This window comes from Loxodonta africana, chromosome 24, assembly GCF_030014295.1.
Source record: "Loxodonta africana isolate mLoxAfr1 chromosome 24, mLoxAfr1.hap2, whole genome shotgun sequence".
Lineage (NCBI taxonomy): Eukaryota > Metazoa > Chordata > Mammalia > Proboscidea > Elephantidae > Loxodonta > Loxodonta africana.
Window position 1 is genome coordinate 5,977,108 of NC_087365.1, and position 288,358 is coordinate 6,265,465.

Consider the following 288,358-nt stretch of genomic DNA (forward strand, 5'->3'; position numbering starts at 1 on the left):
ATTTTATAATGTCCTTTCTTGTCTTTTATGGTGGATTTTGTTTGAAAGTCTATTTTATCTGACATTAGTATTCATACCAAGAAATTTGGAAGACAGCTACCTGGCCAACCGACTGAAAGAGACCCATATTTGTGCCCATTTCAGAGGAAGGTGATTCAATGGAAGATGGAAATTATCGAATAATATCATTAATCCCACAGTAAAATTATGCAGAAGATAATTCAAAAATGATTGCAGCAGTACTTGACAGGGAACTGTCAAAATTCAAGCTGGATTCAGAAGAGGATGTGGAACAAGGGATATCATTGCTGATGTCAGATGGACCTTGGCTGAAAGCAGAGAATACCAGAAAGATGTTTACCTATGTTTTATTGAGTATGCAAAGGCATTAGGCTGTGTGGATTATAATAAATTATGGATAACATTGTGAAGAATGGGGATCCAGAACACTTAATTGTGCTCATGCAGAAACTATACATAGACCAAAAGGCAGTCTTTCAGACAGAACAAGGTGGTATTGCATGGTTTCAAATTAGGATGGTGTATCTTTTCACCATACTTATTCACTCTGTATGCTGAGCAAATAATCCAAGATGCCACAGTACATGAAGAAGAACACAGCACCAGGATTGGAAGAAGACTCATTAACAACCTGCATGATGCAGATCGCACAACCTTGCTTGCTGAAAGTGAAGAGACTTGAAGCACTTACTGATGAAGATCAAAGACCATAGCCGTCAATATGTAGTACACCTTAGCACAAAGAAAACAAAAATTCTCACAACTGGACCAATAACAACATCATGATAAATGAAGAAAAGTTTGGAGTTGTCAAGGATTTCATTTTATTTGGATCTACAATCAACACCCATGGAAGCAGCAGGAAAGAAATCAAATGACGTATTGCATTGGGCAAATCTGCTGCAAAAGACCTCTTTAAAGCCTTAAAAAGCAAAGAAGTCACCTTGAGGACTAAGATGCGCCTGGCCCAAGCCATGATAATTTTTAACCACCTTATATGCATGTGAGAGCTGGACAATGAATAAGGAAGATCAAAGAAGAACTGACACCTTTGAATTTTGGTGTTGGTGAAGAATATTGAATATACCATGAACTGTCAGAAGAACAAACAAATCTGTCTCAGAAAAAGTACAGCCAATATGCTCCTTAGAAGCGAGGATGGCTAGACTACGTCTCACATTCTTTGGCCATGTTATCAGGAAGGACAAGTACCTGGAGAAGGACATCATGCTTGGTAAAGTAGAGGGTCAGCGAAAATGAGGGAGACCCTTGTCTTAGTCATCTAGTGCTGCTATAACAGAAATACCACAAGTGGATGGCTTTAATAAAGAGTTAATTTTCTCACATTAAGTAGGCTAAAAGTCCAAATTCAGGGTGTCAGCTGCAGGGGACATCCTTCTTTCTCTGTCAGCCTTCTCATCAATCTTCTCCCGGACGAGTAGCTTCTCAGCACAGGGATCCCGAGTCCAAAGGGCATACTCTGCTCCTGGCACTGCTTTCTTGGTGGTATGCAGTCCCCAACTCTCTGCTTGCTTCCCTTTCCTTTTATCTCCTGAGAGGTAAAAGGTGGTGCAGACCACAACCCAGGGAAACTCCCTTTACATTGGATCAGGGAGGTGACCTGAGTCAGGGTGGTGTTACAATCCCACCCTAATCCTCTCAACATAAAATTACAATCACAAAATGGAGGACAACCACACAATACTGGGAATCATGGCCTAACCAAGTTGATACACACATTTTTTGAGGGACGTAATTCAATCCATGACAACCCTCAACGTGATAGACTGACACAGTGGCTGCAACAACGGGCTCAAACATAGCAACAATTGTGAGGATGGCACAGCACTGGGCAGTGTTTCATTCTGTTGTACGTAGGGCAGCTATGAGTTTGAGCTGACTCGATGGCACCTAACAACAACAAAGGGAAGACTTGCTATTTAATATGAACATGTCTCTAGGATTTCAGAAATCGTTTTTATGAAGAGAGGGAAATACAGAGGGCTTTCTTTCTTTAAAGATCCAATTGAGAAATATTTAGTGAGCATCTACTAGGAGCAAAGCTTGTGGAAGATACAGATATGTATGTACTGTTTCTGTAGGATGTATGTGAGTGACTGCAGCAGCTAAAAGGAAAAAGAAGTAGCAGATGACTCTTAGAGAGCCTGAAGTAACTCAGTAGATGCAATTTTAACTGAAGCACAAACTAAAAAATTGGAATGGGTAGTTTAAGACATTTACAAAGAGGAAGAAAATAAAGTCAAATGCAGTCCACCCTGTCTCATTATTCATCTTTTGTTTAAGCAAATAAAGTTAAACCATTCATTTGGTCACGCTGAATTTGAATGAAGCCAGAAGCTATTAGCAACGTCGTCATGGGCAAGATTTGGCACCATGATGTGTCTTGGACCCAGCCTGTGATTTCGTCTAGGCAATGCTAATCGTAAGGATGAAAACAAGGTAGGAGGGGGAAAGAATTACGTATTTTTTAAATCACCAATGTCCAATTTTACTTGGTGAGATGATAACAATTTGGAGGAGAAAATGCATCAGTAATTTAGTGTAGAATGTGTGAAAGCACCACTTCTCATTTCTTCTAATTCATGCTGTTCTGAAAGGCAGTTCCCCACATTCTTTTTCTGAAATGAATCTTCCACCTGTATTAGTGTGTTTCTTTGTCCTAACACATGTTGTTAAAATAGAATTATTCAAGAAACTTAAATAAGAACTAAAAAGTGGGATTGGACACTTGTGTTATGCAACAAAGAGTCATTATCTGGCTTACAACTGCACAGTGTGGTTGTTACCCATACACCAGAAAGGAGTACAACACAATAGGAGAATGCCTTATACTAGCAGTGCTCTCAGAAACATAACAGGGTTAAGGATCAAAAAGCTTTTCTTCAAGTGCATAGCAGTAAAATGTTTCTATCTTTCCATCATGGAGTCATTTGCTTAAGGTGAACTGGCTTAGAAATCTCTGCCTTTTACCGATAGCATTTTAGCTGATGGTTGGAAAAAATGGGATTTTTATAACACCAAAAGACCAAGAATATTTTTCATGTGGCTGATAACACTACCAAAGTTAATTCAAATGGCCTAAAATTCTAAAGTATCTCTCTTTCTAGTACAAGGCAGTCTACAAAGTATAAGCCCGACTTTTTCTATCCAGTCATTCTCATTTCTGCCAAGTCCTTTTATTTATGTCTAACCAGTAACATTGAGCAAGGAATGATCCTTTCCTAAGATATCCTACACCAGAGAGAGGTTCAGCACTACTCTAGAGGAGTAAGAAGCTAGAGCTCTCACTTTATCTAGTGACCCTAGTCATGTGGCCTGGCTCCTGAACCTATTGCTCTATGACCTTGAGTAAGTCTCGCATCTCCTTTGGACATAGCTGTCCTCATCCATAAACAAGGAGCTATTCCAGGTCACCTCTCAGGACCCTTCTGGCTCAAACAGTCCAGGATTAGATGCTGTCTTCCTTGTTGAGTTCCTGTGACATTTGTGAGTTGCATTTAACACATTGACATACACAGTCTTATCACCAATTGTTTTCATTTCCCCCTGTGGAGTTGGTACACAGCAGGCACTCAATCAATATTCGTTGAATGTTTTTGAATAAGTTGAATGACTCCAGGGAAGACCTTTTTGATGAGGTGATTTTTTTAGACACCTGAAGGAAGTGAGGAAGTGAGTGATCCACACAAAAATCTATGGGATCTAGGAGAGGGAATAACCAGTGCAAAGACAGGAATGTGACTGAGGAGCTTGAGAAACAACAAAGAGACTATGTGGCATGAATGGAGTGAGTAATAGAGAGGAGCTGAGAGAGGGAGCGTGGGTCTGTAGAAGAGCCTTCATGACCACGAAAAAGAGTCCAGCTTGTATTCTGAATGAGATAAGAAGCTGTTGGTAGGGTTTTAGAATAGGAGTGACATGTCTAGCTGTGTTTTCAAAGAAAGTCTCTGGAAGTTATGTGGAGATTACATTATGGGGTTGCAAGGATGGAAGCAAGGAGACTTGTGTGATAGATTGAAAACGACCACAAATTCTTCTCATCAAGAGGTGCTTATTTCTCACTACTTAAACCTAGGCTGGTCCTGTCACTGCTCTGATTAAAAGAATACACAGAAATGGCTGTGTAACTTCCAAGGCCGTGATTTAAGAAATTTGCAGCTTCCCTTTCAGTGCTTGGAATGTTCCCTCTTGTAACTCATCTACCATGGCTGTGAGGAAGCCTAAGTAATCATGTGGAGAGGCCAACAAAGAGAATGAAGGCCCCTGGCTAAGAGCTTCAGCTGAGCACACAACTGGGCAGTCGTCACCAGCTTCCAGCCATGACAGTGAGCCATTTTAGCCCTAGCCATCCTAGTACCTCAGCTGGCATCACATGAAGCTGAAGAATCACTTGGCCAACCCACAGAATCGTGAGAAATAATAAATGGTTACCGTTTTGAGCCACTAAATTCTGGGGTTGTTACACAGTAATAGATAACTGAAACAACCTGTTTGGACACTATTAACCTGGGCTGTAGACAATGGTGACTGGAAATAGGGTGGTAGAAGTGAAAGTGGTGAGAAGAGAGATGTCAGTATTTGTTATTGTGGAGTAAGAGAGAAAGAAAAAGAAACAGGGAGGACACCAAAGATGGAGTCCTTGACCCTTGGAAGAATGACGTTGGGAAGAATGACAGAGAAAAAAGTTTGGGGGAGAAATCAAGAATTCATGTGGGTACCTGTAAATACCCCATTTGGAAGTAGGTTTTTTAAATTATGTTAATGAGGTCATATCAACATAGGGGTAGATCCTAAACCAAATCACTTCTGACTTATAAAAATACCAGAATAGATGTAGAAACACACTCATGGGGGACTACAGATGCCATGTAAGGATTGTCTACAAGCTGAGGAACCAAGGAATGCCTGTGGCAACCGACAAGGAAGGACTCAACATGGCTGAAATGTTGCCTTGGGCTTTTAGCCTTCAGAATTGTGAGAAAGTAAATTTATAATTCTTAAAGCCACCCACTTGTGGTACTGGTGTACAGCAGCCCTAGGTAACTAAGACGGGCATATTAACTTTGATATGCCAACTAGATTTCTAAGTGGAAATGTTGAGCAGGTAGGTGGATTTGTGAGTTTAAAATCTAGGGGAAGAATTTGGGTTAGAGACTTAAATCTGGAAGTCAGCAGTACATAAGTGGTATTTAAAGATCATGGATGCAGTTAATTTGGGTTAGTGTTAAAAAAAAGGAGAGAAAGGGTCTGAGGCTGAGCCCAGTGTATTTCAAAATTTAGAGGTCAAAAAGATAAGGAGAAATCTCAAAGAAGACTGAGAAAAGCAGCCAGCGAGATGCAGGAAATCAAGAGAATGTGCCCTGGAGGCCAAGAAGAAATGGAACAGTATCCAATGCAGCTGGTAGGCTCCTTGAGTGCAGATATGAAGCCTGCTGTTTATACCAACATTTGATACATTTAAGAAAACTTTTATTGTGGTAAGGTATATATATAACAAAATCTTGCCATTTTAACCCTTTTTAAATGTAGAATTCAGTGACATTAATTACATTCACCGTGTTGTGCTGCCATCACCGCTCTCCATTTCCAAAGGTTTCACATCACCCCAAACAGAAACTCCAGTACTCCTTAAGCAATAACTCCCATTCCCTTCTCCTCCAAACCCCTGGTGAGCACTAATAAACTTTTGTCTCTGTTTCATATAAATGGGATCATACAATATTGGTCCTTTTGTGTATGACTTATTTCACTCAGCAAAATGTTCTCAGGGTCCATTCATGTCATAGCATGTATCAGAATTTTATTTCTCTTAATGGCTGAATAATATACTATTGTATGAATTCTAAAAATGGCCTGGCAAGGGTGTCCGACGTACTCTAACTTCACAAGAGGGAAGGAGAATCAACAGCCCAAGATTGATTGCTATGAGGTAGAGGTCAGGCATGCCTCCTCTCTCCAAACTTTTTACCAATTCTGACACCATCTGTCCCTCTCATGGCACTCTCTACTTCTCTGCTGGGTTCAATAATCTGTTGCAATGGCCACACAGAACACACGAACTGTATAAAGGAAATGGTTCATGTGGTTGTGGAGGCTGGGAAGTCCTAAATCCACGGGGCAGGCATAGGCTTCCCCTGACTCACCTGGTCGCAGGGACTTACGGACCCAAATGGGCAGGCCAGATGACAGGCTGCTGGCTCACAAGACTGCAGAAGCTGGTGAATCCCAGAATCAGCAGGTCAGATGGCAAGCCACTGGCTCAAGTCCCAAGAACCAGAGGTCGGACAATGATGAGCCAGACTCAGGATTCAGATGCAGAGAGAGAGAGAGCCCTGTCAGAGCACCCACATATGTACATTGGATTCAGGCCACACCCCAGCGAAGGGCATGACTTGAGTAAAGGTGGGACTTGAGTCATGCCCTCCTGCAAGGCTGTGACTCAAGATACACCCCACACTCATACTGGCTTTTTAACATATAGAGGTTAGAATTTACAACACATAAAATGGAGGATAATTAGGACAATTATATCAGATCACAAAATGGAGGACAGCCACACAATACTGGGAATCATGGCCTAGCCAAGCCAATACACAACGCTAACCACCACACCTCGTTAGGGTTCCGTATGCTTTATTTGCATGGTTTCACCCCCACAAGGGTGCCATGAACCTTATTTACATTATTAGCACATCACCCAATTTGCTTGATGAGCCATAAGCACCTCATTTGCATAGCCCCACCCAGTCATTTGGTAGGAGTTACAAAGACTATGGCTAGAAGGGCAATATGAAGTAATTCACTGTACCTTATACTACATACTACATTTTGCTTATCTATTCATCTGTTGATGGACACTTAGATTGTTTCCATCTTTTGGCTATTGTGCATAAAGCTGCAATGAACATCAGTGTAAAGTATCTATCTGAGTCTCTGCTTTCAAGTTTCTTGGGTATATACCTAGGAGTGGAATTGCTGGGTCATATGGTAATTCTAAACGGAGCCCTCGTGGCACAGTGGTTAAGAACTTGGCTGCTATGTAAAAAGACCAGACTTAATGGTCCGACTGAGACTAGAAGGACCCCAGAGGTCATGGTCCCCAGATCTTCTGTTAGCCCAAGACAGGAACCATTCCCAAAGCCAACTCTTCAGACAGGGATTGGACTGGACTATGGGATGGAAAATGATACTGGTGAAGAGTGAGCTCCTTGGATCAAGTAGACACATGAGACTACGTGGGCAGCTCCAGTCTAGAGAAGAGATGAGAGGGTAGAGGGGGGCAGAAGCTGGCTGAATGGACACAAAAATAGAGTGGAGGGAAGGAGTGTGCTGTTTTCATTAGAGGGAGAGCAATTAGGAGCATATAGCAAGCTGTATATAAGTTTTTGTATGAGAGGCTGACTTGGTTTGTAAACTTTCACTTAAAGCACAATAAAAATAAAAAAAAATAAATACACACACACACAAAGAACTTGGCTGCTAACCAAAAGGTCACAGTTAGAATTCACCAGCTGCTCCTTGGAATTCCTATGGGGCAGTTCTACCCTGTCGTATAGGGTAGCTATGGGTACGGGTATGGTCATTCTATGTTTAATTTTTTGAGGAACTAACTTTTTTTCACCAGCAATGCACATGGGATTCCACTTCTCCACATGCTCCCCAACACTTGTAAGTGTCCACTTTTCTGATAATAGCCTTGTTACTAATATGATCTGATATCTCATTCAGGTTTTGATTTGCGTTTTCCTAATGACTAGCACCACCACCCGTCTGTCAGTTTGTGGTGCTGGAGTGGCTTGTGTTGCTGATGCTGGAAATTATGTCACCAGTATGTCAAGTACTAGCAAGTTTACCCATGGTAATCAGGTTTCAGCAAAGCTCCCAGGTTAAGATAGAATAAGAAAAAAGGCCTGGCGATCTACTTCCAAAAATTAGCCAGTAAAAACCCTATGGATCTCAATAGAATATTGCCCAATATTGTGTTGGAAAATGAGGCCCTAGGTTGGAAGGCACTACACAAATGGCTTCAAAAATGGACTCAAACATGCCAATGATCAGGAAGATGGCACAGGACTAGGCAATATTTTGTTATGTTGTACATACGGTTGCCACGAGTTGGTGTCAACAAGACGGCAACTAACAACAAGAGCAACAAGTGACGAACAGCACTGAGCATCTTGTTCTTTTTAGCCATTTGTATCTCTTCTTTGGAGAAATGTCTATTCAAGTCCTTGGCACATTTTTAATTGGATTGTTTGTCTTTTTGTTGTTGAGTTGTAGGAGTTCTTAATATATTCCGGATAGTAAACCCTTATCAGATACACGGTTCCCCCAAAATTTCTCCCATTCTGTAGGTTGTCTCTTTAGTTACTTGATAAAATCTTTTAAAACAAAACATTTTCATTTTGACGGAGTACAATTCATCTATTTTTGTTGCTGTTGTAGTTTGTGCTTTTGCTGTTAATATCTAAGGATCCAATGTCAAAAACGAAGTCTTGAAGTTTTACCCCTATGTTTTCTTCTAAGAGTTTTAAGGTTTTAAAAACCCATTGCTGTCAAGTCTATTCTGACTCATAGCAACACTACAGGACAGAGTACAACTGCCCTGTACAGTGTCCAAGGATGTTTATGGTTTTAGTTCTTATATTTTGGTCATTGATCCATTTTGAGTTAATTTTTGTACGTGATGTCAGGTAATGGTCCAACTTCATTCTTTTGCATTTACTGAAGAGACTATTCTTTCCCCCATTGCATAGACTTGGCACCATTGTCAAAAAAACAATTGGCCATAGATGTACAGGTTTATTTCTGAACTCTCAGTTCTACTCCCTTGGTCCATTTGTCTACTCTTATACCAGTACCACATTGCTTTCATTCCAGTAGCTTTATAGTACATTTTGGATAATGAAAAAGGAAGACAGAATGGATGCAAACTGTGGTGTTGGCAAAAAATATTGAATATATTGCAGAATGCCAAAGGAATGAACACATCAGTCTTAGAAGAAATACAACAAGAATGTTCCTCAGAAGCAAGAATGGCAAGATTTTGACTTGCTTACTTTGGATATGTCATCAGGAAAGATGGATCTTTAAAAAAGAACATATTTGGTAGAGGACCAACGAAAACAAAGGAAACCTTCAATGAGATGTGTGATGGTTAAGATTGTGTGTCAGCTTGGCTGGGCCATGACTCTCAGTGTTTTGGCAGTTGTATAATGTTGTGATCACTTCCCTATTGGGACTTGATAAGTGATCACCCCCATGCGATCTGCTGTGATACCAGCAGGGGCAGGGCCTGTGGCGGCTCACTGCCCCTCTCAGCCTTCATCTCTCTGCCTTCTGCCACCTGGCTCTTACTGCTCACCTTGCCAGCGCTTTCTCTTGTTCTGGATTCTGCAGCTGGCGCCTGTTCATCTGACCTCTGGTTCTTGGAACTTGAGCAGGTAGCTTGCCTGCAGTCTTGCCTGCAGAAATCTTGAGATTTGTTGGTCTTCATAGCCTGTAAGCAACAGCCCTACTCTTCAGCCTGCTGATCTTGGATTCGCCAGCCCCTGCAGCTCAGTGAGTCAGGAGAAGCCTGCAACAGCCTTGCTTCCCAGCCTGCTGATCTTGGGTTTGCCAGCTCTTTCCGCTACGTGAGTCAGGAGAAGGCTTTTTCCAGCCCAATGGACTTGGGACATTTCGGCCTCTAAATTCTGTGAGAGCTGTTTCCTTAATACAAATCTCTCTTTATATATATATATATATATATATATTTATATGCTTTACTGGTTTTGCTTAGAGAACCCAGCCTAAGGCAGACAGATTGACACGATAGCCACAATAATGGATTCAAATAAACCAATGATCACGAAGATGGTACAGGACCAGGCAACATCTCCTTCTGTTACACATAAGGTCGTCTTCTGTTACACATAAGGTCGTCTTCTGTTACACATAAGGTCGTCTTCTGTTGCACGTAAGGTCGTCTTCTGTTACACGTAAGGTCGTCTTCTGTTACACGTAAGGTCGTCTTCTGTTACACGTAAGGTCGTCTTCTGTTACACGTAAGGTCGTCTTCTGTTACACGTAAGGTCGTCTTCTGTTGTACGTAAGGTCGTCTTCTGTTACACGTAAGGTCGTCTTCTGTTACACGTAAGGTCGTCTTCTGTTACACGTAAGGTCGTCTTCTGTTGTACGTAAGGTCGTCTTCTGTTGTACGTAAGGTCGTCTTCTGTTACACGTAAGGTCGTCTTCTGTTACACGTAAGGTCGTCTTCTGTTGTACATAAGGTCGTCTTCTGTTGTACATAAGGTCGTCTTCTGTTGTACATAAGGTCGTCTTCTGTTACACATAAGGTCGTCTTCTGTTGTACATAAGGTCGTCTTCTGTTACACATAAGGTTGTCTTCTGTTATACATAAGGTCGTCTTCTGTTACACATAAGGTCGTCGTGAATTGGAGCCAACTTGACAGCAACTAACAGCAACAACTTAGTACATTTGGAATTGTGAAGTGTGAGTTCATATACTTTGTTCTTCTTTTTCAGACTGTTTTGGTTATTCAAGGCCCCTTATAACTCCACACGAATTTAAGGGTTGGCTTTTTCGTTTCTTAAAAAAACATAAGGCTGTTGGAATTTTGATAGGGATTGTACTGATTCTGTAGATGGCTTTGGGCAGTACTGACATGTTAACAATAGTATTATGTTTTCCAATCCATGAACATGGATGTCTTACTATTTACTTAGGTTCTCTGTAATTTTTTTCAGCAATGTTTTATACTTTTTGGAGTACAAGTCTTTCACATCCCTAGTTAAATTTATTGCTGGGTTTTTTTTTTTTTGAGATGCTATTATAAATGGAATTGTTCTCTTGCTTTCCTTTTTAGAGTCCTTATTGTTGGTGTACAGAAACACAACTGATTTTTGTGTACCCTGCCACTTTGCTGAATTTATTTACTGTGGATTCTTTTGGGTTTACTGTATGTATAGGATCATGTCATCTACAAATAGAGACCATTTTGCTTTTTCCTTCCTTCTTTTTTTTCCTCACCTCATCGATATGGCTAGAGCTTCCAGTACAATGTCGAATAGCAGTGGTGAAAGTGGGCATCTTTGTCTTGTTCCAGGTCGTAAGGAGAAAGTGTCCAGTCTTTCATCATTGAGTATGATGTTCTTGTTAGGTGTCATTGAGTTGGCTCCGACTCATAGCTACCTTATACATAACAGCATGAAGTTTTGCCTGGTCCTGCACCATCCTTATAGTAGTAGGTTTGTTTGGGCCCATTGTTGCAGCCATTGTGTCAATCTATCTCTTTGAAGGTCTTCCTCTTTTTTGTTGACCCCCTACCAAGCATGATGTCTTTCCCCAGGGGTTGGTCCTTTCTGATAACATGTACTAATGGATGTTTGCAGCTGTTCTCACTTTGAGTCACGCCATATCAGCAAATGAAGGTCCCAGAAGTTTTACTCCATCCATGTCGTTAAGGTCGACTCAATTTGAGGGGGCAGCTCTTCCCCTGTTGTATTTTGGGTGCCTCCCAACCTAAGGGGCTCATCTTCCAGCACTACACTGGACAATGTTCTGTGGTTTTCACAGAAAGAGGTTTTCACTGGCTAATTTTTTTCCAAAGTGGGTCACCAGGTCCTTCTTCCTAGTTTGTCTTGGTCTGGAAGTTCTGCTGAAACTCATCCACCCTAGATGACCCTGCTGGTATTTGAAATACTGATGGCATAGCTTCCAGCATCACAGCAACATGCAAGGCAACACAGTATGACAAACTGATAGATAGGTGGGGAGTTTTTCATAAATGCCCTTTATTATGTTGAGGAATTTCCTTTCTATTCCTACTTTGCTTAGCGTTTTTATCATAAAAAAGTACTGAATTTTATCAACTGCTTTTTTCTGCAAAAATTCAGATGATTCTTTTCCTTTCTTCTATTAATATGGTATATTACATTGATCAATTTTCTTAAATTATAGCACCCTTGCATTCCTGGGATAAATCCCACTTGGTCGTGGTGTCTATATAATCCTTTTAATGTGCTGTTGGATTTGGTTTGATAATATTTTGTTGAGGATGTTTGCATCTATGTTCATAAGGAATATTGATCTATAGTTCTCTTTCTTTGTGATGTCTTTATCTGGCTTTGGTATCAGGGTCATTCCGGCCTCATAGAATGAATTAGGAAGTGCTCCCTCTTCTCCTATTTTTTGGAAGAGTTTGAGCAGGATTGGTTTTAAAGCTTCTTTAAACATTTGGTAGAATTCATCAGTGAAGTGATTTGGTTCTGGACTTTTTTCTTTTGGGAGATTATTGATTACTGATTTGATCTTTTCACTTGTTATAGGCCCGTGGAGATTTTTTTTTCCCTTGAGCCGGTTTGGGTAGTTTGTGTGTTTGTAGGAATTTGTCTGTTTCATCTAGGTTATCTAATTTGTTAATGTATAGTTGTTCATAGTAATCTCTTATCACCCTTCTTATTTCTATAGGATCAACAGTAATGGACCCTCTTTGATTTCTGAGTTTAGTTATTTGCGTCCTCTCCCTTTTTTTCCTTGTCTGTCTAGCTTAAGGTTTATTGATCTTACTGACCTGTTCAAAGAACCAACTTTTGGAAGTGTTCTGGGGCTGAGGAAACTCTCCTCACCCTCACAAAGCAGAATAAATCCTCCTTTTAGGAAGGCTTCTCCAAGGTAGACCAGTAGGCTGCCACATATTAAAACCAAGCTTTGTCCCCAACAAGCAGAGACCTTGCATCCTCCCCAGATGTCTTTAGAATACTTGCCTAGAGTTACAAATTCCAAAGGCAGTAATACAACCAGTCTCATTCTCTGGCCCCAGTACAAGTGACTTAGTCATTAACAGTAAACAAGATTGGATGACCAGTCTTACTAATAACCAAAACCCTGAACCATGGCAACCCCATGGAGACTCATGGTGACCCCATTTGTGTCACAATAGAACTGTGCTTCATAGGGTTTTCGATGGCTGATTTTTTTGGAAGTAGATCACCAGGCCATTCTTCCAAGGTGCCTCTGGGTGAAGACAGAGAGGGAGAGAAGACTGATATGTTCTTATTTTATTTACAGTGATAAAGAGTTCCTAAAATCAAACTGAGGTTCTCAGCAAGGCCAAGATGGCTGATGACTAGGCTCTCAGTAACTGAAAAGGTTAATCCAGGTCACTCCGAGTAAGCAGGGGAGAGAGACAGAAAGAAAAGTAACGTATGTGCTCAGAATGTTCCAGGAAGCATGTGAAGCAAAAGTGATGTCCTCAGAAAGAATGTCTTGCACAGATGGTCTTCTGGAAGGAGATAAGATTAACTGATAAGAAGAAAGAACTGTTTCGGAAACATTTATGAAATTAGTCATGCCTAACTTTGTGTATAATAACTCAACTTTGTCTCCAGAAAGAGCATTTTGGAAATTCTTCCTGAATGCTGCCCCATTCAAATCATTGTATTCCCTCAATGCACCTATAGGTTATAATCCATTATTGTCATTATTTATCTTGATGTCAGATTGCCCTAAATTTGGTCAGTGGGAGCCCCTTCAAGCAGGTGTCTGCATCCTTTTGATCTGCTTCTATCATTGCTCATCTTGAACTATCCCTGCCCCAGGGCTGGAATCAGTCACTTCTCCAAGGTTCGCTGTAAGCCTAAAGGTCCTGAAAGGGAAATAGATCTAGTACAGAACCAGAGCTATCCATGTTTAAAGCTCTTGAAAGTGCTCCAAATGCTCCAGTGGGATATCCACTAAGCTCCCCATCTTGCTGTAATAAAACTTTTTCTTCAATACTAATGTTCCATATAAAATTAAATATGTACCTTGTTTAATTTTGTTTCTCAATTGTTTGTAGTATGACATTGTAAAATGATTATTTGTCTATTAAAAGAGACTTTGATGAACTTTTTATGTTTAAATGTCTTCTGGAATTTAGTATAGATTTGTTTTTGTGTAAAATGAGTAATTTTAGCCACATTATAGGGTGAGTGAGCCTTGGTGGCACAGTGGTTAAGAGCTATGGCTGCTAACTAAAGGGTTGGCAGTTCAAAACTAGCAGCCACTCCTTGGAAACCCTATGGGGCAGTTCTACTCCGCCCTATGGGCTCCATATGAGTTGGAATTGACTCGACAACAACGGTTTGGTTTTTTTGGTTTAAGCTTTTACGAGTCGATCTGGATACCTACCTAGCCATCATGTATAATATTGTATGGAAAAATGTTTCCGAGGGTAAAACAACCAATTTATAAACGGACTTTTGACGGAGAGGTTTATCGGTAAGATGAGTTCAAAAGGCAGTTGCACTAGTCATTGAACTTTATATTCTTCTTTACTCCTGAAATTATTTTGCTTCTATTCATCTATAATTACCTTTAAATGGAAAACAACTCAAAGCTCAACTCTAACAATTGAAAAATTGTAAAGTGTCATTTTAGCACAGACTAGGGACTTGTATTCTTTCCATCTTCAACCAGGAGTCAGTTCAGTAAGTACTTGTTAAATGAACAGGAGGGAGAAAAGGGTTTGCTACCACATCACATGGTTTGGAGAAAAGGTTTGCCCACATTGTAAGGATATGCACAGAAAACAAGGTGAGAGGGTAGTTAGGCGATACTGGTGGTTCTCAGAGTATATAGCACCTGGACCAGCAGTAACAGTATCCTCTGAGAACTTGTAAGAAATGCAAATTCTCAGGCTCTAGCCCAAGCCCTTCAGGGGATTCAGGTATCACTGTAGTTTGGGAACTTTTGCTCTAAGAAGAGTGAGGGGTCCAACAGCCTGACAGCAGACAGTCAGGAGCAGGAAAAGGAGAGTTTCTTATCCTCTCGGGCGGCAGTGTTTCCCACATAATCCCAGGTCTGCCCATGGCTGAGTGTTCAGGTGAACCAGAACCAACAGGAAAAAACACCAAGTAGAGAGGCGCCTATGTTCACCAGAAATCCACAGTGAGAAACCCACATTTGACTGTGAGAGCAAAGATGTTTGTATACATGTTGTCTACAATGGTTTCCCAGTCTACACGTGATTCTCTGTTGTCAGAGTGGTCTTCTCAGGATGTTGTTTTTCTCCTCGTAGGGTCTCATCTGACAAGGTAAGGATGTGGAGAATCCAATGTAAATAGTTGTGGGAAGTCTTGGCAGAACATTCTTGTGGGGAAAGAGTTGGGGGCCAAGGGCTTAGGGATGCTGAGCGGGTGCAAAGGGAGCAGGAGCTTCTCCCAGATTTTGGTGTCTGCCTTGGACAGGCCAGGGAGCAGCTCTCCACCCCTGCCGTGGGATGTGGCCACATCAGCTTCCACTGTAACCACTAGGGGTGGGGGAAGATGGCTATAATCTCAAGCTGAAGCTACAGTAACATTTGATATCTATTTTAAAGTCTCAGGATAAAACTTTTTGATACCCTAGAAAAGGAACTGGTTGTGTTCAGCAGAAGGAATGCCAAGTTAGAATGAATGGAAGGGTCGGGAGTGGTCCCGGACAAGCCTTGTAAATAAGTTATGCAAACAAAGGACCTGGTGTGCAGCAATTCCACGTCATCTAGTCTCCAGAAAAAGAGGATTGAAGTGGTTTAAAACCTTAGTCTTCTTCAGGAAATCATAAATTCAGGAGCTGTGACTAATGGCTTTTTTGACCAGGCCAGCACGAGCAGTATAAAAACCCAACTGCCTGGTATTTAATGATGAGCTCAGACCAAGATGCCCTTCAAGGGAAAACCTCTGCATCTCTTTGCTGCTCACTGCGGTGTCGTGTTGAGAGTCCTACTGGGCTGAGAGGCTCTTCAAGAATCTCAAGTTCACTCAGCAGGGACCTTCGTTCTTAATCAATGATTCTCCCCCTGAGGCCACCTGGAAGATTGGACTGCAATCTGTCCTTTTGCCTTAGTTTCTCTCTTCAAAATTCCTTCTCATCTTTTGCAGAGCTCTTTTCTTGGGTAGAAATCAGTAAACATTTACACTTGACTCCCCCGGTCCTGGTTATAGCCCTGGAGTTTCTCCAGTATTCTGTTTCTCACTGTTTCCTAGGGAAGGGACTGTGGAGGAGTGTAACTGGCTAACTCAAGGGTCAGGGAATGGTTTCTCTCCACCTAGGGCATGACACTTGGAGGAAAGGAACTTAAAATCTTAAAGGACTGAGAGCATGAGTAAGCCTTTGAAAGTCCTTGTAAATGTTTTTACTTTTATTAATAAAATAATGTCACCACCCCCCCACCATCCCCCCCATGTGCTGTAAAGTTCACTAGAAACCTTCAGGATCTTTCCATGCAAAATCAATAAGAAGCTTGTGAATCTATTTGGCTTTGGGGCAGATAATGTGCAAACCAAGAAGAATTATGTGTGTGTGTATGCTTGGTTCTTCATAAAAATATATATATACATATTTTTTAATGCCATGATGAGGGTTTATAGACTCCCATATTCTGTACTCCTCTATGTCTTGGAATCATCCTACCATCTTTTTCTACCGACAGAGGCAGGAAAGCCCTGCATTTACTTTATCTCTTGAGACCACACTGCAGAAACCATTTTACTCTCTTCTCTTCCCATCTTCTAGGTCTCACTCTTTCTAAGCAACTCCCTCCAGAGGGAGTCATCTCTACTCAGAAAAGGTATGCTGACATCAAAATGAAGGAGCTGAACTTTCTCATAAGGGAAATATGCAGCTTGAGATTACTATACAGAGAAATAAATGATTGACCAAGAAATAAAATAAGAACATGGATATGACCCATGAAGAAGCAATATACCAAATTGTTTGTACTCTAGTTGTCAAGGATTTCATTTTACTTGCATCCACAATCAACACCCACGGAAGTAGCAGTCAAGATATCAAATGACACATTGCATTGGGTAAATCTGCTGCAAAAGATCTCTTTAAAGTGTTGAAAACCAAAGATGTCACCTTGAAGACTAAGGTGGGCCTTACCCAAGCCATGGTGTTTTCAATTGCCTCATATGCCTGTGAAAGCTGGATGATGAATAAGGAAGACTGAAGACGAATTGATGCCTTTGAATCATGATGTTGGAGAAAAATATTGAATACACCATGGACTGCCAAAAGAATGAACAAATCTGTCTCGGAAGAAGTATGATGAGAACGCTCCTTAGAGGCAAGGATGGTGAGACTATGTCTCACATACTTTGGACACGTTCTCTGGAGGGATCAGTCCCTGGTGAAGGACATCATGCTTGGTAAAATAGAGGGTCAGCGAAAAAGAGAAAGACGCTCAATGAGATGGACTGACAGTGGCTGCAACAATGGGCTTAACCATAACGATTGTGAGGATGTTGCAGGACCAGGCAGTGTTTCGTTCCGTTGTATATAGGGTCGCTATGAGTTGGAACTGACCCACGACCCCTAACAACAACAACTAGGGTTTATATATGACCATAAACGAGAATGTTGCTATTATTGCTGCTGTTAGCTGCTGTTGAGTTGGCCCCCAGCTCACGGTGACTCCATGCGCAATGGAACGAAATGCTTCCCAGTCCTGCACTATTCCCATGATTGATTGCAGATTGGGCTATGTGATACACAGAGTTTTCGTTGCCTGATTTTTGGAAGTATGTTGCCAGGCTTTTCTCTTTTGTCTGTCTTTAGTCTGGAAGCTCCACTGAAACCTGTTCAACATGAGAGCAACACACAAGTCTTCACTGACAGACAGGTGGTAGCTGCTCCTGAGGTGCACTGACCTGAACTGAACCTGGGTCTCCTGCATGGAAGGCAAGAACTCTACCACTAAACCACCACCGCCCGTATAAATGAAAGTAATATATGTTTTTTTTTTAATATATGTGAAGGCAGCTTACCTAAAAAGGACAAGTTTAGAATAGTGTTACCTCAGATTAATAATGGCTCCTACTTGAAACTTAGAACCTGTGAAGTAGGTAGAATGAGGTTATTCCCAATTCAGAAAAGAGCAAAGGGGTGTACCGGTAATAACCACATCCTGAGTTCCAGTTAGGATCTTTTTCTTTAGTGAAATGCCTTTCAAGAATTCTTCATGTCCGTAACAACCAAATGCAATGAGTAAGCCTTAAGTGACTCCTGGATTAAAAAAAAAATGTGATAAAAGAAAATTTTGGGCACAAATAGAGAAATTTGAATATGGGCCGTATATTGGATGACTATTGAATTAATGTTAATTTCCTTAAATGTGATTGATAGTAGTATTGTGATTAGGTAGGAGGCAACCTTATTCTTTGGAAATGGCGGCTGGAGGATTTAGGCCATCAAGAAAGAAGAAGGAACCATAAGAAAGGTGAGTCAAGGTGACAGAGGACTTAACTCGTCTGCTCAGGACCCAACTCTGCCAGATGAAAAACATGCAGGCTTGCATACCTATTGCTGCATAATAAAACCAACTCAAAACAGAGTGGCTTAAAACAGCAATTGCTTATTTGCTCCCAACTCTGCAATTTGGGCAGAGCAGCTCATCTCTGGTTCATACGACATGACCCACGGTGCTCAAACAGCTGGAGGCTGAATGGAGTAAGTTGACTTTAGTTCTACGACTGATGCCTCAGTCCTTAATGTTGGCTGGATTTCTCAAATGTCCTCTCTATCTGAATACCTTGGGCTTTCTCACAGCATGTGGTCTCAAAGTAGCAATGACAGCTCTATGTTTCACATAGTCCGATCCGCAATCAATCATGGGAATAGTGCAGGACTGGGTAGCGTTTTGTTCCATTGTGCTGGGTTCCCCTGGATAGCAAAAGTGGGAGCTGCCTGTCTTAGGCTGAGTTCTCTAGAGTATACACACACACACACACACACACACACACACACACATATATATATATAGAGAGAGAGAGACAGAGATTTATTTCAAGGAAATGGCTCACATGGTTGTAGAGGCTGACAAGTCCAAAGTCCGTGGAACAGGCATCCGGCTGGAGGCTTCTCCTGACTCACGTAGCTGCAGGGGATCACGAACTCAAGATCATCAAGTAAGACAGCAGGCTTCTGGATCACAGGCTGTGAAGGCTGATGAATCTCATGTCCCAAGAATCAGAGGCCAGATGATGATGAGGCAGATGCAGGATCCAGAGCAAACAAACGAGCTTTGCCAGAACTTCCATATATATATATTGGATGCAGGTCACACCTCCAAGAAACTCCCCTTACAACTGTCTGGCTGATCATGTCAGATCACATTGTGGAGGATGACTACATCATTATATAATGCCAAACCACTAAGAATCATGGCCTAGCCAAGTTGACACACAACCTTAACCATCACAGTCCACTCCTTGTCAACTTGGCACCTATACACGTCTCCTTAAACCATACACAATCTCTAGATAAAGACAATTAAAAATTCATACTTGCACCTGACATGATACAACTAACATGTGTACAACCAAAAACACACTAGCCTCATTTACATTTTGTATTTCATAAGTGAAGAAAACAAAAATATTTGATACACACATAAGGAAGAAATATTTATAACAATTACAGTCCTCATTTCTGCAACTGGTCACACGATCATAACTGTGACCTACTACTTTCTTCCACTACCCATTCCATACTCTCTTTACTCTCAGCTGGTCATGATTCTTTGCCTGGTGGGGTGATCCAAACCTTCATTCTTGAAGGTTCCTGAAGGGTCTGGGCCCTTAATAATCATGTCAGAATTGAGTTGCTGTACTTTTTCATTGACTTTGATCACAGGGCATGGCAGTACTAAGAGACTCCCTCCCTCCCTAAGGGATCTCCTGTATTACAGTCATAACCTCCTTTACCTTCATTATGCAACACCAATCCAGTTTCTGCTTGGTAGTCAGGATAAATCATGCCAGCTAATATGCTAACCCCCTTCTTTGCCTGTTGATCCAGAGGCATGAGGAACCCAAAGTGACCAAGTGGCATTCTTAACTTCCAGTTCAATGGAATCTCTGTTGTGTCTCCAGGTGGGGGCATTCCTCTAGACCTGTAGACCCACAGAACAAAGAGTCACGGGGACAGGAAACAAAAATCTTGTGAGTGAGTCACTAGGGGTAATGGTGACTAGTGCTACTCCTCTTTCCACCCCTTGATTCCTGGAACCAAGAATCCTGGCTATGGGAGAAACAGAGCCAAATATTGGATGCTGGTTTAGAACATATACAGCCTCCCAGAGAACACTGCCCCAACCCTGAAAAGTATCACCACCTAGCTGGCATTGTAATTGTGCTTTTATAGGGCTATTCCATCATTCCATGAAGCCAGCTGCTTCAGGATAATGGGGAACATAAGACCAGTGAATTCCATGATCATGGGCTCACTGCCACACTTCATTTGCTGTGAAGGGAGTCCCCTGATCCAAGGCAATGCCGTGTGGGATACCATGACAGTGAATAAGGCATTCTGTGAGTCCACAGATGGTAGTTGTGGCAGAGACATTGCATGCAGGGAAGGCAAATCCCTATCTTGATTAAGTATCTACCCCAGTAGAATGAAATGCTGCCCTTTCCATGATGGAAGTGGTCCAATGTAATCAACCTGCCACCCGGTGCTGGCTGATAGCCTCAAGGAATGGTGCTATATTGGGGACTTGGTCTCTGCTGCTGGCAGATTGGGCACTCAGCAGTGGCTGTAGCCAAGTTGGTCTTGGCAAGTGGAAGTCCATGTTGCTGAGCCCATGCCTAACCTCCATCCCTGACACCATGACCACTTTGTTCATGAGCCCACGAGGCAATGATAGGAGTGGCTGGGGAAAGAGGATGACTGGTTTCCACAGAATGCGTCATCCTATCCACTTGATTTAGTGTAGGCCACCATGTAATCCATGCTTCAGTGAACCAAAGGAATAAACAATTGGATCCTTTCCTAACCTCTTGAGCTGAAACATTGAATGAAGAATCTGCTCAGTGGGGCCATATCAATAAACTCAGATTTATCCAACTTTATGTTCCTTGCACTATTTTTCCACATCCTTAATAGCCATTCTCACACATATTCCCCAGGTTTCTGTTTGTACATATTACAAAAGTCAAGCAGTTCTTTTGGAGTGTAGCGTACCTCTTCCTGGGTCACACTATGTACTTCACCTTTTGGGTCACACTGGGACTTAAGTCTACTTATGGGTCTAGAAGCAAAAAAGGGTGGTGGCGGTGGATCCTGGGAATATTCAGCAATGTCTCCTAAGGTGATTACCCCAGGCAATGCCCCAGGCAATAACTCAGGCACCACCCCAGGTGATGACTCAGACAGAGGCTCTCAGACACAGCTGGGTTAATCTCACTAGATGGGGGTAGAAGGGAATAATGGTTGTACTGGGGAGGATAGCTTAGCAGACAAAGATGGAGTAATCTCTTCAGATGGGAGTAAGAGAACTGGTGGTTCTGTTGGCAGGATTCAACAGAATTTAGGAGTTCAATGTCCCCAGCTTCCTGATTACCTGCCCATATGTCCGTATCCCAAGTTTCAGGCTCCCATTTCTTCTCAGCCAATGCCCTCACTTTAACTTCAGACCCCACTCAAGGTTGAGAATTCAGTTGACATTGTAATTCAGCCATTCTTATGATAAGACTCTGGGTTTGGTTTTCAGAAATATCAGCTATGTTACTACAAGAAACGAGGCTTTCTTTCAGGGCACGAGTGGCAACTTTGAAGTCTTTTATGTGGCACTTGAGCTGTGACTCTGAAGCCCTGAGCTCACCTCTTTCTTTCACTTCGTCTAGCAAAAGTAGGACCAAGCAACCAGCTTCCCTGTACTTTTCATTCTGACAAAACTGTATAAAAGCATCAAACATGCGATCACGCAGAGCCTCACTTCTCACCAATACTTGATATATTGGTGGTGATATTTTGTTTGTATTAATACTGCCACCTCACACCATGGATTAGCAGCACCCTCTTTACTACTGGAGGCAGAGTCATCAATGCCTTTAAGGCTAGTCAGAGTTGAGAACCAATTTAGAAAACTCATCCTTACAATTTTGATTCTCTAGAACTGCTCTTGGTACCAAAGGTCTTAGGGTGGGTTCTCTAGAGAAGCAAAACCAGTGAAGTATGATCATTAAGGTTGTGCGTCAACTTGGCTGGGCCATGATTCTCAGTGGTTTGGCACTTATGTAATGATATAGTTTGGCAGTTATATAATGATGTAATTTGGCAGTTGTGTAATGATGTAGTCATCCTAGTCATCCTCCATGATGTGATCTGATGTGATCAATCAGTCAGCTGTAAGAGAAATTTCCTTTGGGCTGTGGCCTACATCATATATATATAACCAAAAAAACCCAAACCCGTTGCCATCAAGTCGATTCCAACTCATGGTGACCCTATAGGACAGAGTATAATTGCCCCATAGAGTTTCCAAGAAACGCCTGGTGGATGTGAACTGCTGACCTTTTGGTTAGCAGCTGTAGCACTTAACCACTATGCCACCTGGGTTTTATATACATATATATATATACAGAGAGAGAGATTTATTTCAAGGAAATAGCTCACATGTTTATATAGGCAAGTCCTAGATTCATGGGTCAGGTGTCAGGCTGGAGGCTTCTCGGCTTCTTGTGACTCGTGTAGCTGCAGAGGCTGATGAACCCAAGACTGGCTGGTCAGACAGCAGGCTACTGGTACACAGGCTGCAGAGGCTGAAAAATTCAAGACTGGCAAATAAGATGGCAGGCTGCTGGCTCACAGGCCGTGGAGGCCGACAAATCCCAATACTGGCAGATAATAGAGCAGGCTGTTGCCTCGAGTCCCAAGAGCTGGAGGTCTGATGAAGACAAGGCAGATGTAGGATCCAGAGCAAGCGAGCTTTGCCAGAACATCCATAAACACACACATACACATATACATACCCAAACCAAACCCGTTGCCATTAAGTCGATTCTGACTCATAGTGACCCTGTAGGACAGAGTAGAACCGTCCCATAGAGTTTCCAAGTAGCACCTGGTGGATTCAAACTGCAAGTTTTTTGGTTAGCAGCCATAGCTCTTAACAACTATGCCACCAGGGTTTCTATCTATTTATATATCTTGCATGCATACCACAGCCCCAAGGAACTCCCCTTACAACTGATTGGCTGATCATATTAGATCACATCATGGAGGATGACTATATCATTACACAGCTGCCAAATTACATCACTACATAACTGCCAAACTACATCATTATGTAGCTGCCAAACCACTGAGAATCATGGCCCAGCCAAGTTGACACACAACCTTAATGATCACACTGCCAGGTCTTCATGAGGCTTAGGTCTAGAACTGACATTGCGTCTATTCTGCTGCAGGTCACAGGGCTAGGCCAGATTCAAAGGGTGAGGACTATACAGAGCCTTGAATACCAGGAGGAGAGGTTCATTGGGGGCCACTAAAGGGGCAGTTTACCATATGTGTGTGTGGGGGAGAGCTGTCACCAACGGACATTTCCCGTGCTTCGGCAACCACAGGCACAGGATACTCAGAAGTGACTGTGTTTCAAAATCCCTCAATTCCCTGGCCACATCAGGGCTCCTGGGCTGAAAGGCAGTGACCGCAACAGTGCACTCCAAACTGCTTCACGAACGACGCGGGGAAACGAGGGCTTCCTTACTGCAAGGAAGTCTTTTTATCTGAGGCTTTAAGACATGGAGGATAAGCTTTTCATTGGGCCATAGTCCTGACTTTTCAGCTGTGTCCTCAGTGCCACCACAGCAGCTGTCCCGACTCTCAGGACGTATGTTGGTAGTCTCTCTTCTGCCATATCCTCCCATGGGGACTTGGTGATGGTCAGCATCACCATGGGGTCAGAACGTGAGTCTTTGGGGTCTAATACGGTCTCCCTCGGTAGAAGCAAATTACGGTTGCTCACTTGCTTCCTAAAATGGTTACCTGCTACACATTTCCCTTAGCACAGCAGTGGCCCATGATCAGAATGACTGAACCCCCACTTGTCGACTTGCTGGACTCTTACTGGTGTTTTGTGACTCAACCCAAAGGTTATCTCCTTAAAGCCTAGAAGGACCCACTCGTAGGCAGTGTATCTAATCCTTTACGTGTTTCCGTGAAAAACAAATAATACTGCTAACTAATATTTATTGGGTGCTTATTACGTGTCTGATGTTGTGTTAAGGTTTGCTTGACTCTCGAACCTGCATGATTAGCCACCGCATGGCTCTGCCTCTCTGGGGATGTTCCTCCGTCAATATTTAGCACACAGCATTGTGTGGCAAAGACCTCCAGTTTTCCCCTTTTCCTGACAACCAGGGCTTTGAAAGGATTCATTCTGGTTCAAACCCCTGCTGAGAATTTGCATTTCCACCCCAGATATACTGAATCAGAATCTACATTTTAACAAGATCCCCAGGTATAACTTCCTGGGAACTTGTTAGAAATGCAATTTCTCAGCAGGGATTCGAAGGTGGGGGAAGGGGCAGAAGAAACTGATTTGAAGCCTTGATGGGAACATAGCTGCCGAGCTGGAGGTTGTTTCCTAACCTACTGGATGACTACCTAAGGGTATACCTAAGTTCTCACCAATGGAATGTGAGAAATTCCCACGCCACTTCTCAAAAGGAAATCCCTTTTGCTGGACTTCCACTCTTTTCTCCAGTGCCTGCACCCAAGCTTGGCCATGCAGACAATGATGATGCCCTAGGGATGGTGGAGGAACAAAATGGAAGGGACCTGGGTTTCTGAACGGCTGTGTGGATGACAGCCATCTGCCAAACTCAGGGCTGACGATGAGTCAAATACCTTTCCGTATTCTCTAAGCCACTGTATTTTTGGACCTATTTGTTGCAGCAACTGAAACCTCACCCTAAATAATTTGCATTGAGATTATGTTCCCACTCCCTCCTCCGAGAAAAGTGCTTGAGGGCAGGGACCACCTCAAATTAATCTCCATATATTTGGCCTGGCAGAATGCCTGGGACCTAGCAAGTAAGAAAAAAAAAAAAGAAATTTTTTTTTTTTACTCCAGAATAAATTCTCCTATTGAACAAATTGAAATCCTGCTGGTGTAGTGGATAAGTGCTATAGCTGCTAATCAAAAATTCGGCAGTTCAAATTCACCAGGCACTCCTTGGAAACTATGGGGAAGTTATACTCCATCCTACAGGGTTGCTATCAGTTGGAATTGACTTTATGGCAATGGGTTTTATTGAACAAATTGCTACTTCTTATTGCTGCTAAAATGCCTATGAGAAACATCTGAGCACTGAGACTGGATGCAAGCATATCTGAAAAGGGGGAAAGAACATACCCGTGGCAAGAATTGAGTCCAGGACACTGGACCAGCAGCATTCTCGAGACTAGAGGGAGGGATGCGGTCTGATTTCAGTCACACAGTTGCCATAAGTGCGGTTGCAAGTGCTAGGAAAGCCTGGCCAGCTGGACCTACAAAGGCCATTCAGTGAACTACAATGGTGATTAAACCGCAAGATGCCACGGAGTGACTTCTAGTTCTTTTCTCTAGCACGTTCCCTTGGTTGAGTAGCATCTGGCTTTAAATTTGGGACGGCAGGAGATGGCAGCTATACTGTCTAGCAGTATCATCCATCATCATCTTTGAGCTGCCAGCCTGACAGCTGGGGACAAGCAGGATCAAGTTGGCTGGCTGGATGTTTTACATCTAACGAGTTTGTGCACAATAATAGTATAATAAATAAGGCTCTAGAGGAACTTGGTTATCACTTGAATTCCAAAAGTGAGATATGGCCTTACCAGAAGCTCACAGAGCCATCTGTCATCAAATATTAGTCTTTGCGTCAGTGGCTGGACTGGCCCAAGGAAATGGAAAACATCAGTGGGTGAAGGCAAGTGACGACACTACATCGTTTAAAGAGGTTTAAGGGTGCTACCTTAAGGAGCCAGAGATTCCAATTTTGAAATAAATATATAAAACCATGACCAAAGGCAGTTAGACTCAAAATCTTGGCTGCTAAATGTTAATGAGTATTTCCATCAGATGAACTCAGTTCTTGTCACTTGGGGTAAGTTCTTGAGTAATATAATTCTTATCTTATTTGGGGCTGGAATTTTTCAATCTTCTTTAATGGGTTTTTGCCCAGTTTGATGCATCAAAATCAGACTGTCACTGAAGCACTATGCTGGTGACACAACCACCAGTAAAAGGAATACTAAAAGTGGACAAAAGCTTGAGAACTGGATAAAAGCTGTTAGGATTTGCCATTGTTTGATTTCCTCATTTTTTGTTGAGTAAAAGCAGAAGGAAGCTGACAAAATGTCACAAATAGATAATTGGGGCCTAAATGAAGCTAATCAATCAACAGAACAACTAAATGCAGAGCCTTCATGGTAGTGGGAAAAGCCAGGGTGGACAGAGTGGTATGTTGACCATTTACAAAGGAAGTGCAATTAGAAAAGTAATTAACTGAAAAGTTCAAGGAGAGCTGTATTAGGCTGGGTTCTCCAAAGAACCAAACGAGTGAAGCGTGTGTGTACATATGTATCTCTCAGGGAAATGGCTCACGTGGTTCAAGAGGCTGGCACGTCTCAAGTCCATGGGTCAGGTATCAGCCTGGAGCCTTCTCCTGCTTCACGTAGCTGCAGGGGCTGATGAGCCCAAGATCGGCAGATGAGACAGCAGATCGTCTTTTTCATTACCACCGTTCTAGTGGGTATGAGGTAGTACGTTGGTTTCCTAGGGCTGCCATAACAAAATACCACAAAGTGAGTAGCTTTAAAGAACAGAAATCTGTCTCCCAATTCGGGAGGCTGGGAGTCTGAGACTAGAGTGTCAGCTGTGTCGATTCCTTCTGAAGATTTGAGAAAGAATCTGTTCCATGCCTCTCTCCTAGCTTCTGGTGGCCCAGGAGTTCCTTGGCTTGCTGATGCGCTGTCACATGGTGTCTTTCTTCTGTGTCTCTCCTCTTTTATCCGATACTTGTCATATAGAATTAGGACCCATCCTATCCCAGTATGACCTCATGTTAACATAACTGATAACATCTTCAAAGACCTATTTCCAAACAGGGTCACACCCACAGGTATAGGGATTAGGATTTTTAACATATCTTTTTGGGGGTATATAACTCAATCCATAGCAGCTAGTATCTCATTGTGGTTTTGATTTTCTTCTCTCTGACGGCTAAGGACACTGGTGGCCATTTGAATCAAAGGTAGTAATCTTTACAGAAGCAGGTTGCTACATCTTTCTCCCACAGAGTGGCTTGGGGGTTCGAACTGCGAAGCTTTCAGTTAGCAGCCAAGCACTTAACCACTGCACCACCTTCTGGATCCAAAAACAAACCAAACCCGTTGCCACCGAATCAATTCTGACTCATAGTGACCCTTTAGGGCAGAGTAGAGCTGCCTCATAGGGTTTCCAAGGCCGTAATCCTTATAGAAGCAGACTGCCACATCTTTCTCCTACGCAGTGGCTAGTGGGTTTGAAGTCCTTTTAGTTAGCAGCTAAGAGCTTAACCATTGCTCCACCAGGGCTCCTTTATATTCTGGATACGAGTCCCTTATTAGATATATGATTTGCAAACATTTTCTCCCATTCTGTGGGCTGTCTTTTCACGTTCTTGATGCACAGAAGTTTTAATTTTGATGAAGTCTAATTTATTTTTTTCCTTTTTGTTGTTAGTGATTTTGGTTGTCACAGCTAAGAAACTACTGCCTAATACAAGGTCATACAGATTTATGCCTACATTTCCTTGGAAGAGTTTTAGCTCTTACATTTAGGTCTTTGATCCATTCTGAGTTAATTTCTGTATACAGTATGACACAAAGGGCCAACTTCAATCTTCTGAATGTGACTATCCAGCTGTCCCGGCACCACCTGTTGAAAAGGCTATTCTTTCCCCATTGAATGGTCTTGGCACTCTTGTTGAAAATCATTTGACTATAACTGTGAGGGTTTATTTCTAGATTCTACACAGATCAATGGGATATTGAGTCAATTGAATCAATAATCAGTTGATCTATATATCTATTCTTGTACCAATACCACGTTGTTTTAATTACTGTAGCTTTGTAGTAAGTTTTCAAATAGGGAAGTGTGACTACTCCAACTGTGTTTTTTCTCTTTCAAGGTTGTTTTGGCTCTTCTGCTCCCTGGAATTTCGATGGGCACTGCATTCATCACCTTACTTTTTGATAACATGTAAAGTATATAGGGAGGTTCATATTCATGTCATGAAATTTCACTTAAACAGCAATGTGGTCCCAAGTTTTCACATTAAACTACAAAACTTAAAAAGATTTGCTTATTTTGGACCTCATATACAAACACAAGGTTTCAGTTTATATAAAGACTTTTTTTTATTTCCAACAGACATTACAGCTTATTAATCATAAAAATCATCAAAGTCATCAGTAGATGTATTATGGTTTCTAGGACGTAAAGCAGCTTCAATTTCTGAGTTGCTGTCATCAGACTCACCCCAGAAGGCTGGAAGACAAAACCAGACAGCCATTTAACATCTCTGCACTCTGATTGGTTCAGCTTAATTGTTTATGAAACAGCACAGCAAGACCGGCCAATTGGAGCAGTGGCCTACAAGAGGCCGAGCAGGGACACCACGATGCACCTGCACAGATACATGCAGACTGCCCGGCAATACTGGACTAATGTACGTACTTCACAATGAGTTCAACGCACTGTTGTGGAAAGCACTCTGCAGAATACTTCTTTTTCTGTTCTGTTGCACCCAGCTCTTTACTTAGGATGGAGGACTTAAAATAACGGTAAACACGGAAGCAGGGGCAGCTGGGGTTTTTTCCCAGGCCTGACGCCAGCCACCTCATCTCAGCTGCTCCTCCATTTTTATCTCCCTTTTTCTTTACAAGAGCAGAGAGGAGAAGGTAGGAACATGGTGGGGGAATAAACAGTGATACTTACCCTGAGACAAGGACCTGGATACATGTCATTAGTTGGGAGATGACCCCAGAAATGATGCGGAGGAGACTGGGGAAAGTGACGCAGGAAAGAGAGGAGGCCAATAATGGTGTGTTATGGAGCAGGTGCTGGCAATGGACAACTGGAGCTCAATCCTGCTGGGGACCCTCACCCTCTAAGACTGTGTGGGCACATCTCAAATTGCCCCGGCAAAGGGTAAGGAAGGGCGGTTATTTATCCACCAGCTCCTGTCCCTTGCTGGTTGAGGGTTGTTTGGGGCCATCACTGGCACTTTGGGCTGCCCTGTGAGGCTGAACATGCCCCTATGGCCAGAGAAAGCCTCAGGCAGAAGTACACAAAGAGCTAATATAGAAGGCTGTGGGCATATATGGGAACTGTGGCTGAGGTGACGTCCAGAGTGGCCTGACAGGATGTGGCGGGGACACGAAGAGCATCTGCTACACTGACAATCTACTAACATTGACTACTAACATCCACATAGCTCGACCTTCCAGCTCTGTGCTGCCTTCTTACACGTGACCCCATTTAGTCCTTGTACCACCCTGGTAAGGTAAGTATTAATATCTCCATTTTACTGCACAAACTGAGGCTTAGGGAAGTTAAGTAACCAGCCACATCCACAGCGTTAGTGCATGGCCAAGCCAGGAGGCCCACTCAGGTCATCTGACTCAAACCCATGCCCTCAACTACAACCCACTGGGGATGGGTGTGAAGGAGACAGGAGTAGGGAGAGTCCATGCTCAGCTAGGGACATGCCACAGTGTTTCTATGGAAGGAGGGATAGATTCCTCCTATGAACTGAGCCTTGATGGATAAGGAGGAGCTCACTGAGCAAAGCAGAAGGAACAGAACTTCTCAGAGAAGGGACAGCACGAGCAAAGGCACAGTGGTAGGTGTATCTGGAGAAAGCTGGTTGTGGCTAGACCCAAAGAGGGCAGGACCTGGAAAGTAGGGATGGGGCCAGACCATGAATGGAACATTTGGACTCTATCTTTCAGGTACTGGGGAGGCATAGGCAATTCTCAAGTAGGAAGGTAGGATGGTTGAGTCAGGGTGCAGGTGCTGGTGGCCAGGTGGAGGATACCTAGAAGTTGAGAAAGTGCTGGATGTGAGGACAAGAGTCTACTGCAAGAGCCCTGTCGTGTCACGAGCGGTGGGTATTAGCAGTAAGAGTGGGGTGAGAGGCAAAAAACATTCTGTAGGTAGAATAAACTGGTCTTGGTAATCAATCAGATGTGGAGTTAGGATTTACTTCATACCTGAAACTAAAATGCCAAGTACCTGTGGCCTGTTGCACACATGTGTACTCGGGTCACAGACCCCGCTTACTGGTGATGATATCTCAAGAAGCCAGGAAGCTGAGCCCCTCAGAGACTAAGATTGCCCCAGAGAGCCACAAGAGCTGCTCCTTTGATTACAGACATGCTTTGAATCCCTTATATGAGGGAGCAGACAACAAACAAACGTCTCCAACAACTCATCTGTTAAAGTATAAAATGAAAATCTGGTCTCCAATTATTTCCCTTACCTTTAGATTTTAAGTTGGTAGTTGGTTTCCTTCCGTTCTCATGCCTGTAAAATAAAGAAATGGCCTCAGTCCTGGAGAAAAAATGAAAATCAGACTAACATTTTCACAACGAGCACATGAGAGATGGAGCACATGTTGTCCACTAAAAGCCCGGCAACTTTACATTCATCCTCCAAGTTTTAAAGTCAAAAGAAGATGTCAGGACCTGCGTTGGTGTGAGGGTGTCCCTGCCTGACAGCGCCACCACTGGCCCCATGTGCACCCGCCCCGACAGCTGTGTGGGGGACGCAGCCAGCGCTCAGCACCCGGCTCCTCCATGAGTCCCCATGCACTGGGCTGCTGCCAGAAAACAGTCACTGGGGCTTGGAGGGGGAGGACCCGTTTCATTTAACAATCCTCTGAACACCACTAAAGTACAATGCTTTAGCACTTTTAGACAAGTTAAAAGTGAAATATCTTAAGTAGGGAATTCAAGACGTTAGAATGCAAGGATGAGAATGTTGGCTAGTAGACAGGTTTTCCGAGTGGGCCCTTTCAGGAGTTCTGCAATTGTAAAGAGATTGAAAGTGCCCTCTGGGAGCATCGTTCAAATTTTTTACTATACTTAAACTCTTTAAGGTTCACACTGAACGGTCAAAGGGAATATTTAAAAAGAAGATATTACGTGTGGATGGCTTGATATTTTGGTGCGCTTTCTCAAGTTTCTGCCAAATATTAGCCTGCAGATGCCATGCTTCCAATGGCATGCCCCCTGTGCTGCCTGCACTGCCCTCCCCATGGGTCGGGACTCTGGTCCCCTGGATGCAGGTAAGTCTGTGAATTCATCATGTCTATCCTTTTTTTTATCCTTTTGGGCCAAGTATGGTAAGATGTTTGTTTACCTGTATTTTATTGACTATGCAAAGGCATTTGACCATGGGATCATAAGAAATTATGGATGACATTGCGAAGAATAGGAATTCCAGAACACTTAATTGTGCTCATGTGGAACCTGTGCTCAGACCAAGAGGCAGGCAGTTGTTCAAACAGGATAAGGGGATACTGCGTGGTTTAAAATCAGGAAGGTGTGTGTCAGCATTGTATCCTTTCACCATACTTATGGAATCTACATGCTGAGCAAATAATCTGAGAAGCTGAACTATATGAAGAAACAGGCGGCATCAAGATTGGAGGAAGACTCGTTAACAGCCTGTGTTATGCAGGTGACACAACCTTGCTTGCTGAAAGTGAAGAGGACTTGAAGCACTTACTGATAAAGATCAAAGACTACAGTCTTCAGTATGGATTACACCTCACCATAAGGAAAACAAAAATCCTCACAACTGGACCAATAAGCAATATCATGATAAATGGAGGAAAGATAGTTGTCAAGGATTTCATTTTACTTGGACCCACAATCAACACCCATGGAAGCAGCAGTCAGGAAATCAAACGATGCACAGTACTGCGTAAATCTGCTGCAAAAGACCTCTTTAAAGTATTGAAAAGCAAAGATGTCACTTTGAGGACTAAGGTGCCCTGACCTGAGCCATGATATTTGCAATCACCTCATATGCATGTGAAAGATGGACAATGAATAAAGAAGACCGAAGAAGAATTGATGCCTTTGAATTATGGTGGTGGTGAAGAATACTAAATATACCATGGACTGCCAGAAGAACGAACAAGCCTGTCTTGGAAGGAGTACAGCCAGAGTGCTCCTTGGAAGTGAAGATGGTGAGACTTCATCTCACATATTTTGGATATGTTATTGGGAGGGACCAGTTCCTGGAGAAGGACATCATGCTTGGTAATGTAGAGGGTCAGCGAAAAAGAGGAAGATCCTTGATGAGATGGAGTGACACAGTTGCTACAACAATGGGCTTAAACATAGCAATGATTATGAGGATGGCGCAGGACTGGGCAATGCTTCGCTCTGTTGTACAAAGGGTTGTTATGAGTCAGAACTGACTTGATGGCACCTAACAACAACAATGTGATAAACCTATGGCTTAAAAATCTGTCTTTGGCCATAACAGCAAAACAACAACCCATTGCTGTCGAGCCGATTCCAACTCACAGCGACCCTATAGGACAGAGCAGAACTGCCTCATGGGGTTCCCAAGGAGCGGCTGCCAGCCCTTTGGTTAGCAGCCAAGCTCTTAACCACTGTGCCACCAGGGCTCTTTGGCCACAGTTACTGTAATTTACATTTTATTTTAAACATTACTTTTTTCATTAAAATAAGCTCCACTAAGGTATCATTTTCTAGGCTCAGTATCTGTCAAGACCCCCTTTAAACTCAGCATGTTTATCTGCCATGATCAAGTCTTGGCCTGTGGTCATTTCTCCATGAGGATTGGAAGCCCCTCAGACCATCTGAAAGGGCCCTACCATTACTGACGGTCACAGAAGCTGAAGTAAGGTAGGCGTTAGTGTTGTCAGCCCACAAGAAATCATCTTACATAAAGTGCACACATGTGTATGCATACACACACACACACACACACACACACACACACACACACAGATATCTACCCACCTCCCATTACAAGAGGACACTGGGCTACATACTGGGGGAAAGGTGGATTATCAAAAGGTTGCAGAAGTTGGGGAAAAAGTGAGACTCCTGCTGGCTGGAGTGACTGACAGCATGGGAGTGGGCAAGCTGTGTGGCTGTAGATCCCTGAGGAAGCAGGGCACCCCTGGACTTTGCTTTGCAAGACAAAGGACTTCATAGGCTGGGACTGACAGGTAGCATGTGGTGCAATGGGGCGGTAGGAAGACCTTGATATGAGCAAGGGCACAGAGGCTGATGTAACCTCAAGGCCTGGTCCCCAGAGCCCAGGCCACTTCTCTGAGCTCCAGAAACATGTCCAACTCCCACTTGGCTGCCTCCAAGTGCCTCAGAGTCCATATACCTATCTACCACCAAACTCATAATCTGCTCCCTCCAAGCGGGGTCCCTCCCCTGCCAAACCAAGTCCTTCCTCCTTTCTCAGCAAGTGGCACCCCATTCCGCCAGTCCCCTTCTCCACTCCTTGCCCCTCCCCCACCCAATCAGGCCATAGTCCTGCCAAGTTTACCTCCCAACATCCTTCACTATTTCTGTCAGTGCCGGCACCCACCCTAGTCAGTGCTACTGGCATCTCCTGCTGGATCTCTGCAACAGCCTCCTAACCAGTGGCCTCATATCCATCTTTCCTTACAGACCATTTTTCACTCAACAGCAAGTGCAAGCTTTTCAAAACCGAAATCTAATCATTGCTTCATTTTCTTGCTTAAAAATCTTCAATGCCTTCCCATTGCTTTGGCACAAAAATCTAAATCCTGAACAGGGCCTCCAAGATTGATCCCCTAGACAGGGTTAGCCCTCCACATTTCTATCCCTTCACTCCTCCCTCTCCCCCTACTTAGTTGTCAGTGGTTGTTTACATCCATTTGTGTGACTAACTGATGAATGACTCTTCCCCCTCTAGATGGTAAGCTCCACGAGGGAGCTACCATGCCAGTTTCAGCTCACCTGAGCAACCAGTGCTCAGCACTTGGTAAGTGCTCAATGATTACGTGGAATGACTAAATGGACCTCACTAAGCACAGGGCCTTGCTTAAAGATACTCGATCAATACTTGATGATACATTATTTGATTTGCACATTTCTATTTAATATGTGGAGCCCTGGTGGCAGTGGTTAAGTGCTCAGCTGCTAACTGAAAGATTGGCAGTTCGAACCTATCAGCAGCTCCACTGGAGAAAGATGTGATTTACAGCCTTGGAAACCCTATGGGGCAGTTCTATAGGGTCGCTACGAGTTGGAATCGACTTGACAGCAATGGGTTTGGTTTTGGCACTTAATATGTGACTTAGAACCAGGTTGTTCACATTTCTTTGGCTTCCCTGCTGGCAAAAAGGAAAAGAAAAAGCCACACTCAAGGCTGGAAACATCACCACGTGAAAACCACGTATGTAAGCAAGTGTTAGTAGTCATTCAACTCATCAAAAGCAAGTCAGCAGGCACTTTTGAACCCCACTGTGAAGGTGACCCACAAGAGCGTTTAAAGAGACCTTTATTTTCTGCACAGGCAAGTGGGAAGTCCTGAAGCCACGTCTCCATGAGGCCACTTGAGCCTGTATGTCCTGTGGTTACATAGCTCAGCTCTGAGAACATTTAAGCCACAGGGAGTCAGTGAACAACCCAGCAAAATGTAAATTGTGTAATGGATTCTTAATTATCCATCTTACTAGTTTTCTTAGAAGAAACACATTGCAGAACTAAGGGCATATCGTTCAACCGCTGAGAAAGGTGGAGGAGGCTTCTAAGGGCTTCCTATCCCACCCTCATACCTTAGGGCCAATTGTTTTCCCCATGGGAAGCCACCTCTGAAGCTTAAATGAAATTCCACTTGACACTGTGATTAAGGACTGGTTTTTATCACACACTATCTTAGGGCCCCTGTGCTCTCCCTGGTTCACACCTGATGTATAAAGCTAAGACAAGGCCAGTGGGGATGGCAGGAGAACTTTTTGCAGAGCACTGGATAGAGCCAACTTGTTTAGCTACTACAGTAAGCCAGAGAAGAATAAGAATAAACACAATTCTGAAAACATAAGAAACAGAAGAGCTAAGGTTATAGGCCACAGAATATGGTCACCAGACCCCATCACACGTGCTTGGAATCATACTGCCTAATCCTCTGAGACCACAAAAGCAACACTTCTGTCTTGTAAAGCTGGGGTCGGCAACGTTAACTGGAAAGAGCCAGAGCGGAAATATTTTAGAGGCTTTGTGGGCCATGCGGTCTCTGAACAACCACTCACCTCTGCGGCTGTAGCAACAAGAAAACTAATGGGCATCGCTGTGTGTCAGCTAAACTTTACTATACACTCTAAAATTTGAATTTCATATACTTTCATCTGTCATGAAACATTTTGCCTCAACCACTTAAAAACCCATGTACCATTCTTTGTTCTTGGGCTGGTATGGAAGCAGACAGTGGGCCGGACTTGGCCTGAGGACCACGGATTGCCAGCTCTGTTGACAGGCACTGCCGAGGCATGATGCACTTGCTGTAATTCAAAAAGCCCGTTTCCCCCACACGGTCTTTCACGGGCAACTCTTTGAACCCAAGATAGTAAAATTGGTTTTTTCCATAGAAGTTTACAATTAGACTGGAGGTTCTAGTACTTCAAATATACCGCTTTCACACGGATACACAACTGATTGTGTAAACTAAATGATCTCTGAAGAACTTTCCATTAGGTTTGGTAATTTTTCCCAATTGTGTAATAAAAACATGAACACACAATTATTAACGTGCCACCTTGGCTTTACATATATCTTCCCTCTGTCTATCCATCTGGCCATCTTATTTTTTGACACATTTTGGTAATTGTTTCTAAGTTCCCCTGCTACTGATAAACAAGACAAAGACAGTTCTTATCGAAGTTACTTTTGTTCTCATCCTTGTGAAACTTGAAAAGTTACGGTTGGCCAGGACCTTGACGGAACAGGTTTTACCTTAAGAACAGCACCTGGCACAAAGTGACCATCGTATATATGTAACCATGATGATGCAGCGTACTAAGGAAAGCAGTAGAAATTACATGTGTCAAGTAACTGTCCATTTTATGTGACCACGAGGCTCATGTAGATAGAAATAGTCTCATAAGCTGCTGAAAGTAGTCACTAATTGCTGAATTTTACTAATCAAGATAGCATGGAACACTTATGAAGATCTTTTCATAAACAACTAAAGGCAACATAAATACAAAAGTCGATGGCAAGTCTCTTCAATAACTCGTGCTGGCAAAACTGGATTCCACAGGCAGAAAAATGAAACAAGATCCATACCTCACGCCATATACAAAAACTAATTCAAAATGGATCAAAGACTTAAATATTAAATCTAAAACCATAAAGTACTTGGAAGAAAATATAGGAGCAAAGCTTTGGGACCTAATATTTTTCAGTGATAATCAAACACAACAATGAAGGCACAAGCAATGGAAAACGAAATAGATAACTAGGACCTCATAAAAGGTAAATACTTAAGTTCATCCAAAGACTTTATCACACAATAACAACAACAACAACAAAAAACAACCTAAGTGCCCATGAACAGATGAATGGATAAACAAACTATGGTACATACACACAATGGAATACTATGGCAATGATAAAGTACAATGATTAATCTGGGAAACATCTCACAACATGGATGAATCTGGAGGGCATTATGTTGAGTGAAATAAGTCAGTAACAAAAGGCCAAATGCTGTATGAGACCACTATTATAAAAACTTATGAAAAGGTTTATGCACAGAAAGAAAAAATCTTTGATGGTTATAAGGGAGGGGAGGAGTGGGGAGGGAAAAATACTAACTAGACAATTGACTGGCGCTGGGTTGGGTTTAGACAGCAGGTAAGTGATAACTTTGGTGAAGACTCAGCACACAATACTGGGGAAGTATCAGTATAACTTAACCAAGGCAAAGTCATAGAAGCTTCATAGACACATTCAAACTCCCTGAGGGACTGAGTTACTAGGCTGAGGGCTGGGGAACATGGTCTTGGGGGACATCTAGCTCAACTGGCATCACATAGTTTATATACAAAATGTTCTACATCCTACTTTGGCGAGTAACATCTGGGGTCTTAAAAGCTTGTGAGTGGTCATCTAAGATAAGTCTACTGTTCCCACCCAGTCTGTAGCAAGGGAGAATGAAGAAAACTAAGGACATAAGGGAAAGATTAGCCCAAAGGACGAATGGGCGACAATTACCATAGCTGCCACCAGACTGAGTCCAGCACAACTAGATGGTACCCAGCTACTATCACCAACTGCTCTGACAGGTATCACAATAGAGGGTCATGGATAGAGCTGGAAAAAAATGTAGAACAAAATTCAAACTCAGAAAAAAAACCAGACTTACTGGTCTAACAGAGACTAGAGAAACCTTGAGAGTATGGCTCCCTGGACACCCTTTTAACTCAGTACTGAAGTCACTTCTGAGGTTCATCCTTCAGCCAGAGATTACCCACTGCATTGGCCAGGCCTATAAGACAAACAGAAACCCTGGTAGCATAGTGGTTAAGTGCTACGGCTGCTAACCAAGAGGTCGGCAGTTGAAATCTGCCAGGTGCTCCTTGGAAACTCTATGGGGCAGCTCTACTCTGTCCTATAGGGTCGCTATGAGTCGGAATCGACTCGACGGCAGTGGGTTTGGTTTGGTTTGGATAAGACAAACAATAATAAATGTAGCTCAACCACATACATGAGTCTAAATGAGCACATCAGACCAGGAGCAAGGATGAAAAGGCAGGAGGAACAGGAAAGCTGGAATAATGGAAATGGGAAACCCAAGGTTGAGAAGAGGAGAGTGTTAACATGACTCGGGGTTGCAAAACAATATACGTATTGTTTAATGAGAAACTAAATTTGCTCTGTAAACTTTGACCTAAAGTACAATTTAAAAAAACAAAAAGTCAGGTGCTTGTACTAACAGAGATCATGAAGAGGGCCGCCTGGTGTGAGCAGTGATGCAGAGGGAGAGGTACAGGCCGAAAGTTCTGTGGATTCTGCAGTTCCAAAAATTTGGACTTTCTGCAATCCTACCAACTCCAGCTCTCTTTCCCTACCAAAATATGCAGGTCTAAATTGTGACAAAACTCTACCATGCTTCCTGAATTAGACCAAATAAAAATAATATTGTCAATTAAAAAAAAAAAAAAGACTATCAAAAGAGTACAGAGTAAACTACAGACTGGGAAAAAATCTTTGGGAACGATATAACTGATAAGGGTCTAATATCTAAAATACGTACGAAACTTCTACAACTTAAAAACAAAAAGACAAATAACCTAATCAAAAACTGCACAAAGGACGTGAACAGACGCTTCTCCAAAGAGGATACTCAAATTGCCAAAAGACACATGAAAAGATGCTTAATGTCATCAGCCATCAGAGAAGCAAATCGAAAAGACAATGAGATACCATTTCACTCCCACTATGAGTTGGAATCGACTCAAAGGCAACAGGTTTTAGTTTTTTTTTTTTAAGGATAGCTTAAGATAAACAAAAAAACAGAAAAAGACAAGTGTTGGAGGAGATTTGGAGAAACTCGAACCCTCATCCATTGCTGGTGGGAATGCAAAATGGTACAGCTATTATGGAAAATAGTCTGGTGGATCCTCAAAAAACTGGGTGTAGAGTTGCCATATAACCCAACAATTCCATTTCTAGGTATATACCCTAGGAATCTAATACAAATGACACAAACACGCACATCTATGTTCACTGCAGCACTATTTTATCTTATTTTTAAGTTTTTATTTATTGTGTTGTTGAGATTATATGCAGCAAAATATACAATTCAACAGTTTCCACATGTATAATTAAGTTACATTGATTAAATTCTTTGTATTGTGCAACCATTCTCACCCTACTTCTCTAAGTTGTTCCACCCCCATTAACATAAGCTCACTGCCCACTAAGGTTCCTATCTAATCTTTTGAGTTGCTGTTGTCAATTTGATCCCATACAAATAGTTCTTAAAAGAGCATGGAAAGACTCGACGGGACTGGGTTTTGGTTTAAAAGAGCAAAATGCTCAAGGCAGACATTTTTAACTACTTAAACTAAACTATCGTTTGGTTTTAAGAAGACTTCAGGGGATATTTTTGGTTTAAGGTTTAAAGATTATCTCCAGGCAAGTTTCAGGGGTCTCCATGGAAACCCTGGTGGCATAGTAAAGAGCTAAGGCTGCTAATCAAAAGGTCAGCAGTTCAAATCTACCAGGTACTCCTTGGAAACCCTAGGGCAAGTTCTACTCTGTCCTATAGGGTCACTATGAGTCAGAACTGACTTGATGGCAGAGGGTTGGGTTTGTTTTTTTTTCATGGCTCCGGAAAGTATGGAGTCTATGAGAATTTTAAATTCTGTTCTGCATCTTCCCCTTTTGATCAGAATTCTTCTATATAACCTTTGATCAAAATGTTCAGTAATGGTAGCTGGGCACCAACCATTTCTTCTGGTCTCATGGCAAAGGAGGCAGTTGTTCATGGAGGCAATTAGCCACACATTCCATATCCTTCTCCTATCCCTGACTCTCCTTTTTTCTTTGTTGTTCCAGGTGAGTAGAGACCAATTGTGCCTTGTATGGCTGCTTGCAAGCTTCTCCCCAGCCCCCCTCCACCATTTTATTTCCAATTTTTTTAATTTAAAAATTATAACAAACTTTTCATTCCACTTATTTTTTGCTTATATTTGATGACAAGTGGTACTGTTTTTCTATTTGGGGTCATGATAAAAAATTTTTCTTTTCAAATACATTTAAGCGAGAAAAGGTTTTGGTTTTAATGGAAGTATTAGGAAATAAAATGTTATGCTGTCAATACGGTCATAGGTCATGTCAATACGGCAGATATCATGCAATGTTTATTTATTTAATCTTTACTTGACACTTAGAAAAACATATTCACCTTCCAGTCTGGAGTTCATTCTATACATGCTATCTGTAAAGGCACCATATGAGTGGCTTTTGTGCATCAGGTCCTAGATGCATGCACTCTTCTGTTCAGCTGTGAGGTAATGAGGGGGAAATATTCTGATTCCCTTTTCTATGGAAATTCATAAGGGACTAAGCAAATTTCAGAGAACATGGCATGACTTACAGTTCACATAACTCAGACATTTATTTACCACTTTCAGATTTTTTTTGACATACGTATTTTCTGGGGAACCCGGGCTAAGATATATATTACCTTCTAAGTTTGGCTAACCTAATCCTCTATTTAAAAAACTCTACACTAAACCTTGGCACTTAGTTCTTTTTATCAAACTCTACTTTTTTTTTTTCTTTTACTGGGCTTTAGGTGAAGGCTTACAGAGAAAATTAGTTTCTCATTTAATAATTAATACACATAGTGTTTTGTGATACTGGTTGCCAACCTCATGACATGTCAACACTCTCCCCTTTTTGACCTTGGGTTCCCCACTTCCTTTGGTCCAGCTTTCCTGTCCCCTCCTGCCTTCTTGTCTTTGCCCCTGGGCTTGCATGCCCATTTAGTCCTGTATACACGGTCGAGCTATATCTATTATCGTTTGTTTTATGGGCCTGCCTAGCCTTTGACTGAAGGGTGAACCTCAGAAGTGACTTTAGTGCTGAGTTAAAAGCGTGTTTGGAGGCCATACTGTCAGGGTTTCTCTAGTCTCTGTCAGACCAGTAAGTCTGGTCTTTTTTTGAGTTTGAATTTTGTTATACATTTTTCTCTCACTCTGTCCAGGACTGCTTGCAAGCAAGCTTTTAAAACCCCAGGCACTATGCAATGAACTGGGAGGTAGAACAGAAGCACGAAACACGTTAATAGGCCATTAACTGGGATGTCCCATGAAACCATGACCCTAAACATCCAAACTAAGGAACCAAATCCTATGAGCTCTTGTGTTGTACATAAGCAACCTCAGGTGCTACTTCTTTTTTTGTCATTGTTGTAAATGCATTTATCACACAACTTTTGCCAATTTAACTTTTTACAGGTGTACAACTTGTTGACAGCACATACAAAAATCGGCTGTGCAACTCTACTCCTAATCAGTGTGATTTTTCTGTCACTGTAAACCGAAACTCAGTACTCCACAAGCAGTGACCTCCCGCACCCCTCCCTCTTGCCTTGGGAACCACTAATAAACTTTGGTCACTATACATTTGCCTTTTATTGTCTTTTTATATACAAGTGAGGTCATACAATATTTGTCCTTTTGTGATTGACTTATTTCACTCAGCATGTCTTCAACCTCCATCGATACTGCAGCACGTATCAAGACTTCATTTCTCCCACTGGCTGAGCAGTATTCCATTGTGTGTACGTACCACATTTTTTGTATCCATTCATCTGTCGATGGGCATTTAGGGTGTTGCCACCTTTTGGCTATTGTGAGCAATGCTGCAATGAACACTGGTGTACAAGTCTCTGAGTCCCTGCTTTCAAGTCCTTTGCAGCACTATTTACAATACCAAAAAGAAGAAAACCACCTAAGTGGCCATTAGCAGATGAATGGGTAAGTAAAATGTGATGGTGTTGTATGTGCCGCTGAGTCAATTCTGACTCACAGTGACCCCACAGGACAGAGTAGAACTGCCCCATAGGGTTTCCAAGGCTGTAATCCTTATGGTAACAGACTGCTACATCTCTCTCCTGCAGAGCAGCTGGTGGGCTCGAACTGCCAACCTCTGGATAAGCAGCCAAGCTCTTAACCACTGTACTACCAGGGCTCCTTATAAAATGTGGTATGTATACATTTGTGTGTAAAATTTGGTACATGCATATAATGGAATACTAAAAAAAAACCTCAGTGATAAGTTAGTTCGCAAAATATCTTACAACATGGATGAACCTGGAGGACGTTGTGTTGAGCGAAATAAGCCAATCACAAAAATACACATATTATATGTTCCCACTTTTATGAAATGACATGAATAGGTAAATGTATGGAAACTTATGCTCATCAGTGGTACCAGGGATGGGGGGAGTCACTATCTAGATAACAGGCACTTGTTATTTTTGGTGACGTGAAGGGTAACACCAAGAGCCTGACAAAAGTTAAACGACGTCACTAAGATGTACGCAAGAAAAAAAGGACCTTTTGGTAATTGCTATGGCATATATCATTTTGCAACAACTAAAAAACGTGTGTGCCGGTATGTATCTATGTGTGTAGGCAGGTACATGTATTGATATGTACATGTGGGTATATATGTAGTATATATAGGTTATGCATGTTACATATCTGCATGTACGTGTGTGCATGCATATATATTCACATACCCGAAACCAAACCAAACCCACTGCCATCGAGTCGATTCCGACTCATAGCGACCCTACAGGACAGAACAGAACTGCACCATAGGGTTGCCAAGGAGTGCCTGGCAGATTCGAACCCTCAACCTCTTGGTTAGCAGCTGTAGTACTTAACCACTATGCCACCAGGGTTTCCTATATATATAATAAAATACATAGGGGGCACACTTATGGATGCTTCTTAGACATAAACAAATGCCTCACAAGATTGGTTTTCTGAGTTTGAAGGCTTAGGACAATAGTCTCATGGGACAGTTGGCAACACATAGTTCGTAAAGCTTATGTTCTACATCGAGTTTGGCGAGTGGTACCTGGGGTTTTAAAAGCTTGCTAGCAGCCATCTAGGAGACAATTGTTGGTCTTTACTCATCTGGAACAAAAGAGAAAGAAGGAAACGAAAGATTCAAAGAACAAACTAGTCTAGGGAAAAAACAGTCCACATGAGCCATGGCTTCACCTACCCTGAGCTCAGGAGAACTAGATGGTGCCCAGCTACCATTACCAACCATTCTGATTAGGCCATAATAGATGGATCCTGATGGAATAGGAGCAAAATATGAAACAGAACCTCAAATTCTTAAAAAATCCTGGCTCAGTGGACCAGTTAAGACTGGAGGACTCACAGAGACTACTGCCTTGAGATATTCTTTAAACTTTGAACCAAAACAAGCCCCTGAGCTCACCTTTTAGCTAAATAACAGACTGGCTCACAAAATATGGAATATCACCCGTGAGTGCTGTGCTTCTTTAAGAAATCATCTACATGAGACCAAACAATCAACAATTAAACCTGAGCAGGTATGGGGACAGGGAAACTAGACTAATGACAATGAACAACTAGAAAGAAAATAATCAGAATATTCATGCATTGTGAAGAATATATCCAACGTCACTGAACAATTTGTGTAGAAATTGTTGAACGGGAAACTAAACTTCCATGTAAACCTTTACTGAAAACATAATAAAATATCATTAAAAAAAAAAAAGCAAATAATAAAATAAAGTAGATGGTAAGAGCTAGCGTAAGTATTAAGTTTTGCGTTACAGAGCCAGCAAGTAGAGTAACATGAGTAGACAGCAGTAGCATGAGACATGGAAAATCTAGAGCTAAGAAACTCATTATGGAATTATTACAGAGAATTTATGGATTATCAACCCAGCACCTTCACTATATGGGTGGTGGAGGCCACAGAGGTCAAGAGATACCAAGATACCCAGAGCCAGCAGGCGGGGAAAGAGAAGTGGAATAAAATGCTCTTCCCAGTATGCTGGCTCTTCTAAAAGGCACATGTTGCGGACACCTGTTCCCACCGGGCCTTTTGAGAAGAGTGTGTAAAACATCGGGCAGGTCAGAACCATTGGGTCCTTGTCCTACGTATGACTTTGGCTATTGTTTTCAGAAGCTGAGACAGTATCAGCTCTGGGGCCAGACAGAGGCTACTCCCAATGCCCAACTCTGCTCGCCGGGTGGGCTGGGCAAGTTCCCTACCTGTCTGCACACTGGTTTTTTGGTCCACAAAACAAGGATGCCTTCCTTGAAGTGTTCTGAGAAGCTTAGTAAAGTATCCGAGCGAGGAGGGTGCAGGACACATGAGCCCTGGGTGAGCAGGGGCACCACACTGTTGTCAAGTCTGAAGGAACGGATACTGCCTGGCTAGTGATGTGCAGTCCTGGGTTCTAAGTGGAGGGCAGCTTGTGAGTAGTCACGGAGAGGGGTGAGTACTCAGGCCCTGGACCAGGCTGAGAGAACACAGACCTGAGATGCACGAAGCTTCCTCCTTGAGAGGCAGCAGGCCTGATGGGACAGGAGCACACAGGACAGGGAAGAAGCAGGGAATCTGCCTTGGCCAGGCCTCTCCACCAGCAGGTGGGCAGAGCATCTATTCTGAAGGGGTCTGCACAGTCATTCACCTGCTCCCTTGCTCGCTCGCTCAACAAGTGTCATAAAGGCGACATTACATGTCAGGGTCTGTGCTGGGGCTGCATCAGCGAACAAGGCAGATTTGGTCTCTGCCCTGAGGTGCTCGCGTTCCACTGGGGGCAATTTATCAAAACAATAACTGTGACACATGTCAGAACAGCAACTGTGAGTCTGGTGGACAATCAATGGCAGTGGAATTGGGGATGACATCTTAGGCCCCCCTACACGTGCGAAGACCTGCATGCCCTCATCAAGTCTGGGGCCAGCAGTCAGACAGGCTTCCATCGGCAGACAGGATGGTAGCTGGGAAAGAACCCAAATAGGGCCCCGAATAAGTGTGCTCCCAAGTGCCCTGCTTCCTGAACAACGAGAATGCAGAAGACATGGTCAAAGTTTCCCGCCAGAGTACCCCTTGGAAAACTGAAGAAGGCCGTGTCCCCCTACCACGTGCCCATGGCCCACCACACACACACACACACACACACACACAGGCACAGACAACTCTGTGGGGTGCATGACTCCCTGCTGCCCAGGTACGTGGTATCACGGGGGACAGCACTCATGCCTGAGTGCAGGGCAGAGCTGTAGGCTGATGCTCATTCGCTCCCTCGCTTGTTCTGGAGGTCCAACAGTTATGGAGCCCTGGTGACTGAGACGTGCCCCAATCCCACCCCCCAGAAGGCGTGCTCACAGTAGGGAGGAAGCACACCTGTCAACACAACCCTGGGCTACACCTGGTCACAGAAGTGGCCACGGGCGCTACGGGGACTTTCAGAAGGTGAGGGGTTAAGCCTTGCAAACCTAGTGGGCACCAGCCAGGTAAAGAGTGGGACAGGAGGATTCCAGGAAGAGAAAGCATGTGAGTAAAAGCCATGGCACGTGAAACAGCACGCTGTACCAGGCAGATGACAGCCTGCTGCCGTGAAGGGTGCCCAGTGAGCAGAGGGCTAGTGGGAGAGCAGGCTGCTGAGGGGGCGGAAGAGGGTGGAGTGGGTGAAAGGAGCCCCTGCGGGAACCTGGGAACTCACTGCTGGCCTGTGTGGAGGACAGCCTCAATGTTAGTAACACATCGATTCTTACCTCACGGTTAATTTTTTTTTTTTTAGAAAGAAAAAAAATCTGCAGCCCATTAACAAACTGACCTAAGTTATTGAGATTTTAAGGCCACGTCAGTCTGGTTTAACAGTGAGACTCTGAGGGTCCTGCCCAGGGAACTGTCTACAACACTGGGGAGCAATGAGGACAGGCTCTCAGCCCAGTGGACTTCCAGTTCTAGAATCTAATTATAGGCCTGAAAATAACTAACTTGTGTGAAGATGTGGTCGCTAGACTATGAATACTATAATTTTTAAGATTGTGAGCTGAAATAAGTATTAATATTTACCAAATTGCATCTCCAGCTAGAATTTTTCTCAAAATAAACATCTTTCTGAGAAATAAAAGGCAAAAAATAATCCAGAAAGAAAAAAACCGTTAGTGTGCCAAGAAATCTCTGTAAATACTAATTTTAATTTTGAAAGGCAAACCAGGCTGAAACAGTTTAATTTGACAAAGTCTGAGCGCCCCCTGATGGTTAACTCGGGGCCCTACAGCAGATGTCATTTTTAGCTGCAGTGGGTCATCTTGCTAACGCCTTCCCTTCAAATAACCAAGAGAGTGATTGTTCTTTCATGCTCTGTACAGAAAAAATCAAGTATGTGGGCTTATTATAAGAACCATGTGGGAAATTCAGGAAGCTGTTAATTCCACAGAATTCAAGGAGAATGCAGGTTTGTTAAACCAGAGGCAGAAACAGGCTATCACAGGAGGACCTAAAGGGCTGACAGGAAAACTCATTTTTTGTTTCACTGGACTGTTGGTGCCTTGTGATCTTTACACTGCTCCCTGGGGAGAATGGCACAGCCACAAGGCAAGAAAAAAAATGATGCCACCGACCCACTGGGGCATCGGCTGCAGGCTGGCACCCTCCGCTGGCTGCTCCTGTGGCTGCCCGAGGGCAGGCCCCTGGCAGGGTGCGGCGGCTGGGTGGCCCTTTTCCCGGGGCAATTTTGTCGCAAGCACACATCCTTTTCTTTTGATAAAATGTCATCTGGACCCAAGAGGAAGCTGAAGTTACGGGGGAGCCTCTTAAAATATAATCTCCACTGGCTAAACGGGCCCGGGAGAGTGCAAACCGCTTCCTGGGGAAGGTAAGGCAAGAACGTCTGCCCGCTGAGGAGAGGAAGCTCTGGCATGCACCCCTGAACAAAAGGGAACAAGTGGTCTGTACTCTGAGAACGGCCTCCTATTAGGACTCACTCCTTCCTACATTATGCCTTTCATCACCACTCAACCACAAAATGATGCTGCTGAAGAAATACAATGGGAGAAAAAGATTTACACTGAAAGAATCTTTCATAATAAACTGTTGCCGATCTGCCTACTTGCCCGTGATTTATAATACAATAAACACCGGATTCTATTACGACTTGTGACTGAAGACGCTGCTCTGAAAAACGGGATATATGAAAGCACCGGACCCCACCACCGTCAACAATAAAACGAGCATGTATAAATGTGCTAAGAGTATCTCTTCGCATCTTTTATAGCTTGTGTGTATTAATCCGTAACACTTATTAAGAAAGTCATTGCTATGCAAAGCAGCACCCAATCCCTTTTTCTGGCTTTTCAACAGAGTGCACTGTTTAGCCAATAGGAGGGACCCCCTGGCCCTCATTCTGCATTCATCACAGGCAACATTTGCACAATGTATCTCTCAAAGGCGGCTGAAAAGAAGGCCTTAATACTCATGTAAACAACTGCAAACCAATTACTTAATGAATCAGGCCCACACATAATGAGGTGCAGACAAAGAGCTATAAATGCATTTTTGCGCCCAAGCCGCTGCTTTAAAGTAAAATCCCTCAGCTGTAGTTTGGGCTTAACTAGCACATCATAATTACTGTCTCTAGGACATCAGAGGAAGCCATTTTTTTTTTTTTTTAGGTCCAGCAGGGTCTTTTTTCTGAGCTTGCTCATCAGCTCACTGACAAAACAGAGCAAAGAAGAATTTTTAAAAGTGCTACGGCAGCACTGCACTGTTATGTTTATTCTCAAGTACTGGGTTTCGAGACCACTTGTAAAAGCAATAAAGCACAAGGAGTGACTGCAGTAAGTGGGATCCTTAAATGTAAGCCTCTAAGAAATTTCAGTGAATCCAGGCATAAACAGCAAAACCGGAGCTCTCCAAAGCCCAGGGTGGTGTATTAACAACCCCGAGCCCAGCACGAGAACCTGACTGTGACAGACGCCACGCCAAGCCCACTCGCTCAACGTCCAGACCTTGTCATTGCAGGATTATTATCAAGTGTCTAGAACCAAGGGTTCCTGAAAGGCCTTTTTTTTTTTTTTTAAAGGGGCTGATGAGATTACTTGTAATTTATTTAGAAAATTTCATGCAGAAAACAACAGTAATAACAGAAAGGTCCCACCACCAAATTGAAGGGGGAAAAAGCTGGATTTTAGTTTAGTGAAATATAGACACAAGTGTGAAATTACTAGGTTCAGCAAATGTTCCACAAAATCCAATTGCCTTCTCAAAGTATTAACAATTGCCCAAAGAACATATACAAAGAAAAGTTTAAGAATCGGGTTTCTTATTGTCTCTAAAATATAACAGGGGAAAAAGAAAAACAACTTCTAAAGATCTTTGAACACCAAAGAGAAGCATTATTAAGCCAAACAGTAACATTAAACCCTTAAATCTATCTGTAGAATTCATTGTCTTTTAGGATTTCTTTGAGAAGACCTAGGACTTGAACATACAGTAGAATCATAAAGACATAACACTTCAAAACTCTTCCTGTCCCATAATTCATTACTTTCCACTTCCTTTAAAATTATGGATGAAAAACTCAGGTATTCAGATAACAATTTCTGATAATTAAATGAGCAATTCCCTATCGTTGAGGTTTCTAAAAAGGAAAAATTTAATCTAAAAAAATCAATCTTATTTTAAGGTCCTCAAAACATTGCAATAAATACAAATGAGAACAGAATTTTTCATTTTAAAAAATACTGTATTTCTAGATCAAATCGTTTTATCTTATAGGACATTATACTTGTAAAATTTTTGTTTTAAAATCTCATTGGAGGTAAGTAGTTAATTCAAACTTACTATGATCATCTTAAGGACAACTTCTTAATGAGAAATGGTGTTAAAAAAAAAAAAAAAAAAAAGGCAACTTGCTGGGGCGTTTTACATGGTATTTAGCCCAAAACAAAAAGGTAGGTATTTTATCAGGTGGTTGCCTGACGACACTGGATGGTATGAGTATTTTATGTCGATGACAAAATGAAGACACAACTCACTTATCACTGCTCAGAAAACTTGCAAGAAGGGCTAGAGTTTAACAAGTGAAAAACAAATTGTGCTCTTTAGGGAAAATAAGCAAGAAAGCAGCAGAAAAGGATAGAATTATCTGGTCTAAATACTTGGTTAAAAAAGAAAAAAAAGGAACACAAAAATGTGTATCTAGCAATTGCTAGTTTATATATCAGCTGTCTTAGAAAGAAGAAACAGGCCACGTTAATAATTTCTTTTAAGGCCTGATGTTTTTTCTCTGCCCTTTTCCTGACAACTTCCATTGTGTGGTCTCTAAGCAGTCCTACTGCGAGCAGCTGTAGATGCTAATTTGTGGTTCACTGAGGTGTCAACTAAGTCTTAAACCAAGGAAACAACAGCTGCAAAACAATGCTTGGCTCGGGTGCAAGTACTTCCAAAGGTAGACGAAAGTTTCAACTGTTATTTCAGATAAACAAAAACCCAAACCGCACCCCCCCATCAAATCACACAACAAAATAATACACAGCCAGAGTTTAATTCATCGTGTAATGACATTTTTCATCTTGTGGCCGCTATTCAGAAAGGCTTTCACGACTTTACCTTGACAAAGGACTTCCTCTGCGAGACGAAAAATTCTCTTCCGAAGCGATTTTGTTGGTTGTCTTTGTCTTGACTGTGCCGCTGCCCATATTCAAACCTGTGATGAGCACAAACACAGTGAAATGCAAGGCTGGAGGACGTGGCCTCACAACAACTTTGGTAAAGCGAGTGTCAACAGGGAAAGAGGCTGCTGGAGCCCCAGAAGGCAAGGGAGCCTCTGAGGCCAGGAACCACGTGCTGTTTAATACTGAAAGGAAGTCACAGAGATGAAAAAAAATCACCTGAAAAACTCTGCTTTAAATGATCAAAATGCACATGTAAGCACACAGGTCTTACTGGCACTGTTATAACACGTGGACAGTGGTGAGTCCCAGGTCACGTGGCTGCCAGGAACCGCATCTCAGAAGTAATGGACAGCTCTGGACCCCAGTTACCTACCCTACCCACCCTGGGACCCCTCTGCCCGGTCCTCTACTCTCCATCTGGAAAAGGAGGCTGAATCCCCACTGACAACTATCGAGGCCACCCTTTCAGCCAGCCTGGAAAGGTCGGTCAGGAGGCATAAAAAGACTCTTCCTAAAGCTGGGCGAACTGGACTGTCCCCGTGGTGAGCCCAGTGGCAGGGGAACCCCTCACCTCGGCCTCCTCAGCCTTGATGTTTCCGCTACAGATTTGGTTCTTACGTGGTAAACGGGGATCATGGCTGGAGGGTGCACAGGTATCTCTATGAAAGGCATTTGCTGAGTCTGTAACCTGTAACCTGCTTGCCTGCATATAACCTCTGCAGCAAAACGGTTCTCTAACAATGCATCACTTTCAGCCCGAAGACTCTCCACATGCTAACAGGACAAGGTCTTTTCAGATGTGAAAACTAAGGCACAAGGTTTAAGTGGCTGTCCTCAGTGACAGGACCAGAGACAGAGACCTAAGGCATCGGCAGCAGAGAGGGACTGAAATGTGCGCTTCTTGTGCAACAGCGTGATGTTGGGACTGTGAGCGCACACCCATCACTAGCTGTACCTAACGACGCTGTCAAGTCCACCGTGCTCGGCAGCTTCCGCTTCTCTCCCTGTTCCCAGCCCATTTCTCCTTCTCCTTGGAGCACAGGAGAAGTCCCTGGGATCAGGAAGAGCAATGCATGACCAGATGTAAAATGTATACCAGAGACTGTGTCATGCCTGGCAGGCAAGACCCTCAGGAGCACTTCTAGGATTCTAACGTGAGAAAATCTGGAATCCTGAAAAGTCTGCAGCGCAATCTTGCAGGTGAAGGGAGGGAATGGAATGTAGGGGAGCTCAGCTACACAGCCAGTAAAGGGTTACTTCACTTACATATAAATTAATACATTAATGATTAGTGTGTTGATAGTACTGTAATTTTTGATGCATGGCCAACAGACTACACCTTACATGAAATTTACTCATTCCTTGAACCTGCCCAATTAACCACCCACAGCCAGGTCTGCAGCGTTCCCCTCCAGACTGTGTGTCTGCCTCCTCAGCAACCGTAACGCTCTCGCCAGGGACTGCTCTCGGGCGTCCCTGTGTACAGTGAGGTGGTCAGGTGGACAAATGCTTTCTAAGATCTTCCTGGACTCTAATTCTGTGACTCAAGTGTGAAGAAGACGATGAAAAGCAAACAGTTAGGTTTCATGAGTGTTACATCTTTCCACTAGGGCAGAGGCCACGTTTTAGAGTCACTACCGCCGCAGTAGTCCACCAAACCCTGTGCCAGGCACTAACCCTGCTGGGGCCCAGCGCGTCCTCAGAGTAACCAAAACAGCTGAGTTCTGCAGCAACCAACTCACACACTGATATTGTCTAGTCCTCCAAAGACAGACAGCCAAGACCAACGCTCCATTAGCACGTCCCTCAGGTGAATGTCTGTGCAAGAGGACAACTCAGAGAAAAGTGGGAAACCCAAACGTGGTATGAGGAAATCACAGTTAATTCTGAGGAGAAATACTGCATGGTGGCTATGAAGAAATGAGCCGTGAAAATGCGTTCTTTCTGTATTAGTTCATTATTAATTCACCGTCACAAAGGGCCTGAGGTGACTTACACGAAAACAAACAGATGCCATAAAATGAAAACCACTAAAAGTCATAGCAAAAATATAACAATAAAGTATAAGAAGACAAAGAAAATTACAATCAAAACAAAAATTCTACATCGAAGAAACAAAGTTTAAAATTTAGCTGTCCTGGATTTTACAGTCTTCATTTCAAGAACTAAGAGTGCCCCAACATTCCACCAAGGGAGATGTGGGGAGCAGAAGGAGTTTGGGGTGCCTCCTGTGGTGCTTAAACAAGTGGGTACTGTGACATACCATGTGGGACTGAGGGGCTTGTGAGGGCCACCTACCATGCCTGGTGCAGCAGAGACCAGGAGGGCAGGCTCTTTCATCCCCACCCCAACCCATTCCATTAAGTATGAAAAGAGACTGGGTTATTCTGACCTGGTGACAGCTCATTACGAAGCAAACTCCAGAATCCTTCAAAGAGTGGCCTCCCTTCCCTGAACACAGATAGCCCTGGCCACCGACCTGACCACCTGAACACTGGCTTCAAGGGTCGACTCTACCCTCTGCATTTACTTACCTGCCAACTGTGAAGCGGAAACACCTGCCTTTTGGAATCTGTCTTCAGTCCGATGTGTGTTATCCTGAAGGGTAGACTGCTTCAGCAACTGATAGGCTTTTGTTTCTTCACATTAAAAAAGACAGAGAAATACTGAGTTTTCTAACGCCCAGAGAGAAGTTTCTTCACTCTAACTACTACGTTAAAAAAAAAAAAAAAGCACTTTTCAAATGCATGCAAATCATTTTTTGAACTGTCAATTTTAGAAAGTCTAAAAAACACAGCCAACCAACCAAAATCTATTAAGGTGAACCCAGGTTTCAAGACAAGTTGTGTGAGTTTGTCTAAGGCAGCTGAATTCCAGCCATTATTTTGAGTGCGTCTGTGGCTAGGTTCAACAGCACAAGTAAATAAATCACTTCTCATTTCTCCAGTCTTCGCAGGGGCTACAGAAACGAATCAGAAGGACAGCACAGGCTTCCAGAGCCATCACGACCCTCTGGCAGAGCTCCCTCCCTGGCTCTTGGGGCTCAAATCTGAGTGTGGGGGGCCCTGGGAGAGGCTGAGAGAGGGTTGGAAGGATGGTGGTAGCAAGATGGCTCAGAGTCCCGCAGCTGAGAAACTTTAACTGGGGCGTGCCGTGGGGTGGGAGAGGGAGAGATGGAGGGAGCAAAGCCAGGTGCCCAGAGTGAGATCAGCAGCAGCCTAAACCTGGCTCGGTTCCACACAATGTGCTTGGCTGTGAAAGGCTTCTAACAGCATATGCTGTAGGTTAACTTGGCAAAGACTGCAGGGAAAAACGACAAATCATTACGCAAAGGGCCCAAGTGACACAAGCTTCCTCATGACCTCCAGTCTCAAGGGTAGCTGGACAGATGCAGGACAGAGAACAAGAATTTAGCAGGCAGACCAAAAACAGCTTCTTGCTGTCGATGGCCCTCAGTGCTGACACCCACATTCTGATCATGGCATGAAAGCATTCCTGCTGTGGGCGTCAGGCACAGGCAACTAGCTGCATTCCTGCTTTTTCTTGGCTCAATTCAAGAACTCAACCAAGAGCTTCTTATCAGTGGATTAAAACAAACATCATGCTGAAGAATAAAAATATAACTTATCTTGCCCTACTGAGAATCAATCAAGATGAAAAACTTAAAACAAGTGTCATACTTTGGAACGTTAAATACCATGTAATTAAAATATGTACAGACCAGGGACTCTTAACTCTGGAGAGAACAGATCCTGAGGCACCATTTTTTTTTTTTTAACATTCCTGGATTGTGAGATCAGTCTGGTGGGTTGGAACTAGTATTTTGAAAAATTTAACAAAGAAAATATCAGCTGCGGTGCATGTGGTAAGGGAAGGTATTCTTTTGTGTAATTTCTGTGTGTGTGAGTCGAGCGCTGGCCTGGGATGTAAAAACGGGCCCCATTATAGGTTAGCCCTTCCGTCCCACAATGGACGGTAATACTCTCAGAACAATCCCAACATCTGTGTTACCTCAGGTTTGCCTTTATTCCTGTATTATCCGCTGTATTACAGTAACTTCAGGAGGAAAAAGATGTCGACAAGATTAAAGACAAAATGTATGAATTCTAAAAAAGGGCAAAGAATCATTGTAAAAAAGGTGAAAATGACCTGTTTTGTTTTTATTTTATAAAGATCAACCAAAGAGTTTTCCAGCTTTTAGGATACAAGTCCCAATTTTAACGACTATATGCTATTTCTGCAAGCAAAGTCAGGGAAATGATAGCAAACACAGAATTAAAAAAATAACAAACCAAAAAGGAGCCAACTTTTTTTAAAATTGTGCTTCAAGTGAAGTTTAGAATTCAAGTCAGTTTCTCATACAAAAACTTACACACACATTGTTATGTGATCCCAGTTGTTCTGCCTACAATGTGACGACATGCTCCTTCTCTCCACCATGTATCCCCATCCATTCAACCAGCTCCTGTCCCCCTTTGCTTTCTCATCTCGCCCCAGACAGGAGCTGCCCACATAGCTCACGCGTTTTCTTGAGCTAAGAAGTTCACTCCTCACCAGTATCACTTTATGTTTTATAGTCCAGTCTAATCTTTGTCTGAAGAGTTGACTTCGGGAATGGTTTTAGTTTTGGGTGAACAGAGAGTCCGGGGGCCGTGACCTCTGGGGTCCTTCCAGTCATAGTCAGACCATTAAGTCTGGTCTTTTTATTAGAATTTGAGGTCTGCAGCCCACTTTTCTCCTGCTCCATCAAGGACTCTCTGTTGTGTTCCCTGTCAGGGCAGTCATTGGTGGTAGCCAGGCACCATCCAGTTCTTCCAGTCTCAGGCTGATGGAGTCTCTATGTGGCCTTTCTTTTTCTTGGGAGAAGCTAATTTCTTGATAAACACAGATCCCCAGCCTCTGGAGTGGTATGGTCGTTTGCAATTCTTCCACTTCTGTTATCTTAAGGTGGAGGAATTGGGCTCCAGTGGGTTTGCTCTCCTGCTTCTCAGAAGCCAGGAAAGTACATGCCATTTACTTTCAAGACAAGGTTTCTGTGAGAAATACCAAGTTAACAGTTGTGCGGTAATTTCAGGTTTGCAGGGATTAAGTATTCTGCCCAAATACAAACCAGTACTGATATTATTACTGGTCTGAGTCTAGCAAGGAAGGGAATTCACTCTTAGTGGCAAGAGAATCATTGTATTACCCTGGCAAAGACAGGTTATTTCCACATCCCACATGCTTTACATTTTGGTGCCTTCCCTTCCTTCTCAAGGACATGGTATCTGCATTTGGGCTGGTGCTTTCCCTTCTAGGCTGCCCTGAGCCAGCTGTAGAGAGATCTTGGAGGGAGATGGCTCATCTCTTCTGTCCCGTTCAACCAGAGCCAACCCCTCTTCCCAACCATGACTCCTCCCTGGCATTTGATCCTTAAACCTGTGGCCCTCCTCTAAACTGAAAGTCACTGAAGCCACCTGGACAATTTTTATCTGGGATGCAGCTGTCTTGATTAGAAAAACCGAGAACTACTGGACACGTCACCTGTCCTCACCTCTGATCCATGCTGCCCCCAATGGTTTAATGGCAAAGTAAAGTTTAAAAAGGTAAAAAGATGACATCCGTTCACTTGGAGGAATTAATACTGAGGCAGGACCAGAGACGCCAAACCTGCCAGAGAGGTGAGAGCAGGTGGCATGTGCTGCTGTCCAAAAACAGGGACCTGCATCAAAGGTCAGCACATGCCACACCTGGGGTCATTCCCCCATGGCATGTGTCATACCCTTAAACCAAAACCAAACTCGCTGCCCTTGAGTCGATTCCGACTCATAGGAACCCTACAGGACAGAGTAAAACTGCCCCACAAGGGTTCCAAGACTATAATCTGTATAATCTTTACAGCCTTGGAAACCCTATGGGGGAGTTTTGCTTTGTCCTATAGGGTTGCTACGAGTTGGAATCTGTTTAACAACTTGTTTTAATCTTTATGGAAGCACACTGCCACGTCTTTCTCCCACGGAGTGGCTGGTAGGTTTTAACTGCAGACCTTTTGGTTAGCAGCCAAGTCCTTAACCACTGTGCCACCAGGGCTCCTTGTCTTACCCTTCCTCACCTGATTCTAGTCAGAGGAGCTGCACAAAGCAACATATGGAGGGCTGGGGGACAGTACAAGTAGGAAGGACAAAATTAATAAGGTCTGATTTTAAAAAATTAGGAAAGGTTAAAGGATACAGAGCCTGTGTAGAAACACAGTCCAAGGAGGGACTGAAGGGTTCAAGTATGTAGATACCAAAAGCCAAGGCGGGAAAGGTCGGGGCTTATAAATGCAGACACTTTCTGGGGCCTAGCAGGTACTACAAATAAGCGACTCTGGCTAGTCGGCAGCCAGCGAGAAGGCTGGGGAGCCATGTACCCATCCACCTGGAACAGCTGTTCCTTGGTTACAGCCAAATGCCGCCAGGTAGGAAGGTGCGCCCAGGCTTGCCAGGCTGCCTCCATTTTTTTTTTTTTTTTTTTAAATAAAACACTGCTCAAGCCAAGCAGAAAACATTCACAATCTCAGAATTAGGTGGCTGTGGCACTTTTTTCTGTATCCACTAAAAATGGCACAACAATATGCAGGTAAAAACTACAGCCAAAGGAAATAAGCTAGACATTAGGAAAGCTTTCTCACTGAAAGGGTTGAGAGATACGGCGACATATTATCAAAGGAGGTTGTAACAGCTGTATGAAATTTTTTAAGTAGTGATCTGTGCCAACAGGAGCCCTAGTGGCACAGTGGTTCAGAGACTGGCTGCTAACCAAAAGGCTGGCAGTTGGAACCCACCAGCCGATCCCTGGAAGCCCTACGGAGCAGTTCTACTCTGTTCTGTAGGGTCGCTGTGAGTTGGAACGGACTTGACAGCAACAGGTTTGGTTTCTGGTTTTGTTATCTGTATCAAGTGGACTGGAGTTCAGACTCTCTGGAGGAAGGAGTATATACCTTTTGCTAGGGGTCTTCAAAGGAGCCCCGATGGCGCAGTGGTTAAGCACTCAGTTGCAACCTAAAAGGTCACCACTTTGAACACACCAGCTGCTCTGCAGAAGAAAGATGTGGCAATCTGCTTCCATAAGGGTTACAGCCTTGGAAGCCCAATGGGGCAGTTTTATCTTGTCCTGTAGGGTCACTTTTTTTTTTTTTAATAGGGTCAATATGAGTTGGAATCAATGTGACAGCACACAACAACAACATGGGTCCTCGAACAATTAAGACAACCTCCTCAAACAGCCTAGAAGACCTGGCTGGGATGCCAACTCCATGCGGCAGAAAGGTAAGGCCGTGGACATGAGGCTTGTGGCAACTCTGGGGCAGGCTTTTCTAGAAGGAAGAACGAAAGTGAAGAAGCAAGTGGCTAAACGCTGCAGCGTGTTGCTCTGAAAATCCATGGTTACTAAAGAAACGAATGAACAGACAAGGGAGCAAAAGTGTCAGTTCTGGAAGTTAGCCCGCCGTCAACAAGGCAGGGACGAGGCTCATTTACCTCTTGGGTTAAAAAATTTAGCCTCCTTATCTGAGAGTAAACCACCATCTGAAAACTCAAGGATTGGGTGATCCCTTAAGTCTTCACTTTCTAGCCTGTGACTTAATACCTTGAACTCTAGAGAAACACTCCCTCCCATCAGTAATGTCAAACTCTCAGAAAATATTGAGTGAAAATAATTAGATAAAACTAACTTTCTAAAGAACACAATTATTTTCAAATAGAATGTTCTGGCACGCACAGAAACAAATACATATGCGTCCTCAAGCTTTCAGTTTTAGATCTTTCAGTCAAGCATCTATTTTATATATGTGTGTATATAAATAATCTGTGCTGAAGTTTAGTTTAAAAACTAGGAAATTTTGCAGTATAAAACATAAAATAAGGCAAGGGGTCCCATCTCATGCAGGGTCCAGCTCAGGAGGTTAAGGCCTATCCTTGCCTGTAACTCCAGGCTGATGACACCATGAGGTAAACATGTTTTCCCCACTTTGTTACATAAGCTGCTCAAACCTAAACATCTATCTTTCTGCAAAGTGGTGAAGGACCACTGAGCCTTTTTTTTTTTTTTTCCCCATTTTGATACGCATTTCGTGTCCAGAAAATGGGAACAGCTAGAGAAAGAACGTGAAAACACGCTGAATAAAGAGAGGTAGAAGAGAGATGGTGCTGAGGAGAGGAAAAAGGAAAGCCTCAACTTCTTATCTTTTATTCTCTTTTATATGCAAATGTACACCTGCTAAAATACTTCCAGATCTACAATTAAAAAAGGAAAAGAAAATATCTGATGAACAAGTACTTTAAATCACCGATAACAGGAGCCAGATAAATGTGTGGTTCACCGGCCTCTGCGGCAGAGAAGCTGCCCAGTGCCTGCACAGAAATCCGTAATGAAAAAAAGAAGAGTTGAGGCTGGAAAAGGAATGACACAAAGAGATGCAAACAATACTATCGCTACAGCTAGAAAAACGACCTTGAACGACAAAGAACTGGATGTCTTCAAGTAAGAAAGGGTAATGACTACTCTGACATCAAGTGTGTAGAAATCTCAAAATTAAATAAATTTGAAAAATATTTTCTGTCCAGTAAGTCTCCTCGGTGTATTTTACACCCATGTAGCTTTTTTTCCCCACATTGCACTAGATGTGTTGCTGATGCTGCAAACCCAGCTATTCTTGTAAGATAAGATAAAAATGGTAGGGGATCTTTCTTAAATTAATTCAAGAGTAAATATCACTTAAAATTCACAAATCATTTGTCCAGTAATCTATTCGAATGAAAGTGAGAAAATAGTAGGATATAGGCTCTTTTTGAAATTGCAGAAAATATATTTATGCTCAGACTTTTTTTAAGGCAGTAAGTCTGTGTGAATGTGAGGTGCACGGGTAAGGACCGTAACGAGAGTCACTTTTCACGATCAAACTTTCTGCAATAAGCTCCACGCTGCCCGTAACCTCGAGTCTCTAATGCAGACATTTCTCACAGAGAGGACTCCTGCACAGAGCAGAGAAATTCGTCACCCATGTGGGCCGCCTGGGGCTGCTTCAGAAAACGTGCGTCACAGTCTTAATTTCTATGGAGGAATTTAACAATTAAACCTGAAAATAAAGGCAAAGCTGGTAAATGACCTTCAGCTAAGCTGGAACAGCTTTGCTGGTATGACTTCCCAGGCGAAGTTATCATCACACTGCCTGCCCTTTAACGCTGTCAGTTACCGAAGGTGAATTTTCAGCTCTCAAAGTCATGGCATCTTTAATTTTCAAAGTTTGATCATCTTGATCAGGAAGCTGTATCTTATTGGCATAATTTTGTTTTTTTTTTTTAATGCAATATTTTTAGCAATTTGTACTTAACAATTTATGTAATAAGATGAATAAAAAAATAATGATAATAGTAATGTTATTATCATCATCGTCATCTATAGCAGGGCCTGGTGGTGCAGCGGTTAAGAGCTACAGTGAGCTATAGCTGCTAACCAAAAGGTCGGCAGTTTGAATCCAGCAGCCACTCCTTGGAAACCCTATGGGGCAGTTCTACTCTGTCCTAGGGGGTCGCTGTGAGTCGGAATCAACTCGACAGCAATGGATTTGGTTTTTTGGTTTTTTTATAGTAAGGCCAGGAATAATCAGTGTATAAGGTGAACTAGATGCTAGACAATGAAAATATAAAGAAATCTCTCCTTATCCCCTGTCATGAATAGTGTTCCCCCCCAATTCATGACCACCCAGAACTGCAGGATGTGGCCGTATCTGGAAATAGGGTCTTTGCAGATGTAATCTAGCATCTCGAGATGGGTTTTGGGTGGGCCCTAACTCAGTGACTGATGTCTCCATGTGAAGAGGAGACATCACAGAGAAAGCCACCTGCAGACAGAAGCAGAGGCTGGTATTATGCTGCTACAAACCAAGGTCTGTCAGGAGCCACCAGAGACTGGAAGAGGCAAGGAAGAAGGCAAGGGAATATGGCCCTGCTGACACCTTGATTTCAGACTTCTGCCCTCCAGAAATAAGAGAATAAATTTCTGGTGTTTTAGGCCTTCCAGTTTGTGATAGTTTGTTACAGCAACCACAGGAAAGTAATACAGCCCCAGCCTCCGACTTTATTGAAATATCTAAAGCCTGACCTCTTGTCTCTTCCCCTGTGTAAGACGAGGATGCTCTACAACATGACCTGCAAGGACTCTTTCAGCTGTAAGACCTTCGGTCAATGGTTCTCTAACCCAGGAGTCACCGGGGACATGTCATACTGATGCCTGGGTCCTACCTCCAGAGATTCTGAGGTAACTGATCAAGGGTGCAGCTTGGGCGTGGGTATACTTTAAAACTCCACACAGATCCCAGGCATTTCAGCATTCATTTCCTCGAACACAGGAAGCATCCAACCAAGAGCATTCTTCTGAAAGGTGATTTTTTTTTTTTTTTTTAAATGATCACACATTTAAAAACACCACTCTGGGCAATGTAATGAGTGGGAACCTTTCCTACCATGAGCAGTTGGCGGCAGTCCCCCCGCATCAGGCCTCAGAGCCTGATCCCTGCCACAGAGAGAGGGCGATGTGACCATAAAGCAGCATAGGGTGGTTCCCTCGGTTTTGTACGAGGTGGGGGTGCCTGGTCCAAGCAGCAGCAGGTAATAAGTCTCTCCTGACTCTACGCACCTGTGCGACAGGAGAGGTGAGGCACTTCCTAGCAGAGACTCAGTACTGTACTTTGGTGATCTGAAGTTACTGCAGCTCTTTCCCCAGGATAAATGCAGTCACCAATGACAACTTGGCCTTTGCATGTTTTCAGCCCTTTTCCAATCTGATGTAAAACCGAAGTAATAATGTTCCAGGAAGCACTGCCCAGAACCCAAGCGGGACCCTTCAAATCCATGCTGACCTCCCCGGAAGCTCCTAAATGGAAGTACCTTAACATGACCTTGAATTTTTCAGCTTGACAAAGAATATCAGAGAGGAATGGCACAGTCAGACAACCACTTTCAACACAGCTTGACCATAGCGTCAAAAGAATGAGGGGCTGAATGGACATTCTTAGAGGATTAATCCTCTTGAAGTAAAAGTTGAGAGCCCTTTTCACATGGAGCTTAAGGAGATGAGTTAGGCCAGGATGGGCACGTGGGGTGGGAAAAGTACTGGTGGAATGAACGCCTGAAAAAGATAGTCTTCTGGCCTGAATCTACAAGCATTTAAGGAAACCCCCATTTTATGACTTCCATTTTTATTCATTCATTTGACAAACTAATGCCTACTATGTGCCAGATACTGTAATAGGCGATATGTTTTTAGGAAATTTAGCATAAACTGTATCATTTGCAACAACTAAAACTCACTTAGCACCGAAAAGTAAATTTGGAGTGAATACAAGGAAAACTGCCAGTGTGAGAGACTTCAGTTGGGGGGTATTAAGTAATTCAAAGGGAGAATTTCTCTCATAGCCTAGATAAGCACTGCTTTAATTTTGGCTTAAGAGTCTCAAGAAAACACTGACCTGAATATCCTACTACCTGCACGTGGTCTCCGATGCCTAAATGTGCTCAGGCTTGCCTCATTGTATAAAGGGCACACTCTTGGTATAATCCGCATTTGGAAATTCTTGCAACCTGGCCACCTCTCTAGGCCTAGTACAAAGGAAACGAAAGATACAATTTTATTCATCATTGCTCTCAGGAGAGTTCTTGCATGGTTCATCTTTTGTTATGATATACACCAATGTTTAACTGATTCAGACATCCTGACACAGTCGTCTTTCTTGTAAAGTGAGAGAGGAAGGAGGTGGAAGAGACAGAGCTCTGGGTTTTAATCCTCAAGTTTGAGTTCAATTCAAGTTCCACCATACTAGCTACATAGCCTTGAGCTTTCACTTAACCTTTCCAAGTTTCTCTTTGTCCATCTGCAGGCTAAGCTGCTAATAGTTACACCACGGGGCTGCTGTGAAGCTTACAGATGATGGAGGCTCAGTGAGGGTGAGGCCCAGTCTTTTGCTGCCCCTCCTATTTCCAGAATTCAGCCCAAGTAGTAACACACACGAATCGGTAACATTACTTACTGTGTGCATTACAGCCACACATAAATAGGTAACAAAATCAGTCTTTAACTTCTAGCTGGATTCTTATAAAACTGTGAACAACTAGACTAATAAAAGAGCCAGACTGTGATAACAACAGATCGATCATACAGGCTGTGGAAACACTTACTCTGAGTGTGTATGTTACTAGAGGAGCTCCATGTAAACCTTAGCAGAGACTGTGGAGCCTACTGGTTCTGAAACTCACACATGGTCCTCATAATGATGATTGCAGATGTCTTCGCAGTCACAGTAAAGCCCCTCTGCAAGGAGACCTATGTTTTGGGGCATAACCAAATAAGAAAGGAAGATAAAGATATGAGAATGTCGATACATTTGACTCCACTGGTATACACAGAGAATCAGAGTCTCTCAGCAGTAGAAGGAATGTCAGAGTTCTCAGAAACAAGAATCTCTTCTCCACTGTCCCTCTAGAGAGTGGGATCCCTCCATGGTTCAACCTTCCAGCACAGAATCTCACACCTGGAAGGCACTCAGCTTGATTCTGCTAAAATGAATAGTTAAAAAATGCTTCCACCACTGAGCTGTGAGTTCCTTCCCTGCAGCACTCATAAAAAGGGCTTCTTGGGCTGCATTCTATAGCTATGCTTGATGAAGGCTCTTCCTGTACACAGCAGCCCCTCAAATATTTAAAGGTATATTCTGTGCCCTTCTCAAGTGAAGCATTCCCAGGCTCTTCAGCATTCTGAAAATAGGACGACTTCAGATTTTCTCACCCATTCTGCCCAGCCTCCTGTGTCGGCTCCTGGATTGGTTCTTGACCTCTTTCTCTACCACATCCTTTCTGAAACGGCTGTAAAAAATTAAGACACACAGAAGGCCCCCATACTGAAGAATTAATTTCTGGAAGTTAATACTGCAACTTTGTAGTCATCAATTTGGAGAACAACTTTAACAAGTAGCTTTTGATCACAATGTCTAGTTTTAGTTACACTAAATTAAACAAAGCAATCTCATATAAAGCAACCTTATCCACAAGGGAGGTTCCCACAAAAAGGAACCATAAAAAAGGTTGAAGATTATATTAGTGTACAGAGAAAGCTTGTGCCCCTACTAGACTCATAGTTTTAAAAAGCATTCTACACACGTGTGTGAATATTTCCCATTCTAACAGGCTCCACAGAACATTAACGCTGTTGGAATTCCATTTTCAAACAGACGATACGTCATTTGAAATTCTAAGTGCACACTTTTAATGGGTCCACGTACTGAAAGTCTTCCACAAACTCTTGTACATTGTGCACGCCGCAGAGAGCAAGAGAGATTGTTCAGGGTTTGGTCACAAATGTGTTTTCTTTGAAGCATTCCCTGAGCTGAGCATTGTACGTACACATTCTGGGAGCTGCGTGCACCAGTCCAGCATCATTTGTGAGGAGGCATATCCAGGGGAAGACCGGTGCCCCCTATTGTCCTCAGCTGTGGGCACGCGGGGGTTACGGCACATGGGAACACAGGGGCAGATGTCTGGGCCTTGACCAATGAGACCTCCAGGAGCCACTTCCTCAGCCTTTTGGAATTCTTCCCTAAGGGTTTCTGCACCTTCAGAGGACTAACTGGAAGTTCCAAAAATATTACCAATCTTTCCTGAAGATTCCTTCTTGATGAGGTAAACAACCTTCTGGATTCAAATGATCAACTGTGTTTTCAAATGGAACTTTCTAGCACAAACTAAGCGCTATCTATGAGGAACTAGAGTAGCACAGCACTTGGGCCCCCAAGTGGCTATGACGGCTCAGGGAAGGGGAGCAGTTTCCAGAATCACAGAACAGAGGTGTCCAGGCCCGTCCTGGGACTCGTCTCAGGATTGTTCCCTTTGTCACACTTCATCCCCATCCCCCCATCCTCCTCATTCTTCTTTTCCTCTATGAGTTTCCTTTTAATTAGATGCCACTGGTTTGAAAATGTCGGGGTTAAGGCAGGAGAAGATCAATAATGGTACTAATATTCACATGAATATTATTGTAAATAATAGCTATCACATATTAAGTGCCGAGTACATGCCTGACATTTTCACAGTCACGATCTCATTTAAACTCTAAGACAACCACATCAGGTATTAATGTCTACTTTTCAAAAGTGGAGGCTCAGAGAAGTGAAGAAATGGGGCAGGGTGTGAAAATGCTGACACTGATGGCTGGGTCTAAAGCCCAGGCTCAACTCTTACATCTCCCCAGCCCCCAGGGCTAGCTTCTGTGCCTTAGAATATTCTAGAAGGAATGCAGCCCATACAAACACAACCAACATGCACCTACACAAAGAGGAGAGCCTCAACAGAAACTCATAAAGGGGCTGACAGACTCCATCTTAAATCAAACTACACATCCACCTTAACCCACCAAGCCCCACGCATCTGTGTTTGTCCTACTGTGGTGGTTTGGGTGGTGCTCTGATGCTGGAAACTATGCCACCGGTATTTCAAATACCAACGGGGTCACCCATGGTGGACAGATTTCAGCAGAGCTTCCATGCTGAGACACACTAGGAAGAAGAACTCGGTGGCCTACTTCTGAGGAAACTACCAGTGAAAACCTTATGAGTTACAGCAGAACACTGTCTGATACAGTGCTGGAAGATGAGTCCCTCAGGTTGGAAGGCACCCAAAATACAACTGGGGAAGAGCTGCCTCTCAAAGTAGAGTCGATCTTGATGTGGATGGAGTCAAGCTTTCAGGACCTTCATTTGCTGATGTGGCATGACTCAAAATGAGAAGAAACAACTGTAAACATCCATCAATAATCAGAATGTGGCAAGTGTGAAGTATGAATCTAGGAAAACTGGAAGTTGCCAAAAATGAAATGCATAAACATTGATATGCTAGGCATTAGTAAGCTGAAATGGTCTGGTACTGGCCATTTTGAATCAGACAATCATATGGTTTACTATATTTGGAATGACAAATTGAAGAGGAATGCCGTCAGGTTCACTGTCAAAAAGAACATTTCAGGATCTATCCTGAAGTACAATGCTGTCAGTGACAGAATAATATCCACACGCCTACAAGGAAGAACACCTAATATGACTGTTATTCAAATTTACACAGCCACCACTAAGGCCTAAGATGAAAAAATTAAAGATTTTTACCAACTTCTGCAGTCTGAAATTGATCAATCATGCGATCAAGATGCACTGATAATTACTGGTGACTGGAATGCAAAAGTTGGAAACAGAGAAGTAGGATCAGTAGTTGGAAAATAAGGCCTTGGTGATAGAAACAATGCCTGAGATCACATAATAGAGTTTTGTACGACCAAGGACTTCTTCACTGCAAATACCTTTTTTCAACAACATAAATGGTGACTATACACATGGACCTCACCAGATGGAATACACAGGAATCAACTGACTATATCTGTGGAAACAGATGATAGAAAACCTCTATATTATCAGTCAGAACAAGGTGAGGGGCCAACTAAGGAACAGACCATCAACTGCTCATATGCAAGTTCAACCATTGAAGCTGAAGAAAATCAGAACTCCACAAGAGCCAAAATATGCCCTTGAGTATATCCCACCTGAATTTAGAGACCATCTTGTGAACATACTGGAGGCACTGAACGCTAATGACCAAAGACCAGACGAGTTGTGGAACAACATCAACGACATCATACCTGAAGAAAGTAAGAGGTCATTAAAAAGACAGTAAAGAAAGAAAAGACCAAAATGGGTGTCAGAAGAGACTCTGAAACTTGCTCTTGAATGAAGAGTAGCTAAAGTGAAAGAAACAAATGATGAAGTAAAAAAGCTGAACAGAAGACTTCAACGGGTGGCTCACGAAGACAAAGTATTATAATGAAATGTGCAAAGACCTGGAGTTAGAAAACCAAAAGGGAAGAACACACGCAGCATTTCTCAAGCTGAAAGACCTGAAGAAAAAATACAAGTCTCGAATAGCAATACTGAAGGATTCTACAGGGAAAATATTGAAATTTCGCAGGAAGCATCAAAAGAAGATGGAAGGAATATACAGTCACTGTATCAAAAAGAACAGGTCGATGATCAACCATTTCAGGAGGTGGCATATGATCAAGAAACGATGGTATTGAAGGAAGAAGTCCAAACTGCACTGAAGGCATTGGCGAAAAACAAGGCTTCAGGAACTGACGGAATATCAATTGAGATGTTTCGACAAATGGACGCAGCACTGGAAGCATTCACTCATCTATGCCAAGAAATTTGGAAGACAGGTACTTGGCCAAGTGACTGGAAGACATCCATATTTGTGCTCATTCCAAAGAAAGGTGAGCCAACAGAATGTGGAAATTATTGGACAGTATCATTAATAACACATACAAGTAAAATTTTGCTAAAGATCACCCAAAAGTGGCTGCCAGATTCAGAAGAGAACGTAGAATAAGGGATATCATTGCTGATGTCAGATGGATCCCGGCTGAAAGCAGAGAACATAAGAAAGATGTTTACCTGTATTTTTTTTGACTATGCAAAGGTATCCGACTGTTTGGATCATAACAAATTATGGATAACATCGTGAAGAATGGGAATTTCAGAACACTTAATTGTGTTCATGAGGAACCTGTACATAGATCAAGAGGCAGTCGTTCGAACAGAACAAGGGGATACGGTGTGGTTTAGGGGATACGGCGTGGTTTAAAGCCAGGAAAGGTGCGCGTCAGGGTTGTATGCTTTCACCATGCTTATTCAATCTATATACTGAGCAAACAATACGAGAAGGTTGACTATATGAAGAAGAATGTGGCACCAAGATTGGAGGAAGATTTATTAACAACCTGTGATATGCAGATGACACAACCTTGCCTGCTGAAAGCAAAGAAGACTTGAAGCACTTACTGATGAAGATCAAAGGCTACAGCCTTCATTATGGATTACACCTCAACATAAACCAAAAAAAAAAAAAACCAAACCCGCTGCCATCGAGTCAATTCCAACTCATAGAAACCCTACAGGGCAGAGTAGAACTGCCCCATTGAGTTTCCAAGGAGCGCCTGGGGGATGCAAACTGCTGACCTTTTGGTCAGCAGCCGTAGCACTTAACCACTATGCCATTAGGGTTTCCCCTCAGCATAAAGAAAACAAAAATCCTCACAACTGGACCAATAAGCAACATCATGATAAACAAAGAAAAGATTGAAGTTGTAAGGATTTCATTTTACTTGGATCCACAATCAACATCCCGGAAGCAGCAGTCAAGAAATCAAACAGCATATTGTATTGGGCAAATCTGCTGCAAAAGATCTCTTTAAAGTGTTCAAAAGCAAAGACGTCACCTGAGGATTAAGGTGTGCCTGACCCAAGCCATGGTGCTTTCAATTGCCTCATATGCATGTAAAAGCTGGACAATGAATAAGGAAGACCAAAGAGGAATTGCCCTTTGAATTGTGGTGTTGGCGAAGAATACTGAATATACCCTAGACTGCCAGAAGAACAAACAGATCTGTCTTGAAAGAAGTACACCCAGAATGCTCCTTAGAAGCAAGGATGGTGAAGCTTCATCTCACATACTTTGGACATGTTAGCAGGAGGGACCGGTCGCCAGAGACGGACATCATTCTTGGTAAAGTGGAGGGTCAGCGAAAGAGAGGAAGACCCTCAAGGAGATGGACTGACTTAGTGTCTGCAACAGTGGGCTCACGCATGACAGTTACTGTGAGGATGGCTCAGGACCAGGCAGTGTTCTGTTCTGTTGTATACAGGGTCGCTATGAGTCAGAACCAACTGGAAGGAACCTAACGACAACAGCCCTACCAAAAACCAAATCTCCAAATAATTATGCCAAAAGACACAAAAACCTAATAAAGGGGTGATGGCCAAGTATTTAGAAATGGAATAGCTGCAGTAACAGACAGGGCCGACAGTACTGAGCCAGCTGCGGTGCCCGAGGCCCTCAGACATGGACTTCGTGGGAGGGTGGCAGGTGGGAACAAAGAAGGAAGGGGGTGCGGTGTCAAGGTTAGAACAGCAATACTGTAACAAAGTAAATGGATTTGAATTTTTTTTTCATATTTATAAATGTCTAATTCTATGCCCCACTAATAACAGGCAAAAAGCATTTTTTTAAACTGCCAACTATCGATAAATCAATGGCAGGTTGCTGAAATTACGGTTCCTTTACAATTGCTCATATCACTTCTAGGCACACTGTAACTCTTTCTGCATGAGGAGAGGGAAAATCTGAGACCCCAGTACTTAACCATCTCTTCTCTTACAAAGAAAACTTATGAGAAAATGACGTTAGCATTAATTTTGGGGAGAGTCACCTCCTCCCACCAAGGAATAAGTGTAAAGAATATGTGTAAAACGAAGTAAGGATGGGCACCTGGGTCACTTCCTACTTCGCCCCAGTAAGGTCTTCATAATTTTAACAGAAATAAATTTAGAGACCATTAGATATGTCTACATTCCAACATAAATAAAGGGAAAAGCATACAAATGACTTCTTGGTTATCCGCAGTTTGGGATCACCTACACTTCTATTAATAAAAATAATCAAGAGGGGACCCTACCAGAGTTTTCTCAAGATGAAAAACAAAAATGCAATTAAAAATATCATTGGGACATATGTTTAAAGGAAAAGAAAACTCTGGAATGAAATATTATCTAACGCAGAATATATACAATAAAAAAAAATGCTCCTCTATAAACTCCTTTTTTAAAAGCAGAGCTCATCACAGAAACATGGATTTGAATTAATCACCACGCCACGAAGCGCGCTGCCATAAAAGAGCCGTTCTTCTCTGCTTACAGACGACAGCAAAACCACCCCAGATGCGGATGCGTGCATCAGGACCTCTGCGCGTAGTGTATTTACGTGTATAAATACTTACAGTCAAATCTTTGGGTTCATAATGAGGTAGTGTACCACTTTACAAAATAAGGTGCTAGTAAATTCAGATGTACGCCAAACAGAACTCTGTCCAGAACACTAATTGCTGCCGTTGATATCCTGAAACTAAAATGTGTAATGATATCACACAGATTCCATCTGAACAAGTCTAATGCATCTGCTCTGCAGAAATCCTAACAGGTCTTGAGGAAACCTTAGTGCTAACATGCTTAAATGAGCAGACAGGCTTTGTAACTGAACACAAGCAAGCTTCCTGTCTGGCACTTTTTCTTCCTGCTCTTTTCTAATGATGAACATTTAAAATTATTACAGGAAGGAAAAGAATCAAGTCAGAAACATCTGTAGTTTGCCTCATGATGACGGGGTGTTCCCCACAGAGACTGACCCTTTCACACAGTGCAGGAGCTGAAAGGCTGAGTGAGGGATGACACTGTGTGTAAACGCATAACCTGATTGCGAGGAATTCAACAGACACCGTTATTTTCCACCTGGTTTATGTTAACATACACTCGTACTTTAGGACCTTATGGTTAATCTCCTGCTCCCACGTACAGTCGTTGAACATACTTGCTGTTAGCGGGTCCGCAAACCACTAAGCTGTTTCCATTATATGGTAAGGTTCAGTCCTGTGTTTGAAACTCTTAGGCAACTTATCATTTTTACCTGTGATTGGAATCTTTGTTCCCACACTTTCTTCCTTGCTCTCGTCTCTGCATCTGCTTGAAACTTCTAAAATTAGAACACATGATAACACATGATAAAAATGTATTCCACGGCTATACTTATAGGACAGGCCTTTGTTTTGGTTTTTAACTGCCGCTTCTTTTCACTGCCTCCTTTCCCTCCTATTTCTGGTTATTTTATTTTGTTTGAAATAGTACTGTTCCTAAAAAGGAAACCTATTCTAAATCTAAGGTAGCTCTGTGTGCTTTCGTGTAAAACCACCTAGCCTGACCCCTATCAAACTTGGTGAGACGGAAGACAAGCGCACCTCAAATCCTGCGTGTGCACCAGCTTCGGAGTCCACCCTGAGCAGCTCACAGCTGTCTTGAAAACACCATTGGGCAGGTCACTGGTTGTTTTAAGAGAATACTAAAATAATCACAATTTCTGGATGCTAAAAGTTGTTTTTTTTTAATTTTTCGGGTATAAATTCATTGCTTCTTAATCATCTGTTTAGACTTTAATGAGGTCCTAATATAATTTTAAAAATGTTTAAAAATCATGAATTATTTCCATTAAGTGATACCAAAAACTTGACAGAACTTTTACGGAATCATCTTCATCTCTGTGGGATGATCAAAATTATCTTCTGCCAAGAGGTGAGTTCTGTTGAGATTTCATACCCATACACCCAGTGCCGTCGAGTCAATCCCGACTCATAGCGACCCTACAGGACAGAGTAGAACTGCCCGACAGAGTTTCCAAGAAGCACATGGCGGATTCAAACTGCTGACCCTCTGGTTAGCAGCTGTAGCTCTTAACCTCTACGCCACCAGGGTTTCCAAGATTTCATATAAACACCTATTTTACGAGAAATTCAGCAGAACAACAGACCTACAATGAGGTTCCAATTCCTATTAGACTAAAGAAGAACATACTTATTGGAGGGTGGTACAAAACAAATAACTTATTATGCACGTTAAAATCTAGAGATATTCTCTGGCTCGTTTTATTTTAAAGGTATACATTTGAGAAAGAGGGTGTCACGGCGACTCTGAACGCATTTTTGCTGTGGACAGACCTTCTAACAATAGTTACCTTGTTTCCTCGTATGAACACTGCTGAGCCACAGACTGAGGTTTGCTTCCTTCACTCCGCCATTGTCACTCAGAACAGACGGCAAGCTACAAGAGGATTCACTGCTGTGAATAGATGACCTATCCTCACACTCTTCTGTACGGGCTTTTTTCAATAATGCTGTTGCCTACGGTGTTGAAAAGAAAGCACAAAGAAATAAAAACAAACTGTAGCCACATTCCCCTTGGTCTCAAAGACTCAGCCTTCAAACGTAATTTCAGGTTAAGCTTTACTTAGGATTTAATTTGTTTTCTTGACATTTAACAGAAATTAAAACGTCTTCAAGATAAATTAACATCTGATTATTTTCCAGCATAATTTAATTCTTTACAACAATTTACACTCACAATAATACAGTTTTTGGAGGACTGAATCTTATGCAATGAGGAAGTGTTCTTCTATTTGTGAAGTGTGTATATGACATATAAACACCTCTGAATTTTTTTCCTCCTCAATCTGGGCTGGTCCATCCTTTGTGCGCATGCAAAAGTTAGAGCCCCAGGCCTCCTTTCTTGAGGAAAGATTTACTTGTTCACTGCATGTGTCCTGTTTTCTAGGCATGTAAGACAGAGTTGATTTGATTTGAGAAATGGATCTAGAAAAGTGTGATCTTGTGGTATCCCCATCTTTCTAGAAGCGATCCTTGAGCTTCCCCTAAAACGGGGAAGATTGCAGAAAAACTTTCTGGCTGAGGAGGATGCACTGAGCAAAAAGATAACCGGTGTTATTCTAAACCAGAACCTCACCAAGGACAGAGACGGTCTGCACTCTGCCTCTAAGTCTGCCACAAGCTTGGGGAAACTTACCTGCTACACTGCCTGTTTTACTTTGAAGAGTCCTGGTGGCGCTCTTTGGTTAAGAGCTTAGCTGCTAACCGAAAGGCTGGCAGTTCAAATCCACCAGGTGCTCACTGGAAAACCTGTGGGGCAGTTCTACCCTGTCATACAGGGTCACTATGAATTGGAATTGACTCGACGGCAACAGGTTTTTTCTTTTTTTTAATTCTCTTAGGAACCCTGGTGGCACACTGGTTAAAGTGCTTGGCTGCTAACTGAAGGGTTAGCTGTTTGAACCCCTCGGCGCTTCCAAGGGCAGTAGGCTTCCGTAAGATCTGCAGCCTTGGAAACCCAGTGGGGGCAGCTCTATTCTGTCCTATAGGATAGCTATACGTTGGAATCGCCTTGATGGCAGTTGCTTTAAATTGTCTTAGCCCTATCACCTCGTGTGTCCTTGGCAGGGAGGCGGGCAGATTTGATTATAGCCAACTTGAGAGGTGGAGAAAAAGTGGCAGTTAATGGGACTTGGGTTAGTACCTGTGTCTCTTAATTTCAGCACTTTTTCCCCAAAAATAAAAACACACGGGTAACAAGAACTAAACTTTTAGTTGCTGTTGTTAGGTGCCGTCGAGTTGGTTCCGACTCACAGCAACAGAACAAAACTTCCTGCACCATCCTGACAATCGGTGCTGTGTTTGAGCTCACTGTTGCAGCCACTGTGTCAACCCATCTGGTTGAGGGTCTTCCTCTTTTTCGCTGACCCTCTACTTCACCAAGCATGATGCCCTTCTCCAGGGACTGGTCCCTCCTGATAACATGTCCAAAGTACATAAGACAAAGTCTTGGCATCCTCACTTCTAAGGAGAATTCTGGCCATGCTTCTTCCAAGACAGATTTGTTTGTTCTTTTGGCAGTCCACGGTATAGCCAATATTCTTCACCAAAACCATAATTCAAAGGCATCAATTCTTTGGTCTTCCTTATTGACTGTTCAGCTTTCATGTGCATACGAAGCGACTGAAACTACCCTGCCTTGGGTTGGGTGCACCTTAGTCCTCAAAGCGGTATCTTTGCTTTTTAATACTTGAAGGAGGTCTTTTGCAGCAGATTTGCCCAGTGCAATACCTTGTTTGATTTTTTGACTGCTGCTTCCAGGATGTTGATCCAAGTAAAATAAAATCCTTGACAACTTCAATATTTTCTCTGTTTATCATGATGTTGCTTATTGGCCCAGTTATGAGGATCTTTGTTTTCTTTATGCTGGGGTGTAATCCATACTGAAGGCTTTTAGTAGACGGCCAATTATCACATAGTTATGGTGCCAAGTGTATGTTTCTCTCTCCCTTCCTGCTCAGCAGTAATAATGTGCCTAGGTAGAGGCAGCCTCACAGGTATGCTGGCCTTTCACTGGTACATGACCACGATGGCACATACAGGGCAGTGTCCGACCCCCCTGTAGGGGATGAATGTGGGGCTTTACAAGTCAACATGGACAACGCCCAGGCCATCTTCAGTACAAGAGTGAAGAGGTAACAATGTAATCACCCAGTGAACAAGCGGAAACGATAATCTTCCCTTGTGATTCACATGAAAGGAAAGTGGCTGAAGGTCCCCTGAGGAGGAATCAGGGATTCATTTCCTCAAGGGCTTAGCCAAAGGACTTGGCATCAAACTAGCCTTGAAGTCAGGAACTGTGTTCCAGTTTTAGAAGCAGGAGCTTTTCTTCTATTTCTATAAAATTGTGTCCCTGGATTTCACTCCAGTTGTGGTAACTGTTGGGATGGTCTGCTCAGTATCCACATTTCTGTAGACTGTAGCTCAGGTAAAGAGTTCCACCCTGGAAGTACGGGCCAAGGCTGGTTCCCATCGCTGGCTGCCATACTCCTCCAATCCCAGCTGTCACATAGACCACTGACTGTACTGCTTTCAGAATCTGTCCAGGAAGACAGAATGAAGAGTGGATACCACCTCCTAGCACTGCCGTCTCTCAACTGCCGGTATACCCTGTGGACCATTTTAGACATGTCTTATTTCTAGGTTTTCACCCCTCCTGATCTAGTCTGTCTGTTCCCACAGAAGGTCAAGTTCCTATTTTGTGTGTCCAATACCCTGGATATATGACAAGCATTTTAAAATATGAACAAAAAGAACTGGCTCAAATTCTATAGTGAAAACTGTAATTTTCTATATCTGAGATTTAAAATAATCCAGATATTCCATGAGAGCTTCAAATATATTTCTATCACACATTGTCTTACACAACAGCTTTAACTAATAATCTCATAGGATTTTAGGCAATGTAAAATAAACAACTGTCCTAGCTATGTAGTGTTGCTATAAGGGAAATACTACAAGTGGATGGCTTTAACGAAGAGAAATTTATTCCCTCACAGCCTACTAGGCTAGAAGTCCAAATTCAGTGCATTAGTCCAGGGGAAGGCTTTCTCTCTCTGTCAGCTCTGGAGGGAGATCCTTGTCATCAATCTTCCCCTCGTCTAGGAGCTTCTCCGTGCAGGAACCTCAGGTCCAAGGGATGTGCTATACTCCCGGCACTGCTTTTTTCGCAGTATGAGGTCCCTCTCTCTCTGTTCCCTTCCCTTTCCTTTCATCTCTTGTAAGCTAAAAGGTGGTGCAGGCCATACCCCAGGGAAACTCCCTTTACACTGGATCAGGGATGTGACCTTAGTAAGGGTGTTACAATCCCATCCTAATCCTCTTTAACATAATCTAATCTTGCCTCATTAACCACAGGCAGAGATTAGGATTCACAACATACAGGAAAATTACAAACACAAAATGGAGAACCACCACAAAATACTGGGAATCATGGCCTAAACAAGTTGACATATATTTTGGGGGACACACCTCAATCCATGACAACAACTTTATCATTCTTCCCCTCCCCTGAATGCTGAAATGGTTTTGGATTATCAGTGACTCAGACTGCTTCTCACTGGTTCCTCCATGATGGCACACAATGCCTTCGTGTATCACTTTCATGTAAGACCATATTTGCTTTAGCTGGGTTCCCACTGGGCTTGGCAAGAACCCAGAAGAAAATGCAATCATACCGCAGATGTCTCTGCTAGTCCTTGTACCACTACTGCGGCGGCGCTCAGAATCCTCCACACCGAGGCAGGTGGGGTGGTGGCCACATTACAGAGTTCGCTTTATTTAGTCTATTTTACCCTACTCATCTTCACTACTCAGCACTCAACTGCAGGATTTCTCCTATTTTTTTTCCATACGGATGTTTATAAAACAACTTGTCTTTTGAACAATCTGTGTAGAAATTGCTAAATGGGAAGCTAATTTGCTGTGTAAACTTCCACCAAAAACGTAAGATATTCAAAAAAGAAAAAGAAGAACTTGTGTTTTAAGACAATTCTGTAGATAATTTCTCAAAGACGAGCATCTTATATGTATAACGATTTTGGTGGATGGTCAAACTGTAACATAAGGATCGTTGGCTTGGCTCTACTGGACCATGGAGCTCACAGAGAGCAGAGGGCCTATCCATGGGTCATCGGAAAAGGAATCCACAATGTAAGTCCCTAACAAGCAGTGAACAATGATGAACAGGGACAGAAACCAATGTCACCCTCAGTCAAGGAAAGTCAAAAGCAACTGCTGCAGAGTCAGGACAGACATCTGTAATACACTCTCAAGGTGTACTGTTCGCAGATCTTTTAGAAAGGAATATTTCTAAGGAAGCCCCCAATTTGAGGGAGCTGTAAGTCTGAGACTGACAACACTGACTCATACCTGCAAAGGAGCAAAGGCCTAGAGAAGATTTAACAAGCTGCTGCTGTACACATCTCATACTGGGGTTAAATGGGCTCTGCAAATTGGAGCCCAGTATCTGAAAAATGCCACCATACGATGTTATCATAAGCCTTTCTGATAGCGCTTATGATGGGCCATGCATGGGTCTCAACTTATCTGTTAGCTAATAAAGGCTCTCCTTGAATTACAGGCATTTGGAGCCCAGGAAGGAAGACTAGGAGACTGTTTCCCTGTTCAGAGATGCCCAACCCTAAGGGAACATCAACAAACTAGCCCCTCACGTTTCTGCCTTCCCAGCAGTCAGGAGAAAGGGCTTGGAAGCTAAATGCCAAGCCACACGGTATCTGCAGAGTGACTAACGCTGACACCTCCATGTTTTAGATCTCCTAAAAGATAAATCGCCCTATGAATTACACTTAAGAGTACTCCTAGAATTACTGGCTCAATTCTACTAGAATTTTTGTCTAAGTTCATTTTCAGTATCGATCCTACTATGTCTAGAGCCCCAAGAGTCACCTAGCCCGGCTCTTAATTTATATTCAGAAACTTAACAATTGTGATATTCAAATGTATAAACAGATGGGCGAAGATATTAATGGAAAAGATATATATCTAAAACACCATTAACAAAATTAAAGGTAAAAATCAAGTTGTTAAAAATATTGCCTACAAATTTATATAGAAAGAGTATTTACAAGCCAACAAGGAAAATAGTACTAACCTAATAGAAAAATGAGCAAAGAACATGAACTGGCAAATTATAAAAGAAGAAATAGAAATGGATGAAAAATTGGTAGGAAAAAAGTTCGACCTCAATTGTAATAAAACGGTCAGAAAAAAAAAAGGATGTCATTTTTATCTCTCAAACTGGCAAAAGAAAAACAAACAAACAAAACCCTGATAGGATTATTTCACGAAGAGCTCAGAGAAACAGTATTCCCATCCGTTACTGGTAAGTGTGATAGCCTTCCGGAGTGAGACCTGGCAACTCACAGCCAAACACCCAAACAATGGACACACCTCTTGACCTAACAACTCCGCAACCAGCAATTCATTCTAAGGCACTATCATGGGTATTTGTAAAAACCGATTGCACAGATGTACTTTGAAACTCCTTTTTACTACAGGAAACATTAGAAGCAACTCGAATGGTCAACAGCAGGAGACTGGTTAGAGGCAACGCGCCACCACACGGGCCACTGAGCAGCTGTTCGAGGCGATGCGGAAGGTCACGTAACAACAGGGAAGGACGTTCCCTAAAAGAGAGGTTCCGCACACAAACAGTACAACTCATGGTTGTAAACATGTTAAATATGAAAAACCGTATACCATAACACCAACAGGGTTATATATGGATAGTAGGATAACAGACAACTTTCCTTTTCTTCACTTTGTTTGTCTTAATATTCCAAGTTTTCTTTTCTGCTTGTTTTTTAAAGAAAACATATGCTAGCTCTAAAGGAATCTCAATTCTGTGATGCGTGGTACTAGGAGAAAATGAATGTGAAGGCGTTCTGTGAAATTAAATTCCCTTCTACAAGGAACCCAGTGCTATTAATACAGAGAGAGAAAGGCACGAGAATTAAAAACCACTGCTGCAGACCACAGCAGATTTAACTGACTCTTCCTCAAGAACCTTCCTCTTGGACACCAGAAATAATTCTTCAGTGTTTAAAGAGAAAAGACTGCTTTAGTTACATTTAGTTATAGGAAACGCAGGAGATGTTCTCTATGTAGCAGTTAATGAAGAAAGTATTCATATGAGTCAGGAAACAGGTATTCAAGAGACAAGAACAAGAAAACAGTCCATCATTTTAGTGAAAAAGGTAAAGTGTTTCTGTAGCCAATCACAGTCTTACTGGTGAACAAAATCAAGGTATGAGTGTGGGGGTCGGAGGGGCGCTCAACGGGCTCTGTGAGTAACACCAGCAAAATGCTGCTCTGCTTGGCCTGCGGAAGCTCCCCACCACAGAAACAGACATCACCTGGGAGAAAAGGAATATTAAGGAACTTTGTCTATTAATGAAGCACCCAACTCATCTTTTTACACATAAAGTAATTACAAATTTTTCTGATTTAAAAGCATGCTGCTCAATTATGTAATTGCCTAACAGATTACTTGGCGCTGTAGATCTTATCTGGTCTCCGGGGGACATAATCCCGGTTTCTGCAGCTTTAATGATGTATTTACTCAAGCGGCAGGATTGACTCCAGCTGACAGCATGGGGACCCACAGGTAAACATCATTTACATGTGGCTGTTTAATTAGCCATTTACCCAAGGGATGAAAGTAAATATTTCTGAGCTTCATTAGACTCTTAACTAAGTAATTTCTAGTAGCACGTTCTTAAATTTTGAAAAATCACTTCCTTTTAGGATTTTATCTAAAAAGAGATATTTAACCCATAGTATTTACTAAATGCTTATATTGTTTCAATACACAGAAACAACTCAAAAGTATTTTATTTTGCTAATCACTGAAGGATAGTGTGTGAACCTAAGCAGTCCTTAAACCCACAAAAGCACTGTGTCCTGAAGTTCACAAGGCTTGCCTTGTCCATTCTGTCTTGGTGACATTTTTCTCTGCGGCTGTGCACTTCTGTAGTTACAGCCTAGTCGTCTGAGAAACCTCCTACTTACGTCCATTTTTAAGAACAGATTTTGTCATTAATTTACTTGTAATTTTTATGATAGATGAGATCACTATGACTGAAAAGGGAACAAAAAGCCTACCAGAGGAGGCAGAGTATCATTTTTTCATTAGTTATTTTAATACCCAATTAATAACAAAGGCATTATTTGAAAAATTATGAGTAGATTGGCTGTTCTGAACTTGAAACATGTTTGCTGATACAAACATACTTCTATACCTTTTTAAAAAAGAGATGATTTAGATAGCAAAGGGCAGCCGCCAACATTTATCTCACCCCAACGTGGCTGAGGTGTGAGGTACTTGCAGTGAAAAAGTATGGAAAGCTATGTTGTCACATAGTACTTAAGAAAGTGAAAATGAAACCCGAAAACAAAATCCTTCTTAAGGTCTACATTTTTATCAACACAAACCAAAAAAACCCAAACTGGTTGCCATCAAGTTGATTCCGACTCATAGTGACCCTACAGGACAGAGTAGAACTGCCCCACAGGGTTTCCAAGGAGCGCCTGGTGGATTCGAACTGCCGACCTTTGGGTTAGGAGCCGTAGCTCTTAACCACTGAGCAAGAAGGGTTTCAACACCAATGGCTCTGAAAGACACAGGTTCTGGTTTTCTTAAAATACACAGTTTTAAAGATTCACACATACAGCATCATACCTCAAACAAAGCTATAGTTTGTGTATGGGGTCACACGTAACGCAACAAATGAAAGCAGGAGCAGGAAGGACACATAAAGGGTTATCTCTGAAAGCTGCATGCACGTGATGAGAGGCCCACTGGGCTGGATCAGTATCTTCTTCTCTCAGAAGAAGGAAGAGGAGGAGGAGGGGAAGGAGAGGAGGAGGGAAGGAGCAGGAGCACGAAGAGAAGGTGGGTGAGAGGAAGAGAGGAGAGGAGGAGGAAGATGAAAGTGAGGGTTGGAGAGGAGCAAGAGGAAGAGGATGAGGCAGTCTGGAACCCTGTGGTGCAACAGTAACAGGGGTGGCTCTGGGTGGTGGGCCTGCAATTGGTGGGCTCACCGTATCAGTGCAGGTACATGTCTAACATGCCTGAAAGAAGTCCTTATACTCTCTTTTAATTGAAGAGGTAAGAAAAGGGGGGCTTGGAGAGGACTGAGGTGCTCTAAAAGGCTTGAGGGGTGATGACGAATTTCTGGATCACAAAGAAACACTGGCATGTGACTTCAAGGCACAGGCGAAGAGGCTTGCCTGCAGAGAAGGCATGTGTAGAATCTCTGCACTATGCACACGAAAAAAAAAAATCAAAGCTAGAGCAGCCATCTAAGATACAACTATTGGTCTCTTCTCAGCCCAAGCAAAAGAGAAAGAAGGAAACCAAAGACCCAAAGAAGAAACTAGTCCACAGGACAAACAGTGTACACAAACCATGGCCTTATCGCCCTGAGACCAGAAGAACTAGATGCTACCCAGCTACCACTACTGACCATTCTCATCAGGACAACAGGCGGACACTGGTCAAATGGCAGAAAATGTGGGACAGAATCTCAAATTTCTAAAACACAACAAAACCAGACTGACTGGATGGAATGAGAACGGAGGATTCCCCAAGAAGACTACTGCCCTGAGATGCTCTTCAAAGCTTGAACTGAAACCAACCCCTGAGCCAGATGTGGCTAGATAACAAATTGGCTAAAAAAATTGTATCACTTGTAAGTACTGTATTCTTTTAAGAAATCATGTATATGAGACCAAATGATCAACAATTACTTTAAAACAAAGGCTGAGAGCCTAAGGGGGAGGGAAACTAGATTAACAGAAACAGAGTGACCAGGATGGAAACAGTGAGGATGCTCACACGTCATGAATAATGTCCCTGAACAATCTGTGCAGAAACTGTTGAACGGGAACCTAAGCTGCTGTGAAAACACAATAAAATGTTGTTTAAAAAAATCAAAGCCAGAAAACCATATATCACATATAGGAATAAAAAATACACTTTGAAACAAGACAAATCCATAAGACATTAAACCTGGGAAAAGAAAGACCATCTCTCTGAATATGGCTTCTCTCAAGAACGGTGAGTACTGCAACAGGAAAGCTCTAGATCTGGGCTGCTGAGTTCACCCCTTGTGCTTTCCTTGGGAATTTGCTCCACCCACTCCTGTTCCCCCTCCTCAAACTCTCCCTCTGTACCAGCTCCTAAGTCAAGTCCCTCCTGCCTCTTGCCTGAACCACTGTGGGGCTCCCTCCTCCACTGTCTCTGTCCCAACCCAAACAGGAGAAATTCTCTAAGACGCTGCAGAAATCATCTCACAGCTTCGTTCAAAAAGTTCAATCACTTTCCCAAATCTATTAAACACAACCTCCCTGGTCTAATTCTGTGCAAAGGGCTACCTCTTGGGCTTCATCTCATAACCACAGGGCAGCCCCAGACCTGAGTCCTGCCCTGCAGCCCTGTTTCCTGAATATGTGCTGGGTTTTCCAGCCTGTTCTTTTGCCCAAAACAGTCTTTTCCAGTTACCCTTGCCCTTCACCCTGTGCCCTCACCTTTTGCCGTTGAGTTAATTCTGACTCATAGCGACTCAAAAGGACAGTGTAAAACTGCCCATGGGGTTTCAACGGCTGTAAACTTTATGGAAGCAGAGTGCCACAGCCTTCTCCTGCAGAGCAACTGGTGGGTTCAAATGCCAACCTTTTGGTTAGCAGCCAAGCGTTTAACCACTCCGCCACCAGGGCTCCTTCCTGTACTCTTAGCCTGTCAAAATCCTGTCAATCTTTTAAGGGTCCCCGGCATGCCCCTTCACTCCCTTCATCACAAAATCTGTCCTCATGGTTCCTCCAGATGGCTCGCCACCTTTTCTGAAGGTCCATCTTCCTAGACATTTTCTTACTACGTTCATCCCATAATGCCAAATGACATCACTATTTCCAGAAGGAGGGGCCACATTTTACTTATCTCTTTTTCCCCAATGGGTCTGGGCCGGTACCAGTGTGCAGTAATGGATTAATAGATATTTGCTGAATTGACATGAATGACCATATGGTATTTTTAAAATATGGAGTGGAGACAGAAAACCAAACTATTACATGATGCTCCTAAATTCCTTAGAAAATGTGGTAGATGTGTTTAAACAGGTTACCTCCAGGACCTGAATTAACACTATGTCAGGAATTGGGATTCCTGACACATTATTCAAAAGGCCTGGGATCAGAAAGTTAAAACAACAACAACAAAGCCCCCCAAAATTAAATCTCACTTATCATTACCTTCTTTATTCAAATATGTTAGTTATTCTTAAGAACATAACTATAACCTCAAGTTAATAACTTGTACAACTTGAAACTTATTTAAAAGAAAAAAAAAATTAACCTTCATCCTCTGGTGCTCATTTTTGACCGTGAAAACGTCAGTGGGCTTAGCTACCTCTTCTTTGAGAGAACTATCTTGTTCATCCAAGGTAGTGACACGCTGACCCAACTGTGCCCTCGGTAAGTCTGAGTGTGGTGGTGATTCGGATCTACAAGACAGAAACAGCGGACACAATACAAATTTGCAGTATCTGGTTACCAATGAGATATACATATTTTTAAAACCCAAACCCATTGCTATCAACTCAATTCCGACTCACAGAGACCCTATAGGACAGGGCAGAACTGCCCCATAGGGTTTCCAAGGAGCAGCTGGTGGATTTAAACTGCTGACTTTTGGTTAGCAGATGTACATACTTTTTTTTTTTTTTTAAACTTCTATTGTGCTTTAAGTGAAACTTTATAAACCAAGTCAGTCTCTCATACAAAAATTTATATATACCTGGCTATATACTCCTCGTGCTGTCCCTCTAATGAGACAGCACACTCCTTCCCTCCACTCTCCGCTCGTGTCCACTCGGCCAGCTTCTGACCCCCTCTGCCCTCTCATCTCTTCTCCAGACAGGAGCTGCCCACGTAGTCACATGTGCCTACTTGATCCAAGGAGCTCACTCTTCCCGGGTATCATTTTCTATCCCATAGTCCAGTCCGATCCCTGGCAGACTTACATATTTTTAAAGGGTTCTGTAATCAAGTTAGCAGAAGACAGTTTATGCAGAAATGACTGGAACCTAAGATATTCTAAGGGGATTTTCCAGAGTCCAGGTACTTTTAATTTTTTTTGAATAATTTTAGATTTACAAGCAGTTTCAAAAATAGTACAGAAGATCCTGTGTACCTTCCACCTAGATTCCCAACTGATAAAATCTTATATAACTATGGTACATTATTGATATAATACAATCAACTACAGATCACTTGGATTTTATCAGTTTTTACACATACTCATTTGTGTGTGTATGTGCGTGTACCCATATGAAATTTACCACAAGTCTTGTTATCCTAATCCAAGAGAACACAATGATTAAAGCTAGATTTTAGCCAGCCCTAATATATCCTGTATTCTCTTGGTTTTTATATCTATCCTGTAGATCAAATAATGGGATGTGTAATCAATACTTTTCTGTTTTCATAATTTTATATGCTGCATGAGTTGCTGTCCTTTAAAACATGTATAACCAAGACTGTTTGAATTTATTGGACATCAGCAAGGGCCCTGTAACAGCACAGACAAGTTTTCTCATCTTGGAAGCTCACCAATCCCTACATACCATTCTTCATACACTGTTATTTAAAAAAAAAAAAAAAACAACTCAACAATAACAGATGTTGTTTGAATGTTTCTAAAATTTTATTTCTGTATAAGTGACCTTGGATATCTACCTTTAAAATAAGTATATTTTCCACCTAACAGTCATTCTATGTTGCCTGCTGCACTTCACTGTTTGTATGGCTAGTGCCCAAGTGAGTCTTTATCCTAGTTGCTTGGTTTGTAGTTAGAATTCCATGGCATAAGGTAACTGTCACTGCCGGACAAGCGTTCTTAGCCTTGTCAGCACACTGGAACCACCTGGAACTTTCAAAATTCTTATAGAATATCTACAATGTCTGCTGAAATTGGTTTGGGGTATGGCTAGGCCATCAGGATTTTTTAAGGCTTACAGAGTGATTTTAGGGATGGTCAGGCTCCTAGATGCTGTTGAGAGAAATGGATCACATTTCCAATTCAACAAACTTCATTCTTAAACTTTTACTAGGGCCTCCTTATAATTTAAAAAATACAGATACTACTAGGAAAGGTTAAAAAGTACGCCTATGCTCCTGCCTGGACTGTGGTATCTAGATACTAAAAGGAACTAGGGCCCCTTTGAGAAATGCTCTATTCCAGGTCTGGGGCAGGAAATGTACAAGATGAGTTTTGAATATCTGGTCATACCAGAAAGTAAGGAAGCTATCAAAGATCACTGGTTGTGTCAAAACGACTCAGGGGCCACCCTGAAGAGACTCCCATTGGCCAAAGATGGTGGCAACTGGAGTAAAAAAAAGAATGACTGCAATGCGCAGCAACGTGGCAAATACATAAAAATCTATGAGTTCATTTAAAAAAAAAAAGCTTTGGAGGTTACTAGGGTAACTCATTATTCTGAAAACTGATAAATAAAGGGATAGAATCAAGCATTTATCCTGCATCTTTGTAAGTTAAAAAAAAAAAAAAACACATTTCAGAGTTACGAAGTAGTTGGTGAGGAAAAGTTCTTTCAACTAGTAAATGCAGAAGAAACGATCGAATTTAAAAAGTCACCATCTTGTAAGTCAAAATTAATGAATGAATCCAGGAATTGATCATAATTTTATGAAGACTGCATCTGAACCCATAGATCAGTCTTCACATTACTAACTATGGGATGGCCACTTCATGTGCTTCCTGAGGAGATGTCATAAGAAGTACCAGTTCCACCTAAGACGTTGTCGTGCCAAGATAACTGGCCTAGAATGTAGTCACAGCTGGATCTAACCACCTGCTTACAGGCAGCAAAGGAGAGAGAAACTGGTTAAACACCACCACGAGGATATAATCACCCAAATCCAGAAGATGAATCCTCCAAGACAGATGATCCAATATCTTCAACAAATCAATATGGTATGAAAAATGGAGGAAGAGATTATAAAATTAAAAAAAATTTAGAACATCAGAGGTGGAGCAAGACGGTGGTATAAGCGGTTGCACTTCGTGTCCCCCCACAGGAAAACAAAAACACAAGCAGAAGTTGGTAGAATAAATCAACAGCCTTAGAACTCTGGCAATTGGTCAAAGGTTACAGCCTCTAAGCAAATGCTGAATAAAGAAAAAAGGTGACATACATGGAAGGAGAGCTTTGGATTTTCACCTGTCTATATATTTTTTTTATACCATACTGTCCACACCTGCCCATACCACTGCTGGCTGCAGTGGCTGCCACACCCAGGCAGAGATTGTGGTCTCAAAGCAGTGACAGCCAGCACTCTCAGAGAGGAAGCCTAGTGTTAAAGAGGCAATAGCCAACATTCCCAGGAAGGGAGCCTGCTGATAAAGCTGTGACAGCTAGCACTCTGAGACAAGGAACCTGGTCTTAAAGTGCTGACAGCTGCAAGCCCAGAAGAATCTGACTTCCAGAATTACATTGTAATAGTCAAATCTCCCAGTTTCAACAAAAAACTACAAAGCATACAAAGAAGCAGAAAAGGATGTACCATGTAAAAGAAAAAAAAGGGACAGAACCTGCCCCTGAGGAAGGATAGATAAAGGACTTACTAGACAAAGACTTTAAAACAATGGAATTAAATACATGCTCAAAAAGTTAAAGAAAAACATGGTCAAAGAACTAAAGGAAATTAGGAAATGATACAGGAACAAAATTACAATTTCAATAGACAGAAATTTTTAAAAAGAACCAAACAGAAATACCAAAGCTGGAAAACACAATAATGAAACAAAAAAATTTCACTGGAGGGGTTGAACAGTAGATTTGAACTGGCAGAAGAAAGAATCAGTGAACCTGAAGATAAGGCAATTGAGATTATGGACTCTGGGGAGCAAAATCAAAAAAGAATGTAGAGATTTAATTGTAATACGTGGACCTTATTTGGATTCTGATTCCAACAAAGAAAATGCAAAAACACACTGTTTCAGAAGATTAGGGAAAACTGACAAGGGCTAAATTAAGGAATTTTGTTGATTTTGTCAAATGGTAATGTGTTAGAGATACGAGTACTTACGAGTGAAGTGATATGCTGTCCATTTTAAATTACTCAAGAAAAAAAAGTGCAGTTGAGGGAAAGAGAAAAACAAGACGGGTGTCTTAGTTATCTAGTGCTGCTGTAAATACTATAAATGGGTGGCTTAACAAACAGAAATTTATTTCCTCACAGTTCAAAAGGCTAGAAGTTCAAATTCAGGGTGCCGGCTCTAAGGGAAGGCTCTGTCGATTCTGGAGGAAAGTCCTTGTCTCTTCTGAGCTTCTGCTTCTAGACAATCTCCATGCAGCTTGGCATTTCCCTTCCCCTATTTCTGCTTCTCTCCATTGCTTATTTAATCTCTTTTATACCTTAGAAGAGACTGACTCAAAATACACCCTAATCCTGCCTCCTTAACATAACAAACACAACCCATTCACAATGGGATTATAACCACAGGCAAAAAAACCACAGGCAGAGGTTAGGATTTACAACGCATATTTTTGGGGGGACACAATTCAATCCGTAACAACTGGCAAGATGTTGACAATTGGTGGATCAGAGTGATGGGTACATGGGGCTTCACGATACTGCTTTTTCTGCTTCTGAGAATGTTCTAAAAATTTCAAAATAAAGTTTTTAAAAAGTGTACTGATGTCTGAAACTTATTTGGAGATGTATAAAAATAAGACAGATGGATGGGAGGATGGACAGACAAATATGGGATAAAGCATGTATAATAAAATGTCAATGGTAGAATCTGGGTGGTGAGTAATTATACAGTTCTCTTTAATTTTCTATATGTTTGAAAAGTTTCATAGTTATATATAATAAAACATCTGGAATAAAATTAAGTCTGGGTATGATTTATAATCTTCTTTAATAAACTTCAACTGTTACAGTCTTTGCCTGATCTAACTTGAGTTTTTCCAAGAGTTTAATTACATGGGTCAAGTCACTGGAATACCTTAACTTATTAAAAAGCATCCTGGAATGACTCTAAGGCTTCTGGCTAGTTTGGGAGGAAGCCCCTTCAGTGACTTGCCTTTCTTAGTTACTGTCATACTCAACAATGTCATAAAAACACCCAATTTCTGTGTTCCAACTCGATGTTGATGAAGTAAGCTTTGAAACTATATTTGGTTTCTCAGTAATTTCCAAACTGGGAAAATACACTGACCAGTCATTCAGCAGGCATATTTCTCATAATGAATAAAGAAACTGCACTTCCAGCTTGGAAGCATATTAGTCAGGATAAATTAAACTTGAAAAGAAGTTTAACTAGGATGAATTAGTTAAATTAGTTGGGATGAATTAAATGATCAGAGACCAGTTTTTCTCTTGTGAATAATACTTATGATTTTCTGCAGAGGCAAAGCCAAGGTGAGACCTAAATATTAATATCCCAGCCAACTGCAGCCACCTTTTGGGTCCTGACATAAAAGTACAAGCTATGGTTTCCTATAATTATTTTGGTTGCTTCACAAAAGGACAAGACTGATTGATTTTCAGGGGGTTAAATTACAAATGAGATGTTGAAGGAGGTACAGAACCTATGATTTGTGATGTCTGAACAGCTAAGTCAACCCCTGAAGCGCAAAACCAGGCTTTCTTGCAGATTCATTTCGAGATAGATTGGGCAAGCAGTTTAAGACCCATAGCTGTCCTCAAACTGAGTCTTTGTCCTTGGCTCTACATGAACACACCACATCAGAGTGTTAGGAAAGTGGTACAAAGAGTTTAAAGGAATTGTTTTCCCCTTTTGTTTATTTTACATTGAAAAATTTTATAACACCAGTGCCACACAGAAAAAACCAAGTTTGATGTCAGCTAATTTATATATTCCTACAATTAAAAGTATACAAAATACCACTGGTCTCACCCCTTCAGGAGCAGGGGAGAATGAAGAAAGCTAAAGACATGAGGGAAAGATTAGTCCAAAGGACTAATGGACCACATCTACCAAGACTTCCACCAGACTGAGTCCAGTACAACTAGATGGTGCCCACCTACCACTGGTTGCTCTGTCAGGGATCACAATAGATGGTCCCGGACAGAGCTGGAGAAAAATGTAGAACAAAATTCTAACTCACAAAAAAATATCACACTTGCTAGCCAGACAGAGACTGGAGAAACTCTGAGAATATGGCCGCTGGACACTCTTTTAGCTCAGTAATGATGTCACTCCTGAGGTTCATCCTTCAGCCAAAGATTAGACAGGCCCGTAAAACAAAATGAGACTAGAGGGGCGCATCAGCCCAGGGGCAAGGACTAAAAGGCAGGAGAGGACAGGAAAGCTGGTAATATGGAACCCAAGGTCGAGAAGGGAGAGTGTTGACATGTCATGGGGTTGTTAACCAATATCATAAAACAGTATGTGTACTAACTGTTTAATGAAAAACTAGTTTGCTCTGTAAACCTTCATCTAGAGTACAATAAAAATAAAAGTACCATGTTAATGAAGCAGGACTTAATCTACAAGATTAGGTTGTGTCTTAAATCAATCTCTTTTAAGATATAAAAGGGAAACGTGGGGACTTCATATCGCCAAGAAACAAGAGCCAGGAGAATAGTACGTCCTTTGGATGTGGGGTCCCTGTGCTAAGGAGCTCCTCAACCAGGGAAGACTGATGACAAGGACTTTCCCCCAGAGCTGACAGAGAAAGTCTTCCTCTGGAACTGGCATGCTAAATTCAGACTTCTAGCCTCCTAGACTGTGAGAGAATAAATTTCTCTTTGTTAAAGCCATCCACTTGTGATATTTCTGTTATAGCAGTACTAGATAACTAAGACAATAAGTAATAATAATCTGTTTATAAGTACAGCCAGAATGCTTCTTAGAAGCAAGGATGGCGAGACTTCGTCTTAATACTTTGACATGTCATCAGGAGAAGGACATCACGCTTGGTAAAGCTGAGGGTCAACGAAAAAGAGGAAGACCCTCAATGAGATGCACTGACACAGTGGCTGCAACAATGGGCTCAAGCATAACAACTATCATGAGGACGGAGAAGGACTGGGCAGTGTTTCGTTCTGTTATACATAGGGTCGCTATGGGTCAGAGCTGACTCGACGGCCTCTAACAACAACAATCTCCTTATGATTTCATATAAAATAAAACTATTAAGTAATCATTTTTATGTTAAAATGTTTTTCATAAGGCAATAATAAGCAAAAATTTTTGATTAATTATCCCAAATAACACAAATCATATTTTAATATTTCATGGTTGTCTAAAATAACGACTTAGTCATCCACCTAATGACAGTAGACCTTTCATATGAAAATCTTTGAGCTCTTAATATTTGATGTTAATCAAGAATAATGACAGCAGTGTTTTTTTCTTTTAAGACCCTTTATTTTGTGAGGAGGGATTCAGAAATATCCAGAGTATGCGCCGGAGCAGGCACCCCATTTTACAGACAAGGAGATTAAAGAGATTTAGTCAGGGTCACCGCCACACCAAACACAGCTCTGTTCGACAGGCCTTAAGGGTTTCATAACTATTAGTGCCTTTCCGTTCTGCCTGGTTTAGAATTCTATGCCATCAGAGTCGTTAGCAAGTAAAAAAACACAAGCAGATCACTCTCTCCAAATTTGTGTTTCTGGAATGGTTTATCAAATTGAGTAGCTGACTGCTTGGGGTCCAAGGGAGATTACAAAGCAGACAGGAATATTTCAGTTCGAGGAGCTTCCTGTAATAACTCCTGGGTGCTGAGGGACACAGGAGGTGGAGGGCAAGGAGGGCAGGGGGTTGGCTGAGGCCATGAATAAAAACCATTAGAAAGAAGAATCTGTATTTAAAGACCTGACTGTGCTGTCTCTGACAGGTCATATAAACACTCGGCATTTTTTCCAAGGCCAGAGAGAGCAATCCAAACAGTGTGCACTGAACAGTGTACCCAGCCTCAGCACACACAGCAACATGAACTGTAACAGAACACTGACATCAGGAGCCGTCCCTGACTTCTTTACCTGGCTTTAAAAAATGATGGTGGTAAAGAGTCTTGAAGTTTCCACAGATTCCTTTTAAAATTTTGTTGGTAATAAAGAAGGACTGCTTCTTTATGGAAGGCTGATTTATACATAACTGTAAATCAATAATCATGTAAAACTCAACCTTTCATAATAGAAATCAATGCTCTATTACAAATGTTGAAAAGTGGTAACAAACATTATTAGTCTAGTAGATGCAGATGTCCGATCTTATCACCCACAATCAGCGTTTGGTGGCCTCGGTTAAGAGAGTCACGCAATGAATCATTTAGTGTAAGCTGGCTTGCAAGGAGAATTATAAATGCATATACGCTTTCTATGCCATGTACCAAACTGATAGTTTATGCCAAATAGTACGTGAACAAATGTAAAAGAGAATGAGAAAGGAAACAGGAAACTGGTTAAAGAGCCTTTCAACACACAATCACCAAATGCCCTACGGAGCCTAGAAAAACTCCAAGCCAGCTTCGTCCACAACCCAGTAAAGGCGTAGATGAAGACTGCCATTTTCCTGCGGCATAAAAACCACAAAAGGGTCTTCTTGCATTGTCCTTTACTGCTGTGAAGGGCTAGTAGTAGCAGCAGTAGTAGCAGCAGCAGTAGTAACAGCAACAGCAGCAGTAGGTAGTAGTAGTAGCAGTAGTAGCAGCAGTAGTAGCAGTAGGTAGTAGTAGTACCAGTAGCAGCAGTAGTAGCAGTAGGTAGTAGTAGTAGCAGTAGCAGCAGTAGTAGCAGTAGCAGCAGTAGTAGCAGTAGGTAGTAGTAGTAGCAGCAGTAGCAGTAGGTAGTAGTAGTAGCAGTAGGTAGTAGTAGTAGCAGTAGTAGCAGTAGCAGCAGTAGTAGCAGTAGGTAGCAGTAGGTGGTAGTAGTAGTAGCAGTAGCAGCAGTAGTAGCAGTAGTGGTAATAGTAGGAGTAGTAGCAGTAGCAACAGCGGTGACAGAACCTGTCTAACTTCAGGGGGGATGGCGAGAATCACCATCAGCACAAAGCTGATTTCCATGAGGTGGAGGTCAGACACACCCCACTCTCCAACCTTTTTACTAATTCTGACACTAGCCATCCTTCCCACGGCACTCTCGACTTCTCTGCTCGGTTTGATAATCCATTGCAACGACCACCCAGAACTCACAGACCAGACTCACAGTTAAGTGGTTTATTAAAGTAACAGGGTACAACTCGGGGTCTGAATCAACCGGGTCAGGACCAGGAAGCACGCAGGCAGTCTCCCTTCAACGTGCAGAACAGCTCTCTCAGGTCTTCTCGGCCACGCAGGCCTCCTCTCGGCCCCTTGGGGGCACGCTCCTCTCAGCCCTCTGAGGACTCGCTCCTCTCGGCCCCGCAGGCCTCCTCTCGGCCCCTTGGGGGCACGCTCCTCTCAGCCCTCTGAGGACTCGCTCCTCTCGGCCCTGCTGTCTATCCTACCAACTCTGCTGCAAGGCCCCTTCCGGGCCTGTTGCTGCTGCCTCTGCCGCAGAGCCCCTTCCAGGCTTGTCATCACCAGCTCTGCTGCCGGGCCCCTTCTGGGCCTCTAGCTGTCTTCAGTATTACAGCTCTTTTAGGAGGTTCCTTGCCTCCTTCTCTCTCTCTGCTTCTTCTCCCTTCTGCTCCTCTTCCTGCTTCTTTCTGTCTGAAAAACCTCTGTGGGGTCTGCTGCTTCTATACACAAACTTCTCATCAATTTCAAGGCACGGCCCTCCCACCAAGACCACGAACTGACCAATCCCCTCTCTGTAAGTCATAGGCACTTTATTTGCATAGTTTATTGGCCAATCCCTGCAAGGTGTGTACTAATTACAGGGCAGGCTGTAGTCCAGGACCAGACAAAAAGTATCCAACCAAGTTGTTTACAGCTTACCTAGGAAATGTCAATCAACCTGGACAAAAATAACAAACTCTCTGGGGTAGAAAACTTGGGTAAAGGTCTCCTCAGGGCTTAGGGGCGGGGGGGGGGGGGAGGGAATCTCTCAAGCTATTTTTCCAAAGAACCAAGACAAAAAAAAAAAAGACAAAAGGCCACATAAAAGAACTCATTTCACCACAGCTGCCTCAGGTTGAAAGGCTACTGACTAGGAAGATTATTTCCAGCATTTTTCATAGTTTGGAGCTCATGAGCGCAGACGCACAAAGTAATGTAAAATAGACAAAAAAACTTGTGAACCTTGTCTTCTAATCTATGGAACAGAAACATCTTATTGGTGAAACTTTGTTGTGAAAGGTCCTTTCAGAGAATGTTATTGTCATGGCCTGGATTGTGTCCCCCCAAAAATATGTGTCCACTTGCTTAGGCCATGATTCTCTGTATTATGTGGTTATCCTTCATTTTGTGATTGTAACTTTATGCTAAAGAGGATTAGGGTGGGATTGTAACACCACCCTTCCTCAGGTCACCTCCCTGATCCAATGTAAAGAAAGCTTCACTGGGGTGTGGCCTGCACCACCTTTTTTCTCTCAAGAGACAAAAGGAAATGGAAGCAAGCAGAGAGTTGGGGACCTCATACCACCAAGAAAGCTGCACCAGGAACACAGCGCGTCCTTTGGACAAGCTCCTTGACTGGGGGAAGACTGAAGACAAGGACCTTACTCCAGAGCTGACAGACAGAGAAAGCCTTCCTCTGGAGCTGACACCTTGAATTTGGACTTTTAGCTTACTTTACTGTGAGGAAATAAATTTCTCTTTGTTGAAGCCATCCACTTGTGGTATTTCTGTTACAGCAGCACTAGATGACTAAGACAGTTATTCTGACTTCTGTTCTACCCTTTGAAGGGATCCAAAATATACTAAATTTATGATGAATTCTTCTTATTTATGTCATTGACATAAGACAGTCTAAGTTGTACATTAAAGGTAGAGAAATGATGTTAGATGTAAGTTAAATCAGATCCAAGGCCACTCTCACTCTTTCAGCCAAATGAGGTTTCCTTTAGATAAGCTTTCAGACACTTGTCTACTTATCACACCTGAGTAACATTTGTTTTCTGTGAGGATACGATGGGAATACCATTTTAATAAAAGGAAAAAGAGGGGGTCCCCAAAATAAAAATCAGGTTAGGATATTGGTAACATTTTTGCAACATAAATTAGGCACTTACCACGTGTCAGCACTGGATGGTGCTGTTGTTAGGTGCCATCAAGTTGGCTCTGACTCAGCGACTCTACATACAACAGAATGAAACACCTCCCGGTCCTACTCCACCCTCATGATCGCTGTTATGCTTGAGCCCGTTGTTGCAGCCACTGTGTCAGTCCATCTTGTTGAGGGTCTTCCTCTTTTTCACTGACTCTCTACTTTACTAAGAATGATCTCCTTCTCCAGGGACTGGCCCCTCCTGATAACATAGCCGAAGTATGTGAGGTGTAGACTCACCATCCTTGCTTCTAAGGAGCATTCTGGCTGTACTTCTTCCATGGTATATTCAATATTCTTTGCCAACACCATAACTCAAATGCATCAATTCTTCTTTGGTCTTCGTTATTCACTGTACAGCTTTCACATGCATATGAGGCAGATGAAAATATTGAGTTTGGGCCAGGTGCACCATAGTCCTCAAACTGACATTTGTGCCTTTGAACACTTTAAAGAGGTCTCTTGCAGCAGATCCGCCTAGCTCAACACATCGTTTGATTTCTTGACTGCTGCTTCCATGGTGTTGTGATGGGTAATGTTGTCTGTCACCTTGGCTGGGCCATGATTCTGTGTTTATGCGTGATCACTCCCAAAATGGAATCTGCTGTGAGCTTCCCTGGGGGTGTGGCCTGCATCCGAATATAAGGAGATGTTCTGGCTTTTTGCTCACTCTGGATTCTGTGGCTGCCTCTTGTTCGTCTGACCTCTGGCTCTTGGGACTTGAGCTATCAGCTTATCTGCAAGTCTTTGTATTCATGGATCTTCACAGCCTGCTCTCAGACCTGCTAATCTTTGGTTTACCAGCTCCTGTGCTACGTGAATCAAAAGAAGCCTCTATCCTGATCCACAGACTTGGGACGTTCCAGCCTCTACAATTGTGTGAGCCGTTTCCTTGATACAAATCTTTCTATATATATGTTTAAATGCTTTACTGGTTTTGCTTCTCTAGAGAACCCAGCCTAAAACAGGTGTTGATTGTGGATCCAAGTAAAATGAAGAAGGACCTGGAGGTCTACTTCTGAAAAAATTGGCCAGTGAAAACCTTATGAATAGCAGTGGAACGTTGCCAGCACTGGATAAACTATTGGAAATATTACAAATATTTGTAATTCTATGAACTAAATAAATAGCCCAGATACCACAAAGCTTCTGAAGCCATGAAAACGACAGACTCAGACTGCCGAGAACGTGGGCAGAGGGTGTAGATTTCTGACTGACCTCAGAAGGACTTCCAAGACTCATAGTTTATATACACCAACTACCCTGGAAACAACCAGCCCTCTCTCGTCCCAGCTTTATGGCCATTTAAGGGATATCCTTGGAGTGGTGGCTCTCAAACACAAGGGATCATCAGAGTCTTCTTGAGGGCTCATTAAAACCTAGACGGCTGGCCCCCGCCCCCAGAGTTCTTGATTCAGTGGGCTTGGGGTGGCCCTTGAGAACACAGGTTGCTAACAAGATCCCAGGCCTTGCTGCTATGCTGGCCCAGGGACCACACTTGTAGAACCACTACTAGAGTTACATAACCAACTCTAGATTGGGACCCCGTATTACCAGGATGGCTTTCAGAATTTAAGAATCCATCTGGGGTTTGGACCTGCCAAGGACATTCCTCCAGCTAGTGGCTATGTTGGATTATACCCTGGGGTGTTGACCAAGGTATGCTAATACACCAGTCAAATATATACACCCTCTCTTACCCCCAAAATAAGCCCCTTTATATATCCTTCAGTTCATGCACAAACCCGGACCCTTAAATAAACATTGTTATGAGGAGGCATTGAGTAGATAAATTTACTTAACAATTAGAAAGAAATACATTTGCAAAAAACCACATGGTTGCTATGGATTGAATTGTGCCCCCCCAAAATACATGTTACAAATCCTAACACCTGTGTCTGTGGTTGGAGCCCTGGTGACGCAGTGGTTAAGAGCTTTGCTGCTAACCAAAAGGTCAGCAGTTCGAATTCACCAGCCACTCCTTGCAAATCCTATGGTGCAATTTTACTCTGTCCTATAGGGTTGCCATGACTTGACTTGATGGCAGGGGGTTTGGTTTTGGTTATCTGCTATCCAAAAGATCAGCAGTTTGAATCCACTAGGGGCTCCTTGGAAACTGTATGGGGCAGTTCTACTCTGTCCTATAGAGACGCTATGAGTCGGAATGGACTTGATGGCAATAGGTTTGGTTTGGTGGTTATAATGCCTTTTGGGTATGGGTTTTCTTTGTCATGTTAATGAGGAAGTATTAGTGTAGGGTGTGCCTTAAATCAATCTCTTTTGAGATTTAAAAGAGATTAAACAAGCAAGTGAGCAAGCAGAGATGGGGGGAAGATTGCCAAGGAACCAAGGAACAAGGACTTCCTAGAGCCCAAAGAGAGGGAAAGCCTTTCCCTAGAACTGGTGCCCTGAATTCAGAGTTCTAGCCTCATCAATCGTGAGAAAATAAATTTCTGTTTCTGAAAGCCCCCCACTAAGTTACCTTAGCAAGGTAACTAAGACAATGGTGAAGTACATAAAAAAGTTAAACTGATGACTGAAAGTGTCTACCCTGTGTTGACAGCATGGGGTAGTGTTTTGCAATTTTGCAATCCCTTTCATTTTGAAGCATTTGGGACCGAGAATAGCCATTGCACCATGGCATCGATGCCATGACAGTCATACCTGGCTTGCTTTTCACTGCTGCCACCCCCAGCTAAGAGTCCCTGAAGCTGGTTAAGGACAGCTGTTCCACAGGCTCAAGGTCTTCTTCTGTGTGAACGTCAGTACGATTACAGAGCCCATAACATAAAACAGGTGCTCCACGAGGTATTTATTTAAGCACAGACTGCCAGCTTCTAGAATCTATGGTGGTTCTTCATGGTTTATTGAGATATATCTGTAATATAATCTAGACATAAAAATGCAGCAACTATACTGTCTCTCGACAAATATGTAAAATGGGGCAGTTTTAAAAACTTGTTTGTATACATGTGGCTGTTTTAAATCCATCAGAGGAAGTGACTTTTAACTCTTTCATGGCTTTAATGATGTGCAAGTCCACAGCTGTGCAATCTCACTCCACATTCCACCTGACTGATAGGAATGCTAGGCAATCTTAACAGCAGAAAAGGCTAATTTTCGTTTGTCAATCATAACAAAATTAGATCTCCTCAACTCAAATAAAATTTACTTAAATTGTCAGTGCTAAGAAACTGAAAACTGCTGGCTGAAGTATAAGTTATGTCTTCTATTTCCAAATGTAGAAAATGACCATTATTTCTCCATTTAGATCCCACTGCAGTTATATACATATATACATACATTTTGTTTTTATAAGAACAGGAGAGAATTTACCCTTCAGTGCCCACTCACAGTTTATTGAGTGATTTGAAGAGTGACAATTTGGCTTAGATCTATGGTTGTACCACAGTTGCCCCCAAACAGCTGGATTAGTTACTACTATTTAAAATCTCTATTTTTTCAACCCAGGTGCCCATCAAGAGATGAATGGATAAACGGACTATGGTACTTAACGCACGAAGGAACACTACGCAACGATAAAGAACAATGAGGAAGCTGCATGGATTTAACAACATGATGAAGCTGGAGGGCATTACACTGAGCAAAACAAGTCAGTTACAAAAGGACAAATATCATATGAGGGCACTACTATAAAAACTCATGAATATGTTTACACACAAAAATAAACAATCTTTGATGGTTACGAGGGAGGGGGAAGGTGGGAGGGGAAAACACTATAATAGACAACAGGTAAGTGGAAATTTGGTGAAGGGTAAGACAATACACAATACTGGGGAAGCCAGCACAACTTGTCCAAGGCAAGGTCATGGAAGCTCCTTTGACACATCCAAACTCCCTGAGGGACCACATTACTGGGCTGAGGGCTGCGGGGACCATGGTCTCAGGAAATACCTAGCTCAACTGGCATAACATAGTTCATAAGGAAAATGGTCTATATCCTACTTTGGTCAGTACTGTCTGGGGTCTTAAAAGATTATGAGTGACCATCTAAGATACTTCACTTGTCTCACCCCATCTGGAGCAAGGGAGAATGAAGAAAATCAAAGACACGAGAAAAAGATTAGTCCAAAGGACTAATGGACCACAATTACCACAGCCTCCACTAGACTAAGTCCAGCACAACTAGATGGTGCTCGGCTACCACCACCGACTGTTTTAACAGGGATCACAATAGAAGGCCCCGGACAGAGCTGAAGATAAATGTATAACAAAATTCTAACTCACACACACACAAAAAAGGCCAGACTTAATGGTCTGACAGAGACTGGAGAAACCCCAAGAGAATGGCCCCTGGACATCCTTATAGCTCAGTAATAAAACTGCTCCTGAGGTTCACCTTCCAGCCAAAGATTAGATAGGCCCATAAAACAAAAAAGACTAAAGGGGCACACAGAGGCAAGGGCGAGAAGGGACGAGGGGACAGGAAATCTGGTAATGGGGAATGCAAGGTCAAGGAGAGAGTGTTGACATGTTGTGGGGTTGGCCACCGATGTCACAAAACAATACGTGTATTAATTGTTTAAGGAGAAGCTAGTTAGCTCTGTAAACCTTCATCTAAAGTACAATTTAAAAAAATCTGAAAATCTCTCTTTTGGGGGAAGCATGATTCTAAAACGCTACGGGAAAAGATCAAACAGTGTTTCTACTTTAAAGGAGCTAGTATGTGTGTGGCTGGGGTAATTCAACACGTAACTCAAAAAGAAAATGAGTATTATTTACAAAGCAACTTCTAAAGCCATACAGAAATTAGTATAAGTTTTACTAATTTGTAATTACTACTCCAGTTTGATTAAGCTTACTGGACCTATTTGATGGCCATGTTCCAGGACCACTGATACAAGGATAAGGAGACTCGACCCCTCATCTCCTGGAGGGTAAGGGAGTGCCACTACAGGCTCAGAGCTACCCCCACTCTGAGCCTGGTTTTCACCCGGGGAAGAAATACAAATGGGGCTACCAGAGTCAAGCCCTAGTCTTTTAAACCGTAAGCCTGGATTCTTAATCCCTATGGGCCAGACCTTGTGTTGGGTCCCTTATCCCTGAACTCTGCAGCCCGGAACTTTCCAGACTCTGGGCCTATCTGACTTACAGGACCTACAGATATCTCTTCTTGCCTGGGCAAAATCTGGGTCCTCGTTCTTCCTGAATGACTTTATCTTGTTGCCACTCTATTCCCAGGGTAACACCTGCCCTTAAGAAGAAGAGGGTAAGTCTGCTAGAGATGACCCAATTTCAGGGCAGTAGAGGGAACAAAAAAAATCAATGGTAAGAGGTACAGGGCAGACCATCAGACAGGAGTCACAAGGCGGCAGAGAGAGAGAGAGATCCCTGGAGTCACAGGGGCTGACAGAGGAGAAAGAACTTCTGCCAGGCAGGAGTTCGACAGATGGGGAGACATTTCAAGCTATGGAGTGGCACAGGCAAAGGCGATAGGAAGTGCTGGCGATGGGTGGGGACACAGTGCAGGAGATAAATCTGGCTGGGTGGCGGTTGTTGTGGGAGGTGATAGGACAGTAACAGGAAATAAAATTCAACATGAAACTCTGGAAAGAACACAAAGATAAACTCGTGAATCTCAGCCATTGCTGCTTTCTTAAAAAGCAGTGTTTTTGAGAGGGTTAACCTTGCAGCCCTCTGTAGACGGGGTTGGTGAGCAGGAGACCAGAGGCCCTGGGATTGGCCAGTGGATAGACCTCATGCTCTAGGTGGCAGGTGAAGAGCATGGAAGCGTGAGGAGCTGTGGTGCGATGGCAGGGAAGGGGAGACACAGCCATTCCCTGTTCAAGCCCTTACAGGGAAGGTGACAGACATCCGAGCTGGCTGCTGGTGGAGAGGCAGAGAGGCAGCTGAGAGCTGAGACATGCGCCTCCCTCAAAGGGCCAGCTGTCCCTCAGCTCACTCCCACTGTGGAATATGTGTCCCAGTGATGCTAGATCTTCCCATTTTTCAAAAGAAGCTGAAAATTCATAATTTCAAATTTTATTTTTATGTGACAATTCCTAATTTTTAAGATGTGGCAACTAATTCAAAAGAAGGCTAAACATTGTGCTGGACAAGAAAAACTCATCTGTGGGCCAAGTCAGGCCTGCGGGCCACAAGCGTGTGATCTCCTGTTGAGGGTGCCTTTAGTCTCACTTCCCAAACCAGACTGTAATCACTGGGCAAGGATCATACCTTCGTGTCTTCGCATATCCTCTAAAATACGAGCACAGTGGTGGACCTAAGCAGACACTCAATAATGCTGGTGTACCAAGATGGCGCGGCAGGTGGGGGTGTGGCAGTGTCAACAGCCTGCCTTCATGGCATTCTCAAGAATGGTGATAACAGAAGGCAAACTGACTTTTAGTGGTTTTATTATTGTCTTTAAATTCTGTTTAGACAATGTACCTTCTGTTACCAGCATCTGGGGGACCACTCCCTCAACCCCCCCACCCCCGCACTACCACACAGTGTGCCACTACTCAATAACACCTGGTTGTCCAGCCAGGACAAATGACAGTTAACTTTTGTTCTTTTCCAATCTGATCAGTCCAAATGCCTGGATGAGACTTAGACAGTCCATGCCCCTCTAGAAGCTTCACTGACTACCACACTCACAGTGATCTTTCTTATCCCTAAATCCCTTTAGAAAACCCTGGTGGCGTAGTGGTTAAGCGCTATGGCTGCTAACCAAGAGTTCAGCAGTTCAAATCCGCCAGGCGCTCCTTGGAAACTCTATGGGGCAGTTCTACTCTGTTCTATAAGGTCGCTATGAGTTGGAATCAACTCGACAGCAGTTTTTTTTTTTTTTTTTAAATCCCTTTAGCCTCATAAGACAACATCCCATATCATATTATTTTCCAGTTATGTCATATATGCACAGTGGTTAAAGAGCTCGGTTCCTAAACAAAAGATCAGCAGTTTGAAACCACCAACCGCTCCCTGGAAACCAAACCCTACAGGGCAGTTCTACTGTGTCCTATACGGTCAAGTATGCCTAGTCTTCTCCACAAGACCAGGAACTGGTTGAGAACCGCAACTGAATTTCTTGAATCTTGAAGTTTTGCATAGCACTCAGCATAATGCTGAACATACACTTAATGACACTGTGTGTTGAATGAAAGGCCATGATTAAACCTAGATTAAAGAAATTCATAAAACATACCTATTTTTACAGTATATTTTTAAATAGTTGCTGTTATGCCATACATGTATTTTTGTAGCCCAGGACTTCCTACATCTTTAGCATTGGGTGATCAATAAGACGGGCACAACTACTGCCCTCACAGAATTTATGGTCTACTCTAAACGAACTCAGAACCTTGTCTGGCTACAAGGTCTATGTCAAGGATCTAGAACAGTGACCCCACCCTGATGCCAGACTTTAGTCTGTAAAGTATCTGTCAGTTCTTTTGCTGAAAACAACTCTACTAAGGAATTCTAACACCGTATGAGTTAAAGATTAAAGACTGTATGTTATGAAAGTACTATAAATATTCTAAAATTCAATACCTTGATTTCTCTCACTTCTTCTATTTATATTCCTACCAAAATAATTCCAATTGGAAAGGCATGATCTGACAAGCCATGCCCACTCTTTCCTGGGAATGTGGGAAGACTGGCATGATTTGGACATGCTGGGTTCCTCCCATCCCCTTTTTCTCTATGAAATCCAGCAAATACACAAACCCTCTGAATGCCAAGTACTCCCTAGAAACAAAAATGGCATATTAAGGAGATATATTTTATTTTACACAACCACAGTTATATAGTAAATTTAAAAAATTTTTTCGCAAACCTAAAAATTTTTTTGCTTTGTAGCTTCATTTTCAACTTTTAGTCACACAGAATTTAGGAGATAATTTAAAGAAAACAGCTCTACTCCAGGCTAAAGTGAACACTCAAAATTAAGGCATGACTTTTTTTTTAAGCAAGATAGTGAGAAAAGGTGCCTTTTTTCTTTCATTATCACAAACTATTACTTCTACGTCAAAATAACCATAACTGAGGGTACAGAATAAACTTTTCTTGACTCCACCTGGTAGCTCTTCTTGGGGCCTGTGGGTGCCACACCCCAGGCTTCACTCTCAGGTCTCTTTTCTCAGGCAACAGTGGTCTCCAGATTGCATGGGAGTCACTGAGCATAGGCAATCATGAGTTTGCTTCCCTAATTTGCATTATCTAATGTTATTTTAAAAACTATGAGATACTTTCTCTGTATTTTTAATGAGGATGAGGAATCATGAAGTGTAGCTGGTCACATCCAGAACTGTGTTTAGGGCAAGGAAACTAGCTCAACACGAGCAACAAGCAAACGGCATCACTAGCGAAGATCTTCACTGTAACTCAGGAACCATCGACACACACACAGGCAGGGAACAGGCAAGCAGCCCTTGTTTCCATGTAACTCAGGAACCATCGACACACACACAGGCAGGAACAGGCAAGCGGCCCTTGTTTTTCTTCACTGTAACTCAGGAACCATCGACACACACAAAGGCAGGGAACAGGCAAGCGGCCCTTGTTTCTCTTCACTGTAACTCAGGAACCATCGACACACACACAGGCAGGGAACAGGCAAGCGGCCCTTGTTTCTCTTCACTGTAACTCAGGAACCATCGACACACACACAGGCAGGGAACAGGCAAGCGGCCCTTGTTTCTCTTCACTGTAACTCAGGAACCATCGACACACACACAGGCAGGGAACAGGCAAGCGGCCCTTGTTTCTCTTCACTGTAACTCAGGAACCATCAACACACACAAAGGCAGGGAACAGGCAAGCAGCCCTTGTTTCTCTTCATTGTAACTCAGGAACCATCGACACACACAAAGGCAGGGAACAGGCAAGCGGCCCTTGTTTCCAGTTCCAGTGCAGACAGAAAAATCTGTGGGGAACCTCGGCTTCCATCTGCTCCACAGTTTGGCTCTACCCTCCTCCCTCAGCAGTGGAGAGCTCACAGGTACTGATCCCCAGTAGCCCTCCCTTCCCCTCCCCTCATCTCTGCTCTCCTCCCACTGTGGGAAGGGAGGGTTGCAAGGCAGAAAAAACCAGAATGTCCTCTATATGGGAGCCCCAGGCTGCCTTACTGCCTTCTCACACTACACTCCTATACTTGCAGCAGTTTATGGCTCTGTAATCCGTGAAAATAAGCAAGCAAACAAACAAATGAACAACAACAAAAGAACAGAGAATGAAAACAAACTTGTGGGTTGAAATGTTACTGGGTGGAAACCCCAGGTTCTTGCTTGGCATGACTTGTACTGGCCAATAAATAAGAGTCCGAGGCGGGAGAACAGGAAAGACACCTTTATTTTGTTGTACAAGGAAAAGGAGTTGGAGCTGTGGCCGCCAAGACTGCTCCCCAAGGGCGGGCAGGCAGGCAAGTTACTTCTAAGGGATTTACAGGTAGGGAGTTCATACAAGTATGTCAGCGAAATTCTTTAAGCATCCTACGAAGGTCCAATAAGGTTTACACAAAGGCTGTATTCAATTTTCATGCATTAAATACAGATCAACCATAACCCTCTCCTACTACCACACTCCTGACCCAGTTCCCCTCCCCTCCTCTCTCTCTCTACACACACACACACGCACGGCACACACACACGCACATGGCACACACGCACGGCACACACACGCGCACGGCACACACGCGCACGGCACACACACGTGCACGGCACACACACACTGAGAACTCACCGCGGGCAATGCTAGACACCTCCACACCTGACATCTGGTTTTATACAAGTGAAAAGACCATTTCACCTCTTTGCAGCAGGGCAACTAGAAACATAAAAAGTGGTCTGGATAGAAAAGATCACTTCTAAAACTATAGCTTTATCAGGTTATGGCTCTGGTCGCTTACATTTAATTCCCAAGGAAATTTGCTGATTACAATGAAAAACAGTTAAAATCCTCCTAAGATCAGTGAGGGTTTATAAGTTAAAACAAATGTAACAGAAGACATCCGTGCACCAGACACTCAAGGACCACAGCTACTACAAAGTACAACTAACAAACCAAAGAGCACCACTGTCACTCAAAGCCTGAAGTGCTAATTCAATCTGTGTAGTACACCATCACCCAGAAAAGCAATTTAGCACCTTCGCCAAAAAGGAAAAGCTCTAGTGACCTCCCACCCACAGGTACACGAATACAACTGAGAACCACAGAGCAGGCTGCACAAGTTCCACCTCTATAAGGATGCAAATTAAGATTTAAACAGTGTAACAATTGGCTACTGCTAATCCTTTTACAGAGGTGTAAATGGCTATTGAGTGCTGAATTCCAAGCTGCTAGCTTTTGTTAAGTAGCATTACAGACACATTTCACCTAAGAGCAACTCCAAGCCACCAACTTGGAGGACTGTTGATAAAATAGTTTGAGAAGGCCAGTACGATTTCTTTCCTTTGATATCAAATTTCCTGACCATAAATCCAAGTGCGTAAATGTAAACCGCATCAGGAATGAGTGTCCTGGGAAAATAAACTGGAAGGGCTATCTCAAGCCTGACCCTGGACGGCTGGCACAGCTATACGTGCAGCCTCAGCGCAGTCTGTATACGGGGTTTTGTCTGCCACACAGGACAGCTGTAGGAAGGACAAACACATACATAAACAGCATTTTTCTTTTAACAGAGCTGTCTCACAAAACCTATGTTCTGGTGGCTACCTCGGTCCTCATTGTCCGGCCCCCTGGGTGGTCCCTTCCATGGGGCCACTTAAAGGGAGCATAATGCCAAAAAGGAGGGGAGGAAGGGACACCCACACAAAGGCAAACAGACGGGACGGTCTGCAGCAGGCTATGGATCAGGGGTCAGCAAACAATGGCCCCTTCTCTTCACCAGGAAACAAGGGCTCCTTCTCTTTACCTGGAAACAGCGTGATTAAGCTGACAGCTTGAATTATGGGCTACATTTTGCAGGGTGCTGTTCGTCTGTGCTAAGGTCTCCATTGTAGCAGAGACTGCACAAGTAAAACACTTGCCTTTTCCCTCCTTTGGCCTCAACACAGACCTCATCATTCTGTTCAATTTTAATTCCCAGAACTACCTCCCATCATTTCCCACTACCCTTTTTTTTTTTAATTCCTTAATGAGAAGCTGGAAGGCCTGGGAGAATTTAAAATAGGTGTTTTCCTCCACCCTCAAACAAAGATAACCAGCCTACACCCATCCTGCGTTTTCAGTAGCCAGAAATCATTACTGATGGCTACAGATGTCCTTTATGAAGTGGATAAATGTCTCAGGCCATTTTCTCTCTGACGGCTCTGTGGATCCCAAAACTCAGCACTAATAAAAATCCTCCTTGCTGGGAGGGTAAAGACTGAAAAAGTTCACTCTTGCTTCCCTGGGTTTCTTTTAAATCAGCACTGGCAGGTCAGCAGAAGGGTCACAGTCTCGTCATTAGGGGGTAAGCTGTACTCTCCAATCTCAGATGCAGGAGACTGATTTCCAGGGTGTGTGGAGGCAGTCACCCAAAGTAACCTTATTTTAAATGCTTGCTGCAAAAAAGAATGCAAGGGTAACTGTCTAATTATCATACAACTTTAAGCCTTCCAAACATTGTAGTACAGCCAGGTCCTGTATTTTGGAAAGCTTTTAAAAATACTACACCATTTATTTATGCATTACATATATATTAGACATTATTGTACAGTAAAACCTGCAAAAGCCAAAGCCGGTTTAAGGCAGAAACCTGTCAAAGAAGAAAACCCAAATATACTTTCCACTAAAATGAGTGACAGAGAAGTGGTAAGACTGTAATCAATTCTATAATTAAACTCCAGAAGGTGCTTTTGATAAAAGGGCATCTGAAACTGTCATGGTAGAATCATCTTTGCTGGGGCTTAATGACTGATGTAAGACCATAAAACAAACAGCAGACTTTGATGTTTCGTGTCTGTCTGTCTCCCTCTCTCTCTCTCCCCTCCCCATACATACACACATATATATTAATGAATATACAACATACATATACACACAGGTGTACATATACGTGTGTGTGTGTGTATCAATTTGAGAAGATCAGGGGCTCGGACTGGCCTGGCGAGGGTTACACTGGGTGAGGAGATCCTGGAAGAAGGGAAACCAGGGGGCACAACGGAATAGGGGACGGAGTGGGCTACAGAGGACTCAGGAGACCTTTAGACACTGAAGTAAGTTACGACGTCACTTCTCCAGGATAAGTGAGTCTCCCTGGAGGCCAATTCAATGTGATGAAATGGAATAAGAACCAATGCAGAGGTATCCTCCACGTGGGGGAAACTCTGATGACTAGGGAGGTCCCTCCTGGATTCTGACTCAGTGTTCTCGGTCTACCTCCATGGTGACAAAGAAGTGGGAATGGCAGTACTTACCCAGAAGGGCACCTGCAGGAAAGGGACTGAGTACTAGGCTACTGATGTTTGCCTCCTGCTGTATGAGGATGAAATGAGAAATGAAATATGAGACTGCTGAAAGAATTGTGCTGGTCTGATAACTGGGCCTTCAGAGATTCGATACTGTGTTAAACTGAAGAAGCTGAATCAACTTATTCAAATGCTCATTCTCCTAAGAAGATTCTAAAAGGAAGCTAGAAACAAAAAGAAACAAGAAAGCAGGCAATAACAAATCATCATCACGAATGAATAAATGAATTAACTATGGAGGATGCAAGCAAGTAAACAATAAAAGCTAACTGGTCCTGGTAGTGTAGTGGTTAAGAGCTATGGCTGCTAACCAAAAGGTCAGCAGTTCAAATCCACCAGGGACTCTTTGGAAACCCTATGGGGCAGTTCTACTTTGTCCTACAGGGTTGCTATGAGTTGGAATCGACTCGATGGCAACAGATTTGGTTTGTTTTGTTTTGTTTTGGCCCTCCTAGGTAGACTATGGAAACAGGCAAAAAGGATGTTTTTGTGAGTGTCAGAGAGCAGGTGATGTAAGATAAGCACATCCCCAATTTTGGGTAAGTAGACTTTTCTGGGTTATAGTAGAAACCAATTCCAGCTATGCTAATGACTGTAGCCATCATAATGTTCCTGAAACAACCATATCAGGTACCTGTCTGGGTAATACACAGCACAACTGATCAATAAGGACCGTCAGTCACACAGCCCAGTACTAGAAACTCTTAGGGATTTGGTTGCCCTGGAAAGCAGTGGTTTTCCACGTCGAAGGGAGCAGAACACCCGGAAGTCACAGAACATTTTGCAAAATACCATGAAAAACCAATATATTTCATTTCATTGTAAAAATTTTTAAAAATTTTACTAGCAGACAATGACTATATGTATGCAAAATAAACATCAAACTACTAGTACATATGTCCATGATTAAAAAAAAAAAAAATCTGCCAAAGCTAACAAGATCAGCTGCTTCCACATTTTTCACTATTATTCATTTGGTACTGTTTCATTCATTTTATTATCTTCTAGTAGGCAACTTATAGCCAGTACCAAAGTTTTAGTAAAACGATTTTGAGAAAGTTCTGAAAATTAAAAGATTCATTTTCCTACAGAAAAGACCACCTAATTCCATTACAGAATAATCCTACTGGAATATCTGAGAATCTCTATAGCAAAGAAAACAAACTCAAATGTAGCATTGTTTGAAGCAGCAGATTCAAACTTCCAGTCCATCAAAATCACCAGCAAAAAGGACAGCCTACAGAATGTGGAAAACACTTGGAAACCATGTATCTGATAAAGGTTTAACGTTCAGAATACATAAAGAACTCCTACACCTCAACAACAAAAAGACAACCCAATTTAAAAGGTGGCAAAGGGCTTGAACAGACATTTCTCCAGAAAAGATAAACAAATGGCCAATAAGCAGATGAGAAGATGCACAACTTCATCAGTCCTTACCCACTGCCTTCGAAGAGATTCCAACTCATAGCGACCCCACAGGACAGAGCAGAGCGGCCTCATAGGGTTCTCAAGACTGTAAATCTTTACAGAAGTACCCTGTCACATCTTTCTCCCGCAGAGTGGCTGGTAGGTTCAAACCACTGACCTTTCATGGTTTTCAGCTGAGTGCTTAACTACTGCACCACCATTAGGGAAATACGAATTAAAACCACAATGAAATAGTACTTCATACCTACTAGGGTGGCTATCATCAAATAAACAGCAACCAACGAGTGTGAGTCTGGATGTGGAGAAACTGGAACACTTTTCCATGGCTAGTGAAAATGTAAAATGGTATATAGCTGCTGTGGAAAACCGTCTGGGAGTTCCTCAAAAAGTTAAACACAGAATTCAATTCCACTCCTAGGTATATATACAAAAGATTTAAAAGCAGGGACTCAAGTAGATACATTAAAAAAAAAAAAAAAAAAAGTTTGTTTTTTTTTTTTTTTTTTTAGATACATATACACCAATATTCTTTGTGGCATTATTCACAATAGCCAAAAGGTGGAGTCCATCAACGGAGGCGTGGATAAACGAAATGTGGTACATACATACAATGGGCTATTGTTCAGCCATACAGACAGAGGAAGTTCTGATACCTGCTACTACATGGAAGAACCTTGGAAATATTATGCTGAGTGAAATAAGCCAGACACAAAAGACAACTACCGTATGATCCTATTTACATGAAATAGTTAGACAAACGCATAGAGACAAAAGTAAGATTAGTGGTTATCACAGGCTGGGGTGGAGGGGGTGGAGAGGGGAATGGGGAGATTGAAATAAAACAACCCAGCAAATTAAAATAAATTTATACTTACAAAGGAAAATAGAAAAAAGTTAGACAACTAGTTGAAACTCATAAAAGCCAGGGGATTCAGAGCTGCTCCTCATACCTCTGTTGTAGGTTAAAGTAACTGTTAAGTTTCCCAAGCAAGATGCAAATTAGTGAAATTCAATATAAACGTACAAAAAAACATTTGAAGGTCTCACTTTCTGCTTAACTTTCAAATTTTAGCTTGTCTTAACCATTTAGCCTATCTGCACACATTCCACCACAAAAGTCCTCAGTGAAGAGAAGTTCTCTCACTCAGTTATTAAGCCTGAATGTTCTTTTTCAAATGCCGCCTTAAAATGGATTTTTTTTTTTCCAAAACCCTTGTCACCTATACCTCAGACTGTTTTTCAAAGGTTAGAAACATAAGTTAAAAAGAATACAAGGCAAGACGAGCCATAAGAAACCGAAGAAGAAATAAAACAAACAACTGAAGGGAGAAGGAACATGTTGTGTGCCATCTAGCAACTGGAACAGATCCCAGTTTTTCTCTGATGAACCATCACTTCCCCCAGTCTAACCCATGCACCTTGGGTGGCACTCAAGGTGAAGCATGGGGTCCACGTATAAGCAATCGTGCTCTCCCCTTAGTTACAGTGACTGGGTAAGGGTGGGCACATGGTGTGGTCAGAACCAATGAGAGACTCGGGCTCGGCATGCCAGACAAAGGTCCTCCAGCTGCTGGGCCTGAGGACTGAGCCAATCCAGAGGGAATGGAGCCAAGAAACAAAGCAGTCGGATGAAGCCCAGTGGCATCACCTGCGCCTCGGATGAGGCCACCCTGAAGGCCATTTATCACTGGACTTCACTGCGCCAGTAGATTCCATTTAACTTAAACCAGTTTAAATGGGGTCCTCTATTACATGTAACAGAAAGAGTTCTAATGGATACAAAGAGTAAATAAATAAATACAGGTGTGAAAGGCAAACCTATCCATTAATTTCTTACTTCTGCATAAGTTTTCTTTTTACTTTAAGCATTGTAAACATTTGATTACAAAATACTTTGTATGGCATGAAGAATATTTAATACATATGTAAAAAAAAAAAAAAAAAATAAGGTCAAATTAAAAGCATCCCCATTCGGGCAAGATTTCCAAGACCACTAACGAAAGCTGTAAAGCCAGCCACACAATCGGAGGTGCCTTGGCCCCCACAGGGCAGGCACCAAAGAGCAGCAGCAATTTTTTAAGTTTGGAGATTTTGTTTTGTTTTTTCAAAACCAGCTTTATTGAGAAATAATTCACATATCATGAAATTTATCAACACTTCAATGGTTATTTCATTAGCATATTCATAGAGTTGTGCCATCACCACCACAATTTAATTTTATACAGCATTTCCAAAAGATGGTGCTGAGGGTTTCTTTTGAGTTTTTTTTTCTGATTATAAAATTAATACCTATTCAGTATATAAAACTTGAACGTGGCATTTTGATTTTAAACCTCCAGGGTCACACATCAAAAATTTTGCTGGGGTGGAGTTCTGTCGCCACACACAGCTCCTTTGGCTGTTTCCTGCGTCCGCAAACTCTCTTTTCAACCAGTGTAGTAACAATGTAGTTGCTACTCAATGTCCGCCTTCCTTCTTTCTTTTAATGGAACCTCAATTTTGTTCAGGAATCAATCTCTGCCTCTTGTGACTCAACCACCAAACCAAACCAAACCAAACCAAACCAAACCAAACCCGTTAGCGCAGTCAGTTCTGACTCACAGCGACCCAGCAGGACAGAGAACTGCCCCACAGGGCTCCCAACACGGTAATCTTTATGGAAGCAGACTGCCACATCTTTCTCCCTCAGAACTGCTGGTGGGTTCAAACCAGCGACCTTTAGGTTAACTGCAGGGAGAGGTAAACCCCTTCGCCTGATTCAGGGTTTAAAAACACATAACAAACAAAAAAAAACCAAGCCAGCTGTTCCGGAGTCGATTCGGACACTCATGGAGACCCCACGTGTCGCAGAGTAGAGCTGCGCTCCACAGGGTTTTCAAGGTAGTGACCTTTCGGAAGCAGACTGCAAAGCCTGATTCAGAAGCAGATCTGATTGCTCTAGGCCAGGGATTGGCAAACCACAGCCCAAGGGCCAAAGCCAGCCACTGCCTGCTTTAGTACAGCCCTTGAGTTTAGATTTCAAAGGTAAACAAGGGTGGAGGTGTGAAGGGGGGCAGGATATGGGAGAAACGGAGATGGGAAGAGGAGAGACAGATTATTTGTGGTCCACAAAGCCTAAAACATTTACTATTTGGTCCTTTAGAGAAGGAGTTTGCTGACCCCTTGTCTGAACCAATTATAATATTCCTTGCCAGTGATCAGTTTAGGAATGGACCTGTGACCAAATTTTAGCCAATGCATGTGAGGGGAAGTATACTGAAGCTATGTATCTTTAGAAGTTGTAGTGTTAGATGAGTTTGGCCACTGTTTTTTTCCTAGCCTTAGGATGAGACCAACTCTGAGGACGACCGCAGGGAAATGGAAAGGACCTGGGTACTTAATGACAAGATTGAAGGGTGGTGTCAATCAGCTCCAGGGCCTGGCTACCTCTGGACTTGCAGAAATCAGAAATAACAAATATTCTTATTGTTTAACTCAGTTTGGGACAATGTTCCTGCTATCTGCAGTCAACAGCATTCAAACCAAAGTTTGAAAAAAGAACTCTGATGGATGACTTTTCAGTAATTCAAATTTATGTCTCACTGAAAAGAATTTAAAGAGGTATCTTAAAATGACAATTGTGCATCCTGCCCCTGCCTCCTCACCCCTGCCATGCTGCCTCTTCCTCTTTTTTAAATAAATTTGAGTAACAGCAGAATCCTTGCCCTAGTATGGCTGGGCTAGCATGAAGCAGGTTTCGGAGCTGCTCATGTGATGGGACTGGAGTGATGAGGAAAAGAGCTTAGCAGTCCTGAATGCCCCCTTGGCTTGCCCTGGTGCTACACTGCCACCTGAGCTACTCCTTCGGTTGGAGAAACCATGTCTTCACTGAAATAATTCCCCAGACATGGGCCATACTAGTTGTCACCAGGTCTTTGCTCAATCTTCATTCTCCCCCCGTCCTGCCCCAATATGGAATGGCCAGTCTCCTTCAACCGGCCAAACAAATCATCTTCCCTATTCTAGTTATCCTAGTTATCCAGAAGAAAAAGGACTCTCAAAGAGATAAGCCTAACATTTGGGGCAACTCTTCCTTAAGGGGCATGTGCCAATGACAGAAAAAGCAGCCGAGAGTTAAAAAGCTGGGCAGAGCTCTGGACAACCTCATAGAGGTAATGAATAAAAACTGAAGTTCAGGCTTACCAATGAATGGGAACCCTACTAAATCACCCAAAATTTCACTTGGAACCTCAAATGGCTACTCCCTATGGATAAGGAAGAAACAAAAATAATCCAGCCTTCGAAGGGACCAAAGTCTAGCTTCAAATCATAAATGAAGAATGAAGGTGATCCAGGATTGCTTCTGCCACTAGACGCCTGCCAGAAGCGAATACTAATCCTCTTTAGAGGAGAACTTTCACTAAACTGCAATTTACTTCTAAAATATTTCTATACAATTTCATTAAAAAATTACCAGAGACATGGAAAAAAACAAGGCTAAGTAATTAAAAATTAAGAAAAAAGAAAACAGTAGCAGACCCACAGGGGTAAAAGGAGTTAAGATGACTAAGGTACTTAGATTGTCCAGGAAGAAAGAAAAAAAAAAAAAATACTAATTAACAATAAAAAAATCAGAAACTTACAGATCAGTAAATCAAAATTAATGAACATACAGATGATTAGAACTATGCAATTAATAAGCTCTAGCAAAAAAGCGAACAGCAACAAATAGAACCCTACACACAAGAAAGAGAGAAGACACATTCTTTTCAAGTATACACGGGCATTTGTAAAAACTGGCCATTACTAAGGCCAATGAACAAAGACCAGAGGAAAGATGTCATTCAGAGAACATTCTCTGCTCTCTGCCAAAACAGTAATAAAATTAGAAATCTGTATTTAAAAAGATAGTCTCTCTTTTCCCAGTGTTTAGGGGGGAAAAAAAATCTGAATAATTCCTATGACAAGGAAAAAAGTATAACTATGAACATTTAAATAACTAAATTAAAATATTTAAAACTGAATGACACTGATAGGATTATCTGTCAAAACTAATAGGGCTTTAAAGGAAAATTTAAAGTCTTAAAAGCATGTTAGAAAACAAGAGTTTGAAAATTCATGAGGTAGGCATTCACTTCAAGTTGGAAAAAGAACCACAAAGAGAAGCCAAGGAAAATAAGAAGGAAATAATAAAGATAATAACGGAAACTAATTAAATTTTTAAAAGCAACAGATGAGATCAAATCTGATTATCTGAAGAAATTTAGGAAATAGATGAATCTCATACAGGATTTACTGATGAAAAATAGGGCAGTCATAAATAATATTCTGAGTAGAAAAGGGAACATAATCATTGACACAGTAGAAATTCTAAAAAATAAAATATGCCCCAAAATTTGAAAACTTAGAAAATTGTTCTTTTTCTAGAGCACTACACATTTTCAAAATTGAATCAGTATGAGTGAAACTCTAAGTATACATGTAAGCACTTAAAAATTAGACAAGTAATCAAACATTTCATTATATCCAGTCCTAGGTTAAAAGGAGCCCTAGTGGCACAACAGTTAAAGTGCTTGGCTGGTAACTGAAGGGTAAGCGGTTCAAAGACACCTGCCGCTCCAAAAGGAGAAAAGACCTGGTGATCTGCTCCCATAAAAGATTATAGCCTAAGAAACCCTATGGGCCAGTGTTACTCTGTCCTATTAAAAAAAAAAAAAAAAAATTTTTTTTTTTTTTTTTTTCCCTATAGGGTCGCTAAAAGTTGGAATCAACTCAATGGCACACAACAACAGTCCTAGGTTTAAACCACTAATATAACAAGGAATTACAAAAACAATAGACAACTCTAACCAAAGAAAAGAAGATCATATCTGAGAAATTTCCTTAGTTGTTTTGCTGTTAGAATGGTCTGAACGGAAAAGCTGCTTTCAGGTAATCAATGTGTCATACACTAGCAGGGCCAGAACCCCAAGTCAATATCTAAAACCATAAAGCTGTGCCCCTTGATTTAACATTCTCAGGGGCAGGGGGGTAGGTAGACTTCTGGATCAGAAACTATAGCTGTATACAGTGTTTCTCCTAATCTAATTGAAGAATATTGAATATACCACAGACTGCTCAGCTTGACAGCACTGGTTTTTTTTGGGCCAAAAGACTGAACAAATCTGTCTTGGTAGAAGTACAGCCAGAATGCTCCTTAGACGTGGGAATGGTGAGACTTCATCTTTGTACATAGGACATGTTACCAGGAGGGACCAATTCCTGGAGAAGGACATCATGCTTGGTAAGTAGAGGGTGAGCAAAAAAGAGGAAGACCCTCAATGAGATAGGTTGATACAGTGGCTACAACAATGGGCTCAAACATAGCAACAACTGTGAAGATGGCACAGGACTTGGCAGTGATTCCTTCTGTTGTGCATAGGGTCGCTATGAGTTGAAACCGACTCGACAGCACCTAACAACAATGACAATCTAACAAGGAAAAACATTAAGATCTTTTTAGGACTTCGATTGGAAGCACTTAATGATTTACATGTGGCCTTCAATTGGCCAACTAAATAGTAACTACTTGTCTTAATCATCTAGTTCTGCTACAACAGAAATACCCCAAGTGGATGGCTTTAACAAAGAGAAATTTATTCTCTCATAGTCTAGAAGGCTGCAAGTCCAAATTCAGGGCGTCAGCTGCAGGGTAAGGCTTTCTGTCTTTGTTGGCTCTGGAGGAAGGTCCGTGTCATCAATCTCGCCTTGGCCTAGGAGCTTCTCCATGCAGAGACCTCAGGTCCAAAGAACATGCTCTGCTCCTGTCACTACTTTCTTCGTGGTATGAGGTATCCATGTCTCTCTGCTCGCTTCTGTCTTTTCTATCTCCAAAGAGATGGTCTTAAATCACCGTCTAATCTTGTAGATCTCATCAATACAACTGCCAATAATCCATCTCATTACATGATAGTGACAGGATTTACAACACACAGGGAAATCACATCACATGACAAAATGGCAGACAATCATACAATACTGGGAATCACAACCCAGCCAGGATGACAGATATTTCTGGGGTACACAATTCAATCCATGACATTCCACCCTTTGGTCCCTCCAAATTCATGTACTTGCCACATGTAAAACATATTCACCCCATATCATAAAAAAAAATAAATAAATAAAATTTTTTTTTATCATAGCAAGTGTTAAATCAACTCCAAGTCCAAAATAAAATAAAAAAAAAAATTCCTCTTCATCTGTGAAATCAAGAATACAAATTAACTGCTTCCAAAGGTACAACGGTGCAACAGACAGGCACAAGTTATACATTTCCATTACAAATGGGAGAAACTGGAGGGAAAGGCACCAAGCAAGTCAGCAGAACATATTACCTTAGCCCTCAGGGCTTGAAAATAATCCTCTGTTCTTTGAGACCATTCACACAATGGCCCTGCCCTCCAGACTCTAGGTATTGGCCACACTCTCTGGATTCTGAGTGGAGGCCCCTCGGCTCTGGGCTTCAGCTCCACCTTCCAGGCCCACTGGGACAGCAACTCTGCTCCCTCGGGTTTAGAAGCACCATTCTCTTAGTCCACCTGTGTGGTGACTCCATCCTTAGGAACACCAGAGGCCATGGCTCCACCCTTTGAAACTCCAGAGGTCGTAGCCATACTTTTTTAGGCTGAGGCAGTCGGCTTCTTATGTTCATTGTCTTTTCAGCTTCTGCTTCCTGGTTCCTTGGCCTCTTAGCTCCTTGGGCCTCACCACCCACGTCTGCCCTGCTAGGGCAAGTGTTACAAAGCTGTGTAGCTCCACCAATAAGTGCTTGGAGGCACCCCAGTCTGCCAGTAAAGTTCAGCCAGAAGGCACTCAGTTCTCTCGCTCCATGGGTTGGCATGCTTAGCTCCACTGATAAGTGCCCGGAGGCACCCCACTCCTCCAGGAAGCCTCCTGCACACAGGCACTCATCTCTCTCACTCTGTGGGGTCAGCTTCCCAGTGCTGGTCTCCTGGTTCTGTGTCTTCTGGTCCTCTGTCACTGCCAGACCTCTGCAGCTGCTTCCTACCATCTGTGCCATCGCCAGTGTTAACAGTTCTCCTCATTTCCTTCTGAGTCCTCTATCCATTCACAGTTTCAAAACTGTATCCACATTTTAGGGATCTGTTAGAGCAGCACCCTACTCTCAGTACCAAATTCTGTCTTAGCCATCTAGTGCTGCTATACAGAAGGACCACAAGTGGATGGCTTTAACAAAGTTTATTCTCCCACAGTCTAGTAGGCCAGAAGTCCAAATTCAGGGCATCAGCTCCAGGAGAAGCCTTTCTCTCTGTGTTGGCTCTGGAGGAAGGTCCTTGTCATCAATCTTTCCCTGGACTAGGAGCTTCTCCACACAGGAACCAAAGTACGCAATCTGCTCCAGGTACTGCTTTCTTGGTGCTATGAGATCCTCATGTCTCTGTGCTCGCTTCTGTCTTTTATCTCTCAAAAGAGGCTGGCTTAAGACACTGTCTAATCTTGTAGATCTCATCAATACAACTGCCACTAATCCATCTCATTACATCATACCCAGTGCCATCGAGTCGATTCCGACTCATAGCATTACATCATAGTGACAGGATTTACAACACATAGGGAAGTCACATCAGATGACAAAATGGTAGACAATCATACAATACTGGGAATCAGGACCTAGCCAAGATTACAGATATTTGGGGGGGAGGGGGACACAATTCAAGCCATGACACTACTCATGGGCAAACTAATGTGATATTGACATAGACTCACAGTCTCTTTAGAGCCTTTATTTTTGTGGAAAATGGAATGGGCCTAAAAAACACTCTAGGACAACTATTTTACAACAAGGCTGCATCCTTGCCATGTCTCTATAACCTTATGCTTAGACATGAGGGGACAGCTTTTAGTTTCAGGAGACACATGCTCTCTCCAGACAACAGGAAGACGAATATCCTATCTATGCTGACCCCAGATTGTACCAACATGTTCCAGAACTGGTCTCAAGAAACAGCTGAAGCTCCCAACCAATTACTCTTGACCCATAGCAAAAGGAGCAGATGACTAAGTGAATGACATCACAGCCACAATCCGGAATTACAGCAAAAGCTCATCAGTGTCTGGGTGACTGTTGTTGTTGTTGTTAGGTGCCACCAAGTTGGTTCCGACTCATAGCTACCCTATGTACAACAGAAGAAAACACTGCCCAGTCCTGTGCCATCCCCATAACCACTGTTATACTTGAGCCCATTGTTGCAGCCACTGTGTCAGCCCGTCCTGTTGAGGGTCTTCCTCTTTTTCACTCATCCTTTACCTTACCAAGCATAATGTCCTTCTCTAGGGACCGTCTCTCCTGATAACATGCCCAAAGTATGGAAGACAAAGTCTCGCCATCCTTGCTTCTAAGGAGCATCCTGGCTGTACTTCTTCCAGGATGGATTTGACCATTCTGGCAGTCCATGTTATATTCAATATTCTTTGCCAACACCATAATTAAAAGGCATCAATTCTTCTTTGGTCTTCCTTATTCGTTGTCCAGCTTTCAGATGCATATGAGACAACTGAAAACACCACGGCTTGCATCAGGTGCGTCTTAATCCTCAAAGTGATAGCTTTGCTCTTTAACACTTTAAAGAGGACTTTTGCAGCAGATCTGCCCAGTACAATATGTCATTTGATTTCCTGACTGCTAGTTCCATGGGCTTTGACTGTGGATCGAAGTAAAATGAAATCTTTGACAACTTCAATATTTTCTCCATTTATCATGATGCTGCTTATTGGTCAAGTTGTGAGGATTTTGTTTTATGTTGAGGTGTAATCCATCCTGAAGGCTGTGGTCTTTGATCTTCATCAGTGTTTCCAGTTCTCTTCAGTTTCTACAAGCAAGGTTATGTCATTTGCATGTTGCAAGTTGTTAATGAGTCTCCAATCCTGATGACACATTTTTCTGCATATAGTCTATTTTCTCAGATTACTGGCTCAGTGTATAGACAGAATAAGTATGGTGAAAAGATACAACCCTGACAAACACCTTTTCTGATTTTAAACTACTCAGTATGCCCTTGGTGTTCAAACGACTGCCTCTTGATCTACGTACACGTTCCTCATGAGCACAAGTGTTCTAAAATTCCCGTTCTTGACAATGTTATCATCCATAATTTGTTATGACTGACACAGTTGAATGCCTTTGCATAGTCAATAAAACACAGGTAAACATCTTTCCGGTATTCTCCGCTTTCAGCCAAGATCCATCTGACATGAGTAATGACATCCTTCTGGATGACTAACACTCAATATTTGCACTCAACAGGTTAACTCGTTTCATTATTCAGGAGAACATTTTTGTCTGTTTTTAATGACACATTGTAATAGATCTGCTCAAAATTAAGAATGCCACAATTTATAGTGGAGTCAGAAGGATGTTGATTCCTGCTCTCAAGCTCTTCTCAAAGTAATTTTCCTTGTGTTTCATGACCCTAAACTCTGAATTTAAGTGCCTGTTGGCTGAGGTGTATAAAGCACTCCCATACTGCTACCTGTGAGAAGATCTTGTGTGGTAGCAGTTTGACCCAAGGATTTTTGTTTTCTTTATGTTGAGGTGTAATCCATACTGATTACATGGCTGTTGTAATCTTTGATCTTCATTAGTAAGTGCTTCAAGTCCTCTTCACTTTCAGCAAGCAAGGTTGTGTCACCTGCATATCACAGGTTGTTAATGAGTTTTCCTCCAATCCTGATACCCCGTTCTTCTTCATATAGTCCAGCTTCTCAGATTATTTGCTCAGCATACACATTGAATATAGGTATGATGAAAGGATACGACCCTGACACACACATTTCCCCACTTTAAACCATGCAGTATCCCCTTATTCTGCTTGAACAACTGCCTCTTAATCCATGTACAGATTCCTCATGAGCACAAGTAAGTGTTCGAGAATTCTCATTCTCTGCAATGTTATCCGCAATTTGTTATGATCCACACAGTCAAATGCCTTTGCATAGTCAATAAAACACAGGTAAATATCCTTCTGGTATTCTCTGCTTTCAGCCAGGATCCATCTGACATCAGCAATGATATCCCTGGTTCCACATCCTCTTCTAAATCCGGCTTGAATCCTGGCAGTTCCCTGTTGATATACTACCTCAGCTGCTTTTGAATGCTGTTCAGCAAAATTTTGCTTGCATGTGATAGTAATGATATTGTTTGATAATTTTCATATTTGGTTGGATCACCTTTCTTGGGAATAGGCATAAATATAGATCTTTTCCAGTCAGTGGGACAGGTAGATGTCTTCCAAATTTCTTGGCATAGATGAATGAGCACCTCTAGTGCTGCATCCGTTTGTTGAAACATCTCAATTGGTATTTAGTCACTTCCCGAAGCCTTGTTTTTCACCAATGCCTGGCTTCTGGAGGGTTTTCAAATTCTTTCTGAGTAAACATAAATACTAAAAATGGAACCTCCTCAAAATTAGAAGATGGAAAGGGCTTTTAATGGGAAAACCTGTTTGCTCAAATGCAGTAAATACTTATATGGACCATCCCCTCTTGCAGAGAAAATAGAAAATTAAACTCTGAGTCAGAGAAGGAACTGCAGATCCCCACTTACAGGTGAAGTAACTGCTGGCACAGTGAGAGTAGGGGCTGAACCAGGCCATGGTTATTTCTTCCAGGAAAACGTGCTTCTATTAAGCCACCTAAAATGCAGGGGCAAGTACCACGCTCTCGTCAAACTGAATGGCGGTAGGTGAGGAGTGGCACCTAGAGACAAGGACCTGCTCCAGGTCTTCCATGCTCTTCTGAGAGGGGCCAGCAGACCATGGTGAAACAGCTGGCAGAGGCTGGGGAAGACATGCAAGTGACCAACGGAGACTTCTTTTAACATCTCCTGTGCAGACACTGTGTAACACTGACTGTGATTATTACCTACCTACTTTGGGGGCAATTAGAACTCAGGACTACTGCCCTCTTAGAAACTTGGTTCTGGACTTTTGAAAATTTAGACAAAAATAAGCATAAGAAAAGTCTGAGATTTTTCAGATCAAAACAGGTGAACTAACAGAAAAGGCACAGGCAAGATTGGTGACTGGTGGGCCAGAAAGAACATGACCGTGATACTCCGATGGCCCTACCTGCCAGTAGTGGGTTGTTTTTCCAGAAGAGTAATACACAAACTGATTTTGGAAACAAAGGTTAGGATGGCGGGAAATGGCTCAGTGGCCACCTACACTGAAAGGTCAGAGTTCATGTCAAGGAAAAACGCATGTGTTGACGAGAACAGGCAATTGAGGGCACACATCTGAGGGAATCACCGAATCTAAAGGAATGCTGAATTTACAAAAATGTTTCCAGATCCTCATAAGTGAATTTAGGGCTGTATATTATAAAATGGTAAATCCTAGAAGCATACATTTAAAAATTGTTATTATTATTAAAAAAATTATTCCAGGCAATATGATTTCTAGTAGCAAATCTTCTCAGATACAAGAACTTCCTTCCTGTATTTAATTTTGAAGAGGGGCTAAACTTAAAATCACTGGATAGGACACAATCTTACGACCTTGAGAAAACAAGGCTCTTATTTGACTTAACAGGTAGGATTACATACTGCTTTCGGTCACATGCCATGAGGAAAGAGAACAAAGCAACTTTGCAAGTACTTTATTCAAGCTTGAAGACAGGCACTCAGCATTTCATCAGTTGATTTGAGGCTGGAAGGTACAAAAATCAATACAGACCCTATGTACTACAGAAGGAAACAGGGCCCAGTCCCGTGCCATCTTCACAATTGTTGCTATGTTTGCGCCCATTGTCGTAGCCACTGTGTCAACTCTTCTTATTGAAGGTCTTCCTCTTTTTCACTGACCCTCTACTTTACACCAAGCATGATGTCCTTCTCTAAGAATGGGACACTCCTGATAACATGTTCAAAGTACGTGAGATGAAGTTTGGCCATCCTCGCTTCTAAGGGGGCATTGTGGCTGTACTTCTTCCAAGAGAGGCTGGTTCGTTCTTCTGGTAGTCCATGGTACATTCAACATTCTTTGCCAACACCATAATTCAAAGGCATCAATTCTTCCTTGGCCTTCCTTTTTCATTGTCCAGCTTTTGCTTGCATATAAAGTGACTGAAAATACCATGGCTCGGGTGAGGCACATCTAAATCCTCATAGTGGCATCTTTATGTCTTAACACTTTAAAGAGGTCTTTTGCAGCAGATTTGCTCAATCCAATACATCGTTTGATTTGCTGACTGCTACTTTCATGGGTGTTGATTGCGGATCCACATAAAATGAAATCCTTGACAATGTCTACGTTTTCTCCATTTATCATGAATTGCTTATTGGTTCAGTTGTAAGGATTTCTGTTTTCTTTATTTTGAGGTAGAATCCATACTGAAGGCTGTAGTCTTTGATTTTTATCAGTAAGTGCTTCAAGTCCTCTTCGCTTTCAGCAAGCAAGGTTGTATCATCTGCATATCAAGGACTGTTAATGAGCCTTCCTCCAATCCTGATGTCATGTTCTTTTTCATACAGTCCAGCTTCTCCGATTATTTGCTCAGCATACGGATTGAGTAAGTATGGTGAAAGGGTACAACTCTGACACACACCCTTTCTGATTTTAAACCACGCAGTACCCCCCTTGTTCTATTTGAATGACTACCTCTTGGTCTATGTACAGGATCCCCATGAGCACAATTAAGCGTTCTGGAATTCCCATCCTTTGCAATGTTATCCATAATTTGTTATGATCCACACAGTCAAATGCCTTTGGATAGTCAAGAAAACACAGGTAAACATCTTTCTGGTATTCTTTGCTTTCAGCCAAGATCCATCTGCCATCAGCAGTGATATCCCTCATTCCATATCCTATTCTGAATTCAGCCTGAATTTCTGGCAGTTCCCTGTTAATGTACTGGTGCAACTGTTTTTGAATTATCTTCAGCATAGGGTATTCAACTAAGAGCCAGCTTCTAGACCCAGATGAGTTCAAAGTGCCTTGAGTCACTCTGTGACTTGGAAATGTTACTGCTCCCTGCCTCAGGTTCCTCATCTGTAAAACGGTGATGGTAATAGGATTAAACAAATTATTACAAATAAAACTCTTACAACAGTGCCTGGGATGCTGTCAGTGCTTTTGAAGGGTACATCCCCGTTATGACTGCGATTTGGGCAGTAGAGCACAGAAACTAAGGGCATGAATGCTGGAGTCAGAGTGACAGTTTAGATTCCAGCTCCATCTCTGGCCAGCTTTGTGACCCAGAAAGTTTATTTAATCTTCCTAAACCCCATTTGAAACACTCTACTTGGCATATGCATCACAGTTTCTTCTCAGTTCGCATTCTTTCCTGTGGCTTCTCCTTAGGCTGCTTTGCTGGTTCCTTCTGATCTTCCTGGCTTCTGGATATGGAGGCCAGGCCTTAGACCTCTTTCCTATTTGTACACACTCCCCACTGACCTTCTGAGGGCCCATGGCTTTAAAATGTATTTTCATAATTATTTAATAATTTCCAAATTTATTTCTCTAGCCATCATCTCTCCTCTCAATTCTAGATTCACAAATCCAGTGGCCTATTCGATATTCCACATTTCTACTTGGATATCTAAAACACATCTCAAGTATAATACATCCAAAGATCCTGTCTTGGTTTTCTTCCCATTCAATCTGTGCCTCCATATGCTCTTCTTCTCAGCAAATGACATCTCAGCAGTAATGCTCCCAGTCACTGTGTCCCCAAGCCTTGATGTCATCCTTCCCTCCTTTTTGCTTACACCCATATCTAAATCCAAAATTCATCTTGTTGTTTCTTCCTTAAAAATATACACAAACTTGGAAGGCTTTCCACCCCCTGCTACCTCTCCTCTGGATCACTGCACTATTCTCCAAACAGGTTTCCCTGCTCCCGCCCTCTCCTCCACAGCTTATTTCCCATTAAACAGCCAGAGTAAGTCTTCATCTCCCTCAGAGTACAAACCAAAGTTCTTCCTACAGTGTATGAACCCTTCATGATATAGCCTGTTGGCACTTCTCTCAGTCCGTCTCCTTCCCTGCCTCACCTGCTCTGCTCCAGCTGCACTGGCCTCTTTGCTGTCCCCGGAAACACTGATTACGCTTCTACTGCAGAGCCTCTGTACCTGCTGTTCCCTTTGCCTGGTTATGTTCTTCCCACAGATACAACCCATCCCCGTCCCAGATATGGGGGAGAGAGAAAGAAACCACAAACTGATCAACAAATGTACCAGGGTGAAAAGCACAACAGCAAAAAATAAAGCAGATTAAGTGGAGAGACCACCACCTGTCTGTCAGTTTGTCATACTGTGGTGGCCTGCATGTTGCTATAATGATGGGAGCTATGACACTGATGTTTCAAGTACCAGCAGGGTCACTCATGGTGGACAGGTTACAGCAGAGCTTCCAGCTAAGGACAGATTAAGACGAAAAGCCTGGAGATCTACTTCTCAAAGTTAGCCAATGAAAACCTTACGGATCACAACAAAATACTGTCCTATAGGATGCTGGAAGATGAGCTCCCTATGTGGGAAGGCACTATACAACAGCCACTACGATGAACTCAAACATACCAACAATGTTAAAGATGGCACGGTACAAGGAAAGTACTTTTCCCCTAAACGATATTTGATGCCACTTAGTGGTTTTCTTTTTTGTATTGCAAAGTCAGTTTTCAGCAATGTACTAAGTTTTCTATACAGCTCTACTTACTTTCTCCAGTCAATAACAAAAAAGCTTAGATGAGCTTTTATGAGGAATATTACAAGTGCCCAAACCGTATAACACTAATTGTGCTCCTATGGAACAGAGATTCCAATGTCCTAATGTTTATATTCATAAAAAGAAAGCTGGCTAGGTATATACTCCAAAGAATCTACTAACTTATATTTAATCATATAACAAAAATGACACTGTGAGAAGGGATATAAGAATTAAAGAAATACCATCAGATACCAAGTTCTTAGTCTTTAAAACTGAATTCACAATAACCGTAACTATTTCCCACCTTCTATGTTACCATGGGAAACCCTGGTGGCGTAGTGGTTAAGTGCTACAGCTGCTAACCAAAAGGTCAGCAGTTCAAATCCGCCAGGCGCTCCTTGGAAACTCTATGGAGCAGTTCTACGCTGCCCTATAGGGTCACTATGTGTCGGAATAGACTCAATGGCAGCAGGTTTGATTTTTTGTCTTATGTTACCAGGGAAACCCTGGTGGCGTAATAGTTAAGTGCTACGGTTGCTAACCAAAGGGTCGGCAGTTCAAATCTGCCAGGTGCTCCTCTGAAACTCTATGGGGGCAGTTCTACTCTGTCCTATAGGGTCGCTATGAGTCAGAATCAACTCAACGGCACTGGGTTTGGTTTTGGTTTTTTGGTTTATGTTACCATGACTTCAAAATGGATTTATTTTCTAGAGGGCTGGAGAGCTCAGGGTAGGTGAAATGACTGATGAGTTACTCATGAATTGTCTGGATATAATTATAAACTGCTACACCATGAGTCAATGATATTCGGACTTTTAAGACAAAGAAAGAAAGAAAATTAGATCTTATCTAAGAGACTGCTTGTGAGATTTAAGGAACTTATACATTCATGGCTGAGTGGTCAATATCACATTTCCAGTGGAATAGACTCTAAAAATGTCTGCAATTAAAAAGACAACAGTAAAAAAAAAACTGAACGGCTTACTCTCTCGATGGTGAGTTAGTGGAGGGTTCCTCTTTTGAATCAGGAGAGCTCAGGCTTTGCAAAATACAATTTTTTGGGGGGGTGAGCAGGGCATCTCTTTCTTGCTCAGAGTGGATTAATCTTAAGGCTTTTATTCCATCTTCTCCCTCCATCTTGTCATATGGACTTGGCTGCAGTTCTGGACTCTTTAAAATCAGATCATCTTCACTCACAGAAACTGTGAGGTCACTGCTGCTGCTCCAACTTTCCTCTTCTGGCTCTTCCTGCGTTTTTCTGAAGGTCCTCCGTGACTCTGGGATCCCGTGAGGAAGACAATCTATAAGAGGGATATGAATGGATTACTGATCAGTGGCTTCAGGAGAAGAAAGGTAAGATGTTGCACCTCACAGAGTAGAATTAATCATCTGCTAAAAACATGTAAAAATTATCCAAAACTAATTATAGCATTTAAAAACTCATTAAAATATTTTTTTTAAATATCACAGTGGATTTAAAATTCAGGAAATTCACTAGCAAAAATATTTCCACTTATTTAAGAACTCATTAAAGTGTCTCTTCACTTGGAACAAAAGAGAAAGAAGGAACCCAAGAATCAGAGAAGAAACCGGACTAGAGGACTAAGTGTTTCCATGAACCACCGCCTCCACTACCCTCTGACCAGAACTGGATGGTACCCAGCTACCACTACAGAACATCTGATCAGGGACATGACAGCTGGATCCTGGCAGAAAGGGTGAAAAATGTGGAACAGAACTTCAAACTCTTAAAGAATCCAGACTTACTGGACCTAATGAAACTGGAGGAGTCCTTGAGACTACCGCCCTGAGTTATTCTTCAGACCCTGAATCAAAACTATCCCCTGAAGTCATCTTTAAACTAAGGTTAGCTCAATAAGTAAAGATTGTCACCCTTGAGTACTGCATTCTTTTAAAAAATTATTTATATAAGACCAAATGGACAAGTTATTCTAAAACACAGATGAGAAGGTTGTGGGGCAGGGAGCTGAAGTCAATGGGGGTGAAACAACTGGAACAGAAATAATGAGCATGTTGACACACTGTGAAAGATGTAACCAGTGCCGCTGATCATTAGGTCTGGAAGCTGTTGAATGGGAGTGGGTTTTGCTGGGTCTTATTTTCATCCACAAAAATAAATAAATAGAAACTCATTAGAATGGAATTTGCTGGCAAAGTTACCATTATTCACTCACTTCATTTTTTGACAGAGAGATAAAATAAGAGTGTATTTTGTCCTTACATAAGACTGCTACCACCCAGAAAAAGTAAATACCAGCAAACGCTGGCAAACCAACTCAGCCTCTCCTCCCACCTAAGAAACCTTCCCAAGCAGAATGGTTCTCTTGAGAACACTTATTTTCAAATGCACAGTATTCTGAAACCGATATCGGAGAGACTGGCAGTCCGGCTCTTTCTTCCTTGACTTCAATGTGTTCCCGTGTCAGCATTTCTTCCTCTGATCCCTCTGATCTGCTGGAACTGTCACACTTTAAATCAGTGGTTCTGTTCTCTGGACTTAATCTTTCCTGTGACGGGGAATGAAGTTCAGCAGACTTTTTGCTTTCAGATAAATTGCCATGGCGTGTGTTGCTTCCTATCTCCAAGCAATGAGTTTTTTCCCCCTCAGACAATACATTGGCTGTGACTGGCGTTTCCTCACCAATCTGAAGAGATGTCTCTCCACCTATTTTGTCAGGCTTCTTTAGGCACTGTGTAGTTTGTACTACACAGCTGTCTGTCACATTACCGCTCTGGGCTGTCTGCTGGCATGAATGTGGGTTAGGAATTGAAAAGTTCTTTGTGGCTTGGGGAGATTTCTGCTCTGTACTGAAATCTCCAATGCTTGAGATGGCTGACATTTGGCGGCCCATAAAGATTGTTGCTGGTTGATACATTCCTCTCGACACGGCTATCCCCGAGTTAACTCCTGCCTGAACTGCAACCTGCAACACCAAAAGATATGTGAGTTAAATCTACTGTGTATGAACAATCCAGCTGTTTTCAGAAATTAAATGAAGTAAATGAAATGTGACACAGAAATCAGTACCTACCACATCTTATCCAACTCGTGGCATTCTACATAATAAACGAACAAAAGCAGTACCGTAGGTACAATTTAATTTTAATGACAATGTTGTTTCACAAAGCAAATATTATTAAAGACTAGGAAATCCACATTTTTCCAAAAGTGATATACAGAAAAGTCTATGGGGATTTCAAAACTTTATTTCTGGTGTTATGTGTAATATAAAAAAAGCTTCTGATAATCACCTTCAGAAGTTCATTAAAATATAGTGCATCATGTACAGAGTAATAATTCCAAGTCAGATTGCAAATAACCTTCAATTAATTTCAAAGACATTTAAAGTAATTTTAATTTACCAGCATGTCTACGGGCAAAATGAACATGGTCTCTTCCTTTAGAGAGAGAGAGAAAGGGAGAAAAACAGAAGGAACCAGCTCAGTGGCTTCATCAAGGACACAAAGTGGGAAGCAAAACTGGAAACAACAATCACAAAGTGTTTAGGATGTAATCTCGTTCCAAGGGGAACAAAGCACTTCCACACACATAATGGGATTTATTTCACAGAGGCTTATGGAGTACGTGGGGAGATGTATTCGCACCCTTCGTTAATAATAACTGACATTAGAAATAGCTAACAGGAATAATAACTGATGTAGAGATAGCTAATTTCTAAAATGTGTAAATAACTAATATTCCACTTCATCATCCTGACGTGGCACTTTCTCTTTCTGACCCTAACCACCTGAAATTGGGTCTCTGAAACTTAGAACTCTGTCCTCACAAAATCAAACCAAACCAGATGCTGTCCAGTTGATTCCAACTCATTAGTAACCCTATAGGAGAGAGGAGAACTTCCCCACAGGGTTTCCAAGGAGCAGCTAGTGGATTCAAACTGCCACCCTTTTGGTTAGCAGCTGGGCTCTTAACCACTGCGCCTCTGTCCTAACAGCCCCTGCCAAATAGGAAGAAAATGCCAGTCTTTCTTCTGGCTCTCATTGGTCCCAGTGAGTTTGATAATTTGTTAGAATGACGCATAGAACCCATGGAGATTTCCTATACTCAATTACCCATTTATTATAACCAGAAAGGATACAAGGGAAGAGACGCATCAGCTAAGGCCTGGGAGAGGTCCTGGCAGCACAAGGTTTCCACTGTCACCAAGGATGTGCCACAGCCTCTCCCGTGCATAGATATTCTCACCAATCCAGAAAGCCCCCCAAAAAGAGAGAACTCCAAAGTCCAGGGTCCCTTAAAGTCAATGGAACTTTAATGTATATGTATGACTGGAATAAATACATATGATTGATTCTATCACACCCGCTCCCTTCCTGAGGTTTGCTGCTAGGGTGGGGACTGTACAGCCCCTCCTTGTTTATGCTTGTTTAAGTGCTGCCTGGCTGTTTTATAAGACAAAACCCCCTTGATTGCAGGCAAATTCCAAAGGCTATTTTCAGAAACCAGTCCCCCATACTCCTACTCTACAGGTGGAAAAACTGAGGTCGAAAGCTTAGGAGATAAAACGTCATACTCGTAAAATCTGTTGCCGTTTAGTCTATTCCGACCCATAGCGATCCTCTAGGACACAGGAGAACTGCCCCATAGGGTTTCCAAGCAGCGGCTGGTGGATTTCAACTGCTGACCTTATAGTTAGCAGCCAAACTCTTAACCACTGTGCCATGTTCTCTTAAAACATACCATCTCTTTTATCCTTAAAATAAATTTTTTTTAAAAAACCACCTCTGGAGTTAAAAACAAACGAACAGGGATAAATGGCAGAGTAAGCACCTCTGAAAATCCTCTGCCCTGTTAAAGAAATTATAATACTGGCAAAATATTTACAATCAATTTTTTCAAAACTCTGGAAATTAACCAAAGGCTAGAAGCAATCTTAGGAGTGGTTCAAGAATAGTGGATGAATCTCAGCAAGAATGGCAAGCTCTGTGGCAAATTATTTACTTATTTTTTAATTTCTTACTGTCCATTAGGTGAAAGTTTACAGAGCAAATTAGTTTCCCATTTGATAGTGTATACATAAAGTGTTCATAACATTGGTTTCATTCCCCACAATGTGGCAGCACTCTCCCCATTTCTGTCCTAGGTTCCCCGTTTCTTTTTGTGCTTTTGGGAAAATGTTGCCCTTTTTTTTTTCTTTTCAGCTGTTTGAGTATTTATTTTTATTGTGCTTAAGTAAAAGTTTACAATTCAAGTCAGTTTCTCATACAAAAACTTATACACACGTTGTTATGTGGCCCTAGTTGCTTTCCCTAAAATGTGAAAGCACACTCCTTCTCTCCACCCTGTATTTCCTGTGTCCATTCAACCAGCTCCTGTCCCCTCTGCCTTCTCATCTCGCCTCCGGACAGAAAATGTCACCCTTTTGATAGCCCATAATGGATTTCTCTCAGGTGTTACTGTTTATTTTACAGGCCTGTCTATGATTTGGCTAAAGGCGGTCTTCAGGAATGGCTTCAGTTCCAGTTAAGAATGGTGTCTTAGGACCACAGTCCCAGAGGTTCCTCCAGTCTCTGTTAGATCAATAAGTCTGGTCTTTTTTGTGAATCTGATTTTCTGTTCTACATTTTTTTTCTCCCTCTCTGTCCAGGACCCTCTGTTATGATTCCAGTCAAAGCGGTTGGTAGTGGTAGCCGGGCACCATCTAGTTCTTCTGGTGCTTTGTGGCATTTTAACTTGCCCTATCTCATCCCCCTCTTCAGGTCTGCAGTAGCCTTGCAAACCAACAGCCCCCACAATTGCAGTAAAAACCAGCAGACTAGCAGCCAGGAAAAAGGGCAGAACAGGGATGGAACTCTTTTAAGGTCCCATTTCCAGAGAACTCATTGTTTGACCTATCTCATCCAAAAACCAAAAATCAAACCCACTGCCATTGAGTTGATTTCGACTCATAGCGACCTTAAAGGACAGAGTAGAAATGCCATTAGGGTTTCTAAGGAGTGGCTGGTGGATTTGAACTGCCAACTTTTTGGCTACCAGTTGTAGGTCTTAACCACTGCCGCCAGGGCTCCTCAACCTAGCTGGTAGTTCCCTGGAAAAACTCACTTGCAAGGCTCTCTTTCTCTCTGACCTGTCTAAGAGCTCACCCAGTTTGAACAGTCTTTTCCCTGGAGATGTTTGTCCAAAAAAAATTAGAGGCAGTTGTTTAACATTTGGGCTGCCCGAGGTGGTGAATAACATTTAGAGCAAACAATAAACTAACCAAAAAGTTTAAAATGAAAAGCTCGTGAATGAGATGTCCATAAGGGACTTTGATAAGCTCTGACAAATTCCTGGAATCTAGAAGACCATGTGCATTCTTAAGAAACTTCCTCAGAAGGACCTAAGCCCTCAACTCTAGCTTAACTTGAGGGTTTGCACAAAGAGGAAGTAAAGGCTAAAGTGCAGTTGTAAACTGCCTGGATGAGTGCCGAAGGCATGCCCAAAAACACACGTAGTGCTCCTTGGCAAAGACTATGAGACTTACCGGTTCCAGGTATTTAAGGAAATCTCTGTCTAACCATTAGCTGACAACTAAGCCAACTGAAAAGGCAGTTCAGTGGCCACACATGATAAAGAACACAAACTTTACAGAATTACTTTAGAAAAGTCACTAAACAAGTGCAACAATAGCAACCAACAGCAACAACCAACTCTAAGTGGGAAGAATCTGATTTTCAGAGTTGTCACATTATATTATTTAAAATAATCATACTTCAGCAAAAATTATGAGCCATGGAATAAAACAAGAAAGTATGTACCATACACCAAGCGGATAAAAAGCGATCGATAGAAACTATCTCTGATGAAGCACAGATGTTGGACCTATCAGACAAAGGGTTTAAGTTAGCTATTTTAAATATGTTCAAAGAACTAAAGAAAATCATGTATAAAGAACTATAGAAGACTATGAGAACAATGCTTCACCAAATAAAGAGATAAAAATTATATATATATGCATAGTGCTCCTTGGAAACTCTATGGGGCAGTTCTCCTCTGTCCTGTAGGGTCGCTATGAGTCGGAATCAACTCGATGGCACTCGGTTGGGTATATGCAGAGAGAGAAAAAAATGAATCAAGTGAGAATCATGAAGTCGAAAAGTACAATGATCAGGATGAAAAGTTCACCAGAGGGCTCAAGAGCTGATTTGAGAAGGCAGAAGCAAGAATCCTCAAATTAGAAAACAGGTCAATTGAGACTATTAAGCCTGAGGAACAGTAAGGAAAAATTAATGAAAATAATGAAGAAAAATGAACATAACCTTAGTGACCTGTGGGATATCTTTAAGCATACCAACACATGCACAATGAGTCCCAGAAGGAGAGGAGAGAACGTGTCAGAAAGAATATTTGAAGAAATAACAGCTGAAAGTTTCCCAAATTTGAATGAAAAACATTAATATATATATGCAAATTCAACAAACTTCAAGTAAAATAAGTTTAAAGAGATCCACACCTAGAGACAACATTATCAAACTACTGGAAAACAAAAACAGAGAATCTCAAAGGTAGAGAAAAGTGACTCATCACAAACTATGAGGCCAGAAGGCAGCGGAATGACATATTCAAAGTGCTGAAAGGCAGACTGTCAACTACGAATTCTGTATCCAGCAAAACTACCCTTCAAAAATGAAGTAGAAATAAACAAGGCAATATATGATAGAAGTGTAAGTGAGGTACAACTGGAACACAAAGAAAGCTGTGTTCCTAATTGGTCATCTTTGTTCTGAACCTGGAATGATAAGTGTTTGTGGATGATATGAAGACAAGGCAAGCAAACGGAGCAGCATAAGCAAAGAATGAAGAACCAGGGTATCGTATGAATGATAGTAATACAGAAATTCCAAAAAATACAAATCCAGGCTTCAGGGCTTTAATTCGGGAGCCAGAAGTAGGTGAACAGTCAGAACTAGAGCCCACACTTAAGTCAGAAGATGGATTTGCACCTAGACCTGGATCTGGAGCTGGAGCCTGAGTCTGAACTGGAGCCGGAGCCTGAGATGGATCTAGAGCCAGAGCTGGAGACAGAGACAGAGACCGAGCCTGAGCCCAAATCCAGGTCAAGGGTTCAGACTCATTCTCCACAGTACCACTGGTTGCTGTATCCCAGTTCCCAGCCTCAGACTCAGACTTGGACACGGTCAGTGGAGAGGAGGCATCAACATATGGATTTACACTCATCCAAGGGCAATGATACCAAGGATCCCTGGGAGGAAGACTGGATATAAGGGGATGGATTCCCTTTGCAAATTATGCCACCCAAATGGGGGGTTGCTTGGTCAGGAGACCTGGGTTTGATACAAATTGACAGTACTTGCCTTGTGACTCCTCCATCTGCTTGCTTCCTTCCACACTCAGCACCGGGATCACACTTTCAGATCACAATACTAAATGCCAAGAATTGTCTCTGAATTCCTGATCCAGGTTCACTTTGTTTCACCTTCAATGGATCCTTGTGAAGGTTTTCCTTCTTCACATACCCTACATCTCTGGGGTTTTTGCAAGACCATCTCTAACTTATTCCTCTCATCTCTTTCCCCCTTTCTCCAAAGAGATAAGACTCAAATAAAATATATAACTCTAAAAAAAAAAAAAAGAAGAAGTAGAAATTAACACTTTCTCCTAAACAAGAACAGAAAATTTGTTGCTACCATATCTGCCCTATTTTGTTGTTATGTCCCGCTAAGTCAATTCTGACTCATAGAGACCCACTGTGACAGAGTAGAACTGCCCCATAAGGTTTCCTAGGCTGTAATCTTTATGGGAGACACATGCCTTCAGCACTCATCCAGGCAATTTACAACTGCACTTTAGCCTTTACTTCTTCTTTGTGCAAACCCTCAAGTTAAGCTAGAGTTGAGGGCTTTGGTCCTTCTGAGGTATTTTCTTAAATATGCACATGGTCTTCTAGATTCCCAGGAATTTGTCAGAGCTTATCAAAGACCCTCATGGACATCTCATTCACCAGCTTTTCCTTTTAAACTTTTTGGTTAGTCTATTGTTTGCTCTAAATGTTATTCACTACCTCAGGCAGCCTGAATGTTAAACAACTGTCTCTGATTTTTTTCAACAAACATCTCCAGGGAAAAGACTGTTCAAATGGGGTGAGCTCTTAGGTCAGATAAAGAGAGCCTTGCAAGTGGGTTTTTCCAGGGAACTACCAGCTAGGTTGAGGAGCCTTGGTGACACAGTGGTTAAGAGCTACGACTGCTAACCAGTCGTAGTTTGTCAGGTCTCTTCCCTCACAGGGTGGCTGGTGGGTTCGAACAGCCAACCTTTCAGTTAGCAGCCAAGCACTTAACCATTGCACCACCATGGCTCCTTATCTACTCCATAAGACATTTTAAAGGGAATCCTTTAGGTTGAAATGAAAGGGAACTAGATAATAACTCAATTCCACATTAAGAAATAAAGAACACTGGTAAAAACTACGTAAGTAAATATAAAAAACAGTGTAAGTGTATTTTTTGTTTGTATTTTTTCCTTCTAAACTGAAACCAAACCCACTGCCATCGAGTTGGTTCCAACTCATAGCGACCCTATAGGACAGAGTAGAATTGCCCTTTTTCCTCCTATATGGTTTAAAAGATACATGCATAAAGCAATAATTATATATGTGTTGGTGAACAGCATATAAGGTATAAACACGTACCGTCAGCCCTCCGTGTCTGCAAGTTTTGCATCTGCGGATTCCACCTACCACGCATCGAAAGTATTTGCAGGAAATAATAAAAAAAAAGTTCCAAAAAGCAAAATTTGAATTTGCCACGCACTGAGCACTACACTGAATCCACGCAAATGAAATGATGTGTAGGCATAACCTGCTGTAGCCTCCTGCCATTTCACAAATCCTCAGTCTCTCTCCAGTATTCGTTTACCTCAAGTCTTGTCATTATTCCCTAAACAACACAGTACTGTATAACAACTATTTACATAGCATTTACATTGTTTTAGGTATTAAAAGTAATCTAGAGATGATTTAAAGTACACAGGAGGATGTGCATAGGTTAAATGCAAATACTATGCCATTTTATGTAAGGGGCTTGAGCATCCACGGATTCTGGTTTCCACAGGGAGTCCTGGAACCAATCCCCTATAGATACTGAGGGATGACTGTAATTTGGTTTATAATAATAGCACAAAGGAGCAAGAAGGGAATGGAGCTACATATGAGCAAAGTTTTTATATACTTTTGAAATTAATTTAGTATTAATCTGAACTAGATTATCATAAAATGTTAACTGTAATAACCAGAGCAATCACTAAGAAATGAACCAAAAAATATATGGTAAAATAACTGACGAGAGAATTAAAATGGTACAGTAGGTAATATCTATTTAATACAAAAGGAGGCAGTAATGGAGGAACAAGGAACAAAGAAGACATTATATGTATTGAAAACAAACAGCAAAATGGCAGCTGTAAATCTTACCTTACCAGTAATTACGTTAAATGTAAATGGTTCAACACTCCAATTAAAAGGCAGAGATTGGCAGAATGGATTAAAAACAAACAGATGATCCAACTACATGCTATCTACAAGAGACTCACTCTAGATTCAAAGACACAAGTAGGTTGAAAGCAAAAGGATGGAAAAAGATATACCAAAACCAAGAGAAAGCTGGAGCAGCTATACTAAAATCAGACAAAATACAACAAAAATTGGTACCAGAGACAAAAACATTTTACGATAATTTAATAAAAGGGTCACTCCATCAGGAAGATGTAACAATTATAAATGTATGTACACCTAACATCAGAGCCCCAAAATACATGAAGGAAAAACAGAGAACTGAAGGGGGAAATAGACAATTCAACAATAATAGTTGGAAACTTCAATATCCCACTTTTAATAACAATAGAACAACTAGACAGATGAGATTAGGAAACAGAGGTCTTGAACAACACAATAAACCAATTAGTCCTAACATAAGTATACACAGAACACTTCACCCAACAACAGAATACACATTCTTTTCTGCAGGACTGACCATATGTTGGGACATAAAAACAAGTCTCAATAAATCGAAAAGAATTAAAAGTATGTTCTCTGACCACATGGAATGAAATTAGAAATCAATTAAGAAAAGGAAATTTGGCAAATTCACAAATATATGAAAATTAAACAACACATTCCTAAATAACCAATGGATCAAAGAAGAAATCATAAGGAAAGTTTTAAAAATACTTAGGTTGTTATTGGGTGCCATCAAGTTGACTGTGATCCCATGTGACAGAGCAGAACGGCCCTATAGGGTTTTCTAGGCTATAATCTTTACAGGAGCAGACTGCCAGGTCTTTCTTTTGTAGAGCTGGGTGAGTTCAAACTTCCAACCTTTCCGTTAGCAGATGCGTATTTAACTGTTGAGCCACCAGAGTTCCTTAAAAATACTTAAGAAAACAAAAACACAACATATAAGAAAGATCTTAAATCAATCATCTAATCTTCCACATTAAGAAACTAGAAAAACAAGAGCAAACTAAACCCAAAGCAGGCAGAAGGAAGAAAATAATGATAAAAGCAGAAATAGAGCAACAGAGAAAATCAAATCAGTAAGACCAAAAATTGGTTCTTTCAAAAGTAAAATGAAAAACCTTTAGCTAGACTACGGCTGCTAGCCAAAAGGTCAGCGGTTCGAATCCACCAGGTGCTCCTTGAAAACTCCATGGGGCAGTTCTACTCTGTCCTATAGGGTCGCTATGAGTCGGAATCGACTCGAAGGCAATGGTTTTTTTTTTATGGGTTAGCTAGACTGAGCAAGAAGGAAAAAAAGAGAAGGCTCAAATTACTAATATCAGGAATGAAAGTAAAAATACTATTACTGAACTCGGAAATACTAAGAATTGTAAGAAAATACGGTAAGCAAAACAAAGAAAACTGTACACCAAAAGATTAGATAACCTAGATTAACTGGACAAATTCCTAAAAACACACAAATACTAAAACTGACTCAGAAAGAAACAGAAAATGTGAACGGATCTGTAACAAGTAGAGGTTAAATTAGTAATCAAAAACTTCCCACAGAGAAAAAGAAAAGTCTATGACCAGATGGCTTCACTGGTAACTTCTACCAAATATTTAAAGAATAATAAACACCTATTCTTCACAAACTCTTTTAAAAACAGGAGAGGAAGAAACAGTTCCCAACTCGATCTATGAAGCCAGTATTAGCCTGACACCAAAACCGGACAAAGACATCACCAGAAAAGCAAACTACAGACCAATATTGTTTAAGAATACCGATGCAAAAATTCAACAGAATACTAGCAAACCAATCAATCTGACATGGAAAGAACTTGGAAGTCATCACTCCTGTCCTGAAAAAGCTGAAAATCAACAACTCTTACAGCTTCATCAGAGAATTGAGGTCACAGGGAAAGCCATCAACCCAATAACTGGAGATACAGGCAGATACAGAGAATTACAGCTTACCAGGAGCAGAAACTGCTACTGGAGCCACCATCAGGAAGGAATACTTAAGGCATAATTGACCAGGCTCTCATTATGAAAATCACAGAAAAACTACCTAGGGCTTCCCACTGCCATTGAGTTGATTCCGACTCATAGCAACCCTATTGGACAGAGTAGAACTGCCCCATAGGGTTTCCAAGGCTGTAAATTTTTACAGAAGCAGACTACCATATCTTTCTCCCTCGGAGCGGCTGGTGGGTTTGAACCACCAACCTTTCAGTTAGCAGCTAAGTGCTTTAACCACTGCGCCACCAGGGGTACCTTAATGCTTCCAGAATGGGGAGGTAAAAAGTAACCATTCTGAAATTTGCCTAGAGCACTCTGTTCTTAACAACAGCCTGTCCTCAAGGGAAACTATTTTACCAGAGCCTAACCAACAAGGGCTTTAACCAGAGCCTAACTGATGTGTGGTAAGGGAACATCCAACTCTAGTCCCCTCTCATCTTAGACATGGGTAAAAGGTAATAACTCAACCGCAGCCCCCTCTAACCTTCTTGTCTTACCTAAGAGGTAAAAAAAAAAAGATAAAAAACACTTGTGAAGGTCACAGGATCACTAAAAAATTGAGACCTAATCATCAAATCATAAAATGCTTTCCCTTTCCCGACATCTTTCCATCATATCAGTAAGGCTCCTATATAATAACTGGATTACAGGTGAAAAGAATTGCAAGGCATCTTTAGACCCTATTTAAGAAAGAGTATACAGGGAAACCAAAAGACAGAAACCAAAAGACGGCTGGATCTTAGACCAATGTAAAACGCAAACCTATACAACTCACAGAAAATAATAAGGGGGAAAAATACAGGTGACCATGGGTTTGGCAATGACTGTTTAGACACAACGCCAAAAGCATGATCCATGAAAGAAAAAACTCATAGGCTGGACTTCATTAAAGTTAAAAAAAAAAAAAAAAAAAAATCACTCTGCTGAGGACACTACGAAGAGAATGAAAAGACAAACTACAGACTAGGAGAAAAAAACTGCAAAGCTTATACCTGAAAAAAGACTTGTATCCAAAATATACAAGAACTCTTCAAATTCAAAAACAATAAAACAATCCAATTACAAAATAGGCAAAGTATCTGAACAGACACTTCAGCAAAGAAGATATAAAGATGGCAGGTAAGTATATGAAAAGATGCTCAAAATCATTATGTTATTAGGGAACTGCAAATTAAAACAATGAAATACTTACCACTCGTATCAAAACAGTCCAGGGATGCCAAGATCATCCACCTCTGATGCCATATGTACAGTGGATAATAAATCACATTTCACACACTGGCTGCATCCCGTAGAAATCTCAGCTTTCCTTTTCTGGTCAGTTCAGACCCCGGCTGCTCAGTGCAGCCCTTTCTGTCTCATCCCCATTCACTCAGGGTTTGGTCCACAGGTAACGGGATCCTTCTCCCTCTCTCACCCCCATTTTGTAGGTCTGATAATCCACTGGAATGGATAAACTCCAGGAAGGGGGCTGTATTTACTCTGAGAGATAAAAGGACACAAGCATACAGGGCAAGGTCTGGGAGGAGTCTTGGTTCAGAGTTTCCATGTTCCCAGGGAAAGAGCTTACCCTTCCAAAAGCAGATGTTTGTTTTTACCACCCAGGAAGCTCCAATGAACCTCTGTCTTCCAAGGCTTTTATGGGCCTCACCACATGGCCGTGACAGATTACATCATGCCTCCTGAGCTCAGGCAGCATTGGATCCCCAGGTGATCAATCGGGATCTGGTCAGCCCCCACTCATTGGCCTCAGGTGTGGTTCAGCTGTTAGGAACCAGGACCAAAGGCCAAGCTGTTCACTGTAAAGGGGTTCCACACCTTGCACCATTATGTACCTATTAGAATGGCTAAAATACAAAACACTGACAACAGCAAGTGTTGGTGAGAATGTGGAGCAAGAAGAATCCTTACTCATTGCTGCCGGGAATGCAAAATGGTGCAGCCACTTTGGAAGACAGTCTGACGATTTCTTACAAAGCTAAGCGTAGGCTTACCATATGATCCAGCAACTGCACTCCTACATATCTACCCAAGTGAGCTGAAACACAGGTCTACATAAATACCTGCACGTGAATATTTACAGCAGCTTTACTCATAACTGCCAAAAATTGGAAGTAACCAGCATGTCATTCGATAGGTGACTGGATAAACAATAGAGTGTTATTCAGGGATAAAAATAAATGAGCTATCAAGCTATTAAAAGACATGGAGGAAATTTAAATGCATATTGCTAAGTGAAAGAAGCCAGTCTGAAAAAGCTTATTCAACTATATAACATTCTGGAAAAGGCAAAACTATAGAAACAGTAAATAGGTAAGTGTTTTCCAGGGCTCAGACAAATTGGGATGAATAGGTGGGTACAGAGCATTTTATGGGCAGTGAAACTATTCTGCATGGTACTTGTCTTAGTTATCTAGTGCTGCCACGGCAGAAATACCACAAATGGATGGCTTTAACAAAGGGAAATTTATCCTCTCACAGTTTAGGAGGCCAGAAGTCCAAATTCAGGGTGCCAGCTATAGGATAGGGCTTTCTCTCCCTGTCGATTCTGGGGAAAGGTCCTTGTCATCAATCTTTCCCTGGTCTAGGAGCTTCTCAGCATAGGAACCTTGGGTCCAAAGGATGCGCTCTGCTCCTGGCACTGCTTTCTTTGTGGTATGAGGTCCCCCTCTCTCTGTGCTTGCTGTTCTCTTTTATACCTCAAAAGATATTGACTTAAGACAAAACCTAATCTTGTAAATTAAGTCCTGCCTCATTAATGTAACTGCCCCTAATCCTGCCTCACTAACATCATAGAGGTAGGATTTACAAAACACATGAAAATCACATCAGATGACAAAATGGTAGACAATCACACAATACTGGGAATCATGGCCTACCCAAGTTGACATACATTTTTTGGGGACACAATTCACTCCATAACATTCCACACTCTTTGGACCCCCAAAAGTCATGTCCTTGCCACAGGTAAAACACATTCACCCCATCACATCATATCATAGCTGTCTCAGTCATCTAGTGCTGCTGTAACAGAAATATCACAAGTGGATGCCTTTAACAAAGAGAAATATATTTCCTCACAGTAAAGTAGGTTAAAAGTCCAAATTCAGGGTGTCAGCTCCAGAGGACAGCCTTTTTTCTCTGTCAGCTCTGAAGGAAGATTCCTTGTCCTCAAACTTCCCCTGGTCAAGGAGCTTCTCAGGCGCAGGGACCCCGTATCCAAAGGACACGCTCTGCTCCTGGTACTGCTTTCTTGGTGGTATGAGAACCTCAACTCCCTGCTTGCTTCCGTTTCCTTTTGTCTTGAGAGATAAAAGGTGGTGCAGGCCACACCCCAGGAAACTCCCTTTATACTGGATCAGGGAGGTGAGCTGAGTAAGGGTGGTGTTACAATCCCACCTTAATCCTTTTGACATAAAATTACAATCACAAAATGGAGGACAACCACATAATACTGGGAATCATGGCCTAACAAAGTTGACACATATTTTGGGGAAGACACAATCCAGTCCATGGCAACAGCAAAAGTCTTAAATCAAGTCCAAGTCCAAAATCCAAAACCTCCTCTTCATCTGTGCAATCTGAAATATAAGTTATCTGCTTCCAAAGACCAACGGTGGGTCAGGCACAAGGTAGACATTTCTATTACAAATGGGAGAAACTGGGGGGAAAGAAGGGATAATAGCACCAAGCAAGTCAGGAAAACACATTATATTAGCTCCCAAGGCTTAAAAATAAACCTCTGTTCTCTGAGACCATTTAGGCAATGGCCCTACCCTCCAGACTGGCCATACTCTCCAGATTCTGAGTCGAGGCCCCTTGGCCCTGGGCTTCAGCTCTGCCTTCTAAGACCACTGGAATGGCAACTCTGCTCCCTCAAATTTGGGCAGCCCCATTCTCCTAGTCCATCTGAGTGGCGGCTCCACCCTTTGGGACCCCAGAAGTCATGGCCCTACCCTTTGAGACTGAGGCAGCTCTGCTTCCTATGCTCCTTGTCTCTTCAGCCTCTGCTTCCTTGTTCCTTGGCCTCTCAGCCCCTCAGGCCTTGCTGCCCGTGTCTGCCCTGCTGGGGCAAGTCTTCCAAAACTCTTTAGCTGTACTGGTAAGTGCCCAAAGGCACCACACTCTGCAGGGCACTCAGATGTTTTGTTCAGTTGGATGGCTTCAATGCTGTCTCACATTGGTCTCCTGATTCTGCTGCTGCTTCTTACTATCTGCACTGTCTCCAGTTTAACGGCTCTCCTCTCTTCCTTCTGAGTCCTTACCAGAACTGTCTTTGACATCCATAATTTCTCCAATATTCTCTTCAAGGCAATCCAGGCACTTTAAAACTCTTCCAGCCTCTACCCAGTCACAGTTTCAAAACTGCTTCCACATTTTAGGTACCTGTCAGAGCAGCACTCCACTCTTCCAGTACCAATTTTGTCTTAATCATTAGTGCTGCTATAAGAGAAATACCACAAGTGGATGGCTTTAACAAAGAGAAATTTATTCTCTCACAGTTTAGGAGGCCAGAAGTCCAAATTCAGGGTGCCAGCTTTAGGAGAAGGCTTCCTCTCTCTGTTGGTTCTGGGGGAAGGGTCCTTGTCATCAATCTTCCCCTGGTCTAGGAGCTTGTCAGCATAGGAACCTCGGGTCCAAAGTACACACTCTGCTCCCGGTGCTATTTGTCTCTCTGCTCACTTCTCTCTTTTATACCTTAAAAGAGACTGACGAAGACAAAACCTAATATTGTAGACTGAGTCCTGCCTCATTAACTTAACTGCCTCTAATCCTGCCTCATTAACATCATAGAGGTAGGATTTACAACACAAAAGAAAATCACATGAGATGACAAAATGGTGGACAATCACACAATACTGCAAATCATGGCCTAGTCAAGCTGACACACATTTTTGGGTGACATAATTTAATTCATAACAGTGCTGTAATGGTATTGGATACATGACATTATACATCTGTCAAAACTCATGGAACTGTACAACAGAGGGTGAGCCCTAATGCAAATTATGGACTTTAGTTAATAATAATATATCACTATTGGTTCATTAATTGTAACAAATGTTACCACACTACTGCAAGATGTTAATAATAGGAGAAACTGTGCTGGGGTGTTAGTATTGAATCGTGTCCCCCAAAGATATGCATTGTAAACCCTAGCCCCTATACCTGTGGTTGGAGCCCTGGTGACATTGTGGTTAAGAGCTCGGCTGCTAACCAAAAGGTTGGTAGCTTGAAACCACCAGGCACTCCTTGGAAATCCTATGGGGCAGTTCTACTCTGCCTTACAGGGTGGCTCTGAGTCAGAACTGACTTGATGGCAACAGGTTTGGTTTTTATACCTGTGGTTATAATTCCATTTGGGTTGAGTTTTCTTTGTTATGTTAATGAGGCAGTATTAGTGTATGGTGCATTTTAAGTAAATCTCTTTTGAGATATGAAAGCAGATTAAGCAAGCAGCGAGAAGGCAGAGATGGGGAAAGATAGATGCCACACCACATGAAGATCATCAAGGAACCAAGGAATGGAAGCTGAGAAAGAGCCAAGGACCTTCCCCTAAAGTGAGCAGAGAGAGAGCATGCTCTTAAAGCTCCTGCCCTGAATTTGGATTTCTAGGCTCCTAAACGGTGAGAAAATAAACTTGTTTGTTAAAGCCACCCACTTGTGGTATTTCTCTTATAGCAGCACTAGACAACTAAGACAATGGGTAAGAGGTAATATATGGGAACTCTTGGTAGTTTCTGTGCAATTTTTCTGTAAACCTAAAACTGCTCTAAAAAATAAGTATATTAAAAAATCAATGAAATCCAAGTAAAGTAGGGACTTTAATTAAAAAAAAAAAAAAAGAAAGAAAGAAACAAGCATGTGAAGTCCATCTTTCAGTCAAAGATTAGACAGGCCTATAAAACAAACAATAACACACGTGAGTAATGTGCTTCTTAGTTCAATCAAGTATATGAGACCGAATGGGCAACATCTGCCCAAAAGCAAGGATGAGAAGGCTAGAAGGGACAGGAAGCCTGACTGAATGGACACAGGGAACCTGGGTGTAAGGGGAAAGGGGAAAAGTGCTGACACATTGCAGGGATTACAACCAATATCACAAAAATTTTTGAATGAGAAACTAATTTGCTCTATAAACTTTCACCTAAGACAAAATAAAAATTAAAAAAAAATACAAGCAAACCAAATCTGGCAACATATAAAAAGGTTTAAATACCATGACCAAGTAAAATTTATCTCAGGAATGTAAGGGTTCAACATAGGAAAATCAATCAATATAATACATCATGTTAAAAAAATAAACGACAAAACAGAACCACGATTATCTCAATAGATGCAGAAAAAGCATTTCACAAAATCCAACAAGCATTCATGATAAAAACAGTCAATTAACTAGGAATAGAAGGCAACTTCTTCAATCTGATAAAGCGTTATCTGCGCAAAACCCACAGCTAACATCATACTCAATGGTCAAAGGCCAAAAACTTTCTCCCTGAGATCAAGAACAAGACAAGGATGTCCACTCTCACCACAGCTATTCAAAATTTACTGCAGGTTTTAGCCAGGGAAATCAGGCAAGAAAAAGAAACAAAAGACATGTAGATTTGAAAGGAAGTAAAACTATATTTGCAGATAATATTATGATGTATATAAAAACACTAAGGATCCACAAAAAGAGCTATTAAACAAGTTCGGCAAGGTCACAGGACACAAGATCAATATACAAATATCCATTTTATTTCGATACGTTAGCAATGAGCAATCCAAAACTGAAATTAAGAAAATAATTATATTTACAATAGCCAGCAAAAAGAATGAAACATTTAGGAATAAATGTAACAGAACTGTAAGGCTTGTACATTGAAAACTACAAAACATAGCTGAAAAAAATTAAAGGGGATCTAAACAAATGGGAAGACATCCTGTGTTCAAGAAATATAAGACTTAATATTGTTAAGGTGGTAATACTCCCCAAAATGACTGACAGAGTCAATGCAATTTCTATCAAAATTCAACTGGCATTCTTTCAGAAACTGACAAACAGATCTTAAAATTCACAAGGAAATACAAGGGATGCAGAATAGCCAAAATGATCTTGGAAAAGAACTAACTGGAGAATTCAAAATTCCCAACTACGAAACTTAGTATAAAGCTATGGTAACTCAAGGCTGTCTGGGACTGCCCTAAGGGTAGACATACAGATAGAATAGAATAGAAATGAAAGTTCAAAACAAACCCAGGCATCTATGATCAGTTTACCTTTTTATAAGATGTCAAGATAGTTCAATGGTGAACAAATGCTCTTTCCAAAACATGGTGATAGGACAACTGCATACCCACAAGCAAAAGTATGAACCTGGATCCCTACCTTATACCATATAAAAAATTTACTGAAAATGGATCAAAGACCTAAAAGTAAGAAGTGAAACTACAAAACTGTTAAAAGGCAACATCAGTGTAAATCCTTAGGACTGTGAATTAGGTAATGGTTTCTTAGATATGACAGGAAAAGCACAAATAACTAAAGAAAAAACAGAGTTTCATTAAAATTAAAAACTTTTGTGCTTCAAAAGACACTATCAGAGTGAATAAAATAACCCACAGAATGAGAGAAAATACCTGCAAATCATGTATCTGGTAAGGATCTAGTGTCCAGAATATATAAAGAAGCCATAAAGCTCAACAATAAAAAGACAAATTACCCAATTAAAAATGGGTAAAGGATTTGAATAGGTGTTTCTCCAAAGGATATCTACAGATGGCTAAAAAAATACAAAAAGATGCCGTCTTAGTCATCTAGTGCTGCTGTAACAGAAATACCACAAACGGATGGCTTTAACAAAGAGAAGTTTATTTTTCGCACAGTAAAGTATGATTCCATTTATATGAAATGTTTAGAACAAGCAAACCTATAGAGGTGGAAAGTAAATTAGTGGTTGCCTAAGGCTTTTTTTTTTAAGGCTGGGGTGAACTGGAGTGGTGGGGCAGAGAGGGATGGGAAGTGACTCCTAACAGGTTTCTTTTTGGGATAATGAAAATGTTTTAAAATTGATACTGGTGATGGTAGCACAACTCTGAATATACTAAAAAACATGAAATTATCACAAAAAAGAATGAACAAAAAATCCTTACAAAGTACAGAAATAAAGTTATGTGGTTAATTTAAGGTTAGAACAAGCATGTCTGATAATGGGAAAATATTTCATTAGTTTATTAAATTTTTAAAAAACAATATATGCCCACATGTGAGTATATCAATAGGACAGATTCTAGAAGGGAAATTTCTGGGTTAAGACTACATTATATTTCGTTTTTGCCCCCCAAAGAGACCATTATGTCATCATGAGAATTTTATACCATATGGTTTAAATAGGAAAATGGTATGAATCAAAATGAATGATGGTGTTGTATACAATACATCCTCTATTTTTTTAATTGAAAAGGTGATATAGTAACAAAGACAGCTTTTAAAACAAACAAAAATCACCTATTATCCAACTGCTACTTTGATTTTTCCTGTTTTCAAACGAAACGATTAAATAGATGGCTACAGAGGATGGGCCACCGTGGAGAGCCATGGCAGGCTGAACGCTGAGGATTCAGAGTGGATACGCATTAGTGGTCACTCGGTGAAGACTTGGGGCAGATCAGGGATCAAACTTGTGGGCCTGGAGGTCTTTACTTTTTCACTTTCAAGACCAACTTAGTGTTAATGAGCAACCAGCACTGGGAAGGCACAGCAGTCCTAAGAACCTTCCTCTTTTTTCAACAACAACGAAGTCTGAGACACAAAGGACAGGAGTAGGCAGGTCTGAGAGATGAGAAAGCCACCCGCTGAGAGACAAAGGAAATGCCCTGGAGTTACTCTCTCCAGCAGTTGCTCTCAAACTTATCTGATCCACTAAGAGAGACAAAAGACTCCAGGTCCGGTTTCCACTGGATAAAGAACTAAGACACCCAAGAACTGGAGTGAAACAACAATCAAAATGGTAACCACAACCATGCACAATAAACAAATTAGCACCTAGCCATGATTTTACCCAGAGTGAATGCTTCAAGACCACAAGAAGTGAAAACTGACCAATTCAAGAAAGCCCTGATAACACAGAGTACTTCCTGAAAACTGGAGAAGTTACAGCTCTCTGTGATAACCTGTACAGTTACTAAGAGCTCTGCAATTTTGCCAAGTATGGTCAGGCGTCTTAGAATACTGAACTCTGGTAGTATACTAATTAACGAGAACACCACATTTTAGAATCTACCTTATGTGGAGCTCAGTAAGCATCCTGGATAGGTATCTTATCTTTCATGATATCAGGGAAGTTTTCTGCCAACAAATCTTCAACAGTTCTCTCTGTATTTTCTATATCCCTCCCTGTTCTGGTACTCCAATCACTCGTAGTTTCTTTCTCTTAATAGACTCCCACATGATTCTTAAGGTTTCTTCATTTTTTTTAATTCTTTTATCTCATTTTTCCTCAAATATACTGGTGCCAAGTGCTTTATCTTCAAACTCACCAATTCTGCCTTCCACTTGCTCGATTCTGCTCCTCTGACTTTCTATTGAGTTGTCTAATTCTGTAATTTTATTGTGAATCTTCTGAATTCCTAATTGGTGCATCTTTACGGATTCTTGCAGCATATTAAATTTTTCATTATGTTCTTGAATAACCCTTTTAATTTCTTCAACTACTTTATCTGTGTGTTCCTTGGCTTGTTCTGTGTATTGCCTGATTTCCTTCCTAATTTTGTTCCTGAAGTCTTGAAGAGTTCTGTATATTAATCTTTTCAATTCTGCACCCAGTAATTCCAGGAAGGCACCTTCATCCAGAAGACGCATTGATTCTTTGTTTTGAAAGCTTGTTGAGGCGATCATGGTCTGTTTCTCTATGTGACTTGATATTAGCTGTTGTCTCTGAGCCATCTATAAGTTATTGTATTAGTTTATTTTATGTTTGCTTACTGTATCCTAGCTTCTTGCTTTGTTTTGTTTTGATATGCCCAAATGGGTTGCTTGAGTGAGCTAGCTTGATTATTTTTCCCTTTGGAGCTCTGACGTACTGTCACCAGATGGCTTGAGTTGTTATCAGGTATATCAGTCTAGGAGTCCATTCACTTTTCTTGTATGAATTCAGCTCAGGTGTCCAGGTAGCTGATCATCTAGTGTGTGGTACAGGCTCTGTCCTACAGTCTTAGAGGGGCGGGAGTGATTGGTGTGGGTACCGGTATCTGGTTGCAGCAGGGGGTCATGCTCTGAACAAGGCAGGAGACTGAGAACTGTCCCCTGAACGTCTGTGAGGAAAGCACGTCCCTGTTCCTTAGATCATACAGGTGTGTGGGTTCTGGTGACAGACCATGGGCACCCAATGCTTTTGTTTGTAAGGACTGGGAAGTACCAGTTGTCCTTGGACCCCTGTCCCGGGTGGCTGGGTGACCTGAGTGGAGCTACCAGTCCTTAGGCCCCTGATGTGGGTAGGTGAGGACCCTATTTAATAGGCAAAGTGGTGTCAAATATCAAACACCCACCTCTTCACCACATATCTGAAATGGTTGCAGTGTGCCAACAAGGACCTATTCTCCTGAGATAGGCTCACACAGGCCCATGCAGGGGGGAAAGGTATTCAAAGTCCATGGACTGTTTACACCTGGACAGGAGCTGTTTCTGTCCTGAGCTCCCCCCGTTAGTGAAGCTGGCAAATTATCTTTTCCCCCAATTGTGAATTTATTCCTAATCCAAGGCTGGGATGATGGCTCCGGGCACTCAACACTGCCTATCTCAGGCCCAGGGAAATCAATAGCCATCAAAGCCGGGTTTGGGGCTGGGAGCGCAGTAAAATATACACAAGTACTTAGCTTTTGCTGAGAGCGTCGTTCCTCTCTGGTTCTAGAGATGTGAGTAGGCCGTGAAGCTGGCTGCTTCTCCCTGAGGAAACTGCAGCCAAACGCTACCACCAGCCTGCCGCAGCTGCTCCCAGGAATGGTGCCTAGGGGATCCTGGTGATTCTGGTCCGGTAACTCCTCTCCGCTTCTGAACCGTCTCTCCCTCCCTATGCCACTCAGTGTGTTTTCTGACTTTGCCTTTGATGTTCAGGGCTCCTAGCTTGTCATAAATATAATTGTTTCACTTGTTTTTTCAGGTCTTTGTTCTAAGAGGGATCGCAGGAAGCATCTGGTTATTCTGCCATCTTGGCCCCGCCTCAAGAACACCACATTTCAGTGGCCTGTAATAAAGCAGGAGTTGTGCTAAAACAAGGGGCATGGTGGGCAACACCCGCCTTCGGAGCTAACTGCCTGGTATTGAGACAGAGCCCCCACAGTGCTGTATTCTTGACCTGGCTTCCTCCCCTACAGTGGTGTATTGCAAAAGTATTTCCTTTGCTGCCCCTCCCCCCAACCCCGCTTTGCATTTGAATCCTGCTTTTGCTTAGAGGTTATATGTAAACTCCCTTGTGCCTGTGTAGTATGATTAAGAATGTTGCAGACGTAACTTGTATGAGCCCTCTACTCGTAAATACCTTTAAAAGTAACCTGCCTGCCCGCCCTTAGCGAGCAGTCTTGGCAGCAGTAAGCACTGACTGACTCCATTTCCCTGTACAATGAAATGTCTGTTTTGCTCTCCCACCTCAGTCTCTCGTTTATTGGCCAATACAAGTTATGTCAAGTAAGAACCGGGGGTTTCCACCCAGTAATAGTATTAGCATGAATCCAATTCCCACCTGGAATTGGATCCAGTCCTCACCTTCCCACTTCTCCATCCATGTCGCCAGTTGCTCCAAATAGCTCGCTCTCATCCTTAGCCACCTAGTGCTAGGTCAGTGGTAAGGCCGAATGCTCAAGTGTCCACATGATTTGCTCCACTTTAGACCTGCCAGCCCCTTCTCTCTCTCATCCTTAGCCACCTGGGGCTAGGTCAGAGCACAGTCCTTTAGACTGCCAAATAGTACCCTGGAATGACTTACAGAATTCACAGAAGTATCTATAACCAGAAAGGATACAGTCGAAGAGATGCATTGGATGAGGTCTGGGAGGGGTCCTGGCACAGAGCTTCCATGTCCCTAGGAACACAGGACTCTCCTGAAAACAGACGTTCTCACCAAACAGGAAGCCCTACCTGAGCCTCTGTGTTCTAGGGCTTTAATAAACCGGTTCACATGCTCCTTGGTCACTTACTGGGAGGACTCCCTAGCCAGACTAGTACCGTGGGGGTTGTCAATCACAAAGGGGGAATCCCCTAAATTCTTACTGCAAAAAACCAAAGAAAAAAGGCCATACAAGGGAACTCTTTCCACCATCCTGCTGGATCCCTGCTGGTGTCGTGGTTAACTGCTCAGCAGCTAATCAAAAGGTCAGCAGTTCAAACCCACAAGCCATTTCTTAAAAACCCTATGGGGAGAAGGCGGGGCCGAGATGGTGGACTAGGTAGACGCTACCTCGGATCCCTCTTGCAACAAAGACTAGGAAAAACAAGTGAATCGATCACATACATAACAATCTACAAACCCTAAACAACAAACACAGATTTAGAGACGGAGAACAAACAAATACGGGGAAGCAGCGACTGTTTTCGGAGCCTGGAGCCAGCATCCCAGTCAGGTAACCTCGGCGCCGGGCTTAGGTCTGGGCCCAGGAGAGCTGGATGCAAAATCTTATGACAGCGCAAACAACAGGAGCAGCCCTACCCCCCTGAACTGACCCCAGGAGGGGGCTCAGCCGGTCCGCACAGGCGGCGTGGCGACGCGGCCGGTGGGAGAAGTCCCCGGGAGGCAGTGACTGGTTTTGGAGCCGGGAGTGCAGCATCCCAGCCGGTGAACCTTGGCGCCAGGCTTTTGACTGGGAGCCGTCACGGCGCAAGCAGGGGGCGCAGCCATACTTCCCTGAACTAACCCCGGGAAGGGGCCCAGCCGGTCTGCAGGGGCGGCGTGGCGACGCGGCTGGCGGGATGAGAAGTCCCCGGGAGGCAGCGACTGATTTCGGAGCCGGGAGTGCAGTGTCCCAGCCGGGGAACCTTGGCGCCGGGCATCTGACTAGACACTGTCACGGCGCAAGCACGGGGCGCAGCCCTACTCCCCTGAACTAACCCCGAGAGGGGGCCCAGCCGGTCCGCGGAGGCGGCGCGGCGACGCCGCTGGCGAGACGAGAAGTCCCCAGGAGGCAGCGACTGATTTTGGAGCCGGGAGTGCAGCGTCCCAGCAGGGGAACCTTGACGCTGGGCTTTGGACTGGCAGCGGAGGATCTGACCGCGGCTTCAGCGAGCCAGACCCTCGGGGGCAATCTCCACACAGCCAGCACACATAGGCGACACGCCCCTCGGGAATCTCAGATAAAACAGTCATTCCAAGCAAGATAAGTAACTTTGGCTATATTCCGAAGTGCTACTCTCCTATTTCTCTGAACCCTCCCCTACCCCTCCCAGGAGGATTCATTAAAATTGGAATTTCCTGAGCCAGAGGGAGAACAGCTCTGGCTCTGTGGCAGCTTTGCTTTTCCCCCTTATTGATTGATTGATTGATAGGTCTTTTCCTAACCCATTCTTCCGGCCTGAGAGAAGGAACCACAAAAAACCCAGGGACCAAAAATCCATCCCTAATTGACTAAAAACACAGAACCAGCTACAGCCAAACATATATGATCCAAATCTCAGACTTTCATCCTTACAGGGAACAAGGTGGTGGTTATAATCCAAAGGCAGTTTTGATAGGGATCTGAATGCATTTTTTTTAGCGGATTTTCTGGAAAAACAAGTTTCCCAGGTCTGATATCTCTGCTTATTCAACAGAGCCCTAACTGACCCACAACAGGGAACTGGGGGCTGAAGCTCCTCCCAGACCACCTAGCCTCTTGCCTTAGGGGTCTAAGGAGGGTGACGTCTACCAATCAGTAGAGGTACTTGTATTGGGGGCCTAAGGAACAGCTTCAGTGCCCTCCCACCAAGGTGCTATAGGAATAGAGACACACCTACCTCACTGACACTTGGGGGAAGCCTGTCAGCATCCTGCCCCCCCTGGAGTGTGAAGCCCAGCTGCTAATAGAACCTGGTGCACACAACTATCACCACTACTTCTCCAGGTAGATAGGTGTTAGGGTGCAGCACACACTTGATGACCCAAAATCAGATTCTACTCAAGAATAGTGAATAGACTCAGGCATATATAACTGGCAACAGCCCAAACCAGCTGGTAATAGCTCATAAGTAAGTCAAGGGCTACAACAAACAAGAAAGAACAATCTAGTAGCCCATCCACGTATATGGAAAGAAAACAAAACAAGATAAGACTCAGTGAGCAATTACAGAATAAACCATCACTATTTTGGCTCGGAGACAGCAGTCGATATCAAATCACACAAAGAAGCAGACCATGACAGCTTCTCCAACCCCCCAAACAAAAGAATCAAAATCTTTCCCAAATGAAGATACAATCCTGGAATTATCAGATACAGAATATAAAAAACTAATTTACAGAATGCTTCAAGACATCAGAAATGAAGTAAGGCAAACTGCAGAAAAAGCCAAGGAACACACTGATAAAACTGTTGAAGAACTCAAAAAGATTATTCAAGAACATAGTGGAAAAATTAATAAGTTGCAAGAATCCATAGAGAGCATGTAGAAATCCAAAAGATTAACAATAAAATTACAGAATTAGACAACGCAATAGGAAGTCAGAGGAGCAGACTCGAGCAATTAGAATGCAGACTCGGAAATCTGGAGGACCAGGGAATTAACACCAACACAGCTGAAAAAAAATCAGATAAAAGAATTAAAAAAATGAAGAAACCCTAAGAATCATGTGGGACTCTATCAAGGAGGATAACTTGCGGGTGATTGGAGTCCTAGAACAGGGAAGGTGGACAGAAAACACAGAGAAAATAGTTGAAGATCTGCTGACAGAAAACTTCCCTGACATCATGAAAGATGAAAGGATATCTATCCAAGAAGCTCATCGAACCCCATTTAAGATTGATCCAAAAAAAAAACACCAAGACATATTATCATCAAACTTGCCAAAACCAAAGATAAAGAGAAAATTTTAAAAGCAGCCAGGGAGAAAAGAAAGGTCTCCTTCAAGGGAGAATCAATAAGAATAAGTTCAGACTACTCAGCAGAAACCATGCAGGCAGGAAGGGAATGGGATGACATATACAGAACACTGAAGGAGAAAAACTGCCAGCCAAGGATCATATATCCAGGAAAACTCTCTCTGAAATATGAAGGGGAAATTAAGATATTTACAAATAAACACAAGCTTAGAGAATCTGCAAAAACCAAACCAAAGCTACAAGAAATACTAAAGGATATTGTTTGGTCAGAAAACCAATAATATCAGATACCAGCACAACACAAGGTCACAAAACAGGACATCCTGATATCAACTCAAATAGGGAAATCACAAAAACAAATTAAGATTAATTAAAAAAAAAAATGCTCATAATAGGGAATCATGGAAGTCAATATGTAAAAGATCACAATAATCAAAAAGAGGGACTAAATACAGGTGGCATAGAACTGCCATATGGAGAGTGATACAAGGCGATATAGAACAATACAAGTTAGGTTTTTACTTAGAAAAATAGGGGTAAATATTAAGGTAACCACAAAGAGGTGTAACGACTCCATAACGCAAGATAAAAGCCAAGAAAAACGTAACGACTCAACTAACATAAAGTCAAACACTATGAAAATGAGGATCTCACAATTTACTAAGAAAAACGTCTCAGCACAAAAAAGTAAGTGGAAAAATGAAATTGTCAACAACACACATAAAAAGGCATCAAAATGACAACACTAAACACTTATTTATCTATAATTACGCTGAATGTAAATGGACTAAATGCACCAATAAAGAGACAGAGAGTCTCAGACTGGATAAAGAAACACGATCCGTCTATATGCTGCCTACAAGAGACACATCTTAGACGTAAAGACACAAACAAACTAAAACTCAAAGGATGGAAAAAAATATATCAAGCAAACAATAAGCAAAAAAGAAAAGTAGCAATATTAATTTCTGACAAAATAGACTTTAGACTTAAATCCACCACAAAGGATAAAGAAGGACACTATATAATGATAAAAGGGACAATCGATCAGGAAGACATAACCATATTAAACATTTATGCACCCAATGACAGGGCTGCAAGATACATAAATCAAATTCTAACAGAACTGAAAAGTAAGATAGACACCTCCACAATTATAGTAGGAGACTTCAACACACCACTTTCGGAGGACAGGACATCCAGTAAGAAGCTCAATAGAGACACAGAAGACCTAATTACAACAATCAACCAACTCGACCTCGTTGACTTATACAGAACTCTCCACCCAACTGCTGCAAAGTATACTTTTTTTTCTAGCGCACATGGAACATTCTCTAGAATAGACCACATATTAGGTCATAAAACAAACCTTTGCAGAATCCAAAACATCGAAGTATTACAAAGCATCTTCTCAGACCACAAGACAATAAAACTAGAAATCAATAACAGAAAAACTAGGGAAAAGAAATCAAATACTTGGAAAATGAACAATACCCTGCTCAAAAAAGACTGGGTTATAGAAGACATCAAGGAGGGAATAAGGAAATTCATAGAAAGCAACGAGAATGAAAATACTTCCTATCAAAACCTCTGGGACACAGCAAAAGCAGTACTCAGAGGCCAATTTATATCGATAAATGCACACATACAAAAAGAACAAAGAGCCAAAATCAAAGAACTGTCCCTACAACTTGAACAAATAGAAAGTGAGCAACAAAAGAATCCATCGGGCACCAGAAGAGAACAAATAATAAAAATTAGAGCTGAACTAAATGAGTTAGAGAACAGAAAAAAAATTGAAAGAATTAACAAAGCCAAAAGGTGGTTCTTTGAAAAAATTAACAAAATTGGTAAACCATTGGCCAGACTGACTAAAGAAATACAGGAAAGGAAACAAATAACCCAAATAAGAAACGAGAAGGGCCACATCACAACAGACCCAACTGAAATTAAAAGAATCATATCAGATTATTACGAAAAATTGTACTCTAACAAATTTGCAAACCTAGAAGAAATGGATGAATTCCTGGAAAAACGCTACCTACCTAAACTAACACATTCAGAAGTACAACAACTAAATAGACCCATAACAAAAAAAGAGATTGAAACGGTAATCAAAAAACTCCCAACAAAAAAAAGCCCTGGCCCGGACGGCTTCACTGCAGAGTTCTACCAAACTTTCAGAGAAGAGTTCACACCACTACTACTAAAGGTATTTCAAAGCATAAAAAAATGACAGAATACTACCCAACTCATTTTACGAAGCCACCATCTCCCTGATACCAAAACCAGGTAAAGACATTACAAAAAAAGAAAATTACATACCTATATCCCTCATGAACAGAGATGCAAAAATCCTCAACAAAATTCTAGCCAATAGAATTCAACAACATATCAAAAAAATAATTCACCCTGATCAAGTGGGATTTATACCAGGTATGCAAGGCTAGTTTAATATTAGAAAAACCATTAATGTAATCCACCACATAAATAAAACAAAAGACAAAAACCACATGATCTTATCAATTGATGCAGAAAAGGCATTTGACAAAGTCCAACACCCATTTATGATAAAAACTCTCACCAAAATAGGAATTGAAGGAAAATTCCTCAACATAATAAAGGGCATCTATGCAAAGCCAACAGCCAACATCATTCTAAATGGAGAGAACCTGAAAGCATTTCCGTTCAGAACGGGAACCAGACAAGGATGCCCTTTATCACCACTCTTATTCAACATTGTGCTAGAAGGCCTAGCCAGAGCAATTAGGCTAGACAAAGAAATAAAGGGCATCCGGATTGGCAAAGAGGAAGTAAAATTATCTCTATTTGCAGATGACATGATCTTATACACAGAAAACCCTAAGGAATCCTCCAGAAAACTACTGAAACTAATAGAAGAGTTTGGCAGAGTCTCAGGTTATAAGATAAACATACAAAAATCACTTGGATTCCTCTACATCAACAAAAAGAACATCGAAGAGGAAATAACAAATCAATACCATTCACAGTAGCCCCCAAGAGGATAAAATACTTAGGAATAAATCTTACCAAGGATGTAAAAGACCTGTACAAAGAAAACTACAAAACTCTACTACAAGAAATTAAAAAGGACATACTCAAGTGGAAAAACATACCTTGCTCATGGATAGGAAGACTTAACATAGTAAAAATGTCTATTCTACCAAAAGCCATCTATACATACAATGCACTTCCGATCCAAATTCCAATGTCATTTTTTAAGGAGATAGAGAAACAAATCACCAACTTCATATGGAAGGGAAAGAAGCCCCGGATAAGCAAAGCATTACTGAAAAAGAAGAAGAAAGTGGGAGGCCTCACACTACCTGATTTCAGAACCTATTATACAGCCACAGTAGTCAAAAGAGCCTGGTACTGGTACAACAACAGGCACATAGACCAATGGAACAGAATTGAGAACCCAGATATAAATCCATCCATGTATGAGCAGCTGATATTTGACAAAGGCCCAGTGTCAGTTAATTGGGGAAAAGATAGTCTGTTTAACAAATGGTGCTGGCATAACTGGATATCCATTTGCAAAAGAATGAAACAGGACCCATACCTCACACCATGCACAAAAACTAACTCCAAGTGGATCAAAGACCTAAACATAAAGACTAAAACGATGAAGATCATGGAAGAAAAAATAGGGACAACCTTAGGAGCCCTAATACAAGGCATAAACAGAATACAAAACATTACCAAAAATGACGAAGAGAAACCAGATAACTGGGAGCGCCTAAAAATTAAACACCTATGCTCATCTAAAGACTTCACCAAAAGAGTAAAAAGACCACCTACAGACTGGGAAAGAATTTTCAGCTATGACATCTCCGACCAGCGCCTGATCTCTAAAATCTATATGATTCTGTCAAAACTCAACCACAAAAAGACAAACAACCCAATCAAGAAGTGGGCAAAGGATATGAACACACACTTCACTAAAGAAGATATTCAGGCAGCCAACAGATACATGAGAAAATGCTCTCGATCATTAGCCATTAGAGAAATGCAAATTAAAACTACGATGAGATTCCATCTCACACCAGCAAGGCTGGCATTAATCCAAAAAACACAAAATAATAAATGTTGGAGAGGCTGCAGAGAGACTGGAACTCTTATACACTGCTGGTGGGATTGTAAAATGGTACAACCACTTTGGAAATCTATCTGGCGTTATCTTAAACAGTTAGAAATAGAACTACCATACAACCCAGAAATCCCACTCCTTGGAATATACCCTAGAGAAATAAGAGCCTTCACACAAACAGATATATGCACACCCATGTTTATTGCAGCTCTGTTTACAATAGCAAAAAGCTGGAAGCAACCAAGGTGTCCATCAACGGATGAATGGTTAAATAAATTGTGGTATATTCACACAACAGAATACTACGCATCGATAAAGAACAGTGACGAATCTGTGAAACATTTCATAACATGGAGGAACTTGGAAGGCATTATGCTGAGCGAAATTAGTCAGAGGCAAAAGGACAAATATTGTGTAAGACCACTATTATAAGATCTTGAGAAATAGTATAAGCTGAGAAGAACACATACTTTTGTGGTTACAAGGGGGGGAGGGAGGGAGAGGGTTTTTTACTGATTAATTAGTAGATAAGAACTGCTTTAGGTGAAGGGAAGGACAACACTCCATACATGGGAGGTCAGCTCAGTTGGACTGGACCAAAAGCAAAGAAGTTTCCGGGATAAAATGAATGCTTCAAAGGTCAGCGGAGCAACGGCGGGGGTTTGGGGACCATGGTTTAAGGGGACTTCTAAGTCAACTGGCAAAGTAATTCTCTTATGAAAACATTCTGCATCCCACTTTGAAATGTGGCATCTGCGGTCTTAAATGCTAACAAGCGGCCATCTAAGATGCAGCAATTGGTCTCAACCCACCTGGAGCAAAGGAGAATGGAGAACACCAAGGTCACACGACAACTAAGAGCCCAAGAGACAGAAAGGGCCACATGAACCAGAGACCTACATTATCCTGAGACCAGAAGAACTAGTTGGTGCCCGGCCACAATCGATGACTGCCCTGACAGGGAGCACAACAGAGAACCCCTGAGGGAGCAGGAGATCAGTGGGATGCAGACCCCAAATTCACATAAAAAGACCATACTTAATGGTCTGACTGAGACTAGAGGAATCCCGGCGGTCATGGTCCCCAAACCTTCTGTTGGCACAGGACAGGAACCAACCCCGAAGACAACTCATCAGACATGAAACGGACTGGACAGTGGGTAGGAGAGAGATGCTGATGAAGAGTGAGCTAATTATATCAGGTGGACACTTGAGACTGTGTTGGCATCTCCTGTCTGGAGGGGGGATGGGAGGATAGAGAGAATTGGAAGCTGGCAAAATTGTCACGAAAGGAGAGACTGGAAGGGCTGACTCATTAGGGGGAGAGCAAGTGGGAGTAGGGAGTAAGGTGTATATAAACTTATATGTGACAGTCTGACTTGATTTGTAAACGTTCACTTGAAGCTCAATAAAAGTTAATAAAAAAAAAAAAAAACCCTATGGGGCAGTTCTACTCTGTCCTATAGGGTCACTATGAATCAAAACCAACTTGACGGCAAGGGGCTTTGCACCATAGGAGTTATGAAAGGGTGGCCCTTATCTATGCATAAAAATGAAAGTCTATGGGGACTACTACGTAATTCACTCATAAGTCCCAAAAAAGGCAACTTGCATTTGAGGATCTGCTGAGATCTAACAGGAAGTTCTTCCTGCTATATTTCTGGTTTTTGTTGTTGTTATTGTTTTGGAGGAGGGTAACTTTTTATTTTGATATAATTTCAAACGTACAGAAAAGGTACAAGAATCATACAAGAAACACCCTCAATACGCTTTAGTCAGATTCACCAGTGGTTTAAGTTTGGTCCATTTATCTTTCTTTCTCAACATATATATATGTGCACATTTATATATGTATATTTATGTATGCAGAGCCCTGGTAGCTCAGTGGTTAAGCATTAGGCTGCAAACCAAAAGATTGGCAGTTTGAGTCTACCAGCTGCTCCTTGGAAACCCTATGAGGTAGTTCTACTCTGTCCTATAGGGTCGCTATGAGTCAGACTCGGCTCAGCAACAGGCAATTTATATATGCACTTTATGGACTGAATCATGTCCCCAAAAAATGTGTGTCAACTTGACTAGGCCATGAATCTCAGCATTGTGTGGTTGTCCACCATTCTGTGATCTGATGTGACTATCCCATATGTTGTAAGAGAGTAAGGCAGAGACTTATTACCCTTTACCACTAATTGCTTCAGTGTATATTTCCTAAACACAGGGACATTCTTTTTCTTAAGAACTCAATGATGAATATTAGGAAATCTAACATTGATTCAATCCTGTTTTCTATTCCATAGTTCATACTTGGAAACCCTTGTAGCATAGTGGTTAAGTGCTACAGCTGCTAACCAAAAGATCAAGAGGTTCAAATCCATCCAGACACTGCTTGGAAACTCTATGGGGCAGTTCTACTCTGTCCTATAGAGTCGCTATAAGTTGGAACTGACTCAATGGCAATGGGTTTGGTTGGGTTTAGTCCCTATTTAAATGTTGTCATTTGACCCAATAATGTCTTTTGTTGTTGTTGTGGTTAGGTGCCGTCAAGTCAGTTACAACTCATAGCTACCCTACATACAACAGAACAAAACAGTGCCTGGTCCTATGCCATCTTCACAATCGTTGCTATGTTTGAGCTCACTGTTGCAGCCAGTGTGTCAATCCATCTCGTTGAGCGTCTTCCTCTTTTTCACCAACTCCCTACTTTACCAGCATGATGTCCTTCTCCAGGGAATGGTCCCTCCTGATAACATGTTCAAAGTACATGAGGCAAAGTCTTGCCATTCTCACTTCTAAGGAGCATTGTGGTTGTACTTCTTCTAAGACAGATTTGTTTGTTCTTCTGGCGGTCTATGGTATATTCACCATTCTTCCCCAATACCATAATTCAAAGCCTTCGGTCTTCCTTATTCATTGCCTAGCTTTCACATGCACATGACGTGACGGAAAATACCATGGCTGGGGTCAGGCACACCTTAGTCCTCAAAGTGACATCTTTGCTTTTTAACACTTCATAGGTCTTTTGCAGCAAATTTGCCCAGTGCAATACGTCATTTGATTTCTTGACTGCTGCTTCCATGGGCATTGATTTTGGATCCAAATAAAATGAAATCCTTGACAACTTCAACATTTTCTCCTTTTATCATGATGTTGCTTATTGGTCCAGTTGTGAGGATTTTTGTTTTCTTTATGTTGACATGTAATCCGTACTGAAGACTGTGGTCTTTGATCTTCAGCAGTAAGTGCTTCAAGTCCTCCTCACTTTCAACAAACAAGGTTGTGTCACCTGCATATCACAGGTTGTGAATGAGTCTTCCTCCAATCCTGATGCTCCGTTCTTTTCATATAGTCCAGCTTCTTGGATTATTTGCTCAGCATACAGATTGAGTAAGTATGGTGAAAGGATACACATCTGATGCACAACTTTTCTGACTTTAAACCACGCAGTATCCCCCCGTTCTGTTGGAATGATGGCCTCTTGATCTATGTAGTTTCCTCACAAGCACAATTAAGTGTTCTGGAATTCCCATTCTTCACAACGTTATACATAATTTGTTATGATCGACCCAGTCAGATGCCTTTGCATAGTCAATAAAACACAGGTAAGCTAAACACCTTAAAGAAAGTCTCCCTCCCACCATTTTCCTAAATGAAAGCAGCTTGACGTATTTACTAATTATGACTTTGGACCAGTTGGCTGGGATTTGAGTCCCAGCTCTGCCACTTGCCAGTTCGGTGATCTGTGGGCAAGTTACTTAACTTTTTTTTTCCTAATCCGTAAAACGGGCTTAAAAATAGTTTTTACTTTTGTGGACGTGTGTGTATAAAGTTTCTTATACTATGTGTGTAAAGTTCTTATGCCTTAGAAGTACCCGAAACACCGTAAAACCAATGTAAGCGCTAGCTGTTAATCCAAGTTATACTCCCCCAACTGGCCATTTGGAAGGCATTCCAGAGTTTCCTTTCAGCTGTTGTTTTCCTTTCAGGGAAGCAGGGTGTGGAGAGGGCAAATGAAACAGGGTGCATACCTCACTGAAAGAGAACAGCTTTCGCCTCATCTCCTTTTTGAGTCAGCAAGCCACTACTGAGGGCCTACCATTTCCCAGGTACAGCAGGGAAGGGGCCTAAGGAGCCCTGAGGGAGCTCCTGGTCTGGTAAATGGACAGAACCCTCTCCTGAAGAAAGGTATGTGGATCTAGTTTTGGGGCCAGGACTTGAAAATTTACTTGTGTAATTAAATTTAATTTCTAGTTGTTTTCTGAATAGGTACCAAAACCACTGCCACTGAGTCGATTCTGACTCATAGCAACCCTCTATGGTTTCCTAAACTGTAAATCTTTATGGAAACAGACTGCCACATATTTCTCCCATGGAGCAACTGGTGGGTTTGAACCGCCGACCTTTTGGTTAGCAGCTAAGTGCTTTAACCACTGTACCATCAGAGTCCCTCCAACACTGAACAGACACACATTTAAAGAAAGCTATTGACATGAAAGAGGTCCAGCTGAACACCTGTCATCGCTGTAAGTCAAATGTTCACAACTTTGAGGATGGCAGAGCTGAGAAGGTCACCACCCCCATGAAGGCACACCCTCTCAGTAATGGAACCTGGGCAACTGCTCAGAGCCCCACTTTAGGGAGATGATTGCATTGTCTACAAATCAGCAGTGATTCAAGGAGGTGAAAGGAGCACTTTGAGCTAGTAAGGATAGGAAATTGGGGCTTTATAGATAAAATTAAGTAATCTTCCAAACCCCTCTCTACCACCACCCCCACCCCTGCTCTTTTTCTGGCCCCTCACCATCCCAGGACATGCCTACAGTGTCCTTCTGCAAGGACTTACGTCTCTTGGCATGATGACTTCCCTCAGTCCCTGCAGAGTGGGCCAGAAGTGGAGCTAGGCACAGCCCTCGGTCAGTGACACGTAGGAGTGGCAGGGTAAACGTCCCCTTTCCTATGCTCCATGTACAACAACCCTGAGGCATGTTCTACACAGTCTCCCACAGTTCCCCAGTGGGGCTGCACTCTAGCTGCTCATAGTGGTCACCTACTCAATCACATGCCTCTTGGCTACACAGGACAACACCTGGGAGGGCATAAGGAAGAAACTGCAAAGCCCCAATTTCCCAAGTGTCCGTATAAAAGAGAACCAGACCTGTCCTTTGCAGGTTTTTACTCCTCCTGTAAATAGAAGCAGCTCAGCTCATAGACAAATAATTGTTTTCCTTTCAGCTGTGTCATCGGTATGACTATAAAACTACAGTTTTCTTCTACCCTTCTTTTGGCAAGCAGAATAAGAGTTTACCCTGAAATACAAAGTGATAATGTATAATAGATGGAAAGGATTATTGCAGTAAAATTTGTGAGAATTCAAACAGGGCCTAAACTTTGTTTTTGTCTTTTTGTTATCTTTGTTTAAAAAAAAAAAAGGTCATCAGTAATTAATAGCAGAAACAAGCTTTGGGGATGAGTAGCACAATTATTAATTCTCTTAAGAAAACATATGACTATACAGAGCTTCCCCTGGCTGCATGAAAACAACAGATGTGTTAGTGGAAAACCGGGCTGGAGTTTAACATTGAAAAAATGGACAATGACGACTTATTAACTATTCTTTTTAAGTAGAACCTTTAAGTTACTGCTTATGGTTGGAAGTTGTACAGCTACTTTTTATAATTCAAAATATCATTAATTTGATGGATCCTCTCCTCTTCATTAGTGCTTTCCACTTCAGTGGCCACCACTCAGTTTGGGTACTCAGTTAATTCCTCCTATCTGAACTGGCCCTGACTTCCTTAGCTCCACTGTCTCTTTCCTCCAGGTCATCTTGTACAGCACTGCAGACTCATCTTCCCACAGCTGCACACTTAGATGTAACTGCTCTGCTCACGAGTCCTTCTTTCAACTGCCCAACACACACACACAGACACACACACACACAGAGTGATTCCATGGGGAAATCTCAATTGCAGACCCTGGTACTAAGAAGTTCCATGATAAGTCCCAAACTCATTTTCTACTGCTTCCTTTAAGAACTTTAGACTTCAGCCAGACCGAGCTACTACCCACAGGGCTTTCCTGCTTCCACTCCTTCACATGTAACCGCTCCTACCCAGGATGCCTATCACATCCCACTGACTGGGGTCCTTCCTGTTCTTCAATGCCCAGCTCAAATGCCACCTCCTTCACCAAGCCTTGAGTGACTCATTTCAGAGGAAGCAGTGCTTTGTTCCTCCGTGAACTCACACTTGCCCCACGTAAGTAGCACTTACCATGTAACATCCTGTGCTTTAGAAAGAACATCACTTTATGGTAAGCATCTCGAGGACAGGAATTGTATCATTTAGGAAGAGGTACTCATGAAGAGGCCTACTGTGGCTTTTCATACAGAACAACTGCTCAACAATCGCTCAACAACTATTTACTGAATTCAACCAGTGAGAGTGTACTGTGCTCCTCGGAGGGAGTCCCTGGACACCAACGACTCTGGGCACAGAGACTAACTCATATGGCTGTCCAAAGAGGAGGAGCACAGAAAAAATAAAACGTAATTTGCATGATAGGGAATTGTCCTGGAATCAGTATACGGTAAGGATGAACTAATTTGTGATTCTGCTGAAATATACTTACGTTTTAATCGCTCAAACATCAATGAAAGACCAGGGAAGGTAAGATAAAAATTTTTCAATATGTTATCTAATTGGTTCTTACACACATTAACAGCCAACGCTTTTAAGGAGATGACACTTTTCAGTATAAAGGAAAATGTTTCTCTTCTAATTCTAATATGTAATATTTTAGGGGACTGTCAGCTATATGGCTCCCGCCCTAATTTTAAATACGGCTTAAAAGGAGAATACATACCCACATAGCTATGTGTAAGGTAAAGAACTGGCAGTGTGCACAGAAAAAAAGTGTTCCATTTTACTTAAGTACCATCAACACTGCCGTACTGTGTCTATCAGGAATGTCATAGAAAGAACAAAGTGGTTTATAGATTAAAAACATGTCAATTATTTTATGACCAAACTTCAAAAAGGAAAGCCGCCTGAACAGTTCAGAAGTCTATCACATCACGCCACCTCTGGTGTACATCTAATGGCATTTAAGTCATTGATCATTAAAGGCCTTTTTATATAGGTCAAGGTTGCTGGGGCTTTGTGTTTTGTATCTCACAGTTTAAAGAATACTCTTAATTTCTAGGTTTTTTTTTTTTAACTTTTAATCTATAGGGAAGAAAACTAAAACTTTCTATAAACTTAGATTAATGCCTGCTAATGCACAGAAGGAAAAAAACTAAAACCTTCCTCCTACTATAAAAACAAAGCAGTGTGGCCTCTGTTTCTTTTCTGATAAGAGTCTTAAATACCGAACAGTTAGCTGCATAATAGCATTTACTGGCAGCCAGGCAGCCTGCTTAGCAGATATATAAAGCAGGTAAAAGGAGAAAAAGTTAATTTCTTGGCTGAATGATTCCATCGGTAGCTATAGGGCAAACCTGAAAGTCTTTTAGTAAAGTAGCAGTTGATTCTTCTATCAATCTGTAGCACACATACTCTTCCAAGGAAAGCATTAAATATGAAAATCATATCCTGTTATCATCTGTTCGCAGCTTTCAGCCCAGTAAGCTTTCCTTAATGAATGCTGCAGCCTGAGGAACAAGCACGCTGTTGGCTTTTCTGAGTAACGGAGTGATGCTACCGTTTTTGCTTATTACAATGTCGACTGGCTGAGGGGGTTTCACACATAGTCACAAGTGACTACTCTCGCCAGCATGCTCCAAGTTATTACAAGATGTTTTTAGACATTTCATCTAAAAGAGCTTTACTGCTTTTAGTGAAGAAAACATCTATGGTCTTGAATAGAATCATTTATATGGAGATAGGCGGGAGGATTAGAAGCCTGCATTACGGCAGATACATAGCAGAATTTATTTAAGTATTCCTTGCCAGTCTTTTTGTCTGTCACTTAGATATGCAATCTTTTCTTTCTACTTTCTCTACAAAAAGGTTAAAATATACAAAATTATATACAAGAGGAAAAGAATCAAAATACCACATTTTGGTTTGCTTTTCATTTAAAATACTTCTCAAACTAAAACAAACAAAAAAATCTACAAAGTATTATTAAAAATACACAATTTTACCTCCTAAGGACACTAAGATTTTCTTTGGTTTCTCTCTCTTTTAACCCCGAAGTGACTGCCTTTCAGTAAATTTAACTGAATTGACATTAAAGCAATACTCGCTAAGTTAAATAATCACGGCTTAATCGAAAAGCTCTTCATAATAAGACGGTTTTATTTAAAGCAATTATTTTAAAAGATGAACATTCCAGAAAGCCTCTATAAACACAAAGTTTATGTATTACCTTCTCCCTGTCTTCATCTTTCAGTTTGCCCTTTATTCCCAGGCTATCTTTTGAAAGTAGCTGCATCTTCTTAATTTGAATCTCGTATTCCACCTATATGTAAACAACGTGTTATTTTGTGGTGGCTATTACGACAACTAGTACCTGTCTACATATCTTGCAGTCTTTAGAGCATACAAGGAACAATGAAGTAGAAAGTAAAAGCCGACGTTGCCAAGAAATTCAGCTTATTTTAGAAAGTAGACAATTTCACAAATAATACATATGAAAAGTTGAACTGTATAAAATGGTGTATGAACTAAAAAAATGAAGGTTTTGTGGATTTTTACTTAATCTTTCATCAATTTAGGGAATAAAAAACTTCAAGGTACATGACAACATGTTGACACTCTCATTAGGTTATCACGAACATCCAGTGATTCAATATACGGAAGTTACACATTAGACGCTGTTTTCCTTGAAAAGTTTTGTCCTAAGCAAAGGGGAAAAAATCAGTCCCACTTCTTAGCTATAAACCCCCCAAAAAAACCAACGACTCATAGTGACCCTATAGGACAGAGTATTCTTAGCTATATGATAGCTATATAATGTCATGGCCCTAGTAGCTGCAACAGAGTACTGTATAATATTTGTTTGATTGTCAATTTAAAATGAAGTCCATTTTCTATGAACAAAAACACATCGTGGGCAACAGCACCACAACAGCCAAGTTTGCTCCGGCACTAATAACTATATAAAGATGTCTGCATCATTACCACACTGTAATTGAAGAAAGTGATCCAATCATAAAATGCCTTTTTTTGAAAAGCAAGGCATAAAAAGCACTTTGATTCAGCAAGTTACTAATTAAAGCCTTGAAAAAGTCCATCACAGATAAGTATCAGGACGTTTTCTAAATTGGGCAGTTGATGCACGGCAGCTAGAAACATACCTACGAGATAATCAATTAAGCTGCTCCCTCGGCTGTCAGTCTGCACATAAAATAGGCCTGGGCTTTGTTTTCACACACACAAAGTGAACTGGCCATAGTAACCAAAGCTGATCTGTCTTCCTCAAAATATTTTAAAAGGTGCCCGATTTTTAATAAGAGGCAGGATTTTTTTTTCGCTTTAGCAGAATGCTATTAAACATGATAGATTGCAAGCAATGATCTAAAATAGATACAACTTAAATAACTTTTATAAGGCCAATACAAATGATAAAAGAATAAAATAAACCAAGAAAAGATAAAGAAATAAGGCAATTAAGAAAATACAATTAACATCATTGTTTTATATCCATTCCTTTGAACTCATAGATGTTTAGTTTTTAACCCCAAAATCTTTAAACAGACACACTTTACAGGATCCAAGGGAAAGTATCTTTAAAAAGAAGTAGGAGATGGATTACAAAATAAACGTATACTTAGACGTTAAACAGGAAACCCTGGTGGTGTAGTGGTCAAGAGCTATGGCTGCTAACCAAAAGGTCGGCAGTTTAAATCCGCCAGGGGCTCGCTCCTTGGAAACCTTACGCGGCAGTTCTACTCTGTCCTATAGGGTCGTTATGAGTCGGAATCAACTTGACAGCAATGGGTTTTTTTGGTTTTGGTTAGAAGTTAAATAAAAAAAAATTTTCCCCCTGTGGCTACAAATGTAATCATATGCTTTTTGAATCACTGTAAACACACAACAGGCATTGTACCTGAGTTCCTCACTACAGGATCACTTCAGAGCCGTAACTTACAAAGATAACGGCACTTTCTCATGAAAAAATGAGGGTTTTATTCAACTGATTTTGTTGAAGCAAAAAGGAAGTGGTAACTGCATAAGGAGTTCATAAAGAAAAATAAGTACCTTCAAGAGCCCAATTTAGATTGCTCTCAATGCATCTGAAAAGTTCACTAAATTGTAGGTACTCTTTTCTAAATTAATGACGTAAATAAAAACCGTACAATGTATTCTGAAACCAGAGACTATGATAAATCAATGATTGATATAAACTAATTTTCTATGCCCGAGGACCATGGATTTCCACCTAATATCACTTTGCTCTCTTTTTTTACCTTTTATTTATACATACAATATTCGATACTATTCCTCAGATCCACCTCCTTAACACCCGAGAGCAAGGTTTTTTCTGACTGTAGGGCTGTGAGGCCCCCTAGTCCCACTTCCTCTTCTATCTGTGTTTAATCAAATGGTTCTACTACTTTAAAAAGTTTTGTTTTGTTTTTAAGTTAGGAAAATGTTGTGTACACAAATCTTTCCAAGACTCTCCCTGCTAAAAACTCTGATACAACATCAGAGCACATCCTCATCTATCAATTTCTCTGACAGCTTCTCTTTCAAGTTTTATTCCTAATTTCTTCTCCCATTAGGTCCCATGGGCCTTTTCTGCTTCCACAGGTATCAGGGCTTGCACCAAAACCCTTCTTTCTGGTGGTAGGCTCCTGGTCCCTGTCCTTCCCTTACATGTGGCCTAGGCTCCTCACCATGAGATGTGTCCCCAAAGCATCTCGGTCTGGAGCCCTTCTAAAGATAATCCTTGCGCTCCCTCTTGTGAAATCTGTTTTAATAATCCCAAAGCACTGAATTAGCCCAACTTGTTCTATCTGTTACTGCTTCATGGCCCTGGGCTGGGTGCTGCATACCTCAATCTAGCAGGACCTTCCCCTTCACTTCCTACCGTGCAACAGCAATTTACTTCAACTCAGTTACTACTGGGATCTGTTGTTGGTGATCTGGTGTTGCAGGAAGAGGACATGGAGGTTCAGCAGATCTTTCAGCAACTTGGGGAACTCATGCTCACAATGCATTCCTTCTTCCATTATGTTCCCTTCTTCTGTATTCTTAGATTCTTTCAATTCCCCCTCTTCACATTACCACTTGCCTAAAGTGCCACCATTACTTTCTATCACAGGCTTCCTTTTTTCATTGGTCTTTGGGGTTGTACAGCTACTTCTCAGTTACAGGGTAAGTGAATAATTGAACTAAAGAGACATGGATTCGCTGGCCCAGCCCCTGATATTAGAGTGGAAGGAATGGGTACAGAGAGTTACATAAATTGTCTAGTTCGACTCTCTGGTGAATATGAGAGAAGGCGCTAAGATACAGTCTCCTGCTTTCTCCTCTACTATTTTTTTCCAAGACATATGCTTCCTCTTAGATGGCAAACTTTGACCAATAGAAACATTTATTTATTCAACTACACATAGTAACAGGCAAGATGCTTGGCTGATAAAAAAAATGGAATTTGCTACAGACTCTGTCCTCTAAGAGCCGGAAGGTTGCATGTGGAAAGGGCTACCTTGCCCTGCCCTCAGTGGCTGTCACAATGCTGAGCAGAAATTAAATGAGAGCTCAGAAGGTCTGTGCTCCTCAGACTTTATCCCCTATAGACACACACAACCTAATAATGGCATGTTCAACAGGGGTCACATCTTTAATGTGGTAATGACATCGGATCTTCAGAATGCCTCTGCTATTAAATACAAATGCTTTCTGGGAAGGTGTAACGCAGGGTATAATCAATATCACATTAGTTCTCACATAGTTGTTTATAGTTCATAAGAGAACAAGAGAAAAAAATGAAGAAACTAAATTTCAGTCAAGGAGGGCGGTCTCAATGTTAGTGAGCGCTTATTAAGTGCCACATTCTGGGTCAGATACTGAGAGCATTGAAACAATAAGACAAGGAGCTCGCAGTGAAGTGGGAAAACAGACAGACACATAAACAATTACAATACCAGGAAGGAAGCGCTTTACTGAGAAAATTATGACACAGACCTGAGGCAGGGCAGGGGAGAGGGCTTCTCGATGAAGGAGGTATGAGCTAACGTAATGCTCTTAGGAAATACGAATTGTTCAGAATGTTTAAAGCACTGTGGGTGCAAGCCAGTGAGTAAGAAAGTGAGAGAGACAGAGCACATGTGCATGGGTGGAAGGTAAAGATGGAGAGACGGTGGGAGCATATGGGGTGAAAGAGATAAAGGGAAGAGATGGGGTGACATGGGAGAGACAGGGGTGAGGAGATTTGGGAATGTGGAGAGGCAGGGAGAAGGAATAGAAGAAGAGGAAAGATAGGAGGGAGATGGGGATGGAGGGGGTGGTGAGGGAGGGGAGAGAGAATGTGTACTTCTGTGTATTTGTGTGAGAGGCACAGAGAATATGTATGTGTGGGGGGTGGCGATGTCACAGGGTTGAGGCTGGGGGTGGACAGCAGGCCAAAGCCATATCTCAGTAAATCTCGTGTCCACACTAAGGTGTCCGGGCTTTGTCCTGAAAGCCGGAGCAAAGGGATCAAGAAGTATAAACAGCAGAGACAACAAAGCCAGAGGATGACTTCCATCTAGCATGGGGCCCCTCCCTAAATGCCTGGACATGCCAGCCCTATGCTTGGCACTGCAGTTAAGGAGGCTAAAGCAGATGCTGGGAACACGCTACCCACGTCCCTGGGACCTTTCTGGGGGCTCCTGAGTTCCAGCATCTGTGTCTCTGTGCCTCAGGCTCCTTCGGAACCTGAAGAGGCTGCCCTGTCCATAAGAGTCTGTGGCTAACTCCCCACGGCCTGCACCCCTCCCCACATCAGTCCTCAATCAGTGACGTTCAGGGGCCCATTTTTGCATATCCCAAATGTTCTGAACCATTTGCCAGAGCTTCCCTGTGCAATTAAGCTCTATTGCCAACTGTGGTAGTTGGCTACCTGTCTTCCCCTGTCTTACTTACTCACTTCCCTACTGAGATTCATTGCACTTTCCAAATAAACTACTGAAATTTGAACCCTTGTCTCAGGGTTTGCTCCAGGGAGAAACCAAACTAAGATGAAGGCCAAGGGAACCTGAGGGAAATCGCTCTAAGTTAGGACCGACTGGGGCCCCTTCTACAAAATCAGCTAAGGAGGGCGGCCGGGGGGTTGAGGCGGCAAAAAGAGGGAAAGAAGGGTACAGCCCTCACAGCACTACTAATAATGTCTGCATTCTTAAATTGAGTCTACTCAGCCTCTTTGTCCAACTGACAAGTAGCAACATAATCACGACACAATACTTTGAAAACTATATGAGATCAATATCCTTAAAAGACCTAAGACCACCACTGGACACTAACACTTAAGGGAGAAGCAGAGAGAAGAGCCAAAGGCAAAGCTCCCTGTTCTGAACCTCTGCTGAGTGCACCACCAGCCGAGGTGAATGGTATCACTGAACGGGTTTACTGCCGTAACCGTGTGGGTTTATGGGCACACAAAAAGCACTCAGCTTTGGATTGAGGGTGATGGCCAAAGTACAGTTCTTCAGGGAACACACATCCTTCACAATGGTAGCTACGTGACCTGCTCGTTTATAACATCAGCGCAATGTTTTTAAAAGGCATTTTTTACCTAAAATTTAAAAAAGGAATGCCTACGTAATTTTTGAACAATATTTATGAACAAATTTCATACTCCTATAAATATAATTGGAAACCCTGGTGGTGCAGCTGTTAAGAGCTTCAGCTGCTAACCAAAAGGTTGGCAGTTCGAATCCAGCAGGTGCTCCTTGGAAACTCTATGGTGCAGTTCTACTCTGTCCTATAGGGTCGCTATGAGTTGGAATCAACTCGATGGCAACAGGTTTTTTTGGTTTATAAATATAATTAGTCATTCTTTAAAATGATCCTCATTTTGATGTTGTTTAGCAGCTCATTATACAAATTTATTTTATGTACATACAGTAGAACCTACGTAAGGCGAAAACTTGCCAGGGAAGAAAAATTATTTTCCATTAGTAGAGAATGATAGAATAGTGGCAAGACTGGACTGTGTCCAAGGCTGAAAACTTGTGAGACCTGGAAAAACAAGGCAGTCCTGTAAAGTCTCGGTTTCACTGTACAGTATATCCTATTTACAACGAATACTCTCAATATAGAAATTTTACCAAATATGATTCTTACTCTCAAATTCCTTCCTCCACATTTGGCTATAACAGGAAATCAACAATTAAATAAAGCATCAATATAAAAATAAGAAGAAAACATCTATAATTTCATTCATTCTCCTGGGAATGCTAAATTCTCTGCTTTGCTCACCATTTTTATATTCTTTGTGAAATTTTCAATAGGGACAACTGCTTTTTCATCTTTAAGCATTCTACTTGTATGCTAAGAGGAGAGGGAAAAAAATGGAATGTTGTAGCTAAAAATTGCTATTGCCCCAAAGAGTCGCCAAGAAAACTTCTAGAGCTACTAAAGAAACTTTGCAAAGTTGCAGGGCACAAGGTCAACAAACAAAAGTCAACTGGGTTTCTATACACCAGCAATGAGAAATCTGAAAAGGAGTTAGGAGAACAATTCCATTTATAATATCATCTAAGAAAATAAAATACCTAGGAATGAATCTAACCAGGGATGTGAAGGGCTCATAGAATGAAAATTATAAAACGCTGCTGAAAGACGTTAAAGAAGACTTAAATAAATGGAAAGATGTTCCATGTTCTTGGGTTGGAAGACTCAATGTTGTTAAGATGTAAATATTACACAAAGGTATCTATACATTCAATGTAATCCCAATCAAATTTCTAACAGCGTTCTTTACAGAAATAGAAAAACCAATCCTAAACTTTATATGGAATGGCAAGAGGTCCCAAATAGCTAAAACAATGTTTTAAGAGAAGAACAAAGTAGGACTCACACTTCCTGATTTTAAAACATATTATACAGCTACAGTAATCAAAACAGCCTGGTAGTGGCACAACAATTAGACACATAGACCAGTGGAACAAAATTGAGAGTCCAGAAATAAATCCACATATCTATGGTCAACTGATTTTCGACAAGGTGCTAAGTCCATTCGATGGGAAAAGAAGAGTCTCTTCAATAAATAGTGCTGGGAAAATTGGATTTCTACATGCAGAAAAATCAAACAGGATCCATGCCTCACACCATACATATAAGGACCTAAATGTGCAAACAAAAACCCTAAAATTCTTAGAAGAAAATGCAGAAGCAACACTTTCAGACCTAGCTTTCAACAATGGGTTATCTAATAACAAAAGCACAAGCAACAAAAGACAAAATAAATAAATGGGACTTCATAAAAATTAAAAACTTTCATTCTTTAACAGACATTACCAAAAAAGTGAAAAGACAAGCTACTGACTTGGAGAACACATTCGGAAACCATATATCTGACAAGAATCTAATAACAGAAATATATATAAAACTTCAACAACCTAACAACAAAAAGACAAACAGCCCAATCACAAAATGGGCAAAGGACTTGAATAGACATTTCACCAAAGAGGGCATTCAAATGGCCATCAAATACATAAAAAGATGCCCAACATCATTAGCCATCAGAGAGATGCAAATCAAAACCACAATGAGGTATCATTTTACCCCAACTAAGATGGCTAAGATAAAATAATAATAATAATAATAACAAATGACAGTGGGAATGTGGGAAATTTGGAAACTTTAGCCATTGGTGTTGGGAATGCAAAATGGTACAGCCATTGTAGAAAACAGTGTGGCAGTTTGTCAAAAACTAAAAATAGAACCAGTACACACCCCATCAATTCCACTCCTAGGTATATACCCAAGAGACTTGAAAGCAGAGACTCAAACAGAGATTTATATGCCAATGTTCACTGCAGCACTATTCATAACAGCCAAAATGTGGAAACAACCTAAATGCTCATCAAGAGATGCATGGATAAACAAAATGTGGTGCATACATACAATGGAATACTACTCGGCTAGTAGGAGAAATGAAGTCTTGATACATGCTACAATACAGATGAAGCTTGAAGACATTTTGCTGAGTGAAATAAGTCAACAAAAGGACAAATATTGCATGACCTCACTTATATAAAAACAAAATGTGAAGGTATAGAGAACAAACTTTATTAGTGGTTACCAACAGTAGGAGGGAGGGAGAAAGCAGGGGAGGCTAACAGTGATGGAAACATCACGTTGATTAAGCTTAGAGTTATAAAGCTGATTATTATAATTGCTGTCAATAAGTTGTACACCTGTAAAAGTTGAACTGGCAAAAGATCTGTGATATATTTACAACAGCAGCAGCAACAACAACAAAAAGAGTAGCTGCTAAGGCTGCTTGTGTACAGTCAAAACCTCATGGGATGTGGTTTCTTGGTTTCGAGATTTAGGGTCATGGTTTCATGGAACATCCCATTTAACTGGCTTAATAACATGTTTAGTGCCTCTGTTCTACCTCCTAGTTCGATGTGTAGTACCTGGGGTCTTAAAAAGCTTGCAAACTGGCATGCAAGACACCACAGTTGGTCTCTATTCACCTGGAACAAAAGAGGAAGGACAGTCAGGAATAGGAGGAGGATATGATTGTGTGGGTAACTGCCTCCGTGAACAGCTGCCTCCTTTGCCGTGAGACCAGAAAAGATGGATCATGCCTGGCTACCATTGCTGAACATTTTGATCAAAGATTCTACAGGAGAATCTTGATCAAAAGGGGGAAAATTCAGAACAGAATTTAAAATTCTCATGGACTCCAGACTTCCTGGAGTTGTAAAGGTTGGATGAACCCCAGAACTATTGCCCTGAGATAATCTTTAAACTTTATACCAAAAATATCCCCTGAAGTCTTCTTAAAACCAAACGATATTTTAGCTTAACTAATAAGAAGTATCTGCCTTGAGCATTATGCTCTTTTAAACTGACAACAGTAACTCAAAAGGTTAGACAGGAATCTTAGGGGACACTGAATTTATGTTAATGAGGGAGGAACAACTCAGAAAAGGAGGGTGAGAATGGTTATACAACTTGAAGAAAGTAATCAATGTCACTAAATGGTACACACAGAAACTGTTGAACTGGTCTATGTTTTGCCGCATATATTCTCAACAACAAAACAAATTATATTAAAAAAAATAAAAATTGCTATTGCTTGAACATATCTAAACCCTAGGTCTTTGTTCCCAAATGCCCCTCGGCACTAAAAGGAGCCACAGCTCCGTGGATAAAAGGCTAATTCCACATCTGAGGCACAGAAAATTAATGGTAAACCTTTAACTTTCAAGTACAGAAGCTGACTTGAAGAGACTCTCACTGGCCAAATTTGGGATAGTATGAACAACGAAAAGTAATAATTACTGTAACTGACAGCATACTGGCTAAATAAAAATTTATAAACTCGTAGCGACATTAAGAGAGGGAGAGAGTGAGGAAGAAAGAGAGAATGGGAGCGGGAAAAGGAAGCTCTTTTTAATAAAAGAATGCCTGGTAATAAATGCAGAAGAAAAGATAAAATTAGAAAAGCACCATTTCACAATCTCCACTATAATAGCTAATTCAGGCAAGGCTCATCAATGGATCCTAAAGCCATTAAGTAAAAGGCTGTTGAGGAACAAGATATTCCCTGATGTCAAACCATCACTTCATAGATTATCTACTAATCATTTACAAAGGGGAAAGAGATACCTTAGAATAGAGAGATCTGGGATCACCATCTCAGCCTCACGCAGGTGACACCACCTGACATTATAAGCCTCCTGATGGAATGTATGGGGTAATACAGAACCTTACTTGTGACGAAGTTAATTAAATTAATAAAATTACAAATTTGGTCCTCGGCATAACAAGCCACATTTTAAGTGTTCAATAGCCACATATGACTAGAGGCTACTGTATCAGACAGCCTAGGTACAGAATATTTCCATCACTGCTGTACAGCAAATGATATCATGGTCTCATTAAATTTCTTACATGTGATAACAATATTATGATTATTAGGAGACTGTCCTTGTTCTTAGGAGACTGATGCTGGAGTATTTAGGGTTGAAATGTCACAATGTCTGTGACATATTTCCAATTACTCAGGAGAACACAAATATAGCAAAATATTTACAACCATTACATCTAGGTGGTGAGTACATAAATGTTTGTTATAATAATTCTTCCAGTTTTTCTGTGTATTTAAATATTTTATAATAAAGGCTGTGGGAAAACTGCTAGAGACAAGAAAATGAGAAATACTGAAGCCAATTCCTCCTATAACCAGTATTCAGTTAACCTGAACAACAAGCCCTGACCAATGCAAATGGTGAAGAAAAAAGGCCTGGTTCCTGGCTCTCCACACGTGGCAGGGGAAGTGAGATGCAGGAGTCAGAGAGGGCCGTGAAGAGCAGTGGCTCTGGGTCAGAAGACAAACTCCTCGGGGCCAGTTCTACCCCTCAGCCCTCCCCTAACTCCCTGCCTGACCAGAACAGAAGAACCCAGCACAGAAAAAGAACTCTTTGAAGGAGGAAGCAGTGTCCCTCAAATTCAATCAACCAGCCAGCAATCATGGAAGGGTTGTCATGTGTTAGGCACTGTGCCAGGTGTTGGCTGGTGGCTTTGCCTGTGTTAAGTATTAGTGTAAAAACAAAACAAAACCCATTGCCGTCCAGTCAAATTCCGACTCATCGCAACCCTAAAGGACCGAGTAGAACTGTCCCATAGGGTTTCCTAGAAGCAGCTGGTGGATCCAAACTGCCGATCTTTTGGTTAGCAGCCAAACTCTCAACCACTGTGCCAGCAGGGCTCTAGTATCAGTGTAGTATTACAAATATAAATACAATTATAAATACTCTGTTAATTCTGCAACTAAAGTAGGAATCTTAGAAAAATGCAATTTCAAGCTTTCTGATCAAAACTTGGCCACATGTTAATTTGCAGAGAAAACTAATACTGAATCCTACATATGAATAAATGAACATCAGTGCCTTCCCCCATCCGTAACTCACTGCCTTACTGCCCATTACTTCCAATTTCAGCAACAAATGATAAAAAAAGGCCTAGAACAAAAGAAGACATTACCTTCAGTTCCTGAAGCTTCTCTGTATTTGTGGTAAAATGTCCAATATGAGCTTGTACACCTTCACACCACTTCAAATATTTCTGGTTTCGAGTATGAGCCTTCTTTTCTGATTCGCCTATTTCTTTGAGGTATTTCTTTAATTTTACATACTTCAGCTTAACTCTAAAAAAATAAAAGCAGATTTTTAAACAACGGAGTTAGACGTTGGCACGCTTAAGGAGGAGAATTTTCTTTAACAAAATTGTTCATGAGACAAGATATTTTATGCCAAACACCGAAACCCAAAGGACAGAATGTATATACATTTTTAGAGAGAAAATTAATGGAGCATCAGTGGGGTATCACATGGCTACATCTAGGCATAACTCTCCTGAGAAATGTATGCAAGACCACATTATATAACATTCACACAATAAAAGTTTACACAGATTTATTTCTCAAAATTAAAAGCGATTTCAAGAGCAGAGTCTATGTGGTCGTGTTTCGATGAACAGCCCATTAGCATTCTTTTGTATGGCAGACAATTTCAAAACAACCTGTTCACCTGGAAATACTCAAACTATAAACTACAATCCACATATATTAAGAAATTTTCAAATTTAACATATCAAAAAAGCTCTCATTTAGATAATATAAAAACATTTTGTAAAAACTGCAACAATGTATTATTAAGATATAATATATGGACTGAAGCCCTATGCAAACTGTGAAAAAACCTTTCAAGACTCTCATCCAACGTACATCAACACACATACTGAGGAGTTCACGGTGCTGTACAGCACACTCCCCTCACAGACCCACACTGACTCTAGCTCCTTCTTCCTCGGAAGTACCTAAATTATAAGAGAGCACTTGGTTATGTGGCATTTCTGCTGTTGGCTCAGTAAATTACTCAACATTCTCTATCAAGCAAAAATAAGTGATAAACCGCAAAAACATTTACCCTCAAAACACAGATCTGCAAAGATGGTGGAGTTGTCTAAAATTAATCACAACAGACTTTAAAACTCTGCCTCTAATCAGTAATTTTCAAGACATTCTTCACTATGCTAACAATTCTGTGCTTTGACATTGGCTGCCTGGCCCCATTTTCCCTTCTGAACAAAAACCTTAACCCTGTCCTTACTGCTGCCGGTACCTGCCATCTTCTGCTGGAGGGACAGCAGGGGACCTGGAACCTAGGATCCTGTCTTTCACACTCAGGCACCTGATAAAGCTGTTCACCTGCAGTAGGTACAATAGTAACCATGCCTCCTCCACCCAGATGGGGTTTCACTCCTGTCCGCACATCAGCCTTCAAAGCTGACCACATAAGCAGATCATCCCTCCAATCATCCCTATTTTCAGTGTCCCAAATAGGACAGGAACTCAGCAAGTCAACGGGGCAAACGAATAGGCACAATAAAGTGTAATTAACCCACGAGGGAAATACAAGGGCCTCTTATGTATTGGGCAACCTGATCTAGTTGAAGAGGTCAAGGAGGCCTTCCTAGTGGGAATAACTTTTCAGCTGAGACCTGTAGAATGGGTAAAAAATTAATCCAAACTTCAGGAGAACAGAGTGAAAAGATGACGGAAAAACATTCCACGCAGGGGAAACAACATGTCGAAAAGCCCTGAGGCAATAAATAAGAGCAGCACCGATACTGACAAAGACAGTAATTAATAAATAATAAGTTGACTTTTACACTCTTATCTTCATTTTACAATGAAGAAATGGAGGCACAGAATGTTGAAATAACTCTCCCGGGACCACATAACTAAGAGCTGGTGAGGCTCAGATAATTATATTCATACTTTATAGGCACCTGGCCACAGAGCCCACACGCATAAACACTGCACTGCTCTAAAAGCTTGTCATACTTAAAAACTAGTACAGCATTTTAGCAGCAGTCAGGCAAGAGATAATGATAAATAAACAGGAAGCAGACAGTGGAGAGTGTAGTAACCCCTCTGGTGCCCTCCTCACATCTTCCTGGCTCACCGTTTTTTCCTACCGGCCACTGCTGCAACAACCTGACAGCACCGTGCCCCAGCTGCACCTGGTATCTTGCTTTCCCAAGTCTGCTTTTCTGAGTTCATAGCACGGAGAGCTTTGCTGGGAGGAGGAGTTAACGCCTCCTGGGGCCACTCTTACCAAGAGGGGTCAGAACCAGGAGGTAAATAACCCCTCTTCCTCCCCTCTGGCTCTGGATGGACACTTCTGAGGAGCAGAGGGGCAGTCTACATGTCCCCTGAAGGTCTTGGTGGGATCGAGCTCCAGGTGCCCACAGCTGTGACCAGCTCCTGTTTCATTTTTTTGAGACCACTTCCTACAGTAAACTACCTCACACAAGCCTTTGTCACAGACTCTGCCTTGTGGGAGGTGTGGGGGACCACGCTGGGGCAGACATGTTAGGTATTTAAATCTTATCCTATGGGTAGCCTAAGAAAGCATATTTTTGGCAAATCAATCCTGTCTTCCAGAAAACAAGAAGAGGCTGAAAGAGAAGAACTCAGCAAACTGACAGCTCGGGGGGAGGGGCTGAAGGTTCCTTTCTTCTCTCACACCTCCACTCCATCATTATAGTAGAACGCACCCAAGAATAAGCTGCATGAAAAGCCTACCCCCCCATCTTCTACCCCTCTAGCCATGAGCTAGAAAAACCATAGCTGCATGGATCCCCTCCAACTTGGGCCCACTCCTGAGGCCACAGCATCCACCATTCCCTGGACAGTGCTTGTCTCTTCTAGAGCTGCTAATGACAGATGGCGGTCTCCCCTTGTCTCTTCTAGAGCTGCTAATGACGGATGGCGGTCTCTCCTTGTCTCTTCTAGAGCTGCTAATGACAGATGGCAGTCTCCCCTTGTCTCTTCTAGAGCTGCTAATGACGGATGGCGGTCTCCCCTTGTCTCCTCTAGAGCTGCTAATGACAGATCGTGGTCTCCCCTCACTGGTAACTTTGGAAGTACGCTATATTTTAAAATCAAAGGATAATTTTGAGGATGAGAAAATAAGTGGGCCTAATGGTTGATTTAGAGCTCTGGTGGTACACTAGTTAAGCGCTTGCCTGCTAACCAAAAGATCAGCAGTTCAAACCAGCCACTCCTTGGAATGCCTATGGGGCAGTTCTACTCTGTCCTATAGAAAAAAAAAATATATATATATATATATATATACATATATATATATATTTTTTTTTATAGGGTCACTATGAATTGGAATCGACTCGACAGCAACAGGGTTGCGTTTAGGTTTTGAATGGTTGATTTGGTATTAAAAATTCTTGGCCTCTCTCTTCTGGATGAAATGTTTGTATTTCTCAGTCATACTGTGACATGGATAAATCATAAATTCAATGCCATCATGGCCAGAAACTTTTCATATGAATAATATTGGAAGTAACACCATATATTTGGGTTAGGAATAAAGTACAGGCTGACATAAAATAGAATTAAAAATATTAAAGGTTTGCTTTTAATTTAGAGTAAGTAGCCTAAAGAGGATGACATGTATGTTAATCCATTGCTCATAATAATTTTAACAGTCATTCTCATATATGAACAAATAAGACACCAGGAAACCCTGCTTACAGCAGTTTGTTGAAAGATTAACTTTGGGAATTACACATTAATGATTACATAAGCTCAGTGTGTTTACACTGTGGCCAAAAATATAAAAAACACTATAACCATCTTACTCTCAAGGTATTTACGCAGAACAGAGCTCTGAAATAACACAAATAACAAATAATGAAAATAATTTTCATCTCGTATTAATTTTAACCAAATTTATTCTTACATTTGAGTATATTAAGCTACAGTATTTATATCAAATTATTATAGATAAGAATTAAGAGAATGGTTGGGTGAAAGGTAAGAATACTGGGGGAAGTCAGCAAAACTCAACCACGGCAAAGTCATAGAAGCTTCACAGACACAATCAAACTCCTTGAGAGACTAAGCTCCTGGGCTAAGGGCTAGGGACCGTGATCTCAGGAGACATCTAGCTCAAACGGCATAACACAGTCTGTAAAGAAAATATTCTACACCCAACTGTGGTGAGTAGCAACTGAAGACTTAAAAGCCTGAGAGCGGCCATCCACCAGGCTAAGTCCCGAGCAACTAGATGGTGCCTGGTTACCACCACTGACTGCTCTGGCAGGGATCACAATGCAGGGTCCCAGACAGAGCTGGAAAAAAACGTAGAACAAAATTAAAATTCACACACACAAAAAGACCAGGCTTGCTGGTCTGACAGAGACCGCAGAAACCCCAAACAGTACGATGCCTGGACACCCTTTTAACTCAGTACTGAAGTCACTCCTGAGGTTCACCCTCCAGCCAAAGATTAGACAGGTCTATACGGCTAACAGTAACACACGTGGGGAACGTGCTTCATAGTTCAATCATGTATGTGAGATAATGGGCACACCAGCCCAAAAGCAAAGACGAGAAGGCAGGACGGGACAGGAAAACTGTACAAACAAAAAAAGGCAACCTGGGGTGGAGAAGGGAAGAGTGTTGGCACATCACGGGTCTGGGAAGCAATGTCACAAAACATTTTGTGTACTAAATGTTTAATGAGAAACTAATGTCCTATGTAAACTTCTTCCTAAATCACAATAAAAAATAAAGAAATAAGAGAATGGGAAAAGTACTCCAATTATGGTATTAATAACATAAATTAATCTGGTGCCATCAAGTTGATACCGGCTCATGGCAACCCCATGTGTTGCAGAGTAGCACGGTTTTATAGGGTTTTCTTGGCTGTGGTCTTTACGGAAGCCATTCACCAGGCCCTTCTTCTGCAGAATCGCTAGGTGGATTCAAACCACCAACATTTAGGTTAGCAGCTGATCGAAAACCTCTTATGCTGCCCAGGCTCCTCATAACATAAGACTAAATTTTATTGATTAGCATATGCAAACTGGCTTCAAAACTGTCACCACTGTCATTTCTTACCTGCATGTATCAGACTGACTGTATTCATAAAGTTTCCTTTCCAAGTCCAATCTCTTCTTTTCACTAAATACAGAAAGAAAAATTTTATAATTATATTCGTAAGTTAAAGGCAGCCAGATTTAGAACATTATCTTTGAAAATCATGCCTTTGGCAAAGTGCTTCCCCGGCCTCTCTAAGCTGCAGAAAACACCAGCTGTGTTTGAAGCTCAACCCACACAAACATCTGACAGTCACCAGGAACGTCTAGGAAGCAAAAAAGACACTGACGTGAGGCAAAAAGAACTAGACTCTCAAAGCAAATAGGGAAATACAGTAGGAAAGGGGTAGGAAACAAGCTCATTCATTCATTCAGTAAATATTTTTCCAGAGCCTGCGACCGGCCAGAAGACTACTGTGAACAAGTCAGCCACGGCCCCTGCCCTCAGGCAGCTGACACCAGGGGGAGGGGAGGAGGTCAATCTATAATCCAAGGTAGATTTGTGGGAGCACTGCCTTCAGATTGGTAGCTTGCTCTGCTCCCAACCAGACAAGCCCTAGCAGAGCCAAGTAACTAAGTTAGGAAAATATCTCTGAAAAGCAGAGTCGGTCTCACATTTAATAAAGACTAACACTATTACTTTGAATTGGGGGCTTTCTTTCTATAACTTTGTAACGTTACCATTATTTGTCACTGACTGCTGTTTCCCAGAAGGTACTACCAGTAAAGATTTAACTGTCTGTGATGTTTAGGTGAGGCCTGGCAGTAAGCTAGAGGAGTAAACTGTTTTACCCTGTATTCAACCTAGGCAAGAGGTCAGACAAACTGGTCAGTAAAGGAGGAGGCAGCAGCCAAAGCCAAGGGGACAGGAAGTGGAGTAAAACTGCCGAACAAGATGCCATCGCAGTCCCAGAAAGAGTCCTTAGGAGACCAAACCCCAACAGGCTCTTTCAACTACCACCAAGTACCAGCCTCAATTCCATGATGTGAGCTAAATCCTTGACCCAACCAAAAACCCACTGACACTGAGTCTCCTCCGACTCCTAGCAACCCCACAGGGTTTCCTAGGCTGTAAACCTGTACGGAAGCTGACTGCCACATCTTCCTCCCAAGGGGCCACTGGTGGTTTCCAACCGCCAACCCTTTAACCACTGTACCACCAGGGCACTTTAAATACTTCATGTCTGTTTTACATTTAAGCCTTAAAACCCAGTATTTATCCCAATAAAAAGCCAGAGAAAGGCTTAGTGGAAAGATAACCTTGAAATTCCTACACAACAAATCTTTGTTTCAGTATCTTAAAAACCCCCAGCCCTGGGATACCTCCCCAAGTGCCATGGTATCAGTCACCTGCACCTCTCACCTGGACTTTTTGAGGCTTTTACATGGGGGGTGGGAGGGTGTGGGGGTGGTGTCCAAAAGCCACCTGGCTTAGTTTTCTCTTTTAAGTCACCTGTCATTCTATTTTTATCTTGATACCACAACTCTCCACTACACTATCTTCAGCTTTACTCAACTAATACCACAGCATCAATTATTTCTGCACTATTACGTTATCTCTCTCTGAATCAATGCTGGCATTGAAAACACTGGGGCTGGTTAATGGGCCTTTTAAAGGGATGGTTTTATATAATTGTAAGAATCAATTCCACTTATATGTTTCTACCATGCTTGTGGCACTATACACACTGTAACAAGTCACTGCATTAGGCTCTTTTAGATTCAATTTATCGACTTTCAAGACAATGCAGGGAAAACACTGTATATATAAAGAAAAAAGTAGAATACAAAATTATATCTATCTGTGATTATAGCTAAGGCAAACTGGGCTAGAGACGTTCCAGTTGAAAAGAGAATGCCCTGGTCACTGGACCAGCTAACACTGCAACGACCCACCTCTAAAAGGGCTAATAAAAGGTAAGTTGTCTTTTATGCCCCAAATCAAAGCTGCTGCCCACAGCAACCCCATAGGACAGAAGAGAACTGTCCCACAGGGTTTCCAAGGAGCAGCTGGTGGATTCGAACTGCCAATCTTTTGATGAGCAGCCGAGCTCTTAACCACTGTGCTACCAGCCTGGAAATTTCTGGATTGAGAAAGCAGCTGTGACTACCCAGGGTTGCAGTTTTTGAATGACTGGAGTTAAGGGTCCCTGTGTGAGAAGCTCTGATGTCGCAATGATCAAGCGCTCAGCTGCTAACCAAAAGGTAAGGAGTTTGAACCCACCAGCTGCTCCTCGGGAGAAAGACGTGGCAGTCTGCTTCCGCAAAGGTTTATAGCCTTGGAAACCCTTTGGGGCATTCTATTTTGGCCTGTAGGGTAGCTATGAGTCAGAATCGACTCCACAACAAGGGATTTTTAACAGGTGGTCCCTGGGTTGGTTTAAAAAAAAAAAAAAAAGTACATTGAAACACAAATGTGATACAATGATGTTCTTTTTTTTTGCTTTTCAAACCTGCAACTTTCAACCCCCCCTTTTTTTTTTTTTTTACATTGAGTCCTATTTCTAGAAGAGAGAAAATCTGTGCGACCTTACTTTACACGTTAGTCAAGCCCTCTGATTTATGAAGAACCAAGGTTCAGGGAAGCAAGCAACCTGCTCACGGTCATACAACTTTCATGGACTAGAACCCAGGTTTCCATGTTTCTACTGCAGTTTTCTCTGTATCTAAAGTGATTCACCTCTATGCTTGTTAACTACATGTTGATCAGTTAGTTATGAGTCCTTAAAACGAAAAATGAATATACACAGCAACAGACTTACAGTGACTTAAAAATAAAACAAACCTCCAACTGCACAACCATGAATAGGCTATAAAGTTTGACTCAAATCCCTTAAATAATCTCATCAGCCTCACCTTGCTTAAGAGTTAAACCAATAAGCATTAAACATAAAGTAATAATCATTACATAATTACACCATAAGGACTATAAACAGCCAGGTGTTCCTACCACAGGCAGCAAAAATGATAACTCAAGGTTAACTTTGTTCAAAAAGAATGACATTTAAACCAGTAATATTTTAAAATTAGGACTTGGGCTAAGCTATAAAAAAAAAAAACCGCTGCCGTGGAGTCGATTCTGACTCACAGTGACCCTACAGGATAGCGCAGAACTGCCCCACAGGGTTTCCACGGAATGCCTGATGGATTCGAACTGCCAACCTTTTTTGCAGGCAGCCGTAGCTCTTAAGCACTACACCACCAGAGTTCCAGGCTAAGTTACAGGGATAACTAAAGGCCTGGGGTAGCTGTTCTTCTATCAGAAGAGACGCTGAGCCAGAAAGCACTTAAAGTGTACTACAGCACACAGCAATGTCTTATCTTTTAATTACCAAGCAGGTACAGAAAATTAATATTGTTTTGGAAATGTCACACTACCCACTTTTACCTGGCTGGCTGGAAAATGGTCATTACTTAGTGGCAGTGTCTGTCTACTGGGTTCCACAAGACAATAATAATTCCTAGAAACTAGCTGGTTTTGGGATCTCTTCTACTCATTCAACAAACATTTATCAAGCACCTCCTTCCTCAGGTACTCTATTCTGAACTAAACATCCAACTAGATATGGTTCCTGCCCTCTTGGAATTCTCCATCTAGGCAGAGAGCAAGTCACTTAAGCCGTCACTAAAGCTGGGGTGCTGTAAGCATGCGGAGATCGCATCAGTTAGGGGATGGGGGTGAGCGACACCTGGGGCAGGAAGAGTCTGAAGGAATGATTTTCTACAAGCTGGAGATGAGGAGACCCCTGGGGAAGGCAAGAGGCGATCTGTCAGAGAGAAAACAGCACGTCAGAAAGGATTAAAGAGTAAAATATGATGAGGACAGCTAAGGAGGCCTGTTGTAGATGCCCTATAAACATCTGACAAAAATAAATCCAGCAGGAGATGACTGTAATTCTTTTGAAGAACCACCTACTTTTCAGGTAACTATCGGCATTTTAGAAATGGCACACACATAGCTCTACTGTTCACCAAAATGACTGTTCTGTAACTTTTAACACTCAATAAGCATTTTGTCTATAAAGATTCAAAAATCTATCTCCTTCCTTACCAAATAATGAGATCTCCAACTCCAATTAACTTGGTAGTTAAATAAGAGTTCCAACAACTTATCTTTTACGCGGCTATTTAGAGTAAACTGCTTTACAATTTTCTTCCTTTATGTACTCCTTAGATGTAGCTGTTTTCAGGGATTCGTCTTTAACGTCATTATCAACAGCATCGTGAGTCCTCTGGAAGCTGGGCTTCTCCCACTGGAAATTTCACCCCTTCTCTGGAACCCTGGCCACCCTCCAGTCCCCAGAAAGGCCTCCTCCCTGGAAACAGGGCCTACGTTTCTGAGCACACGCAGGCTCTCCCACCTGCATGCCCGGGCCTGCCACCATCGAGGCGGCGCAGCTGTCAGGTGGGATGACAATAGGGAGAGATGGGGGAGAGGGGCGTGAGGAAGGGACCAGAGAAGTTCACAGGGTTCCACCGAGAGGGGCAGGCAGAGCTCCCGCTCTCAATTCCGAGCACGTTCAGCGGCGCGGCCCACCGCACCTCCGGCGGCAGGCGGGCCACAGCGGCGGCAGGCGGGCCTCACCGGCGGCAGGCGGGCCTCACCGGCGGCAGGCGGGCCTCACCGGCGGCAGGCGGGCCACAGCGGCGGCAGGCGGGCCTCACCGGCGGCAGGCGGGCCTCACCGGCGGCAGGCGGGCCTCACCGGCGGCAGGCGGGCCACAGCGGCGGCAGGCGGGCCTCACCGGCGGCAGGCGGGCCTCACCGGCGGCAGGCGGGCCTCACCGGCGGCAGGCGGGCCTCACCGGCGGCAGGCGGGCCACAGCGGCGGCAGGCGGGCCTCACCGGCGGCAGGCGGGCCTCACCGGCGGCAGGCGGGCCTCACCGGCGGCAGGCGGGCCACAGCGGCGGCAGGCGGGCCTCAGCGGCGGCAGGCGGGCCACAGCGGCGGCAGGCGGGCCTCACCGGCGGCAGGCGGGCCTCAGCGGTGGCTGCTGGGTGTCTGCCTCCCCCAGCGCCCCCTCCAAAGCCGGGGTTCCCCCGGCCGACCCAGCCCAGGCACCGCGAGCGGCGAGAGGGAAGGCACAGCGTGCAGGCCACGCAGCACACCCTCAGGCCGGCCGAGTCCCGCCGCCCCTGCTTGGCCGTACCTGTCCCGCAGCCCGTGCTGGAGGCGGCCCAGCCTCTCGTAGTAGTCGGGGCTCGCCAGGGGCGCGGCCGGCGCGGGGGTACGGCGCATGCTGCCTCCGCCGGGATCCCTCCGCGCGGCCTACGGGCGGCCGTAGGACCCGGGTCGTCCCAGGCGACGGCCCACCATGCACCGCTGGTAAACACACCACGCGGCGGCCTGCAGGGGCGGGGCGGCGGCCGTGCGGGGGCGGGGGGGCGGCCGTGCGGGGGCGGGGCGGCGCCTGCAGGGGCGGGGCGGCGGCCTGCAGGGCGGGACAGCGACTGTGGACGTTAAGGGGCGGGGCGCCGAAGAGGAGCGGGGCGGGCTCCGTGCAGGGGGCGGGGCGGGGCCTCGTGGGTGGGCGGGGCCTCCGCCTGCGAGGGGGCTGGCTGGGCGCCGTGGTGGGGCTGGTGGCTGTGGACGTTACGGGGCGGGGCGCCGAAGAGGAGCGTGGCGGGCACCGTCCAGGGGGCGGGGAGGGGCGGGGGCTCGCGGGTGGGCGGGGCCTCCACGTGCGAGGGGGCGGGGTGGGCGCCGTGGTGGGCCTAGAGGGCTGGAGGCCGTAGGGGTCGGGTCACCCGGCCTCTATCAGCATAATCTGAGGTCTACTTCCCTTCACCTGTGTCAATTTTATAAGGTGCATTCTCTCCCTCCCGCCTTTTTTCCCTCCCTTCTTCCCAGGATTTACTGAGTTCCAGGCACTGTGCTATGCTTGTTTTCCTACCAGCACTAAAAAGCAAAACAAAAACACAAAAAAGACAGAACCCCAAATACTATATTTACTGTGCTCAGCCCTGTCTGCGGAATCTCTTGCTTGAAAATCCGTGCCGACCCTAAGGATGAGGAGCTACAGGGAAGGTCCTCCAGGGCCGGTTAGTGCTGCAGGTGACGTTACAGATGGTGGAGAGCGAGAAGTTGGTAACTAGTTGTCTGTGCAGACATAGCTCAGATGGACTGTACTCCAAACACCCTGTAAAGTTGAAGTGTGGGGATTCCAGAGCCAGACTGCCCGACAGGGTCAAATCCCCCCTACCACTGAACAGCTGTGCCACCTAGTACAAGTCACTAACCGTCCTGAAGCCCAGGTCTCCTCATATGTAAAATGGAGAGGCTGTCACTGCAGTGCTAATTCAGTGGTAGAATTCTCCTTTTTTTAATGCAGAAGACCCTGGTTCCATTCCTGGCTGTCATGGATGCAGTTGTGTCCCCCAGAAATGTGTATCAACTTGGCTAGGCCGTGATCCCCAGTACTGTGTGATTGTCCACCCTTTTGTCATTTGATGTAATTTTCTTGTGTGTTGTAAATCTTACCTCTATGATGTCAATGAGGAAAGGTTAGAGGCAGTCATGTTAATGAGGCAGGACTCAATCTACAAGATTAGATCTTATCTTGAGTCAATCTCTTTTGAGATATAAAAGAAGGGAGCAGAGAGACAGGGGGACCTCATACTAAGAAAGTAGTGCCAGGAGAATAGCATGTCCTTCAGGCCCTGGGCACCTGTGCTAAGAAGCTCTTAGACCAGGGAAGATTGATGACAAGGACATTCCACCAGAGCTGATAGAGAGAGAAAACCTTCTCCTGGAGCTGGCACCCTAAATTCAGACTTCCAGCCTCCTAAACTGTGAGAGAATAAACTTCTGTGTTTTAAAGATCCACTTGTGGTATTTCTGTTGTAACAGCACTACACAACTAAGACACCTGTTAACGTACCTCATATGTAGCAACCACTAGTCAGTGGAGGTTTGTGTGTTGCTATGATGTTATAAGACAAACTAGGAAGAAAGGCCTAGTGATCCACTTCCGAAAATCAGCCAGGGGCAACCGTTCAACCTGCAGCTAACAACATTCCTGCAGGACTCATCAGTGTCACCGCCATAAGTAGTTAATGCTTGTGACGTGTTTGTAAGAGGACTCAGCACATAGTGTCAACTTTTATCATCCTCGCCACGGGAAAACAGCTTACTGAAGAATGACAACCATATTCCAAAGCCCACAGAGCAGACAAAAGAAACTACAGAGCTCTTCACTACTTTTGATTTCTTTTCACAGTCATTAATTTCACTTATATACACGAAAGGTGTGACAAACTAGTAAGGAGATGATTAGTAAGAGATACAGAACTCTCAAAGGTCAATAATGTAAAATTATAACAATGTTACTCAATCTTCCCCTCATATTTGGCAAGTCCAGGGCAAGGATACAATGGACGCTCTGCTATCATCTGCCCAAATACTAAAAGTTATAAACCAAGATAACAAACCGTAAGTAAACTATGTTCTCTTTGCTACTTTGACCAATATGCCTTCCTAACAACGTGGAAAACCAGACTGAAATTTAGTTCTCTGACTCCTTCCCCACTACATCCCCTTCCTTCCCCCACCCCAGACTCAGTGCTTCACTGTGAGGGGCTTCCCTCCCTCCCCCAGCCGCAAGTCCCAACTCTGGCCACAGCCCTGACTCAGCCTCCTCTTAGCCACTCCTCAGGCCTATGGCAAAGGTTACCTCGGGAGGAAGGACCCAGGAAAGAGGTCTCTGAAAGCCTTGGAAAGGCTTGGGCCTGTTTGAGCAGGGGATGTTAGAGCACTCCGAATGTGTTATAGAAAGGGGGCGTGTGAGCCTGGCCCTGGAGCCTCCTTGCCCTGTGTGGAAAGGTATGGCCATATGCTATACCAAATCATTATACCAAATTGGTTCGGTGATAGTACACAAAGGCTTATTTTATTAATTTTAGCCCAACTAACATTTTACTACAACCCTGGCAAAATGCATTATGTTTTTAGGATGTTTTATTTAGGTTCACCCCTATTCAGATGAGTTCATTAAAGGGGGAAAAAAATCCCCCAATTAATATAACTAATTATTGTCAGCAAATAGCCCAGAGTAAGCAGACTACGCAATCATTTAGCATCCCAAATTTTTATTAGGCCATTTAGGTGAGCCTAAAATTAAATATAATTAAACACCAAATAGATAATTCAAAATAATTATAGTTTGCATTCTATAGGTGATTCATTAGTGACATATGACAAATCTAGATACAGGGCTCCCTTTATTAACAACAGCACGTAGCAAACTCAGTGAGTATTTCTAGACTATTTATGCTAAAATTATGCGTTTTAAATGGCGACAGACTTTCAATAAATTCAGAATTCTTTGGTTAGAATATTTAATTTACCGGAGCATTCTTCTCTTGATGTTGTTCTTAAATCCTTTTATCTTAGCAGAGCTTTTCTATGAGCCACTATGCTGTTAGCTATACTTGCACTGGTGGTCATCGAAAGTCTTAGATCATCCCAGCTTCCTATATCCTATATAAGTCACATAAAGTCTTAGCTGGAAATTAGAGGAAGTCTAGCCTCACTCCCTCGTTTTACAGCGAAGAAGAAAGGTTCAGAGCAGGCAAGAGACTGGGCCAAGGTCACAAAGCTGGTACTCTATGCAATGTTAATGAACGTAGTTCAAAATATGGGTCCCTAAAAACTGAGAGAGTCCCTGGGTAGCGCAAATAGTTAATGTGCTCTGCTACTAACCAAAGACTTGGGAGTTTGAGTCCACCCAGAGGAGCCTCGGAAGAAAGACCTGGCCATCTACTGAAGAATCAGCTACTGAGAACCCCGTAGAGCGGAGTTCTGCTCTGACAGACATGGGTCCCTGTGAGGCGGAACAGACGGGGCAGCAGCTGGTGCTTTCTTCGTTTGTAACAGTCCCGTGAAACAAATAACAAGGTAAGCCAGTGTCTCAACCCGGTAGTCAGGTGTCTCTTAAGGTGAATCCCGTGAAATTTCTATTTCGGTACCTGAGATACAGTCAAATCAATGAATGGAACATTGGTTTTGGAAATATGTTAAAATTAGAATTTTACATTTTAAAATGCTAGCACTTTAAAAAAAATTAAATCCTATACATATGAGTCTATAATTGCTTGGATATAAACATTTTTAAACATGCAAAAGTGTTTTATTTTGCAACTACTGTGCAGAAATACTAGACATTGTATCCTATGCTGTTGGAAAACTTGGCTTGGAAATAGAGATGAATCAAATGTGGAAGGCAGAGGAAAGGCTGTGATGTCACCTGTAATTTGCCGCCTCCCGCCGTTGGACATTTACGCTGTTGTAAGCATTCACCGTCCATTTAACCCCCACAACGGTCCTTTGAAGGCATTACAGTTTTAAACAACCTGCCCAAGATCACACGGCTTATGTGTTCTTGACAAGCGGGTGGTGGCACCAGGACTAACACGCTGGCCTGCTCTGAACCCAAAGACCTTCTCTCTTAACCTCCACTTGGCATCTGAAGATATCTATATCTGTATATTTTATTTTTCTTTTATGAAATGTGTAGAATATATACCGTGAGACCCCGAAGGGATTTTAACACACACGTGGTTCGTTGTCTGGGTATTAGCGTGCGTTTACGTAGAATGCATTTTTCTCCAAGCTGTGATACAACACTAAGTGTTTACCACCCTGTTTAATTAATTTTCCTCCTTGGCTCTCAGACTACATTTCTCATCCTTTCTAGCAGATAGGTGGGACTATACGACCAAATTTTGGCCAATGAGATGTGAATAGAAGTGATGCAGCTGCTTACAGTCCTGGCCCCAAACAACCTGACCCTCCACCCCAATCTTCACTAGTTGACCTGCTAGTTGCTGAGGAACCAGTGGAGAACTCTGGGGCTCTGGAACAAGACTGAATGACTGCAAGGAGCACAGGACCCTCACTTGAGCAAGAAATAAATCTGTGTTGTGTTTATCTGGGGGTTGTATGTTTCCTCAGCTGGCGTTGCTTATCCCGACTAAAGCAAATATTCCATGCAGAGATTACACCGATGCATTAAAACATCTTTCCACAAAATTCTCAGTGAGGATTTATGTGACTATCTAGGTAGTAAGGAGACTGCAAGCCTAGAGCTCTGAGATTAGGGATCAACACAGGAGGAGAGAGCCCTAGGTAATGAAGACAAAACTATAGTGAAGAACCACTCAGGGCAGCTCTATCCATTGGAACTTTTTGCAATGTTGGAAATTTCTATTCCCTACTGTTCAATACAATGGCCACTAGCCACATGTGGCTCTTGAGCAATTGAATGTGGCAAGCACAATCAAGAAATTGAATTTTGAGTTTCATTTAAATCAATTAAGATTTAAACTGAAGTTGTCACAAGTAGTGGCTATTGTGCTGATCTAGAGATGAAGATCTCACTGAGAAGTGGAGAGTCAGGAACTAGAAGGTAAGCTGCCATCCTCGGTGAAAGGTGATGGTCATGGGGGCGAACTGGAGGTTACTAAGAACATTTTGCCTAAAGATTTTTGAGATAGCTAATTTAAAACAATAGCAATTGAGTGCTATGGTGGTTAAGGTTGTGTGCCAACTTGGCTAGGTCATGATTCTCAGTGGTTTAGCAGTCATGTAATGATGTGGTTTGGCGGTTATATAATAACGTAGTTGCCTTCCATTTTGTGATATAATGTAATCATTTCCATGATGTGATCTCCTGTGATCAGCTAATCATGTATAAGGGGAGTTTCTTCAGGGGTGTGGCCTGCATCCAATATATATGGGCATTCTGGCAAAGCTTGCTGGCTTTTGCTTTCTCTGGATCCTACATCTAGCTCATCATCATTTGACCTCTGGTTCTTGGGACTTGAGCTGCGGTGTGCCATATTGCCTGCTGATCTTGGGATTTGTCAGCCTTTGCAGCCTGTGAGCCAGCAGCCAACTATCTTACCTGCTGACCTTGGGTTCATCAGCCCCTGCAGCTACATGAGTTAGGAGAAGCCTCCAGTCTGATGACTGACCCATGGACTTGGGATTGCCAGCCTCTACAACCACGTGAGACATTTCCTTGAGATCAATCTCTCTCTCTTTCTACATATCTGTGTGTATATAGAGAGAGAGAGAGAGAAAGAGGGAGCCCTGGTGGTGCAGTGGTTAAGCTTTTGGCTGCTAACCAAAGATTAGCAATTCAAATCCACCAGCCACTCCTTGGAAACCCTATGGGGCAGTTCTACTCTGTCCTACAGTGTCACTGTAGGGTCTCTATGAGTCTGAATGGACGCAAGAGCAATGGGTTTGGTTTTGGTTTACAGATAGATAGAGAGATGATAGATAGATAGACAGACAGACAGATAGATACATAGATGATATACACTTCACTGGTTTTGCTTCTCTAGAGAACCCAGACTAAGACATTTGGTATTGAGATGAGAGTGGTACTAGAGAAACAAAATTGTAAGAATGAGTTTTCTAAATTGGTTCTCAAGTCTGATTAGCCTTATAGATATTGATGACTCTGCTTTCAGTAGTAAAAGGACACGGCAAATCCATGGCATGAGGTGGCAATAGAAATATGCAAAATATCACCACCAATAGATCAGATATTGGTTAGAGACGAGGCTCTGGGTGATCCCATGTTTGATATTTTTCTACAATTTTGTTAAAATGAAAAATATAAGGAAGCTGATTGGTTGGTCCTACTTTTGCTGGACAAAGAGATAAAAGAGAGAGATTAGCTCAGGTCTTCAGAGTCACAGCTCAAGCGCCACATAAAAGACCTCAAAGTTGCCACTTGTGCTCTGAAAGAAAGCCTTGTTTCTTATAGTAACAGAGCTGATATTGCTGAAAACCAAACCCAAAGTCTTATTGTAACAGTGGCTGAATTACAACACTAACTGAATTCCCAACCTCAAATGGTGTCTGAAGTTACAGTGAGGGCATTGATTGGGAAGAAATAAGATCCTGAAACTTGCAATGGGGATATAGGGCAGATAATCAGGTAATTGGGGGTATTGAGCTCCTAAATTCCACTGAATTACCCCTGCCAGTAGAACCAGCCCTCTCACTCCCATCTGAAGAGATTACTCCATGTTTGTCTGCTGAGAGACCCTCCCTAGCAAAACCATTAACCCCTCCATCCCCATCTGATGAGATTAACCCGGCTGTGTTTGAAGAGCCTTTGTCTGAGATATTGCCTGGGGGGTGCCTGAATCATTGCATGGGACTTCACCTGAGGCAGATGCCTTACAAAACCTTGCTGAATGTTCTCAGAACACATCCCCACCACCCATTTTTGCTACTAGACATATAAGTAGACTTAGGTCCTAGAGAGCCCCAAAAGGTGAAGTATAAAGTGTGATGACCCATGAGAAAGTACACTATACTCCAAAAGGACTACTTGACTTGTCTAATATATACAGTCAAAAGCCTGGGGAATATGTGTGGGAATGGCTGTTAAGGATGTGGGAAGATGGTGCAAGGAACATAAAGTTAGATCAGTCTGAATGTATTGGTATGGACCCACTAAGCACAGATACTTCATTGTTTTGGCTCATGAGGTTAGTTTATTTGATTTGTTCACTAAAGCCTGGATTAAATGGTAGCCTACACTAAATCAAGTTGAAGTGCCAGACCTGCCTTGGTATACTATAGAAGAAAGTATCCAAAGGTTTAGGGAGATTAGCATGTTACAGTGGATTTATCAGGTTAGATGCACAGATCCACACATGGAGTGCCCGGAGGACACAAATCTTACCACAGCGGTGGGAACACATTTGTGGAGGGAGCCCTAACATCCTTGGAGACAGCTGCGATTGCTCTTTTATGTAAGTCAGGTTTGACAGCAAGAACTGCCCTAGCTGAATTAAGACACCTAAGTACAATGTGGTGGGCACAATAATGAAGAGCTATGGCTGCTAACCAAGACGTGAGCTGTTCAAATGCACCAGCTGCTCCTTGGAACCCCTGTGGGGCAGTTCTACTCTGTCCTATGGAGTCACTATTGGTCAGAATTGACTTCACTGCCACAGGTTTGGTTTGGAGTTTTTTTTTTTTAAACTACATTAAAGTTGATTGGACCCCATGGTGGTATGGGCCAAGTGGCAGCACTCAATTGACAAAGACAAGATGGGTGTGGTTACTGTAATGTGGAGTCAAAGCGGTAATCAGAATAGTCCAACTCATATAGACTTACAGCATTGGCTGCTTTGTCATGGAGTCCCTAGAAGTGAGATAGATGGGAAATCTAGTAAATATTTACTTGATCTGTACAAGTGGAAGAATTCTAGGCCAAAGGAAGGGCTGTCTAACTTGAATCACCAGAAGAGAGAGTCGGACCCCTCGATCAATTCCCAGACTTGAGCCAGTTTACAGACCAACAACCTCTTGAATGAAGGGAAGGACGGGTGCCCTGGAAGAAGGACCACACTACCCTACAAAAATTTATACTGTTAATCTTTCTCCCAGCCTTCCTCAAAGGAATCTATGGCCTTTTAAAATAGTGGCTGTTCATTGGGGAAAAGAAAATAATCAGACTTTCTGGGGATTACTGGATACTGGCTCTGAACTGACACTAATTCCAGGAGACCCAAAATGTCACTGTGGCCCACCAGTCAGAGTGGGGGCATATGGTTATTAATGGAGTCTTAGCTCAAGTTTGTCTCACAGTGGGTCCAGTGGGTCTCTGAGCCTATCCTGTAGTGATTTCCCCAGTTCCAGAATGCGTAATTGGAATAGATATACTCAGCGACTTGCAGTACCCCCACATTGAATCCCTGACAAGTAGAGTAAGGGCCATTACATTGATGACATTATGCTGATTGGACTGAGTAAGGAAGAAGTATCAATGACTCAACTTATTGATAAGACATTTGAGTGCTAGAGGGTGGAAAATTAATCTGAAGAGGGCCATTATGGTAGGAAAAGCCTAATGGAAGCCATTAGAACTGCCTCTACCCAGGAAAATAGTAAACCAAAAGCAATACCACATTCCTAGAGGGATTGCAGAGATTACTGCCACCATCAAGGACTTGAAGGATGAAGGAGTGGTGATTCCCAGCACATCCTCATTCAACTCACCTATTTGGTCTGTGCAAAAAACAGATGGATCATGGAGAACAACAGTGAATTATGAAACACTTAATCAGATGGTGACTTCAATTGCAGCTGCTGTTCCAGATGTGGTTTCATTGCTTGGGCAAATTAATACATCTAGTACCTGGTATGTAGCTGTTGATCTTGCCAATGCCTTTTTCTCTATTCAGATTTCGACGGACCACCAGAAGCAGTTTGTCTTCAGCTGGCAAGGCCAGCAATACACTTTCACTGTCCTACCTTAGTGTTATATCAACCTTCCGTCCCTATGTCATAACTTAGTCCTCAGGGACCTTAATCTCCTTTCCCTTCCACACAATGTCACACTGATCCATTACACTGATGACATTATGCTGACTGAACCAAGTAAGGAAGAAGTATCAGTGACTCCAAACTTATTAGTAAGACATGTGAGTGCTAGAGTGTGGGAAATTAATCTGACGAAAATTCAGAGGCTTTTCACCTCAGTGTAATTTCTAGGAGTCCAGTGGTGTGGGGCATATCAAGACATTCCTTCTACAGTGAAGGATAAGTTGTTATATCTGGCCTCTCCTACAAATAAAAAGAAGGCACAATGCCTGATGGGCCTCTGGATTTTTGAGGCAACATACTTCTCATTTGGGTGTGCTACCCAGCCTATTTATCAAGTGACTGGAAAAGCTGCTCGTTTTGAGTGGGGCCCAGAACAAGAGACGTCTCTGCAACAGATTCAGGCTGCCATGCAAGTGTCTCAGCCTCTTGGGCCGTATGATCCAGCTGATCCAATACTGCTTGAATTATTAGTGGCAGACAGAGATGCTGTTTGGAATCTTTGGCAGGCCCCTATTGGTGAATGACAGTGTAAACCCTCAGGATTTTGGAGCAAAGCCCTGCCATACTCTGCAGATAATTACTCTCCTTTTGAGAAACAGCTTTTGGCTTGTTACTGGGCCTTAGTAGAGAATGAATGCTTAGCCATGGGCGGCCAAGTCACCATGTGGCCTGAGCTGCCCTTCATGAATTGGGTGTTCATGAGTCTGATGAGCCATAAAGTTTGACATGCACAGCAGCATACCATCATTAAATGGAACGGTATGTAAAAGACTGGGCCTGAGTAGGACCTGAAGGCACAAGTAAGTTGCATGAAGAAGTGACCCACATGTCCACAGGCTCCACTTCTGTCACATTACCTGCCTTCTTCCAGTCTGCTCCTATGGTCTCATGAGGAGTTCCTTATAACCACTTGACTGAGGAAGAGAAACCTCTTGCCTGTTTACAGATGGTTCTGCAGGCACCACTCTCAAGTAGGCAGCAGCAGCTCTATAGTCCATTTCTGGGACCTCCTTGCAGGACTGTGGTGAAGAGAATTCCTCTCAATGGGCAGTATTTTGGCCAGTGTGTTGGGCAGTGCAGCTGGCTTTTCACTTTGCCTGGAAAGAGAAATGGCCAGATGTGCAATTATACACTGATTCATGGGCTATGGCCAAAGGTTTGGCTGGATGGTCAGTGACTTGGAAGGAACATGATTGGAAAATAGGAGACAAAGAGGTATGTGGCTAGACCTCTCTGAATGGGCCAAAGAAGTGGAGATATTTGTCTCATGTGAATGCTCATCAGAGGGTGACCTTGGCAGAGGAAGATTTTAACCATCAAGTTGATAGAATGATATGTTCTATGGAAACCGGTTATCCTCTTTCCCCAGTCACTCCCGTCATTGCCTAACCAGTTCATGAACAATGTGGCGATGGCGGCAGGGATGGAGGTCATGCCTGGGCTCAGCAACATGAACTTCCACTCACCAAGGTTGACTTGGCTATAGCCACTGCTGACTGCCCAATCTGCAGGCAGCAGAGACCAACACTGAGTCCCTGATATGACACCATTCCTCAAGGTGATCAAGCAGCAACCTGGTGGCAGGTTGACTACATTGGACAGCTTTCATCATGGAAAGGGTAGCATTTCATTCTTACTGGAATGGACATTTACTCTGGATACAGCTTTGCCTTCCCTGTCTAAACTATGCAATGCTTCTGCCTAAACTACCATCTATGGACTTTTATATAATGCCTTATCTACCATCATGGTATCCCACACAGTATTGTCTCAGATCGAGGGACTCACTTCACAGTGCTACAATGGGCCCATGCTCATGGAGTTATCTAGTCTTACCATATTGCCAGTCATCCTGAAGCAGCTGGCTTGATTGAACAATGGAATGGTCTTCTAAGGACACAAGTATGGCACCAGCTAGGGGGCAACACTTTGCAGGGTTGGGGCAATGTTCCCCAGGAGGTTGTATATGCTCTAAACCAGCATCCATGGTGCTGTTTGTCCCATAGCTAGGACTCATGGTTCCAGGAATCAAGGGAGTGGAGATAGGGGTAGCACCACTTGCTATTACCCCTAGTGACCCGCTTGCAATATTTTTATTTCCTGTCCCAGCGACTCTGTGTTCTGTGTATCCAGAGGTCTTAGTTCCAAAGGGAGGAATGCTCCCACCTGGAGACACAACACAAATTCCACTGAACTGGAAATTAATAATGCCACCTGGCCACTTAGGATCCTCATGCCTCTCGATCAACAGGCAAAGAAGTGAGTTACTATGTTGGCTTCTGTGATTGAACCTGATTACCAAGGAGAAATAAGGTCGATTTTGCATAATGGAGGTAAAAAAATTATGTCTGGAATATAGGAGCTCCCTTAGGGAGTCTCTTAATACTATCATACTCTGTGATTAACGTCAACGGAAAACTACAGCAACCCAATTCTGGCATGACTACTAATGGCCCAGACCCTTCAGGAACGAAGGTTTGGATCACCCCACCAGGCAAAGTACCACAACCAACTGAGATGCTTGCTGAGGGCAAAGGGAGTATGGAATGGGTGGTGGAAGAAGGTAGTTGTAAATACCAGTTATGACCAAGTGACCAGTTGTGGAAATGAGGACTGTAATTATTATATTTCTTCCTTGTATGGCTGCATCAAGTATTTTTGTTTTCTTCACTTTTAAAAAATAAGATGTATACGGGGCTAGTGTGTTTTCAGTTATATCCATGTTAGGCAAAAGTATGACTTTGTAATTGTCTTTATTTAGAGATTGTGTATGGTTTAAGGAGATGTGTATAGGCGCCAAGTTGTATGTACGGACTGTGATAGTTAAGGCTGTGTGTCAACTTGACTGTGGCATGATCCTCAGTGGTTTGGCAATTATGTAATGATGCAGTTATCCTCCATTTTGTGATATAATGTAATCACTGCCATGATATGATCTGATGTGATCAGCCAATCAGTTGTAAGATGAGTTTCCTTGGAGGTGTGGCCTTCATCCAATATATACATACGTTCTGCCAAAACTTGCTATCTTTTGCTTGCTTTTAATTCTGGCTCCAGCTCTTCATCTGACCTCCGGTTCTTGGGACTTGAACCATTGTCCTGCTGTATTACCTGGCAATCTTACGATTCATTGGCCTCCACAGCCTGTGAGCCAGTAGCCTACCATCTTCCCTGCCAATCTTGGATTTGTGAGCTCCTGCAGCTACATGAGTTAGGAGAAGCCTCCAGCCTGATGCCTGACCCATGGACTTGGGACTTGTTAGTTGCTACAACTCTATGAGCAATTTCTTTGATTTACATTCTCTCTCTGTCTCTGTCTCTTTCTTTCATGTATATATATGTACACTTCACTGGTTTTGCTTCTCTAGAGAACCCATCCTTAGACAGGTGCAAATTCCAATAAATAAATTGAAAACATAGACTCTCTAATTTTATTTCATATCATGTAAAATAACAATATGTGAGTGTCTAAAATATCCATGTTCTGTGAACACTAAGTAATAGCCAGAAATAGAATGATAAAAAAGTTAAAGGGCTGTAGCTAGAGAATCAGTACTTAATCACACACAGTTCTTGCATGCCTATGATTTCCATGGAAGTCTTGGAATTTGTGTTTTCAAGAAGTCCCCAGGATTATCTTTTCAACAAAGAGGACTCTGCAGAGGCAATAGACTTGAGGCACCCAATCCTTGTACTCTTCTCTCTACAAGGCTGGACCACGGTTTCTTTGCTCTCCTACGCATTGTCTGTTCCACAGCCCTGGACCCTTGGGTGCATGAGTGGCAGGCTATAGGGTGGTAACGTCACATGTGAACAATCTTTGAATGCCAAGATTCTCCTCAAAAATCATTTGGTGGTTTTCAAAATTGTTTACCGCTTGGATACATTTCTCATCGAGGTTCATCAAGCACTCCTAACTAAAAGGAATAGAAACAAAGAGATGCTCTAGGCCTGCTCATACAATCCACAGGAAGATTGAAACCAAAGGATTTGCATAATAAATACCACTTAATTTGACAGTTATGTGTTTATGTTTACAAGGCAACAGGCTACCAGGTGTGGAATGCTGCACTTCTCGTTGTCCACAATTATCTGCTGCGTGTGTCTTTGTGAAGGTGTTGGTTTCATTCGTTCCTGGGGCACCTCAGTGGTGACCACCACACAGTACACCCTGCCTGCTCTAAGAAACACTTGCCATTTTGTCCTGCCACAAGAGAAGCAGTAGAATACAAGGGCTGAGGACTTTGGTTCCAGTGCTCCTTTTGCATGGTAAACTACCACCCCCTCTTAAGGGCTGTGTGACCTTAAAAGGGTGCCTGAGTGCCTTTTTCTCAGGATTGCGAAGAGAATTAAATATGGTAATCTGTGTGATGCACTTAAAATCCTGCCTGGTAGAGTGAGATCTCAATAAACATTAGTATCACTTCTTCAGGAAGGTGAAGAGAGTTGTCAGAGGTAAGAGCTCAAGTTCTGCTTCTTATGACTGGTCTCTATCTTTCAAAAGCCTTTCCCAAGCTTCGTTTATGTCTTTCTTTATCAACTCTGCTGGCCTTCTCTTACCTGCCCATCCACGGTCAAGTTAAGCTCTCATGAACTCATCACTGATGGTGAATAGATGACGTTCAACTGGAAGCTCAATTTGTGATTCAGTGTCACTCCTTTTGTGTCAACCCTGGAGTCTGGAGGGATCCCAGGCTATCACCCCTCAGGAGCAGAAATCAATGACATGAGGGGCAGCGTTATATTGACAAAGGTTTTGTGGTTAGCAATTAAAAGACCTGAGTTCAAATCCTGGCTCTCTCTCACACCAGCTGAGTGGCTCTGAGCACATTTCTTAACATCTTGAATGCCTAATTTTGCTGCCTCTAAAAGGGGGGTAATGATACCTTCATTTACAGAGTTGTTGTGAGACATAAGGGAGGTAACATTTGAGAAGCTCTTCATTTGAGAAGCACAGGCCTGGCCCCAAAAAAACTCAATAAGCAAATGGTTTCAACTTCCCTTTGAGGACAAAAGGAGCATTTCTAATTCCCTAGGACTTCTATATGTAGCATAATCAAAGAAGAAAGACAAAGGGTCCATTTTAGTATTGGTTGTATGTGCATACGTGTGCACCAATATCTACCACCAAATAGCTAGTATCAGTTGAGCCTCACTTTGTGCCTAACTCTCTGTATGTATCATCCTCATTTTCCAGATGAGGATTTGGGGCACATGAAGGTTAACTACCCTGACCAAGGTCATACAGCTTATAAGAGGACAACTGGTATTATAACCCATAAAATGTGACCCCAGAGCCAAAATTCTTAACCACTCTACTCTACTGCTTCTTACAATGGCAAGTGTTTTGTTAAAACAGAAACTGGGGCAAGAGAGGTTGTTTCGTGTCCGAGGTGGGCCGTTGCAGCTGGAGTGGAAGTTGAGGTGGGCCTGTGGAGGTGTTGTAGAGGTATTACTTTTCCCCAGTGGTGGACTTTTTCAGGTTGGACACAACCTGGAATCTTTTTAATTGTTTAAATAGTGCATTGTGAATATTCTGAAGTCATATTTCATCACAACATCTTGATTTTAAGTCTTTGGCAAGGAGGAAGACTGTCATATATTTCTTTTTGTATTATTTTTATTGTGCTTTAAGTGAAAGTTTACAAATCAAGTCAGTCTGTCATACAAAAATTTATATACACCTTGCTATATACTCCTAATTGCTTTCCCCCTAATGAGACAGCACACTTCTTCCCTCCACTCTCTATTTTTGTGTCCATTCAGCCAACTTCTGACTCCCTCTGCTCTCTCATCTCCCCTCCAGACAGGAGATGCCAACATAGAAGCTCATTCTTCACCAGTATCATTTTCTATCCCATACTCCAGTCCAATCCCTGTCTGAAGGGTTGGCCTTGGGAATGGTTCTTGTCTTGGGCTAACAGAAGGTCTGGGGACCATGACCTCCGGGGTCCTTCTGGTCTCAGTCAGACCATTAAGTCTGGTCTCTTTATGAGAACTGGGGGTCTGCATCCCACTGCTCTCCTATCCCCTAAGGGGCTTTCCATTGCGCTCCCTGTCAGGGCAGTCATTGGCTGTAGCCAGACACCATCTAGATCTTCTGGTCTCAGGCGGATGCAGTCTCTGGTTTATGTCGTCCTTTCTGTCTCTTGGGCTCATAATTACTTGTGTCTTTGGTGTTCTTCATTCTCCTTTGCTACAGGTGGGTTGAGACCAGTTGATGCATCTTAGATGGCCGCTTGCTAGTGTTTAAGACCCCAGAAGTCACTCTCCAAAGTGGGATGCAGAATGTTTTCTTAACAGATTTTACTATGCCAATTGACTTAGATGTCCCCTGAAACCATGGTCCCAAACCCCCCGCCCCTGCTATGCTGGCCTTCAAAGTGTTCAGTTTATTCAGGAAGCTTCTTTGCTTTTAGTTTATCCAGTTGTGCTGACCTCACCTAAAATAATTCTTATCTACTATCTAATTAGTGAAAACTCCTCTCCCTTCCGCCATCCCTCCCCCCTCTTGTAAGCATCAAAGAATATTTTCTTCTCTGTTTAAGCTATTTCCCCGGTTATTATAATAGTGGTCTTATACAATATTTGTCCTTTTGTAACTGACTAATTTCACTCAGCATAATGCCTTCCAGATTCCTCCATGTTATGAAATGTTTCACGGATTCATCATTTTTCTTTATTGACACGTAGTATTCCATTGTGTGAATATACCATAATTTATTTGTCTGTTCATCCGTTGATGGGCACCTTGGTTGCTTCCGTCTTTTTGCTGTTGTAAACAGTGCTGCAATGAACATGGGTGAGCATATATCTGTTCGTGTAAAGGCTCTTAATTCTCTAGGATATATTCCAAGGAGTGGGATTGCTGGATCATATGGTAATTCTATTTCTAGCTTTTTAAGGAAGCGCCAAATCGATTTCCAAAGTGGTTGGACCATTTTACATTCCCACCAGCAGTGTAGAAGTGTTCCAGTCTCTCTGCAACCTCTCCAACATTTATTATTTTGTGTTTTTTGGATTAACGCCAGCCTCGTTGGAGTGAGGTGGAATCTCATTGTAGTTTTGATTTGCATTTCTCTGATGGCTAATAATCGTGAGCATTTCCTCATGTATCTCTTAGATACCTGAATGTCTTCTTTAATGAAGTGTCTGTTCATATCCTTTGCCCATTTTTTAATTGCGTTATTTGCCTTTTTGTTGTTGAGTTTTTGCAGTATCGTGTAAGATTTTAGAGATCAGACACTGATCAGAAATGTCATAGCTAAAAGCTTTTTCCCAGTCTGTAGCTAATCTCTTTGCTCTTTTGGTGAAGTCTTTGGGCGAGCATAGGTGTTTGATTTTTAGGAGCTCCCAGTTATCTAGTTTCTCTTCCGCATTGTTAGTAGTGTTTTGTATACTGTTTATGCCATGTATTAGGGCTCCTAGTGTTGTCCCTATTTTTTCATCTATGATCTTTATCGTTTTAGATTTTGTATTTAGGTCTTTGATACATTTTGAGTTAGTTTTTGTACATGGGGTGTGGTATGGGTTTTTTTTTTTTCATTTTTTTGCAGATGGATGTACAATTATGCCAGCACCATTTGTTAAAGAGACTGTCTTTTCCCCATTTAACTGTTTTGGGGCCTTTGTCAAATATCAGCTGCTCGTATGTGGATGGATTTCTGTCTGGATTCTCAATTCTGTTCCACTGGTCTGGTCACATATTTCTTAGTTGTTCCTCAACCCAGTTCTGGGACCATTATCCAGCTTAAGAAACCACCCAAAAATACTGGCTGTTGGGCAAATACAGCAACAAGAAGCCATTATTTTTATTTTTTAATCGAGATATAATTCACATACTATAAAATTTACCCTTCTAAAGCAAACATTTCAGTGGTTTCTAGTATATTCACAGCTGTGCAACTATCGCCACTATCTAGTTCCAGAACATTTTTATCACCCCCAAAAGAACCCATACCCATTAGCAGTCACTCCCCATTCCCCCTGGCAGCTACTAATTTACTTTCTGTCTCTCTGCATTTGTCTATTCTGGACATTTCATGTAAACAGAATTATATAATATAGAGCCTTTTGTGTCTGAAGAAGCCATTATTACTATTGCTGCTTTAAAATTTACTTACTTATTTATTTATTGTGCTTTAAGTGAAAGTTTATGAATTGAGTCTGTCTCTTATACAAAAAGTTATACACACCTTGCTAAGTACTCCTAGCTGCTCTCCCTCTGATGTGACAGCTGATTCCTCCTCTCCAGCCTGTATTCCCCGTGTCCAATCAACCAGCTCCTGTCCCCTTTGCCTTTTCATCTCGCCTCCAAGAAGCCATTACTTTTAAGGTAATGGGGTGGTCAGTATGGAAGTCAGCCTCCATGATACTGTACAACCCTCCAGTGTTTCTGGCCTCTTGGAATTCATGCCATTGTGGAGTTCTCTCTCACAATGACCTATAATAGAACATGGCAGGAGTGATGGTGTGTGACTTCCAAGTATGGCTCATTTTGAGGTAAGCTAGCCACCAATATTGTGAGGACATCTAAGAAGACTTAAGGAAAGGACCAATTGGAGAGTAGTTGAGGCTTGCTAACAGCCAGTAGCAACTTCCCAGCTAGGTGAGTGAGTGGAAAAGGACCCTCAGACCTGTCAAACCTTCAGATGACTGCAGCTCTAGCCACATCTGACTTCAGCCTCGGGACAGACCTCAAGAGAGAACTGGGCAACCAAGCTGCTCTTGAATCTTGGCCTGCAGAAATCATGAGATAATATATGTTCATTGTTATTTTAAGCCATTAGGTTTTGGGATGATTCGTTACACAGCATTAGGTAACTGATACAGTTGGGGTGGGACAAAGGTGGTTGAGAAATTCAGTGATTATTATATACGTATTATCCTTCAGCCATTGAAACATCTGTGGGAATCATCTTCATTAAGCCTCACAAGAGCTCTACCAAATATGTGTTATTATCCCTGTTTCCCTGAGGCTTAGGAGGTTAAGGAACTTGTCCAGGGTTTAAATCTAGGTCAGCCTTTCTCTAAGATCTGTGTGCTTTCGTCTGTACCATGGAGTCCCTACTATAGGATACCACCACCCAGGACTGGTGGTATGTACACAGTTAGCTACTTGCTATCATTAAGCAACAACATGAATGACCCAAAATATGTCTTAAGCTTATTTTGGAATTCTACTTTGGAAAAGTTACTCTTTTGGATTCCTTTTCTTTCATGTATTTATTTCCTTTCTTTTATTCTTTTATGTATGTGTGTGCACATGTATGTTTTACTGTCTTAAATCAAAAATAATTTATTAATTCTTATGAATCAGCTGGGTAGGTCTTCAGCTCAACATGAGGTTCGCCCAGGTCACGTATTAGGCTGCATTCAACCAGGAACTTGGCTGGGGCTGGAATGTCCCAGACGGCTTCATTCACGTACCTGGGCCTTGGGAGAGCTGATGGTTAGGTTGCTTTTTCCACAAGGTTCTTCATTATTCAGTGGTCTAATCCAAGCTTCTTTCGAGGGCAACTGAATTCCAAGAGAGCTCTCATGTATTTTCATATTATTTACTTTTTAAGCAATAAAAAAAAAAAAAAAGAAAGCAATACATCGTGCAAAATTCAGTTGTGAAAAAGATAACATGGTGAAAAATTTCCCTCTTGTCCATTTCACCAGGCCTCTAGTTTTCTTTCCCAGAAGGAGTTACCATTTTCTTCTGTAGCATTCCTGAGTTATCCTAAGCACATATTTATGTCTATGTCAGTATGTATATGTTTGTTGTTGTTGTTGTTAGGTGCCGTTGAGTTGGTTCTGACTCATAGCGACCCTATAGGACAGAGTAGAACTGCCCCACAGGATTTCCAAGGAGCAGCTGGTGGCTTTGAACTGCTGACATTGTGGTTAGCAGCAGAGCTCTTAACCACTACACCACCAGGGCTCCATATGTGTATGTGTATCTCTACATTTCTGTGGCTATTACCTCATTTCAAAATATAAAGAGTAACATTGTTTACACACTCTTCTGCATCTCTTGTTTTTGCTCAACATATCTTGCAAACCTTAATATAGCAGTATACGGAGAGCTACAGATCTACCTCTTTTTTTTTTTTTTTAATTGTGTTCTTGTTGAGAATATACACAGCAAAACATATACCAATTAAACCATTTCTACATGTAAAATAAAGTGACATTGATTATGTTGAGTTGTGTCGCCATTCTCACCCTTCTTTTCTGAGCTGTTCCTCCCTCATTAACATAAACTCACTGTCCCTTAAGATTCCTATCTAACCTTTCAAATTGCTGTTATCAATTTGATCCCATGTAGATAGTTCTTAAAAAAGCATAATGCTTAAGGCAGACATTTTTTACTACTTAAGCTAAACTGTTGTTTGGTTTTAAGAAGGCTTCAGGGAACATTTTTGGTTTAAGTTTTAAACATTATCTCAGGGCAGTAGTTTCGGGGATTCATCTAGCCCTCATGGCTTCAGGAAGTCTGGAATTGATGAGAATTTTAAATTCTGTTTTGCATTTCCGCCTTTTGATCAGGATTCTTCTGTAGAATCTTTGATCAAAATGTTCAGTAATGGTAGCCAGGCACCATCCAGTTCTTCTGGCCTCATGATAAAGGAGGCAGTTGTTCATGGAGGCAATTAGCCACACATTCCATATGCTCCCCCTGTTCCTGAATCCTTCTTCCTCTGTTGCTCCAGGTCAGTAGAGACCAATGGTTGTGCCTTGGATGACTGCTTGCAAACTTTAAGACCCCAGGCGCTATGGAACAAACAAGGAGGCAGAACAGAAGCACTAAATGTATTAGGCCAATTAACTGGGATGTCCCATGGAACAATGACCCTAAACCTCCAAGCCAAGAAACCAAATCCCATGAGGTTTTTGGTTGTACATAAGCAGTTAAGTAGCTACTCATTTTTTTTTTTTTTTTTTGTCATTGAAATGTATCTATCACACTTTTGCCAGTTCAACTTTTACAGGTGTACAATTTATTGACAGCAGTTATAGTAATTAGTTTTGCAACTCTACCCTTAATCAATGCAACTTTTCCATCACGATTAGCCCCACCCTTCCCTTCCTCTCTTGCCCCTAGTAAACCACTAATAAACTTTGGTCTTGATACATTTGCCTTTTCTTTTTTTTTAATATAAGTGAGATCATTCAATATTTGTCCTTTTGTGACTGACTTTTTTCACTCAGCTTAGTGTCTTCAAGCTCCATTCATATTGTGGCATGTATCAAGACTTCGTTTCCTTCTACTGGCTGAGTAGTATTCCATTGTATGTATATATCATATTTTGTTTATCCATGCATCTGTTGACGGGCATTTATTTTGTTTTCACCTTTTGGCTGTTGTGAATAGTGCTGCAATGAACATTGGCTACAAGTTACTGTTTGAGTCTCTGCTTTCAAGTCTTTTGTGTATATACCTAGGAGTGGAATTGCTGAGTCATATAGTAGTTCTATCTCTAGTGTTTTGAGGAACTGCCACACTATTTTCCACAACAAGTATACCATTTTGCATTCCTACCAGTAGTGGATAAGGGTTGCAATTTCCCTACATCCTCACCAAATTTTGTGAGGGAGTGAAATGGTGTCTCATCGTGGATTTGATTTGCATCTCTCTGATGGCTAATGACATTGAGCACCTTTTCATGTGTTTAGTGGCCGTATGAACATTCTCCTTGGTGAAATGTCTATTCAAGTCCTTTGCCCGTTTTATGATTGGATTATTTGTCTTTCAGTTGTTAAGTTGTTGAAGGTTTATATATATATATATATGTATATATATATATTTATATATATATATATATATATAAAACCAAACCAAAACCAAACTCAGTGCCGTCGAGTCAATTCCAACTCATAGCGGCCCTGTAGGACAGAGTAGAACTGCCCCATAGAGTTTCCAAGGAGTGCCTGGTGGATTCGAACTGCCAACCCTTTGGTTAGCAGCCATAGCTCTTAACCACTACACCACCAGGGTTTCCAGTATATATACATACATATCTGTATATGTATAAATAGGTTATTAGATTCTTATTGGATATATGGCTTCTGAAGATATTCTCCCAGTCTGTAGCTTTTTTTTTTTTACTCTTTTTGGTAAAGCCTTTTGATGAACAAAACTTTTTCGTGTTTATGAGGTCCCATTTATCTATTTTTTTCTTTTGCTGTTTGTGCTTTTGGTATTATATTAGATAATTTATTTTCAAAAGCTAGGCCTGACAGTGTTTCCCCTGCATTTTCTTCTAGAAATTTTATAGACTTAGTTTGCGCATTTAAGTACTTAATGCATTTTGATTTTTTTGTGCTTATGGTTTGAGGCATGGGTTCTATTTCATTTTTCTGCATGTGGAAATCCAGTTTTCCAGCACCATTTATTGAGAAGGCTTATCTTTCCCTGTTGAATGGACTTAGCACCTTGTCAAAAGTCAGTTGACCCAACAGACACATAGACCAATGGAACAGAATTGAGAACCCAGATATAAATCCATCCATGTATGAGCAGCTGATATTTGACAAAGGACCAGTGTTAGTCAATTGGAGAAATGATAGTCTTTTTAACAAATGGTGCTGGCATAACTGGATATCCATTTGCAAAAGAATGAAACAGGACCCATACCTCACACCATGCACAAAAACTAACTCCAAGTGGATCAAAGACCTAAACATAAAGACTAAAACGATAAAGATCATGGAAGAAAAAATAGGGACAACCCTAGGAGCCCTAATACAGGGCATAAACAGAATACAAAACATTACCAAAAATGATGAAGAGAAACCCGATAACTGGGAGCTCCTAAAAATCAAACACCTATGCTCATCTACAGACTTCACCAAAAGAGTAAAAAGACCACCTACAGACTGGGAAAGAATTTTCAGCTATGACATCTCAGACCAGCGCCTGATCTCTAAAATCTACATGATTCTGTCAAAACTCAACCACAAAAAGACAAACAACCCAATCAAGAAGTGGGCAAAGGATGTGAACACACATTTCACTAAAGAAGATATTCAGGCAGCCAACAGATACATGAGAAAATGCTCCCGATCATTAGAGAAATGCAAATTAAAACTACGATGAGATTCCATCTCACACCAACTAGACTGGCATTAATCCAAAAAACACAAAATAATAAATGTTGGAGAGGCTGCGGAGAGATTGGAACTCTCATACACTGCTGCTGGGATTGTAAAATGGTACAACCACTTTGGAAATCTATCTGGTGTTATTTTAAACAGTTAGAAATAGAACTACCATACAACCCAGAAATCCCACTCCTCGGAATATACCCTAGAGATACAAGAGCCTTCACACAAACAGATATATGCACACCCATGTTTATTGCAGCTCTGTTTACAATAGCAAAAAGCTGGAAGCAACCAAGATGTCCGTCAACGGATGAATGGGTGAATAAATTGTGGTATATCCACACAATGGAATACTATGCATTGATAAAGAACAGTGATGAATCTCTGAAACATTTCATAACATGGAGGAATCTGGAAGGCATTATGCTGAGCGAAATGAGTCAGAGGCAAAAGGACAAATATTGTATAAGACTACTATTATAAGATCTTGAGAAATAGAAAAAACGGAGAAGAACACATACTTTTGTGGTTACAAAGAGGGGAGGGAGGGAGGGAGGGAGGGAGGGAGGGAGAGGGTTTTTTATCGATCAATCAGTAGATAAGAACTGCTTTGGGTAAAGGGAAAGACAACACTCAATACAAGGAAGGTCAGCCTAATTGGACTGGACTAAAAGCAAAGAGGTTTCTGGGATAAAATGAAAGCTTCAAAGGTCAGCGGAGCAGGGGCTGGGGTCTGGAGAACATGGTTTGAGGGGACTTCTAAGTCAATGGGCAAAATAATTCTACTATGAAAATATTCTGCATCCCACTTTGAAATGTGGCGTCTGGGGTCCTAAATGTCAACAAGCGACCATCTAAGAAACATCAATTGGTCTCAACCCACCTGGAGCAAAGGCAAAGGAAGAACACCAAGGTCACACGACAACTAAGAACCCAAGAGACAGAAAGGGCCACATGAACCAGAGACCTACATTATCCTGAGACCAGAAGAACTAGTTGGTGCCCGGCCACAATCGATGTCTGCCCTGTCAGGGAGCACAACAGACAACTCCTGAGGGAGCAGGAGACCAATGGGATACAGACCCCAAATTCTCATAAAAAGACCATACTTAATGGTATGACTGCGACTAGAGGAATCCCGGAGGCAATGCTCCCCAGACCTTCTGATGGCACAGGACAGGAACCATCCCTGAAGACAACTCATCAGACATGAAAAGGACTGGTCAGCGGGGGGGAGAGAGATGCTGATGAAGAGTGAGCTAATTAAATCAGGTGAACACTGGAGAGTGTGTTGGCAACTCTTGACTGGAGGGGGGATGGGAAGATAGAGAGAGAGGGAAGACAGCAAAATTGGCACGAAACGAGAGACTGAAAGGGCTGACTCAATAGGGGGAGAGCAAGTGGGAGAAGGGAGTAAGATGTATGTAAACTTACATGTGACAGACTGATTGGAATGGTAAATGTTCACTTGAAGCTTAATAAAAATTAATTTAAAAAAAAACGAAAAGCAATATCAGCTTCACCAAAAACAAATATTTCTGATACTGTCTCCCTATAAGAAACTGGAGAGCCAGGTTGGGGTAAGGGGATATGGGTGGAACAGTCTCATTCCTAAGGAATAAATATGTAACCTTGTAGACATTTGGATTGTTCATTATATGAGATGAATTGGTGAAAATTTTCTGAAAATAAAACAATTTTCATCTAAAAAAAAAAAAAAAAGTCAGTTGACCATAAATGTGTGGGCTTATTTCTGGACTCTCAATTCTATTCCATTGGTTTATGTGTTTATTGTGTCAGTACCAGACCACTTAGATTACTGTAGCTGTATAATCCCCCACGTGTCTGTCAGTTTGTCATACTGTGGGGGCTTCCATGTTGCTGTAATGCTGTATAATATGTTTAAAATCAGGGAGTGTGAGTGCTCCTACTTTGTCCTTATCTTTCAACATTGCTTTAGCTATTCAGGATCTCTTGCCATTCCACATAAAGTTCAGGACTGGTTTTTCCACTTCTGTAAAGAAGGCTGTTAAAATTTTGACTGGGATTATGTTGAATCTATAGATCTCTTTGGGTAGTATTTGCATCTTAACCATATTAAGTCTTCCAACCCAAGAACATGAAACATCTTTCCATTTATTTAAGTCTTCTTTAGTTTCTTTCAGCAGTGTTTTATAATTTTTACTAGTATAAGTCCTTCACATCCCTGGTTAGATTTATTTCTAGGTATTTTATTCTCTTAGATGCTATTGTAAATGGAATTGTTTCTCTATTTTCTCTTTCAGATTTCTCATTGCTGGTGTATAGAAACCCAACTGATTTTTGTTTGTTGACCTTGTACTCTGCAAATTTACTAAACTACTCTATTAGCTCTAGACATTCTCTTGTGTACTCTTTGGGATTTTCCATATATATGATCATATCATTCACACATAGAGATAATTTCACTTCTTCTTTTCCAGTCTGGTTACCTTTTATTTCTTTTTCTTATCTCATTTCTCTGGCTAGGACTTGTAATACAATGTTGAATCAAAGTGGTGAGAGTGATTGCCTCATTCTTTTTAATAGCTATGTAGTGTTTCATTTTATAGATATTATACAAAATAATGTATCTAGTCAGTCCCCACTTGATAGACGTGTTTTTAGGTCATAAACTATTATATCGACAGTAGTGGAATTTAGTGAATAGCTTCTATTTATTTTTTTTAAAAATCGACTAAAAGGGAAGAAAAACTCAGAAAAGGAGGGTGAGAATGGTTGCAAAACTGGAAGAATGTAATCAGTGTCACTAAATTATACATATAGAAACTGTTGCATTGGTGTATGTTTTGCTGTGTAAATTCTCAATGACAACAACAAAATAAAGAAAATTTAAAGAAAAAATTAACTTACAATGTCATGGGGGTGGGAATCTTCCTGGTACACTTAACTGTAGCACTAATGGGTGATTTGTCCCATGTGTACGTGACCATGCTTATGAAAACATGCGGTCCAAGAAATGTTGCTGAATAACACCTCTGAGCTTTTTAAAACTTGTGGCATTAGGTCACACGGATGTGCTCCACTGCTTTAACTTCACCTGATTTCCATGAATTTTTCTAATACTACCTACCATGACTATTCCATTGTCTTAGAGAAATGATCCCTTCTGGGCTTCAGTGATCTGCATCTCAGGCCCCTCTTTAATCATTAGCTGCTTACACTGCTCTTAGAAACCACACACATTCAGATCCGTAATTCGTAATACCAGCCTTAGGAGACAAGCATGGCATGCAGAGTTGGCCCTGCGCTGTTAGTGTTAAGTACATACTTCTGGGAATGATGTTGTCATTGTTCTAAATGTGTTACTCCCAAATCTTGTAAGACTAAAGGACTGGTCCAAAACCAAGACCTGAGTTCTAATTCTAGCTCTGCTATTAACTAACTTGGTCAATTGTTAGATTACCTGCCTTGGTTTCAATTCCCAAAAGCAGATTGTAAGACAAGATTTTAGAAACAAGTGGTTTATTTAGGAGATGATCCCAGGAAGTGGGTTGAGAGAATGGGGGCATGAGACAGGGGAGAGAAGAAAACAGATATAGGGACTCCCTTACTGAGTAGGTTACCACTATGGACAGCTGTGGCTTAATTCAACTGGAGACTTCTAAGGAACTATATAGAATAGAACAGAATTATCCTGATTGAGGGGTGAGAAGGTAGGGGTACTCATCCAGCAACTTCCATCACTCATTAGTGGAGGGTTGCTCGTAGGGTGTTAACTCTTCAGTGTTGTCAGTATTCCATGCACTCTCCCAGCCATGCCCCAGAACCAGAGAACACATTCAGGCAGAGAGAAACAGGATGCCCTTGGCTGTGCAGAAACTATGCAGGTAGCAGTGTGGGCCAAAGGGAAATGGACTTTGCTATGTTTACTGAATGTACCACGGACTGCCAAAAGAATGAACAAATCTGTCTTAGAAGTACGAACAGAATGGTCCTTAGAAGCACAACCAGAATGGTCCTTAGAAGCAAGGATGGTGAGACTGCATCTTAACATACTTCGGACATGTTGTCAGGAGGGAGGGATCAGTGCGTGGAGAAGGACATCATGCTTGGCAAAGTACAGGGTCAGCAGAACAGAGGAAGACCCTCGACAAGGTGGATTGACACAGTGGCTGCAGCAATAAGCTCAAGCATAACAACGATTGTAAGGATGGTGCAGGACTGGGCAGTGTTTCGTTCTGTTCTGCATAGGGTCGCTATGAGTCGGAACCGACTTGACGGCCCCTAACAACAACAACAACAACATGTTTAGAAACAGCATATACATTAGCCAAGAACCTAGCCCTTGGCTCCATAATGGAGAATTTCATGATAGAGCAGGTGTGGACTTTTGGAGCACTTACTGTGGGCCTAAAGGGTGCTTTGCACTTGGGACACAAAAGAAGTTTCCACAGAGAGCTTGGAACATGAGGCAGAAGAGCACTGATATGTACTAAGTGTTTGCTACTCTTTAGGCCCTGACTGGGCTTTTTACATACAAGATCCTGCCAATTCAAACTATAATGTGGCAAGGTAAGAATTATTATCCTGAGGCTCAGAGAGCTCCGTTCTCTTGTTCAAGGTCCCATAGCAGACAGAGAAATGGTCAACCCATGGTGGTTCATCTCAGCTGGCCAGAGGGGAACAGGGAGTCCAGGCTGTGTCACCCTGGGTTCTACTGCCTTCCTTAGGACAAGTAAGTGAGTTTAGCAAGGTTGCAGGATAAAAGATCAACATATAAAAATCTATTGTATTTCTATCTGCCTTCAACAAACAATTGGAAATTGAAATTAAAAAAAAATTACCATTTACAATAACGTTGAAAAATATGAAATACTTAGAGATAAATCTGATAAAAGATGTGAAAGGTCTGTACACTGAAAATTACAAACCATTGCTGAAATAAATTAAAGAAAACTTAAATAATGGAAAGATATACCTTGTTGAAGAAGTCGAAGACACAACATTGTTAAAGATGTGAATTCTCCCCAAAATTGACCTACAGATTCAACACAACCCCAATCAAAACCCCAGCAGGCTTTTTTGTAGAAATTGACAAGTTGATTCTACAATTCACGTGGAAATGCAAAGGCCCTAGAAACGTAAAAAAAGTTGCCGTAAAATTGGCTTCACGTGTGTCAGCGTAGAACCGTGCTGCCGCTGGGGTTTTCAGTGGCCGATTTTTTAGAAGTAGATGACCAAGACTTTCCTCTGAAGCACCTCTAGGTGGACTCGCACCTCAAAGCTTTCAGTTAGCGGCTGAGTGCATTAACATTTGCACCACCCGGAATAATCAGAACAACTCTAAAAACGAAGAAATTGAACCCTAAAAAAGAAAATGGCATGGGGGCGGGGTCTGACCTCCTGTAGCTTCACAAAGAGGAAGGAGAATCAAGATCAACAGCCCAGGCTGATTCCCATGAGACAGAGGTCAGACATGCCTCCTTTCTTTGCCATCTTTAGCAACTCTGACACCAACTGTCCCTTCCGTGGCACTCTCTACTTCTCTGCTGGGCTCGATAACTCCTTGCAATGGCCACACGGAACTCACAGACAGTTCTCACAATTATGGGGTTTTTTAGAGAGGTAACAGGTTACAGCTCAGGTTCAGGAATGCTTAGGATACAGTTAGTCCATCCGGACAGCCTCTCTTCAGCTGTGCTCGCAGGTACAACTCTCCCTGGCCCTAGGCCTCTGTCCTGCTCAGGCAAGCATTACCAAGCTCTTTTAGCCCTTGCCGATAAGTGCCCAGAGGCACTCCACTCCACCATAACCAACATAAAAACATACTCTAGTGTTTGCATTTTGTTGGCAATGTTTTCAGCTTCTCTTTTGGTATCCCCTTTTTGGGTCTGGCCTTCAGCAATATTTTCTAAGTCATTGAGAATCTGGGTGTACAATTCCGGGATTGCACTTGTTGCTACAGCATGCGCTTCCCAACGTGTATTAGAAAGACATTCTAATACTCAATCATTTCCTAAATATGTTTTAAGAACTGCATATCAGTGAGCAGAGGCAGCAATAAATGTGGAGAGTAATCAAACAGTAGGGAAAAATGCGCAACTGCATTACGTCCTACAAGATTAAGTGAATGTGCAGTAAAAATAAACCAAACCTGTTGCTGTTGAGTCAATTCCAACTTATAATGACCCTATAGGACAGAGTAGAACTGCCCTATAGAGTTTCCAAGGCATGCCTGGTGGATTTGAATTGCCAACCTTTTGGTTAGCAGCCATAGTTCTTAATCACTACACAACCAGCGTTTCTGAATGTGCAGTACATGGTATAAAAATAATATATTCATTACATTTTCAAATTTTCTGTTGCGTGTCTTTATAACTCCCTGACATATTGGCAGAATGGTCATAGGACTGGCCTCTGCACTTAGAAAAATCAATTTTGCAAACTTCACAAAAACAGTGAAGTACTTGATTTGCAATTTCTTCACCAGCATTACTTTTTAAGCTAGTAAATGTGATAAATCACTCAACCGGTTTTCCATGTGTTGGAGATACGTATCTTAAAACAATACTTAGCTGATCTGTTTGAGAAAAATCAGGAGTGAAATCTACAGACAAACTGAAATATCGAGCTATAATTCTTCCACAGGAAATAGTTGTTTTAGATATATATGATGGGTTTCCCTTTCCTGTGTTACTATATTTTGAGATGTGACCTCCTAAAAATGGATCAAACAGAGCAACAAGTTCAAGTAGGAGGCAGGACGAAGATGGTAGAGTAGTCAGATGCTTCCTGTGGTCCCTCTTACAAAAAAGACCCCCAAAAACGAGTGAATTGATTATATATGACAATCTAGGAGCCACGAACATCAAAAACAAAGTTGAGGAGTCAGAGGGAGGGTGGGAGAGGGGCATTCACTAATTAGATAGTAATATTAAAAAAAAAAATTTGAAGAGTCAGACTGACCAGCACGGGGAAGGAGAGACAGTCAGAAGGAGCAAGAATTTGCCAGACCTGACCTGGCTGGCACCCAGCGGGCTGGATTGGCTGATGTGCATGGGCTGAGGCAAGCAGTAGTACTTGGGATGTGTTTTCCACATTGGGAGAAACCGAGTGGCAGGGAGTCTCCACAAGCCTCCAGAACCAAGGGGAAGTGGCACTGGATCTGCAAAAGTTAAGTGCAAGTGTCTAACCTACTGTGCAGGATCAAAATAATCCCTCCCCCTCTGGGAAGTACTCTCTCCCCTTCACCCACCCCCTTCTCTTTCTGCTGTGGTCCCATCTGGCTTCAGCTAATGCCGTGCTCCCTGGTTCGGAAGTGGGACCTGTTGCACACCCTGAGCCATTCTTCCAGCTTTGCAGAGTGGTGCCTCCCAGTCCTCACAGCCAATAGCATTGGGTACCCAAAGCCTGGCTGCAAAACCCACCCACCTACGTACTCTAGGGAACTGGGACATGCTTTCAACCCAGGCACTCAGAGGTAGTTGTCAGCCCCGTACTGTGCTCCGTACATGACCCCCTACTGCAGCCAGTTACCTGTACCTGCTCCAATCACCCCTACATACCCCTGCCCGTCTAGGACTGTAGGTGAGAGCCCACACCACACACTTGGTGACTGACAGCCTGAACACCTGAGCTGAATCCACAAAAAAACTTAAACGGACTCCTGGGCTCACATACCTAGTGGCAGCTTTAACCATTGGGTGCCAGGACATGAAAGCTTCAAAGATGCCAATAATCAATGTAGTTCACACAACCAGCCTATTTGGGCATATTAAAACAAAACAAGAAGCTAGGACACAGTAAGCAAAAATAAAATAAATGAATATAACAACTTATTGATGGCTTGGAGACAACAGTCAATATCAAATCACATAAAAAGGCTGAACATCATGGCTTCAGCAAGTGACCAAAACAAAGAACCAGGGAAACCTCCCAGAGGAAAAGAAGGTCTTGGAATTACTGGAGGTAGAATTCAAAGGATTAATATGCAGAGCTCTTCAAGAGATCAGGAAGGAGATCAGGCAAAATGAGGAAAAAAAAACAAGGAACACATGGACAAAACAATAGAAGAAATTAAGACGGTTGCACAAGAGCAAAATGACAAATTTAACAGGCTGCAAGAATCCATAGAAAGACAGCATATAGAAATCCAAAAGATTAACAATAAAATTTCAGAATTAGACAACTCAATAGAAAGTTTTAGGGGCAGAATTGAGGCAATGGAAGTCAGAATTAGTGAGATTGAAGACAAAGCACTTTACACCAATTTATTTGAGGAAAAATCAGATAATAGAATTAAAAATTAAAAAATGAAGAAACCCTAAGAATTATGTGGAACTCTATCAAGAGGAATAACCTATGAGTGATTAGAGTATCAGAACAGGGGCAAATCACTCAAAGTACAGAAAAAAATTGTTGAAGATTTGTTGGCAGAAAACTTCCCTGATGTCTTGAAAGAGAAGAAGATATCTAGCCCAGAAGCTCATCGAACCCCTCATGGGGTACATCCCAAAACGAAGTCACCAAGACATATTATAATCAAACTTGCCAAAACTAAAGATAAAGAGAGAATTTTAAGAGTGGCTAGGGATAAATCAAAAGTCACCTACAAAGGAGAGTTAATAAGACTAAGCTCTGACTACACAGCAGAAACCATGCAGGCAAGAAGGCAATGAGATGACATATATATGAAGGGAAAAAATTACCAGCCAAGAATCATACATTCAACAAAACTGTCTCTCAAATATGATGGTGAAATTAGGGCATTTCCAGATAAACAGAAGTTAAGGGAATTTGTAAAAACCACTCCAAAATTACAAGAAATACTAAAGGGAGTCCTCCAGTTAGAGAACCAATAATATCAGATAACAATCCAAGACCAGAACACAAGACAGAACAACCAGATATCAACCCAGATAGGCAAGTCACAAATATAAGTCAAAGCTAAAACCCTGAAAATAGGGAAACAGAGACATCAAGATGTAAAAGATGACAACATTAAAACAAAAAAGAAGGACTAAATAGTGTAGTTATAAACCTTCATATAGAGAAGAAGTCAAGGCTAAGTCAAGAAATAAAAGATTGGTTTAAACTTAGAGAAATAGAGGTAAATTTTAAGGTAACCATAAAGGAAACTAACAATCCTACACATCAAAATAAAAAAGAAGAAGAAATAAAGATTCGGCAAATACAAGATCAACAACAATGAAAAATATGAAAAGAAAAACAAGTCAGCACAGAGAATTAAGTGGAACAAAGAAGCTGTCAACAACACACACAAAAAGACATCAAAATGACAGCACTAATTATTATTATTTTTTAACCTATCAATAATTACGCTGAATGTAAATGGACTAAACTCACCGATAAGGAGATAGAGAGTGACAGGATAGATAAAAAAAAAAAAGCAAAACCATGACCTGTCTATACGATGCCTGTAAGAGACATGCCTTAGACTTAAAGACACAACCTAAAACTCAAAGGATGGAAAAAAAAAAAATCAAAAAAGAGCAGGAGTGGCAATATTAATCTCTGACAAAATAGACCTTAAAGTAAAATTCACCACAAGGATAAGGAAGGACACTACATAATGATTAAAGGGTCAATACACCAGGAGGACATAACCATAATTAGTATTTACGCACCCAACGACAGGGCTCCAAAATACATAAAACAAACTCTAACAGCCTTGAAAAGAGAAATAAACAAGTTCAAGTACACCCCCCAAATTTCTATTTTGTGGGGACCCGAACACTTCACCTCTTCCTTGGAAAGATAGTCCATGTTCAGCGATTGTTATAAAGACAGCTACAATGTGTTGCAAAATGGCTTCATTAGTTTGTGTTTCGGTTCATGAATTAAGTCAAAACCCTGTCGTCAGTTTAACTATGACAACGTAGAATCTCTGTGAATTGAACTTTTTTTCATGTTTATAAACCATATTGAAGTTTCACCAAGTGCTAAATCTATCTGTAGTAAATTGAGAATTAAATGATTTATGACTGAATAGTTTGCAAACAAAACAAAATACAGAGCTGACTGATGGAGAACACAGTAGCCGCTCCCTCTTATAATTTTCACCTTTAGCTTTGCACCTAGAAGTATATTCTGACTACGGAATCTTGTTTGTTTACCATCTGGAAATTTTTTACTTGAATTTTCAAATATACCACTGTGATGTTGACAATCACTTGGCCCCCTTTTAATCCAATAATTTACATCATCAGAAGAAAAATTATTCCACAGCAGGACCTGTATTTCTGTTATCTACAGGGTCTGCAGATGAGACAATTTCAGATTCTAAAATAATTTCCCTTTCTACGCCATTATTAATACTTTTACTACTACAAGGAATGGATGCAGAATTTGGAACAAATTCTGTTGTATTTATATTGCTATTAGTAATTTTTTTATTAGTAATTTCAGTACTAGCAGCACTATTATAATGATACAAACCCACTAAACTCTAGCATTCAGTGGAAGAAGCCTCTTCTTATTCACTAAGTTTTAAAACGAAGTTAATTTTGGAATTGTCTTTAGGGATTCGTAACTCCTTTTCTTTTTATTTTCCTTGAGTGTTGTTTTTGCACTCCACTTGGGCGTTGCCATTTCATTTTACCTGGATATAAAATTATGTCATTTTTTAAATTTGATTCTACCACAGCAAATAAATTTGCATAATTGAAAATAAATACAATTTATAAAACAAGCAAAAGATATCAAATAAAATTTGCATTCGAATTAGGAAGTTACCACAAAATTTTTTATTTAAAAATTAATAAGTAAAAAACATTTGATTTGGACAAGTAATTTTGCTCTTCAGGTCTGAGACAGTCAAAAGAAATAGTACTTACAAGGCAGTCAGAAATAATTTCATTCATTTCTTGTAAGATGTTTATTGGTGGGCCTATCACAGATCTGAATGACTGACTTTCATCTTGAAATAATACTTAAAAACTTGTGCACCCGCTTTCTGTCCTTTGATGCTTCATTGGGCTACTGCTGATACCCGACAGGGGTGAGAGCGATGCAAAGACCATGATACAGATACAAGGGTGTGCCCAGTCTGAAGACAGGTTTTGGCTCACTTTGCACAGGACAGGAGCAGATGCGCCGCAAGTCACGTGACTGGAGCATTCTTACGTGGTGGAGGAGACAGAACTGAATGTGAGGACTTACCTGATCGGTCTGAAATGAAAAGGGAAATATAACTGCTATTCTGTAAAAATTTATAAAATGGTATCAATTTCATTTAGTGCCCTGTCAGCTGGCTTCTGTTGTGGTGCTTGCTTTTCCTTGTGTCCTGTCTGTTTGGCATCTATGGGTCTTTGCTTTGTACAAGTGCTGCCCCTCTTCTGTTGATGCCCTAAGCACAGGCTCACCTTGCTTATTGGATAAATTGTCCCTGGGAAGCAGTTCTCATGGTGCAATGGTTAAGCCATCGGCTGCTAACCAAAAGGTTGGTGGTTGGAACTCACCAGCTGCTCACGGGAGAAAGACTTGGCAGTCTGTTTCCATAAAGATTACAGCCTTGGAATCCCTGTAGGGCAGTTCTACTCTGTCCTATAGGGCAGCTATGAGGCAAAATTGACTCCTTGGACAATGAGTTTATGAGGTTTATGGGGAGAGGAGCAGAGAGGTGGGTGCAGTGGAACATGAGCAGGAAGTCCCATCCCAAGAGTCAGTCTTTGGCACTGCTGGGATCAGCCTGCAGTGTCGTAGCAGGGGCCCAGAAGGTGTGCTTTGTATGAATGACTGAAGAGTGTCTCCTAAAGTCAGGAAGAGCCAACTGCTACTGTTCCTGGAACAAAAGCACCACTTTGATCTCCATACAGTGCCCATTGCAAGGTTTCTCTCAGTGTCTCTTGGAATTATTTAGGTCGGCAGTTCCTATCCACCAGCCATTCCTGGAAAGCCTATGGGGCAGTTCTGCTCTGTTCTATAGGATCGTTATGACTCAGAATTGATAGAAGATAATGGGTTTGGCTGTGAATAAGAATGATACAAGATTTTTTTTTACTAAAAACTTAGTAAAATATCAGGTGCTGTTTTGATACCCTTTGAAAAGTGTAACGTAGAGACAGGCCATCTCTCCCAGTTAGCCCCTAAATGCCGCTGGGGGCAGTGGTACCTGCCAGTCTAGCTACAGATTTAGCAATTTTGTTGACTTTTTTTTTTTTTAAAGAACCACCTTTTGGTTTCATTGATTTTCTCTTTTCAGTTTCACTTTATTTTTGCTCTTACCTTTATTATTTCCTTTTTTCTGCTTGGTCTGAGGATATACTTTGTATGTTTCTTGTCTTTTAAATTTGTTAAGATTTGTTTTCTGGCTCAGAATATGGTCTGTCATGGTGAATGTTCCATGTACACTTGAGAAGAATGTGTATCCTGCTGTTGGGTGGAATGACCTAAAAATGTCAGTTAAGTCAAGTTGGTTGACAATATTGAGTATTATTCAGGTCAACTATATCCTTACTGATTTTCTGAGGTCTCCAATATAATGGTAGATTCTTTACTATTTCTTCTTTCTGTCTTATTAGTTTTTTGGCTTCATGTATCTTGAAGCTCTGCTAATATATATGTACACATTTAAGGTTGCTGTATCTTTTATAACTGACACCTTTTTCGTTATGTAATGTCCCTTTTTATCACTGGTATTTCTTGCTCTAAAGTCCACTTAGTCCGATATAGCTGTCCCAGTTCTCTTTTGGTTAGTATTTGCATGGTCTGTCTCTATCCTTTCGTTTTTAATATACCTATGTCTTTATGTGTAAATTGTTTTCTTTTTTGTAGACAGCATATGTTGTTGTTAGCTGCTGTTGAGTTGGGCCCCTACTCATAGCAATCCCATACTCAGTGGAATGAAATACTGCCCTGTCCTGTGCTGTCTCTATGATCTGTTGCGGATCTGACCATTGCGATTCAGAGTTTTCACTGGCTCATTTTTAGAAGTAGATTGCCAGGCCTTTCTTCCTAGTTTGTCTTAGTCTGGAAGCTCCATTGAAACTTGGTCAGCATCAGGGCAACACCCAAGCCCCCAATGACAGACAGGTGGTAGCTGCACACGAGGTGCATTGGCCAGAATCAAACCCGGATGTCCTGCATGGAAGAATAGAATTCTACCAATGAGCCATCACTCCCTTAAGAATAAGACGTAGAGGAGGTGAAATAAATCAGTGGTTTAGAAGTGACAGTATGAAACAAAGAAAGACATCAGGCCAACTGGACATTGAAAAGCATGTAGAGCAACCAAGATTGCCAGGAAATCCCAGAGCAGTAAATCAAAGTCTTTTATCACTTCCTCATTTTTTCTCTCCATGAGATTCCTTTTCCAACATCCTCTAAATTGCTTCCCTTTCTTAAGCTTCTTTCAATATTTCAGAACTGAATTTCTCTATAGGAATAAATTTCAAATGAACATGCTAGAAACTGTGACATCCTCATCCCTGGGGCAACAAACGAACAGAAAGGGAAAGTGTTATTTGTTAGCGAGGTGGAAGAGAAAAACAAAGATTTCCCATGACCTTGCAAATGTCAGAGAACACACCTGAGCATTCCCAGAATAGGAAAATAATTGGACCTCATGTTTTTTCCACTAAGACATTCAATGATATCTCCAGAATATTTTGGCTATATCACTGAAGGAAATGACTACAGCTTGTTCTGTAGAAAGCCTATAGACAAGGTCAATGTCTTTGTGTTTTACAATAACACCAGATATTTGCTCTCTCATCATAAAACCACAGAAATATTTTAAAGTTTATTTAAACAACTTTACAGGGAAAGCAGGATGAAGTACCTCTCACCTTAACTTACCAACTGTTTAATTAACTCTATAACCTTTTCAGGTCCCACAATTTTCTAATTTAGTAATCTGTCCAGTTTATCTTTATTTCATTTTCTTTCCATTCATTATTTCGTATTTTGCTTGTCTTGGTACCAAGAAAATACTGTCAGCAAATGACAGCAAAATATCCCATCTCATTAATGAGTCTTGGGAATTTGAAAACAAGAAAATTTGAAAAGACCTAAAGGTCAATCTAGGACAGATATTCACTATCCAAATACCCATTGTTGTCGAGTCAATCCCCACTCATAGCGACCCTTTAGGGTAGAGTAGAACTGCCCCAAAGAGTTTCCAAGGAGTGGCTGGTAAACTCGAACTGCCGATCTTTTGGTTAGCAGCCGAGCTCTTAACCACTGCACCACCAGGGTTGTGATAGTTACTATAGAGGTGATGAAACTGAGGCCCAGGGAAGCGTAGTAGATAGTATCAGTTTCCATTCTGATTATCTATTGCTTCATGACAAACAATGTTTTTGTTATTTCTAATGGTTTTGTGGGTTGACTGGGCTCAGTTGGGCAGTTCTTGGCTTGAGGTCCTTTATGTGATTACAGTCAGATGTCGCTTGGCCACCCTCTTCAGAAGGCTTGACTGGGCTGGACATTCAAGATGGCCCACTCCCCCGGCTGGTAGTTGATGATGGCCATCAGCTGAGAGCTCATCTGGGGCTGGTGACCAGAGTGCCCACCTATGCCCTCTCCATGCAGTTTGGAATTCTCTCGGCATGGCTGCTGGGTTCTCAGAAGGCACCTCCCAGGAGCCAGCATTCTAAGAAACAGGGAATGGAGGCTGCCAGGCCAGGCCTATGCCTATAGCTAGTACGGTGTCACTTCCACTGAGTTCTATTGACCAAAGCAGTCACAGGGCCCACTTATACTCAACTCAAACCAAAAACCCATTGCTGACGTGTCCATTCCAACTCATAGCAACCCTATATCCAAAGGGGTGGAGAAATAGACTTTGGATGGGAGAGTGGCAAGGTCACACTGCAGAACAGTATGTGGGATGAGAGATACGGTTGTGGCCACTTTTGGAAAATACAACGGCACTCACCATTTGCAGCCACAATGGCCTGCCACTCAACTGCCAGTACCTGTGACTCTTTGCCTAAGTGCTTTCTTTGGTGGCCAGAACCTGCTCTGCTGTTGTGGGACAGGTCTAAAGTGATGGGAAATTAACACCCCACTTCCAGCAGTCCTCCACCAATGACTGACAAGAATTGGATACTATAGTTCCCTTGCCCCTCAGGTGGGAGTCTACACTGCCTCCCAGAGTTTCTCTGGCAGGATTAAGCTCCAGGTGCATACAGTGGTAACTTGCTTGGTAATTCACTGTTTACTCATGCTTTTCCTTTCCTGATTCTCTTCTCTACTCCCCCTACCATTTTACATCGGAGATCACCTCCTGAAAAATCTACTTGCACTCAAATCTCTATCTCAGGGTTTGCCTCTGCGGGAACCCAACTCAAGTTGCAGAGTAATTTGTCCAAGGCCACAGAGCAAAACTAAGGGCTGAGGTAATCTCCAGTCAGGAGTACTTTCCATATTTGTAATACTCCAAAAAAGGTTCAGAATATTAAATTGTTTATAAATTTATTGAGTGATGGGGGAGGGCTTATAAAAGAGAACAAATTCAAAATGTATATGTTAGCTATCTTAAACAGGTGCTGTTTGGAAAGAGCACTGGACTAGGTGTCAAGAAAGGTGGGTTTTTATTTTTGCCCTGTGAATCAGGAACAAGTCCTGTAGCTTCACTGAGCCTCAGCAGGAGAGGTTAAATTCTCCTGCCGCACTCACCTCAGCATTTCTCTGAGAGTCAAATGGGATAATGTGCGTAAAAGCTGTATAATGATGAAAAAAGACCAATGAAGGGGAGAATTAATTTTTCCCATTTTGGGTGGCTCCATTCAATAATGTGTTTTAATTGTTGCCCCAAGCCTCTTATGTGATCTTGATTCTCATTTCACGTTTCAGAAGTAGACAATTGCAAGTCCACAACCCATGCTGTCTGGATAATTTGGGTTATTTTCAAAGTCCCCAGTTTTTAAGCAAAGCCTGCAGATGCCATTTTTAGCAGGCAGTTGCCAATGGGCTCCTTTAACCAGAGAGAGCTCCGGGGATAGAAAGTGGTCTCTCAGTCCTTGCCAACAAATGTCACTGTCATTGCCAAGCATACAGAAGCATGTACTGCCTGGATAAATATAAAACCATTGAGTCGATTACGATTCACAGCAACCCTATAGTGATCTATAAAGTAGTGTAAAACTGCCCCATAGTATTTCCAAGGACCAGCTGGATTCAAACTGCTGACTTTTTGGTTAGCAGCCAAACTCTTAACTATTGTGCCACCAGGGCTCCTGGATGAATATAGTCAAGATATTTTTCTTCATTGGCTTATAAATACATTTTTAAAAAATCACACCATATTGTGGCTTTTTTTTTTCCTCCACTACCTTCTTCAGGATTTATATATTTCACCTAGCAGTGTGTGTGGGTGTTGAGTGTTTGATACCTATCTCTTTGTGTGTTGGCGAACAGGGTAGAAAAAGGCAGCCTTCAGATAAATAGGTAAGAAAACATCACAAGAATGGTCTTGGACACATTTAATATTATTGATAATATTCTGTAATAAAATGTAACCACGGGGTCAGGATTTATGTACTTATTTGCTTTCTAAAATTGACCACACTTCCTGGTAGAAGGGTAAAATGCAATTTAGCTGCTAAGGATTTTGAACATGCACTGATGGGGTTGATATTTGCTTTCATTTTATATTTTAACTTGATTTAATCTATGACTTGTTTAGAAACCTTTGCTTGCCAACTTAGCTAAATTCACAGCCCTTTCCTAAAGGAAAGAGCTGGGCTTCTGCTGCACATTACTAGCCTTGGCTTCTGTGGACCTCAGAAGAGAGAATATTTGGGGATTTCTTCCAGAGATGAATTTTGAACTGGATATTTCATTTCATACACTAGATATTTTTAAAGTATGTTGGTTGATGATTCAGGTGCACTCTAGCCTCCCACCCCAGGTGGGGAATGATCCCCTTCCGTTTACTGCTTTGCGTTCCTCAGTGAGTCACAGGGAGTGAGGGGCCAAAGCAGTAGGAATGATAGATCCTGAATGCTGAGGACTAATTACCCTCCTTTGTGCCATTAAGATGACTTTTTTATGTGCACTTGTTTCTTCCACTGTATGGAATTAAATCGTATAGGAACTGACTCACAGTGGCCCTATAGGACAGAGTAGAACTGCCCCATAGGGTTTTCAAGGAGCACCTGGTGGGTTCCAACTACCTACCTATTTGGTTAGCAGCCATAGCTCTTAACCACCAAGCCGTCAGGGTTTCCAACTTTGATTTAATTGGTTTATTCATTTAAAAAGATCCATCGAAAGGGGGAAAAAAAACTAGAAAATAAAATTAACTTCTGAAGAATTTAGAGTGAAACACGAGGACTATTTTTACATAGAAAACCCCAAAGTAAGGATTTAATTGGGAAGAAAAAAATCTTTTATTTTCCTTTTGCCGAATCTGTATAGTATGGGAAGGAGAGCCCTTGGAGTTGGGGGAAAAGTCACCCTTTGAAATGACTTCAGCGATACGACTCCATTTATATTTCAGTCTCACTAACGTCACACGGTCCACAGTGAGTAATGAAGATACAGAGTCAGGTCAAATTCACCTTCCTGAAAAACTGCAAATTAAGGTGCTGTTAAATGATACTCGCGGGATGTCTTAATCCTCAAAATGGAAATCCAAACATTAGGAAAAGGGGCCCGGTAGGGATGCCTTTGGGTTTTCGATAAACCCTTGACCAAACTCAGAAGCTCGGCCTGAGCTTTTCCAAATATTTTTCCAGGCAAGAGGCTCCACCAGCTCACATGGGACTCGCTGTGTTTCTGGTTGGCCACCTCAATCTCAAAACAGACACACCCGGACCCCGCGAACAGGTCTGAGCTGTCAAAGCACGCTGCGGCGTGTTCGGGCTCAATAACTCGCATGGTGATTAATGAGCGGCTGGATAATTTAATATCGTGTGTGATTAAATTATAAGGCGTGGGGGAGGGGAGCTCAGCGCTCTTCTCGCGCCTCCGGCAGCAGCCCCAGAGCCAGCCGGTCGCCGCTGCCTGCCCCGCAGCGCTGTGTCTCCTAACAAGCCACCGAGGCTCTGCGCCTTCCCAAGGTCAGTGGGGCTCCCGCGGGGAGGGCGGAGGAGACCGGGAAGGGGTGGCTTGCAGAAGGGAGAGGGGAGGTCTGGGCACCCGGACAGTTTGGATCTGAGCTGAAGAGCAGGGAGAGCCGCCGGATCTTTCAAGAGCAAAGGCGCGGAGAGGACCAGGAAACGGCCCAGACATGGGAAGATCTTTTTTTTTAAATCTCTTCTCTCTGCGGCAGAGGCTTAGAGAGTCCCTGGGATCCTGAGGCCCCCAGGAAGAGAGCGCGCCGGGCCAGGCCCGCTAGGTCTCTTCCCGCACCCCCCCCCCCAGCAGGGGGGGCCCAGGCGACTGTCGCGTTGGGTGACCGAAGCCTCTTCTCTCTTCTAGCCTGCGGACCCTGGCCCTATCACGTGCCCGGCAGGGTCTACCGCCAGCCCCGGGTTCAGACTTCTCCAAGAGGGGGGATGTTTTAAGCTGCGCAAGAGCCTAAAGCCGCGGGAAGGCGGAGAGAAGCTAACAAAACTCCAGGTGTATAGTCTCCCGGGTTTGCAGCCTTGGTTTATTGGGCAGGAGGCGCAGGGATCCAATCCAGACCCCTTGGAGGTTACTGGAGGGAACCCTTGCTGTCACTCTTTTCTCCTTAAGATGCCGAGTACAGGCTCGGGAAGTGGCCTCCCCTTCCCGCGGGAGAAGTCTGAGCAGCAGGAGTGGCCACAGCTGTCGGCGTTTGCCCTCACTTGGTCCCAGCCGCCAGGGCGCAGGCCGGTCCTGAGCCAGGTAGGTGGCTGCTTTTGCTGCTGTGCGGGGGACGGCAGTCGCGGAGGGGGGTCTGAGAGGGCACTCGCCGGGCTGAGGGCAGGTCGCCTCTTATTACGTGATCACATCACAGTGCTTGATATTCAGCGGGGAGAGGGCAGGCCCTCCAGACGCAGGGTGTCCCCGCAGGCCCTAGGCAAGTGCATCCCAGGACCAGCCAGGCGCCGAGCGGGAGAGAAAATGAAAGCGCCACCACCAGGGCTCCGAGGACCAGGCGTCCAGGCCTCCGCCCGGCCCGGCCGCTGCGAGCTGGATCTTCAGCGGGGAAAGGGCACCCTGGATGCCGCGGGCTAGCCTAGGCTGCAACCTCTCCTGCAGCCAAAGAGGCCGGGGAGCGCTGGGAACCGCGCGCCTGGTGCCAGGAGCCTGGTTCCAGGCCAGGTGACCAAACCTCTCTACACGAAAGGGATGAAGTAGGCTCCTAGACCGGGCTTCTCGGGTCGGCAGGAATTACCTTTTCTTCCTCAGCTTCTTCAGGTGTTTGGAAGTAGAACTAGAGAAGGGGAAAGTAATGAATAACCAACGACCTTGTAAGCAGAGGTCACATATACGTATGTCTCAGAACACCCAAAGACAATATAAAAACGAACCTGCCCAGAGAGAACAGAAACATGCCACAAATTGGTTCTTCGAGGCCTCAGCCTGACATGTTCCCAAATTAGCAGAGGGGTCCTGGTGGCGCAGTGGTTAAAGGCTGTTAACAGAAAGGTTGGCGGTTGGAACTCACAGCAGCTTCTGGGAAGCAAGATGTGGCAGTCTGCTCCTGTCTGTAGAGATTATTGCCTTGGAAGCCCTATGGGGGCAGTTCTACTCTGTCCTATACGGTCGCTATGACTCGATTGCCACGGTTTATAGACTATGCCTACAATTCCAGGGAATTCGTTGCCCACAAAACCATTCTGCGGGGTGCGGGGGGGGGGGAAAACCTGAAAGGGCGGGGTGGGGGAGAGGCGAGGGAGTTTAGTTTTCGGGGAGGTCCTAGAGCCCAGAAGCCGCGTCGCGTCCTTGGCCCCGTGTGGCTGAAAACCTGGAGTAGCCTTTCTCCCCAGTCACAGCCCCCTGTGCTCCTGTCACACACCCTTCTATCTCCCCCTGCGTGCTCCCGAGAGGAGGCCGCTTCTTCAGGTGCCATAGTAATAAGTACAGAGGATTTCTGGGAAGGTTGCGGCGGTGGCCGCCTCTGCCACTGGGAATGATCCTGCAGGGGCAGCGTCGGGTTCATCACCCGTGTGCGCGCTGCCGCTCGACCCCTGGATTGTAAGATGCCCCAAGGCCAGACGCGTAAGTCGCGCCTCGTCGTGATATTTTGTCACTGTTGTTAAAATTATTCATTAAATTTGCTCCTCGTTCGTGCTTCTTTCAGATACAAGCTGACCTCCTGTATCTGGCTTCCACCCAAAACCAGTGGCTGAGGCACGAAGGACAATTTAAAAGCCCAGGGCCAAACTTTTTCCTCCAAAAGGGTGCCACATATTATGGTGTAAATAAAATGCGACTAGTGGACGAAATAGCTTTCTCAGAAATTAAATCTGGGTTCCAGAAACCGGACCGGGAAGGTCCTAGGCAGAAGTGTGTAATTGGATGGAAAGACTCCACGTTCTCCGTACTGACATCGGGAACGAGGGGCTCCAAACTGGGTTTTATTTCCCAGATAATCGACAATCTGTTGCCTGAAACATTAAAGACTAAACGATGCTAGGAGGCTATGAGGGCAATGACAGCCTCCAGTTGCTAACTACTTCCCAAAGTTGCAGAAGGAGGAAGAGTTGGCTTTATTCTCGCATTCACAAGATTACTTAAGTCTAATGATTTCGGATACCTACAAAACGACGTCAAAATAGGGGGCGCTTTGGGTGGCATTGTTTCCTCAACGTGCCAGGACACGAGCAATGTCGCCCTTCTCTGCCTCCCGGTGCGAGCTCTGGCGCAGCGATTCGCCCTAGCTCTCAGGCCTGCGGCTGAACACCATTTACGCCAAGATCGGGTATAATGGGAAAAGCCATCAGCAGACAATTACCCTTTCAGAAGATTCACTTCTCCTTACAGACACTGTTATTTGAGAAATAGGATCATTTGATTTTATATTGCTCTAAATAACACCCAGCCGGTTCAAATTGCCAGCTTCTTAAAAACCGCCCATTGGAATAAATTGCAGCGGCCTCTTTTGCTTTTCACTACAATGTGATGGGCACCAGGCAGACCTTGTAAAAATAACTACAAAGCCAGCCCCGAGCCCTCCCTATTGGTGGGAACAGCTCTGCCACCCCTCGGGCAAAGGCATTCAGCTACCAGGTTCCCCGCCACCGCCTCCGCCCGCCAACTGGAATCTTCAACTGCTTGGCTTTGGAACTAAAAGACACGGCCCCAGCCACCCCAGGAAAGCGCCCCGAGCAGCATGGCGCGTTAGGGTAGAGAGTAGAAAGACCGGCTGGCGCGCAAGACACAGATTTCCGAGCGTGCTGCCACAACGCCTGCAGCTTTTAGGCGTTTGGAGGCTCATCGCGGGCCTGAAGCTCAGCGGCCCCTGTGTGAGCCCTCTAAAAGCGCAGGTCTCGGGTTCCTAGAGCAGAGCCTGCAGCCGCCGTCCTGCCGCGCTCCTCCAGTCTCTGCGCCCTGCTTGCGGGTGCGCCTTTCAGGCCTGCCGCCCGAGGCGTCCCTCTCCCACCTCTGCACCGGTGCCAGGCCGGGAGGCAAAGCTCGCGGGGCCCAGCTAGGGCAAAACAAAGAAAGAGCCCCACTGCGGCTTCAGCGCTGAGTCCAGAGGAAGAGAGGGAAGGCGAAGGAGAAAGAGGGGACAGGGGCGAGTCCGAGTTCGTTACACACACGCTACCAGGGACATTTCAAAAAGCGTTGTATGTCAATTGACACTGTTCAGCTCCATGGGGGCGATCTATGCCCCACCCCCTTTTAAATATAAAGCAAGATTTGACTCCTTGGTGTTTGGTTTATTTGTGCCAAGAGGCAGGGAGTCTTTGAGACCGCCAGGGTTTTGGAGACTGTCCATGTAAGACTATTACATTGGGGTTAATGTATTTCAGCAAAGTCGAGTATATCTCCTCTCCCCCAGGTAAATTGAAGGTCATGCTAGGGACTCACCTGTGCACCCTGATGCAGGGCAGGAGCCAGAAGGACCCTTTTAGTGAGTCTTGAAACTCGGAGGAAGTTAGCCTGGGCCTTTGGGGGGGGGGGTAAGGTGGGAGGCTTCCTCTTCCCCGGCACCGGGAGAAGCCAGGGAGCAGAGGATTGTGAGTGTGCGTCCACAGGAAAGGTTTCCCGCGCTCCGACAATGGAAAACTGGGTTGGGATGGGCGCAGGTTTTAGCTCGAGGTCCGTGTCTCGGAGGTGCGGGCAGGGGGTTGGCGCCGGCCCAGGATGGAGTGATGGGGGTCTGGCGGGCAGGGGACTTGGTAGGCCTTCACCCTCCACTTGGCCATGCCTTGAGGACCTTGAGCCATGCGGCCCCTTGACGTTTCGTCCAGTCACTCTTCTTCCCGGCAAATAAAAGCCCCATCCCAACCCGGCAAATAAAAACCCCATCCCATCCACTAGGCCCGAATATGTCCAAACCAAGCCCTGGGCCACGGGCCTTTGGCGCTGTCTTCCAGGCTTGGGGAGGCAGCCACAATGCACAACTTTCCACGCCGCCTGGAGATCTGGTCCTGCGTATCACAACCCAAAACTCCAAGCCAGCTTGGGCCTACCCACCCGAGCCCAGACACAGCGAGGCCCGGGGCCTTCTTCGAGCAGGCTCCTAACCCGAGGCCCTTCGCCCTCACCCGGCGCCCCACCCTGTCGCTGCCCCGCGCGTCCCCGCCGGCCTCCAACCCGCGGCACGCAGAGCTAGGGCGCTCCCAGCGCTCAGCTCTTCACCTCCTTCCCGTGGGGGGGCAGCTGAGGAACCCTTTTTTTTGCCAAACATCAGGCCCCAATACAGTGACTTTTCCAGGAGGTAGGGCCGGGAGATTAAATTCGGAGAAGCTGGAAACACTTCTTCTCTGGCTGCGCGTCTGAAACCGCGAGGTGGAACAGCCGCGCCTGCTTCGCGACTCTCCCGTAGGGTTGGGAGTCCTAGAGCTGACTGGGGCACCGCAGGGGGACTGCAGGGACGGCATCGGCAGACCTTTCCCTCTTCAAGCGCCCTTTTCACTCTCTCGGGGCTAGACCAAGGATCGCGCGTTAAGGTCTGCCTCTAGCCCCGGGGTTGGGCAATCTTGAGGCTGTCGGGGCCCGGCCCGGGAGCCCTGGGTGAGGGCAGGGAGGGCCAGTTATCCGGGCTCCTGTTTGCTCAGGCTTTGGCGGTGGCCAGAAGGTCAGGCCATTTGCCCACTATTCCAGCCCCCACTGCATCCCAGCCTCGGCAGTGCTGGCCTCCAGCTCTACCCTCCTCGTCCGCTATCCCCCCCCGCCCCCCGGTCTCCGCGTTTACCGGCGCGTTTTGTTCCGGGTTGAATTCCCGGCAGAGGAGCAGTAACGGTGCTCTCCTACGACGGACGCTAATCAAGTAATTTCCCCATCCCAGCCCCATCAAATTGCTCTTTAGCTGTTGAACCGCGGAGTTTTGCTCGCCTTTTCACATGCTAATCACGCCCATTCAGCTGCTCTCCGTGGGGCTGTTTGTCGCGGGATAAATCTCCTTGTTTGCCTGCTGCATGATTAATTGATATTGTTGTCTGGCTTTTGTGGGGGGCTGCGAGGAGCTGAAAGGCGGTGCGTTGTGGCTGCGCCGGGGGCCTCTGGCGACATCATCGGGCTGCCGAGGTCCCGGCGAGGTCGGGCCCTGGCTGATGACATTATGCGCCCGATTTGGTTTTCCTTATTAGAAAGATGATGAAAGGCTGGGAGCCCCAGTCTTACAAACCACCACCCACCGCACGGCGTTTAAGCTTCAAGCGCAGACAAAGCCGAGGGCGTTTGCTGAAGTCAGGGAAAAAGAGCTGGTGTCCCTTCTCCACGCAGGAGATCGCAGTTCGGCTCATCCGGGATTTCAGTAACTGTCGAGCCTGCGCGCTCTGGCTGCCCTGGTTTGGTTTTTCAAACAAAGAACAACAACAACAAAATATTGGTTGGGGGTTGTTAAGACGAGTTAAAGACCTTAGAAAATCAAGCCGGAGCTCAGATGGCGACCTTGTAGGTAGCGGTGGAGGAAAAGGCTTTGTAAAGGTGTTTTCACGGCTGACCCCAAGCATTTCAGTCCGCGAAACCTCTGAGAAAAAAAAAAAAATCGCCGGTTTTGGTGGAGTCAGGCGCTAATGCTGAACTCGCGCGTTCACTAAGGCTCGCGTCCGCCAGCAGGTCAAGGCTTTAGTTACCTTGTCCTGTACCTGCTCGGCTGTGTCTGCCAGCCGACCGCAGGTGTGCAGTCACACCACCAAATTCCTCTACCCTCCGCACCTCTCCCGCCTTCTTCTGCGCCCTGGGACGTCCTGCGTCCTCTACAGACGTCCCTGAAAACATGGAGATTCAATTAAATAATTCCAGTTATGTAGTGCTCCCTACCTCCTACTTATTACAAATATTTCCTTTCTCGAGTTCTTAGGAAAAAAAAAAAAAAGGAAAGAGAAGAAAAGAAACTGTGGTGTCCGCTCTCCCTGCGCGCGGGGTAATTGATAGGCGCCATCGGAGGTCAGAATTTGCATAAGAATTAAGAGCAGTAAATTAATTTAATATTCCGTGCACATCTCCAATTATTCCTCGAGACCTTTGTCTCCGCGGCTGCCAGGGAGGGGATTCAGCTGCTCTTCAGCCAAACAACATCTGTGCGGTTAATAATTTGATAAACAGCTCATACAAATAGTTTCTGAATTATCTGGCAGCCCAATGACTATTCAGTTTGGAAACGTTTTGGCAGGGTCTCCTGGCGTCCTCCGAGGGCCTCAGGCGCCCGCCTTGACAAATGTCTTCTTATCTTTTAAACATCAGCAGACGACAATGTGTGAAATAAGCCATTATCATTAAGTAAATAACCCTGTCCTTTTAAAAACACAAATAAAAACGCCTGGGTCACCACGGTGTTGGTAGGTCGTCTATTAAAGACCTCGAGATGAATAAACATGCTGGGGGAAGGGGCCGGGCGAGGAACCACCTGAGGGAGAGGGGAAGGCGTGGGTGTTGGGGCGGACAGAACAGAGGTGAGTAGACTGTTTTTCCTTAACGTCATGGTTTAAAACGGAGTGAGTTGACTTTTGTATGGAAATATCTACGAAGAATAGTCAAGGTGGTTGCTACTGGAAGGGGGCAGGCGGATGGGAGGGAGACCACTTTTCACTGTCTTGCTTCTTGTGTCTTTCAGTTTTCTTCCCACACTCAGGCATTATTTATCCCCGAAATAAACACATTAAAAAATAAGTCGAGTTACCAGAAAATAGGGCTGAATTTTGTTGGCTGTTGTACTCTTTAACGGACCTCTTCCCATTCCACCTCTTGAGCAAAATCCCTCCTTCGTCCCTTCACCCCCTCCCCGCCCCCACCAATGCACCCTCATCCTGTTAGCAGACAGCTTCCACAAAGCACAGGTTTGTCAGAGAGAAAAGGAGAGGGCACAAATCCCCACCCACTCAGCCACTGGGGTGGCCCAAATTGGGAAGGAGGAACTTATAGAGTGATGCCCCCCTGCCATCAGAACTGGCCTTAAATTGGATCCTTTTCCCTGGTACCGGTCTCCACACTAAAGATTTTCACACTGCGATTTTACGCTCCTTTAATTCTAGCATCCACAGCACAGCCCTGTTCCTGAGGTGAAGTCTAGAAAGGAACCATTTGATCCTGAATGAAACTCAAAGACTGCTCTAATACTTGCAACCTGGCATTGCAGTTCTATTTACTACAAGTCTATGTTTACACTGAGATTGTTCTGCATTGACTTCAGTATAATAGGATGTTTGACCAGGATCTTTATCTCTCTGTCTATACATTCCCACGTGTTTGATGTATACACCTCACCTATTCAATATTCTACTTTTTATTTCCTATACTGCTGACAGTCTAAGTACTTGAAGCCCTGAAATCTACCCCTAAATTCTGAGTAGTGTCGAATCAGTAATATGATAGAGCTTTGTCCTTGCACTCTAATGAGCCCAGGGTAGCATTGAGCTTTAAATACAGGCAAACCCTTCAGACTATAGGCCTAAATATACAACTTTACAATGAATACATGCTTGCCTGGGCTCAATTGAAGAATTACTTTTCCAGAAAACAATTCATTGTGTCACAAGAATACAATAGCATTTCTACCAGACACATTCATTTCTATTTTTAACATTGTCTTCTTGCATATCATTAGATTTTTCCCATAGAACTATAGACACTGCCGGGCCTTGCAGGCTTTTGTAAGCATATAAATCGTCTCTGTTATTTATGACTGGGGCTTTCTCTGTGTCCTCATCCTTTTATTAATTTCTGACTTTGATTCAGACTTCTCTAGTCAGAGGAGTGATTTGAAAACATTTCTTTTCTTAAATGGAACATTATCTACTCTTTTGGGAACCATTTTAATTTTAAACGCCAGCATATCCGGTTTCTTAATCTGCAGCTCTGGTGTTACTCATTTTTATGCACACAGCCTATCCCCCTTGGTAGTGGTTCATTTATGCTTGATATTTATCTTCTTTACATTTGTTTGACTATTTTTCAAGGCAGTATATGAGCAGAAAATGACTATTAAATAAGAAGGCAGGGAACTGTGGTTATGTTTTTAACTATGAAAGTAAAGCCAGAGAACATGGAAATTTTGATTTTTTTTTTTTTTTTAACTAATGAGCCCTCTCCAGAAAAGCCGTCTGGATACCATTAAAGTTGATGAGTTTGGGAAGATTATCTTGATAAATGCTTGGCTTCTTGGTGATGAGATACATATTTTCAACACAGTCTCCTAAGTGATATTTACATTTGCATTTGAAGGGGGTTTGCTAAGTATAACTGAATCTTGTTGGGGGAAAAATGCAATATTTGATTACTACCTTGATGTATGGAGTTCAAATCAGAGGCACTCATGTGCACTTGCCCTAAAATTACTGAAAATATAGTAATAGTTGATGTTCAGTAACTTAAACAAGATTCAACCCTGGTACTTTCCAAACTAAAGATACCACATTTTTACACAAATAATGCATATCTTCTACATTTGTTTGCCAACTGCACCCTCCCCCTGTGAGATGTTTTCCTAAGCACTGCTATGCCATTTTTATTTTTACATGTTGCTGTAAAAAAGTTAGCATAGCACGCTTACAAAAATTCCCTGGCGGGGGAGTGGAAGGATGCAGCTGTCAAACAAACATAGAAGGTGCATCTAATTTGTATAAAAATAGGGTATGTAGCTTTTATTTTGGGAAAGGAGGCAATGGTAGTTCAGTGGTAGAATTTTTGCCTTCCATGTGGGAGACCCCGGTTCAGTTCCTTATGTGCAGCCACCACCCACCTACCGGTGGGTGCTTGTGTGTTGCTGTGATGTTGAACAGGTTTTAGCAGAACTTCTAGACTAAGACAGAGTAGGTAGAAAGGCCTGATGATCTATTTCCAAAAATCAGCTGATGAAAACTCTATGGAACACATCAGTCCAACGTGGAACCCATTACGGGGACGCTCAAGACTGTTCTTTTGTACACGGGGCAACCAGTAGTCAGGGTCAACTTGAAGGCAGCTAACAACAGCAACAGCATATTGAGAAAAGCTAAAGGATGGCCAAGAGGCAGACTAGTGATTTAAAAACTCAGCGCAATCTCTATTCAGGATAAAAGGATTAAAAAAAAAAGATGTATGAAAACAGTGCAGAGCCATTAAACATTTTTTCCAATAAACAAATTCTTCCAATTCATTCTCTTCCATTGCCATTAAAAAAAGGCATAATTTCTACATATATGTCTAGTTTAACCCCAACTCTAATAAAAACTGAATTTGAATAATGCAGTTTAGCATATAAAAGTTATGACCAGGATCCATTTAGACAAACCTGTCCGCTCTCATTTTCCTCCATTTTAATAGTTAAATGAACTGTTCTGGATGGGCTTAGCCTTCTAGTATCTCCATCCCTGATACCAGACTCAAAACAACCAACTTTGGTGTGTGCCAGCCTGTGGATAGCTAGACACCAAGGAAACAAGCCTGGGTCCTTCAGAGATGCTTGTAAAATGTCTCTGAAGCTCATGGATGTCAGCCAGCCATACGGTCTTTCCCCTCCCTTTTCTGTCCAGGAAGCTAGGCAGGCTGGACCGGTTGAGCTTCACATAACTCCAGGGTGCTCTTCTCGTCGTTGTTGTTGTAGACTTGTATGGTTTTTAAGGCACTGTTGTGGTGGATGGCAGTAAAATTCCTTGAGGAAGGGGTGTCATTTTTAAGTATGTTCCAAGGGGCTGCATGGGCTAGCAGTAGGGCTGGCTGACTTTGCTTAAAAGAGGAGGTAATTGTTCTGTAGAAGAATCGTGATCAAAACGGGGAAAATGCAGAACAGAACATCAAATTCTTATGGAATCCAGACATTATGGAGCCATTGAGGCTGGATGAACCCCTAAAATTATTGCCCTGAGATAATCTTTAAAACTTAAACTTAAAACATCCCCTGAAATCTTCTTTAAACCAAACAACAGTTTAGTTTAATTAGTAAAGAATGTCTGCCTTGAACTTTGTTCTCTTTTAAGAACTATCTCTATGGGATTAAGTTGACAACAGCAACTCAGAAGATTAGGTAGGATAGATTGAAGTTCCGTGTGCTATTTTTGCAACTTTTCTGAAAGTTTAAAATTATATCAAGATAAAACTTTCTAAAAAACCAAAAAAAAAAAAAAAAAAGATTAGTTAGGAACCTTAGTGGGCACTGGGTTTATGTTAATGGGGTAGGGACAACTTGGAAAAGGAGGGTAAGAACAGTTGCACAAAATGTCACTGAATTATACATGTAGAAACTGTTGAATTGGCGTATGTTCTCAACCACAATGCGAACAAAAATAAATTAGAAAGAAAGAGGGTCACATGCAGTTAGGAACCCCTATGCTGTTTGCTTTGTTCAGAAGGGCCAAACCAGAAGCCTCATGTAAACCCAAACTGAGAGGGTCTCCACAGGTTTATTCCTTTTTGCTGCCTCTGCAATAGGGGAGATGGACCCTGCAGACTATCAGTCTCTTTAGCCTGACATTTCAAAACCAAATAAACAAAAAAACCCAAACCAGTTGCCATTGAGTTGATTCCAACTCACGATGACCCTGTGTGTGTTGGAGCAGAACTTGTTCCACAGGGTTTTCAATGACTGATTTTTTGGAAGCAGATCACCAAGCCCTTTTTTTTTTTTTTTTTGAGGTACCTCTGGGTGGACTCAAACCATCAACCTTTCAGTTAGCAGCTGAGCGCATTGACCATTTGTGCCAGCAAGGGACTCATGATGTTTGAAGCCTGCCATAATCTAGTTGAAATCAAAGCAGGGGGTGGAAGAAAAAAAATGTGAGCAGAAGGTGCATAGTCCTAGTTGTCCACTAACTAGGTACAGTAACTTGGGTGATTGCCTTATCTCTGTGTCAGACCCCTGTTTGCCACTTCTCACCAATTTCTTTTCTTCTTCTAGGTGAGCACATGGCTGCTCAGCTGGATTGTCTTTCCCAGCCTCCCTTGCAGCTATGTGCAGCCAGTGAGATTAATGGAATGCAATCAGAAGTGATGTGAGCAATCATCACCTTGTACTTGTATTTCTCTTTTCCTTTTCTTGCTGGTTGGGAATAATATTAACAGATGGCCAAACTTATGGCCTGGGTTCCTGAGGTGACTTCTTGGAGCAGAGTAGTCCCTCCCCCCGGACTGTTACATGGAGAGAAATTTCCATTTTGTTTGAAGGCTGCATGTTTTTCATCACTTTGTTACAGCAGCTCACCTAACATAATCCACACCCTGGCTTTATTTTTCTTAACTGTAAAATGAGAGTATATGAGTTTAAGTTTCGCCTAAAGCAAGACATTTTTTGAGAAGTGATCTCAGGAGATACTGGTAGGGAAGTGGAATTGGAAACACAGAATGGAAAGCACCATTAAGGTGCATTATAAAACAAGTTACCACTGTGGGCAACTGGAATTTAATTCTACCGAGGGAACTCTGGGAGACAGTGTAGACCCCCTGCCTTAAGGTGAGCTCAGTGAGCTGAGGTATTTGTACACCAGCTCGCATTAGTCATTAGTTGAAGGCTGCTCTTGGTGGGCACAGGCAGAGAGGGCATCAGGTGTTGAAGAAAGTGCCCAGGCAATGGGACACCGGTGGTTGGAAGTTGAGCTGGTGAGCACTGAAGCGATTAGTAAAGCTCATTTCTAGATTTCAGGCTTTATTTATTTGAGATTTGTCTAGAGCCTGCAACTATTTATTCTGAAACTCTTTCCCAGCCCAAGTGGAGCTTAGGTGACATACACATCTACATGCAGAAATGGTGGTATTTATGACTGGAATGTGTCACCTGGAAGGTGCTTGGAAGGCTTCCCCTTTCCAAAATACCATCACCCCCCCCAAACCCCATGCACTATTCCCTTATGTTAAGTGTTGCCTTCTTTTAAAATGCAAATGCTCCCTGTTGGAGGTGGGATAGGAGGGAGAGAGTGTAAATTTGAATCTCTGGTGTCTTAGTGCAAATTAATTGATGAGAGCATATTTTCCTTTTTTCACAGAAGAAACTCAGGCAGCATAGATGTGCTGGGAGATTAGAGGCTGCTGATGCTGAAGGAAAGAGAACTGAGAAGGATGGGTCCCTATGGACAAATAATTCCAATTTCAGTGAGGCCAGTTTCCAGAAGACATTTTGAATAATGCACCATCCTTAGCATTTGAAAATGGCTACCATTCTCATGGACAAGAGAGAAAAATGGAAACAGCCAAAGGAATATTCTAGAACCTATGAACTCTTTGCGTGGGTTTGGATTAAGTTGAATGAGCATTCCTCAAGTTTCTGGGATCTAAACTCCTATGTGGTGAAGTTACTAGATTTCCAAAGGCAAAGTAAACCTTCAAGAAATCTGGTCCATGGTGAAGGAAAAGACAACACACAATATACTGTGGAAGTCAGCACAACTTGGCCAACGCAAAGCTATAGAAGTTTCTTAGGCACATCCAAACACCTTGAGGGACCTAATTACTGGGGCTGAGGGCTGCAGACTGAAGTCTCAGGGAACATCTAGGTCTATTCATAAAGAAAATGTTCTACATCCTACCTTGGTAAGTAGCATCCGGAGTCTTAAAATCTTGCCAGCAGCCATCTAAGGTACACTTGTTGGTCCCATCCCATCTGGAGCCAAGAAGAATGAAGGAAACCAAAGATGCAAGGAAAATATCAGTCCAAAGGACTAATGGACCACATGAACCACAGACTCCATAATCCTGAGCCCAGAAGAACTAGATGGTGCCCAGCTACCACGTGTGACATCTCTGACAGGGATCAGGGTAGAGGGTCTCAGATAGAGAAAAAGAAAAATGTAGAACACAATGCAAACTCACAAAAAAAGACCAAGCTTACTGGTCTGATAGAGACTGGAGGAACCCCTGAGACTATGACTACTGCATACCCTGCTAACTCAGAACTGAAGCCACTCTCAAAATTCACCTTTTAGCCAAAGATTAAAACCACTGCTGTCGAGTCGATTCAGAAGATTACACAGGCCTATATAACAAATGGAAACCCTGGTGGTGTAGTGGTTAAGTGCTATGGCTGCTAACCAAAGGGTTGGCTTTTCAAATCCGCCAGGTGCTCCTTGGAAACTCTATGGGGTAGTTCTACTCTGTCCTATAGGGTCACTTTGAGTCGGAATCAACTTGACCGCACTGGGTTTGGTTTTTGTTTTTTGTATATAACAAACAATAACACATGTGAGGAACGTGCTTCTTAGTTCAGTCAAGTAGATGAAAACAAATGGGAAACACATGTCCAAAAGCAAAGACGAGAAGGCAGGAAGGGACAGAGAAATAGAACAAATGGATATGGGGAACCCGGGGTGGGAAGGAGGAGAGTGCTGACACATTGCAGGGATTGCAACCAATGTCACAAAACGATTCATGTATAAATTTTTGAACGGGAAACTAATTTACCCTGAAAACTTTCACCTAAAGTACAATAAAATTAAAAAAAAAAAAAAGAAATCTGGTCCATGGTGTCCACAGGAAGTGAATTAAGTTCTTTGTTTTTTTAATAGTAGAACCACTAAAGGAAGACCAGCATATTACTGAAATGAGTATGTTGTTGTTGTTGTTAGGTGCTGTTGAGTCAGCCCCGACTCATAGTGACCCCTATGTACAACAGAATGAAACACTGCTTGGTCCCGCCATCATCACAATTGTTGTTATGCTTAAGCCCATTGTTGCAGCCACTGTGTCAATCTATCTCGTTGAGGGTTCTCCTCTTTTTCGCTGACCTTCTACTTTACCAAGCATGATGTTCTTCTCCAGAGACTGATCCCTCCTGATAACCTGTCCAAAGTATGTGAGATGTAGTTTTGCCATCCTTGATTCCAAGGAGCTTTCTGGTTGTACTTCTTCCAAGACAGATTTGCTCGTTCTTTTGGCAGTCCACAGTATGTTCAACATTGTTTGCCAACACCACAAGTCAAAGGCATCAATTCTTTATTCATCATCCAGCTTTCACATGCATAAGAGGCGATTGAAAACAACAAGGCTTGGGTCAGGCGCACCTTAGTCTTCAAAGTCACATCTTTGCTATTTAACACTTTAAAGAGATCTTTTATAGCAGATTGGCCCAATGCAATGTGTCTTTTGATTTCTTGGCTGCTGCTTCCATGGGCGTTGATTGTGGATCCAAGAAAAATGAAATCCTTGACAACTTTAATCTTCTCTATGTTTATCATGATATGGTTTATTGGTCCAGTTGTGAGGATTTTTGGTTTCTTTATGTTGAGGTGCAATTCACACCTAAGGCTGTGGTCTTTGATCTTCATCAGTAAGTACTTCAAGTCCTTTTCACTTTCAGCAAGCAAGGTTGTGTTATCTGGATAACACAGGTTGTTAATGAGTCTTCCTCCAATCCTGATGCCTTGTTCTTCATATAGTCCAGCTTCTCAGATTATTTGTTCAGCATACAGATTGAATAAGTACAGTGAAAGAATACAACCGTGACACACACCTTTCACGACTTTATACCACGCAGTATCCCCTTGTTCTGTTCGAATGACTGCCTCTTGATCTATGTAAAGGTTCCTCATGAGCACAATTAAGTGTGCTGGAATTTCCATTCTTTGCAATGTTATCCATAATTTATTATGATCCACGCAGTTGAATGCCTTTGCATAGTCAATAAAACACAGGTAAACGTCTTTCTGGTATTCTCTGCTTTCAACCAGGATCCATCTGAAGTCAGCTATGATATTCCCGGTTCCAGGGCCTCTTCTGAGTCCAGCTTGAATTTCTGGCAGTTCTCTGTTGATATACTGCTGCAGCCACGTATATCTAGATCACTAGAATGATCTTCAGCAAAATTTAATTGTGTGTGATATTAATGATACTGTTTGATAATTTTTGCATTCTTGGGAATAGGCGTAAATATGGATCTCTTCCAGTCGGTTGGCCAGGTAGATGAATTAAAAAAAAAAAATAAGACCCCAAAATTGATAAGACTTTCTTGTCAACAGGTTACCTCCACTGACTAGAAGGGGCACTTCTATAGTCCCCTGAACATGGTTTTCCTGCTTCCCTTACCCCACTTTTTAAAATGCCTTGAATTGCCCTTATGGATCAAAACTTCGTTACATAAATCAAAGGTTTGTTTCATCCCACCTCATGGCTAAGGATATCAAATGTGTATAAGATGATGGTCTCCATGCATTACCACAGCTAGCAGCTCTGCGCGTTGATATTAGCTGGCATGCAGAAAAAGGACTTTACCAGGTTCTGGGAAATTTGGAACGGATGGGGAAGGCAGTGAATAGGACATGGACTTTGCCATGGTTCATATCTGGGTTTAAATTCTGCCTGTCACCAGCCATATGACCTTATTAAGCACATTTATAAACTCCACTGGATATGTGAAATGTTTTTCTCATCTGCAAAGTGAGAGTAGCAATACCGAAGTCACAGTGTTGTTGTAAGTAATAAATAAGTAAATGTGTGCTAAGTTTCTAGAAAGTTTCCTAGCACTAAGTTATGACTGATAAATGACTTTTAAGATGATTCTTTTTTTGTCAGTTACCATCTGATCATTTCACCACATCATCGTGTTTGCAAACTGTCTGTATGCAGTTCCGTTACCCATCAAAAAATATATGTAGGCATGTGTCACTCCTAAAGATGGGAGAAAAACCCAGCAGAGAGGATCACTGATCTCTTGTTAATTGAAGAGAATCTTTTAGTACTGTTATGAATTGAATTGTGTCTCCCAAAAATGTGTGTCAACTTGGCTAGTCCATGATTCCCAGTATTGTGTGATTGTCCACCATTCTGTCTTCTGACGTGATTTTCTTATGTGTTGTAAATCCTACCTCTATGATGTTAATTAGGGGGGATTATTGGCAGGAGTCAATCTACAAGAATAGATTGTTTTAAGTCAGTCTCTTTTGAAACATAAAAGACAGAATTGAACAGAGAGACTTGGGGACCTCATATCACCAAGAAAGTAGTGCCAGGAGCAGAGCATGTCATTTGGACTCAGGCTTCCTGTGCTGAGAAGCTCCTTGACCAGGGGAAGACTGATGACAAGGAAATTCCCCCAGAGCCCACAGACAGAGAAAGCCTTCCCCTGGAGCTGGCACCCTGAATTCTGACTTCTAGCCTCTAGACTGTGAGAGAATAAATTTCTCTTTGTTAAAGCCATCCACTTGTGATATTTCTGTTATAGCAGCACTACATGACTAAGACAGGTATCAGTTTGGGGGGTTCATAATGAAGATGAATTGTTAAAGTTATAACAGAGAGGGATTCTCTTTGGTGGTTGAAATAACAGATGAGCTGGTTATAAAAATCTGCAGAAGCCCCTGGTTGGAGCTCTGCATAGAGCATTCAACCCCATCTACTGGGCGTTCCTAGTGTTACACATTACAACCTCTTAGAAGTTTGCGAAGGAACCCTTGAGCCCTTCCTTTTGGATGAATCCTAGTTCCACATTGAGACCTCCTCCTCAAATGGGAATTTCAGTAAATAGTCCTGTTTATTCCATCTTTACCCCTTGAACAAACTTCTCCACATGCAATTGTGTCTCCAAAAATAAATCAAGACATATCTTTCCAATCATCTTACTCTCTTCAAAGGCTATTTGTTGATTGATGACACTACAGGATTTACAGTGTCATTGGACGCTGGGTGGAGCAAGTATCTCTCCATGGACTCTTTCACTGAGCCCAAGTACCCCAAAGAGGAGTCTTTATTTAGGTGGGACCTTATCAGTTAGTCATTTGTCAGAGCCAGGACCAAAGGACTCCAGAAAGAACAAAAAGAGCTCGACATCTTCACAAAATCCCTATCCAAAAACTGGAAAGAGAAAAAAATGCCAGGAGAAAATTAATTTAAAGAAAGATTAATACCAAACAAATCTAGAAGGGAGCAGAATGTACTTACAGATGTCACTCTTTGGAAGGCAGTTAGATTCTTGAGTTTTATTTTCACTCTTAGCGTGTGCCCATTACCATTTCCTTCCAGGAAAAGGAAAGGCAAATTTCTTTGCATTTGCTTTGCTAAATCCTGCACTGGAACGCTTACCGAAGAGTCATTCTTGACGGCATAGAATGCAAATGAAATGGCTCCCGTTTTAGCATGTCAGGTTGAGATGGCACAAAAGTTCAGTGAAGTCTTTAAACCTTACCCAAGCAATGTTCATAAAACTAAAGTTGTCACTTCTCAACGTCATTAAATTTATGTCAGTAGTCACCATTAGAGGGAAATGGAAATCAAGTAGAAATTATAGCTTTGTCTCTACTTTTTGCGGGGAGTAGGGTGGGGTTGCACAATCTCTTCTGCCACCGTTTCCTTTATGAATTCATAGAATTGTCTGTAATGAAAGATTAGGATGGTCCCACGCAGTGGTTTGCAGTGGCTTTTCCCGAATAAAACACGACAGCTCTCTCCGAGGGCCTGTATGTAAACAAAGGAAACTTGGTAACAACTACATTATACCCTCCGCCATGCATAAACCAAAAAACCAAACCCGTTGCCTTCGAGTTGATTCCGACTCTTAACGACTCTATAGGACAGAGTAGAACTGCCCCATAGGGTTTCCAAGGCTGTAATCTTTACTGACGCAGACAGCCACATTTTTCTCCCCTGGAGCAGCCGGTGATTTCCAACCACTGGCCTTTCGGTTAGCAGCCAAGCACTTAACCAGTATGTCACCAGGGCTCCTCTGCGGTGCATACTGATTGCAAATTTGCCCAATTTATCTTCGATGTCGTAAAAAAATTAAATAAATAAAAGGGTGGGGGGAGAATATTTTCCCCCCAATTGATTATGAAAATGCTTAGCAAGCAACCAAGCAATGAAGCTCAGATTTCCTGTAGCAGAGGTAACACACACACACACACACGCACACACACACGCACACACGCACACATTTACACACTGACAGGCTAATGGCTACTTTCCCAAACAGTGGTTAGAAAGAAGTAGTAAATGGGACTGTGTTGATGCCGGGAGAAGACCTGGGCAAAGATCAAGACACCCAGCAACATATCGGATAACACATAATTGGCAGGTCACAACCAAATGAGTGTAGTCATGCATCACTGGGCAGCCTTTGCCGGTGATAAAGACACTTGTAAACAATTCAGCCCCAGAACATGGCAATAATATGTTGATCCGGCTTGTAATGAGGTGTTCCTGGAATCAATAAGCAGGCAAGGAGAGCAGGGAGCAAGGGCAGTGGCTGTCTTTTTGATGACCTTTCCTCACCACCGAGGACCTCATCTCGCCTGAAGAGGACTTTTCTCATTTTGCAGCAAGCTCCGAGTGTCAGAACTTCCATTCGCAGCCAGCAAATGAACAGCCAGGCCCTGCATGCTAATGAAGTCCAGGCTATTTTGCACCTTTTCATCCGCACATTATGCTCTTGACTCTGGAGAAGGTGGGAATTAGGCCGGACCCCGGTGTCAGACTGCCTGATGGCTCAGCTTCGGAAAACTGGTAATTGAAGCTGATGACTGATGCGAGGGAGGCCTGAATTTGGAAATAAACAGTTTCAAGCACTGCATGTCATTTCTAGAGAGACTGCTGAGAGAATGGAAATGAGCTCTGTTTCTTGAGTCTAATGCAGTTTCTCAGCAGGAAAAACACTGTCTTTTAGACAACAATGCCAGTCATTAAGATTTAAATGTTCTGGTGATAATAGAAGAACCGGCCTCGGTGTTCACAAACACCACTTATGTAAATGCCTTTCAACACCCAGATCTACTGTTTAATCCACACCAAGATAGCTGTGTTGGAAAGCAGAACCAAATGCAATTCTTAGTCTATAAATATCATTCACAAAGAGGGAGAGGAAAACAGTAAAATTGTTGGCCAACATGTCACAAAGCATTGCCTGTCAGTGCCAGCAAAAACAGCAACTGTGTTGAAACAATGAAAGAACATTCAGAAGTCTACAATAAAAGCATCCCAAAGCTGTGCTTTATTGATTGTTTTTGCATGTTTGTATTTCATTCCAAATAATATACCATCCTAACTCTTTATATGGAGATAGCACAAATATTTCCTTATATGCACAATTTATATTTGGGTGCTGAGTCACACATATAATGTTGCAATAAACCAAAAACAAAAAACCAAACCTGTTGCCCTTGAGTTTATTCTGACCCATAGCGACCCTGTAGGACAGAGTAGAACTGCCCCATAAGGTTTCCAAGGAGTGGCTGGTGGATTGAAACTACCAACCGCCGAGCTCTTAACCACTGTGCAATCAGGGCTCCAATGTTGCCATAATTAAAACCAAACCCATCGCCATTGAGTTGATCCTGACCCATAGTGACCCTACGGGACAGAGTAGAACTGCCCATATGGTATTCAAGGACAGCCTGGTGGAATTGAACTGCAGACCTTTTGGTTAGCAGTCATAGCTCTTAACCACTATACCACTAGGGTTTCCAATGTTGCAATAGAAGCCCAAATATGAACCCATGTGCTCGTAATCTTTTTAAAGAAGTTCTATTATTGGATATTTGTCTTATTTTCTCTTGACATTACTAGACTGTAACAAAACCCAGACCAAACACGACAAGCTGTTTAGAAGTTCCGCGTGCGCAGTCTGCTGAGATTAATCAGACGCCGCGTTGCTGTATGCAAAAAGAAGGGCTTGCAACCCAAACATAGCCTTTTGCGTTTTAAGAGGCTTTAAAAATCATTTTTACTAGACATCTCTCCAGCCCAGTTCTCCCTGTGCAGGTAAAACACCTTCAGAGAGAAAATTACAGGCCCTGCAAAGAGGAGAATGAGGTCACTGTTATTCATCGTGGCAGGCTGGGAATGACTCATGAATAACCATTGGTTTGCTCTTTTCTTGCTTCTCTTCCTTACTAGAAGTGAGATTTTGATATTTTGGGCCTTTTTCAATTTAATGGTGACATACAGGATTCTCACAGGCAGCCTGTGGTTTGTTACAGACATCAAGGATATCAGCACAACTTGAGAGAAACTGAAGACAGCTTGGGTGTTATTGTCACTTCAGTTTAAAGGTAGCAAACCTATCTTGCAAAGGATCAACACTGAATTATTTCAACATTTCAAAAATATAGATAAGTAATGCATTTCTAATAGCATACTTGTGGATCCTAGACATATCGATGAATATTCAGCCATCCTTTGCATGAAGTATATGAAACTCAACTAGGTTTAATCTTACACACACACACACACACACCCCCTTACCCCTCACTGTGACAATGTTGCTCCATTCTGAGATTATTCCTATGTCTCATGGGGTCTCCCACAACATAATGGCTAAAAAAAGAGGGAGAAAATTGGGGTCACTAAAATGCGATAATGATAACCACACACACACTAGGAATTCAATATTTCTGTAATGATTTGTTGCATGTTCAGAGCTGTGCTGATTTTTTTGAAGAGCTTTTTGTGTATTTCCTCACCGGACTCTCATCACAAGCCTAGCATGAAGGCCTATTTTATTAGCATATAAGAAAGGGGGGAGGGGCATAAAGAAACGTTGTGGGTTTTCTAAGATCATACAGCAAATACAGTGGTGAAGCCAGGATTTGAACTCTCTGTTGTTAAACATTTGTCATGTTGTTCTTTTTCTATAAATTCATGATCCCCTGTGTAAATGCTGTCAAAAAAGAAAGTTATGCAATTCTAGGCTATTTCTACTTTTGTCTTCCATAAGCACTACTGCCTCTTTTGCTGCTGTTATGAAGTTGAAATAGTTCTTTCTTGGAAGACAGGCTGTGCAGCTCCAATCGTTTTCAGAATAGCCAGGGGCAAAATTTTTCCAGTTTTTAATGGCCAGCAGCAACTTATAGCAATGGCATCCTTTTGTGTGGAAAGTCATTCCTATAAAAGGAGTGTTTAACATAGTTCAAGGGTCGGGAACACAGAATTGGCTTTGGTTCCAATCCTGGCTCCATCACTGTATTCATAAAAACAGGAAAGCAGAGTGGGTCATTTTTTCTCACGTAACCTGAATTCAGAAGTAGATAGTCCACAGTGGAAGAGAACAAGGCCCATGATGTTATCAATGTCCCAGGTTTCTGCTACACTTTTGGACATTGATCTCCAACCATCTCAAGGTTGCCTCATGGTTGTAGAGTGGCTGCTGTAATTTCAGTCATCTTACCTGAAGGAGGAAGATGGAAGGAGGGAAAGGCAAAAGAGCCAGGTGAGTCATCCTTCTCCAGGGGCTTTGTGTCTACAGCTCATGGGCCACAACTTAATCATATGGCTATTTCTAGCTACAGGCAAGGGTGGGAAATGCAAGTTTGAAGGTGGCACATTACTGCTCGCACCACAATCTGGGTTTTCCTACTAAGGAGGAAGAGGAGAATAGATATTGTGTAATTCGTTGGCAGTGAAAATTTGCTGTCACAGACACTTGCCAGATATGTGAATCCCAGCTAGTTATCTGACTTCTTTAAGCCTCAGTTTCCGTATCTTCACATGAGAAAATATAGTGGTCCCTTTCTCACTACCATACCAGGCATGGACTTAAGAATAAAATGAAATAATTTACAACTCACACGCACAACGCACAAGGTGTATATAGGTACATACATATGTTATTGTTGGATGCTGACGAGTCAATTTCTACTCATAGTGACCCCATGAGACAGAACAGAATTTTCTTAGCTGTAATCTTAATGGAAGCAGATGCCCTGGAGAGCTACTGGGTTCAAATCAACAACATTTCAGTTAGCAGCTGAGCACTCAACCATTGAGCCACCAGAATTCCTTTTTGTACAGATAGCTGTGTTGGTCTAAGGAGCCCTGGTGGCACAGTGGTTAGGCATTCAGCTGCTAAGTGAAAGGTCAGCAGTGTGAACCCACTAGCTGCTACATGGGAGAAATAAACGTATGACTGTCTGCTCCGGTAAAGATTATAGCCGTGGAAACCCTACAGGGCAGTTGTACTCTGTCCTACAGGCTTGCTATGAGTCAGAATGACTCAGGGACATTTGGTTTGGTTTTTGGGCAGTGGGTCTGGAAAGGTACGCACCAAGCAAACAATGATCACCTCTGGGACCTGAAGAGAGGGAATGGTTAAAGAGATTTTATTTTTGACCTTGTCTGTTATGATTTACTTAATAAATTTTTAAATGTAAATTTCTATTGCAATGTTGTTGGAGACAATTCTCCACAGGTCTCCTGTGTCTTTGCATGTCTTTCGAGCAGTGTCACTGAGAGCTTTTGTTCCAGACTCTCCTTTCAAGGATGTCTGTATACTGAACAGCCTTGGAAGACAGAAATAGTGTCTCCCTCTGAGGCAGGGCAGATTGTTTGCTGTTCAGTATAATAAAGATAATGTCTGCCTTTGGGACAAAGATTGAGAGGTTTGCTGCAGCCCCTTTAAAAATTGGGACTTTCTAAACACAGGGTTCCTCCGCTGTGATGCAAACCCACTCTGTGTGCACACCCATCTGGACTCACCCCCATGGCACTCTTGAGGGCCTTGAGGGTCAAAGAAGACTGGTACAAACACGCAGCTCATGGCTCGCATGAGTAATAAAGTCCTTGGTCTCCAGCCCGAGTCATGTCTGCTGCCAGCACCCACGTGATAGCGGCAAAGTAGAAACCTCAGACCCTCCATGGTTATCGTAAATATAAGGTTGTTGTTAGTTGCTGTTGAGTCGATGCCGACTCGTGGCAACCCTATGTTGCAGAGTAGAACTGTGCTCCATAGGGTTTTCAAGGCTGTGATCTTTCGAAAGCAGATTTCCAGGCCTTTCTTCTGAGGTGCCTCTGGGTGGGTTTGAACTGCCAGCCTTTTGGCTAGTAGTCGAGCCCTTAACTGTTCATGTCACCCAGGGACTCTTAACTATCAGATCAATGTTGAAAAGTACACACATCACAAATGTGGAGTTTGATGAATTCCATAAAGTGGGTTCACTCATGTAACCAGCACCACTCAGGTCTCCCTCATGGCCCCTTCAGTCAATACCCAGGGGTAGCCACGCTTCTGTCTACCAGCATGAATTAGCTTTGCCTGTTTTCGAACATAAGTAGAATCCTACAATATATATTCTCTTGAGTCTATCTTCTTTCATCTAACAATATTGTTATGAGATTCATCCATTTTATTACATTTAGTTAGCTGTAGTTCATCTTTCTCGTTTCTGTATAGTACTCCACTGTGTGAATAAACTACAGTTCATGTACCTATTCCATTGCCGATGGACTCTTACATTGTTTCTATTTTTTAATTTAATTATTTTTTTTAAAGGGGAGCGTATTTATATATTACTTGTGTATGTGTGTTTTGGAGTCCCTGGGTGGTGCAAACAGTTAATGTGCTTGGCTGCTAACTGGAGGTTGGAGGTTCTAGTCCACCCATAGGCATCTCAGAAGAAAGGCTTGGAGATATACTTCCAAAAAATCAGCCTTCGAAAACTCTCCAGAGCGAAGTTCTACTTCGACACAGAGGGGAACACCATGAGTTGAATCAACTCAAAGGCAGCTTATTGTCGTGTGATTTTTGTTACGGAATTTTTTAAACAGGCACACAAATAAAAAGAATAGTATGGTAATCATTTGTATGTTCATTGCCCAGCTTAAACAAACATCTACTTCTGACATTTTGTTATAATTACAACTTAGTAATATTTTAAAAGGAATAGGCAAACTTTGTTTTTCCCTAAATTATTTTCGAAGTGAAAGTATCTTGTTTTCCCTTGTATCTTGGAATGTCTATGATGAAAAAAATAATACCAACTTACTCTCATGGTGACCTCACCCAGTTTCATGGCTTTAAATACCGTCTCTATTCATCTCTATGTTTATTTCTCTAGCCCAAACCTCTCTGGGGAACTCCAGATTCATGTATGTCCACCTCCCTCATTGACGTCTCTGGTTGGGTGTCATCTTTGGTCTGGTTCCCCAGAAGATGAGAATTTGTGTATGAGTGTTTTAAGTACTCTTTCTTAAGGGCTCCCAGGAGACACTAGTAAGAGGGTGGAGGAAGTGGGGTGGGGACAGAAAAGGTGGGGAAATTGAGCAAGGAACAATTAAGCATGGCACTTTTGCGGTCAACAACAGGCAAGGTTCTGCAGAGGTGGCTTTAAAGTTATCCTGCAGGGGTGCTCAGGAGCGTGAGTTACACCTCGGAGCTCTTTTCAGTGCAAACATGGGAGCTGGCCTACTATATCCTGAACTCATCAGTCATTGTCTAAGGATGTCTGGGGTGGGGGGCGGGGCGAACTCCCGGGTAAGCCTAGCCTGGGGGCAGAGCACCACCAGAGTTTGCCTCAGAGTCTAATCTCAAACTCAACATGTCCAAAACAAAGCTTGTGCCCACCTGCCTTTGTCCCCAGACTCCATCCTTCCAGTCACCTACACAAAATAACTTGAAGTCATCCTTGACTCCTATCTTCTATCCACACCTGTCAATGCATTAGGGGATCAGGTTGGCTCTACTTTTAAAATGCAACCAGAATCTTCTCATCACCCTCACTGCTACCCCCTGATTTGAGCCACCCTCATCTCTTACTTGAATTACTGTCAGAGCCTTCTAGTTCATCTCTTGGCTTCTACTCTTCTAGCCCTTTATCTCTTCTAACCAAAGCAAGAAAAGTCCTTTTAAAATGGAAGTGACCATGTTACTCATCTGATAAAAACCTTTAATGGCTGGCTTCCAAATTCCCCCAGAGTAAAAATCAAAATCCTTACTAATGGATTATAAGGCAATCCACCCCCCCACTCTGTTACCTCTTGACCTCCAGGTACACACCCTTTCTGTCACTCACTCCTTCCAGCTACACTGGCCTCCTTGCTGTCCCTTGAACACACTAAGTCTGAGCCTGTCTTAGGCCAGGGTGCCTTACCTGGTGGGGCGATTTAGACCCTTACCCTAAAGGAGTCTGAGCTTCTGTATCTGTATACTTCTCAGGCTGTGGCTACTGCTTTTACATTTACCCTCAAAACTGGGCGGGGATACCAAAAGCCTCCCAGTGAGTGGCCTGAGTGCTGCACACATCTCTCCCTGCCCACATTGCACAACAGAAGCCCTGCCTGTTCCAGATGATCACACTTAACCCTCCTGTCAGGATGGTGACTCCTCTCTTTTGTTTGCTATTCTTTTGGTACAAGGAGCCCATGGCTTCAAGTTCAATGAGACATCGTGTCTGTCCCCTGGTGGAAGTGTTCCTCCTTTGGGAACCAAATTTCCCACATAAGTCACTGAATCTGATAGTGTGTGGGTCTACTTCTATATCTACCCCTTGGTTCCCAGATCCATTAATTTCACCTACTGGGGACACAGTACTGCATAATGGACACTGATTTAGGGTGTATGCCACTTTCTTGAAAGAGCCCCATCCTTTAGGGCATAATCTGTAAATTGGCACGTTGGCTGTGCCTTGAACAGATTATTTAACTGCTCTCCCAGGCTGGCTGCTTCTTCATGGTGTAGAATGCAGTGAGACTAGTAGTCCCTGTAGACATGAGACCACTGCTGTACCACCTTGGCTGTAAAGTGGGTCCTTTGGTCCAATGTGATGTAATGAGGAATATCATGCTGGTAGGTCAAATACTCCATCAGCCCTTTAAGTGTGGTGTTGACTGAGGGCAGGACAGGCAAATACATACTTGGAATATATGTTGACTCCAATCAAGATAAATAGCTACTGTTGGGATGGAATGAGTCCAGTGTAATCACCTTGCTTTCAAGTGGCTGGTTAGTCTCCTGGAGGAATGGTGCCATAATAGATTGGTTCCTGTGGGTGGCATATTGGACATTCAGCAGCAGAAGTATGAGCCTTGACAACTGAGAGGTTGTGCTATGAGGCCCATGCATGTCTTCGTACCTGCCACCATGACCATTTAGTTCATTTTCTCATTTTGTCAGCCCTGAGCTGGCTAATGATAGAGAATGGGTGATGTCAACCACGTACCATTTTGTCTAACTGGTTTTTGGTGTCTTTTCTGTGGTGAGTGCTCTTAGGTGGGTTTTTACACAAGATATGAAAGTCTTTACACTTCATACTCACTTCAGTGTGTCCATTTACACACTTTTTTATTTTAATTTTTTGTAATTTTTATTGTGCTTTAAGTGAAAGTTTACAAATCAAGTCAGTCTCTCGTACAAAAATTTATATACACCTTACTACGTACTCCTAGTTGCTCTCCCCCTAATGACGAAGCACACTCCTTCTCTCCACCCTGTATTCCCCGTGTTCATTCACCCAGCTTCTGTCCCCCTCTGCCTTCTCATTTCCCCTCCAGACAGGAGCTGTCCATGTAGTTTCATGTGTCTACTAGAGCCAAGAAGATCACTCCTCACCAGTATCATTTTCTATCTTATAGTACAGTCTGATCTCTGTCAGAAGAGTTGGCTTTGGGAATGGTTCCAGTTTTGGGCTAACAGAAGGTCTGGGGACCATGACCTCCGGGGTCCTTCTAGTCTCAGTCAGACCATTAAGTCTGGTCATCTTATGAGAATTTGAGGTCTACATCCCACTGGTCCCTTGCTCCATCAGGGATTCTGTGTTGTGTTCCCTGTCAGGGCAGTCATCGGTTGTAGCCGGGCGCCATCTAGTTCTTCTGGTCTCAGGCTGATATAGTCTCTGGTTTAAAGTGGTTCTTTCTGTCTCTTGGGCTCATAATTACCTTGTGTCTTTGGTGTTCTTCATTCTCCTTTGCTCCAGGTGGGTTAAGACCAAGTGGGGCATCTCGGATGGCTGCTAACTAGCATTTAAGACCCCAGATGCCACTCACCAAAGTAGGATGCAGAACGTTTTCTTAATAGATTTTATTATGCCAATTCACCTAGTTGTCCCCTGAAACCATGGTCCCCAAACCCCCATCCCTGCTACTCTGGCCTTCAAAGCACTTATTTTATTCAGGAAACTTCTTTGCTTTTCATTTAGTCTAGTTGTGCTGACCTTTCCTGTATTGTGTATTGTCTTTCCCCTCACTTAAAATAGTTCTTGTCTACTGCCTAATTAGTGAATACCTCTCTCCCTTCCTCCCTCCCCCCGCATTGTGACCATCAAGGAATATTTTCTTCTCTGTTTAAACTATTTCTTGAGTTCTTATTTTAGTGGTCTCATGCAATATTTGTCCTTTTGCAACTGACTAATTTTATTCAGCATAATGCCTTCCAGATTCCTCCATGTTATGAAATGTTTCACGGATTCATCATTGTTCTTTACCGATGTGTAGTATTCCATCCACTGTGTGAATATACCACAATTTGTTTATCCATTCATCCATTGATGGGCACCTTGGTTGCTTCCGTCTTTTTGCTGTTGTGAACAGTGCTGCAATGAACATGAGTGTGCATATATCTGTTAGTGTAAAGGCTCTTATCTCTCTAGGATATATTCCAGGGAGTGGGATTGCTGGATCATACGGTAGTTCTATTTCTAGCTTTTTAAGGAAGCGCCAAATTGATTTCCAAAGCAGTTGTACCATTTTACTTTCCCACCTGCAGTGTATAAGTGTTCCAGTCTCTCCACCACTTGTCCAACATTTATTATTTTGTGCTTTTTGGATTAATGCCGACCTTGTTGGAGTGAGATGGTATCTCATTGTAGTTTGGATTTGCATTTCTCTGATGGCTAATGGGAAACCCTGGTGGCGTAGTGGTTAAGTGCTGCAGCTGCTAACCAAGAGGTTGGCAGTTCAAATCTGCCAGGCACTCCTTGGAAACTCTATGGGGCAGTTCTACTCTGTCCTATAGGGTAGCTATAGGGTCGCTATAGGGTTGCTATGAGTCGGAATCGACTTGACGGCAGTGGGTTTGGTTTTTTTGGTTTGGATGGCTAATGATTGTGAGCATTTCCTCCTGTATCTGTTAGCTACCTGAATGTCTTCTTTAGTGAAGTGCCTGTTCATCTCCTTTGCCCATTTTTTAATTGGGTTATTTGTATTTTTGTTTTTGAGTTTTTGCAGTATCTTGTAGATTTTAGAGATCAGATGCTGATCGGAAATATCATAGCTAAAAACTTTTTCCCAATCTGTAGATAATCTTTTCACTCTTCCGGTGAAGTCTTTGGATGAGCATAAGTGTTTGATTTTTAGGAGCTCCCAGTTATCTAGTTTCTCTTCTGCACTGTTAGTAATGTTTTGTATACTGTTTGTGCCATATATTGGGGCTCCTAGCCTTGTGCCTATTTTTCCTTCCATGATCTTTATCATTTCAGATTTTATATTTAGGTCTCTGACCCATTTTGAGTTAGTTTTTGTACATGGTGTGAGGTATGGGTCTTTTTTCATTTTTTTGCAGATGGATATCCAGTTATGCAAGTGCCATTTGTTACAAAGACTGTCTTTTCCCCATTTAACTGAGTTTGGGCCTTTGTCAAATACAAGCTGTTTGTATGTGGATGGATTTATGTCTAGATTTTTAGTTTTGTTCCATTGGTCTATGTATCTGTTGTTTTAGGAGTGCCAGGCTGTTTTGACTACTGTGGTGGTATAATAGGTTCTAAAATCAGGTAGAGTAAGGCCTCCCACTTTGTTATTGTTTTTCAGTAATGCTTTACTTATCCGGGGCCTCTTTCCCTTCCATACGAAGTTGGTGATTTGTTTCCCCATCTCACTAAAAAATGTCGTTGGAATTTGGATCAGAATCGCATTGTATCTATAGATCACTTTTGGTAGAATAGACATTTTTACAATGTTGAATCTTCCTATCTATGAGCAAGGTATGTTTTTCCACCTATGTAGATCTCTTTAGGTTTCTTGCAGTAGTATCTTGTAGTTCTCTTTGTATAAGTCTTTTACATCTCTGGTAAGATTTATTCCTAAGTATTTTATCTTCTTGGAGGCTACTGTAAATGGCATTGATTTGGTGATTTCCTCTTCGACATTCTGTTTGTTGGTGTAGGGAAATCCAACTGATTTTTGTATGTTTTTCTTGTATCCTGATACTTCGCTGAGCTCTTCCATTAGTTTCAATAGCTCTCTTGAGGATTCTTTAGGGCTTTCTGTGTATAAGATTATGTCATCTGCAAATAGAGATACTTTTACTTCTTCCTTACCAATCTGGATGCCCTTTATTTCTTTATCTAGCCTAATTGCTCTGGGTAGCACCTCCAGCACAATGTTAAATAAGAGTGGTGATAAAGGGCATCGTTGTCTGGTTCCCGATCTCAAGGGGAATGATTTTAGACTCTCTCCATTTAGGATGATGTTGGCTCTTGGCTTTGTATAAATGCTCTTTATTATGTTGATGAATTTTCCTTCTATTCCTATTTTGCTGGGAGTTTTTATCACAAATGTGTGTTGGACTTTGTCAAACGCCTTTTCTGCATCAGTTGATAAGATCATGTGGTTCTTGTCTTTGGCTTTATTTGTATGATGGATTACATTGATTGGTTTTCTATTGTTGAACCATCTGAGCATACGTGGCATGAGTCCCACTTGGTCACGGTGAATTATTTTTTTGATATGTTGTTGAATTCTATTGGTTAGAATTTTGTTGAGGATTTTTGCATCAAAGGTCATGAGGGATATAGGTCTGTACTTTTTTTTTTTGTGGTGTGTCTACCTGGTTTTGGTACCAGGGATATGCTGGCTTCATAGAATGAATTTGGGAGTATTTGGTCCTTTTCTATGCTCTGAAACACGTTTAGTAGTAGTGGTGTTAACTCTTCTCTGAAAGTTTGTTGGAATGCTCCAGTGAAGCCTCAGGGCCAGGGCTTTTTTTTGTTGTTTTTGTTGGGAGTTTTTTGATTACCTTTTCAATCTCTTCTTTTGTTTTGGGTCTATTTAGTTGTTCTACCTCTGTTTGTGTTAGTTTAGGCAGGTAGTGTATTTCTAGAAATTCATCCATTTCTTCTAGGTTTTCAAATTTGTTAGAATATAATTTTTTTGTAATAGTCTGATATGATTCTTTTAATTTCAGTTGAGTCTGTTGTGATATTGCCCATCTTATTCCTTATTCAGGTTATTTGCTTCCTCTCTTGTTTTTCTTTTGTTGGTTTGGTCAATGGCTTATCAATTTTGTTAATTTTTTCAAAAAACCAGCTTTTGATCTTGTTAACTCTTTCAATTGTTTTTCTGTTCTCTATTTCATTTAATTCTTCCCTAATTTTTATTATTTGTTTTCTTCTGGTGCCTGAGAGTTTCTTTTGTTGCTCTCTTTCTATTCTTTCAAGTTGTAAGGATAATTCTTTGATTTTGGTACTTTCTTCTTTTTGGATGTGTGCATTTGTTTATATAAATTGACCTCTGAGCACTGCTTTCACTGTGTCCCAAGGTTCTGATAGGAAGTGTTTTCATTCTCATTGGATTTAATGGATTTCTTTATTTCATCCTTAATGTCTTGTATAACCCAGCTGTTTTTGAGCAGGGTGTTGTTCCTTTTCCAAGTGTTTGATTTCTTTTCCCTGCTTTTTCTGTTATTGATTTCTACTTTTATGGTTTTATGGTCAGAGAAGATGCATTGTAATATTTTGATGTTTTGGATTCTGTTAACGCTTGCTTTTATGACCTAATATGTGGTCTATTCGAGAGAATGGTCCATGTGTGTTGGAAAAGAAAGTATACTTGGCTGCTGTTCAGTGTAGTATTCTGTATATGTCAATGAGGTCAAGTTGGTTGATTGTGGCATTTAGATTTTCTGTGTCTTTAATGAGCTTCTTTCTGGATGTTCTGTCCTTCACTACAAGTGATGTGTTGAAGTTTCCTGCTATTACTCTAGAGCTCTCTAACTGACTTTCAGTGCTGTTAGAGTTTGTTTTATGTATCTTGAAGCCCTGTTGTTGGGAGTGTAACTATTTAATATGGTAATATCCTCCTGGTATATTGTGCCTTTAATCGTTATTTAGTGTCCTTCTTTACCCTTTGTGGTGGATTTAACTTTAAAGCTTATTTTGTCAGAAATTAATATTGCCACTCCTGCTCTTTTTTGATTGTTGTTTGCTTGATATATTTTTTTTCATCCTTTAAGTTTTAGCTTGTTTGTGTCTTTAAGTCTAATGTGTGTATCTTGTAGGCAGCATACAGGTGGATCATGTTCTTTTTTTTTTTTTAATCCATTCTGCAACTCTGTCTTTTTATTGGTGCATTTAATCCATTTACGTTGAGTGTAATTATGGATGGGTATGAGTTTAGTGCTGTCATTTTTTGTTGTTGACAGTTTCTTTTTTCCACTTAATTTTTTGTGCTGAGTAGTTTATCTTTATATATTGTCTTTTCCTCTTATTTGTTGTTGTTGACTTTGTTTTTGCTGAGTTTTTATGTTTTTCCAGTATTTTATTTTGATGTGTAGGATTGTTAGTCTGCTTTGTGGTTACCTGAATATTTACCCTTTTTTTTCTAAGTTTAAACCAAACTTTTATTTCTTCATATCACCTTGACTTCCTGTCCACATGAAAGATCTATGACTACATTTTTTAGTCCCTTTATTGTTTTAATGTTGTCATCTTTTACATGATGACATCACTGTTTCCCTCTCTTGTTTTTTTTTAATGTTGGTTTATTTTTGTGATTTTCCTATCTGGGTTGATATCCAGTTGCTCTGTCCTGTGTTCTAGTCTTGGGTTGATATCTGATATTATTGATTTTCTAACCAGAGAACTCCCTTTAGTATTCCTTGTAGTTTTATTTTGGTTTTACAAATTCCCTAAACTCCTGTTTATCTGGAAATGTTTTAATTTCACCTTCACATTTGAGAGACAGTTTTGCTAGATATATGATTCTCGGCTGGCAATTTTTTTCCTTCAGTGCTTTATATAATCATCCCATTGTCTTCTTGCCTGCATGGTTTCTGCCGAGTAGTCTGAGCTTATTCTTATTGACTCTCCTTTGTAGCTGACTTTTCATTTATCCCTAGCTGCTCTTTAAATTCTCTCTTTATCTTTGGTTTTGGCAAGTTTGATTGTAATATATCTTGGTGACTTTCTTTTGAGATTTACCTTATGTGCGGTTCGATAAGAATCTTGGATAAATATCTTTTCATGTTTCACAATATCAGCGAAGTTTTCTGCCAACAAATCTTCAACAATTCTCTCTGTGTTTTCTGTTATCCCTCCCTGTTCTGGTATTCCAATCACTCATAGGTTATTTATCTTGATAGTGTCCTGCATGATTCTTAGGGTTTCTTCATTTTTTTAATTTTTCATCTGATTTTTCTTTTCTTCTGTTTTATCTTCAATCTCACTAATTCTTCCATAGCCTCAGTTCTGCTCCTCTGACACTTTCTATTGAGTTGTCTAATTCTGTTATTTTATTGTTAATCTTCTGAATTTCTGATTGCTGTCACTCAAAATGGATTCTTGCAGCCTCTTAAATGTTTCATTATGTTCTTGAGTAACCTTTTTAATTTCTTCAACTGCTTTATCTGTGTTTCTTGGCTTGTTCTGTGTTTTGCCTGATCTACTTCCTTGTCTCTTGAAGAGTTCTGTATATCAATCTTTTGTATTCTACATCTGGTAATTCCAGGAATACGTCTTCATCTGGAAGAGTACTTGATTCTTTGTTTTGAGAGCTTGTGAAGTGATCATGATCTGCTTCTTTATGTGATTTGATATAGTCTGTTTTCTCCAAGCCGTCTGTAAATTATTGTATTAATTTATTTTATCATTTTTTTTACTGTATCCTAGCTTCTTGCTTTGTTTTGTTTTGATATGCCCAAATAGGCTGCTTGAGTGAGCTAGCTTGATTATTTGCACCTTTGAAGCTCTAACATCCTGACACCAGATGGCTAGAGCTGTTACCAGGTACATGAGCCTAGGTGTCCTTTCACTTTTCTTGCATGGATTCTGCTCAGGTGTCCAGGTATTTGGTCATCAAGTGTGTGGTACAGGCTCTGTCATACAGTCTTAGAGGAGCAGGGTTGATTGGTATAGGCACAGGTATCTGGTTTTAGCAGGGGGGTCACACTACGAATAAGGCAGGGGGCTGACAATCTTCCCCCGACTGTCTGTGAGGAAAGCACGTCCCTGCTCCCTAGAGCACACAGGTGGGTGGGTTCTGCAGCCAGACCATGGGCACTCAGTGCTTTTGGTTGTGAGGACTGGGAGGCCCCACTTATCCTTGGACCCCTGTTGTGGGTGGCTAGGTGACATGGATGGAGCCACCAGTCCTCAGGCCTCTGATGTGGGTGAGGACCCTGTTTAATAGGCAAACTGCTGTAAAACATGAAAAACCCACCTCTTCACTACACAGCTGAAACAGTTGAAGTCAGATCTCAAATATATCCACCAATGCAGTCTGCCAACAAGGGCCTAATCTCCTGAAATGGGCCACACAGGTCCCTTCAGGGGTGGAAGTATTCAATGTCTGTGGACCATTTGTGCCTGGACAGGAGCCGCTTCTTTCCTGAGCTTCCCAGCTTAGTGGAGCTGGCAGATTATCTTTTCCCCCAATTGTTAATTTATTACTTCTCCAAGGCCAGGAGAATGACTCAGCATGTGCAGCAGGAGCTATCTCAGGCTCAGGGAAGTGGACCGCCATTGGAGTTGGCTTAGTGGCTGTAAAAAAAAAAAAAAAAATTTTTTTTTTTTTTTTTGGTGGCTGGGGGCATGGTAAAATATATGCAAGTACTTAGCTTTTGCCAAGAGTGCTGTTATTGTCTGGTTTTGGAGGTGTGAGTAGACTGTGCTGCTCACTGTCTTTCTCTGAAGAAACTGCATCCCAAATGCTGCCGCCATCCCTGAGGTAGTTGCTCCAGGGGATCTTGCCTGAGGGGTGCCAGTTTCTGCCAAGTCAGGTCCAGCAACTCCTCGCCACTTCTGAACCATCTCTCCCTCCCCCTGCCACTCAGTCCAATTACCTAATTTTGCCTTTGATGTTCAGGGCTCCTAGCTTGTCATGTATATAATCATTTCACTTTCATTTTTGGGTCATTGTTGTGAGAGGTATCACTAGAAGCAGCTTACCACTTCACCATCTTGGCCCTGCCTCCTCCATTCACACACTTCTATCTCAGAACTCCTTGTTCTTGATCTCTAGTTTTGCTCCTTCCAGGCCCCTTATCAATCAGCTAAGCCATTTGTCACTGGCCATGAGTTTTTATACATTTTTCCCTTGGGTCACCTCTCTTTCCGGACAAAGTGTATGATCACGTACACTGCCCCAAACTACTCATGGGTGGGGAGTAGTTTCCCATAACCCCTGAATGGGGCTGCAATGCAACTAATGTTCTTTTTTCGCTTCCACCCACCTACTGAGTTAGTCCATCTGTGAACCAAGCCTCAGGTTTACTTCTCTGACTGGTGATAATAAGGGATCTCCTCATGTGGGTTCCAGGTGTCAGCTTAGGGAGAGAACTGTTTATGAGTGATGGGGGAGTTTAGAAGAATGGCTTGTGCAATTTACTTGCCCCCTTCAACCTGCTCACACCCCTTCCTGGATGTACAACTTCTACTGTATAAGTGCACTGCTGTTGGACCTGCCTGACATCATGACTTTGTGGGTCTGATAGAGCCCAGCCCCTGATGGGCTGTTCTGGCTGCATGGTCATTTGCTGCTTCACTGTCAGGTGCTCCATCTTTACCAGGGCCCAGAAGCCTGTCAAGAGCAGCTTTTTTTCCGAATAGTGTAAGATCCCACACTGTTGATGGCATGGACTTATTCCCGAACTCTTGGGTCTACCTTGTGATTCTTCTACTGGGAATTGACATAGACTCCACAGGGATCTTCTGTTGGATTGTATGGACCAAGTAGCAGGCCTGACCAGCTGCAGGGCCGTTTCCTACTCTAAACCCCATCTAAAGCTGATAGTCTTTTGCATCACTTGGTAAGTGAGTTGGAGAAGTATTTCCAAGTATAGAATATTTTCCCTCTAGAACCTGAATAGACTTACCAGGCATTGTGCAAGAAGCAATAATTCGTTCTTTTCTTTGAAGGGGATGTGCCAGCATGCCTCAGACTAATAAAAATTTTACTGATGTGGCAAATTCCTGCATCTTCTCAGGTCTTATCTCCCACTCTCTAGAGTGCATGTATCTTACCATTTCTTGCTCATTTGGTCCTATTAACATGATGCCATTGATACATGGACCAATGTGATGTTCTGCATGATGTCTCGCCAGTCAAGGTCTCTATGGACTATACATGTCTTAGTCCATAGGTCTTAGGAGAGATAGTTTGCACAGCCCTGGAGCCAGTCTGTAAATACATACTGCTGTCCGTGTCAGGTGGATACAACTGCTTCTGGTCCTCTTGGTAAGTATGGGAGAGAATACATTCTTCAAAAAATGGCTGCATACTGTGTACCTGAAGCATGTTAATCTGCTCTAGCAAAGATACCACATCTAGTACAGCAAATGAAATCATGGCTATGATGTGATTGTATTTGCACTTAGTTCACCATCATCCTCCGGTATCTGTCTTGTTTTTGCAGGGCCGGGTTGGTGAATTAAATAAGGATATAATGGGGACAACTTCTTCCTCCTTTAGATCTTTAAGTGTGATAATGATTTCTGCCATTCTCCAAAATATGGTATTGTTTCTGATGTAACATCTTGACTAAGGTGAGGGAAGCTATTTCAGATGTTTCCATTTGGCTTTCCCCACTACTGACAGTTCTCACTCCATAGATAGAAAAACCAAAGTGGAAACGATGCCAACTACCAAATATACCCATTTCATACCACTAGGTGAGTCCATGGAACCAGTGGACCTGGGTCAGCCTGGGAAGGACTCCACTTACACCTGCTGTCCCAGTTTAACAGGGATTCCATAATGATGGTTTACTATGTTGGGTGTCAAAATCTCCTCAGACCCTGTGGCCAAGGGCCCTTGAAATGTCTGTGAGTGAACCCCTTTTCTGCAAGGTCAACCTGCAGGAGATCGTTGTGGACACATTAACATTTCTCCAGGAAGTGTACATTCAGGTCTCATCCTTGTGTTAGGGCTGGGCTGTGGGGATAGATTCTTAGATTTTTTCTTTCTGTCAATTGTTCATGCTGAGACAGGCACATTTATTTACTCTCCACTTGAGTAGGAGAGCTTTTACTCACCTGGTTTACCTTTTCATTGAACTGTGACTTTTTTGGAGCCTCTGTTTTGTGTGAAGTGTTTCTGATCTGACTCTCATTCCCCACCTAGTATGAGCCCCATATTCTGTCCCTACAGGCAAGCCATCAAAATGGAAGCATTTTGCCACTGGGTAGTGGCACCTGGTGTCAGACTAGCTCCTGGTCTCAACGCTTGCTGGCCTCTCCAGATTTCTGCTTTCACTTTGTTTTGACCTCTGAGGATTTTATTTGCTTTCTTCCTCATGTTTAAAAAAGATTTAGAAAAATTTATCTGGGTTGTTAGCTACTTTGCAGCTGGACATTACAGTATAGGTAGCCAAAATACTGCCATTAAAGTCCATCTCTTTATATTTTTATGAGCTTTCCTTTAAAGATTGTGAAGTTGTTATTGCTTATATACAAGTTTATGACTGTTATCTTCTAGTTGGATTTTATCTGTTATCAATATGGAAAACCGTTCTTTGTCTTATTTATTCATTTATCTTTTAAAGCTCATTTGATCTAATAACATTGCCATGCTCCCTCTTTCTGGCTGGTAAGTATTTTCCTTTCCATTATTTTCCAAAGTTCCATGGTCTTTGCTTTGAATTGTTTCTTATTATTGGATTATTTCATATATATGGCTGGATTTTCTTAAATAACAGCAATATTGAGATATAATTCACATATTATAAAATTCACCCTTTTAAAGTGTACAGTTCAGTGGTTTTTAGTACAGTGTAGTACAACCATCAGCACTATCTAATTCCAGAACACTTTTATCACCCCAAAAGAAACCTTATATCCAGTAGCAATCACTCCCCATTTTTCCTGGCCCCAGGTCCTCGCAACAACAAATCTACTTTCTGTCTCTCTGGATTTGTGTGTTTTGAATATTCCAGAGAAGCAGAATCATGCAAATCTGGTGTTCTGTGACTGGCTCCTTCACTTAGCATACTGCCTCCATGTTGTAACATATATCAGAACTTCATTCCTTTTTATTTTTGAATAATAGTCCATTGTATGGATATACCACATTTTATTTAGCCATTCCTCAGTTGATGGACATTTGAGTTGTTTCCACTTTGGGGCTATTATGAAGAATGATGTTATAAACGTGTGTGCAAGTTTTTGTGTAGATGTATGTTTTCATTCGTCTTGGATATATACATAGGTGTAGATTGCTGAGTCATACTGTAACTCTGTGTGTAACTTTTCAGGAACTGCAAAACTGTTTTCCAAGGTGGTTGTACATTTTATATTCCTATCAGCAATGTATGAGGGTTCCAATTTCTCCACATACTTGCCCAACACTTATTTCCATTTTTTTTTTTTTTTAATTCTAGCCATCCTAGTGGTTGTGAAGTAGTATCTCATAGTGGTTTTCGTTTGCATCTCCCTAATGAGTAATGAATGGGAATTCCAGAACGCTTAATTGTGCTCATGAGGAACCTTTACATAGATCAAGAGGCAGTTCTGGGAAAGAACAAGGGGATACTGATTGGGTTAAAGTTAGGAAAAGTGTGCGTCAGGGTTGTATTCTTTCACCATACCTATTCAATCTGTATGCTGAGCAAATAACGTGAGAAGCTGGACTATATGAAGAAGAACAGGGCATCAGGATTGGAGGAAGGCTCATTAACAACCTGCATTATGGACATGACACAACCTTGCTTGCTGAAAGTGAAGAGGGCTTGAAGCACTTACTAATGAAGATCAAAGACCACAGCCTTCAGTAGGGATTGCACCTCAACATAAGGAAAATAAAAATCCTCACAACTGGACCAATGAGCAACATCATGATAAATGGAGAAAAGATTGAAGTTGTCAAGGATTTCATTTTCCTTGGATCCACAATCAACAGCCATGGTAGCAGCAGTCAAGAAATCAAAAGACGCATTGCATTGGGTAAATCTGCTGCAAAGGACTTCTTTAAAGTGTTGAAGTACAAAGATGTCACCTTGAAGACTAAGGTGAGCTTGACCCAAGCCATGGTATTTTCAATCACATCATACGCATGTGAAAGCTGGACAATGAATAAGGAAGACCAAAGAAGAGTTGACGCCTTTGAATTGTGGTGTTGGCAAAGAATACTGAATATGCCATGGACCGCCAAAAGAAGGAACAGATCTGTCTTAGAAGGACAACCAGAATGCTCCTTAGAAGCGAGGATAGTGAGACGGCGTCTTACATACTTTGGACATGTCAGAAGGAATCAGTCCCTGGAGAAGGCCATGATGTTTGGCAGAGTACAGGGTCAGCGGAAAAGAGGAAGACCCTCAACAAGGTGGATTGACACAGTGGCTGCAACAATGAGCTCGAGCATAACAACGATTGTAAGGATGGTGCAGGACTGGGCAGTGTTTCGTTCTGTTGTGCATGGGGTCACTATGAGTTGGAACTGACTCGACGGCACCTAACAACAACAACAACAACAACGGGTAATGAGGTTGAACAAGTTTTCATTTGCTTATTGGTCATTTATGTATCTTCCTTGGAAAAATGTTTAGTCAAATCCTTTGCCGTTTTTTAAATAATGGGTTATTTGTCTTTTTATTTTTGAGTTGTAGGAGTTCTTTATATATTCTGGCTACAACTCCCTTATGAGATATATGTTTAACAAATATTTTCTTCCCTTCTGTGTGTTGTCTTTTCACTTTCTTGATGGTGTCCTTTGAAGTACAAATTTTTTAAATTTTGATGAATTCCAATTTATCTAGGTTTCTTTGGTTGCTTTTGCTTTTGGTGTCATATCTAAGAAACCGTTGGTCAATCCAAGATCACAAAGATTTAAACTGATGTTTTCTTCTGAGAATTTTATAGTTTTAGTTCTTGCATTTAGGTCTATGACTCATTTTGAGTTAATTTTCATATATGGTATGAAGTAGGGGTCCAATGTGATTCTTTGCATGTGCCTGTCCAGTTGTTCCAGCAACATTTGTTCAAAACACTATTCTTTCCCTTTGCATTATCTTCATACCCTTCTGAAAAGTCAATTGATTATATATAGATGCGTGGTTTATTTGTAGATTCAATTCTATTCCATTGGTCTATATGCCTGCTAGTACCACACAGTCTTGAATTATCATAGCTTTGTATTAAGTTTTGAAATTGGGAAGTGTGAGTCCTTCCTTTTCTAGATTGCTTTGGCTATTCTGTGTGCCTTGCATTTCCATATGAATTGAAATATCAGCTTGTCTATGTCTGCCAAAGTGTCAGCTGTGATTTTGATAGTGATTGTACTGAATTTCTAGATCAATTTGGGAAATCCTGCCATTTTAACAATATTCAGTCTTCCGTGCCATAAACTTGAGAAGTCTTTTGGTTTATTTAGCTCTTCTTTAATTTTCTTTCAGTGATATTTTGTAATTTCAGTGAACAAGTCTTGCAGTTCTTTTGTTGAAGTTTTCCTAAGTATCTTATTCTGGTTGATGTTATTGTAAATGTAATTATTTTCTTAATTTCATTTCCAGATTGTTCATTCCTAGTGGATAGAAATACAACTGATTTTTGTATACTGATTTTGTGTCCAGCAACTGTGCTGAACTTGTTTCTTAGTTCTAATATGGCTTTTTGTGGATTCCTTAGGATTTTCTGTATACAATAACATGTTATCTGTGAATAGAGATAGTTATATTTCTTTCCACTTTGGATGACTTTGACTTCTTTTTCTTGCCTAATTGCCTTGAAGCCCTGGTGGCACAGTGGTTCAGAGCATGGCTACAGATGTATTTACAAGCCCAGGAACTCCAAAGATTGACAGCTGCTAGAAGCTGAAATAGACAAGGAAGGATGTCCCCACAGAGCCACAAGTTGAATTCAGTCTTCTAGCCTCCTGAACTATGAGAAAATAAATTGCTATCCTTTAAAGCCGTCCACTTGTGGCATTTTTGTTATAGCAGCTAAGAAACTAAGGCAACACAATTGTAAACGGGACATTTAAAAATTCATTTTTCCAATTGTTTGTTACTAGTATACACAAATACAATTAACTTTGTATATTGACTTTCTATCTAGCGCTTTACTCAAGTCACTTATTGGTTACAATAGTCTGTTTGCACATTGTTGTTGTTAGGTGCCGTTGAATCAGTTCCAACTCATAGTGACCCTATATATAACAGAAACGCTGCCTTTTCCTGTGCCATTCTCACAATCGTTGCTGTGATTGAGTCCATTGTTGCAACCACTGTGTCAATCCATCTTGTCCGGGGTCTTTCTCTTTTTTGCTGACCCTCTATCTTACCAAGCATGGTATCCTTCTCCAGGGACTGATCTCTCCTGATAACATGTCCAAATTTTTAAGGCAAGTCCTGCCATTCTCACTTCCAAGGAGCACTCTGGTTGTACTTCTTCCAAGACAGGCTTGTTTGTTCTCTGTCTCCATGCTCCTTTGGATATTCTACATATACAATCATGTCATTTGTGAATGGAAAAAAGTTTTCTTTTCAGGCATTGGTTCTTTTGCTTACTGTGTTTGCCTCTCTTATTTTCTTTTCCTCTAATTCTTGTTACTTCTTGAGGATCTTCTCACCTTTCTTTTTCAGGTTTCCTGTCTGTGAGACTTACATGTTTTAATGTAGTCTGTCTCTAGTGCTTCATGAGTGAGGTGTCTAAATCTAGAATGATTCCATACTTTTTGGCTTAGGTGACAGGGTGGAAGCCATTCACCAACATAGCAAATATAGAGTGAGAAGCAGGCTGGAACAGAAAAGATTGAGACTTTGGATTTGGAGACATCGAACTGAGGTGCCTGACAGCTATGTATATTCACTAGGCAGGTGGTAGAAAACTGATAGGAAAGGACAGACTGGTCTGTAAGCCATCAACATATATCTGGGGGTTGGATGCAGAGAAAAGGATGATGTCATCCATGGAAAGAGACTAGAATGAAAAGAGAAAAGGAGAGAGAACGGACCCCTGGGGACACTCTCTAAAGGTGTCCATCAGATTTCTTAATTAGGAAGTCATTCAGGAGAGCAGATTGAGCGAAGTTACAAAAGTCAGCTGGTAGTGGCAAGGGGAGCCTGGTGGCACGGAGGAGAAGGCAGAGAATGAGTGTTTTGGATGGGGGTTGGACAGTGAGGCAGATGGCAGTGGGTGAGAAGTGGGAGAAACAGATGCAGAGTGTACATTATTCTTCCTCAAATGAAAAAAGTATTCTGAAAACACTACTTTCATACGGGTGAAGGCAATTAAAGTATACAGGAGAGATTATAATAAAAAGCAACCCCCATCTCCCTATAATCTCTGGTTAACAATCCCCATCCTTTAGGCAACCACTCTAAATGTTTTCCAATTTTCTGTTTTCCAGCAGCTGCCCCCATAACTCTATTTACCATGGCCTCCCAGTAGTTATTGATTTTTTATCTTTCCACATTTTCTACTGAAATTTTGTTATATTAGATGAGGATTTGGTTCATGTACACACTTCCTTCCTTTTCCATCTTGAGTTTTGGTAGATAGATCTTTTGTATTTGTCTGCTGGTTTCCTTCATCAGTCTCTCCTGTGTCTTTTCTCATGCAAGCCACTCTGCTACTACATATACAGAAACATAACCCTTGCTTTATGAATCCAGACACTTATATGTCACTTTTTGGCTCCAAATATTTTTTGTCTTTTGGATCAGAATGCATTTTTCATCTTTGATTCAATCTGCATCACTTCAATTAAAGGATAGGAAAATAAAAGCCTTATGGGAATCCTTGTGTGTGTGTGAAATGGAAGCCTCCTCATACGTCAAACCACAAAAACAACAAAATCAACACCTGAGTCTGCCTTTTATCTGAGTAACAAGGGTGAGGGAATCTTTGAAATCCCCCCTGGGATCTATCTAAATGACTAGACAGTTAGGTAGCAACTGATCTTCAAAGCTGGTCCCCTTCCAACAAATGTTTGCATGATTTTGATATTTCTAAAGGCTGCTTGGTGCCAGAAAGAACAAAGAGATAAGGCAAAACCCATCTCTTTTATTGCCCCTCTGTCCTGTACTTTAGAGTGAGGATGTGATACTGGATCAATTTCGTGGTCATTTAGGAAATTTTGGACACACTCTGTCAAGGAGCTAGGAGGGGCTGGCCCGTGGGGTGAAGACAAGCTACGTCACGGGGTCAGGTTCCAGAAATTCTGTCTGTTCTTTCTGTTAGTTGTTCTTTATGTTTGGGGGTTAAGTAGGTAAGAAAGTGTTAAAGACAACCATTTTTCCTGGCCTAATTTTTTTTTTTTTAATATTAAATACTTGCCTTTTTGAATTTTTAACTTTGAATTCTTTTTTGCTTCTTTTTGTTTTTACTTTATTTTTTTTTATTGTGCTTTAGGTGAAAATTTATAGGGGAAATTAATTTCTCCTTAATCATTTAATACGCAAATTGTTTCGTGACATTGGTTACCAACCCTGCGATGTGCCAACACTTTTCCTTCTCTACCCCAAGTTCCCTATTTCCATTTGTCCAGTTTTCCTGTTCCTTCCTGCCTCTAGTCTTTGCTTTTGGGCTGGTGTGCCCATTTAGTCTCCTATGCATGATTGAACTATGAAGCACATTCCTGACATTTGGTATTGATTAAAAATAGACCTGTCTAATCTTCAGCTGAAGGATGAACCTCCAGAGTGATTTCAGCACTGAGTTAAAAGGGGGCCACGCTCTTGGGGTTTATCCAGTCTCTGTCAGATCAGCAAGTCTGGCCTTTTTTTTTTTTTTTTGGTGCATTTGAATTTCGATCTACATTTTTCTCCAGCTCTGTCCGGGACCCTCTACTGTGATCTCTGTTACAGCAGCCAGTAACGGTACTCAGACACCATCTAGTTGTTCTAGGCTCAGTCTGGTGGAGGTTGTGGTAGTTGTGGTCCAATAGTCCTTTGGACTAATCTTTCCCTTGTGTTTTTGGTTTTCTTCATTCTCCTTTGCTCCAACCAGGACTGACCACTAGATGTATCTTAGATGGCTGCTTGCAGGCTTTTAAGATTCCAGACACTATTCACCACAGTTGTGTGTAGAACATTTTCTTTATAAACTGTGTTATGCCAGTTGAGGTAGATATCCCCCGAGACCATGGTCCCCAGCCCTCAGCCCAGTAAGTAGGTCCGTCAGGGAATTTGGATGTCTGTGAAGCTTCTACGACTTTACCTTCGTCAAGTTGTGCTGATTTTCCCAGATTTGTGTACTGTCTTACTCTTCACCAAAGCTACTGCTTATCTACCATCTAGTGTGTTCTTTTCCCTCCTCCCTCCCCTCCTTCATAACCATCAAAGACTGTTTTCTTCTGTGTCTAAACCTTTTCATGAGTTTTTAAAATAGTGGTCTCATACAGCATTTGTCCTTTTGTGTCTGACCTATTTCGCTCAGCTTCACTCCAGATTCATCCACGTTATGAGATGTTTTGCAGATTCATCTTTGCTCTTTATCGTTGTGTAGTATTCCATTGTGTGTATGTACCATAGTTTGTTAATCCATTCATCTGTTGATGGGCAACTGGTTTGTTTCCATCTTTTTGCTATTGTGAATAATGCTGCAAAGAACATGGGTATGCATACGTCTATTCATATGTGGGCTCTTATTTCCCTAGGATATATTCCTAGGGGTGGGATTGCTAGATCATATGGTATTTCTATTTCTAGCTTTTTAAGGAAGCTCCATATTGTTTTCCAAAATGATTGTAACATTTTGTATTCCCTCCAGCAATGCATAGGAGTTCCAGTCTCCCTGCAACCTCTCCATTTGTTATTTTCTATTTTTTAAATTAGTGCCAGCAGTGTTGGGGCGAGATGGTATTCCATTGTAGTTTTGATTTGCATTTCTCTAATAGCTAGTGATCTTGAGCATTTCCTCACGTGTCTGTTAGCAGCCTGAACATCTTCTTTTGTGAAGTGTCTGTTCATATCCTTTGCCCATTTTTTAATTGGATTGTCTTTTTGTTGTAGAGGTGTTGGATTTTCCTATAGACTTTAGAGACTAGATCTTTGTCACATATGTCATAGCCAAAATTTTTCCTCAGTCTGTAGGTTCTCTCTTTACTCTTTGGTGAAGTTTTTTGATGAGCAGGTGTTCAATTTTTAGAAGAGCCCAGTTATCTAGCTTATTTTCCTGTGTTTGTGTATTGTTAGTTATGGTTTGTATCCTATTTATGCCATTTATTAGGGACCCTAATGTTGACCCTATTTTTTTCCATGATCTTTATGGTTTTTGGTTTTATATTTAGTTCTTTGATCCATTTTGAATTAGTTTTTGTGTACAGTGTGAAGTATGGGTTTTCTTTCAGTTTTTTACAGATGGACATCCAGTTCTGCCAGCACCATTTGTTAAAAAGACAATCTTTTCCCCATTTAATGGACTTTGGAGTTTTGTTAAAGATTAGCTGACCAAAGGTGGATGGGTTCACAACTGCATTCTCGATTCTGTTCTATGGTCTATGTGTCCATCATTGTACCAGTACCAGGCTGTTTTGACTACTGTAACTGTCTAGTAGGTTCTGAGGTTACGTAGTGTGAGGTCTCCTACGTTTTTTTTTTTTTTTAATAATTTTTATTGAGCTTTAAGTGAACGTTTACAAATCAAGTCAGTCTGACACATATAAGCGTATATACACCTTACTCCATACTCCCACTTACTCTCCCCCAATGAGTCAGCCCTTCCAGTCTCTCCTTTCGTGACAATTTTGTCAGTTTCTAACCCTCTCTACCCTCCCATCTCCCCTCCAGACAGGAGATGCCAACACAGTCTCAAGTGTCTGCCTGATACAAGTAGCTCACTCTTCATCAGCATCTCTCTCCAACCTATTGTCCAATCCCTTCCATGTCTGATGAGTTGTCTTTGGGAATGGTTCCTATCCTAGGCCAACAGAAGTTTTGGGGACCATGATTGCCGGGATTCCTCTAGTCTCAGTCAGACCATTAAGTCTCGTCTTTTTATGAGAATTTGGGGTCTGCATCCCACTGATCTCCTGCTGCCTCAGGGGTTCTCTGTTGTGCTCCCTGTCAGGGCAGTCATAGGTTGTGGCCTGGCACCATCTAGTTCTTCTGGTCTCAGGATGATGTAAGTCTCTGGTTCATGTGGCCCTTTATGTCTCTTGGGCTTATAGTTATCGTGTGACCTTGGTGTTCTTCATGTGAGGTCTCCTACTTTATTCTTCAATAATGCTTTACTTATCCAGGGCCTCTTCCCTTTCCATATAAAGTTAATGGTTAGTTTTTTCATCTCTTTAAAGAATGCTGTTGGTATTTGGGTTGGGATTTTTTTTTTTTTTTTCAGGGGGTAGAATTGACATTTTCACAGTGTTGAGTCTACCTATCCATAATCATGGAATGTTTTTCCATTTATGTAGGTCTGTTTCGGTTACTTGCAGTAGTGTTTTGTAGTTTTCTTTGTATAGGTCTTTTATGTGCCTGGTTAGATTTATTCCTACATACTTAATTTTTTTGAGGGGCTATTATAAATATTATAGGAGCCCTGGTGGTGCAGTGGTTAAGAACTCAGCTGCTAACCACAAGGTCAGCAGTTCAAATCCGCCAGCCACTCCTTGGAAACCCTATGGGGCAGTTCTACTCTGTCCTATAGTGTTGCTATGAGTTGGAATTGACTCGATAGCAACCTTTTTTTTTATAAATGGTATTGCTTTCTTGAATTTCTTTCATAGTTCTCTTTATTGGTGTCTAGGAATCCAACTGATTTTTATATGTTTATCTTGTATTCTGCTACTCTGCTGAATCTTTCTGTAAGTTCCAATAGTTTTCTTGTAGAGTCTTTGGGGTTCTCTATGTATAGGATTATATCATCCTTGAATAAGCATAGTTTTACTTCTCCCTTACCAATAAAGGATGCCCTTTATTTCTTTTTCTTGCCTTATTGCTCTAGCTAGGACTTCCTGCACAATGTTAGTAGAGATAAAGGGTATCCTTGTTTTTTTCCTGTTCTCAGGGGGAATGTTTTCAGCCTCTTTTCATTAAGAATGATGTTGGCTGTTGGTTTTGTATGGATAGCCTTTATTATGTGTTGAGTAATTTCCTTTCTATTTTTATTTTATTGAGAGTTTTATCAGGAATGGGTTTTGGACTTTGTCAAATGTCTTTCTTTGTTGACTGAGATGATCAAGTGATTCTTTTGTTTTATTTATGTGGTAGATTACGTTGATAGATTTTCAAATGTTGAACCATCTTGCATACCTGGTATGAATCCCATTTGGTTGTGGTTTTTTTTTTTGATACAATGCTGAATTCTATTGGCTAGAATTTTGAAGAACAGTGTTTGCTTCTAAATTCGTAAGAGATATTGGTCTGTAATTTTCTTTTTTTGTGTGGTGTTTTTGCCTGGTTTTTAGTATCATTGTTATGCCGATTTCATAGAACAAATTTGGAAGTATCCTTTTCTTTTGTATGGTCTGAAATAATTTGAGTAGTTCTGGTGTGAGCTTTTCTCTGAAGGTTTTGTAGAATTCTCAAGTGAAACCATCTTGGCTAGGACCTTTTTTTGTTGGAAGTTTTTTTTCTTAATTACCTTTTCAATTTCTTCTCTTGTTATGGGTCTGTTCAGATTTTCTGCCACAGTTTGTGTTAGTTTAGGTAGGTAGTGTGTTACTGGAAATTTGTCCATTTCCTCTAGGTTTTCAAATTTCTTGAAGTAACAGTGTTTCATAGTACTCTGTTATGATCCTTTTAGTTTTGGTTGGATCTGCTGTAATGTCCCTCATTTCATTTCTTATTTGGGTTATTTGCTTCCTCTTCTGTTTTTCTTTTGACAATTTAACCAGTGGTTTGTCAATTTCGTTGATCCTTTCACTGAACCAACTTTTGGTTTTGTTGATTCTTTCTATTGGTTTTCTATTCTCTATTTCATTTATTTCTGCTCTGATCTTTATTATTTCCTTTCTTCTGATGTCTGTGGGCTTCTTTTACTGTCCTCTTTCTATTTGTTTGAGTTGTATAGTAATATTTGGATTTTGTCCCTTTCTTCTTTTTTGATGTGTGCATCTATTGCTATAAATTGACCTCTAAGTATTGCCTTTGCTGTGTCCCAAAGGTTTTGGTATGATGTGTTTTCATTCTCTTTTGATTCTAGAAATTTTTAAATTCCATCTTTGATTTCTTCTATTACTCAGTGGTTTTTGAGAAAGGCGTTATTCAGTTTTCATGTTTTTTATTTTTTTCCCCTTGCTTTTCCTTTATTAATTTCTACTGTTATGGTGTTTTGATCAGAGAAGATGCTTTGTATTATCTCAGTGTTTTGGATTTTATTGAGGGTTGCTTTGTGGCCTAAGATGTGGTCTATTCTGGAGAATGTTAATTGTGCATTGGAAAAGAATGTATACTTTGCTGCTGTTGGGTGGAACATTCTATATATGTCTATGAGGTCACAACAGTTGATTGTGTCCATTAGATCTCTTCATCTTTGCTGAGTTTCTTTCTAGATGTTCTGTCCTTTACCAAGAGTGATCGGTTGAAGTCTCCTACTATTATTGTTGAACTGTCAATTTCTCTTTTCAGTGCTGTTAGAGTTCTTTTGTTGGTTGGGAAATTCTGGTGGCATAGTGGTTAAGAGCTACAGCTGCTAACCAAAAGGTCTGCAGTTGGAATCCCGCAGGCCCTTCTTGGAAATCCTATGCGGCAGTTCTACTCTGTCCTATACAGTTACTATGAGTAGGAATTGCCTCGATGGCAGTGGGTTTTGTTTGTTTTGGTTGTTTGTTTTTGTTGGGTGCATAGATATTTATTATGGTTATTTAACTCTGAATTCCTTAGTTATTTGCTGTACTGTTAAGTAGAGTGTTTAATTTTTTTATTTGAGTGGGTTATTTTTGCTTGCAATAGTTAAAAGAAACTCCCCTCAAAATCCTGTTGCACCTTGAAAACATTATGCTGGATGAAATGAACCAGTCACAAACATCCAAAATATTGTATGGTCCCACTTATATGAAATATCTAGAATAGGCAAGTGTATAAACACCAAAGTTTATTAGTGGTTACCAAGGCAGGTAGGAGGGAGGACAAAAAGACTTATTGCTTAGAGGACATTGAGCTTCTATTGGAGTCCCTGTGAATGGTACAAACAGTTAACGTGCTCAACAGCCAACTAAAATGGTGGAAATTCAAATCCACCCAGAGATGCCTCGGAAAACAGGCCTGGTGATCTGCTTCTGAAAAACCAGCCATTGAAAACTCTGTGGGGTAGAATTCTACTCTGACACACAAGGAGTGGCTATGGGTTGGGATCAACTTGATGGCAACTGGTTGGTTAGAGCTTCTGTTAAGGGCAATGAAAAAAACTGGAACTTAATCATGACAGTGGTTGAACAACATGGTATATGTGATTGCTATTATTGAATTGTACATGGGAAGAATGTTGAAATGGCAAATGTTTTGTTACATATATATTTGCCAAAAAACAAAAAAAAATTTTTACAGAACCTTAGAATCTAATTCCTACAGCTCCTCCAACCCCTCACTGCAGGCTGTACTGGGCCCATCAGCCCTGTAATGACCAGAAACCCCATGTGGGCCTTTTTGGCTGTTCTGTAAAATAGACGAAGACATTAGAGTGGTTTTTCAGTATGTTAAATAAAAATATAAGGAAAAGCTATCAGATGATTTATCCAGGAATTTTCTAGTGGCTGATACAGCAGGACAGAAAAAAAGGTGAGGGGTTGGGAGGACAAATGAAGCCTGGGCATTGGGGGGAAAACTCAGGGACACCAGAATAGCAGAGCTAATCTATAAGATTCTTCTCATTATGAATAAAAGTGTTCCTGACTCCTAAATATAGATATATTTTAATGTTGAAAATACTATTGAGAAAACTTGTAAGTAACAAGAGATTTTAATGCACTAGTACTCCAGAAGAAACTGTTGGTTTCAGTTTTTAGTGCAGGACACAGAGGGACCTGGAACTTTGTTTGGCAAAAGGAATTTATCTTTTAAATGAAATATAACTCAATATATCCAAATATCTTTATTAAAAGCATAATCATTATAGAAATTACTAAAGAAATATTTTACATCACACCTCAATTCAGACATTAAATTTTCAATGGTTGAGGTGAAACATATCCCTGCCAAAACTATAAAGTTATGTTTAAGACAAAAATATTTTACACTTCCTTAGTTTTTAAATTAAAATTTAACAAAATGAAACACAGCTAAATATTCAGTTCCTCAGTTACACTAGTCGCATTTCAAATGCTTTATAGTCACATGGAGCTAGTGGCTACTGTTTTGAACAGCTCAGCTCTCACCAAAGAATGCCGGTTAAGATTTTTATGTGCTCCGTGCATGTCTCCCGTCTTCCAGCAAGAACATCCTGGGCTAAGATATTCAGGAACTATGAACATTCCTGAACATTTAAATATTAAAATACTCATAGTTCCTGAACATTTTGGTCCTGCATATTAAAAACAAAAACAAAGCCAGTTGCTGTTGAGTTGATTCGGACTCCTGTGTGTCAGAGTAGAACTGGGCTCCACAGAGTTTTCAGTGGTTGATTTTTCAGAAATAGATCATCAGGCCTTTCTTTTGAGGTGCCTCTGGGTGGACTTGAACTGCTAACCTTTTGGTTAGCTGAGTGCTTTACCCATTTGCGCCACCAGGGCCTCCAGTTTAGCATGCTGTTGTGTGCCATCAATTCCGACTCATAGCGACTCTACAGGACAGGGTAGAACTGCCCCATAGGGTTTCCAAGGCTGTAATTTTTACGGAACCAGACTGCCACATCTTTCTCCCCCTGAGCAGCTGGTGGGTTCGAGCCACAGACCTTTTGATTGGCAGCCAAGTGCTTAGTCGCTGTGCCACCAGGGCTCCTTAGCAGTTTAGCATACAGAAGGTTGAAAAGTTCAGATGAGCTCTTTCTTTACCATTTCAGATGTGTCCCGCCTATTTAGTCATCTGTTTTGTATTAGAATGTCCCACAAATCTTTAAAACTTGGCTCTCGGAAAACTAATTTAAGGAAAATCAAAGTCCATCAGGTTTTTGTTTTGAATCATTTTATTTTTCAACTGGCCTTGGGTGCAACTTTTTTAGCAGTTGGTTGGTTGGATGGGACTTTTCGAGTGTTTTCCATTTGGAAGGTGGGGAGAGAATGAACCACGTCTGCAAACACATGGCTTTGAGGTTCAAAATAAAGTGTCTTTGGCCAGTAAGCAGAGCCTCTTGCCTTTGTCCGTCACAGACATCAAGCCTCTTCAGCATCCCCAAAGTTCATTAATAACATTTGTGCCTATGCTAATACAATCAGGAAATTATGCAAACTCTCTGTTTTTTCCCAGAGAGAAATGGGTGATCAGCCATTAGCTATTCACACTGATGAGCCTCCACTAATTGCACAGAATGTAATTAGTGATTATATAATATTTGAGCTCTTGCAACTGTCATCAATGTCCACATTTCAGCAGAGATGGGCCTTACGGAGTGGAGTATGGTTGCCGAATACTAAATCTAGTTAATCTGAAATATGGTAATCAGCACAGGACGCACTTTAGGCAGTGGTTAAAAGCACCGGTGACCTAAAAAAAAAAAAAGGCTGCCGTACACCAAAGTCGGAATTGCTGACAATAGGGATCCTTTTCAAAAGAGAAATCGAATAATTAAATGGTCTGGAAAACTTGAGGGCACAGTTATTAGATGATATTAACACACTTCTATTTGTAACAGATAAAAAATTGTGACCAAAATGTTACCTTGGTAAAAAACAAAAAAACAAAAAATACCTTGGTACTGGCGTTAATTTATGATACGTTTGGGTCTTACACATTAAAGTTACAGTGGTTTTGTCATATAGCTAAGGAGAACCGGATTAAGAAATAGTACTTTATAAAAGGCAAGATAACTGTAATTTCCCAGCGTCCTGTTGGAGCATAGTTTTAGAGGTTCCTTGGAGTAGTGATTAAGTACTACGGCTGCTAACCAAAAGGTCTGCAGTTCGAATCCACCAGGCGCTTCTTGGAAACTGTACGGGGCAGTTCTACTCTGTTCTATAGGGTCGCTATGAGTCGGCATCGACTCAATGGCAATGGGTTTGGTTTTTTATGGGTTTTATGGAACAAAATTTTAACAGCAATACGATTATAATGATATTATGCTTCCTGTAATAAAATAAGTTTGGGTTCTAAAGTGGATTTACATGCTTGAGTCATGAGTCTTGAGTCACGAAGATTATCAAGACATTTGTAGCAGATGATGCCCCATCATGTAGCCCTTCAGTCATTGAGTTCACCTTCAGCTACAGTGGACGGTTCTTGTATACACCCAAAATTCCCCACCCCAAGTGTATTTCTTGCTCTGTTTTTCTTCCCTCAGGCTTTCTTCAGCACCCCATGAGCTTGGTCAACTCACTTGTAGGGCAACTTGCAAGGGTCAAGGGCTCAACAACCTGGGACAAGCCTCAACCAAGGAGGGATGGGAGTGGGTGGATGAGTGCCCCAGGTTACCCTTCCCTTGGTGGGACAATTCCAAAGGTGTGTTCCACAGTTTCTCAGAGGGTTCCCAGCACCACTGAGCCCTGCTTGCCCACAGTGTGGACCTCTTCATTAGCACTGTTCATTGGCCTTTTCCCCCTTCTCTGTCTCCCTTCTCAACTTCCTCCCTGTGTTTGCTGGGATCATCTTCTAAATAAACTACTCATTTATCCACTATCTCATCATCCCACATTTCGCACTTAGGACAATAGTAAAAAGTCTATTACCCAGCTATTTTGTGCATTAATGACTTCGCCTACCAGAACACCCTTCCGGGCGTCCAGCTATCTCCTGGTACACCTCACCCACCGCCCTGTGCTTGCCTAGTACACGGGAACCATCCGAGTGGGCACTGGAAGTAGGGCACAGGTGGAAGGCAGCTCTCATATCTGTGAAGCCCTCCCCCTGGTCGAGGCAGCTGGATACTGCCCAGCCTGTGCCACCACCTTGCTTCCTGCACCGAGTGCACTGCAGAGCCTGAGTGGAGATGCCTGGCCAGCAGCCCACAGTATGGATTTTCTAGCCAGCAGAGCAAGGGCAAGCCTGTAACCAGTGCAGGTAGGTACAGGGGGACCATGACCGCTGACCATGTCGTTAAGTGAGGAGTAGACTTACCTGCATCCAATCCCTTGCCTCAGAGTTTGCTTTTCGGGGACCCCAATTTAAACAACCTTCCCCTTCTTTTCTTTTTTTCCCCTTCTTAGTCTCTTCCACTCCAGATACCCTATTACCCCAAGAATAAATAACCAAATGTGATGACTTTCAGTAGCTTCTTTTTTTAAAATATTGTATTTTGTAACATACTATTATGTTTTTGGTGAAAGTTTACACAATAAATTAGGTTCCCATTTGACAATTTCTATACAAATTGTTCAGTGACATTAGTTCCATTTTTCACAATATGCCAACATTCTCTTTAATTGTGTTCTGGCTGTTCCGTTTCCAGTACTCTAGCTTCCTGCCCCCTTATCTTTTCATCTTTGCCTTAGAATGAATGTTGACCCTTTGGTCTCACATAGATAGTTTTTCAGTACAGCACCATACTTACAGGAAATAACCTTTATTTTGTGTGCCACTTTGTTATTTCGCTAAAAGGTGATCTCAGGAATAGTTTTGGTTCAAGGTTTAAAGGGCAATAGTCTCAAGGACTCCTCTGGTCTCAACTGGTCCAGTAAGTCTGGACTTTTTAAGAATTTGAGTTCTGTTCTGCATTGTTCTCTTCTATTAGGGCTCATTTATTGTGACCCTGATCAGAATGGTCGGTAGTGGTAGCCGAGCACCATCTAGTTCTTCTGGTTGCAGGGTAGTTGAGGCCATGGCTTGAGCCAGCTATTAGCCCTGTAGGCTAGTTTCTTCTCTGAGACGTTCTTTCTTAACCTTTTGCTACTGATGAGTAGACACCAACAGTTGTGTCTTAGATGGCTCTTTGCAAGACCTCAGATGCTACTCACTTTGCTAGGATGCAGAACATGAACTTTGCGAACTATATTATGCCAATTGACCGAGTTGTCCCATAAGATTAAGGTCCTAAGTCTTCAAACCTAGAAATTCATTTTCTCAAGGTGTTTGGTTATGTCTGAGAAGTATCTGTAATTGTGTCTTCTATGAATATACAGTAAAACCTGCAAAAGTCTGGAAACTGCACAAGGTGGAAACCTGTCTGAGAAGGAAAACTCAAATATTTTCCATGACCAGAGAGAGATAGAAAAGTGATAAGAGTGCTCCCTGTCAAAGGTGGAAAACTTGTGATACCTGGAAAAACAAGGTAGTCCCAATGAGTTCTGGCACTCACGAGTTTCACTATATTTGCCTGCACACACATATCTGTACGTACACGTACATTTAAATACTTCTTTCTGTGCATGCATATGTATATTTACCTACCCGTATTTTCTATACCTATACACTCATTTTTTGGTCATTGTTGGTGTTGTTGCCAAATTATATATGCGAAATTCTTTAGCACAAATATCCTTTTCTCTTGAGCATTTCTTAGTGACATTGTTTACTTTGGTTAAGCTGTGCTCACTACACCCACATTCAGTGCTACCTTTCCCATTACCAAAAACAAGTATCTACGATCTAAAGTATGATTCCACCCCCATTCCTCCCTAGCAACCACCAATGAACATTGTTGATCTTTCTCTGTATTTCTATTCTTGCCTTATAAAATTGGAATCATACAATATTTGTTCTTACATCATTGACTTATTTAACTTAGTATTGTGCCCTCCAGGACCATCCACGTTATAATGTGTTTTGCAGATTCATCATTGTTCTTTGTGGTTGTGTAGCATGTATATACCACATTTTGCTTATCCATTCATCCATTGATTGGCACATAGGTTGTTTCCATTTTTTTACTATTGTGAATAATGGTGCAATATCTGTTTGTGCCACTTCTATTAGGTCTCTAGAGTGGGATTGCTGGATGATAAGGTAGTTTTATTTTTAGGTTTTTGAGGAAGTGCCATACCATTTTCCATAGTAGTTGTACCATTTTACAGTCCCACTAAAAAATAATGATTCTAATCTTATAACATTCTTGCCAACACATGTTATCATTTTTTTTTAAGCAGTGCCAGGGTGAGATGGTATCTCATTGCAGTTTTGACTTCCATCTGTTTAATGGCTAATGATCATAAGCACCTTTTCATGTCTTTGTTGGCCTCTTGAATATCTTCTTTGGTGAAGTTTCTGTTCACGTGCTTTGTTCATTTTAAAATTGAGTTGTTTGTCTTTTTGCTGTTGAGTCGTTGAAGTTATCTATAAATTTTAGAGATTCGACCCCTATCAGGTCATCCCCAAGGATTTTTGTCTTTTTACTCTTTTGATAAAGTCTTTTGATGAGTGTAAGTTTTTTATTTTTATGAGGTCCCACTTACCTCTTTTGTCTTCTGCTATTTGTACATTTATAATTATGCTTGTTATCTCATTTTTATAAAAGATTAGGTCCCATAGTTATCTCCCTATGTTTTCTCCCAGGAACTTCACAGTTTTAGGTTTAACATTTAGGTCTTTGATCCATTTTGAGTTGGTTTTTGTATATGGCGTGAAGTTTGGATTCTGTTTTATTCTTCTGCCAGTGGATATCCAGTTTTGCCAGCACCAGTTATTAAAGAGACTGTTTCTCCCCCATTGAATGGACTTTGACCCCTTGTTGAAAATCAGCTGTCCATAAAAAGATGGATTTATTTCTGGGTTCTCAATTCTTTTCCACTGGTCTATGTGCAGATCATTGAATACCAGCTGTTTTGATTACAGTGGCTGTAGGGTGTGTTTGGTATTGGGGAGTGTGAGGTCTCCTGCTTTGTTCTTCTTCTTCAATATTGCTTTTGTAATTCGAGGTCTCTTTCCTTTCTATGCAAAGTTGGTGATTATTTTTTCCATTTCATGAAAGAATGCTATTGGAATTTGTATTGGGATTGCATTGTATCTGCAGATCACATTAGGTAGTATTGACATTTTCACTGTATTAAGTCTTCTAATCCATGAGCACAGAATATGCTTCCATTCATGTTGGTCTCTTTTAGTCTCTTGTAATAGTGTTTTATAATTTTCATTGTATAAGTCTTTTATGTCTTTGGTTAAGGTTAATTCCTAGGTGCTTTATGATTTTGGGAGCTATTGTAAATGGTATTGTTTTCTTGATATCCTTTTTCTAATGCTCTTTGTTAATGTAAAGGAACCCAACTGATTTTTGTGTGTCGATCTTGTACCCTGCGGAGTTACTAAATTCTTCTATTAGTTCCAGCAGTTTTCTTTGGGAATCTTTAGGGTCTTCTATGTATAGGATCAGTGCAGAAATTATAGAACAATATCATTAATATCACATACAAGCAAAAGTTTGCTGAAGATCATTTTAAAATGGCTGCAGCAGCATATCGGCAAGGAACTGCCAGAAATTCAGGCCGGCTTCAGAAGAGGACGCAGAACCAGGGATATCACTGCTGATGTCAGATGGATCCTGGCTGAAAACAGAGAATACCAGAAGGATGTTTACCTGTGTTTTACTGGCTATGCAAAGGCATTTGACTGTGTGGGTCATAACAAATTATGGGCAACATTGCGAAGAATGGGAATTCCAGAACACTTAATTGTGCTCATGAGGAACCTTTACGTAGATCAAGAGGCAGTTGTTTGGACAGAACAAGGGGATACTGATTGGTTTAAAGTCAGAAAAGGTGTGCTTCAGGGTTATATCCTTTCACCATACCTATTCAATACGTCTGCTGAGCAAATAACCTGAGAAGCTGAACTATATGAAAAAGAACAAGGCATCAGGATTGGAGGAAGACTCATTAACAACCAGCGTTATGCAGATGACACAACCTTGCTTGCTGAAAGTGAAGAGGACTTGCAGCACTTACTAATGAAGATCAGAGACCACAACTTTCAGTATGGATTACACCTCAACATAAAGAAAACAAAAATGCTCACAACTGGACCAATAAGCAACATCATGATAAACGGAGAAAAGATTGAAGTCGTCAAGGATTTCATTTTACTCGGATCCACAATCAACAGCCATGGAAGCAGGAGTCAAGAAATCTAAAGACGCATTGCATTGGGTAAATCTGCTGCAAAGGATCTCTTTAAAGTGTTGAAAAGCAAAGATGTCACCTTGAGGACTAAGGTGCGCCTGACCCAAGCCATGGTGTTTTCAATTGCATCATATGCATGTGAAACCTGGATAATGAATAAGGAAGGCCAAAGGAAAATTGACACCTTTGAATTGTGGTGTTGGCAAAGAATATTGAATATACCATGGACTGCCAAAAAAGAGAACAAACCTGTCTCAGAAGAAGTACATCCAGAACGCTCCTTAGAAGCAAGGATGTCGAGACTGGGTCTTACATACTTTGGACATGTTGTCAGTAGGCATCAGTCCCTGGAGAAGGACATCATGCTTGGCAAAGTACAGGGTCAGCGGAAAAGCGGAAGACCCTCAACAAGGTGGATTGACACAGTGGCTGCAAAGATGAGCTCCAGCATAACAACGATTGTAACGGTGGCGCAGGACCAGGCAGTGTTTTGTTCTGTTGTGCATAGGGTCGCTATGAGGCGAAACCGACTAGACAGCACCTAACAACAGCAACAACATGTATAGGATCGTGTCATCTGTGAGTACAGTTTTACCTTTTTGTTTCCAATTTGGATATTCTTTGCATACTTCTGTTTCTTGCCTGATTGCTCTAGGACTTCCTGTACAATATTGAATAAAAGTAATGATAATGGGCATCCTTGTCTCATCCCCTTTCTCAAGGGGAAGGTTCTCAGTCTTTCTCCATTGAGAATAATATCATCTGTTGGTTTTGCATACGTGCCCTTAGTTATGTTGAGAAATTTCCCTTCTATTCCTATTTTGCTGAGAGTTTTTTTATCAGGAAGTGGTGTTGGGTTTTATCAAATGCCTTTTCTGCATCAATTGATTTGATTGCATAATTCTTTTCCTTTGTTTTATTTATGTCATGAATTACTTTGATGGATTTTTGAATGTTGAACCACGCTTGCAATCCTGATATGAATCCCACTTGATTGTGGTGTATGTTTTTTTTGATACTTTGTTGAATTTTGTTGACTAGAATTTTGCTGAAAATTTTTGCATCTGTATTCACAAGGAATATTGGTCTGTAATTTTCTTTTTTTGTGATATCTTTGCCTGGTTTACGTATAAGGTTGATGCTGACTTCATAGAATGAGTTAGGGAGTATTTCCTTCTCTCCTAAGTTTTTAAAGAGTTTAAGTAGAATTGGTGTCAGTTCTTCTCTGAATGGTAAAATTCCCCAGTGAAGCCATCTGGTCCTGAGCTTTTTTTTGTCAGCACATTTTTTTGTGTAGGTACATTTTTCTTTATTTATATTATTTAATGAAAAAAACTAAAACTATAAAGCTGTAGTCAGCAAACTAATCTTGTAAGTTATCCAACACTTAAAAATCCTACTACAAGGAAATGGAAATCATATTTCCGCAGATAATGTCCTGCCTTCCATAGTGGAGGAGCCCTGGTGGTGCAGTGGTTAAAGCACTCGGCTGCTAATGAAGAGGTTGGTGGTTTGAACCAACCAGCCGCTCTGTGGGAGGAAGATAAGGCAGTCTGCATCCATAAAGATTGACAGCCTTGGAAACCCTGTGGAGCAATTCTACTCTGTCCAATAGGGTTGCTATGATTTTGAATTGACTCAGTGGTAATGGGTTTGGGTGTGGGTTCCATAGGTGGAAAAGAAAGCAAGCCATTTTTTATATTTAAATTTTATGTCCCCCTTTTTCCTGTTTGTTGTTTTGTTGGTAGATTTTTTTTATGACATCTTCAATCTTTTCTTTTGCAATGGGCCTGTTTAGATTTTCTATCTCTGTTTTTGTTTTGGTTTAGGTAGTTAGTGTGTTTCTAGGAATTTGTCCATTTCATGTAGGTTTTCAAATTCATTGAAATACCATTTTTCATAATAATCTGCTATGATCCTCTTTATCTCAATTGAATCTGTCGTAATGTCTCCAGTTCCATTTCTTGTTTTTGTTATTTGCCTCTTCTCATTTTTTTCTTTTGTCAGTCTAGCCAGTGATTTATTTTATTGATTCTTTCAAGGGATCAATACTTCTAGTTTTGTTGATTTTTTCTGTTTTCTATTTCACTTATTTCAGCTCTGATCTTTATTATTTCATTTCTTCTGGTAGCTTTGTGCTTCTTTTGCTCTTCCTTTTCTATTTGTCCAAGTTGTCAGTTTAAATTATTGATTTTTTAATGTAGGCATTTATTCCTATAAATTTCCCTCTGAGCACTGCTTTTGCTGTGTCCCAAAGGTTTTAGTATGTTGTGTTTCCACTTTTGTTTGATTCTAAGTATTTATAACTTCACTTTTGATTTCTTCTATGACCTAATAGTTTTTTTAGTAGTGTGTTCTTTAGTTTCCATGTAATTATTACGGTCAGAAAAGATGCTTCATATGGTTTCAATCTTTTTAAATTTGTTGAGACTTGTTTTGTGTACTAGCACATGGTCTATTCTTGAAAATAGTCCATGTGCACTGGAGAAAAATGTGTTTTGTTCTAATGATGGGTGGAGTGTTCTATATATGTCTGTTATGTCATATTGTCTTATGATTTTATTTATTTCCTCAGTGTCCTTAGTGATCTTTTTGGATCTTCTGTCTAGAATTGAAAGTGGTGTGGTGAAGTCCCCAGCTATTATTGTGGAGTTGCCCATTTCTCCTTTCATATTAGTCAGCATTTGTTTATGTATTTCTAGCATTGGTGTTAGGTGTATATTTGTAATTGTTGTATCTTATTGACACATTGACTCCTTTATTATTAATGTAATGTCCTTCTTAGTCTCTTGTAATAGATTTTGATTTAAAGTCTATTTTATCGGATAACAGTATGGCCACCCCCACTCTTTCTTCGTTACTGGTGCATAGAATTTTTTTTTAATCCTTTTTTCAGTCTGTTCATATCCTTGTGTCTAAGGTGTTTCTATAGGCAGCAAAAGGATGGAACATAAATCCATTCTGTCACTTTTTGCCTTTTGCAAGAGGGAGTTTAGACCAGTTAAATTTAAGGTTATTATAAAAATGAAGTGTCTACTTCATTTTATGATTTGTTTTTTGAGTGTCTTATACCTTCTTTATCTTTTTATTGTCATTTTTATGTTTTTTTTGTGTGTGTGTGTGTGTTTGAATGCTTCCTTGTAATGAGCCATTTTGATTTCTTCCTTCTGTGTATTTTTTCTAGGTGATTTCTTAGTGGTTACCACACATATTACATTACATTATATTATACAACTTGCAAATGTGATGTAATAGGCTGGATTCTCTAGAGAAACGAAACCAGTATATCAAGGAAACAGCTCATGTGATTGTAGAGGCTGGAGCATCCAAAATCCGTGGATCAGGACAGAAGCTTCTCCTGATTCACGTAGCCACAAGGGCTGATGAACTCAAGGTTGGCAAGTCGGAGAACAGGGTTCTTGTTCACAGGTTGTGAAGGTTGACAAATCCCAAGATGGACAGGCAAGACTGCAAGCCTTCTCCTGATTCACATAGCTGCAGAGGCTGGCAAACCCAAGACTGGCAGGTTGGAATGCAGGACTCTTGCTCACAGGCTGTGAAGACCAACAGATCCCAGGATCTGCAGGTAAGCTGCTAGCTCAAGTCTCAAGAAGCAGAGATCAGACAAACAAGAGGCAGCTGCAAGATCCAGAGAAAGCAAAGGCCAGAATGTCCACTTATATTTGGATGCAGGCTACACACCCAAGGAAACTCCCTTTCAGCTGATTGGCTACTCACAGCAGATCCCATCGTGGGAGTGATCACATATAAACACTGAGAATCACAGCCCATCCAAGTTGACACACAATGTTAATCATCACAAGGAATAATATTTAACATACAAAAAGCAAGCAACATACATTTACATACTAAATCTATACCTGTTTTGTTCCTCCCACCCCCTTTTCTGTTGATGAGTCTCCATTGATATCTTTGTACATCCTATATGCCATAAGTTTAATTTATACTATTTCTTGTGAACTTGATGTTGTATTGTTTGTGGAAATAAACTATTGAGTTCATTCCCTAAAATATTGTATACTTTGTCCTTGTATTTGCCCATACTGGTGTGTTTTCTGCAGGACTTTGAACCAGTTCTGCCCAGTTTAATCATGACCTAGGAAGCATCATTGGAGCATACCCAAATTTTTAAAATTTGGGTAATTTTGTATAGTACACAGAACAGGAAAAATTATAGCTAAAATCTTAATATCCTTCTTAGAAAACAAGGGCAGTTTATGCGTTGCATAGCAACCAAATCTCTTACCTTTGGATTTTGAGCAGATTTGAAAACAGCACTGCCCCCTCAATGATAGCGGCACCCCACTCAAAGATGGTGGTGCCCTGCAGTAAGATGGCGGCTGACTGCACCACTTTGAATGTGTGTTGTGCTCTGTGGTCCTGCCAATAATCCAATTTCATGCATGAGGCTCCTGAAAAGGCTCACTATGTCTCTTCCAAATGACCCATTCCAGGGCCTCAACCCTTAATTTTTCTGTTCTGGGCACTATGACAAATCACCCAAATTGTAAAAGATTGGATCTGTTCCTGCTTCACTTTCTTGGCCATGACTGAACTGGTTCGAACTTGTTCGAAGCCCTGTTTTTTTTGTAGATCTCTCTCTGTAGTTTATTGTATTTTATTTCCCGTGTGTGGATTCAAGTATTTGTTTAATGTTCTTTCCTTTCCCTTTGGAGAAATCCCTTAATAATACTCTTAGAGCTGGTAGTGGCATATTCCCAGAACTTCTGTTTATTTGGGAATGTCTTGAATTCCCCTGTGCTTTTTGAATGATGGCTTTGCTAGGTAAAGAATTCTTGGTTGGCAATTGTTTTCATTCTATATTTTATCTATGTAGCTTCATCATCTTCTGGCCTCTAGGGTTTTGGGGGAGAAACATGCACTATTTCTTGTGAAGGACACTTTTCATGTTATACTGCATTTTTCTCTTACTGTCTCAGAATTTTCTCCTTGTCTTTGGTATTTAGAAGTTTTATTAGAATGTGAGGAAACCCTGGTGGTGTAGTGGTTAAGTGCTACGGTTGCTAACCAAAGGGTTGGCGGTTTGAATCTGCCAGGCGCTCCTTGGAAACTCTATGGGGCAGTTCTACTCTGTCCTATAGGGTCGCTATGAGTCGGAATGGACTCGACGCTACTGGGTTTGGTTTTGGTTTTGGTATTAGAATGTGATGTGGGGTGGACCTCTTTGTATTTCTTCTAATTGGAGTTTATGTATCTTCTTGTATTTGCAGACTTTGTTTCCTGTTCAGGTTTGGAAAATGCTCTATGATTATCTCCTGCAAAATTGTTCCTGGGCCTTTATTTTTATCGTGGTGCCCTGGAATTCCAATAATTCTAATGTTAGATTTCTTAATTGAATCCCACATTTCCATTTGGCTTTGTTTTCTTTTCCTGTTTCTTCCGAGACTTAATGAATTCAGTTACTCCGTCTTCTAGTTTATTTATTCTATGTTCTGTGTGTTTGACTCTGTTGTTGAGTGTTTCTCTTGCATTTTCTAATTCAGTTGCTTTATTCTTCCTTTCCAGTAATTCTTTTTCTTTTTTTTTTCAATTTGCTTATCGAATTTCTCATTTTGCTCCTCAGTTTATTTCGTGATTTTTGTCAGTTTGTTTACTGTGTGTTTTTTGCTTTCTTTAAATGTATTTAGCACTATTTTCTGGAAATCATATTTTTTTCCATTGTTGTGGTTTCCACAGGAGAAATTTCTACTTCTTCATGTTTTTCTTTTGATTGGTCCTTCTTCTTTTGTGATTTTGTGTGTTTTAATATTTTTTGTTGGATGTGGGACATTTTGATTTTTTCGTGTGTGATATTTTGAAATCCTGAGTTTTCTAATTTTCAAGGGAATTATATTTGTTAGATTTCCTCCACTATCTTCTCCTAGGCCTGGTACTGCAGTGGTTAAAGCCCTCAGCTGCTAACCAAAAGGTCAGCAGTTTGAACCCACCAAACACTGCATGGGAGAAAGATGTGGCAATCTGCTTCTGTAAAGATTTGTAGCCTTGGAAACCCCATGGGGGCAGTTCTACTCTGTCCTATAGGGTTGCTATCAGGTGGAATGTACTCAATGGCAGTGAGTTTGATTTAGTTTGGTCATATTCTCCTAAGTTCTATTAGAGGCCACTCTTGTCCTTAGATTTTTTTTCAGCAGAGAGTTTTGTGTCTGAGGATTTATCTGTTATTTTCAGCTTCTAGTCTTTTGTCACTCCCTTTAGGCATTTTGAAAAGTTTTAAGTCTCTGGGTATTTATTCTGGCTGATTCTTCCTAAGGTGGCTGACTTTGCTGGTGTGTGAGGGTTCTTCTGTCTTTGGTGGCTTTGGCTGTAACCCAGACTGCAGTCTTAGGGCTGGGTCCCTTCCCTGCGTAGGACTAAGGTATGGCTTTCCCTATGTGGGCTAGCTGCACATGTGCAGGACTTTCTCCTGGCTGATGATGTAACTGGAAGTGGTCGGTTTGGTTTTCCTGAAGTGAGTGTAGGGGATGCTTTATGTCCTTTCCCCCAGGTGATCTTATGCAGACTCTCCCACTATGTCGAGTTGTGTTCAGGGAGCCAGCTGTTTCTGCTGTGTTGCCTGTCTGATGTATTTTTCTTGCTCTGGCTGAAGGATGGTCCCTGCGGCTGTTCAATGTATCTGGGTCCTAGAGAATGTCAGCCTCAGGTCTTGGTGAGATTCAACTGCACTCATTCGCTGCACCTCAGCTTCCCTGTACCCCCTCACAAGCAAATGGCTTGTGAACTCCCTCAGCCAATCTGCACCACCTTAATTGGACTACACCTTCCTCGGTTTAGTTCCCATTCTGTGTTCTTTGTTCAGGGCGTTGCCTGTCTCTGTCCCAAAATGGTCACAATGAGCTTTTTCTGGATCCCAGTGGCCTGAATCTCCCAGCTCCTGTGCTGACCCTACTTCTCCTCTCCCCTGTTTCTGGACTCACCTTGACTCTCCAACATTTCAGCTGCTGTTCAGAGCTCTGAGATCTCAGTCTGTGCTTATTTTTTGTTCATTGTTAAGTTGGTTAGTTGTAGGGAGGTAAAACACCATCTTGTCCCACCTTCCCCTCCAGTAGCCTCTTTATATGTGTGGCAAGCCTGGAGTAATTCTCTCCTAGATATGTAGTTTTTACCAGTGGATTTATGTGAATTAAAATCTTTTATACTAACCATAATTTGTGCCTTAAATGACAGTATATATGGAGATTGTTTCCAATGTAGAATTTGTACAGGTTTACAAATTCCCAAGGCCTGAGTAATTTAATGCAGCCCAGCGTAGGACTGCATTTTCATAAAATAATATGGGTGTTGTAGACCTTAAGGAAACTAGCAGCCTATGATTTATGTGGTTTCTTTCCATTTATGCACTTTGTAGAAAAAATAAATACACTGGTGTCTTTGCTTTGTAAGGCGCTTTCTAGTGGTTGCTTAGCCAGCTCAAAGTCCTTCAGATATTGTTTTCTGAGAGAAGATCTGAAGAAAAATAATAATGACAGTAACTTGTATTACCATATATTCTGTGCCAGGCACTGTGTTAAGCTCTCTGCTGTAAGAATTATCATGATCCCCAAATACAGATGAGAAACTGTGGCTTAAAAAGGTTATGTGTCTATATCTACTGCCAATTAATTTTCTGCAAGGATAGGGAAGAATAGTCTCTTTAACAAATGGTGTGGGACAACTGGATCTCCACATGCAAAATAATTAAATTGGATCAATACTTCACACTGTGTATGAAAATTAACTGCAAATGAATCAATGACAAAAATATAAGAACTGAAACCATAAAACTCTTAGAAGAAAACATAAGGGTAAATCTTCAAGATCTTTTTTTTGACAAAAGATTATTAGTTATGACACCAAAGCATGAGCAACAAAAGGAAAAATTGATAAATTTTACTTAATAAAAAAAAAAAAGTACACCAAAGGACTTTATCAAGAAAGTGAAGAAACACCCTGAAGAATGGGAGAAAACATTTGGGAATCATATATGTGATAGGGGTTTTATATCCAGAACATAAAAAGAATGCCTACAACTCAACGACAAAAAGATAACCCAATTTAATAATGGACGAAGGACTTGAAAAGGCATTTCTCAAAAGAAGATGTACAAATGGCCAATAAGCACATGAAAAGATGCTCAACATCATTAGTCATTCCAAAACAAAACAAAACCAAACTCACTGCTGTCAAGTCAATCCAACTTAGTGAAAATGCAAATCAAAATCACAGTGAGACATCACTTCATACACACTAGGATGAGTATTATTGAAAAAGAAAGAAAACTAACAAGCGTTGGTGAGGATGTGGAGAAATTGAAACACTAGTGTATTGCTAGTGGGAATGTAAAATGGTGCAGCTGCTATGGAAAACAGTTTGGCAGTTCTTCAAAAAGTTAAACATAGGATTTCCATAGGATCTAGCAATTGCACTCCTAGGTATATACATAAGAGACTTAAAAGCAGGGACACCAACGTTCATTGCAGAATTTTTACAATAGCCAAAATGTGGAAATACCCCAAGTTGCCATCAAAGAAATGAATGAAAAAGTAAACTCTGATATATTTCCCATATAGAATATTACTCAGTCATAAAGGGAAAAGTCTTGATAGATGCTACAGCATGGATGAACCTTGAAAACAGTATGCTGAGTGAAGTAAAAAAAAAAAAAAATAGAAAATGGAAAAACGTATAACAAATGGAAAAACGTATAATCCTAATTATGTGAAACATTTAGATTAGGCACATGCATACAGACCAAAGTCTATTAGAGGTATCATGGGGCAGGGGTAGGAGGAAATGGGAGTTATTGCTGACAGGATGCTGAGTTTCTGTTTGGGATGATGTAAAAATTTTGGAAATGGATAGTGGTGATAGTCTGGCAAACTTTTTGTTATATATATTTTACCACGATAAAATGAAAAAAAATTAAGTGATATCTAAGGTCATAAAATCTATAAGTGCTGGAGATAAGAATCAACATGTCTTGCTTTAAAGCCCCTCATTTGTTTTGACACTGAAAACCAAAGAAAGTGTCCCTTACATCTCTTGATTCTTTTCTATCGGCCTGCATAGAATTAAAGGCCAGGACACTGTAGCAGACAACAAGTTCCTTTAGGTCCCTTTTCCATTTTCATGCACACTACTGTCCCAAAGATACTGCCTGTGTCTCTTTGTTCATGGACTGCCCTGGGGCTCTCCTACTTCGATAGAAAGTGGAAGAGCCTGGAATTTATGTTCCCTAGGCGAAGCCCTTAACAACGTTAGAAGGGAGCAGGGGTCTACACACTTCGGTGCACTTGCTCTGTACTGTCCCCAGAGATCCCTTGTGGGACTGGAACAAAATCACCTTCCCAGGTGATTTTCTTGATACTGCACCTGGCCTGGTCTCTTTCCCTGTCTTGCTTCCCCACTCTCCTACAGTTTTTCCTGGTTCGCTTCCTAGTAAGCCACATTCACACAAACCTTTATCTCAGGGACTACTCTGGAGAATTCAACATAAGACAGAACCTACAAAAGTGTCTATCAGTTCTTGGAGCAAAGGGCACCCCGAAAGAGAAAACTTGGGTTGAGAAGTATGAACAAGGTTATTCACTGTTGAAAGTAGAATAAGATTGGAATACAACTAGAAACAACTTGAATGTCCATCGATAATGGATTAATCAATCAATAAATTATGGCACATTCATAAAATAGAATAATACCTAGCATAAATAAAGAATAAAAAATCTTTAGTTTTCACAGTATGGCAGACTAGATACCTTAAATAATTTTCACAATGAAAATAAAAACAAAACAAAAGAAAATGCTATATTAAATGTTTGAAATATATATATTTTTTAACTTACAAGAATGTAAGGAATCCATTGAGACAAAACCAAACCAAATAAAAAAAACAAGTGAAAACAAAATCCCTGGGAGGAAAGCTAGAGTGGAGGCTAGTATGCACCTGGAGAGCATCTGCTAAAATTGGGACACCAAAGGACACACTCAGGGTGAATGAGAAGTGAACCCACCAAATAGAAAGAAACAGCAAGAAAAATAGATTATTTTGTTCTTGACTCTTGGTAGAGGTGAAAATATATCCAGTGAATAAGCCTGGCCTTCACACATGCTTGTGGCCCAAATTCATGCTGTGTGGCCAAAGAAACAAAGAATT

At 41.9% G+C, this 288,358-nt stretch overlaps 1 protein-coding gene across 10 annotated transcripts; it reads right to left on the minus strand.

Annotated features, from left to right (window-relative positions):
• Window positions 1-28,212: 28,212 nt before the first annotated feature.
• Window positions 28,213-181,745, minus strand: KIZ (kizuna centrosomal protein). 10 transcript variants are annotated; one of them, XM_064275720.1, is made up of 13 exons: window positions 181,601-181,744; window positions 176,473-176,535; window positions 171,528-171,690; window positions 160,741-160,833; window positions 123,387-123,669; window positions 121,710-122,025; window positions 80,360-80,507; window positions 69,777-69,942; window positions 68,679-68,744; window positions 51,645-51,749; window positions 49,046-49,142; window positions 30,364-30,407; window positions 28,213-28,367 (listed from the first exon to the last, which is right to left on the minus strand). In XM_064275720.1, the coding sequence occupies exons 1-13, from the start codon at window positions 181,687-181,689 to the stop codon at window positions 28,264-28,266; spliced, it is 1,737 nt and encodes a 578-aa protein (XP_064131790.1). In that variant the 5' UTR covers window positions 181,690-181,744; the 3' UTR covers window positions 28,213-28,263. The 10 variants fall into 10 exon arrangements, 6 of the variants coding, with proteins under 6 accessions (XP_064131790.1, XP_064131785.1, XP_064131786.1 ...); XM_064275715.1 differs by having other exon boundaries at window positions 123,039-123,669; window positions 181,601-181,742; XM_064275716.1 differs by lacking the exon at window positions 176,473-176,535 and having other exon boundaries at window positions 123,039-123,669; window positions 181,601-181,743.
• Window positions 181,746-288,358: the final 106,613 nt, after the last annotated feature.

Coding starts and splice junctions, on each gene's coding strand:
- KIZ (XM_064275715.1), bottom strand. CDS start 181,689: ATGCGCCGTACCCCCGCGCCGGCCGCGCCCCTGGCGAGCCCCGACTAC. Junction 30,408..49,045: donor AGAGGAAGTCCTTTGTCAAG/GTAAAGTCGTGA, acceptor TTTATTTTACAG/GCATGAGAACGGAAGGAAAC. Junction 28,368..30,363: donor TACCAACTTAAAATCTAAAG/GTAAGGGAAATA, acceptor TTTGTCTTCCAG/CCTTCTGGGGTGAGTCTGAT.